General features: G+C 40.1%; 6 protein-coding genes and 1 non-coding gene across 9 annotated transcripts in view; 5 read left to right on the top strand and 2 right to left on the bottom strand.

Annotated features, from left to right (window-relative positions):
• Positions 1-96,920, top strand: part of FRMD4B (FERM domain containing 4B) — a 123,934-nt gene extending 27,014 nt beyond the window's left edge. Inside the window, exons 5-22 of the mRNA XM_047096411.1 lie at positions 25,135-25,191; positions 25,986-26,008; positions 51,926-52,009; positions 54,149-54,214; positions 56,936-56,993; positions 59,318-59,404; positions 71,046-71,122; positions 72,411-72,549; positions 73,239-73,380; positions 74,253-74,386; positions 74,484-74,603; positions 75,750-75,978; positions 78,582-78,638; positions 81,142-81,286; positions 84,237-84,356; positions 85,534-86,345; positions 89,461-89,593; positions 94,012-96,920. Of these exons, the coding sequence (XP_046952367.1) occupies positions 25,135-25,191; positions 25,986-26,008; positions 51,926-52,009; positions 54,149-54,214; positions 56,936-56,993; positions 59,318-59,404; positions 71,046-71,122; positions 72,411-72,549; positions 73,239-73,380; positions 74,253-74,386; positions 74,484-74,603; positions 75,750-75,978; positions 78,582-78,638; positions 81,142-81,286; positions 84,237-84,356; positions 85,534-86,345; positions 89,461-89,593; positions 94,012-94,132 (2,604 nt within the window). The 3' untranslated portion in view covers positions 94,133-96,920. The remainder of the gene's footprint in view (positions 1-25,134; positions 25,192-25,985; positions 26,009-51,925; positions 52,010-54,148; positions 54,215-56,935; positions 56,994-59,317; positions 59,405-71,045; positions 71,123-72,410; positions 72,550-73,238; positions 73,381-74,252; positions 74,387-74,483; positions 74,604-75,749; positions 75,979-78,581; positions 78,639-81,141; positions 81,287-84,236; positions 84,357-85,533; positions 86,346-89,460; positions 89,594-94,011) is intronic.
• A 39,993-nt stretch (positions 96,921-136,913) lies between these two features.
• Positions 136,914-149,683, top strand: LMOD3 (leiomodin 3). Its single transcript, XM_047094761.1, has 3 exons — positions 136,914-137,207; positions 140,037-141,437; positions 149,657-149,683. The coding sequence occupies exons 1-3, from the start codon at positions 136,914-136,916 to the stop codon at positions 149,681-149,683; spliced, it is 1,722 nt and encodes a 573-aa protein (XP_046950717.1).
• A 3,478-nt stretch (positions 149,684-153,161) lies between these two features.
• On the bottom strand, positions 153,162-172,857 carry ARL6IP5 (ADP ribosylation factor like GTPase 6 interacting protein 5). The gene is made up of 3 exons (XM_047096100.1): positions 172,429-172,857; positions 156,890-157,107; positions 153,162-154,796 (listed from the first exon to the last, which is right to left on the bottom strand). The coding sequence occupies exons 1-3, from the start codon at positions 172,602-172,604 to the stop codon at positions 154,624-154,626; spliced, it is 567 nt and encodes a 188-aa protein (XP_046952056.1). The 5' UTR covers positions 172,605-172,857; the 3' UTR covers positions 153,162-154,623.
• LOC124525228 (U6 spliceosomal RNA) lies at positions 169,490-169,593 on the bottom strand. The gene has a single exon (XR_006965444.1). It is a non-coding gene; the product is annotated as a U6 spliceosomal RNA (small nuclear RNA).
• A 4,073-nt stretch (positions 172,858-176,930) lies between the features above and the next one.
• UBA3 (ubiquitin like modifier activating enzyme 3) lies at positions 176,931-202,399 on the top strand. Its single transcript, XM_047097436.1, has 18 exons — positions 176,931-176,966; positions 177,153-177,194; positions 179,039-179,159; positions 180,458-180,538; positions 184,238-184,320; positions 187,119-187,199; positions 191,246-191,289; positions 191,635-191,699; positions 192,002-192,157; positions 193,115-193,217; positions 193,392-193,505; positions 199,204-199,257; positions 200,020-200,056; positions 200,143-200,224; positions 200,563-200,663; positions 200,796-200,859; positions 201,000-201,054; positions 201,600-202,399. The coding sequence occupies exons 1-18, from the start codon at positions 176,947-176,949 to the stop codon at positions 201,686-201,688; spliced, it is 1,392 nt and encodes a 463-aa protein (XP_046953392.1). The 5' UTR covers positions 176,931-176,946; the 3' UTR covers positions 201,689-202,399.
• A 2,265-nt stretch (positions 202,400-204,664) lies between these two features.
• TMF1 (TATA element modulatory factor 1) lies at positions 204,665-238,864 on the top strand. Of its 2 annotated transcripts, XM_047097434.1 has the most exons (17): positions 204,668-204,941; positions 208,277-209,469; positions 211,222-211,325; positions 211,934-212,060; positions 214,900-215,005; positions 223,966-224,108; positions 224,347-224,513; positions 224,805-224,961; positions 228,191-228,283; positions 228,968-229,124; positions 232,489-232,681; positions 233,472-233,541; positions 233,809-233,901; positions 235,578-235,679; positions 236,194-236,346; positions 237,491-237,616; positions 238,638-238,864. In XM_047097434.1, exons 1-17 carry the CDS (start codon positions 204,800-204,802, stop codon positions 238,779-238,781), a joined length of 3,270 nt encoding a protein of 1,089 aa, XP_046953390.1. In that variant the 5' UTR covers positions 204,668-204,799; the 3' UTR covers positions 238,782-238,864. The 2 variants fall into 2 exon arrangements, with proteins under 2 accessions (XP_046953391.1, XP_046953390.1); XM_047097435.1 differs by lacking the exon at positions 235,578-235,679 and having other exon boundaries at positions 204,665-204,941.
• A 9,383-nt stretch (positions 238,865-248,247) lies between these two features.
• On the top strand, positions 248,248-285,295 carry EOGT (EGF domain specific O-linked N-acetylglucosamine transferase). 2 transcript variants are annotated; one of them, XR_006965150.1, is made up of 18 exons: positions 248,248-248,350; positions 249,179-249,399; positions 251,989-252,212; positions 253,336-253,436; positions 254,591-254,699; positions 257,657-257,751; positions 258,093-258,197; positions 262,208-262,314; positions 265,540-265,643; positions 271,218-271,310; positions 271,664-271,735; positions 271,882-271,968; positions 272,489-272,557; positions 277,193-277,254; positions 280,160-280,279; positions 280,801-280,958; positions 282,453-282,555; positions 283,127-283,215. XR_006965150.1 is itself a non-coding variant. In XM_047096025.1 (17 exons), the coding sequence occupies exons 2-17, from the start codon at positions 249,390-249,392 to the stop codon at positions 283,271-283,273; spliced, it is 1,608 nt and encodes a 535-aa protein (XP_046951981.1). In that variant the 5' UTR covers positions 248,249-248,350; positions 249,179-249,389; the 3' UTR covers positions 283,274-285,295. The 2 variants fall into 2 exon arrangements, 1 of the variants encoding a protein (XP_046951981.1); XM_047096025.1 differs by lacking the exon at positions 280,801-280,958 and having other exon boundaries at positions 248,249-248,350; positions 283,127-285,295.
• The last annotated feature ends 3,063 nt before the right edge of the window (positions 285,296-288,358 follow it).

Genomic DNA, 288,358 nt, shown 5'->3' with positions numbered 1-288,358 from the left:
GGAGAAATACAATTGCCCCTTGTTATATTTTTCACCACCTAGCTGGCCATGGTCCAGTGAAACAGTCTTCTTGATTGCTTCTTCACTGCGTTGCTATGTAAAGAAAGATAGGATGTAAATTTTAACTCATGATATTTCTCTTGTAGCTTTGTATGCTAAATTCCCTTTGTCTTCAGAAAGTACTGAAAAGTAGATTTCTTTTAAATTCTTCTCCATCTTATGAATGTCCGTTCCTGGGATTTCCTTTCTAAATGGGAGTGTTTGGTCACTTGTCAAAGAATTTAGAACTTTTACAAAATATAATATTGAAAGGCACTGTAACCTATGAATGTTATTGCAATAATTTTTTTAACGTGAGTTGTAAGAATTTAGAGTTGAACATTTTCTAAGTAATACACAGATGACTACTAAGAAACAATCCCAGGAGATGTTATAGAATCCAGTAAATGATAACAGGATCAGGTAGCTATGTGGTAAAGCAGCTTTTAAGTAATTTCTTAAGACATGATAATTTAAGAATATTGCCCATGAGGACTATCAGCTGAATCATGGACACAGGAGTAAATAAGTTTTTTGAGAACACAGTCTCAGCTATAGAACACATGTAGGTGGATTCCCGATGGGTGAAAGTCAGTCACTGACATGGTTAATTCGGGACTCATTGCTGGATAAGACAGTGAATGGGGCTTCCTTCCACACTGTGCTGATGTGTTCAGCACCTCTGATCACCCCTATACACACTTCTTCCTCCCTGACAGATAGCTGTCCCCTTCTGTCAGTTCCTTCCTTCCAATGAGGACAGAAACATATAGGTGGGAAAAGAGAGCTCTTTTTGCAAATATTGACAAAGCCACAGTATCTCTTTGCATGCTTGGTGAACAAGAAATATGACTTGTGATGAAGTTTCATACAGTTGCTGAAGCTCTGCATAGCTATGTAAATATGGATTCTGTCTTTAAAAAATTGACCCCTGTGAGTATGTCGTTTGAAACACTGTGTGGTTCCCAATGGTTTTGTATATGTTATTGCCCATACTGCATAGTGAAGAAGCCATTGTTAACTTTGTGTTGAAAGAAATATTGGGCTTCATTTTTGAGTTTGGGTATTCCAGAAGAGTCTGAAAAAAGGGATAGATATTTTTCACTTTCGCTCACTCCAAAGCAAATCCCCATGTACACAGTGTGGTACAAATTGGGCATTCAATGTATTGTTGTTGACCAACTCATTAAATGAATGAATGTTGTTGATGATGAATGCTTGTTTCCCAAGAAGTCAAGCGATAAACAAAACCACTGGTCTGTTGTATAATTTGACTAGTATTAACTATGAATGTATATAAATTTACTGCGAAATTAAACGCCTAAAATCCTAAAAAATTCACTTTCAAGTTATTACTGAATAATACTTAGCAAAGCTCTGATGACTCTAAATACAATTTTCAGCAAAGAATGAGTAAGAATGATTCTAAAGGGAGAAAATTTAATGTATCGTCTGATATTTTATTTTAAAAAGTCAAAAGCCTTTTGGATTTTTCTCTAGTCATTGTAGATATCAATTAAATGTCAGTAACAGTCTTACAGAAAACCAGTTCTGGTCAACTTCAGTTATCAAGCCATCGGCATATAGGCCAAAGTCAATGATGGCTAGAACTGAGTACATAAGAGAGTATTTATTTAGCAGTTATTTATTGGATGCCTGCTACCTGCCAGCACTGTTTGAGACTGCTTATAACTGGAAATGCTCTGAGGATGTCTTGTTTTTTCTCCCGGTTTTTTAAATCCCAATTTAAACATCAGTGAAAATGAAATTTGTTGTCTGAAAAAGAGTCTACGTTAGCTTAGTTATGACAATAACTTAGCTTCATGTTTCCTCGTCCTTTTGGAGCCATTCACTTGATTCGGTATTTCTGTTCTGCTGTAATTTGCAACATGAGAAAATATGTTAAAAATCATGCTGTTGTGTTTGCTCTTGTCAATGAAATGTAATTCTAAGGAAAAGCTCAGGGCTAGGGCTACCTCTGAAACATACCAGCTGTATGATCTTTGCGTTGCTGAGCCATTTTTTTCCCGTTTCACAATGATCTGGTGAGATTGGGGCAGCATTTCTCGCTGTGTGACCTTTGACTACTTTTATCAGATATACAACAAATGCTCATTTTGAATAAGCAAACTCCTGCCTTCTTGCCCCTCTCCCAACCACAGAATCAGAATTGAGGAGGGAGCTGGAAATCAGCCTTTTCAACAAGGTTCTCTGGTGATTCTCCTGAGCACTTTAGCTGAAGAACCCCTGGATTTTCTGTGTGTTAAACATGCAGAATGGTTAAATATGGGTTGAAACTGGCCTTGAGAAATATGAATCAAGGTCCACAGAGAACTCTAGAAAATGCCTTTTCATTTTTCCTCTTGTTTCCTGGCAGTTAAAACAGAAAAGGGCATTTTGCCTTAAGAACAGCAGAGCAGAGGAAGGTATGAAATTGCTTTCCAGCTCTGAGACTACTTGGAAGGAAAGAAATGTCTTCAGAGCCCTTTCTGTACATTTTTTGTGTGCCAGTACTGTGCTAAATGGTACACATTTCACTGCATTTGATTCTCACTGTAGCCCATAAAGAAGAAAACCTGTGATCCTCTTTTAGACATAAAAGAACAGCAGTACAGACAGGTTAAGTGATTTGCTTAATGTCACAGAGCTAGTAGGTGGGCAGAGTGTCCTTGGAAAATTACAACAGCAAGAGACCCCGGCCTATAAAAGCACCTCTCATTTGTCTGGACTTTTCTTTGGTCATCGCTCCAGGAAAATAAAAGTGTCCTCGGTGAGTCAGAACTCAGGGGCTGTTGTTAAAGAGCCGGCAGGTCATAGCCACTAACGAGTACTGAATACATACGTGCTTATTCCTTTACTTCCCACTCCAAACCATACCTGCGTTCTGCTGTTGTCTCCCATTTTACAAACGGGAATGCTGAGGTAGAGAGGTTGAGTAATGTACACAAGGTCACATAGCTGAATTAGTGGAGGAGCCAGGATTCATCACAGGCAGTATAATGCCAGAATCTGACTTTCACCACCACACATGCTGCTTCCAGATGGCTGGGGGTCGTCTGTCCGCTCCCCATGGAGGTGGTGTATCCGGGTCATCTGGAGCCTAGGCTCCCTCTTTCCCTTATTCCGAACTGTGTTGTACATGCTCATGCTCTTAGCCCAGGGTGGTTAACAGGTGCCTCTGGACGCTAGGAACCACTGGCTCCACAGGTTGGCCTGGGGGACAAAGCACTCAGATCCTTTCCGAACTGCACAAGCACTCACGGAGGAACAGAGCCCGTCAGAAAGTTACAAACGGCCGTGTGGGTCAAGTGTTCCCCAGGAGAGAGCTGTTGTCTGAGTCGTCCATCAGGTGAGGGCTCTTGAACCTGTTTGGCTTCCTCAGTGAGAATGGAGAGGGGCACACCTTCCCTTTGCAAAACAACCACCTGTGCCAGGTGGTGATGATGTGGAAACGCCGAAACTGATACCGGGGAAGCCTGGAAGCACTCGGCGTGTGGGCAGTGGTCCACCTTGGACGATCTGTTGCCCGCTGGAAAAGCCTCGATGCACGATACAGGACCGGAGGTTTAGCCCCGGTTGTCATTTGCGGAGGCCCCCTTGACCACATCTGACTTTAGTACTCAATCAATGTGTGTCACCACCACCCTTTTTTCAAGTCAGTGATTTGAAGACACGCTTGGAAAATTCAAATAGTATTGGCCGCCTTGTCCCTTTTGCTGTGTTTAAAATGTATATGTTAAAGAAAAGGCAGGAGAAGGCAAAGCAACTGGGGTTCAGGAGGTGCCCTGGGGTCGAGATCATGCCCTGGGGTGAAGAGGAGGAGAAGGATGGCAGTTGACCTCACAGAGAGCTCCCCAAGCAGCAGGCATTGATTTTTTTTCATTCATTAGCTCATTTAATCCTGGCAACAGCCAGGATTATTATTTATTATTGCTTTAACAAATGAGGAAAATGGAAACATAAATAAATTAAGTAATTTGGCCATGGTTAAATAGGTCGTTAGTAGTGGAGTAATTACTAGGCAGCCTAGCTCCAGAAACCATAGTACTTATCATTCATTCATTCAGTCAGTCAGTAAAAATTTATTGCATTCTTGTTAAGGGCCATTATTTGTGATGAGTGCTGCATTATTATAGCACCAGTACCTTCCCATGGCCTGTCCTAAATCGTAAGGATTCTTGCCTTTGTATGTTTGTGTGTCGATGTGTATTGTGTTTATTTTAAGGGCAAAATACTATGATGATACTTTCAAGGACATAATATTTCTGAAAGATGCCAGGGACCTTGGAAAGACTGAGCACACCCAGCATCCACTGATGCTTCTTGTTACTCCTTCAAATAATCTAAAAAGCAGTGTCAGACATTTTCCTAGCTCCGCAATGCTGCAATGCAAGGAATCTCACAAACAGAATTGAGATTTTTTTTTTTTAAGATTTATTTGGAGGCTGATGAAACAAATTTTGTTGCGCGAATTTTAGATATACGATTTATCTTTCTCTTAGGCTTTTTCTGTATTGAGAAGTTTTTGGTTTTGAAAGGTATTTTTTTTATTTTTTTTTTAATGTTTTATTTATTTTTAGAGAAAGAGAGAGACAGAGTGCAAGCGGGGGAGGGGCAGAAAGAGAGGGAGACATAGAATCTGAAGCAGGCTCCAGGCTCTGAGCTGTCCGCACAGAGCCCGATGCAGGGTTGGAACTCACCAACCACAAGATCATGACCTGAGCTGAAGTTGGACACTAAACCGACTGAGCCACCCAGGCACCCCCAGAATTAGGCTTTTGTAATCACACACACACAGATGAATACTATAGTTTAAATCTACAGCTGAAGAATCTCTCTCGTGAATATAAGCTACTTTCTTGCCAAAAGGATTTTAAGAAACTGAGTATTAGACCACTTTCTTGGAAATTCACCACATGCCTTGAACATGTTCAAGACTTCAGGAAGTTCTTCAATAAGCAAACGTGTGATTTTGTTTAACCCGATATTGTCCAGACTTACTTGCATATGAAATTTTTCTTTCAAGCTATACTTATTAACTGACCTCAAACTATACTTGTGAAAATGCCGCTGTGAATATATGCTATACCATTAAATAATAAAGCAAAAAGTGACAACTGTAAACCTCCTGGGTATTAGTCTATGTTAGATCTGACATAGATAAAAACCTGGTCTATTCTGATTCTTTAAATGAAACATCTTCGGAGTCAGTAAAGAGATGTTGACCTGGGTACTAAGCCAGTAATTACGGACTTCCTCTGCTTCAGACTGAGCAGGAGTAGATACCAAACCAAAAAGGAGGAGAACTTGGGTCATTAATGCCTTAATAGATTTCACTATGCTCTCTTTTCTTTGCTAATAAGTTCCCATCTCTTTGTACCTCAAATAAATGTAGAAATACAAATGAGCCAAGCATTAGTAATCCTATTAAAAATTAGAGGTATTGTAAGCCTATCCAATCACATATATTCTTATCCTCCTTCTTACCCCATTTCTTGACTGAGATCTTTTTAGATGTGCCCTTTCATTAGTAGACTTAGTGAGAGTCTCAGCCTAACACCCCTGATACACACTCTTACCACACTTAGAGTGATACAACATATTGCATAATTGCCTCAGAATCTTAATGCCATTTGCACTTAAGTGTGTGAACCCAGAGGCGCCAAAGCTCTCTTAAAAGTCTATGTGGCTTTCGAGGGCAGTCGGGCCACGTCCATAAAAAGTAAGAATATATCGGGGAGCCTGGGAGCTCAGTAGGTTAAGCATCCTGACTCTTGATCTCGACTCAGGTCATGATCTCACTGTTTCGTGAGTTCAAGCCCCACACTGGTCTCTGTGCTGACAGTGTGGAGCCTGCCTGAGATTCTCTCCTCTCTCTCTTCCCCTCCCCCACTCATGCTGTGTCTCTCTGTCTCTCTCAAAAAAAATAAACATAAAAAAATTTTCAAAACATAAGAACATATCTTTTTACCCAGCTGTCCATCAACTTTAGGAATTATTAAAATATGAAAAGATAAATATAAAAAGATCTTAGATAATTGTTTCTAATAGTAGGAAACTGGAAACTGCCTAAATACACTTTAACGGGGGATTAATTAAGTAAAGGCCAAATCATTCATGTGATTGGGTATTGTGTAGTCATCTAAGAGTAGATTAGTCCTGCTCTATTGATATGGAAATGTGTCGAAACTACACTGTCACATTTAAAAAGAGTCAAGTTATTGGGGTGCCTGGGTGGCTCAATCAGTTAAGTATCTGACTTCGGCTCAGGTCATGATCTCACGGTTCGTGAGTTCAAGCCCCGTGTTGGGCTCAGTGCTGACAGCTCAGAGGCTGGAGCCTGCTTCAGATTCTGTGACTCCCTCTCTCTGTCTCTCCCCTGCTCACACTCTGTCTGTCTGTCTCTCTCAAAAATAAATAAAACGTTAAAATTTTTTTAAAGAAGTTACAGAACTATAAATATAGTGTGATTGTAGTTAACTTTATTATTTACTTTTATGTATATTAAATGTACCGATAAGAAAAAATAGAAAAAAGTATGGCATAGCCTAAATTTCTATTATCTCTGAGAGAGAGATTATGGAACTTTTGCCTCCTAAGCAATGCTTTTATAATTTTCTTTAACAAGAAGGTTGGGGGCACCTGGGTGGCTCAGTCACTTGAGCATCCGACTTCGGCTCAGGTCATGATCTCACAGTTTATGAGTTCGAGCCCCATGTTAGGCTTGCTGCTGTCAGCACAGAGCCCACTTGGGATCCTCTGTCCCACTCTCTCTGCCCCTCTCCCACTTGCGCTCTCAAAAATAAGTAAACATTACCAAAAAAAAAAAAAAAAAAAAAAAACGAAGAAGCTTGAATGAGTTTAAATCATAAAAAATAAAGACAAAACCAATCAGTGTGTTCGCTGAACTTTACCTCTTTAAAGCTGTGTGAAGAGAATAAAGATTTTTTCTCATCACTTTCCTTCTGTTAGAAAAACGCTCCATCACCTTTCTCGCCGGGCAAAGCTAATGGAAGTCGAAAATTCCTAATTGCTTTATCTGGAAAAGCAAAAGGTCTTCTCTTAAAGACAACTGGCAGAATGGGTTTGTTTGTTGTTTTTTTTTTTTTTTTTCCACTTGTAAAAATCACACTTGTCAATTGTAGAAAATTTAGAAAATGAAGAAAAATGCAAAAAAAAAAGGTGTTGATTCATAATCCAAAGACTAGGGCATTAATTGTATTATTTTGACATCTTTCTTTCTTTTGAGCATGTCTTTTTCTTGGTTGAGATCAGTTGCTGACTACATTTTACGTTTTGTTCGACTTTAAACTTTTTATGTATGTTTAGGCTTTAGCTGTACCTGGTCCACTTTTCTTCCTCTATTCTGTAGGTTCTTATGTTTGGGGACTCTGTGCAGTATGGGGAAGGAGTGCAGAGATGCTTGGCAGTGACAGAGTTCTATTTCATTAAATATAAATTCATACAGTGAGGATGGGACCAAGTTTTCTTTATGTCGGAATCCCTAGGACGTACATCGTGGGTAAAAGTTTGTTAAACGGCTGAAAAAGTGAATGAGTGAATGATTAAAGAATGGACAAAGGGGTAGCAGGGTTGAGGCATTTTAGAAAGTAAAATCAACAAGACTGAGTGCTTCCCGAGTCTTAGCTGGTCCCTGCTGCCTACAGAGGCTGTGTGGCGCAATGACTCTGCAACCGGGCAGAGTTTCGTCTCAACAGCAGCCTCGGCTCAACAACATAGCCTTGGCTCTTACCTGGGCATGGCGCCTCCACTTTTAAGCCTCTGTTTTATCAACTGGTAAAGTGAGAGCAGTAATCGTTCCTGCCTCAATGCATGAGTTAATATGTGCAAAATGTATCGAACAGTGTCTGGCACAGTGTGTTACGATTAATATTTTTGCTATTATTAATAATCTATTATTATTACTACTATCAGCGCCTTACGTGAGGACGCGCAAAGCCTGGCTTATTACTGGAGCCTCACTCACCCTGTGGTCAAACTGTAAGAACACCTCATTCCCTGACTCTCCCAGCCTTTCTCAAACTTCTGTGCCTTTTTTTATAGACTTCTCCTGCTGACTGCCTTTCTCCTCCCTTCATTTCCCGCTGGCTAATTCCCACTCATCCTTCAGAAATCAGCTCCAGTCCCTGCCCCTTAAGCAAGTCTTTCCTCCCCTTGTGGCCCTCCACCAGCGTGTCCTACAGCGGCCAGTTCTTCCAGCCTCCAAAATATCCTTGAAAGACTTCTCCTAACTCTCCTTCCATTGTGTTGAATTGTTTGTCCCTGTGTCTGCCACCAACAACCAGACTACGTTCTCGGGACCGGGGCAGCTCTTACTCATGTTTATGGCCCACCCATTGGCACAGAGCCCGGCCTGTACCAGAGGGCCCCCCCCCCAGAGAATACTGGCGAAGTGTGTAAATGGAGTTTACACTAGCAACTCAATGGGTCAGTTTTTCAAAGTGGGCTTGTGAAAAGATCCAGTTAAATTGAAAATCAGTTCTGAGTAACACCCATAAAATTAGACTTTTTCAGCTTTCAATCTTACTTTGTTTTCACTACTTAAGATGTCGCAGCTCCCTAATTCAATTTTCCAGAGTTGATATTGTACTTGTAACCTTGAAATTTAATATACTGGACTTATTGGAATACAATTTGGGCATAATGTGATCAGATTTTTAAAGCACAGCGGTCTCCGCATATGCACTGTAACTTTTGTTGCTCTATTCACTATAAATATCTTTTGGAAACATTTAGCAGAATCACTGTAAAATCAGCTACAAGGATAGGTGAACGCACTGCTCTGCTCTTCTATTCAAACATCTTCTCTTGCAATTCCAAAGAAATAAGTCACCAACTTTTGATGGCCTCTGGGAATCTTTGAGAATATAGGCAGAGGGAATCCACTTAATCCTAAAACTTCACATTATCCGAGTCTTCTAGCATTTTCTCCCACCTACCCATTCAGCAATACTACCTTGGATATCACTGACTTTTCTTTTTCCTTCTTACTGGAGCCACCATTACCATAGAGGCAACAAAAAAAGCAGGGATGGAAGAAACATGGAGAAATGAATCTTCCCCAAAGTTAATAAATGATCTTCTGAATAATGAAAACGTGACTGTTTTTTGAGAAACATTCTCCTACAACCTAGAAAGGCACTTTGATAATTCAGTACTGTTCCAGCTGCCTGTTCATGGCAAAGAGACTTTTTTTAAGTACACATTCGTGAAAAGCCAGTTACTATCCCTATTTATAACAGAGAGGAATTGTCTTAGTTCCATTTAACCTAACAGAACATGAAGCATATTCCTCTGTAACCAATCCATTACTTCAGCACCCCATTCATGGTTCTTGTCCCAGAATTATTGCGTGTAGTTCAACAAACAACAATTTGAGTAGTCACCAACAACTAAAACATATTCAGTATATCTGCTAACCTGGCGGCTTTAGCATTTGGGATTTGAGTGAAGGTGTGTGTGTGTGTGTGTGTGTGTGTGTGTGTGTGTGTGTGTATGTGCGCGCCCATGCACGCACATGTGTTTTAATCCTCAAGCTCTTTTCAAGATGCTGAAATAATTTAAAGGATCAGTAACAGAAATTGAATTTTGCAGGCTTTAAGATCTGTCTACACATAGGGAGCGTGCCTTCTCATAATAACCAGCCATCAGTATTTACCAAGTGAAGTCACTAAACATCAGAGTTGGTTTGAAGACTAGCCAGTCTATGAGGAACAAAGAAATCTAATATCCTATTTTAAAGGGCTATTGTGAGTTTTATGATAAATATATCACCTTTGTCTGTTTCATGTGGTTTTTCCCTCTGTTTTCCTAACATTGAAATTATGTGCATCTTAAACCATGAGCATTTGGATATATGCTACCTTGTGCATTGGTGAGAATCAAAGTTTTCATAATAATAGCTTATAACGCATGGCAAGTTTAATCCTCAGGGACTTTCCATATGTGCTCTATCATTTGCCTTTATCACCTTCCTGAGATGGTAGAGGGGAAGGTATTTGGTCCTCAGATGAAAAAACTGAGGCCCACAGAGGTAAAAGAACCTCGTCACAGAGTAAATAACAAGGAAAATGCCCTCCAGGTAGCACTAGCCAGAGTAAATTTACAAAGTGAATTCTTTGTTCACAGATAGGATATATCACCAGCACAAGTAGGCACTCAAATATTTGTTGAATACATTGAGAAGAGCTACTAAAAATGCAATTGAAAGGCCTGTATTTCATAGCGGTGCCATTTAGCATGAATTATCTTAAAACATTTAAACTCAGTATTCAGACTTTTGGTAAAACGTTATCTCAGAAATCAGATATAAGAAGACCATTACAGCTAAATTTGACTCAAAAATCACAAAAATAGTATGAGAAATGTTTGGACAGGGCAAAGAGGTGATAGATGGTCCGTTCGGCTGAAAATGCAATGTGTTAAAATGTAGGAATGAATGAAAAGACTCTGTAAGAAGTTTTCTCGATTTATTCTAGAAATCAAATTTCTTCATGTTTCCTGCTTTTGAAAATGCTTAGGCTGACATTCTTGAAGGCACACATCTTGGATTTCAAAAGGAATATGGCAAAGAAACTTCTCAAAACAAATGTATCCACACCAGATCTCTCTCTCTCTCTCTCTCTCTGTCCATCTGTTTACCTCTCTGTCCTCTTTTTTTAACCCATACTAGAGCCAGATGTATTTTGCCCCCTTGAAGTGTTACACATGCTTAGGAGGCTTTAGGAGGAGGTTTGAAGGGCTATCTTTATATTTTTCAGATAAAAGAAATTGAACAGAAGACTCCCATTTCATAATTAAGTAGGCCTAATACTGATGTGTTACAATATGGATTCATTAGGAAATAGACTAAGATATCCATTTCAGGTAAACCTCTTGAACTGGCCACAAACAGTTACACGTGTAATATGTACTGTAAGAGTGCCATTTACTTCTCAGCTAAAGTCAGTATTTCACGGGTGTTAGACACCAACCAAGATGGTTCGCTCCTTAGAGAGACTGCCTGAAGTTTGGCCCAATGCACGACATGGGGAAGTGGGGAGAATGAGAAGAGAGGGTCCCAACTGGCTGGCTTTGAGTCCTGGCTCCTCCATTCACAGGTTGGGTGGCCTTGAGCAACAGTCTCTGCTCTCTTCCTCAGCTTCAGTCTCCCCACATTACCTCCTCATAGGGTTGTCATGACGATCCAGTGAATTAATACTTGTCAGCCTCTGGGAACAGATAATTAGGACTTCACTGTTTCTTGTTTTTGTTGTTGTGTTTGATAGTATTATTCCAAAATTCTGTTACAAGATGTTCTCATTTATAAGAAGTGGTTGAGCATAAAAAAACTCACAATTATGGCATAGAAGGAGAACGCTGGTGAAAATATTTTAAATGTGGCATGATCTGTTGGGAAAAAATAATAAATAATAACTAACCTAATCGGATAGATGTACAATAGTCCTGAAAATAAAAGTATCATTGTACATTTACTCATGCCAAAAAAAAAAAAAATCTAGATAGGGTACTAACTTCAGCATAAAGTTATTTATTTTACTAACAGGCTTCTTTATTAAAAGGCTTAATTTTAACATCACGACCACAACTTTCTCCTGATTCGTCCTTCCTTCTCTATCATCCTTCATTACCTTGTAAGCACCTTGCACTTTTTTTTTCTCAATATGACTAGTTTTTCATCTGAATACCCTACTGCTACAAATTCAAACTGTAATCAAAAATTGGTGCCAGGGTGCATTTAAGCAATTAGAATGCTGTAATTAAAGTCTGCTGTGTATGTAATCTTACAATGCACAAGAGTAAGTACAGAAGTAGAGAGCTTGGTTCTGAGGGTTTACTTAATGACAGTTATTCATCTGTTCTCCAATTGTCTCTCCTCATATTTATCAGATGTGGGTGCCTCAGAACCTCCATACTCATTAGCAGAGCCTGACCTATTTAGGCTCCCTGCCTTTCTTGCATCGCGTAACAATTTGATGGTAGATCACCACACCTAATTTTCAGGGCAGTCTCATAAACATTCACTCCCTTGCTTTGAGACTGTGTTGGTGTAAGTGTTTATACAAAGGGATCAGGTACTGCAGAATGGTGGAGCCAGTCTGTCATACTTAAGATGTGACTGACTCGTTCTGCCTGGGCTTAAAAAGAATAAAGAAAGTGAGTTTCAGGATCTCAGAATGGTGGGGGGAGGCGAGGGGAATAAAAATGAGAATTGAGAGGACGAAGAATCATACCTCTGATGATATTTTTTGCAGCATTAACTGGTAGAGCACTGTCATTGAAAGGTGTAGGGCTTTTTTTTTTTTTTTTGAGTATAGATTAATTCATTTAAAATATTTTTGAATGCCCACTGTGGTAGGCACTGTACAGGTGCTGGGTGTACAACTAAGCAAACAGATCTCTGCCTCTGGAGAGTGTGCGGTTTTGTATGATTAATAGCCATATTTCACAAATTGTGTGTATCTAATATCCAGTTCCCATTCAATTTTCTCTCATTGTCTCGGTAATGTTCTTTACATCTTTTGGGTTTTTTTCCCATTCTGATCCAGGATCACACATTGCATTTAGTGATCATGAGTCTGTAGTCTCTGTAATTGGGAACATATGGCCAGTCTTTCTCTGGCTTTTCTCAAACCAGTACTTTCGAAGGGTATAGTCCAGTTGCCTGGTAGAATGTCTCTCCATTTGTGATATATGGATTCTTCTAATTTGCTGGTTGTAAACCTGTATCATGTTGGACGGGTCTCACAGCCATCTAGGAACATGGTGAAAATACAGAGACCCACACCCTGTCCTATTTCATCCTATCTCACTTCAGTGAGCCTGAGCCTCTTTATTCTTTGTTAGCTCTCCAGGCAATTCTGCTACCCACCAAAAGTTGAGAGCCACTACTGTAACATAATTTCCCTGTGGCAGGAATACCAAGTAGATGACATGTGTTCTCAGTGTATCTCACTAGGAGGCTCGCAATGTCAGTATACTTTGTTTTTTGTTTTTGTTTTTTTTTTTAATTTTTTTTTTTAACGTTTATTTATTTTTGAGACAGAGAGTGACAGAGCATGAATGGGGAAGGGTCAGAGAGAGAGAGACACAGAATCTGAAACAGGCTCCAGGCTCTGAGCTGTCAGCACAGAGCCTGACACGGGGCTCGAACTCACAGACCGCGAGATCATGACCTGGGCCGAAGTCGGCCGCTTAACCGACTGAGCCACCCAGGCACCCCCAGTATACTTTGTATTTGAGTAAGGTAGTATATGCCAGTTTTCTCTTCCCCTTTGTGATTTGTCTGGAGTTGACACTTGACCGCTGTTTAAGCATCCTATTTCCCAATAGTATTTGAACCAATGGACTTGGCCTCCAGTGGTGGTCTTGCCTAAGTCAGTTCATGCTGTGGTGATTGTAAATGGTGATTCTCCAATTCTTTCAATTCGTTTGCAAAGAATAATTTTTCTTCTCCTCTGTCTCCAGCTGTTAATAATACTATTATGGGTTCCTTTTTTATTCAATGTATTATCTATTCAGCCATTCATTTTGATGATCAGAATGTTCCTATTGCTATAACCTTGGCGTTAGCCATTTTTCCTTTCTGTGGAGAAATGGTATTTAGAAATCAAGATCTGGGCGGGGCACCTGGATGGCTCAGTTGGTTAAGCATCTGACTTCAGCTCAGGTCATGACCTCATGGTTCGTGAGTTCAAGCCCCACCTGGGACTCTCTGCTGTCATCTCAGAGCCTGCTTCAGATCCTCTGTCCCCCGTCTCTCTGCTCCTCCCCTGCTTGCATGTGTTCTCTCTCTCAAAAATAAATAAACTTAAAAAAAAAAAAAAAGAAATCAAGGCCTGGTTTCTATTTAAACTCGTTGGAACTTCACCCCAAGGAAAAAAAATGTGCTACCTGTATACCTAAAAACAAAATGTATTGTATGAACCATACCTGGGTTGATCCTTGAGAAAGTGTGGTCTGCCTAGTTTCCCTTCTTTCTCATTTCCGTATCTGTATATTCCTTTGATTATCCTTCCGCAAATGAACACTAATTCACATGCTGCAAAACTTTCTCTCTTTGCTCCTATCTACATTATGATCAAGTTTCTGAGAAGGGGTATGCCCAGATACTTTGATCATAATGCTTACATCTTTGAAACTGTGTCACACACCCACGAAAACACCTGTACTTGTTTGCTTTCTTTGTAATGCTTTTTTCCCTTATCCAAAACATTTTTCAAATTATTTTAAAATTTTTTTATTTATTTATTTTGAGAGCGAGAGCATAAGCAGGGAAGGGGCAGAGAGGGGGAGACAGAATCCCAAGCAGGCTCCACACCCCTAGCATGGAGCCCAATGCAGGGCTCAGACCCATGTACTGTGAGATCATGGCCTGGGCTGAAATCAAGAGTCAGATGCTCAACCAAATGAGCCACCCAGGTGCCCCCTTCCAAAGCATTTTTATATCTTGTTTTTCTTTTTGTCCTCTAACTCCATGAAACATGTCAGACAGGCATTACTATTTTCCTTTTACGTTTCTAGAAAGTGAAGCCAGAAGAGCAAAAGCCTTCTTAACATCTAACACCAAGTGTGTTTGGTGTTTTAAGTTTGCATATCTAGTCCCTGACACCTAGCACTTAGTTTACCTTTCCCATAGCTGGTAAAGCCTGGGCTATGTTCTCATGGTTCTGAAACTCATTCTGAGTTGAAAATTAAGTCAAATCAACTATATAGTGGATCAAGAAACACAAGAAGCTTTACCTTTAAAGTAAATTTTTTTAATGTTTATTTAGTTTTGAGAGAGAGAGAGACAGAGACAGAGTGTGAGTAGGGGAGGGGCAGAGAGAGAGAGAGACACGGAATCCCAAGCAGGCTCCAGGCTCTGAGCTGGACCACAGAGCCTGACATGGGGCTCGAACCCACAAACTGTGAGATCATGACCTTAGTTAGCCAAAGTTGGATCCTTAACCCTTTGAGCCACCCAGGTGCCCTGAAGCATTCCCTTTTTTTTTTTTTTTTTAATGTTTTTATTTATTTTCGAGACAGAGACAGAGCACAAGCCGGGGAGGGGCAGAGAGAGGGAGGGACACAGAATCCGAAGCAGGCTCCAGGCTCTGAGCTGTCAGCACAGAGCCTGACGTGGGGCTCGAACTCACAGACTGTGACATCATGACCTGAGCTGAAGTCGGACGCTCAACCGACTGAGCCACCCAGGCGCCCCTCCCTTTTAAAGAAAGGAAAAGTAAAGGGGCGCCTGGGTGGCTCAGTCGGTTGAGCGGCCAACTTCAGCTCAGGTCATGATCTCACGGTCCGGTCCGTGAGTTGGAGCCCTGCATCCGGCTCTGTGCTGACAGCTCAGAGCCTGGAGCCTGTTTCAGATTCTGTGTCTCCCTCTCTCTCTGACCCTCCCCCGTTCATGCTCTGTCTCTCTCTGTCTCAAAAGTAAATAAACATTAAGAAAAAAGTTTTTTCTAAATGTATAAAAAAAAGGAAAGGTAAAGATACTCCCATCAACTTTTTACTTTACTACTCTTTTAGTTGATATTCTACAAATATTATGGAGCACCTGTTCTGTGCCAGGTAGTATCCTAGGTCCCGGAGATAAAGCTAGGACCAGATAGATAAAAACCCATGCCCTTAAGGATCTAAGATATGAGGCAGGGATAATAGTGGGTGGGAAGAAAAACCATCAAGAAAATAGATAAGGTGTGTAATGCATTAGAAATGTGCAAGTAGGATAACCAAATACAGTTGTTCAAGGTGCTCACTGCCCAACTCTGTGCCCGAAGTTGCCATGAGATCGTGGATCTAAGCAACTGAAGATGGAACTGCCACTAGGTAAGATGAGAAAGGCTTCTGGGAAGATCAGGAGTTCTGTTGGTTTCTCAGCTGTATATAGAAGTATAATATATGTACAGAAAAGTGCATGTAAGTGCAGCTCAACAGACTTTCAAAATTGAACACATCTGGGCGCCTGGGTGGCTCAGTCGGTTAAGCGTCTGACTTTGGCTCAGGTCACGATCTCACTGTCCGTGGGTTCGAGCCCCGCGTCGGGCTCTGGGCTGACTGCTCAGAGCCTGGAGCCTGTTTCAGATTCTGTGTCTCCCTCTCTCTCTGACCCTCCCCCGTTCATGCTCTGTCTCTCTCTGTCTCAAAAATAAATAAATGTTAAAAAATTAAAAAAAAAATTGAACACATCTGTGCAACTAGCATCAATATCAAGTAAACAGAATAGCACCACCAACTGAGAAGGCCCTCACATGTTCTCTTCCAGTCATTAATGCCTCCACTCCCATGACTTTTAATAGCATTTATTTGTTTTGGCTGACTTTATATTTTATATAACTGGAGTCATTCAAGGTGCCCTTTAATGTTTGGCCTAATTTGCTCAAATTAGGTTTGTGAGATTCATCCATATTGTAGTTTAGGCTAGCTTCACCCTTGCTGGGGAATAGTAGTCCATAGTATGAATATACCATAGTTCATTTGCTCATTGAAGAGCATTTGAGTAGCCTGCAGTATTTAGTTATTACAAATAGCACTGCCATGAAGGTCCCAGTGCCTGTGGCTTAGTGGATTTATGTAAATATGTTAGATGTATACCGAGGAGCAGAATTCCTGACCCATAGTGTGTATTTGTGTTAAGATTTGGTAGACCTTGGGGCTCCTGGGTGGCTCCGTTGGTTAAGCATCCAACTGTTGATTTCTGCTCAGGGCATGATCTCACGGTTCTTGAGTTCAAGCCCCGTAGACTCTATGCTGACAGTGCAAAGCCTGCTTGGGATTCTCTCTCTCTCTCTCTCTCTCTCTCTCTGTCTCTCTGCCCCTCCCTTCCTCACTTGCTCTCTCTCTTCCAATATAAATAAATAAGCATAAAAAAAAAAAAAACGGAGGCACCTGTGTGGCTCAGTTGGTTAAGCATCCGACTTTGGCTCACGTCATTATCTCACGGTTCATGGGTTCATGCCCTACGTGGGGCTCTGTGCTGACAGCTCAGAGCCTGGAGCCTGCTTCAGATTCTGTGTCTCCTCTCTCTCTGCCCCTTCCCTGCTAATGCTCTGTCTCTCTCTCTCTCTCTCTCAAAAATGAGTAAACATTTTAAAAAATTTAAAAAAAAAGATTTGGTAGACCTTGCCAAAATGTTCGTCCCAGAACTAACTTATAATCTACCAACAGTGTATGAGAAGGTGTGTTAAAAAGAATGTCTACTTCATGCAGTGAAATCGGAGGTACCAAGTACTTTGCAAAGAAGTGTACCAAAATAGGAGTTGAAAACAATTTCACTGCGTGCCTACAAAATGAAAATAAATAAGCTAAAACTTGTTGGCATTAGAGGCTTTGGTGAAGAAATTTAATGGTACTCAAATACGCTAAAAATAATAATCCTATGGAATGATAATCAGAAATCCTATGGAATATAATGAAGAAAATGGCCCATTTATAAAGGAAAATATAAAATCCTGAGTAGTGGGGCAGCTGGATGGCTCAGCTGGGAGAGCATGCAACTCTCGGTCTCAGGTTTGACTTCAAGCCCCACACTGGGGATGGAGCCTACTTAAAATAATAAATGAAAATAGAAATCTTTTAAAAATAATTTTAAAGATACTGAGTATTAACCCTAACACTGAATGTGTATGATCTTTATGGTGTATCATAAAACTGTATGGTTACTGTATAACCATTTCAGTAATGACATACATGGTTCCAAAGAGGAAGGAAAATTATTATATATTTTTTTAAATTCATAAAAATTCATTTAAAAAAATGTTTCAAATAAGTGAAAGAGAATGTCAAAGATTATTATGGAAAATTAAAACCCTTAGATATTGAGATATGTAGTAATGGAACACCAATTAAATGTTACAGAACTACACAAAAATTGAACAGTGTCCCAGAACAAAGTAGATTCCTATCGATATAATAATATTTAACAATGTAATAAGCAACACAGTGCATAATGCAGAGAGAAAAACACTGAGAGAATCTTTTTGGCTAGGCTTTATGAAAATGCTTTGTATTTGTCCTTCATAAAACGATCTCAACAACCCAATACATTCAATATTATCATCCCCCATTTTGTAGATGAGGAACTGAGTTTCAGAGAAATAACTTGCTCAGGACCCCAAAGATTCTTTCAGTGAGGGTGATAGCCCCCACTCCAGTCTGACTTCGTAGGCCTGGAGAATAGATCGAAGAATACAATTTGTACCCAGTAGCTGAAACAAAGGGTTAACACTGGTAGCTCAAACAAAACATGAGTTCTCAAATAGGTAAGTGAACAAAGGGTCATTTCGCACATGAGCAATAGCAAATAATATGCAATTGCAAGAGAGATATTCAAGTTGATTAGTAATCAAAAAAAATTGCAAGTTTCAATGTTGCAGTATTGTCTTCTACTTTCCTAATTACCAAAAATAATTTTATTCATTTGGTGTGGCTTGTAAAACTACGTACATTTCCCTAAGCTGGAAACATTAGTAAGAATGTTTACTATCTTGATCTGGGTGATGGGTGCATGAGTGTATACACGTGTCAAAATTCATCAAGCTGTGCACTAAGATTTGTGCATGTTACTATATGTACCTCAATAAAAAAGAAAAAAAGCACATTACAGTACATATGGCAGGTGATGAAATCAGAGTTGCCTGTGAGGAAATAAAAGTAGAAATAATTAGATCCTGCCAAGGTTAAGGTTGGTATAAAACATTTAGCATGGGTAGTATAAAGCGTTTAACCCACAAATTCGAAACTCAACTTCTCTTAAGAACCACAGCAAAGAGGAAGTTATGACCACTTGCGTAACTCACGGTGGTCTTTAAGGTGGAAGCAGAGCAACTGCCCAGCGGAGCACAGTCACTACTGCTCCTAAAAATCAGAAACTTCTCCCAGGGGTCCTGGTGAAGGACTGGTCTATGAGGTAATTAACAATGCCCTCAACAACACACCCAGAGTTATTAAAATACTGAGGTTCTGAGGGTTGCTTCTTCTATTGTTCCTCAACAGAAGCCGGTGGAGTAATGCCAAAACACAGTCACAAAAAAAGCAGTTCTACCTTGGGACAAAACTTATGGGTCCATTTTGTAAGTTTCTAACGGTTCTCGGTTAGTCCAGAGACCTCTGAGAGAATCTAGATCAGTGGTTCCCAGCTGGGGACCTTTGCCACCCAGGGGACATATGGAAAATGTTTGGAGACATTTTTGGTTGTCACAGCTTGGGGGGGGCGGGGGTTGCTGCTGGAATGTAGTGGATAGAGGCCGGGGGCACTGCCTGATACCCTATGATGCACAGGATAGCCCCCACAAAAAAAACAATTAACTGAAAATGTCAGTTACGCCAAGGTTGCCAAGCTCTGGTCTCAAGGAACAAAATGGAAAATATACCAGAAACATTACTACTATGTATCATTGAGACCAGCTTCCAGACACATTACTTCTCACAACTAGCTTGGACAAAAAAGGACAAAGTGTTTGGTTCATTTACAAGGGGAATATGGGGTGCAGATGTGGTAGTTATGGCCTGGTCTCCTAGGGGCACAGTAATCCCAAAAGACAGGAACTAGCCCCGGGGAGTATGCCTTTATGGTTCAGCAAGAACTGCCTTGTAAGATAGTAGGTAAGTGTTGAGTGTTGATGTGCACACCGCCCCCCGCAAACAGGCTAATAGTTGAAACCAGTGAGTCCAGAGCTCTAGAATTCTCTGATCTGTCAGGTTCCTCCTCCATGTAGATGTGTCTACAGAAGGAATTAAGAGGTTTCCAGGGAGCTATATCCGTTTACTCATTTGTGCACTTCTCACATCTATTCTTTGCACTCTGTTTGCTGGCTTAGTAGTAAATCAAAATGAGAGCATCTGAGCACCCAAGTCACTGTGTTTGCCAACTTTTGAGTTTTAACCAGACTTTGAAGTCTGGCTTGGCTGAGCAGTGGATGCAGTTGACTACCCATGTCCGGAAGTCCCTTTCTCTCTATCTGTGGGCATTGATTCCCTCTGGTTCACATCTTCCCAACTTTGTCTTGAGACACAGCAAGACCCTTGGCCCTAATTTGGAAAATCCCTGGTTGTGGCTTTGGACCAGCTTCTGTCACTTGTCCACAGAAAGATGATTGTGTTTGCATGTAAGCCAGTGGGGAAAGAAGTGGTTCTGAAAAGATTGTGATATTGGGACATCCTGCTCGGAAACAGGGATGGGTACCAGGCAGTCAAGACAAATAGATAGCCAGCACTCTGGGAAATTATGTCAATTTTTTACAAACTTCTTATTTTAGAATCATTTCAAACTTACAGAAGAGCTGTAAGAATGGCACAAAAACGCAGTATGCCCATCAAACCAAATTCACCAGTTGTCAACATTTTGCTACGTTTGCTCTCTCTCCCCCTGCCCACGGATGTGTCCTTTTTTCTGAACCAGTTAAGAGTAAGTTATGCTCTTTATCCTTACATAATTCATTGTGTATTTCCTAAGATCAAAGCCACCCTTTATAGAACCCTGTTACAATGATCACATTTACAACATTTAACAATTGAATCTGGACTGTAGCCTAATGTACCCTCCAACTTTCCCAGGGGTGCCCTTTGTAACAACTTTTCCTCTTGACATGGGATGACACATTTCATTTGGTTGTTACGACTGCCTTGTCTCCTTTCCTTCGAAACAGTTCTTCAGCCTTTCTTTGGCATTGATCCTATTTACATTTTTGAAGGCTGTGGGCCAGATATTTTATAGGATGTCCCTCAATTTGAGTTTGTCTCACGCTTCCTCGTGATTAGATCTAGTGATGTATTTTCAGCTGCAGTACCACCCAGTGGTGTGCTAGCCAGCTAGTACCTGCTGTAAGAGCCGATTCTCACATCTCTTCCCAGCAGCGTGTCCTGTGATGTCATATCGGTAGCTTGGTAGCTACTTCAAGCTACTATTGCTAGCTTGAAATCGGCTGTGGTGGGGGTATTTGCACCATGGAAATCCACAAATGCTACAACTGAGGGATCGTTTCCCCCCCCCCCTTCCCCATTTCTGGCTGTGAAACATTTACATTTACCAGTACAGACATGTATATAAGTGACGTTATGTCCTTCTCAATGCATATTATCAGGAGGCCGGTCTGTACAGTTATTGGTAATGTCTCATCACTTCATTAAGATTGTATCTGTCAGGTTTCTCCACTGAAAAGCTACCATTTTTCCCTCTTGTAATTAAATTTCCCCAATAGAGAGATGCTTCGTGATTATATAAATACCCTGTCCTGTTTCTCACCAAACTTTCACCCAATAGTTTTTGTTTATTGAAAACTGTTATCTGAACAATCAGCAGTATGATGACTGCAAGTGCTAATTTTCCATCCCTCTCACTTCTCATATATTTATTTGTTGGTGTTCTTCAAGTTGCCTTTTTTAATAGACTTAACCCTAAAATAGCTAGATAATTAGTAATATACTTGGCAATAAGCTGGCTTCCCCCAACAGTTTGTCAAATAGTTCCAGATCCTAAGTATTTGTGAGCAAGTGATTCATGCCCATTGTTGTTGTGCAGAATAAGCTTCCATGAAGTATTACATCGATACAGATGAGTCTTCACAAGGAATTTTCCCATTCCTATTATGAGGCGTTTATGGTTAATGATAACTTACCACCCACCAGCAGTGGAGGTGGCATTTGGAGTCATTTTTCAGTCTTACCTGATTATAGTTTTTGCCAAAAGCCTACCTTTAGAAGATTCCTGGTGAGAGCTTTACGTTGGAGTCAGAAAGGTAACTAGTGGCCACGATGGACTCCAAAGAGCCTGGAGTCACCATCTGCTGTGGGGTTGGGTAGGACACTTCATGTCCCTGATTCTCAGTGCCATCATCTACAGAATAATAGGAGTCATATTTTCACTAAATGCTTTTTCAAGTTCTAAAACTTTCTTTTATTCTCTTCTCCTTGTGAATCAAAACGTATAGTTCTCATTTCATTAGCAAGATGTTTTGGTCAACTGAGCCAACAAGCCAAACACAAAATAAAATGTCCAACATGGGTCCTGAACCTAGTGACCTAGAGACTGGATCCGTAAGCGAGCTAAATTAGCCATGAGGGTAGAACACCAAGACTTGATACTGTTTCGTATTACCCTTGTGCATTCAGCCACATCATCTGACTTACTTCTCTGCTCCTCTTTGTTTATCCCTGACAGTCATGGAAACCCACTGAAGGATCCCGTTACCTATCTCTTTGAGGAGATCCCTCTCCGATGTTAGCTTGCCCAGTACCTATAAGGTTACCTCTGTTACCATGGTTATAAGTAAAAGAAATCTTCCATCCCCGGGCAGATGGCAATTTCTAAAGAGCATTTTCACTTTATGCATGAAATTCTGGAGTTCTCTAGAAGTCTTAATTAAATTTCACCATATGAAATTACTGAGAACCAGGCAGATAATATTAGTTTTGCTTGGTCTGTTGCTTGGTGAGCTCCATGCACAAGTTAAGTAACCTTGGCAATCAGTATTAGAACTCAAAATATGTTGCATTGTATTTCCAGAAGAGTGGTTAAGAGGAAGGTGAGGTAGGGGCTGAGGTATATAAAAGAATGTAAGGCTTAGGGTTGCCTGGGTGGCTCAGTCAGTTAAGTGTCTGTCTTCGGCTCAGGTCATAATCTCACGGTTGGTGGGTTCGTGCCCCGCGTCAGCTCTGTGCTGACAGCTCAGAGCCTGGAGCCTGCTTCGGATTCTGTGTCTCCCTGTCTGTCTGCCCCTTCCCCGCTCGCACTCTGTGTCTCTCTCTCAAAAGTAAATAAACACTTTAAAAAATTTTTTTAAAGATAAAGGAATGTAAGGCTTGGCCAAACCATGCATTCTCCTGTCTCCCAGGAACGAGATTTTGGTAAGCCCCACCCCTGCACCCCTCCGTCACCCTCCTCCACCAGAATTGTGTTGGGGCAACTAGTATGGGTGAATAAAAGTCCACAGGTGAGTTGCATATGTGCCTCCCCACTCTTCTGGAGCTGCCTGAGCCTGGTACTTCTCATGCTTCCACTCCTCATTTGATCATTTTTAATATTTAATGACCCTTCTAAGGTAGAGAATTCTTTGGCAGCATTCTTAAGAGTTTCTGTCTGAGGCCTTTTTATCTGCTGAACTTCCATTTACGAAATTGAAAAGTTAGTGTCTAAAATATTGTTTGGATGACTCACCTAAGGTTCTGAAGAGGCAGAGGCGGTCATGGGGGGCCAGAGGAAGTTGGTCATGGTTTTCAATAAATTTTATTTAGCTTTTGTTATTTTAATGTCCAAAATAATCCAATTTTTTTCTCTTTTGTAAGATTTTAAGACAAACTGGACTGTAAATTCGGGCATGATTTCAAACTCAAAGATGGTTTTGAGCATTCCTCCCCCCTCCCCATTACCCCCCTCCCTTTGCATGAGTTTTTTCTTTTTTTTTTCTTTGAACATAAGGAATTTCAGCTTTCTAGAATTTAATCTCGATCAACACTCATCTCACCTGTTGGATTAGCTGCTTCATCATCTTTCACCAGGTTAGAAAACCACTGTCTCTCTAGACTGAAAGACAGAGGGCAATTGATGCTTGCAACCAGCCTGACTTTTCTTTGATTTTGTAATCTGTTTCTAGAGATTATAAGCGAGCTTTGAATTCCAAGGCTCTGGACCTGTCAGCTTTTAAAGGAAAAACTTTAAAGTAAATCCATTTCCTCAGGTTTCAGAAGGGAAACTTAGATGTTACAGGATGAAAATAATTTGTTTGCATTTTGTAATATAAGGGAAACACAGATAATTATCACAGCTGACATTGTAATGCCCTAGGTTTTTGGTTTCTTTATTTTATGGCTTTTAGAAGAATGATTATTATTTGTTTTTGTTTTTTTTCCTTTTTTTTTTTTGAGAACCCCAATCAAATCACTTGGAAACGTGAGAGAAAAGCGTAATCCTTTCCAAAATCCTCAGTGAGCTAACTGCTCTGTAAACCTACCTAGTGTGCATTTACTTTAAAGCTACTTTTACTCACCATTAATGCTGTTGGTTTAACTAAAAAAACTCTGCAGCCCAAATTCAATGGGTAGAAGGGAGAAATAATGAGTTCGGGTTCATTTCTAGGCTCATGAGTTCTATGATCTCAAACAATATGCACTTTCAAGTACTAATTATGTAAGACTTAAGGTTATGTGGAATGGTTTTAGTGTGTGTGAATGCCCACAAGCTAGCATATCACAATTTTTTAAAAAATAAAGATCCTTCTATACCACTCATCGACTCGTTGTTGCAATATATTACATGAGGCAATAATGGTGTTAATGTATATGGTCACATATTATTTATTAACAAAATAAATGAAGGCATGTGTGAGTATTATTGATAGAGGCAATATTCCCTCCACACACACTTATGCATCTCTATCAGGCTGCTGAAAAAGCATTCCTGTTTTCCAAAGTCCAGAATTCCTATATTTCTGGAGGGGGGGGATCTTAAAGGATGAAAAAATAAAATAATGGGTAAAATAATAAATTAGAGTCATCAAACTTCAATATAAAGGAACAGAATTTTAGTCTTCTCTAAGTATTTGCTATAATCAATTCTTAAGGCTTTACATTTTATCTCTAAGTGTATGCGTGTTAATTCAATAATGTGTCATTGATGCAGTAGTGAATTTATATTTTTAGTAATAGTTGCATTGTGGGTATACCAAAATAACCATGCAGTGACACAGAGGGGGGAAAAAAAGATCTCAGGAAAACACCAAATGAATCTAAGAAAATCTTCAGAGCTTAACAATGAACTTGTAGGGATAAAAATTATTCGTTGGGAAGTTGTCTGAATTTTCAGCCTCAGAGTCATTTGTATTTCTTCCAGAATACTGCTCTCTGAAACAGACGCGCGCGCGCGCACACACACACACACACACACACACACACACACACACACACACTTTGTGGCTTCCCCTGACCGCTGGATGCGTCCCTCCATGCCCCCCTCCCTTTGCCTTGCAATGGTATGATCTGCGTTTGATTGTAAACTGGAGGTGCCAAGCTGTGACAGCTTCCCCAACTCAACAGCCATTTGCTACAACCTAGGGCAGCCTTGTTCAGCGATACTTTTCTTTTCCCCAACAGGGGCAAATCGAAGCGGACAGCGAAACCATCTTCAAGTTAGCCGCACTTGTGTTGCAGGTAAGAATCAGCACACTGCCTCTTGCCCGCGCCTTTTTGTTTGCTGGTTTTTGCGAACCGCCTGCAACTCTGAAACTTTCGCATGGGCCAGTTGGCTGATAGATGTTTAAGCCAGCTGGTTGTTTGCCAATGAAAAACGTGAGCCACCGTTTTCTGTTTGAGCGTCACTTGCGCAGGCTATAGTGGGATGTCGCAAAGGAAAATGAAATTTAGACTGTTCTGAGGGAAAAGAATTAAGACTGTACTTCAGGAAAAGAGCTCTGGGTTACTTGGATTTGGGAAGCAGCAATTGTTAACAACAGCTGTAATTTTCATTTAAATTGAGTAACTTTCGCCTGCATTTTCTGGAGGCAGAGTGAAAGAGCCCCTTAATTCTTAAAGGCAGTAGTAGCTGAGAAATCCAACGTGTTCCATGCTTGTTTAAAAAGAGAAAACAAATAGCATGTGTTGATTTACCTACACCCTCGTTTAAAAAGTCTGCGTCCAGACTAAAAAGTGTGCTTCTCGGATAAACAAGCATGTATCACGTGATCTTAGAAACCTAAAAGAAGACCTAGTCATCTATGCTTTTTCAGATATATCTGTCTCTTCTGTTAAGAATAAGAAATATTTCATGGATACTAATGTTTTCTCACCAGTGCCACATTCTCCGTGGCCACAGAGAAAGCTTCCTCGTGCACATTCCTCCAAACAAAATTCAGGCACTCGAAGTGGGAAACGGGACCCAGAGTGAAATTCATTCGCTTAATCCACATACATACATATTGATCGTCTATCATTGTGTTTTATTTCAGGAAGCCAAAGGGGATTATACCAGGTAATGTTTCCTTTTCTGATATTACTATGCAAAATAACCCTAGCTGAACCGTAGCTGAATGCTGTTGCTTTAAATAACAATGGATGCAAACTCAAAAGAAAGTCGATCTCAGAGCAGGAGACTGAGATCTCTTCCCTTTTCAAATAGGGACCTATTCTTTCTGTGAATGAATCCAGCAATGAAGCTTTCTTACCATTTTTCAAGCCAGAGTGACAGTGAATTGTAAACAGAAGCCCTCCAAAGTTCTAGTTTCTGTTATCTGTTAGCAAGATGAAGAAATCTGCAAAAAGCTTTGGTAGGCTGTGCTTTTTTTAAACTTATAATAATCCTGTGTTGGACAAAAAAAAAAAAATCCTGTGTTGGAAGAGTTATAACACATGCACAAAAAGATAAACTCTATCAGCTGCTTAGTTAAGGGATTAATAGGGGCTTTCTTTTTGCAGCTGCCCTGAAGGGGCCTCACCCTTCATACACTTGACCTAACAGTTGTATTGTCGCCACCGGGACACTTACTGGTTCTAACTGCCTAGCTGGCCACCTCATCAGAGTATTTGTATTTGAATTCATGCTCTACCTGCTCCTTTCTGTCCTTTTCACACAGTAGCTGTAGTTGGAGAAGCAGAAACGGTTAAAGGCGAAAGCAGGGCCTCCAATTAGGAACAGACCACAGGCCAATGACCCATCGAAAGCCTCAACTCTTCCACGTTAATGTTCCACTCCTGGTAAACTTTACCCGTAGATTATTTACAGATCACCTAGTACTCGTTCCCAGCCAAGGTTTTGAATAGTATGCTCCTTAAGGGACTGCTTACCGAACAATGCCTTCCAAGCTTGAAAACCTCCAGTCACGGAGTACTCCTTCACCTCAGAACCTCCAAGTCTGCCCGTTCAGTTTGGGAAAATGACTGAGGAGTCCACTTAACAGGCCATGATCCGTTCACCACATTCGTTAACTTTGTTTTGCACCGTGTTACTTTTTTCTTTTTTTAATTTGTGTTCAAGTTAGGAAAAACGCTTTGAAAAAAAACAGGAAGACCTATAAATGCCAATTTTGTTTTTAATTAAAAGGAAATGTTGGGATATGAGGAGGATAAATTAGTTTCTAGATCCTTGACATGACGCTGCTGGGTTCTCCACGCTTGGCTTTCTTGGAGAAGCCCTATTCCCTAGGAGGATCAGACATGTGAGGAATGTCAGTCATCATGTTAGGGGGTGAGTCTGAAGTTGATTGATAAATGAGGGCTTTAGGGCCAGAAGCTCACTCTGCAGTCTGTGAACTGCTAACCCTTCCTTCTCCATTTTCTGCCTGCCAGGCATGTGATGGACACTCTCTGAGCCTCATTTCCTCATCAGGAAGATGCTACCTGCCCCCTAGATTAGCAGCTGTAGATTGGGAGATCAAATGTATGTAAACATTGCCCGGGGCAGTTTCTGGCATGGAGTAAGCTCTCTGTACACTTTGGCTATTATTATCAATTATTCTAGTGTCATTATTGCCTTCCTCATTATCATCATCCTGTCCTGTCTCTTGGCAACCTGGGAAGAGACTTTTGGGACCAAGGTGGTTTTGAACAAGCTGAATCGCATATTAAGGGGAAGAACAGAAGAGACAGGCTGATGTCACAAACTTCCTTAGGGAAGATCTCTTGCCTAGGACTGAAAGTCCTTTGGTAGTAAGTCTAGACCTTTTAGCCCTAAGACTTCAAGGTTGGTGAGTTAGTTGCTCCAAGCCCGAACCAATCCTCCTTTTTAACTTTGCTCTGTGCCTGCTGGTTTCCTGAGTGATTACTAGGCCGATGAACTGGAGGACACTGTTCTGAACTTGTCTGACCCACACTGAGGAGTAGAAGGAATGGGAGACCGGCCACCAAGGAACTAGCAACATGACCCTAAGTGAGCCGCTTGTCCTTTCGGGGCCTCAGCTTCCTCATCTGTAAATTGGGATTAATGAAAGTAGTGACTTGGCAGGATGGTTTTTGAGGAGATGAATGGTGTGGAACAACTTTGGAAGTACAGATTGTTTTGCAAGCAAGCATTAGTGATTGCTGACCAGGGTAAAGGAAAGAATAAGGTACTGTGAACTGTTGACATTGGGTTTATAATGAGGCAGAATTGTGATTCCTTGCTACCACCCACCCCCTCCCTGTGATGTGATTGTTCCTCCTCTGAGTGGAGAGACTATATTTTTCCTCCAAAGTTTTGTTATAAAACTAATTTAAGACAATCAGGCAAAATTAAGTACCTCAAGGCAATGTTACGTATTGGTTAAAGCAAAGACCTAGAATCAGACAGACTTACTCAGATGCCAACGTCTGCTACTTACTCCCTGTGTAATGTTGAGCAGGTTATTTAAAGTGCCCAGGCCTCAACTTCCTCCTCTGCACAATGGAACTTATATTCATAGTATACACCCTGTAGCATTGCTATGAGAATGAAATGAATTAATATTTGCAAAGTGCTTCGAATAGTTCCTTCCGTCCCCCCTGTTGCTTCAAATATGAATTGTTTGGTATATAAATTATGCTGTGGTGAACATCTTGGTATAGTTGGGAGGTGGTTATCTGTGATTATTTTCTTATAGGATATTTCTCAGGTCGAAACAGGCAGAGGGATGTTCCTTAAAAAGGCAGAGTACAACGTGCTAAAATGGAGTTTGCACATTCTTGATAGCTAAATTAAAATTATACAAAGTTTATAGCTTTATCCAGTAACATCGATTGAATGCCTAAAATGCGTCAGCCCCAGTCTAGGCACTGAGGACACAATGACACATAGATGCGGGCATGTCATTCCAGGGAACTTGGCCTTCTGTCAAGGGCTACCTCAAGGGCCATTCTGAATTCCACGTTTCTGTTGGTTTACATGTGGGTGGCTGTAGCTCTTGGCTTTTAGAACTAAACTGAGTTTACTCACTGAGGTTTGAACCTCCAAAAATGTCACTGAGTAAGTTCCAAGACCAGAGTGATGTGGCTTTCTCAATTAAAAAAGTGATTGAATACCTACTTCTTTTTTTAACTTTATTTATGTATTTTGAGACAGAGAGACAAAGAGAGAGGGAGGGAGAGGGAGAGAGAGAGAGAGAGAGGGAGGGAGAGGGAGAGAGAGAGAGAGAGAAAGAATCCCAAGCAGGCTCCACACTGTCAGCACAGAGCCCCACATGGGCTTGGATCCCGTGAACCGTGAGATCATGACCTGAGAGAAATCGAGAGTCAGACACTTAGCCAACTGAGCCACCCAGGTGCCCGGAAACTCCTACTTAATGCTGTTCTGGCCCACCCACTCCTTGTGAATTATCTCTGGCTGTCTCAAATTCAGCATTTCCAGAGCTGAACCCACCAGGATCCCAGCCCCCAGAGCAGCGCCTCTTCCCTGTCTCCCTTTGTATGACATCACCTTTCTCTCTTGAATCATCACTGAGGATTTCCCCTTCTCCCTCCCACCTATTTCCTCCGTCTGTCAGTCAGCTCCTTTCTCTTCCTCTATCAGAGTGCTTGCTTTCTCAGCCCTCATTCCCCTCCACTCAACCCGACTGGAGAGCTCTGTGTGTATAGTTTGAGTGCTTTCGATGACATTATTTTCACAGTCCACGCGTGATTTTATTCAGTCCCCACCACAAATGTTATTGCCATTTAACAAATTAATGGATGGAAAATCAGGCCCAAGGGAACAATGTCCCAGAGCCAGTGATCTCCTGGGTCTTTTCTGATTCCATCACCCACAACCACCCACAACAGACCCCAGTTATCTTCCCCAGACATTAATGGGATCATCATTTTCACCTTCTAACAATCTCTCGGGTTCCCATTGCAGAGACCCTCCAACACCCTAACCTGGCCTCGAGGCTCTACTTAGTCTATATGATGTACTTAAATTTCCTATACTCTGCTGTTCACATCTGTTCATGCCTCTCTTCTCCTTCCTCCACATATCGCCCCTGCGTGGCTTTGCTCAAACTCTTCTTCTGGAATGCCTTTAAAAAACAACAATCCTCCCCTTCTTATTTAGCTTCCTGCCATGCTTCCTTAAGAGTATTTTAAGTGAACATTATCATAACCAGTAGGAAACCTTGCTCCCTGAAAGTTAATTAAAATAGTAGAGGGGAGGGTGGACTTTCATTCTCTTTAAATAGGTGACAGTCTGAATTCCCAAGTCAGCCTTTAAGCTGCAAAGATAACAAGCTGCTTGGGTAACAGAACACAGACAAACGCGGAGAATTCCTGAAAGCTGACAAGGCTCAAGGCTTTATCACTGAGCCAGCCACAAATGAGTTTATAAAAGCAAAGCCTTTTTTTTCCCCCTTTTTTCTTAAGATCCTGAAAGGTGGAAGTTACCGAATAACCATGTGATTAGGGCACTTCTGCTTGTAAGAAAAAGTGAGTGACTACAATTTGCAATTCAGTGCTGGGTCAGAATGAGAGTACATTGTCACCCAGCTTCAAATGGGAAGGAATAATTCACAACTTACAGCTGTGCTCCAAAAAAAAAAAAAAAAAAAAAAAAAAAAAATGCAGCTATTTCCCATGGGAAAGGAACTTTTGTGGAGTCCCTAAGAGTAGTTAATGAGGGAGGGGAGAAAAGAATCAAAGACTTTAAAGTACTTTCCGGCCTCGGTCCTATATCTCTAGAGCACTTAAAAGCTCTAAAATATTCTTCCATTTCCAGAACCTGTAACATCAGTTACAATAATAAAAATAGCAGCTCCCGTGGGCTTGGTGCTGTGCCCAGTGCTTACATCAATGGGGAGGCAGTAGTGAAAACAGGAGCTCTGGAATTTAACTGCTTGGGTTCAAATCCAGGCCCAGACCCTTGCTGTAGAACTGTGGCTAGCTAACCTCTCTGGAACCCGGTTTCTGGGTTCGGGGTCTCCGTAAATGTTACATGGCATTGTTATTGTTCCTAATATACATCACATCAACCCTGTGATGATAGGCAGCTGTTACTATCCCCATTTTACAGATGGGAAAGCTGAGACTTGGAGCAAGCAAGTGGCTTACTGTCTAGGTCACATAGCTAGAGAGTGACAGAATTAGGACTCCAGGGCTCCTGCTCTTTACCGCCGTCAGGAGTCTCCTGTTTTGGATTCCAACACAAACTGTAAGAATCATTACCTTTCTTGCTGGCAGAATGAAGAAGACTGACTGGACAGAAGTTGAACATTTCTGTCTTGTTTTGGGCAAGGGCTGTCATGAATCAGCAAAAGGCTTTTGTGAAGAAAAACTGTCAAGAAGCAGCTTTTCTCTCTTCCTGTGAAATGACTGTCTTTTCAAGTTTGACCTAAAGATATAGACAAGTCCTTCTGAATATCAGTTCAGTGCTTTAATGCTTCATTTTTAATGATTTGTAAATACATCTAAGTGGTGGTTTTACATGTTTTATAAACATTAATTCATTAATCATCTTCACCCTATGAACTTGGTATAATATTATCCCCATACTACAAGCGAGATTAAGAAATTCTGTGCAGCATTATATTTATATTACCATATTATGGTTTCATGTTTCCCAATGACTTGGCCAGATGTTAAGAGTTATGATGAATAAACAAACAAGGTAACAACACGTGGGGAATCATAGACAAATGATTGGGAAATACCTGGTCAAGAGTTAAACAAAATTCAAGTTCTTTTCGGTAAGTTTCCAATCTGCTCATGTGTATAGCGAATCTCCTAGAAGAAAACATGTAAACAGTGTTTCCTACACTTGTTTGTCCCTGATGTATGAGCCTCTTGTTCAGTGTTCTCTGGACCTCACCTTGTTAAGTGTGGGTTCATTTATTTGCTGAAAACTCAGTATTAAAATGCCTTTAAAAGATAAGCAATTTGGGGAAGTCTGTTCTTTGTACTTCCTGCCAGATTCATTACTACCCTAGATTTTAATTCCATTAACTCTTAGGCAGGATAAACATTCAGCAAGTTCTGAACTTGCTTTTTCCGAAGAGCTCTGAATTTGGAAAAAATCAGCCATCCCACACAATAGGCACTTTTTCATCTCTTCTAAGCACAGGATGTTAGAGCTGCCCAATACCAGGCATTTGAACGCTCATCTTATAGCTGATGAACTAAGGAGTGACATATCCATGACAATTCAGGTAGACAAGACCAGACCTGCAGTCTGTGTACCCCAACTGTCTCAGATTTACCGTTTTCACTTCCATCTATGTAAGCAGACCTATGTGCATCCCTGCTGTCCCTGCTGGAAGGCAGTGAGGGACGGCAGGCAGTGGACTCTACCCTGGTAAGTGGTCTTATCAGCGCAGTAGCCCCGAGTCTAATATTAGTCACTCGAGGAGACAGTTTAAGAGTGAGAAGGCAGGAAGTGAGCTCTCGATCATCGGGCCCTTGGATGCCTTGCCTTTTTCTCATCGTTCCACTCCATTCATTTGTGTAGATTAAATACCTAATGTATATGAGGAGCTGGACCAACCAAGGGCTGTGATGGAAGCAGACTGTATTTCCTGCCTCCTTTGTAGGAGACGCTGGGGAAAGGCATGCACTCTGGAGTCAGAGAGGCTGGTGTGAGTTTGAGGCAAGCCCTCCCAATCTGCAGGTGGCATGACCTCCTGAATCTAAGGTCCTTTTTCTTTGAGAGGTTTGTTTTGTGGAGTAAATGAGATAATGTACCTTTCAGGGTGCCTGGTACAGAATGGAGATGTTGTAGTACTTGGGAGCTGGCTTCCACTTTCCCCTGAGTCCCATCAATTATAGTGAGATGTGGGTGGTTTTTGTGGCCTTTTTTTTTTTTAAACCATCCTAGCAGTAATTAAGTGCACAGTTTAGTGGTGCACATTGTTGTGCAACCATCCCCACCATCTGCCTCCAGAATTTTTCTTCCTGCAAAACTAAAACTCTGTACCCATTAAATAGTAACACACGTGCCCCCCTCCACCAGCCCCGGGCACCCACCATTCCACTTTCTGTCTCTGTGAATTTGCCTGTTCTGGGCACCTCATGCAGTATTTGTCTTTTAGTGACTGGCTTATTTTACTTATCATCGTGTCCTTACGGATCTCATCTATGTTGTACCGTGAGCCTGAATTTCTTCTATTTTAAGGCTGAATAATATTCCATTGGGTGTAAAGACCACATTTTGTTTATCTGCTCATCCATGGATGGACACTTAGTTTACTTCCAATTTTTTATTCTTATGAATAATTCTGGATGGACACACGTACGCAAATATCTTTTTGAGACCCCGATTCCAATTATTCTGGGAAGAGAGATGCATTTTTTTTAAGAAGAGTCCCTGGCTTCTAGGTACTTGATTATATTCCACCATTCATTGGAGTAGGATGGGATGAGCTAAGAATAGGAATTTAGGACAGAGCTCAGATTCTTATTGTAAATCATCAGGTCTTACTTAGCAAAATTAATGCTTAAGGAGTCTAGCATTTATATTAAAAATATTGTTGTAGATGAACGTCTATTGACATGGAAAGATCATTACAATACACAAAGTGGAAAATAAAACAGAAGTATATATATTATCCCTTTAAAAAAACACAAAAAACGTGTGCCAGGATATTCAAACACGCAATACATGCTTGAAAACCGGTGTGTAAGTTACAGTATAGTGCAGTATCCTCTGAATTTTTTTTTTGTTCATACAGCACATTCATTCCCAATGTAAGTATATGTTTTATTTATTTATCTATTTGTAACAGTTACATGCATGTGGAACCATACCAACATCCTATTCAGAATAAAATATTTACCAAAGAAACATGTGTGGAAAGGCATGAGCCAGCTTAACGCATTCAAAGAAATAGATACAAATAAATACCGTTAGAAGTCCTACTGTTTTCTTTTTGTACAGCCACATACCTCTCCACCATAGAGACTACAAGAGAGTGTATTCTTTTATTATTATTATTATTAAAAACATTTTTTAAGTTTATTTATTTATTTTGAGAGGGAAGGATAGGTGGGGGAGGGGCGGAGAGAGAGAGAGAAAGAGGGAGAGAGAGGATCCCAACCAGGCTCCGCAATGTCAACACAGAGCCCGATGGCAGGGCTCGAACCTACAAGCCACGAGGTCATGACCTGAGCTAAAGCCAAGAGTCAGATGTTTAACTGGCTGAGCCACCCAGGTGCCCTGAGAGTGGATTCTGAAGTTAGGCAGAGCTGAGTTCTAGATTCCACCTCTCACTGGTGGACAGTCTTAACTAAGGTACTGAACATCTCTAAAACTCAGTTTCCTTATCTGTAAAGGGATAATTACAGTTCTTTACAAAAAAAAAATTATTAAGGTACGATTGACATGTAACATTAGTTTCAGGTGCAGCAATCTACATGATGATTAGACATTGTATATAGTATGCAGGGATCACCACCATAAATCTCCTTGACACCCATCGCCAGATGTAGTTGTGACCTTTTTTTTTTTTTTCTGGTGATGAGGACATTTAAGATCTCTCTTAGCAACGTTCAAATATGCAGTACAGTACGACCATGTTTTTTTGCACGCTGCCTGGATAAAGGTAGGGGCAGAAAAAAATTAAGCTATTGTTATGTTTGTCATGACTTAACAATTGTCTCAGGACGGTGGGAGGAAAAATGTTGCTAATTTTCCTTCTTTGCATGTCAGTGTGTTTTCGTCGATCAGCCTACAACACTTAGACGCCATTTTGTATTTTAAAAACCTCGAAGTTTCACACAGTCACGTCCACCTCTCGGGCACGGCGTCCTCTTTCAGAATGAATGTAAGATCTGTGGCACGCTACCCACTTTGCCTAATGCAAACTTCCCAAACCAAGGCTTCAGCTTCTCCCTGCCACCCAGAGCCGGGAGCCCATGACTCTCCCCAGCGTGTGGGAGGCCCTGTCCAAAACCCGCTGGCGCCCAGAGGCTCTGTCAACAAGCTCATTCAGTTTGGGCACAGGCACCCGAGGCTGGGCAGGCGGAAAGGAAGCAATTAAGACAATGGAAACCTACCGGGGGAGAAAAAGCTGTTGGCAGGGTCGACTTCATGGGTGTGTGACCTGTGCAGTCACACGGGGCCCCCGGCTCAGCGGGGCCCCAAGCTTGGTTGATGCTCTTCTGTCCCCATTTTGAAATTGGTAATGATTTTTTTAACAAGGGGCTCCACTTTTTCATTTGTCGCGGGGCCTTGCAGACTGTGTGGCTGGTGCCCGTGGTGAGGCCTGGATGTTGAATAGATTATTGAAAGAAGGTGCCTCTTCTGGTGTCTAAACAGGTCCTCCAATGAGAAAGGTGGAACCACACAGAATTCTACAAATCGGCTTTTTTTTTTTTTTTTTTTTTGCATACGTGTGGAAGGCCTTAGCCCTTTCTTTTCTTTTTTTAATGTTTTTTAATGTTTGTTTATTTTTTGAGAGAGAGACAGAGACAGATGGCGAGTGGGGGGAGGAGCAGAGAGAGAGGGAGACACAGAATCCAAAGCCGGATCCAGGCTGTGAGTTGTCAGCACAGAGCCGGACACGGGGCTTGACTTCACCAACCACGAGATCTTGACCTGAGCCGAAGTGGGACGCTTAACTGACTGAGCCACCCAGGCGCCCCTTGCCTTGCCCGTTCTGATTCCATTTTGCATGATCTCCCAGGTCTGAGGCACGAGGTGTAACATAACCTCTACCTCATGGGCCTCCTGTGAAAATGAACAGACGTAATGCACGAAAAGGGGTTTAGAGCAGTGCTTGGTGCCTGGAATACTCATTTCTAAAAGCTTCCTAAATACTCATGCCCTTAATCCTTGTATCAATTCCAAGAGCTGGCTATGATTATTATCCTCATTTTACAGCTGAGGCCCAGAGAAGTTGAGTTAACTTGCCCAAGTCACACAGCTGGTAAGATGTGGAGCTGAGATTAGAACTGAGGCCATCGGATGGCAGAGCTCATGCCCTCACTTCACCGTCATGCACATTGCTTTTACCATCATCTACTAGGTCCCAGGCACTCTTAACGTTCTTTGTATCATTTTGTCCTCAAATGGTAGCTACTGAGATGCTCATTCTGCAGATTTGCAGGCTGAGGCTGGCAACCAAGGTCCCATATCTTGCACACCTGGAATTTGGATCTGAAACCTCATTCTCTGAATTTCCACTCTGCCTTTCCTCTGGATAACTTCTCAAAAGTTAATCGAAAGGATGTTTGATGAGATGTTTGATGTTTGATGAGATGCATTTAGGCCGAGGGGCAACTCCTAGAGCCAGAGGCGAGACGACTTTGCATGGCCTGTTTCTGGCAGCAATGTCCCGTCCTCTACGCTGGCGTAGGCCCTGGGGTCTTGCTGGGTCCCCTTCCCAGTTCCATCCTGAGGAGCTAGGTGTGCTCCTGGAAGTCTCACCTCTTTATTTCTCAGTTTTTCCATCTGTAAATGGGGGTGGTAATCCTATTTGTGGAAGAGGATTCTTGAGTGGATTATGGTTATATGCTGAGTTGAGTGCCTAGCATGTTTTAAGTATATTTCAGACTGTAAAAGCCGTTTTGCTGTAGCTTTTAGAAAAGAAAGGTATTGCCATTGTTTGAATAGAAGCAAATATTTTTGTCTGTTTTGACAGTTCTTAGCAGTTCACAGAACTCATTCTCAGACTATTATCTCGTTTGGACTTTTAAAAAAGTTTTTCTAAATGCCTGTACAGTCTTGTTCGGACTTTAAAATGACCCTGTGAGGGGCACCTGGATGGCTCAGTCAGTTAAGCGTCCGACTTTGGCTCAGGTCATGATCTCATGGTTCGTGAGTTCAAGCCCTGCATACAGCTCAGTGCCTGGAGCCTGCTTCAGATTCTGTGTCTCCCTCTCTCTCTGCACCTCCCCCCACCCCACCGCTCACATTCTATCTCCCTCCCTCTCTCTCAAAAAATAAATAAGCATTAAAATTTTTTTCTTAAATGACCCTGTGAGGAAAGGGCTTTCATGTCTGTTTTACAGAAAACTAAGCCCTGATTCACCAGCTACAGGCAGAATCAGGCTAGGAATCCAGGCATTTGTATTTCACAGCTTCAGTATTTTGCATTTCAGAACAGTTTGCTTTGGACAGTTTTAAGACTTGATGCAAGTAAACGAAAATAAAAGACCCGAAGTTCCACCTTTATATAACTTAGACGGCTGCTAACACCACAGTGAGGATCAACCCCGTGCCAGGAGGGATCCGGGCCTTTGCACCGTCTCTGCTACTTGGTACTAATATGAAACTCAGTCTTGCCTGGGCCTTTCAGATAGCAGCTAAGACATCTGCGTATTTGGGGTTCAGTAAGAATAGAAAGTAGCATGACAGGTGCTTCTCTCCCCGAAGGGCAAGCCATTCAGAGTCGGCCTGAACTAAGGGATGGCATTTTGAGGAATGACTTCTACATCCCCTCACTGATACACATTTTAGTGCCTTTGCATTTGGCTCAAGAAACACTGAGTAAGAACACAACACGTACTCAGTCTTATTATCTATTCAAATGGCTGATGTGGTTAAGTCCACTTTTGGCGTGATCAGGAAGGACACACTGAGTCACACATCTAGGACGAAGGGATAAATTTGTGGGGCTTCAAGCTGACCATAAATAATTTTCACTTGCCTCGTAGGCAGTTTCCCAGGAGAGGAACAGATTTCTTTGTCTTTACCGTCTTTATAGAAAACATGATTTGTATTGATTATTTTTCTTCCACGTGTCCTTTTTTCTAACTCAAGATTTGTATGAGAGATCGTTTTGAAAACTTACAGCAAAATATACTGACATAAAATTTACCATTTTTAACCACTTTTAAGTGTGTAATTCAGAAGTGTACAATATATTCTCATTGTTACGCAACCAATCTCCAGAACTCTTCATCTTAGCAAAACTGAAACCCTATGGCCATTAAATACCCTGCCGCATCACCCCTACCCCAGCTCCTGACAACCACCATTCTACCTTCTGTCCCTATGAATTCGTGAAATATTTTTATTTTGCTATGTTTACAGATTTTCACCTTAATCTGCTTCTCAGCCTGAGTCCTTCTTACGAATTTTCTTTCTTCTGAAAGAGTAGAAGTTTCAAAGTAGACATGATTAGAATCCTCAGTGAGCTGGCTAATGTTTAGAAAAATCTCTCATCACATTTTCATTATTATCAGAAATTCTTTTGACTTAAAAAAATAGTTTGATAGTTGATCACTATCAAGCATGCAGATGGACCGAGTTAATTTGCCCTGTGTTACAAGTTAGGCCATGGACAAAAATCTAATGGCGAAAGAATTCAAGCTGGAAGGATACTGTGTTTCTCACCAAGCAGATTCCTTGCATCTTGGGTACAGCACTGAGATAAGGAAGGTCCGATACAAATTCTGTGGACTGGTCATGATGTGGGAAGAGCAAGATTCAAAGCTGAACTTGAACCAGTTATAGTGGACACTGCTGAACCAATCCTAAAACTACTTACAACTTGGGACTTGGCAAGGTGCTTCCATAGTTTTCTCCCCGTGTTGTTTATTACCAACCCTTAAGGGTTGGCAGGTTTAGCAAATAAAAATAGAGGATGCCCACTTAAATTTGAATTTTAGATAGATCATGAATATTATTTTTATTCCATTATACTTAACATACACTATTATATTAGTTTCAGGTGTACCTTATAGTGCTTTAACAAGGAATAATTTTTTTTAGTAGAAGTGTGTCCTAAGTATTTAATCTGGCAACTCTAACCTAGACCACCCACTGGGGATTCTTGGTGGTAATAATCCACCCCTAGCCTGGTCTGAGCACAGGGGGAATAAAGAGTTCAGTAAGCTCTCTGGTCACTGTCAGAAACGAAAGAACCCAAGAACACGTTTACTGAACGTAGGCAGGTGCCGTCACAGCATTCTGCTGACAGACAGGACACCGTCCCTATTTTTATAATAAGGAAGCCAAGGCTTACAAGGTTAGTTTATCTGAGACTACAGAAGGCCTACAGAGCACAGAGACCTGGGACTGAATTCAGTTCTCAGACCAAACCTTATTACTGCACATCACAGGTGGAGAGCCAGCTGCTTTGTTGGTTGGTCTGTTGATGTTTCTAAGCAGAAGCTTTGCAGTCACCTGCATCCAAGTCCTGGCTGCCTCTGTGCAAGTTCCGGTGGCGGGAGCAGCCAGGTGATTTTTTTTGAAGATTATTTATTTATTTTCGGGGGGGGGGGGAGGGGAGAGAGAATCTCAAGCAGGCTCCGAGCTCTCAGCGTGGAGCCTCATGTTGGGCTCAAACTCCCAAACTGTGAGATCACAACCTGAGCCAAACCCAGTGAGCCACCCAGATGCCCCACTAGGTGACTTTTCTAAACCTCAGTTCCCTTATCTATGAATTGGAAATAGTGCCTATGTCTAGGTTTGCTAAGAGGCTTCAGTGAGTTCCTCTAAGTAAAGTGCCAAGCCCTTGTCTGCCACACTGCACCACCCAGGACAGTCCCCTTTAAAGCCAGTTTCTTTTATTGTCCTGCTAAGGAGCTGAGAGGTCCCAGGGAGCTGGAGATCAGAGGCGGCCTGGAAATGCATGTTCACACCTGAACCCCAGTGAAAGGGCTTCATTTGCTCAATGACGAAGGGGGGGGCACCCCTTTCCCCGGAAGCAGTGGGGACTCGGGAGCTTCAGCGGGAGGCCTGGAAGATGACTTCTGTAAGGCTCTCAGTGATTTGGCTGGAGGTGTGATCCAGAAACATTTAGAGGGGGTGGGGGTGGGGGGAAATTCCAAGAATGGAAAGACCCTGTGACCTGGGAGGGGAGCGGTCGAGGTCTGGACCAGCCTGCCTGGCTTTTCCGGCCCCTCCCCGCTTCCACTACAGCTTTCCAGTCCCCTCCTGCGCCTCCTCCCCTCCTTCCCCATCCGCGTCCGGGACCTGGAGTCCCCGGGGCCAGCTCCCCCGCTGCCGGCGCTCGACACGTAGCGCCACCTCCCTGCGGGGCCTTTGGTTAAGTCTTCAGACCTCGGTGCGCCGGTTTCCCGTCTGGGATCTCAGCGTTTGGACCCAAGGAGCTGAGCTCGCCCCGCCGGCCGGCTGCGGTTTGGTCTGGAGGGGTGGAAGGCAAGGAGGGCGCTTCGTCGTAGCTACTGGGAAATCACCTCGGTCTGTAAGCAGTTTTTCTGTCCTAAATATTTGCAGTGGTGACATTAGACAACTGAGGGAGTTGCAGCCTAGCTTTCTGCCCTTGCAGACAATTGACTATGAATGAACGCGTCTAGGTGTTTCCTACTTTCTCCATCCCGTCCCAGGACTTGGACTCCTGTAACAGAGATAACTGGTCGGGAGCAGAGAGCTTACTATGAAATTTTGAGTCGGTAGCAAAAAAAAAATGGGGCATCAGGAATACCTTGCGTGGTTGAAGGAGCCTTTGTTGAGGTGGAGAGCTTCTTTTCTGAAGTGAGGTTCAGGTGAGTTTGGATGTAAAATTCTGCTGAAAATGACTGGGGTCTGATTCTGTAGCTTTTTAAGAAAAAGAAAATTTTTTAATGAAATTTGCTGTCTTTGCTGTTAGGGGACAACTGTGGACGGAGGGTTGTTTTGGTTTGGTTCAAGAAACACATATTCAGTTTTGTTATCTGTGTTCAGATCTCTCATGCAGTTTAATTCAGCCTTTGGCTAATCCAGATTAATCTAACTTTAAAAAGCCACCTGTCCTTCCCCAAGAAACTGTCATAGAACCAGTCAGTGGCCACCATGTTTATAAATTGCAAAGCCCCAAGTTAAGCTGATGAGTCTTTCCTTCCTCAACTACCCTTTCCCCATTTTCTGACCCTTCTCTTTAGAATCTGGAGGAGTTAGGCAAAGAGGGTAAAGCACAGGTTTGGAGTCACATCTGCTACTTTCTTACTGTGGCAGTTTATTTTTTTTTTAATTTTTTTTAATGTTTTTATTTTTATTTTTGAGACAGAGAGAGACAGAGCATGAATGAGGGAGGGGCAGAGAGAGAGGGAGACACAGAATCGGAAGCAGGCTCCAGGCTCTGAGCCATCAGCCCAGAGCCCGACGCGGGGCTCAAACTCAGGGACCACAAGATCGTGACCTGAGCCGAAGTCGGACGCTTAACTGACTGAGCCACCCAGGCGCCCCCTTACTGTGCCAGTTTAAATTAATCTGTCTAAAATCTCAGTTTTCACATCTGTGAAATGGGGGAGCTGGTGATAACAGCATAATACACCTGTAGGGAAAGGATTTCACCCAGACTCTGCCATCTAATAATGCTCAGTCAGTGCGAAACTGTTACTCGAGGCATTTCTTTTGGGGACTAAATGACATGTTCACCTGGCATCAGTGCTGGGTCAGCCACCCAGAGACTCCAAACTAAGGTCCTAGACTGTCCTCATACTCCTGAACCTTCTTTTCTGTTTTAAATGGTTGATTACTGCCTCTTTTTTGAAAATCTCTTTGTGTTTTATGATGTGTGTATTCTATTATTCTATTGCTGGGTTCCCCTTGAGCCCTTCTGATTCAGCAGGTCTGGGGCAGGACTCAAAAATTTGCATTTCTAACAAGTTCTGAGATAATACTGATTCTGCTGGTCTGGGGACTGTGATGTGATAACTCCTGTGTTTCTTATGCTTGCGCTTTTAATGTCCCCTTACCTAGGAACTGGCAGAAAGAAATTTGCCATTAGAACTCCCTCGTTATTGGGGCGCCTGGGTGGCGCAGTCGGTTAAGCGTCCGACTTCAGCCAGGTCACGATCTCGCGGTCTATGAGTTCGAGCCCCGCGTCAGGCTCTGGGCTGATGGCTCAGAGCCTGGAGCCTGTTTCCGATTCTGTGTCTCCTTCTCTCTCTGCCCCTCCCCCGTTCATGCTCTGTCTCTCTCTGTCCCAAAAATAAATAAACGTTGAAAAAAAAAAAATTTAAAAAAAGAACTCCCTCGTTATTAAGTCAAGGAGCTAATAAACCAGACTCTTCATAGAAGACCAAGTTCAGAGATAACTGAAAGAAATGCAATTTTTTTTTTTTTTTTTTAATTAAAACAGGGTGGTTTGAAGGCGTTCTGGCCGGTGAAAAACCACTCGAAGTAAACTGATAACATACCTTAAATTGCTGATCACCGAGTGTTAATCAGTCCAGTAGACTGCTCGAGGAACTTCCTGTTTATACACAGTAACCGATACCTTTTAATAATGACATGGCTAAACAAACTATCATCCTTAAATCCTGGATCCAGCAAGTAGTTGAGTCGGCACATACTCCACCATGTAACCGACATTGTGTGCACTTTTTCTACCTAGTATGATCATGACCATGTCCTGGTCGGTCAGTGAAGTGCATGGGTTTCAAGCAAGCGTAGATAAGGAAGTAGCTTATCATCAGGGTCTCTACAGTGCAATGCCAGGAGACTAGCAAATGTTTTTAATTAGCACAATTCCTAATGACGGCAAATCTTTAGTTTGCATGGAACATAGCATTAGAACTCCCAGCTGTGACAGCTTGCCCAAATCCCTGGATGTCCCTTTTCACACCCTTTTACTTAATTTCTTTTTTCCCACTTATTTAATTCTGATGATATTTAGACTACATGGTAGACTTAATCTTGAGTGTTTAAACAGGCATTAACTATAGTGTTTTTACATTTACATGTACATTTTTTAGCAACATATTGTATCTACCCAGAAGTGTTTTTTTTTATTATTTATTTTATTAAATGTTTTAAAGTAATCTCTATGCTCAATGAGGGGTTAAGCTCACAGCCCTGAGGAGTCTCATGCTCTACCAACTGAACCAGTCAGGTGCCCTGCATATACATTTTTATGAAATACGGGTTTTGAGTTATATATGGAGAAAAAGACTCCAGCCCTAAGTTACTTTTTAAATAGCTTAGTTTATTTTTTTGTGTAGGAAAGTTGCTACAGTCATTTCCATTGGGTCCTTGTATTTAACATGTGCTTTCTAGGCACTTTTGCTTTGGGTTTCAGGTAAGGAAGAGCTTTAGCATCAAAAAAAAAAAAAAAGGGGGGGAAGGTTGGGGCTGGGGCTTGTTTTTTCGAAGTGTCCTAGAAACCTAGGGATGCCCCTACACCAAGCACAGACAGCCGCCATCTTCAAGGGAACTCAGTGATTGGCCTGCTCTGGAAAGCAGTAGCACAGTTTGCTAACTGCCTGCACTTCAGCCTCAGAATGGCAGGTGGCTGGTTGTCTCTGTGAGCATGTGCCCAATTAGCCACAAACAGGTGCACACATTTGCTGGGGGTGGCTGTTGCCACACAAGTGCTCCCACGGACACAAAGGGTGGCCTCAGTTTTGCCAGCCACGTGGCTTTCTTAAAAATGAGTGAGGTTGGCACATTCCTACAGGGTTTTTGAGGTCAGCGAAGAAAAACAAGAGCCCAAGACAGGGGGCTTGAGAATGCCAAAGCGAATCATCGCCTGAAAAAATAGTCACATTGGCGAAATGGTGGGTCATGGGCTGCTTCCTCCTAGAGAGCTGTCAGAATTGGAATCTGGAATACCTAAATGGAGGGGTTCTACCTAGGTCATCAGATGAAGCACACACATGTTTTTCAATGTGACATCTACATTCCTGCCAACATGATGAAGAAAAGCAATTTCTGGTTTAGTTACTGAGAAGTAACAAGTCCTATAGATTTATGAGTATTCTCTCTGGCCAGGACCTTGAGAAACCAGTCCCTGTTGGCAATTCTGGTCAAGTGCATCTTTAAAATAACATTTCCATTGCCATTAAGGTCAAGAATGCCCCGTCAGGGTGAGTTCATTCAGTGCTGGAGAAAGGCAGAGACATCTCCATCCAGGGCTGCTCACCTCCCAGCTGCTCTCAGACCCTCCCTCTGGATTCTCAGGTTGATCCTGATTCATATAAACTGAGCCTCCTTGCCCTGCCCTGCGCTGCCTGCCTGCCTGCTTGCCAGCCGGCTGGGAGGGGCCTTCAAGCTCAGTGGATCCACGTGGCCTCAGGCTCCCAGGCAAATTCCCCGGCTGAGTTCTTCCGAGGGTGAACAAAGAAGCTCTCAGCTACTGTCAGTCCACTCAGACGTGAAATCTTTCTTGGTCCTAAACTCTGAAAATGATCAAGATTAACCTTAGAATAATGTGCCCTGGTTTCTAACACCCTGGTTGGGTTCCCTTTTTGGTTAGTAAGTTACAGCCTCTTGCTTTTGTTGGCCACTGGCGCTCTTGGCCTCTACAGGACAGCGGACTTGCTCTTCAGTTCCTCGCTTCCACCCGCTCGCCACGTCTGATTTAGTTTTTGATGTGAATTATATCACACAGAAGAATGCATAAAACAAGTAGGTTTGGTTTAAAGAGCAAATTCGAAAATGCACAGCCACATGGCCACACCCAGGGAGGAACCTTGCCAGGATCGTCTAACCCCTCTCTCCCCACCACCCCCCACTGTGTACTGTGCCCCTTCCCCTTCAGCAAAATCCTCTTTCCCTAGAGGTACGTATTTTCTTGTTTGGCTTTATACTTTTACCGCCTACATAAGAATCCCTAGTTTCACATGGCTTATTTTACAACATGGGATTGTGAATTTTTTGGGGTCTGGCTTCTTTTTTTACTGTTTGTGAGTTTCATCATGTTTGGTGAAGCTATATATGTTTGCTGTATGGTATTCCGTTGTATGAATACACTACAATTCTATCATTTCTATTGTTAGGAGATATTCAGGTTGTTTGTCTTCTTGTGAACTGTGCTGCTATGAAGCTTATTCTTTGGCATGAGTTTCTCTAGGGATATACCTGAGAAAGGATCTCTGGGTATAGGGCATGCAAATTTCCAAAATGATCGGACCAGTTAACATTCCCACTAGCAAGGGATGCGAGTTTCTATTGCCCTCCATCTTTGTGTAAACTAGGCATTGTCATTGTTGTAAGTTTGGCAGTCTGGTGCTTAGTGATGATTCACTGAGGGTTTAGTTTGTGTTTCCCTGAGTACTTATGAAGCTGAATACTTGATTCTGGCTGCTGCCCGTTTGGATTTCTACTTATGTGCACTGTTTGCTGAAAGGTTTAACCCATTCTTCTGGGAGGCTGCCTGCCTCAGCCGTCTTTGGGTCCTTCTGGTACTCTCTTTTAATGCTTATAGCTGATGTCCACAGCTCAATCATCTCAGTATTGGTGGTGGCTTATTAGAAATGGACTATTAAATGGGTTCTTACAAGAAAACGATGTTATGTATTCACAAGGAAACGATGTTTTACAACAGTACAAACGACTAAATTTGAAGGGATGATAGGAACCTTTTTTAATACAATTAAAAAAAAAAAAAGAGCTTTGTTCTTTCCTGAGAATATAATCATTTGGAATGGTCCAGATTCCACATTTGTCGAAATCATTTATGTATCTCTTTTATTTTTGTACTACTGACAATTTGCATTGTTAATACATTTTCTAAAACTGGAGGGGCGCCTGGGTGGCGCAGTCGGTTAAGTGTCCCACTTCAGCCAGGTCACGATCTCGCGGTCCGTGAGTTCAAGCCCCACGTCAGGCTCTGGGCTGATGGCCCGGAGCCTGGAGCCTGTTTCCGATTCTGTGTCTCCCTCTCTCTCTGCCCCTCCCCCATTCATGCTCTGTCTCTCTCTGTCCCAAAAATAAATAAAAAAACGTTGAAAAAAAATAAAAAAATAAAACTGGAAACCAAATTGAATTGCTGAGAAGGCATCTCCCTGTTCATTCTGTACTAATCGTGTATGTCACAAATTGCAAAGCAACAGTGATGGTCTCCAGTATATTTTATATGACCTGCACAGCATTTTAGCTCTTATTTTCATTTTTTGGTGGAGGCAGTACTTTAAAATCCAGATATCTTACATAAAACTCTGAGATTTTTGCCTTAATTTTCGGAAAAAAGAATGTAACCGTCAGGCAATAGTGGATCCACATTCCCACATGGCAGAAATCACCTGGATCTAAGTGATGGCTCTCGATCAGCAGTGGAGTCTGATGGTTTTCCCCCCATATGCAATCTCCTTTTTCCTCCATGGTACTAGAGTTTTTAGCTAGACATGTGGCTGCCCCAAGTGAAGATTAGCTGTGGCAGTGTCTTTTCAATTAGGGATAGCTGTATGATTGTTCCAGCCAATAGTCTTAGGAAAGGTGGGCAGATTTCATGTCCGGCCCCTAAAGTAATAGGTTTGTAGAGTAATGTTGTTCCTCTACCTGATGGCTGAACTGTGGACATGGTAATGGGCTATCTTGGACCCTGTGAAGGATAGCAATACCCCAGGAGTGGTGAAGCAACAGTAGACGAGTTTGGGCCCCTGAACACTGCATGCCCTTCTAGGACTGACTTGTACATAAAGGGAAATTAATTAAAACGTTGATCTCTGTCATACAGAGTCAAGTCTCCACGCTAAGTAATATATCAAATGGGCCATGTTTTCTTCTTTTCTTCATAGTCACCACCATTCCCCATTGTGTTTCTGTTTCTCATGCTAAGTTTGACCTGCCTTTTTTCAGCTAGCTTAAACAGTTGGATTTCTTTTTTTTTTCTTTTTTTTTTTAATTTTTAAGTATATTTATTTTGAGAGCGAGAGAGACAAGTGTGAGTAGGGGAGGGGCAGAGAGAGGGAGAGAGAGAATTCCAAGCAGGCTCTTCACTGTCAGCACAGAGTCAAATGTGGGACTCCAACTCAGGAAACCCTGAGATCGTGACCTGAGCTGAAACAAGGAGTCATACACTTAACCAACAGAGCCACGCAGGCCCCCCTGACAGTCGAATTTCTAATGCCTCTCTCACTTGACTCCTGATAGGCATTTGTATCTAAGATGTACTTGTATTCTGATATTTATAGTCTGAGAGTGACACAGGAGAGTAATTCTTTAAGTCTAAAAGATACAATTTAGAAGTTTTAGGGTTGAGGGGCACCTGGGTTGGTTGGTTAAGCCTCCGACTCTTGATTTCGGCTCAGCTCATGATCTTGCAGTTCAGGGCTTTGGCCCCCTCGTCAGACTCTGTGCTGACAGTGTGGAGCCTGCTTGGGATTGTCTCTCTCTCTCTCTCTCTGCCCCCTCCCAAGTTGAGCTTTCTCTCCAAATAAGGTTAAAAAGAATAAATAAGCTTAAGAAGAAAAAGTTTAAGGGTTGAATTATCAGGAGTTTTATAATAATTCAAGTCGGGGTTTCTCATACTCAACATTGCTAACATTTGGGACAGGGTAATTCTTTGTTGTTAGGGCTCTATCCTGTGTGTAATAGATGTTCAGTAGCATCCTGGCCTCTACTCAGCAGATGCCAGTAACGCCTCCTTTCAACTGTGACTATAAAAAATGTCTTAAGGGGTGCCTGGCTGGCCCAGCTGGTGGAACAGGAGACTGTTGGTCTCAGGGTTTAAAATCGAGCCCTGTGCTGGGTGTGGAGATTACTTAAGATTAAAAAATACGGGGAGGCACCTGGGTGGTTAGGTCAAGTAAGCCTCCGATTCTTGATTTTGGCTCTGGTCATAATCTGATTGTGGTGAGATTGAGTCCCGCATCAGGCTCCACACCAGGCATGGAACCCACTTAAGATTCTCTCTCCCTCTCTCCCCCTCTCCCCGTCTCCCTGTCCCTCTCCCTCCCCGTCTCCCTCTCTCCCTCTCCGCCTCCCCTCTCCCTCTCCCTCTCCCTCTCTCCCTCTCCCCCTCTCCCTCTTCCTCTCCCTCTCCCTCCCCCCTCCCCGCCCTGCTCACAGGTGCACAAGCCCGCTCATTTGTGCACTCTCTCTCTCTCTCTCAAAAAAAAAAAAAAAAACTTTAAAAACAATGTCGTAAGACATTACTGAATGTCCCCCCAAAGGGCAAAACTACATAAGTTAAGAACCACTAATCTAAAGTGAATTTCTTTCTTTTTCTTTCTTTCTTTTCTACATTAATATACCTTATTATTTTAGAGCAGTTTTAGGTTTCAGAAACTTGGGGCAGGAAGTCCAGGGAGTTCCCATATACCCCCTCTTTCTTTCCCCTCCTGACCTCCCAGCAGTTTCCCTTATTATTAACATCTTGCTTTAGTGTGGCTTGCTTGTTACAACTGAATCAATATTATTACATTATTGTTAACCAACGTCCATAGTCCAATTGGGATTCAGTCTGTATATTGTACAGGTTTACAAATGTTAACAAATGCATAATGTCATGTGTGTCATTACAATATTCAGAATAGTTTCACTGCCCGCACATCCCTGTGCTCCACCTGTTCAGGTATATACCTTTGAAACTCTCCTTGAAATGATCCCTAAGCTGCCTCCCTATTAATGCACATTTTAGTTGCTTCCTGGTGATTGATTAGTACCCTAGCCGTCTTAGTGAATGAATACTCATTGTTATTTAGGATACTGGCCTCTGGTTAATCTTTGGTTGTATGTTGATTACTCAGCCCCCGTGTCCAGATGAATAACGTCTTACATCTGATAACCAGGGCGATTCTGATTGTCTATAGTAGTCCCCACTTACCTGCGGTTTCACTTTCCACGGCGTCAATTCCCCAAGGTCTGGAAGTAGATGATCCTCTCCCTGACGAATCATCAGAAGGTCAATAGTAGCCTAACACTAGGTCACAATGCCTGTCATTCACCTCCCTGCATCTCCGCATGTAGGCATTTTGTCATCTCACATCCCATATGAAGAATGGTGAGTATAGCACAGTAAGATACGTTTAGAGAGAGACCACATTCACGTAACTGTTACGATGGTACATTGTTACCATTGTTCTATTTTATAATTATTTTTAACCTTTTACTATGACTGATTTACAAATTAAACTTTATCATGGGTATGTGTGTATAGGAAAAAACGTGTTATGTGTAGGATTTGGGACTATCTGCAGTCTCAGACACCCATTTGGGTTCTGGAAACGTGTCCCCCATGGATAAGAGGAACCATTGTATAGTTAAAATTACTCTTGAAAATTCCTTGAGAAGATGACATATTAAAGACCAGAGTTTACCTTCAATAAATTCAACACAGGTAGTATTTTTCTCATGTTGAATCACATAGCTGTTTCTTTAGTTAGGCTCTAAACATGTAAGTTGCTTGTGTTTAGCAGACGTGTATTAAATGCTTAATACATGTTTACAAAATGCTAGAAAAACCTCAGTGTTGTGAGATGCTGGTACTTTGAGGACACAGGAACTAACACCTTCTTGAAGGGCATCAACTTCAAACCTCCGGTTCTGCATTTATTCTCAACCATGAGCTTATTGAAAAGAATGATGGGTAAACTCTCTCCCTTACTTCTGTCCCCTCTCTCCTCTCTCTTTTGTCTGACTACTCACATAAGTTAAAAGCAACTCCATCAAATGACACTTGTTTCTACATGCTAGGTATGCAGTATATACTCTATACATATTTGCTGAAAAAATAAATGAGTCTAAACTGAATAGCAGCCTTCACTCTGGTGAGTCTTAATTGCTATAATCCAAAATTAACTATAATCCAAAGAAGTAAATGAACGCTAGGCTGAGTTCTTGGAACATAGCATACAGTTCACGTAGACCCAGAAGGTAACAAAACACATGTAATTGGTGGTGATGATTAATAACAAAAAGTTATTTGTCCTTAGCCTCTCATTTTAGAATATGTACATGTATTTGCCCTTCATAAAAAAACTCACAAGCCAACTTCTTTGAAAAGGAAATCAAATTTGAAGGACAGAGCATAAAAGAAATTATTAAGAAAAATAAACATTATTACTGGGAGTTAACAGATGACCTTTAATATGAATAAATCGGATTGTGGTCTATTTTGGTTTTCAGGAAGGCCAAACCTGTTTTCCGAGATTGTCAATGTCGTTAAGCCGTACTGCTTAGATTTCAAATGAATAAAGAGATTTATCCTTACGTAAGAACAACCGAGTGACTTCTTGCTTCCTGTAGTCATTTGTAAAGCCGGATCTTTCACCTCTAAGATGAGCCTTAAGGCCACAACCTTCGTTTTGAATGTAATGTTGACAGGTGCAAATCATGGTGTCTCCAAGCGAGGGGATACTCCACTCTATCTGTTCTTAGTCAAAGAGAGTAAGTGTATGTATAGGTTGCTCAGTGGCATGGTCAGGAAATGAGACGGTAAAACCAAAACACAACATTTCCGTGGACATTGACGGAGAGCCATGTATACACCAAGCCTGATATGGTGACAGGATGAGCAGTTTCTAATACGGCACATACACTGTGCCTCAAACAGACCCTGGCCGCAGCCCGTGCTTGGTTTCCTGGGTTAATCTGTGACACTTGATCTCCAAGTGTTGAATGAATGCTTCCGGAGGAGATTCACTTGAAGTTCAGTGTTCCGTCATCCAGCCGAGACATTCATCGCTTTGAATGTGAATCACTGAGGCGAACCCCCGGGAAGCTGGTGTGAAAATGCATACATGATGGATCTTGAAAATAATTGGTTCCGTGTTTTCCTTTGTAACCAGGGGGTGAGGGTGAAGGGGAGCTATGCCTTGCCCAAGATGAGAATGTGCTCTCTGGAATGCCATTCCGAGGGTCTGTCAGAGAATCAGGTTACGGTCTTGTCATTTTTTGTGAATGTTTATTTATTTTTGAGAGAACAGGAGTGGGGGGGAGGGACAGAGGATCCAGAAGCGGACTCTGAGCTGTCAGCACAGAGCCCGATGTGGGGCTCACACTCATGAATCACGAGACTGTGACCCGAGCCGAAGTGGGATGCTCAGCCTTCTGAGCCACCCAGGCACCGCCTGATCTTGTCTTTCAAAGCCAAGCAGACTGGGTTTGCCTTCTGGCTTCTCTGCATAGTGGCTGTGAGACACTGAGTGAGGGGCTTACTTCTGGAAGCCTCTCCCTCTTACCTGTAAAGCATGGATAATAACGGTACCTACCACCTGGAAGGAGTCATGGTGAGACTTAGGTCGGGTATATAATGCTTAAAAAGTGTCTTGCATGGTGCCTGACTCTCCACAAACGATAGGTTCTGGGAAAGAGATGAAGTAGTAGACATGAAGAGCTACCAATGGGCTGATTGATGGATGCTAGTTTGGTCAGGATTTTTAATAGCTGTTCATGTACTTATCCCAGGCTCTGATAGACCCCAGAGAGTCATGTCTGTTTTTTCATAGACTACCCTTAAATACTTGGGGCAGTATTTGAGAGGACCAGCTATGACTGCATCGTATTACCTGTTCTTCCTTCTGTTAAGTTCCATGAAGACCACACCCCTCTCTTTTTTATTTATTTATTTTTAAGTAAGCTGTATACACCCAACATGGGGCTCGAACTCGCAACCCCAAGATCAAGAGTTGCATGTTCTCTTGACTGAGCCAGCTGGGCACCCCCCAAAATTGTCTCTTTTGACAACTAGAATGTTGCCTTTTTATAGTGAGATAATAGCTGACCTTAACGAGGTACATTTTTAGTTCATTTGATGCAATTTGAAGGATATCTGGGGTTTCATTAGACACACGTTTTCAAGTCCTCTTCTTTCAAGTGTATTTCACAAATGGCCAACTTGATCCATTTTATTTCAGAGCATGATAAGGAAACAACAGACAAGTAATAGTAAAGTCTATACAAACCTTTTTATTGAATTGATACCTTTTATGAGAAAGTGATAATACTATATGAGTGGTTTTATGATAATCAATATTCCAGCATGGTGAATATTATGTGCCACTGAAGATCACTATGGGAGTGCTATAGGCACACAGAGAAGGTGTGTAATAAAATTTGAAGAATGCTGTGTGAAAATGGAATATGGGATATCCACAGTTATAATAATAATTAGGTAACAGAATAGCTATACATAGAAATACACAATAAAAATAGCTGCAGGTTTATCAGGAGAGTAAGGAAAATGGGATTATGGCACCTGAATACCGTTATTTTAATTTTTGTGTGTGTCTTTTTAAAAACTTCAAAATGTCACATGGTTCGGCAGGTTGTCCTTTGGGGGAATTGAATCCGTAGCCTTATATGTGCTGACCACATTTTGCTACAGCCCGGTGTAGTGTCATTACTTACCAGATTTCATCTGGTGACTAGCTTGGATGATAGTTTAGGTAACAGTGACTGACATTACTGCATTACTCTTCTTTTCAGTGATGAAAATGCCAGGAAAGACTTAAAGACATTACCAGCCTTTCCAACCAAAACCCTTCAGGAACATCCATCCCTGGCTTACTGGTAAGCCAAAGCAGGACCACAGGTGACCCCGTTGTCATAGCCTCCATTGAGAACTGCGTGCTTTTCAGGAAACTAAAAGAGATATGAGTGCAGAAAGTATTAAATCACATGTGTCAGGGTGACCATAAGTAGACCTGATCCTTTCCGTGAAAGGGTCTTGTCAGAACTTACTGGAGATCGTTGTACCACGATTGTAGTCATTAGTGAAGAGTGGCTGCATGCTTTCTCATTCACACACGCAAAAAGTCTGTATAGAATATGCTTTTAAGGGAACATAATGCTCAGTACGTGTGCAGTCACTGTGTGATGTGGCCTTAATCTAGCAGCATGTAATATACGTGTCATAAAATACAAATTTCCTTGGATACAGATTTTCTCACTACCCAGAAATTACCTGAGTGAACAGAGGTTTCTCCCATGGCCAAAAATTGTTGTGTATTTTGAGTGATTCCATTTGTTGGGATTATTTTAATTCCATTAAATGCATTAATTCATTAAATTCATTAAATTCATTAATTATTTTAATGAAGCCATAGTACCCATTTTCCGTTCAACGTTTTTCCTGGTAGGATATGATTTTCCCCCTTGAATTAGTTACAGCCCCTTTAAATATAGTTTCCTTGATTTAGGGCTTTGAATCTTGAAAATAGTTTTACTTTCCATTAAAAAAATGGATTACAAAATAAATATTCAACATGAAGAGTGGTTTTTTTTAAGTTCATTTATTTTGAGTGGAGATGTGGGGGACCAGCAGAGAAAGAGAGAGAGAGAATCCCAAGCAGGCTCCACGCTGACAGCACAGAGCCCAACACAGGACTCAAACTCATGAACCATGAAATCATGACCTGAGCCAAAATCAAGAGTCAGACGCTTAAGTGACTGAGCCACCCAGGCTCCCCCATGAATAGCTTTAATAATGGAAGTTGGACTGCAGGTTCCAAATAAAGAGTGAAAGTGTGTACTGAGGCTACATTCCTTCCTCAGTCTGGAATCTTCCAAACAAATCATTGTTAAGTGATAGTTTCTTAAGAAAAGAAAAAAAAAAAGGCCTTTTACTACTGATTACTGGTTGTGTAGAGATAAAAACATTTATCTTTCTAGGTTATATTTGAGATATGATAGGTATCTGAAAGAAAAGAACAGTAGCTCAGTGATAGCAAAGGTGACAGACTTCAGGGGTGCCTGGGTGGCTCAGTCGGTTAAGCGTCCGACTTCGGGTCAGGTCATGATCTTGTGGTTCATGAGTTCAAGCCCCTCATCTGAGTCTGTGCTGAGAGATCAGAGCCTGGAGCCTGCTTCAGGTTTTGTGTCTCCCTCTCTCTCTGCCCCTGCCCCACTTATGGTCTGTCTCTCTCAAAAATAAATAAAATAAACATTTAAAAAAAATTGTTTTCTAAAGGTGACAGACTGCAGCCTAGTTCTGCCTTTCTCGCCAACAAGTTGTTGTTTTTTTTTAACTTTTTTTTTTTATTATTAAGTAATCTCTGCCTCCAATGTGAGGCTCAAACCCATGACCCCAAGATCAAGAGTCTCATGTTCTACTGACTAAGCCAGCCAGGTGCCCCTCCAGTCAACAAGTTTTATGCTGGGACAATAATGAAGGGTTTTCTCTGAAAACATTGTGTCCCCAGGTAGTGAGTGACAAGAGAGTGTTTTGGATTGCACAAGACTCAGAACAGTTTTAATCCTTTCTAAATCTTCATGGATAATTTTTAAAAATGTATTTAATACTTGCTGATCTCTTTTTTTTAAGCCTTTTAATTTCCCTAGCAAGGCTCACTACTTAGCATTTAGTGACATTATTTTGTATTTGTTTTGTCCCATTCAATTATGGCAAAAAATACTAGTTTTTCATTTGATAAATTGAAATCCTGTTCTTTTCCAATAGATTAAGTTTTAAAACATATTAATATATTATATAGCATATAAAATTTAAATCAGAAATCATGATGAGGTAGTCTTGTCTGAAGTTCAAAAATCCATGTTCTACAGAAACAAAAGTCATCCAGCTTCTGTATCCCAAACAGGTTAGTGAAGGCATTTTTCTTGTTTCTCAATAAGCCACCTGAGAATCTTGAAAATGAGTCTGTATCTCATATAATCATACATTGCCATATTTCTCATTTGCTTGTTTCACAGTGAGGACAGGGTGATTGAGCATTATTTGAAAATCAAAGGTCTGACCCGGGGTCAAGCTGTGGTTCAGTAAGTATCTGTCTTTCCTTTTGCTTAGATATAATTTTAATGTCTCCTGTTTGAAGAAATCATCTGAAATTATTTCTGCTGTATATTTTGTTTGTATATAGTCCCCATCTGGTTAGAAATACCTTCATATGAATTATAAAATGCCTTGGGTCATTTCATAGTTGATGTCATCAATTCAGAGGCCTACCAGTGTCAGGCAGGTAGCAAAAATGAGACACGTAGGCCAGGTGTAGGGTAACGGAATGGTGGGGATTGAGGTGATCTGGAGAGCTATTACCCTGGGTAGAAGGAAGGTGATTCAGTTTCGGAAATCAGACCTAATGTTGTCAGACCTGATACTGTTTAAGAAGTACTGGAAATTCTGATTTTTAAATCCCAATTTAAACATTGCAAAGCAATTTTAAGAAAATTTTATTGCAATCTGAGCCAAAGAAAACCTATCTGGAAGCCATGTGTGGTTGCCCGGCTTGTGACTCTATTTTAGGTGGAGCATACAGTGTTGGTGTTGGGTTGTCTATATCTTTATGCTACCAATAACGGACCATAGTGATATATTTCTGCATTTTATTCTTTTTTTTTTTTTTTAGTTTTTATTTTTAAGTCATCTCTATACCTAATGTGGGGCTTGAACTCACAACCCAGAGATCAAGAGTCACATGCTCTACCGACTAAGCCAGCCAGGTGCCCCTATTTCTGCATTTTAGACTTATAGAGTAACCATTCATTTATTAACAGTAGTTCACAAGCTACGTTAAAGTTTTAAAATTATAAAAAACTAAATTTATAAATTTAAATTTTAAAAATTAAAAAAATGAATATAGCATTATTGCTCTAGTAATTGTAGAATAACTTTTATGGCCATAGACGTTCTTGTAAAAACCTGCGGGAATGTCGCTCCGAGCACGTAAGAACCGAAATAAGAACTTGGAGATTGCTATTCCTCTGGCCAGTGTGTAGATTTCCCTCACACCTCCACCACTGGCACTAATCTCCTTTTCATCACAAAACACCCTGTGATCTCCAAGGCAGAAATCAAAAATTAGCAGTCCTGAAATTGAACCCTTGACATTTGAACTCATTGTTCCTGTTTTCTGGGAGGGACAAAAGAGGTGTAAAAATTTTCCCTGAAGGATTTTAGGTTAGGCTAATGAGCATGTTATGAGTGCCCTTGCTTAAATGCAGAGTCCTTTTACTTCCCCTGATCATTATCGTTGTGGCTCCAAATATGAGACTAACTTGGTGGTTAAAGCTCTAGACCGTGGAATCCAACTCTCTGTTAGGATCTTGGCTGTGCTTGTTGAAAGTTGTTGGCACATTTACCATTAACCTCTCTCTCTTTTCTTTAATGTTTGTTTATTTTTGAGAGAGAGAGAGAGAGCACAAGCAGGGGAGAGGCAGAGGGGGTCAGAGGATCCTAAGCGGGCTCTCTGCTGACAGCAGAGGGCCCAATGCAGGGCTTGAACTCACAAACCGTGAAATAATGACCTGAGCTGAAATCGAATGCTTACCGACTGAGCCACCCAGGAGCCCCCATTTACCTAACCTCTTCTTACGTTCATTTACATATAGGTCATTTACTTTTTAAAAGTATCGAAGTATTGATTACAAAATCCAGAGCAATTGATATTCAAAATGGCATTAAAAAGTCCACTTGAGGGGCGCCTTTGTGGCTCATTCGGTTAAGTGGCTGACTTCAGCCATGATCATGATCATGATCTCGTGGTTGGTGAGTTGGTGCCCCGTGTTGGGCTCTGTGCTGAGCTCTGTGCTGACAGCTCACAGCCTGGAGCCTGTCAGATTCTGTGTCTCCCTCTGTTTCTGTCCCTCCCCCACTTGTATTCTGTCTCTCTAGCTCTCAAAAATAAATAAACATTTTTTAAAAAGTTAAAAAAAAAAAGTCCACTTGTACTAAACAGGAACCTCAAGTCTTTGTGAACAGAGAGGAAGTCTTACACAATATAATTCACTCTATAAAACCTTAGAAGTACACAATAAATATTTGTTGAATTAAAAATAGTAAATAGTAGCATCATTAATTTTTATTTTGGGGAACACATTTTTTAAATACAACAAAATTGTATATACAGTATATAATAAAATTCACCCTTTTTAGGTACATATTTCTTATTAGAGTTTAGACCTAAGAGTAAAGCATATATTCCTGAGAGTTTAGTAGTCAGTAAATAGGATCAGTTTATTTTTTTAACTGTTTATGTACTTATGTATGTATGTACGTGTGTATGTAATCTCTATACCCAACACGGGGCTCCAGCTCACAACCCCAAGATCAACCCCATGTGCTCTACCGACTAAGCCAGCCAGGTGCCCCAGAATTGTTTTATTTTTTACTTACTACAAGCATGACCCAGAAGCTGATTCTCATTGCTTTGCATCATTAAGTGCTTAGTTTAAAAAATACTTGCAATTTGGGTTTACGATACAGTACAGTATGTTCTAAGCCGTAGAAATCTTAATATGCAGAAATTAACATTTCCTGTAGCTTTTGGAAATTGAAGTTTTGTTAGCAACTTCCTAACATTTGGGTAAGGTAAAATATATTACTCCCTAGAATGGCTTATTCTATTTCTACTGTAGTCAAAGACATTAGTCATGGTTGTAATGAGGAAAGTACATACAAATTGTGCTTCTGTACATCATTTTTCCCAAAAGGATCCTCTAATTTATGAAGAGATTATAATATATACTATTCATTTTTCATAGGTATATGAAAATAGTAGAAGCTCTACCAACCTATGGAGTCCATTATTACGCAGTAAAGGTAAATACTTTTACATGACAAAGCTTTCATAATACCCATGTGACTTTGGGAATTAGTGAATACCACCAACTTCTAAAATCACATAAATTAATATGCATATTTGTGCAAATTATCTCTGTAAATTTCAGCATAAAAAACAAAATTAATTACTTATTTAAAAAATATTAAAATAAAATACGATTGATTTTTTTTTTTTTTTTTTTACAAAAGCCTGATTATGCCTTGTCATTGATAGCAAATTATAAAGCACGCTCTTTTTGCAAAATACTTGCTGTGGTTCAGATGTTTTCCACAAATCCCTATTAATCCTAGCATACTCAGATTATTCTCTTTTGGCACATCTATTCCTTTTATCTATTTTAGCTGCTATTTCTCTTCCCCAGTTGTTCACCTGCCTAATGCTACCAGATATTCTCTTTGTTTTTAATTAAAATTTTTTTATGTTTATGTGTTTTTGAGACAGAGAGAGACAGAGCATGATTGGGGGGAGGGGCAGAGAGAGACACACACACACACAGAATTTGAAGCAGATTAAAGACTCTGAGCTGTCAGCACAGAGCCTGATGTGGGGCTCAAACCCTTGATCTGTGAGTTCATGACCTTAGTCAAAGTCGGACACTTAACTGACTGAGCCACCCAAGCGCCCCTCTCTTTTTTAAAAAAATTTTTTTTTAATATTTATTTATTTTTGAGAGAGAGATAGAGACAGAGTGCGAGCTGGGGAGGGGCAGAGAGAGAGAGGGAGACACAGAATCCAAAGCAGGCTCCAGACTCAGCTGTCAGCACAGAGCCCAATGGAGGGCTCAGACTCACAAACCGTGAGATCATGACCTGAGCTGAAGTCAGATGGTTAACCAACTGAGCCCCCCAGATATTCTCTTGATAGCCCCTTTATCTGGGAATCATAAACTTTCTTTTTTTTTTTTTACGATTTTATTTTTAAGTAATCTTTACACCCAACGTGGGGCTCGAACTCACAACCCCAAGATCGAGAGTTACATGCTTCACCAACTGAGCCAGCTGGGTGTCCCAAGAATCATAAACTCTACATTGTCATTTCAATACTTCATAAAGTTCTCAAATTTTTGCAGGATTTGCAATACCAATTTTCAATTGGTATAGTTTGTATTTGTGTATTGTTTTCAGGTGTTTTCAAGCAGGGAGAGACTAAGAAATATTTTGAGATGGTAAGGGATAAAGCAGTGTTAAGGAGGGAATCTTGTTTGAAGGGAATAATTTTATCGTTGATCAATCTTGAGTGACTTTTCCAGTTACAACAGTGTTTGCAATTCAAAAATGGTAGGGGATTGAATAATAAATACTTGCATAATGAGGGCACCTTGTACTAAAAATAAGTACCATTTCAACTTTAATTTCTAAAGACTATTGTTTTTTTTTAAGTTTATTCATTTTGAGAGAGAGAGAGAGAGAGAGAGAGAGTGTGTGTGTGTGTGTGTGTGTGTGTGTGTGTGTGAAAGAGCAGAAGAGGGGCAGAGAGAGAATCCCAGACAGACTCCTCACTGTCAGTGAGTAGCCCAATGTGGGGCTCGAACTCATGGACCATGAGATCATGACCTGAGCCAAAATCAGGTTGGACACTCAACCGACTGAGCCACCCAAGCGCCTCTAATTTCTCCTGATTCTTAATTTGTTTGTATACAGGTATATGTTTAAGCCTAAATTTTTCTTTCCTTGTGTCAATGCGTCCTTTACTTTGGCAAGACCTAAAAGATTTTGGAAAAAAAAAAAAAGATTTATGAAAAAAAAAATTCCTCCCCTCCCCATATGTACCTCAAAGTGATTATTCAAACATCCTGCCATTGAATCATACAGTTCTCCAAAAGAGCTTTTCAGTATTCCCATGCTCACTGTTAACTGGATTATAAACATCAGGTTTGGGACCTCTTTTCTCATCTTTATAATTCTTTGGAAACTTCCCTGACCTTTATAGTTGGTTTCTAATCAAGAGAGCAGAGAGCTTTTTTTTTTTTTCTTTCTCTTTTTTCTTTCTTTTCTTTTTTAAATGGATAACTGGCTTTATACTCTGGATTAGTTTTTACATTTTATTTCTTCTCTCCAGCTGTTCAGTCAAGACAGTAATGTTTCATCCTTTTTGGTGGTATTGATAGTATTAATCTGTTTTAACTTAAAGATCTTATTTGAAGGCATTTTAAAAACAAGTTAGGTGTGTAAATAATGTTTTGTTTACCAAGCCAGCTTTATTTTGACTAGCTGAAACTTGGTAAATTATGAAATTAGTAGATCTTCAGCTCTAGAAGATTGAACAGTTAAGGGCTCGGTTCTCATCCTTTTCCATTTTCCAGGATAAACAAGGACTTCCTTGGTGGCTTGGAATCAGCTACAAAGGAATCGGCCAGTATGATCTGCAAGATAAAGTGAAACCTCGGAAAGTAAGTATGAATCATTTTATTATTTTTTTTTAATTTTTTTTTTCAACGTTTATTTATTTTTGGGACAGAGGGAGACAGAGCATGAACGGGGGAGGGGCAGAGAGAGAGGGAGACACAGAATCGGAAACAGGCTCCAGGCTCTGAGCCATCAGCCCAGAGCCTGACGTGGGGCTCGAACTCACGGACCGTGAGATCGTGACCTGGCTGAAGTCGGACGCTTAACCGACTGTGCCACCCAGGCGCCCCAATATGAATCATTTTAGACACTTAGGAGAACCTGAGCTGCTCTGGATTTGGCAACATCGCTTTAAGGGGCACCGAACAGTCTCAGACAAAGAACTTTGGTTAGTGAAGCTGTGGGTTCAGAGGAGGCTCAGGTTAAGTGAAAAATACTTTTTATAACTAATTTATGTACCTTTATACAGTGATTCTGATCTGATCATTTACTCTAAGGAAATAAAGTTATGTACTAAGATTTAAGGATGTTGATCACAGTTTCATTTATAAAGGCATACAATTAGATTACTCTCTTTTTAATGTGTATTATTTATTTTGAGAGAGAGCGTGAGCAGGGGAGAGGGGCAGAGAATCCCAAGCAGGCTCAGCACGTAGCCCCATGCAGGGCTCGATCCCCCAACTCTGAGATCCTGACCCAAGCTGAAATCAAGAGTCAGACGCTTAACCTACTGAGCCACTCAGGCACCCCTAGACTTCTATTTTAAGGCCATTTGAACATGATGATGGCATTTTGTTTTCTAAATTTTATATATCGATCTGTTATATAGATACGATATATTTATACACATAATTATATGTAATGTTAGTATAAGTTTATATGTAAATTATATAGGTATGTACATACACATACATACATATGCTTGTTTGCACTGGATGGATAAACAGATGGATGAATTGTGAAGAGAGAAGCCAGATTCTTTGGTGCTGGTTCCCTCTCCGTAACACAGTTACAACTAATCTTTTTACTACTGCTGCTATTTTCACTTATCTTTGTTTCACAGTTTTCTACGCTAAACCTGCCTGCTATTTGTAAAGAAAATTATGTCACATGCTGTATATGGAAGGGAACTCTATCAGGTTTGGGTTTTCCAGAGCTAATAAATTGCATTATTTTCGTTTTGGACTTTGGCTATGTAGCTCTCCTGATCCGAGCACAGACGTACCATACTTTTTTGCCCATGTGAGAATGGATGAGTCCATATAGATCGCCACCCACCTGCCCTGGCCCCCTGTGTATTATAATGACATAAAGGCTTACTCATACATCTCTGGCTGCTTTTGCTGCCCTCCCTATGCTCTCCTGCCATCACTGGGAGTCACTGCAGTGGAACAATGGCCTATAATAGCAGACCATGTGTTATCACACTCCAACATCGCAGCCTTAAATAACTCCTACCGTTTCCATCTGTCTCATGCTTTAATGTCTATTAGAAAAACAGCCATATTGTTCCTAAAGCGACCCTTGTAATCATACCACGGTGTTCTTCATTCTCTGTGCGTTTTCAGCTTCTATCAATGTACACCATCTTTCTTTAAGAAAATAAGAAAACTCCTCTTTTCTCCCCACTTTATGGTTGTGAATCTCACACAAACAACACAAAAGGGTGGCCAAGGGGAGCAGACTATTGGGCATTGAGGCTCTTTATCAGAAATCATCGCTAAAAATAATAACACATCATCTCACAGCCGATATCCATCTGTGTGAGGGACAGTAAGACAGCATGTATGCAGTCATATAATTACAATTGTGTCTCTGTGAGCCCTGTGACCAAGATCAATTGAAGTAAGATATACTCAGTTTCCAGGAGGGATATGAATAATGTTGTTCCTAGTTGAAAATTTGCCTTGAAGACCAAATCTGTAATAAATAATGTTAGAAATGACAGGCATACACTTTTGTTCAAAATCATTTCTATTTATAGTTATTCATTTTAACTGTTTACCAAAAGCTATACATATCCATTGTGAAAACAAATGAAAAAAAGCAAACCACGGAAACGTGTGAACTAGGGTAGTCCCCATTCCTTTCCCATGATAGCCGCTGTCAAGAGAAGGATACTGGCTCAGTGAGACTTTTCAGTGTATATCCTAAGCTTTCCAGAAAGAGAAAGCTTTCTATGCACACTATTTCATACCATGTCTTACTTCTTCAGGTCGCTTTATAAACACATCTCTTTTCATTCTTTTTAAAGCTGCCTAGCATCCATTATGTGAAAGACAGTATTCATTTAACTGATTCTCTTTTGATGGACATTATGATTGGTAACTGTGGGAGTCCATGGCTGGTGGGGGGGTTGGGGGGGGACAGAGAGGGAGAATAATGAATCCCAGCCAAGGCATGTACCTAACCCTTAGTTGATCTATTTAATAAAACCAAATTATTGCTTATCATGTTTCCTTAAGGTAGACCTCAACCTATATTAACATTTTTTTTTTTGGTAATTTATTTCTCCTCTGAATTTTGCTTTAAGAAATAACATGTAGGAGTCTCACTGGTTTTGCTGAATCCTGCGTGTAATATATTACTTAAATTGACTCACAAGTCATTTCTTTGCTAATGTTTCTTCATGAAATTGAGAAGCCCACGGAATGTAAATGCATTGACTAAAAACAACCAGGCTTTCTCCCAAAATAATGGTGAATCAGAGTCTGCACAGTAAATACTGCAGCTAATTTCCTCTCAGTTGCTCATGACTCACATCCCTTTCTTTACATTCACAGTTTCATAGAAATCGGTAAATATTGTTTGACACTGATCACAATCAGGCTTGCTTGTTCATTCCAGAGTTTAGACAAGGATCAGAAGACATTTGCTTTTTTCAATTTGCAGGGCTTTCCTATTTCATTTTCAAGACGTGCCATTCAATTCAAAAAGGACCATTAACAGGGCATCTTGTGCTGTCACTGCCTCATCCTCTCTTTTCTGGTCATTTTTGCAGGTGTCCACTCCATACCACTGTTTACTTTCTCCTCCTTCTGTTAAAATCCAGTGATGGATTTTTGCTTCCATATGTTTATTTTTCCATGTCCAAGCAACTTATGGGTTTAATTGGAGGGAGGATGTTCCCTATGTCACTGCCCTGGCCCAGTTGGTACAAATGAAAGAATCCATGATTTCAAGGGTCATGAGCATTGATTTATAAGAAGAAGGATCATGCTTCAGCTGTTTGCATGACCTGTACATGCAGCAAGTTACCTGTAGCCGAGCAGGAATGAAGGTCAGATGGGCAGATTCTGAAACAGGCTGGAATGGGGGACCCTGGAGATCCTTAGCCTCTTGAGCCCTTTGTTACGCATGCCCACTGGCTTGTAATTATGTAGCTTAATGGGGCGCCTGGGTGGCTCAGTCAGTTAAGCTACCAATTTCGACTCAGGTCACGATCTCGCAGTTCATGGGTTCCAGCGCCCCATCGGGCTCTGTGCTGACAGCTGAGATCCTGGAGCCTGCTTCCGATTCTGTGTCTCCCTCTCTCTCTGCCCCTTCCCCACTCATGCTCTGTCTCTGTCTCTCAAAAATGAATAAATGTTAAAAAAAAATTATAATTATGTAGCTTAAGCACAGGCCAGGAGGGAGAATGTTTGCCAATAATGAGAGACTAACTGATGCCGAAGGCTATTTTGAAAAAAGGTTGGTCCAAGACCCACAAGCTGAAGCTTTCTGTCCTTTGCACATAATGTGTATTAGTGATAGCCTATGAATGTTAAGGACAATGTTTGTTGTATCTCCCAGTGGTATTCTTCTTGTATTTTGCCTGTAAGCCTTTCTCTAGTCAAAGGGCAGCGTTGTTTTCAGTCTGTGTAGTATAAAGATGCAGATCAAGAAGTTGGGAAGCAACCCAAAGCCTGTCTTTGATGTTCCATTCGCTGCGTAACCTTGGCCATGTTGTTTAATCTCTCTTTAAACTCAGTTTCTTCATCTGCAAGATGGTAATGCCACCAACTGCATAGGGTGTTTGTCAGAATTACAAGAGATTATGTTCAGCACTGTGCCTGATACACATTCATCACTCCATAACTGGTTGTTGTTCATTGGTAGTGACAGAGAAAGACAATTTTTAAAGGTATGAGATACTGCAACCCATATAACTCTATATGTTAACTAACTAGAATTTAAATAAAAACTTGAAAAAAAAAAGGTATGAGGAATATTCTTGGATCACTGTTGGTTAGAGAAGGACCCAGCATTGCTACAAACTCATAGTCCTAGTGTTCCATCTAAGAGTCCACACGCAGATGTTCTATTTTCAGAGATTCTTAAGCACTCTGCGTGAATTTATTAACCACAGTGCCCTAGGGCGTGATGCAAATTAAGAGAAATTTAAGATTCTGAGTTACAAACCACAAAAATTCAGAGTATTAAAAATTCAGTTCATAAGCAGTTTGTTTTTTCTTTTTAATCCTCCCTTTATGCATGAAATGTGTCATTGCAAACTCTTATGGAATGTGAAAATGTACCAGAACTCAACTTAATTTCAGATCGTAGGACCTTTGAACTTAAAAATTGTGAAGCTTTACAATAAAAAAAAAAAAAAAACGCAGACTGTGTTCCTACTAGGTTTTTATTGTTTGCTCAGTATTTCACAGAGAAATATAATTTCTTCACAAAGAAGTAGAGTGCCTCAGTGGCTAAGTGAAGCCTTGATATATGTCATGACTGATTTGTACCCCTCCAGCAAGTTCTTTGACCTGAAAAAAACCACAACCTGTCAGAGATGGGAGAAATAAAAAAGGCATGCCAGGCAAGGTGTCATAGGCAGACCTTAGTGGGGTAAAATGCCTTTCACGATTTGTATCTTTGTGCATTATAACTACTAACAAAGTCTTCTGATGTGCATCATTACCCCAGGGCATTTTGGGGTGGGGAAAAGGTTCCTAGCCTTCAGTTAACTGATTTCTTTTTTCAACTATTGGAATTCCCAAATGCCTAGAGCCAGATGTATTAAGTAACAAGCACAAAAGTCTTCCTGTTTCCTGGTCATAAAACTACAGGGTTCATTTCATTTAAACCCAGTGACTTGCTTACTTTTCTAAGCACAGCCATCTCAATCATTTCTCCCCCCTCCTCGTTTTTCCACTATTGCCACGTGGCCAGGGAGCTCGATCGGGAAGCTCCTTCCGACACTGCTTAAATTTTAGATGAGGTTAACTGCGGGAGAAAAAGGAAAATGTGCTGCCCGGTCACACTTTATACTTCAATACCAAATAAAGTATGGTGTGGAAAAAAAAGAATGCAATTACAGAATGTCAACTGGAGACCGGTCCGTCCTGTTTGTAAAGTGTATAATTACCTCCGGCCACACCAATAATCAATCTGATTGTTAAAACCTTCTGCAGAGTCACCGGGAGGAGAACTCAAAGCCTACAGCATGGGTTTCAAATAAGAACCAGTTGGCTGGTTCTGGAGCTGTGTCTCAGCCTTTCTGGGTCTTTCTTTTCTCAGCTATCAAATTCTAGTAAGTCTGTCTGCTCCCTCCGCTTCAAAGATCATTGGAAGGACCCAGTGGGTTAGTGAGTTCCTTTACCAAGTAGATAATTTTTCCCTCACACCACATTCTGGTTTATAGAAGGGTTACTGAATACCACAGGTGTTTTTCTTCCCCTCCTGTAAGCTCATCACAGTTAGGATTTTAAGCGGTTCTTCTAAGACAAGGAACTCTCAGAGAATTGTTTCAGCATTGGGCAGTCTCCATTTCCATTTTACAACCGGAAGCAGGTGGAAAGAATTCAAGGCAAGCAGCCTGATTAGTCATAAAGTCTAATTGCAAGGGAGGCTGGGAAGGGTAGTCTTTAGGTGGGTGGCCATGGGCAAAGCCATAAGTCAAGGTGTTCTTTTACTAAAAGGAAGGAGGAAAAAAAGATCCTGAGAGTGATAAGTAGTTTCTGTCACACTGTGTTTGTTTTCTCTGAAGTCTTTTCGGGGGATGGTTTGTGAGAAACTAATCAGTGAGCAAAGAAATAAAACATCGTGATAGATTTTGAATGGTGGAAACAAATGAGATGGAGGGTCCGTAGCGGGATGGGTGGAGGACACTTAGGGGGGTCAGGGATGGCCTCTAAAGAAGGTGACATTTCAGCTAGGTCCTGAAGGGGGTGAAGGAGTCAGGCTATGAAGAATGGGATGGCATGTTCTGGTCAGAGAACAGTGTGTGCTGATGGGAAGGAGGTAGGGACACTATAAAACTGAGAGCTTCAAGGCTTAGAGTTTTCTCTGTAAAAACAGAAGATGATGTGTGAAGAAGAGGAAGTGGCTGGTGGACCAGCAAAACCATTAGATTTCATTACTTAATCTATTAGTTTGTATTTCTAGGCATTTACCAAGTGGCTGAGTTGTTGGTGCATGTAGAGAAATGAAACATAGCTCTTTAATAGAATTGACTCGTCCAAATGCCGAGAAAACAAATTAGTACATAGAGCATGGAGAAAAACAAAGTTCTCTGAAAGGGGATAAACAGGAAAGGCTTCTTTGCTTTGTACTTGTGACTAAACATTGGTTTGGTTTTAATTTGTTCATCCTTACGGAACAAATTTCTAATGAGAGAGTGCAGTGTACCCAGTTTTACATTTTAACAACAACAACAAAAAGAAATAAGCCCATGCTGTTTAGAAGGACCTTGAGCTAGTACTTTATATTCTTTATTCCTTTTAAGGAAAAAGCCAAGTCCCTGTCATTAAGGACACGATGGTCCATCTGGAAAGAGAATTATATTCAAAGTTGGGGATTTTACTGAAGTATTTAATACAGTTTACAACTGTATGCCAGGTGTGAACCTCCAAAAGAGCCATGCGGGTGCCCGTGAACAGCAGGTCAGCCCTGGTTGTATCATACACGTGCCGTGAGCACTCTATTGCATGTATTAACAGGAAGTCATTAGGTCAGTCCTGGGAGGTTAGACATTCAGCTGCAAAGGAAATCTGGGGAGATGACATCCTCTTGGATGGTCAGAGTTTTATATTATGCATTTCCTGATGCCCAGAACTTCCTCATCTGAACTTTTCTAAAATACTCAGAATGTTGTACTCTTTACATTTAAGATGTGATGTTTTATGTATGGAAGGTTATGATATCACATCTCAAAAGGTAATTTTTGTTGCCTGAGTGTGTCCCATTTGGGTGTGTTGCATAGTTTTTGTTCAGCACATGTGACACGGTTAGCATGGCCTCTTCTAGTCTGATCCGTTGTTTCCAGTCCTTCTGGTGGGTAACATTTCCATTTAGAAAATCTGAACAACCATTTGTCTCTAAAGGGATTACCTAACGGAGAAAAACAGAACCCCGATGTTGATTATCTTGGAGGAACATTTCATCTTCTTGAACACACTCTACCTGCCAAATCATAGGTATATCACCAAAAATTCTCCTCTGGGTCAGGCTTTCTCAGTTTTTGCACTGTTAACATTTTGGGCCAGATCATTTTGTCCTGAGCAGGGTACGATATTCAGCAGAATCCCCGGCTTCTATCACAAGATGCTCGTAGCACCTACCCCTGCCGTGCGATAACCAGAAACGTCTCCAGATATCACCAAGTGGTCTTTGTGTTGTGGATGAGAGTAGGGAATGATGTAAACCGTTGTTGGCTTGAGAACCACTAGTCCAGTAAAATGTGAGGGCCCCAGAGTCCTTTCCTGCAAATGGCTGTCGTAATTGCTGGGTTCCCCCCACCCCACCCCATGAGGTAGATCTGAGTACTCCATATTTTTATAAACTCCATCAAGTCGTCTTCCCAGATGAGAGAGTCATGATGATGTGCTCTGATTGGGCACTGTGGTTTTTGAGGCTGGTTGTGCCATATCTGCTCCCATTTAGCTTTGTGACCTTGGCCAATTTATGTAAACCTCTCTGAGCGTCAGTTTTCTGTCTTGAAAAATAGGGCTAAAAGTAGTAACTCCCCATAGGGTTGTTGGGCAGACTCACTCTGGGTCACAAAAGCACTTGATGGATGGAAGGTTGGCCGGATAAAAGGTGGCCATTTGGCTTTCTTTTTTCTTTTTTTTTTTTTCCATTTGATTTATTTTAGAGAGAGAAAGGATGGGGGAGAGAGGAAGGGGCAGTGGGAGAGAGAATCTTAAGCAGGCTCCATGCTTAGCGCAGAGCCTGACACGGAGCTCGATTCCACAATCCTGGGATCATGACCTGAGCTGAAACCAAGAGTCGGACACTCAACCAACTGAACCACCCAGGTGCCCCAATGGTCAGTTTGCCTTTCTAAAAGCCCATGATCCTGCAAAATTCTGTTTTTTTGTGGGACTCCAGAAGGCAAAACATATCCATTAGCTTGATCGTGGGTACTCAGAGTATATTCATCAAGTATAACTTTTTTAAAATGAAAAAAGAATATATCACTAATACAGTGATTTGGTTTTGCTTCACGTTACAGCAAGGGATCGCCCGATGTGAGTCATTGTTTGACGTACAGTCATACACTACAGCTGTGACTATCCCAAATTTAGTCATTTCCAGGTGAACCTGCAGTTAAATGATTAACCTATATTATAAGTGCTATTAAAAAAAAGCCTCTGATCATGTCTTTCCTATTCTTTCTTGGTGGTATACCTTTGAGTGACATCTAATTTTGATTTGGTAAGATTCAGAAAGGTAGTTTGTTCCTTTCTGTCCAAAGCTTTCCCGGAGTCTTTTATTACCCCGGGAGCTCCCCCTCGCCTGTGGCAGGTGCATACTCCTCAGCATTTTTGCACTTGCCAAGGCACGTTCCTTTTCTGGGTACCCCAGACAGGAGGGAGCTTGCTGCCGTGCGTCTTTCTGTGGGCGTGCCCCTGACCCGCCCCTCCCTCCTCCTCTGTGACCTCCGTGGTACAGGAGCAGTGAACAGATTTCCTACCTAGAGGGTGTATCAGGAAACCACCGATGAAATCAACAGAAATAACAGCAGTTTTGACAGAGGTTGAAACTCGCAGAATTGGAACCTGAGTGACACAAATGTGTCAACAGAAAAACTTGATTGTTTCTCATCAGTGGAAAGACAGATGGGGATCCACACGGCTGTTTCTACGTCTGTTTCTGCTGTTAAATGGCTGTCCTCCACCTTCACAAAGACATGATAAAAATTAGGGAATCGGGCTGAGAGTCCTTCATAGCAGTTGTAACTAGCTTTGTCACTCTGAATGTTTACTCTAAACCAGGCCCTGGGCTAAGTGCTTCATGAACATCTACTCACCCAATCCTTCCAACAGCCCCCTGAAGCAGGCGTTGCTCCCATTTTACAGATGAGAAAACGGACACAGTAAAGTTAAGCAATTTACCACCATCCCCCCTCCAAATAAGTGATGGAACCGGGATGCAACCCGTCCATACACTCTACCATCCTGACCCTAGTGGCCGTCACGAATTAAGTCTGCGTCATTCCAGCTCACCTATGCTGTTACAGGCACATGTATGGAATCACATTTTCCGTGAACGTTTTAAGACTTCAGGTGGGGAAACGGCTTTGCCTTTTAGACTTGAAGATTCAGGCTCGGTCCCATAACTTCTTTTGCAAACCCAGTTGCCATTTAATTATTTCAAATTCTTTAAATAAACCGAAGCCCTTCACCTTTTATGTACGGTTTTTGCTTGCAGGCGGCACGTTTGCTCTCAGTGCAGGGACCTGCCGAATGAAGGCAAAAGCGCTAGTGTTTCACATTTGTAAGTGATAAGAGGGGGGAGGTGGTGGCTTTCAGAGATCATGTTTCAAGTCCAGCCCTGGTTTTTTTATGTGTGTGGGAATGGACGCAAAGAAAAACACAGCTGAGCTGCATTGTGGCTCTTCCTGTAGAACCTGTTCATGCCCAGGGTGAGTAAACCCTGGTAGAAATGTCTCCCTCAGACAGCCTCCAGTGAAATCCAGTGCCTGGATTCAAAGCAACTTACTTCCCAGCAAGTAGCATCTGGATACGCACTACACCCCCTTTAAAAACGTGTGTCTCTCTTCTGGGAAGATCTGCCAGGGAAAACTTTGCTCTGTATCTCGCTGATCAGAGGAAGGAGTAGAAGTGGGGAGGTGTCACTGGGTAGGCTTGCTGATGTCAGCCGTGGGAGGCTCTGTTTGTGAAATTGAGTTACACCTAGGTGTCTTATGAAACTCCGTTCACAACTCACCGGAGCTGCTGTCTGGGAGAGGGGAGGTAGAGCCTTGGGGCTTTCCCTCAGATTTCTGTCCCATTTTTGGAATCTCTGGATTAAAAGAAATGAAAGCGTCTTGCCTATGGACATTTTAGGAAAGTGGTATGTAGCCTTAAACTTTCACTAATAACTCTCTCAGCCTCAGTGATTGTAGTTACGCTGTCTGTATGTCGGGCAAGAAAGGGCTGTGTTTTTAGTGCGTGCTGATTTATGTCACTGTGTTTGGGATTGGGGGTTCCAATTTGCATGCTTTTGTATCCTAGTTACCTGTGCATAGGGACTTGAGGTTCACACATTCATGAAAAGTCTTGGCTCAAATGGTGGTGCTGAGGGTGTGTTGCAGAGAACTTATTATTATTATTTAGAAAATTGAAATGCTCCTCTGAGATTCTTTGAAGATAATTTCAAACTCCAGCCAAAGTGTAATAATCATCAATGGTGGGACAAACTCAACGATGAAGTCCGAGTGGAGACGAAAAGCTGAGGCTCAGGCTAGTACAAGAGGGTTGGGAATGATCCCAGAAAATACAGCAGGGCGTTCAATCTTGTTTGAGACATTATTGGGTTTTCAGTCATTTGCACATTGCTAGTTAATTCTGTTTCTCCCAACCAATTGGCAAATGATACTGAGCGCAGCATTAGCGTGTCAGCAGTGGGAACATACAAGTGGGTTCTATTTACAAAAACTGGAGGCTCCAGTTCAGAAACCAAGAGGGCAATCCCGCATTTACCCCCACCCGACCTTTGTTCCAGTTCCTGGAGCTAAGTTTCCGTCACATTTAGGGGAACTCTTGCAGGCGGGAAACTGGTATCACAGAGAATCACCCCTGCTTGGGGTTCCGTTTTACTTTCACTTTGCCTCCTTTTGAAATTTAATCTGTGGTTCTACTAAAACACCCCTTTGAATATCTTTCCACTTAAATATGAAGTCAGCATCTTTGATCAGAAGGCATGTGCTTACTGGAATGTGTGAGGATTTCCTTACTAATTCTCTTTATTTAGTTGAGTCAGGGGGAAAAAATAGTATGCATGTTCCCTATACTTGCCTGGTTTTATAGTTCAAGGAAGATTTATTAGTGAGCTGCAGATTAGTCAGAGAAAGGAATAAAATGGTTTCAGGTTATTGATTTGTATAAAGACTGTGTCACATATTCGTGTTTTGTCTTAGTGTACCTTCTTGATTATTTGGTGATTAAGATGGGTTTTAGGGGCACCTGGGCGGCTCATTCAGTTAAGCATCCGACTTCAGCTCAGGTCATCATCTCACAGTTTGTGGGGTCCAGCCCCGCATCGGGCTCTCTGACAGCTCGGAGCCTGGAGCCTGCTTGGGATTCTGGGTCTCCCATTCTATCTGCCCCTCCCTGACTCACACTGTCTCTTTCTCTCTCTCTCAAAAATAAATAAACTTTAAAATTTTTTTAAAAAAACAGATGGTCCTAGCTTTGGTAAAAATTAGTGTTCATTAAAGCTCTATGTTTTTGTTTTGTTTTTTTCTTAATTGCTTAGTTATTCCAATGGAAACAGCTTGAGAACTTGTATTTCCGTGAGAAAAAATTTGCCGTTGAAGTTCACGATCCACGGAGGTGAGGATGACAGCCTTTTCTTTGTTTGGTCCCGGTGACTATCTGAATAACACTACTGGGAACATTCATGTGCAATTTTTTGCGTGTGGACGTATGTTTTCATTTCTCCTGGATATACTGGGAGGGGAATTGCTGGGTCAAATGGTAATTCTTCCTTTAACCTTTTAAGAAACTGCCACACTGTTGTCCAAAGCGGCTACACCATTTTGCATTCCCACCAGCAATATGTATGGTTTCATTTTCTCCACATCTTCCCTGACACTTGTTATTTTTAGTTGTGTTTTGGTTGCTTTTTTAATAGCCATCCTGGTGATATATAGCGATAGCCCTTCTGGTTTGGATTTGCATTTCCCTCAATTCAAAATGGTGGCCGAGCATCTTTTCATGTACTTCTTGGCCGCTGGTGTGTCTTCTCTAGAGAAATCCCTTGTTCGTATCCCTTGCTCACTTTTTAACTGGGTCTTCCTGGGCACTTTAAAACAACGGTTGCCAGGTTATCAACATGGATTGAAGTCAGGATTGGAGGCGCTCCAAGCTCCTCAGAGGAATTCATTTTCAGTCCTCAGTGTTTGCCTTTCAGACATGTTGGTGGATGCTCAGAGGTTAGAGGGATGGGGGGAAATAGCTGTGACAAAAAGATGACCCCAAGAGACAAGTCAGATTCCTGCACAGAACACTGTACCCTTGTCCCTTCTTCCCCGCAGCATCTGCCTGCCCTCCCCCACCTTCCTTCTCCTTTCACTCTCTCCTCCTCTCACCCTTTCTCCTCTTTTTATCTGGTGCATAAGCCCTACGCTGGACCAGTTTCAGACTTGCATATCTTCAGACAACATTATCATGTTCATCCTCTGATAATGTCATAGCTGGACAAGTCAACCTAGATCTGAGCTGTTCTTTTACCTTGAGGAAGGCGCTGACCCTCCCCTCTTGGCGGTTTTGTCTTTGAAGTATTACCACATTTATTGCCAGACTCTTCTGATGGCCACACATCCTGTGGTTTTTAACCAAACATTTCTGGTACAGCCTCTAATTTGCCTAGTTCTTACCTGCTTTTGAGTATGTGTGTACGCATTTTTGAACATGCTAGTTTTCTAAAAAAAAGAGACTATCCAGGTGCAACTGGTTTTGTCATAAAAGGAGAAAATCAGAAGTGTGGCCCCTGTTGGCATCATTAGAGCAGCAGAAAAACAATTAGGTAGATGCTTCATGATAACATGACTCACTGGTTACATTTTGTGTTGTGCTGGGCCAGAGGTGAATAATTCAAATGCTTTCCTTCATCTTTCAGGATTTCTGTGTCAAGAAGAACCTTTGGGCAAAGTGGCCTCTTTGTGCAAACGTGGTATGCAAACCCTTCTCTCATCAAGTCCATCTGGGTAATGGCAATTAGTCAGCATCAGTTTTATTTGGACCGGAAGCAAAGCAAAGTAAGTAACAAGAGTGCTTCTTATGGGAGCCGACTTCCCTCCCTCATTTGCTTTCTGTTTGGAAGATAAGCTTTCTCAGAAAAGATGCGAGCACATGGGTTTTTGGTCTTTGAGTTTTAATAAATTTTTTGACCACCTGTTTTAATTTTTCTTACATTTAAAAGATGGGCGGGGTGCTGGGTGGCTCAGTCGGTTAAGCATCCAACCTCAGCTCAGGTCATGATCTCGCAACTTGTGAGTTCGAGCCCCGCATCGGGCTCTGTGCTGACAGCTAGGAGCCTGGAGCCTGCTTCGGATTCTGTGTCTCCTTCTCTCTCTCCCCCTCCCCTGCTTGTACTCTGTCTCTCTCTATCAAAAAAAAAAAAAAAAAAAAAAAATTAAAAGACGGGCAATATATACCTGATTTAAAAGTTCTAAGACTTGCCAACTTTTTGACATGTGGGCACGTGTCCACAGGTGATGTGTTCAGGTTAATGGTTGAACTATACCGTGAGAGGGATTCATGCATAGTTATTTGAACATTTGAACTGTAAGCTTAAGTCTCCTATGTTTTTCTTCTGAAGTGTCACATTAGCATATAAAAATTCTGAGTTGTCCTGACATACTTATCCCATAGCAACTTAATCATTGTATCAGTTTGAAATAGGTTCAGTCGAGTGAATTCTGTTTCAATGTTGTATACCTCTTAGGCAAAAATTCCTTCAGCCAGGAGTTTGGATGATATCGCAATGGATTTGACAGAGACAGGAACACCAAGGGTCTCCAAAATGGTGACACTGGAAGCAAAAAGTCAGTTCATCATGGCGAGCAATGGCAGCTTAATATCTTCAGGTAATGTTTTGGGAAAGTATGAACAATCTTTATTTCACTGTTTTGTAGGGGTCAGCAGCCACTTAAATGCATTTTAGACCCATTATTTGGGGAATAAATAAGCATATCAAAACCTGCAGCATTGCAGCATAAACCAATTTTTTTTTTAAGTATAAGGAAAGTTAAATTATAAAAAGCTTGTATAAATAACACTAGATACAACGATACTGAGTGCTCAGGGTAATTTGAAAGGACATTTTCTCCCCATACGTTCTATCAGCTTCTTCTCCCAATAATTAGTTTCTGTTCAGACACTCGGCTAATTCTCTACTTAATATATAGCCAAACGTGACTACAAGCTTCAAACTTGACCCCAGTCCCACCCCCCCAATGTGATTGCTGCCGGAAGCCCTTCCTCTGTAGAAATTCTGGAATCTCTTATCACCAAGTATGTGTAACTTAATTCAAATGAATTTTCCCATCTAAATCCTATTGTCAGCTCTTAATCTGAAGCACACAACATTCCTTTGCCTTGCTTGCTTGCTTTCTAAAAGGACATTCTAAACAATTATCTCCAGGAACATCTTACCTTCTCTCCTGCTCAGAAAACTGAAATTCTTCCTTGGGTGTGTCTGAAACATTAAGCATTTTATCATCGCTTCTAAACTGACTGAGCCAAAATACAGAAGGTATATATAATTACCAGGCTCTGTTGGATGCCCAGAAGCCTGAGAAAATGTTCTCCAGTTTCCTTTTATTATGTTCAGAAACAAGGAGAAAAGAAATAAATTATGATTTAATAGCAGGTTTCACTTAGAAATCCTTTGTCCTTTAAAAAGGAAGGAAACATGCCTCAGATAAACCTTCCCTGCCCTCCCTCCCAATCCCTCCAGGTTCTCAAGACTCAGAAGTTAGTGAGGAGCAGAAGAGGGAGAAAATCCTCGAGCTCAGGAAGAAGGAGAAGCTCTTGCAAGAAAAACTCCTGAAGAAAGTCGAGGAGCTTAAGAAGATCTGTTTGCGGGAGGCTGTGAGTGTCTTCTCTGGTCTGGGGGACGCTTCACTTTGTGTTTGACAACCCCGGCCTGTGTCAGTTATCCCCCTCTCGATTCGGTCCTGTTTTACAGGAGCTCACGGGCAAAATGCCAAAGGAATATCCGCTGAACGTCGGTGAGAAACCGCCTCAGGTCAGAAGGCGTGTGGGTGCCGCGTTCAAACTGGATGACAACCTGCTGCCCAGCGAGGAGGTATGAGCATCAGCGCGAGCATTTCTACTCGCCACAGGACAGAAGAGCTGTCAGCTGAATGTGGTTGACTTGTCCCTTTGGTGCTTGAGTCACCGCTGTACATTTTTATCTCGCGCTTGCCACTTGAACGTGACACGGTAGACCACGTGATTCTTTCTTTCGTGCACCGTCTCCGTACGTTTGAGTTGTTTCTCGCTTTTTTACTCCTCCGCACACAGGGAGCTTGAAACACACCCCAACTGTGGGTAAACTGAGGAACGTTATTATGAGAATTAAGAACTCTAGCGTTAGACTCTTCTGAGCAAACAGAGAAACCTTTGACAAATAAGTTTGCCCATTCTGAAGTCTCATTTCCCAGACCTCAGTTTCTTCATCCATAAAGTGGGAGTAATCTTTGTTCTTCCCACTGAGGGATGCAAGGAGTTTCAATGAGATAATACATGTGCAGCATTCGGGTATAATAAAGTTCCAGTATACAGTGTTTTCTCTCATCTGAGTCATCAGACAGTAGGACCCTACTCCTGCTTCTTGCCCAAATTTAGCCATCTTGGCTTTAGAAATGATAGCAGTTTCCATCATGAATGGAGTGAGCTTTGCAACTTATAGAGTATACCCAGTCCTGAGCTAAGTAATGCACATATATTATTCTCATGTAACCTTTGCCGTACTTTTATAAGGTAAATGTTACCTGCATTTGAAATGGAGATGCACAGAAAAAATAAAAAGGAAAGAAAGAAAGAAATGGAGATACAAAATGAGAAAAACCTGTAACATTAAAAAATTTCAGCAGTGTTTCCAGGGTCATGCAACCAGGAACCATTAGAAAGAGAAATCAAACTCAAATGTATCTGTCTCTAAAGCTATGTGTGTTAACATAACTAACTGTCTACGTCTGTGAATCTTGGATTAAGAATCTCTCCTTGAAAAATATCATCATCACCCAACCAACTAACTGATTGCAGGGGCATTCCCTTCTTTAAAAGAAAAAAAGTCGGATTAGTGATAAGTTGAGGTAAATAGATGAGGAAGGTTTGTCTTCCAGGAAAGTGTTTGAAGTTACATATGCAGTAAACTTAGGAAGGTTTTATTCTCAAAGAGCACCTGATTTGAAAATGTACAAGAAACTGTATCATTGTATAAATGCAGGACCCTGCTCTACAAGAACTGGAGAGCAATTTCCTAATACAGCAAAAGCTGGTTGAAGCTGCAAAGAAACTTGCCAACGAGCCAGACCTTTGTAAAACCGTGAAGAAAAAACGAAAGCAGGATTACACGGATGCTGTGAAAAAGCTTCAGGACATTGAAAACGCAATAAATGAATACCGGATCAGATGTGGAAAGAAACCCAGCCAGAAAGCAACAGTGATTTTACCAGGTTCGTAAGAAGTGAGGTTCCTTGAGTCACGTAGTCGATATATCCTTGATGGTATCTAGCATTTCCAAATTAGTTCATTTGGTAAGAGATAAAAGAAAGAACACGATTAAAGGTAAGTTTCTTAGGGTAAAAATGGTTTGGGAATTCAGTGTTACAAGTATGTGAACTTGGTTTGCGGTGACCTTCTCACTGTTGTAACACTACACTATTGCGTTGCTTAAATTTTCAGGATGAAACAGCATTCATGGCCATATTCGTTCATGATATGACAGATTCACCTTTAACTGGCCTGATGTCATTGCAAGAAATGCACTCAACATCACGGAGTAGTAAGAGAGCTGGGCCTACCCAGTAGTTTCTGAAAGGTTTTTAATGCAGGGACCATACATTTTCTTAATGCCTATGTAACATTTGTGAATAGAGTTTTTACAGTTCCTGCCATGTGTGGAGGCTATTTAAAGATAGGGACAAATGTGATATACCATGGAGTGCAGAAAGCGGGGTATAAAATTGTAACCACAATATGATCCTGACATTATATAAATATGCACTTACAATAACTGGTTGGGAAATATTTCAAAATACTAGTAGCTGTGGAATTTCAAATAACTTAATTTTTTTAAGTAAATTTCTTTATCTTCAAAATTCTCAACATTATATGCCTAAGACTTTCATATTCAGGGAAAAAGTACACTGAAAATCTCATTTAGGTAGATTCCAAGTCCAGTTGGCCTTACTTTATCAGCATGGTTTTCAGCCTTGATCACTGGTTGAAATATGCTTATATTTCTTTGATCCCAAGACTATTTTTTCCACATTTCAACATCTGTGAAATTTGAATAATTTTTATCCTGATGGTGTATTACCATTGTAATTGGCAATACTTTTTCTTTTTTAATGGAGACATCAATAGTTATATATCTTAGATTTGATGAAATATAGTAACTAGGCTTATAGAATATATTTGGGTTTAGGGCCCTATGATTTATGAAGCAGAGATATGGCTTTTGTGAATGCACAGACATCAACGCACAAATGTTAGTCAGCTACAGCTGGAGAATTTAGGATGGCTTTAACTCTGAATGAGAAGTCCAGTTGGCCTTGGAGGTGGTTACATTCTGGACCTACAGAGATAGGTGATTAGCAGTGTGCTTAACTTTCATAACCATTTGTTGTGGCCCATTCATCTCCAAACTGTGCAAGATTCAAGTGATCTCCTTTATAATGAGTGACATTTGGACAGCAGATTATTGGGTAGTTTTTCTTTTTTTTAATGTGCCTGACAGCTGACTGTATTGGCACCTTGCCTTCAAGCTCTACTACTGTGTGTCCAATTAAGAGATAGTCCGCCTGGCTCTGATGGAGATTAACATCATTTGAGATCAGATGGGAGAGATTTCCTTCATAATGGCAAAAAAGTGAATACGAAGGTGCTGTATTTGCCTGTAATCACGCCAGTACTCATGCCAATACATGCCTGTGTATGGAATGTTTTGCCAAGGCAGATCAACACATCTGAGAAGATTTTTATTTCTAACCACATTTTTTAACATTTGATGGGCAGCAGTAACACTCAGGAGCATAATGGGCATTTCCCGCCACCAGAATGCTGTGTCTAGGTAATAAAAGCAAGAAGTGTAGCTAACATTTATTGAGCATTTGCCCTGTGCAAGGAGCCAGGCTAAGGGCTGTACATCCGTTACTTCACTTACTGCTCACCTCGGCACTGCGGACCACATACTAGTCATATTCCTGTTCCAGTTGACCCAAATGACGCTCAGAGAGATTAAGTCATTTGCCCAAGGTCTCACAGCCAGTTAAGTGACAAAACCAAGAATTAAACCCAGGTCTGTCTAATCCGTTGGTTCTCAACCAGGAGCAATTTTGCACCCCAGGGAACCCTTGGCAATGTCTGCAGGCATTTTTTGGTTGACACAACTGAGTGTGGAGGTGCTGCTGAGAGAGAGTGGTGGAGGCTGAAGATCCTTCATTGCGAAGGACAGCTCCCGTCAGCGAAGAATTGTCTAGTCCAAAATGTCCGTAGTGCCACATAGACACCCGGGTCTCACCGAGAAGGTCATGCTCCACAAAGTGTTCACCTATTAAGAACAGTCCCTTTTCTTCAGGGAGGATTCAAAAATTAATTTACACTAACGGATTTTCACATGAAGGTTCAAGTGTGTGTTACATAACATTTAGTATTTATGACACGAATGGCATGATTTTTGTTTCCAGTTCGTTGGTTACAAGCCCTCAATGTATAGGGTACAGTTTTCGTCTCATGTAGAAGCTAGATTGGAAACTTGCTGCATACGAAAACTCCCTTGAAGTCGGTGCCATTTTAAGAAATAGTCCATATCTGTCCATATTTGTATGGACTATTTGTATATGACACATAGTCATATTTGTATGACATCTAAGATGTTTATATTTTTGGCAGGAAATTATTCCATTTTTATGATTGTTAATTATCCTCAATGCGCTGTAATTAGTTACGCTTACTAAATAAAAATAAGATGCATTCCGTTGAGAATTGCTTTATTAAACTCACTGTAGGTATATAAAGGCCCAGTTATTCTAAAGGCACTTATTTTTATTCACAGAAGACATAATCCCATCAGAGAGCAGCTCCTTGTCTGACACTACCACCTATGATGATTGTAAGTATGTTATTTTGATTTAATATGTTATATATTTTGAACTACTAAGACAGTTGCTTTAATTTGGTAAAGCCTACATGTTATTCTTTTGGGAAAAGTAGAATCAACTAACTTACGCAGAATGGTTAGGGAACAGAGACGATGATTAACTTCTATCCAGGTTAATTCAGCATTAAATAAAATACAGTACCATACAAATTGCATGACTATTACTCGCGTGATAGTCAGTTTCTCAGTAAGCGTTTGTGAGGCTCTGTAGGATTTTTTTAATAGGATTTTTATTTTATTTTAATTTTTTTAATGTTTATTTATTTTTGAGAGTGACAGAGAGACAGTACGAGCAAGGGGAGGGTCAGAGAGAGGGAGACACAGAGTCCGAAGCAGGCTCCAGGCTCTGAGCTGTCAGCACAGAGCCCGATTCGGGGCTCGAACCCACGAACCATGAGATCATGACCTGAGCCGAAGTCAGACGCTTAACCAACTGAGCCACCCATTTTATTTTACTTTTATTTTATTTTTATTTTACTTTACTTTTTATTTTATTTTACTTTTAACTAAGCGCCATGCCCAATGTGGGGCTTGAACTTACGATCCTGAGGTTGAGAGTTGCATGCGCTACCTACTGGGCCAGCCAGCCTCCGCTCTATAGGATTTTTTTTTTTTAATTTTTTTTTTTAACGTTTATTTATTTTTGAGACAGAGAAACAGAGCATGAACGGGGGAGGGTCAGAGAGAGGGAGACACAGAATCTGAACCAGGCTCCAGGCTCTGAGCCGTGAGCACAGAGCCCGACGCGGGGCTCGAACTCACGGACCGCAAGATCATGACCTGAGCCGAAGTCAGCCGCTTAACCGACTGAGCCACCCAGGCGCCCCTCTATAGGATTTTTTTAAACATTTATTTTATCTTGAAGTGATTACAGGTTCACAGGGATTTGCGTAAATAATACAGTCTTTCACTCACCTTTTCCCAATGGTGACATCTTATATATTTGGAGTCTAATCTCAAACCAAGAAATATAGTGTAAACTTCGATTATCACTGTATTCTGGATAGCTAGGAGTTTATTTTATTTTCCTTAGGAAGACATACACATTTTGGAAATTGGGTTACATGTCATTGTGTTGGTTTCATAGAGGAAGGCCATTAGTGTTGTGATGGCCTGTGTTCCACACATTTCCTGATGGAATGGATTTCGTATCAAGTGATAGAGTATTTCTTTGTAATCCTTTGTGCTTAAGCAGAGGAGTGGCTACCTGAATGACATGATTTAAAGAATTTTGGGAAACTGCTACCCATACTGTTTTATCTCCCCCAGCCCCGCCCCACCCCAAGTGTTACGGTGCATGAAACTCCAACATTCCCAAATTCTTTCCTTGAGCTGAAATTGGGTCATGCTTGCCATTCCTCTTTGAAAATGCACATGTCAGTGGGGGGGCATAACAAGGCTCTCATGACTCAGCATCGATCAGTTATATTACTTTCAATGACAGGATGAGCCTCTCTGGTCAGCCAAAGAGGCCGAAGAACTTGAAAGGTGAACAAAGTGATCCACTCCAGCTTCATAGGATAGCTTCCCTTTGCCCTTTTACACACGAGGGTTTTTCGTTGTTTGTGGTGGAAGGAGTGTCTTTTTTTTTTTTTTTTTTAATGATTATTTATTTTTGATAGAGACAGAGCACAAGTGGGGGAGGGGCCGAGAGACGGAGACACAGAATCCGAAGCAGTCTCCAGGGTCTGAGCTGTCAGCACAGAGCCCGGTGCAGGGCTCGAACTCAGGAACTGTGAGATTGTGACCTGAGCCAAAGTTGAACGCTTAAATGACTGAGCCCCAGGAGCTCTTTAATATAACTCTCAAAAAGCTCTAGTATCACCCATTCCACCTGAGTAGTTTCTTTGCTCAGAGTGGCACCTACTGAATTGGCAAAAGTTGGATCAGGCCCCACACGAGTACAGTTGACCCTTGAACAATGTGGGGGTTGGGGTGGCCACATCCTCCATAGTTGAAAATCTAAGTATAACTTTTGACTCCCCCCCAAACTTAACTACTAACAGCCTACTGTTGGTAGAAGCCTTACCATTAACTTAAACAGTCAATTAACACATATCTGTTACATGTATTAAATACTGTATTCTTACAGTTACATAAGCTAGAGAAAGGAAAATGTTATGAAGAGAATCCTAAGGAAGAGAAAGTACATTTGCAGTGCTGTACTATATTTAAGAAAAAAAATTCGTGCTTATGTGGACTCATGCAGTTCAGACCTGTGTTGTTCAAGGGTCAGCAGTATTCAGTAATTTCTTTTTTCTAGTGTATAAAGTACAAAAATAAATTTCCTGAAAGTAATATACTTCCAAAACCATCTGTGGAAAAACTGTATGTTCACCAGGTCTTCTGATTTGTTTTTTGGTTTTTTGTTTTTGTTTTTGTTTTTTGAGTGCTGGCAAGCTTTCATTATCTATTTACCTACTTATTTATCCATTCGTTAATTTACTTACTATAGCTGATGCCTTCACTCTTGCTGGGCAGCGACCAAGTTCAGTACCTCATTCTCCAAGAATTCTTCCCCCCAAGTCTCTCGGTATCGAGCGAATCCATTTCAGAAAGTCGTCTGTCAATGAACAGTTTGTGGATACCAGGCAGTCCAGGTGAGAAGTCACATCATCAGTATCCTCACAGCCATGAGATCTTACCTTCAAAATGGTTCAGCCTTTTTGACATTACCCTATTTGTCCTTTCAAAAGGGATTCTCTTTTAAAACCAAAGCCTAGAAACTAACCCCATCATTTGTTGTTGACAGCAAGTGCAAGTGTTTCTAAGAGATCTTTTCAAAGCATTTGGCAGTTTCCTATATTTTAAAGTCTGTTTGATTTATGTTAGGTTCTAGGGGACCTTATTTATAGTGTGGGTTTGGATATAATGTCCAAAGTTTAGTTTCATAACCCATGGTGTCAGGAAACCGTCATTAAATATCACTCCATCAGTGCAAGTGACAGAAATGACTTCTAATCTTTCAAATAGAAATGAGACTTCAACTCATTTTAATCTGTAAAATAGATGATATGACTTTTTTCTCAAATGTCTCAGGTAAATATTATCAGGCAGTAACACCAGCTTGTAAAAAGATGACGACAGGCCAGTGATTCTCAGAATTTGACTGCGTGGATCAATACTATTAAAAAAAGAAAAAATAAATAGGGCCCAAGATAGGATTACCAAATGTTTACTCTGGCTACTCAGAATGTTCAAATAACAATACTATGATTTCACGGGGGAACAAATGACATTAAATAAAAAATACAGTCATTGTCATAAAACTAAGATGATGAAGTTAACATTTTGGACACTTACGGTACGTCAGACACTGTTCAAAGTGTTTTAATATCGTTACCTTTTACGGAGAAGCACACCAGGGACCAGAAAGCTTGAATGACCTGTTGGGTTCATCAACTAGTAAATGTTGGAGTCAAGATTTGAACCTCAGCAGCGTCACTCCAAAGCCTGTGATGTGATTTTTAGCTAGCACATGACACTGCATCTCAGCAAAGGTAGAAGTTTGTCTTAAAATATAGGAAGATTGTTTAGATTAAATAATTCTTCCCTATGAAAATAAAGCTAGCGCTTTGTTGTATTTCTCAAAGACCAGTGACAGCTTTTATCACCTCTCAGCCCCAGTTGTTAGCATTTAGAACTGTTGCCTTAAATAATAGAAATCCAAGTGTTTAGAGCTGTGCTGGCCAGTTGAATTAAAAGTAAATAAAATTAAAAATTCACTTCCTCAGTCATGCTAGCCATATGTCAAGTGCTAATAGGCACATGTGGGCTAATGGTAGAATATTGGACAGCACAGATACAACACATTTCCGTCATTGGATAGCACTGGACAAGTGTATTTATTATATTAGGGAAAACAAAGCTATTGCAGCAAAAGGGAAAAAATTATAACCAGAAATCTTATCTTAAAAATTATTATACCTACTTCCTTAATAGCTTAAGATAGGTTTGCTCTTTGATCCAGCAATTTGACTTAGAGGAATTTTTCCTGTTGAATTAGTTAACTACAGGATGCTCATCACAGCACTGTTTACATTAGTGACAAACTGAAAATAACCCAAATGTTTAACTAGTAGATTGTTTAAATAGGTTACAAGTCCTTACAGTGGAAGGCTAAACTGTCATTAAAATAACATTGTAGATGAATATTAACCAACAAAGAACATTAGATAGAGGTGTTTTGGGTTTTTTTTTTTTTAATGTTTATTTTTGAGAAAGAGACAGAGCGCCAGCAGGGAGGTGCAGAGAGAGGCGGGGGGGAGACACAGAATCCAAAGCAGGCTCCAGGCTCTGAGCTGTCAGCACAGAGCCTGATGCGGGGCTCAAACTCGCAAACTGCAAGATCATGACCTGAGCTGAAGTCGGACGCTTAACCAACTGAGCCACTCAGGTGCCCCATAGATAGAGTTCTTTTTAAATGTGGGTTTTGAAAGAGAATATACAGTAAGATCTTATTTTTTTATTGTTAAAAACTGTAAATGCTTGTAAGTAAATATGCTTAGTAAAAATATCTGAAAATATTCAGTGTTGACTGGCTATATCTGAGGTTCAAGATTATAGACATTTAAATTTTTCTTGTTTTTAATCTGTATTTTCAAATTTTTCTGCAATGAACTTGTGCTTTAGTACTAGTAAAAATGTATTCAAAGTCATGTTTAATTAAAAAACTGACTTCAAATTGTGCTCTCACCATGCTGGGAAGTGGACAAAGTGATTTAAGTATGTTGCCTTTTCATCCACGGGCTTGAAAACAACAACCCACTGGCCAAATTCATCCTGCCACCTGGTTTGTATGGCCTGTGAACTAAGAATGATTTTTGTACTTTTAAATAGTTGGAGGGGAAATCAAATGTGAAAATTATATGAAATTTGGCTTTTAGTATCCACAGCCAGGCTTTACCAGTACACAGCCACTCCCATTCACTTACATCTTGTCTACACTGCTTTTGTACTTCAGGGACAGAGTAAAGCAGTCAAGACAGGGCCATCTGGCTGGCAAAGCCAAAAAAATTGACCATTACACTCTTTACAGAAAAAAGCTTTGCTGCCCCTGCTCTAGTTGGTTGGTTTTTCTGTTTGTTTGTTTGTTTGTTTGTTTGTTTGTTTGTTTGTTTTGAGAGAGAGAGGAGAGAGCATGAGCCGGGGAGGGGCAGAGGGAGAGAGAGGGAATCTTAAGCAGGCTCTGTGCTCAGCACAGAGCCGGACGCAGGACTTGATCCCATGACTATGAGCCGAAATCAAGAGTCTGATCCTTAACTGACTGAGCCACCCAGGCATCCCTCTAGTTGCTTCCAGTCTCTTTTATTCAGTATACTCTTTTAAAAAGTTTTTTAAATTATTTTCCTTCCTATTTATGACTCAGAGAGATCACTCATGTTTCCCCTCAAACTCACCTAGGACATAACAGGCTACTAAGACACCCTTCCCAGTTTCCTCCTATGCTCCCTTTCTTCAGCTTCCAGAAAGTTTCAAAGCACCTTAGGATGTTTGCCAGAGATGTGGGGAGGCTCATCATTTCCGCAATTCTTCTCTTTACCATCACAGGGAAATGCTGTCAACACACAGCAGCCCTTACAGAACCCTGGAGAGGCGGCCCCAGGGAGGACGCAGCATGCCCACCACACCGGTTCTCACCCGCAACGCCTACAGCAGCAGCCACTTGGAGTAAGAGCGCTTCCTTCCAGTTACTTGGACTCTGCTGATTTTTGCTTCAAAATTTTGCTTTACTTTCTTGTGTTTTTTAATCATTTTAAGGGACTTGAGGCAGCAGGACTATTTTACAGGTCTACATTTTCAATGTACTTTTTCTTTTAAGTTTATTTATATATTTTGAGATGGAGAAAGAGAGAGAGAACAAGCGGACGAGGGGCAGAGAGAGAGGGGGACAGAGGATCCAAGGCAGGCTCTGTGCTGACAGCAGAGAGCCCGACACTGGACTCGAACTCATGAACCTTGAGATCGTGACCTTAGCCAAAGTTGGATGCTTAACTCGCTGAGCCACCAGTCCCTACTGCGTGTACTTTCAAGTACAAAGGAAATGTACTTGAAAATGTCCTTTGTTCGAATAGATATTATATTTTTGTAGGTATTATATTTTAATTGTAAATATCAGATACCATTTAACCCCCTCATTTTCCAGAGGCGGAAGCAAGGTTGAGAGAGGTTAAATGTCTTACCCAAGCTGGCACAGCTGGGAAATGGCAGAGCCATGACTCAGCCCAGATATGTCTGGCATCAGAGCCAGACTCTCCCCCATGCTGTGCTGCCTTCACCTCAGACTGTCTCCTGCTATCCCGTTGGAGGAGAGGAACCTCCCAAGACCCACTGGGTTTTTGGTTTTTTTTTTCGGCTTTGATACAAGTTGCACATCATCAATTTATCTTCCCTACCCTCGAGTAAAGCTGTGGATTGCACAATTTATAGAACCTGGTTCTTTTCGCATTTGGACCATGACAGTGAACTTGCATGGGAACCAATGGATTATGTGAACAGATGGATTCTCTTGTGCAGTCTGCTTTGGAAACCTTAAAAGTTTTCGTTTGTTTGTTTTGAGAAGTGGGGCAGAGGGAGAGGGAGAAGGAGAGAGAGAATCTTAAGCAGGTTCCACCCCCATGGCAGACCCTGACACAGGGCTCGGTCTCACAACTGTGAGATCATGACCTGAGCTGAAATCAAGAGTTGGACACTCAGCTGACTGAGTCACCCAGGCGCCCATGGAAACCTTAAAAGTTTTATAGTAATTCAAGGGGTGATTAAATCCTTCAACCATGTCTTTGTGTTTTTAACTTCCATCCTCCTTTCCTTGATTCTCTGTTACAAGTTTGCCTTTCTCCTCTTGCAGACCCGAATCTTCTTCCCAACACTGCCGCCAGCGGAGTGGAAGCCTTGAGTCTCAGTCCCACCTGCTGTCTGAGATGGACAACGATAAGCCATTTTTCTCCCTCTCCAAATCCCAAAGAAGCAGTAGTACAGAAATCCTGGATGACGGGTCTTCCTACACCAGCCAATCAAGCACAGAGTATTACTGCGTGACGCCTGTTGCTGGCCCCTATTACACTACTCAGACTCTGGACACTCGTGCCAGGGGCCGGAGAAGGTCTAAGAAACAGAATGTTTCGACTTCAAATTCAGGAAGCATGCCCAACCTAGCACAAAAGGATAGTTTGAGGAATGGCGTCTACACAAAGAGTCAGGAACAACCTTCTTCTAGTTACTATATTGCCGGGTACACACCATATGCAGAGTGTGACCTTTATTACAGTGGCGGCTATGTCTATGAGAATGACACTGAGGGACAGTACAGTGTCAATCCTTCCTACCGGTCCTCGGTCCACTATGGATACGAGCGCCAAAGGGACTATAGCAGGTCCTTTCATGAAGACGAGGTCGACCGGGTACCCCATAACCCATATGCAACTCTCCGGCTGCCCAGGAAGGCTGCAGCTAAGTCAGAGCACATCACCAAAAACATCCACAAGGCCTTAGTTGCCGAGCACCTGCGTGGCTGGTACCAGCGGGCCTCTGGACAGAAGGATCAGGGGCACAGCCCCCAGACTAGCTTTGACTCCGACAGGGGATCGCAGAGATGCCTGGGGTTTGCTGGGCTGCAAGTACCCTGCTCTCCCAGCAGTCGGACATCTTCCTACTCTTCAGGTAAGAATATGGCGGAGGCGCTTGATACCCAGATTGAATTTACCTCATGCCCGCCATCCACCCGCCCCCTAAACCACTCCCCTCAGGGATCATGGGACCAGTACCCAAGGTCATGAGCTAGGTAGCCATTCTGTGGCACCACAGTAAGAATTGCCAACTTAAAAACAGTTAGTCTTTCTAGCTTTCCAAAGAACACAGCCCACAGGAGTCTGATGGAGCAAGTTGTAGATTCAAATGCAGCAGATATTCATTGAGCACTTTATGCCTCTCGGTGTTGGAGGCTTTCAAATATTGTATGTTTTCTAGGTCTTACCTTGATAGCCACATCTCATAAAAGTGTTCTGGTCACAGATGTTTGATATATTCAAAAGCAGAGTAAACCCTTCGGGTAAGCAGAAAACATTAGGATTATACACGCTTCCCTGTTCACCAGCAGGAACTTGATCATCTAAAGGCAGTTTGGTTTGAATGTTCAGGTAGCTACGTGAGGCTCCTAATAATTATGAGGGGAGCCAGCATTTAATAAACACTGTTCCTGGCACTGTTCTAAGTACTTTGCATGCCTTGACTCAATTCAGTAATCCTTTAGACTTTACTTTATGGCTGCTTTAAGGGATTCTCCAAGATAATTTTGATTAGAGATATTCCCTTCAGGCATCGACTTTGGCCCCTCCATCCACTAAAACCCGTGAAGAACTTTCTGCTTACCCCCATGCCCCCCAGCTGTGCGAACTGCCCTCAGTAGAGAAGTGGGGAGAAAGAGGAGTATCTGCCAGTGGTTTCGTTTATTCAGCAAACAAGCAGGCATATCGCAGATGCTGAGGAGACAACATTGACACGGTTTCCAGCCTTGAGCACCCAGTCTAGTTAGCAGCCAGAGGAACGTATACAAAGAAAACGCTTTTAAAGCTCTACAGCCCTGGACTGTGTGAAAACCTGAGGTCATGCATTCTTGCCCCTGCTTTCAAGCATGACCCCTTAGTAAGACAGCACAGGGATTCCCAACTCATTGAGTAATAAATCTGTGAAAACTGTGTCTTTAAAAGTTTCATAAGCTTGTTGACCAGAGGCATTTCCATGGAGATTTCTATTTGGGTTTAATGTCTCTTCTGTTTGCGTCGGACTTTGGACTTCCGTTAGGGCTTTCCCACTTATTACCATATCTAACATACAAAAAGCGTCCTGTCATGTATTCCTTGTTATTTATGGCTCACATCTATACAGTGCCTTTCTTCACCCTACAGTTCAGGGCGTTGCATGAGGTTCTTTCAGAAACCAAACCCGGGGATAGTGTTAGAAAGAAAGAACCAAACAAGGAGGGCTGAGATGCATATAGAAGCCCATTGGGGCACAGAGCTGGGGTAATGCCTATTTAGATAGGCCAGAGAGAAGCAGGTGCACCTCCCAAACCACAGCGTTACTAGTGCTTGGCTCAGTGTCTCAGGCAAAGGTAAGAACGGAGTTAATGTTTCCTGATTCAGACCCAGTAGGAGGTTACCTGGTAGCAGCAGGATTTGGCCCCACAGACCAAAAAGCATTACACTGTAGTAAGGAATCAGAGGGATAAAATTAGACCTCCTAGAATTCCCTTTTGGAGTTTTCTTCATTCCTGTCTACATTTAATAGCTACAAAAATGTATTACAACAGACACGCACACACGCATCATGGAGAGTTTCCTATTATTTGCCAAATTAGGGGTTTGGTAATTCCATCCAGCCAGCTGAAGACTCTGTTGATGACTCAGTTTTAGTAGAAATGACAGCCATCGTCTTTTGGCAGCTTAACCCTGGGCCACACAGCATGCTCAGTGTTTTATGTGCACTATCCCATTTAATGTATGCAACACTTCTGTACAGTGAGTGCTGTTGTTGTTTATTATGAATATCCTAATCTTGCCATGGAGGCAGTTCTAGCTTAGCGAGTTCAAATGACCCTGCCTGAGCCCCAAAGCTGGTAAGTGCTGGAATGGGAATCCTGCCACGGCTCTGATACCTTCACCACCAAGCCCGCCAGCCCCTGACTCAGAGTTTTGAAACATTCGTGGAAGCCCAAAGTGAGAGAATTACATCTTTGAGTCAAAATCTCATGACATCCAGGGCCACAGATGAGTTTTGAAATGTGTCTGTCCTACACTGGTCACAAGGGTTTTGTGGGTGTGAGAAAGAAGAGGTGGAGGGTGGCTGCCAGGAACCGAAATGGAGGGGAGCCGGAAGGATCCATGAGCAGTATGGGTCTTGGACCACCAGCCTGCCATTGTGGGCACCTTGTGCGTCCTCAGCATGCGGCAGGACTGGTTTTAGAGGGGGAACAACAAACACCAGTGCAACACATTCACTAGGCTTTGTTCCTGCATTGTGCCCTTGTCTTGCTCCAGTTCAGTCCCTCAGTAGAGCTAATTCTCTTCTTCCTGAAATGCCTCCTGTTCTAATTACCCTCCCCACCCCTTCACACACACACACACACACACACACACACACATTTTTTTTTTTTAGGCAAAAAGTATGCATTGATTCTACTAGTGGCTGATGTTGCCTTGGGCTGAGGAACAGTCTTATCCCAACAGGTCAATTTATGGAGTGCTTTTCCACCAAAGGCCTCCAAGAGACTCAAACTCGTTGCCTTATCTTTGCAAATAAAGCCTTCTATATATCTAGCCACCATAGCCCAAATGGAAAGACTCTCTTCATATATGAGAATTTTTTTTCTACCTGCCTTTTAGGTTATTTTTTATAGCATGCCTTTCAATTAACTTTATTCTCGTTCGTAATGATATCAATAGTTACCATTTTGGGGTGCTTACTCTGTACCAGGCAAAGTGTTAAATATTCTCATATATGACCTTATTTAATCATGATACCATCCCTATACAGGATGTATTTGTATTATCATCCCACTTTACAGGTGAAGAAACTAAGGCTTAATGAGAATAAACTATTTGTCCAAGGTCACATGGCCAGTAAGTGACTATACTTGAATAGAAAAGAACTCTGTTGATTATAACCATTGTCTCTTAATCTCTGCACACAGATAATTATAATGTACGTCTAAATGGCCTAAATAATCTTCACTTTGAATATTCTCACTAATTTTGTCTCTTTTCATTTTTATTTCCAGTATCTTCTACAAATGCTTCTGGGAACTGGAGGACCCAGATAGCTGTAGGGCTATCTGAATACGAGACCCCGGCACATTCTTCCTACACCAGCTGCTATGGCAACATCTATAATCCTTTGCCCTCTCCAGGCAGGTGAGAAAGCAATGCTTCAAAATTCTACTAGCCTATCCCTGGTCAAAAGAATTCAGGAATTCTATGTTATTTTATGAATGCTCAAGGATCATAAGACCATAGCCTATAGGCCCAAACCAGCTGCCACCTGTTTTTGTAAATTAAGTTTTATTAGAAAATGGCCATGTTCATTCATGTACATATTGTCTATGTCTGTTGTTTTTTTTTTAATGATTATTTTTGGAAGAGAAAGAGACAGCATGAGCAGGGGAGGGGCAAAGAGAGAGGGAGACACAGAATCTGAAACAGGCTCCAAGCTCTGAGCCATCAGCACAGAGCCCAGTGTAGGGCTCAAACTCACAAACTGTGAGATCATGACATGAGCCAAAGTCAAATGCAGAACCAACTGAGCCACCCAAGAGCCCCATATCTCTGGTTGTTTTTGTGTATCAGGCTTTTAAAGAAAAGGTTTGTTCACTCCTAATCTAGATCATTCAAATTTGACTCTATTCCTAGACATGTGTACACTAAAATCTGTGTCTGAAGGTTTTTTTTTAAATCGAAGTGCTTAAAACCATAGTATAGATAATATCCATTTAAGACTCTTCTGAAACCTTGTAGGAAAGATATCTCTACCCCAGAAAAGGTTGCTCACACCAAAATTCCTCATAGACAGTTGGTAGGCTTGATTTCAAACATTTGCTGCCTTTTTGTGTCTGACCCTGTGTTCATTAAGAAGCTACAGACACAGCCAGCTGTTCTATTTATAATCATGGTTCTTTGTAAACATTTGGAGGAAATGTACAAGAACAATTTGTTAAAATGCAGTTTTAAAAAAGATTGCAAACTCTGCATTACACGTTTTTCACTTCTTTGTATATGCAGGATGAGTTAAGTTTGAAGAGGTCATGTCTCCCTGTCACTTTTCACAGAATATAATTCAAACCCATGGTGCCAAGAAATGAGCATTTTCTGTTTGTTTTTATTTAAATTTGCTTGAGGCCAAATTGCTTCAGGCATAGGGAGACTTACACAGATAATAACTTATAAAAGTGTCTATCCTGTTGATTTTAAGAGTTTAGTTTCTTGCTTTCCTTTTTTTTAATTTCAATTTTTATTTAAATTCTAGTTAGTTAATATATATGGTAAAGTTGGTTTCAGGTGTCCAATTTAGTGATTCATCACTTCCCTACAACACCCAGTGCTCATCACAACAAACACCTTCTTTAATATCCATCACCTATCTAGCCCATCCCCCACCCACCTTTCCTCCAGTAACCCTCAGTTTGTTCTCTATAGTTAAGAGTCTCTTATGGTTTGCTTCCCTCTCTCTCTTTTTTTTCCCCTTCCGCCTATGTTGATCTGTTTTGTTTCTTAAATTCCACAAATGAGTGAAATCATAATTTAATAAATTATTCAATGTTATAAGCGAATTAGAGCTATTCAACCCCCAAAGCCTTTTTTTCTTCTCCATGCTCAATGAGAGTTTTTCTTGGCTGGAACTGTTAGGCCAATTGTCTCAACTCAACAAAGGGTGTGCTCAAAATAGAATGTTAGTGAAAATATACCTCAGAGGACTTCATATATCTTGGGGTTTTGTAAATAATGCTTGCAAATGAGTTAGGAGCAAGAACTAAAATGGCTTTGGCCCAAAATTGGAGCTGAAGGTTTTCGATTCAGTTCTCATCGTTTTGTACAGTTCATTTGCAAATTGTTTTCCTATTTGTATACTTTTACTTTCCTTTTTTGTTGACTGAGTTAGACACAACAGAAAACAGCATGTAAGACGGTTCTAAAATCCTTGACACCACTTTCACTGGACTCAGGAAGGTACTAAACATTTTTAGAGAAAATGTGTTTTTGCCAAATGTGCCTTTCTATTTCAGCCAGCCCAAGATGGCTTGACACGGCAGTCTGACGTCAGAGGGGCGGCGACGTACAGGAAATGAGAAACTATTTAAAGATCCCTATTGTGTGCGTGCACATGCACATTATATGAGCTCGCTGTGGAAACTTAGGAAAATGATAAAGGGATAAATAAGTAGGAAATAATTTACTTATAATTCCACCATCTAGAGGTAGTCTCTGTTAGCATCTTGACACATTCCCCCATTTTTCTGTATCCGTTTTTAACGTGGGTGTAATGATAAACTTATGTACGATTGTACATCTTTCATTGTCTATGAATCCCAGTTTTTTTACTTAATATCACAGCATACACATGTGCTCATATTTTTTAAAACTCTTTAAGCCTTGTGTCATGGGAGCAACATGATATTCCCCTCATAAATATGCCATACTTTATTTCCTGTATTGAATTTTTAGATTTTTTTTTCATTATGATTCATTGTAATGCTGCTGTTAACATCTTTCTACAAAATATTTGTCTCAATCCCAGATTATTGCCATAGGATACATCCCAATAAGTAGAATTAATGGGTTAACTTGAAAAATGTATTTTTTGAAGCCCTTGCTTTCCAGAAAGATTTGCCAGTTTACCCTCCCAGCAACAGAGGTACGGGTGTGCTTATTTCCATCTGTTTGCCTATTGAGGATTTTTTTTAATGTTTTTATTTCTTACTTTTGAGAGAGAGGGAGAGAGAGTGAGCGCATGCTCTGCGCAAGCGGGGGAGGGTCAGAGAATGAGGGAGACAGAGGATCCGAAGCAGGCTCCATGCTGACAGGAGAGCTCGATGCATGGCTTCAACTCATGAACCGTGAGATCATGACCTGAGCCAAAGTCAGATGCTTAACCCACTGAGCCACCCAGGTGCCCTAAGGATTTTTTTATTACACCCCAGAATGATCAATTTAACTAGACCTGTTACCAAGGCAAGTATAATAACAGCCATCCACCAAGTTTTAGGAATTTGCTGTAAAATTGTGTTTTTGATGGAAACATAATTTTTTAAAATAAGAGGGAAATTTGGTTTCAAGATAAAGATAAAAATAAAAAACTTTAGATCTGCCCTTAAGTTAAAGATTTGAGTATTTTTTTTAAATAAATGAAGTATGTATTATTTAGAGATCCTTTCTCCCAGAGTGTCTGGCTCTTGATATTACAGAAAGCTATAAATTTTTACCAATAAGAGTTTGTTTCCAGGTCTGATTTGGTATAATTGTCAGTGGCATAAACTTTCCAGCATCACAAATGTTGAAGTCTCTTATCCTACCTAGTATATAATACAGTCCAATTCTTGTCTCTGTGCTACAAACTGTGTTTTCAAATAACTGTTTTTCTTTCACTTCCGGTTTTCCATTGCCCATTCTCTTCCTTATCTAACTCTACCTAAACTAGGCAAAACCGAGGGCTTCTGTCCCGGAGAATGGTTGTGTCTCCAGAAATGAGATCAGTTTTAAATTCTCTTTTGCTAAGTGTAGCCAGCAGTAGTAAGTACAGCCCCTCAGATCTGTGTGTTGCTTCTTGCTTAGCAGGTGTTTTGCTCACTGACCGGTGTGTGAAGCTGTGGAAATCTGACTTTGTGTTTGTATTAGATGAAAACACTAAATACCTGTTTTCACGGAGCATTTCTTTCCAAAGCTCTTCTTCCAATGACTTTTTAATCCTTTTTACTAAAGAAATTTAAAATAAAAAGAAACCTACTAACTATCTAACCTATTCTAAACTACTACTGTAGGACTGAAGTTTTGCCGATTGGAATGGTTTGTATAATAGGATGCCTTCATTTGGATCTACCCTCCAAACATGCCTGTGATTTTTATATGTGATGCTGTTTCCAATTTACTCTTGACCAATACACCCTACAGGTGTAAAATGTGTCCCTAGGTGCCCTGCCTCTAAATATATTCCTTTGTCCCTGAGGAAAGGATCTAGTATAGTCTCTTAATTTGAAGAATACTTAAAATGTGGCTGTCAGGAATACTTTTTAAAAAGTTAAAAATATGACTCTCCCACAAAGAGAAAATGGGCGTGTGTCAAAGATTTACTTAACCCATTAATGAGAGAACTAACAGAACGGTAAAGTTGCTTCTGAGACAATTCAAAAGACTGAATTCAATACACTGAAAGATAAAATGCTGGAATAAGATTACGAAATTAGATTAAAAAAAAAACAGTTAATGGCTCACAGGGCGATAAAATTTTAACCATAATCTTTTTATACTAGACAGAAGTTATTTGTATTTCTCCCAGACAAAAACCCTAAAAATTAACATGTAACTTACCACAATCTGGGTCCTTATCAATGGTAAATGAAAGTGAGACAAAGGAATATCTCCCTTGAGAATTAAGTACACCTTGCATGGGCCTTTTCAACAATGCTCCAGTAGGACAATGAGACAGCACACAGTCATGCTTTGCCTATTTCCAAGTGTTGGATATGTTCTTGATGGTGCTTTCTACTAATTCTTTGAGTAATCTTTGTACTCTGGGAATCAAAATGACCGCAAGTAACAACTTTTCTGGTTTCCTTTAATAGACAGTACACAGAGATCAGTCAACTGGACAGTCCAGATGGAAACCGGTTGGAAGAAAGCCTGAAGAGTAGAGAGCAGAGGCTCTTTTGGCACGAAGATTCAAAGCCTGGAACATTAGTCTGAACTGCACTTGGACCTCTTGACCAAGCACCGCGTTCTCACACTAGTGTGCCTTGCAAAATGTGTTCGTCTTCCCAGAAAGCTATTTGGCTTTAGAAAGCTAAAGGCATCAAAGGTTGAAGAGAGGACTCTTGCTGCCCTGGAAGTGAATCACACTCTAAGGCCACGGAAAAGCCCCTGAACCACATGCCTTTCCAGCTCTGGGCACTAACCTAACAGCAAGGTGGAACCATTGCCAAGGACAGACTCAGCCTTTATCAGTAGCAAGCACTTGTTAAGGGAATAAAAGTTGTTGAAGGCAAACCATAAAACTGTGAAAAGTGTGTTCAGGGTCTCCAATAGGAAGGAAGGTTGGGAAATTTCAGAGCACAGTTCAGCATGATGAGAAGAAGAACAGCGAGGAGCTCCTCAGTCATTGCTCACCTTCAGAAAGTTTGGAGTTGTGAGCCGGCAAAGAATGACATGCTATTTCTACATGGACGTCAACAATTGAGACAGTATTGGAAAATTACTTGAAGAGAAGCTGGATTTTCATGAAGTTCTGAATGAGTGTAAATGTTTTTAGGATATTATAAAGAGTGATGGTTTTCATAAGCACCATAAAATGGGTTCCGGAAAGACTTACTGCCGGAGCATCCTGTAATATAACTTTATGGTAGCAGATTGGGGAAAACACAGCAGCCCACTGAATAATTGACAAACTCTGCTTGGAGAATTTTCTAAGGTCCAATATTATTGGGCTCCTTTTTTCTTTCTACACCAGTGGCCTGATGGGTTATTATTCGGGCTGGTAACTCTCCAATTTGGTTGTCATTTGAAATGGCAGACCTGACATGGAGAGTTTTTATAATCAAGAGTTTGAAAAACTATTTTAAGGTAATACAACACAAAGAACCCAAAACAAAACAAAAGCCACATCATTTTAGATGAATTGCGTGCCTTAAAATGGTGAACATTAGGAAAGTAAGCATATTGTCCAGATCCCACAGAGGGTTCTAAGTCACCAAGTGACAAAAACAAGATTAGTCATTAAAAAGGAAAAAACAAAAGCAAAACAAAACAAAAAACAACAAAAAACAAAAAAACAAAAAACTCCAAGCTGCAGATTTAATTATGAGGCTAAAACTACCTCATACTTCACTTGGAAGAACTAATTAGCTATGGTTTATGGTAGGGTTTTAAAAAAAAAAAAAATCCATATTCTAGATTGATCTTTTTTGTCATCTTCACTCTGCTTCAATATTCCATAAAAGGTGCTCCCTACCCCCCTTTTATACAGGTTTCATGTTCCTATTGTGAAGAGAGAAGTTTCTGAACAACTTTTTTGGAACATTTTCTATCTATATTCCAAAGCATGTAATATATACATAAAGATGATTTGTTAAACTGGTCCTTAGTCATTTGTATCATTAAAAATGAAGTTTGGGGAACGAATTTGGAGCAAAACAGAAGACATGCAGAAAAATAGTAACTTATTCCTTTTTGCATATTTGTATAGCCTTTAGAAACAGAAATACTTTTGCATATTCTTTTACTGTTCTGACTTTTTAAGACCTATTATTTTTTTACATAGGTCAATAAACTGAAGGTGTGCTACTGAAAATGTTTACGTATTCTTCCATTATATTCAGGGTTCATCCAAAGCAGTTTGAAGTGTTCTACTTCATGTAATCCTCTTGGACAAGATTGCAGATTTTTAGTTGTAGTATTACCATATTTTACTGACGCCAAGGTGCCCATCTTTTCACATTTACATCCTTGAAATCAGGATGCATCTTTTGACTGATGGCATGCTCTAAAGGAATTGGCAGTGTTTTTTTCTTTCTTAGCGCTACATAAAATGATGCTGTGTCTCACAATAAAGTTGTCTTAGAACTGATGAAATACGGTAGTTTATTGCCTCGCTGAGGATGACAGATGTGAATTTTTAGGCTTCCTGATCTTGCGAATGTTGTTTGTTTGTAACAAGCCCTTCATCCTAGTTTTGCAGAGTCGCAAACTGGTCTTTTAAATTCAGGAAAATGTTTCATCTGGCATGTATTTGTCCTGCACAATGGGGAGAAGGGAATGGGAAATGAAACGTAGGAAGACCTTAATACTTCCGTGCAAGTATCTTAAATGGAAATAGCCTTCTTCTGTTCAAGAAATGGAATGCTCAGAACTGCAAGTGGGCCTGGAAAGAACGCGTGGAACTTGGCCCCCAAATATTTAAAGAAGGTAAAGAAATAGAAGCACCGGGGGCTTGCTGTATGATTTTTTTTTTTTACCCACTATCTTTTTAGGAAAACCTCTCTCAACTGCATTTTCGGTATATTTATTAATAACCAAAACATGACAGAGGCAAATTGTTCAACATCACACATCGATCTGCTTCATATTACGGTGTATCATATAGTCATGATAAAAATTTGAAGTTCAAACACAAAGCAAATATATAACATGAGAACATAATCGCCCCTGGGAGCCTACCATTTCAGATGTAAGAACTGATTTTTTTTTCAGACTGGTTAATTTATATTAGTTCAGGTTTTCTTCTATGTATATAGTAATTTTTTTTAATACAGCATCATATTACAAGTACAGTTTACAACTTGTTTCTTCACTGAACATACCTTGGGCTTCTCTGTATCAGTATATATTTTGATCTACCTCATAAAAATGTATATTTTACAAGGTGGATTTTTTAAATTGCCTCACCTTCTTTGCTGTTTATATTTTTTTTCTATATTTCAGAAAATTCTTCAAAATCTTTCTTGTACTCATAAAAGCTTAATGTTATAAGCAATAAAGATTCCAGAATTGTCTCAAACTATTAAGTTTGGCCTGTTCTTAGGAACAAAGGTTCAGACTAAAGAGTTCCTTCAAATGTTAGTCCTTAAGAGCATTCAGAAGTGGAATAATGACTATTGTCAGGACTGTAGAAAAATTTGGATTATTTTCTAGAGTAGTTATTTTCAAAGGACCAGTTGTGAAAGTCAAGTTTTTAAAATTTTGAACTATTGTGGGCCTATAGTCTTGTGAAGAAAAATAAAAATGAATTACTAAGGAAAAAAGTCAATTGAAAAAATGAATTCCTAGAGATGTGGAAAAAAATAGACACAAAAATACACGTTCCTCCTGCTCATTATTACATTCATCAGATAAAACGATTCTGTCAAGTTGCAGGGCACCTGGGTGGCTCAGTTAAGCATCTGACTCTTGATTTCAGCTCAGGTCATGATATCATGGTTGGTTAAGATCTGAGCTGTTCGCTCAGAGCCTGCTTGGGATTCTCTCCCTCTCCTCCCCTGCTCACTCTCTCTCTCTCTCTCTCAATTAAATAAACAAACATTAAAAAAAAAAAAAAACTACTCTGTCAAGTCGCGATCACAGTTTCTAAACGCAGACTCGTAACTTTCTGTACTTACCTTGATCTACATTCCAGGAACAGAGCTTCTTAACTACCCTTTTAAAAAATTACCTTAGAGAGAGACAGTGAGAGTGGAAGGGGGCGCGGGGAGAGAGAAAATCCCAAGCAAACTCCATGCTCAGCGTGGAGCTGGATGCAGGACTCAAGCCTACAACCCTGGAATCATGACCTGAGCCGAAATCAAGGGCTGGATGCTCAACCGACCGAGCCACCCAGGCGCCCCACTACCTACTTTTTTAATTGAAGTATAGTTAATCTACAGTTTTTGTTAGTTTCAGGTGTACAATATGTTAACTCAGCAATTATATATGGTGACTCGGCATTCACCATGGTAGATGTATCTAGACTACCCTTTGAGCACCATTAACCTGGAGTTCTGTCACGGGAGGTGCCCCGTCCATTCACAGTCATAAGGAAAGTCATTCGTTGCCCCCTGTTACCTCACAGGGCATGGGGATGCAGTTCATTTTCAGTGAGAAAAAAGTTTTAACATATACACAGAGCCCAGAAAAGGATACAGAACTCGACTCCTCTTTCGGCTCAAAGTGTGTCAAGCCCCTTGTCTCCTGTGTTTCTCATGTTTCCTATTCTAGTCCAGTCCCCTCCTCTGGATCCTTATGGGACTTTTCTGCCTCCTCTCCACCCCCATTTTTGCGCCAACCCTGGAACAGCAGAAAGAAAAGCATGTCCTGCTGCAAAAAGGAGTTGACATTCATAGAATTCTAGTTCAATGTGTGCCAGGCCGGTGTGCTAAAATGCTTCGCATGTGTACCTACTGCTTTACTCCCCACAACAGCCCAGTGACTTGCTATTATCTCCATGGCACTGAATTTGAAAATTGGGAAGGTCAAGTAATTTGTCAAAAGTCATGCAGCTCTTAAGAGAAAAGCAGGAGATAGATTTTGGCTTGGCAGACACTAAATCCTAACTACTGCAGCCTTGTTCCATGAACAATTTCTATACAGTCAGGGGAGCAAACAAGATTTTTTAAAAATATGTTAATGAAAATGGAGTGAACACATGCTAAGCTCAGCTGTTACTGGTTGTTTTGTTTTGTTTTGTTTTGTTGTTTTTTTCCATTACCAGTGGCAAAAAGGCAGAGGCAAGTCTCGGTCTGAACACAGATGAAGATAACCCTTCTCTGGGTTACTACCCAGGCTTGCAGCCTGCTGGACTGCATTATTTATTGCTGTGTGAGCTCATCAGTGGACCAAGTACATTTGTTAAATTCTTTTCAAGTCAATAAAATGTCTCACACCAGTGAATATACTTGTTACAATCACAGGTAACCATAATGAACTAAATATTGATCAGTAGCACTGAAAATATCTATTGATCTTTCCCCATTTCTGATGGTTCAGGACAGTATGATAATAAGAAGTTTATATGCTCTTCTAACATAACCCCAAGGACTCCTCTCTGAATAGACCTCTATCAGCTGTATGTGCTTGTGAGTTTTCACTCTTGATTCTCCTTGGAAAGAGCGAATCAGGGATTAGTCTCCTCTTAGAATCTGAGCCCAGTCCCAAAAAATCCTTCTAATACTTCCAACCTCTTCTACTTTTCATGATTCATGAATCTATCTCCCTGCAAAAGAAAATAGGAAATATGCAACAAGATTTATTTTGGCAATACTTAGCTGATTCTTTTAACATTTATCTATCTTCTATCTATCTATCTATATGTCTATCTCTTTGAGAGAGAGAAAGCACAAGCAGGGAAGGGGCAGAGGGAGAAAGAGAGAGAGGGAGAGGGAGACGGAGAGAATCTTAAGCAGGCTCCGAGCCCAGCACAGAGCCCAACATGGGGCTCCATACCATGACCATGAGATCATGACTTGAACCAAAATCAGGGGTTGGACAGTTAACCAACTGAGCCACCCAGGCACTCCAATACTTAGCTGATTCTTAACGTTAGCACACACACAAACACATTTTCTCCCTTTTGTTTTGCTTTTGAATAGTAGCCGTCTTGACGATAAGGGTGTATTGGGACCAGGGAAATGGGGGTGGAAGCTGACCTAACTGCTGAGTTTTAGATAATGATCTCTCCTTAAATGCTTGTTACACTTATGAAGTCCCAAAGGTTTAAAAGTTCTGTGATTTTCAACTGGGGCTGTACCACCTACTTCGGGGCATTTGGAAATGTGTTGCTACACTTTGGATCCCCCAATGATTTGGAAATACTACTGGCATTTAGGGACTATGGACATTAAACAGCTATAAGATACGGGATGGTCCCACACAACAAACAGTGGTTCTATCCAAACCGCCCAAAGTGACCCCATTGAGAAACCCTGGGCATCTCACCTGGGAAAAGGTGTTAAATCCACTTTATGGGTGTTGCCTTCCAGTGTTCCAGCAGAGATGTCTCATTTTGAAGAGTCCAAAGGGAAAAATATAGGAGATGATTGTTTCTTGACGGTGGGGGAGAGATGGTATGTGATTTGAAAAAGCGTACATGCAGCAAATATTAGAACATCAACTATATGTCAGTCATTGTCCTAGGCGGTGAGGATAGAATGTTTTCCTGAAGCCAACAGTCCAATCAAGGAGGGAGAAACAGATGTGACCAATGTGAGTAACTTGTCTTATGAAAGCCAAGTGTGGTGAGAAAAGAAAGGATGTAGAAAATACCAAAGGTTGCTGGGACATAGTGTGGCGTTTGGGGCAGTGATGCTTCAGCCCAGACATGGGGGTTGGTAAGAGAAGGTCCAGTTAAACACGAAGGGAAAGAAGCTCTTCCAGGCTTAAAAGAATATCATCATGGCATTTGCCAAAGTCCTAAAGCTAAAACCAGCTTAGTTAGTTTCAGAAACTTAAAGAATAGGAGGATGTATTCCAGGATTGAAGAAACAGGAAAGTAGAAAGAACGCTGCCATTTTTGAGCTCTTGCTATAGTCCCAACAACCGGGCTAAGTGCTGTCATTTGATTTAATCCTTCCTACAACTCTGTGACAAAGGTGGTCTTATCCCAGAAAAGAATGTAAAGAAAGCGGCTCAGAAAGGTTACCTCTGACCTCAGTTACATGGCCACGCAGTAAGTTGTAAAACCAAAATTCAAACCTGTTTGTCTGAGTCCAGACCTCATGTTCTTTATTAACCATGACATTATAAAAAGTAATTGCTCATCAAGCACCTCTCTCAAATGGAAACCAAAGAAAATGAAAAGACGAAGGAACAAAACAAAAGAGCTGCCCCAGAAGGAAGAAGGAGCAAAGGTCAAGGGGAGGGGTGGACATCTGATCAGCAAGAAGAAAATGGCCAAAAAGACAGTCCAGGGCAGCCTGCAGTGTGTGGGTTTTCAAGATAAGTGCTTCAGACACTTCTGATTGGAATGTAGCTTCAAGATGTTGCTAATGAATGGCCAACGGGGGGAAAATTCTCTTCGCAAAAAGATGGAGGAAAAGAGCCAATGCATTTGAGGAATGTACTCAAAACGTTGTGAACAGTGAATTAAACTAGCCAGTGCAGCCTATCACCCCTGCTCCCTTGCAAAACGAATGCTTAACTTTCCCTAGAAAACCATGTTTTACGTTGTCCTCTCCTCATTTCGAAAGAGATTGGCTCCATAAGGAGATTAAAGACTGGAAAGTCAGAGAAAGATCTCATCAGGCAAATTTCCCAGAGACTGGGAAGGGCATTCTCCACAGCCCTTCAATTATCAGAAGATACTGGGTGTCAGGGTAGACATCACCATCTTCATAAAGCAGTGGTTAAGTGCATGGGCTTTGAAGTCAGGCAGACCTGGAGACAGGCGGCGGGCTTGAAATCAATCCCAGCCTCAGCACTTAATTGTCGTATGATCTAGAGTAAGTTTTCTAACCTCCCTGGCCTCAGTTTCCCCGCTAGTACCCACCACACAAGGATATTTGTGGGCTGAACAAGATATTGCATGTAAACGGAGAGGTATAACATCTAGTCTCTGGCAGGTGCTTTGTGAGATACATTATTTCCTGGAAGAAAAAGGTGATGTTTAATTTTACATGAGATCTAGAAAGTTGGGGTTTCTGAGGATTGGTACTGCCTTCGTTTAGGCACAGAAATGACAACACTCTTGAAAATATTCATCATTGTGGAGAGCCGATTACATCTCAGGCACTGTCAGGGACCTACTGGAAGACTGGAATATTTTTTTCCTGTTGAATCCTTACAGCAAATTTGCAAATGTTAATCCCAAACAAAAGCTCAGGGAGGTTAAGTGCTTTACCCAAGTTGCATATGTAGAAGGTACCCAGGCCTAGACTGCAATTCACAAATGCATAGAACAGAACCTTTGCAAAGAATGAATGTGCGTCACTCTGGAAGCTGCCATGGATGGAGGAGGCACCAAGGCTTATTTAACCCACGGAGTGAAGCTGAGTAAGGTGTTTTCCAGACCTGGGGGCCAGAGCTCTCCTGCAAGGCCTGAACTAGGGCAACAGGCACTTGCAGGAGCCTGAGAGCCTCCTTAAAGTGGGTACCCTAGAGGCCTCTCTTGCTTCACTCTGGGCTTGGCCCCGGCTGCTGGCTCCAAGACGACACCTGCCTTTTTCTGTGCAGAAGAATGCAGAGGAGTGGCCAGATTCAACAAAGGAAAATCAAGGTGCTAGGTTAAGTACGAGAAACAGCTGTAACTGCCAAATTTTTTGTCATTAACTTGAAAAAAAAAAAGTAGATACATTTAGGGCATCCTGGAAAAAAAATCTCCAAGCAACACCAAACGAAATCATGAAATTCAGAGCATGTACCATAGATACACAGGCCACCGCCCACTGGCCGGTAGGACAATAACAGACACCTGAGAAGTTCTTGAAGTTGGTTAAAGGTAAATATCACACTCTCTGGGCCCATGAAGAGGTTTGCCCTGCTCAATCCGGGGTTTTTCTTCAGACCAGGCACCTTCTAGAGCACACCTAATTTGGTCTGAAAACATGCACAAAATGTATGGAAGTTCTTCTGAAGAGCCTGGCTGGGAAACACCTTTCCTAAAAAGTGCTTTTCTCTGGCCTGCAAGTCCGGCTTTTACAAAATTGGTCAACGAGGACACCTAGAGGCCTTCTTGGGTTATCACAGGCAGGAGGTTTCTGATGGACCGCTATGTGACAATGAATTCAAATCCTGTGTGTACAAATTTCAGTAGCCCTACAAGGAAGAAAAAAAAAATCAATTTTGAATGTCCAAAACCTTGATTTGTTAGCTCTGTCTTCTTGGGGAAATTGTTTAAATTTTTTAAAAGTTCACTTTTCTGTAAAAGAGATAATAGTAATTTTAACAATCTCATAGTATTGTAAGAGTTCAATAAAAGTATGCACTTAAGGAGGTTAGCACAGTGCTGGGGACATAATAAGCTCTTACAAGTGTTTCTTGCCATTACTGTTTCTAATGTGACACTACAAGGAAGTGTAATATAAAAGAGGTGTTATTAATAATATTTAATGTTATTATTAAATTTAAATGTTAATACAATTAAAATACTAAATAGTAATATTTAATAGGCACTGAGTGCCAGGACCAGGATCAGTGTGATGTGATGAGCTTCCTTCTCAGGTGAAAAATATAAAGGGGCTTAAAAAATCAAGCTGAGAGGCACCTGGATGGCTCAGTCTGTTAAGCATCCAACTTCGTCTCGGGTCGTGATCTTATGGTTCTTGGGTTCAAGCCCCTTATCAGGCTGTACGCTGACAGTGCGGAGCCTGCTTGGGATTCTCTCTCTCTCCCTCTCTCCCTCTTTCCCTCTCCCTCTCAGTGAATAAACTTAAAAAAAAGAAAAAAGAAAACCCAGCTGACAAGGTAAACAATATTTAAAGCAGTCCTTTTTTAAAATAAAAACTTAGGCAAAGAAAATCGTGACGAACAAAATATTAAAATTTTAAATAAAGGCAGGTTCAGGATTCCTGGTTATACCTTTTTCCTCAGCCTCCATCATTGCTCTGCGCTACACTGAACTGGGCTAGAACTTAATCCTGACAAGCAGAAGAGGCAAGCGTTACATATACCCACGTTACAGATGAGAAAATAGAAACCTGGAGGGACTGCTCAGGTACATTGCCCAGAGCCACATAATCAGGTACAGGACCAGAAATATCCCCCAGATTTGAATGATTCTAAAGCTCGTGTCTTGCCTTTTCTGTATTGTTCATACTTTCCATTCAAGAAGTGATGCCAGGCTCAAGGCTCTCGACCCCACGGTGTAATTTCACTTGTGCTGTGTTTAGAGTTGCCAGATTGAACAAATAGAAGGGTGTCCGGTTAAATCTGAAGTTGAGCTAAATCGCAAATAATTTTTAGTATGTGTATGTTCCATTTCATAGCCTTTATTTTATTTGGCAGCTCTCCTCCCCAGCCAATCACCAAAGAGACCAGACATTTTAATAAATAGAGCTCACAACTTCAAAATGGAAGCGATCTGCTGGGTTAACCCCGCCATTTCTGTACTGAGCCCAGATCAGGAATGACTTTTGTAGAGATACAAGCCCTCTTCCCCCAATAAAATAGAAAGCTGGCTTAGTGTTTTAGGCTTAAAGGCAAAGGTACAATTGGAGCCTCATCTGGCCTTACAAAGCCCTTCTTTTGGTCTTTACTGAGATGTTCTGCGATGAGAAATTACAAGCCTGAGTTGAAATAAAATAAAGAAACTGCTTTAGGCATTCTTTGTTGCATGTCCTACAAATGTTATTTATTATTTTGAGATCTCTGGCTCCAGGCAACATAAATTATTTCCTTGGCAGAATAATATTCTGAACCCTAATGATTTGCTTCCATTCACGGCGCAATGAAGATGATTGAGAATGGATGAAATTCGTTCTTAAAAAAAAAAGGCAATGATGTTACCCACCTGGAGCTGAACCATTAGCAAATTTCAGCCCCTTAGGGCTCAGAAAATTGAATACATTGTCAGAAATTATTTCTTCTTATAATGCGACTGCATGCAGATGAAGGAGAAAAATATTTCAAGGCTAACCTGATCTTTAAGCACTATTTGAATTATTAGGTTTTTAATTATGTAAGAGTGAATCATTAAAACCTGCCAATGGATTTTTAGGCAATGGCATGACTTGAACAAACATTTTAGTTTCTAATTCACACCCTACCTATTCAGTGAAAATTTCTTAGATCCCTCCCAGATTGATACCGGGTGTGTGTGTGTGTGTGTGTGTGTGTGTGCGCGCACGCGCGTGTGTGTGTGCCATTAGTCTGTGAGCTCTTAGAGAACAGGGACCATGTCTTATTTAAATATGTGTTCCATTTAGAATCCGTAACCAATTCTTTGTCTAGCAAGTGCTTGTGGAATTGCATGGTAGTTTTTCTAGGGCTGCATAAATAAAGAACCACAAACTGTGATTTAAATAACAGAAATGTGTTGCCTCAGCTTTCTGGAGTCCAGATAGGGTGATGGCAGAGCTGGTTCCTGCGGAGGCTGGGAGGGGGAGTCTGTTTCATGCCTCTCACCTGGTTTCTGGAAGTTTGCTATCAACCTTCAGCATTTTGTGGCTTGTAGACACATCACCGTGTCTTCTACCCCCCATCTTCATATTGCGTTCTCCCTGTCTGCATGTCCCCGTGTCCAAATTGACCCTTTACTTTAAATTTTTTAATGTTTTTTATTTATTCTTGAGAGAGAGTGTGAGCAGGGGAGGGGCAGAGAGAGAGGGAGGCACAGAATCTGAAGCAGGCTCCAGGCTCCAAGCTGTCAGCACAGAGCCTGATGTGGGATGCAAACCCTCGAACCACTAAATCATAACCTGAGCCGATATTGGACTGAACTGCCTAGGTGCCCCCAAATTGCCATTTTTTATAAGGACACTAGTCATATCAGTACAGGGCCCGTCTAAACTCGACTTCACATCTCTAAAGAAAGACTCAATTTCCAAGTAAGGTTACCTTCTCAGGTACTGAGTATTACAATTCCACATATCTTTTTGGGGAGAGGCGAATTCAACCCATAACAAATACCAAATGAAGAAGAAAAATCACCTGACTCTGCAGGACGTGTTTTCCAGGTTCAGATAAGACAAAATTATAGACTAACAAGCTCTAGCTGTTTTAACATTTTAACAGTCTCAGCAGATTCTTGAGAGGATTTGGGGAGGTAAATTCTTTTTCAAAATTGCCCTGAATAATAATATTGAAGTAAAGATAACTCAACCAAGTCAGGATATGGACAGCTGAGAACAGATTATTGATCAGCACTGATCTACTGAATCAGAATCTGCATTTGCATGAGATCCTTAACTGATACTTAGGCACATTGAAGACTGAGGAGGAATGAAGCACCTAAATCAGAACACCTGAAGGTGAACCCAATGGTTGTTTGTTCTAAATTGTCAGCTGATGCTCCTATACATCGTGAGACACGAGAACAAGTGAGCTATGGCTGGCCCCTCCCCTGCATGTCCCCTTCATCTGGGAATCCTCTTCCTCCTTTTTCAGTGTGCCTGCCTGTCTCTTGAAAGGGGGGCATTTGGCCAGTTGTCCGGCCATGGGGTAGCCATAGCACACAGTTTCTCTGGGCTAGATCACCGTGAGACAGACCGCGACTGTCTGGACCTGCTTGTGGAACTTCAGGTAGGGTTGGCTGATCCGAACTCTATGCACCCCTGGGAGCTGCCTTAACGTGCAGGTTCTGATTGTCGCGAGCTCTGAGGCCCAGAGTCTGACAACTTGCGTTTGTAACACATTGCCAGGGCATGCCTTTGTTTCTTGTCCCCGGCCCACACTTTAAGTAGCAAGATGGTGCCATCTTAAACTGTCCCCTCTGCACCAGCTTTTATCTGTTATACATGTATACCTTGCTTTCTTATATGGCACTGGTGTCCTTTTTCTGAACTTGAGTGGAAAAAGTTGTGGAATTTTTTGGAAAATTACTAAAACTCCAGTAATCGAACTGGTCTCCACCTTGATAACGATTCATAAATACTAATGTAGTACCGATATATTAAATCTTATAGTGTGCAACTTCCCAGGTGACTGTGATTCTTCCTCTGGGATCTACCCTCCCTCCTTATCACGAGGGATCCCAGCTCCTCTGCTAAACCTTAAAGTTAATTAGAGATGGGGGCTCCACAGACAGGCAGTGTGAGTTCAAAGCCCAGCTCTGACACCTGTTACCTCTGTGACCTTGAAAAAGTCACTGGGCTTGTCTAAGAACCTGTTTTTGTTCCCTCTCTTCCAAAGGCTGGTGTGCAGATTAAAGATGATACTTATAAATTGTATAGCACAGTGATAGGCTCGGAGTAAACATTCATTGTATGCTGCTGGTGGTAGTGTTTTTGCTATTTCATGACCTGACTCCCTAAGCTAGGGCATTCACACCCTCTCTTGGGAGTTTGAATCTAGGAAGTGAAAACGTCAGAGACCGGATGGTGTCAAAATTTGATAGTTGACATTTGAATTTTTCTACTAAAATAGCTGTCAGAGGAACAGCCGTATGAACATTACCTGGAAGCTTGTTACACGATACACAATCTCAGGCCCCAGCCTAGACCTACTGAATAAGGATGCATTTTTAATAAGGTGCACATTACAGCTTGAGACGCACTTAGAGGAAAGCCTGCTATCCTCTCGGAAGGCATTTCTGTGTCCTTTGCATGTTCATACCTGCATGTACAAATCCACACCTTTATAAAATACTCTCAACTAATGCCTTACCTTTTTTAAGCCTGAGCTGGCTCTAAAAAGTAGTAAAGGCTATACAAGTTAGTAAACAGGCTCTAGTTCATTTCTGCTACCTGAAACCCCCACATCGCAATGGCACTGCCCACTATATTCAAGAAACCTTGCAGGATATTAGGGCTTTTCCACCATATCCTGTCATGAAGATGAATGAACCTAGAAGTGGAAGAGACATTAGGTTCTAAATTCAGCCCATAAGGCGAAACTTGTGTCTGGTCAAAATATGCCAGAAAATGTATTGGAGATGTGCCACATTAAAAAGTGATACACCCCCTTGCAGTAAGTCCCAAGAGGGCTGATTTTGAAAACACTGATATTTCTTCACTTGAGCCACAGATGAAGAGAAGTAGTAGCTTCTCTTGCATGATGGCATTGGATGAAAAGTACTTACTTTTAAACTTTGGACTCACAATCTCAACAGGAAGATCACACTATGGAAACGGAAAAAAGAGATGCGTATCTCCCAGCTTCTATCCGTTCTGGAGCATAAGCCCATTGAGTGAAATGGCAATCAGTCACTTGTATAATTTAAAATTGTTTTCCCTTTTTTCTCTCTTCCCCCCTCTGTCTCTGTCTCTGTCTCTGTCTCTCCTGGGCATGTAGAGTTGACTTTTCACAAATTAAATGGGGGCACATTATGACTCTACGTTGGATCACGTATTTTTTGCATACATAGCACACTCTCAAATTCAAGCATTTTGGGCGGCCACTAAAAAGTATTAAAGGCTATACAAGTTAGTAAACAAGCCAGCAGTAATTAGCCCATAACCACTGCTGGAGCACAGCGGTGCTCATATCCCAAAGCATCCGCAGTTAGCACACCCTTGGCTTGCTTTCCAACATGATGTCCACTACTCCTGTCCTTTCTCCCCGTTGTATTGCACATTGGCCATGTCATTGTAACGGGTGTCACTGTCTGACAGGTTTCACTGTGTGTGTTAAACTATGTGTGCCCTCAGTCCGAGCAAACTTGAATTCTATATATTGATCAAGATTTGGTGACACACTTGTGAAATGTTTAGGTTTCTCACCACTTAAATGTATGGATATGCGCCTTCTCACGTTGTCTTTGCAAGATATTGCTGTCTCTCTTTAACTCCTCTGCTTAAAAATTGTCCTCCTGCCGCATTGTGAATAAACCTTGGAAGTGTTTTGCTAAGTAAAATAAGCCAGATGAGGGGCGCCTGGGTGGCGCAGTCGGTTAAGCGTCCGACTTCAGCCAGGTCACGATCTCGCGGTCCGTGAGTTCGAGCCCCGCGTCAGGCTCTGGGCTGATGGCTCGGAGCCTGGAGCCTGTTTCCGATTCTGTGTCTCCCTCTCTCTCTGCCCCTCCCCCGTTCATGCTCTGTCTCTCTCTGTCCCAAAAATAAATAAAAAACGTTGAAAAAAAATTTTAAATAAGCCAGACGCAAAAAGACAAATACTGTATGATTCCACTAGGAAATGTCTAGAATAGGCAACTGCACAGAGACAGGAAGTAGATGACAAGTCGTCAGGGGAAGAAGAGAATCAGGACTTCTTGCTTAAAGGTTACTGAGATTCTATTTGGCTTGAATAGTTTTGGAAATATATACTGGTGAATGCAATTAATGCCCCTGAATTGTATATGCTTAATGCAAACTTTATATAATACATGTTTTACAACAGTAAAAAATGTGGGGAAAAAATGGTTCTGTCCACATTATGAGGTCTGCATACTTAAGGTTCTATATTCTAGCTACCCTCACTGCTTAATAAATCCCAGGACCACCATCTCCCACATTCAAAATTCTCTTCATTCTCTCCAATGCCAAATACACTATGTGTTCATTCTTATTTCCTTAGTTTTTCACATGCTTTTCATTTCTTTATTAAGTGAATTATTTATCAATTATTAATTTATCAAGTTATTACCTGTAATGTGCCAGGTGATAGGAATACCAGAGTCTCAGAAATGGACTCCATCCCCTAGAAGTTTGCAGTCAAATCAGGGAGTCAGTCAAGTTCATAGGTGATTGTAATAGTATGCAAAATGGTATGATCAGGGGCCCATAGGGAATTGGGTGTGGGCAACCAACACAATTGGGTGCAGAGTGGAGTCAAGGAAGGCTTCCTGGAGGAAGTCTTCTGACTCCCAGAGTCTTGTGACTCTGTGTGTGTGTGTGTGTGTGTGTGTGTGTGTGTGTGTGTGTGTGTGTCGAAGATTACTATTGTTAACTTTTTTTAAAGGCGGCATATCCTTTTTATAATATTCAGCATCCGGCAACACTGGGAGTAGCCATTCTAGAACAGAGTCAACAGCAAACTGTTTGTGGTATTATAGTTACAAGGCACCAGCCAATAATGGATTCTTGTCCAGGTACTGTATCTACAGAATCAGCCTAACTATAATGGCTCCTTTGTCTTGCTGTAGTCCAAGCACGACAGACTAAACAATCATGATTTTCTAAAACTGTGAAGGAAAGAATACCTTAAGATTAGGGAATAGCATGCACATCTTACTTGGTCTAAGATTTTTTCCCCTTCTATTTTGAGGTCTCTGCCAGAGGGAGGGTTCTAGAAATTAAAAAATAAACTTGGGGATTAAGGAAAGTCCAATGCGTATCTGAGCCATCCCTAAGATTACATGTAAATAAATGGATAAAAAATGTGATTCCTGTTATTTGGCAGTCTTATGGTTTAGTGGGAAGAACAAAGGCCTTGGGGTCACTAAGACCTAACAACAGTTAATGCTTTTGTCCTATAGTTAGGTTCCCATTCAATCCTCACAATATATACATGAGGTGGGTACTACCATTACTCCCATCCTATAGATAAATAAGCTGATGCTTTATTAGGTTACATACCCAACATCATTTTCCTCATCTCTCCAATGGGAATGAAGAAGTTGGTTTGTTTTGATAGAAGTGGATAGGAAATGTATAGTACCTAACAGAGTAGGTGATCTATACACATTGGTTCCTCTCCCTGGGATTACTGCCACTGGACCACTTTAGAAATGAGCTCTCTCTGCAACCATGCCCTTTGGTTTCTTAAGAAACCAATAGCCCTTGGCTAGAACCCCATTTGGAAAAGGCTCTTGGAATTCACGTCTTTAATAAGTTTAAAATTCTGGTTCCAGCTAACATAAGCACTTCCATAATCAAATGGTGGTGCATAGATTTGATGAGTAAATAATGCTAGACTAACAGTGAAGGTCCAATCAAGCCTGCAAAAGCTATTGGCTTGTTAAATACTGTAGATCTGGCAAGGTCTCAACAGAGCAAGAAGGTTTGGGCTGGAAATCTACCAAGAATCTCAAGGGATAGAGATACCTTTAGCCTGGTGTCTTTGTTCGGTCAGTATCAAAAGTTACCATCCCATAAGACTAACAAGGTAATCGGATAAACCCTCCAAGAGAAAGAAACTGTGAGTTCAAAACTCACAGTGCCTAGATTCTGATCAACAATATATTTTTAACAAGTAGAAAAATAGCCTAACTCTAGCTCTCTGCTCTCAGTCATCCATTAGCCACATTAATAAAGCAAATGTTAGCTGTCTTTGGAGATAATCTATGAAAGGGGATACATACATTAATTTAGATCGATCTATGAATCAACACATCAATAATCTTTCCTTGACACAGGCTGTTCCTCAATCCAAAACAAAGCCAATCTGGGAAGATCAAATTTGTGTACACCCTAATGTTCTAGATTCATTCCCCATGTAGAGGACAGAGGTAGGGCAGGTGGGCCACAGAACCTAAGTAGAGTCTCTATTTGGTTTTATAAATATGGTTTTAAGTAGCATATTTACTTCTACTTATGCTGGGCTTTAGTGAAGAGTTAAACTATGTTAAATCATTTGGGTACATACTGCAATTTGTTTTAAATAGTTTCACAATGGTGCCAATAGCTGTTCTCACAATTGTAAATTCTAAAATCCCTTTATAGGGCTTAGTCTCTCTGGCTATAGGACATCTTCTCCTGAAATATTCTTTTCTTTTACTCCTGTGTCATAGGAAAAGTTAAAATATGCAAATATGGGAAGGAAAATAGCATGTGACTGAGTCTACTCTAAGACCTAGATATAGGGGATTTCTCACGCTTGGGTCTTTGTCCAAGCTCCCTCTGTGCATTTGGGGGGTTTGTGATAGGGAGTATGCCCATAATTCTTTCCTCCAGGACAGAATTTGCCAACCTCCACAGTACTGATGTTTTGGTCTAGATGCTTCTGGAGCAGGGGCTGTTTTGTGCAATGTAGGACATTTAGCACTATCCCTCTCCTCTATGCTCTAGAGGCCAGTAGCATGCCCTCCCCAGTTGTGGCAACTAAAAGGGTCTCTAAAAATGACAAAATGTCCCTTGCGGAGACACAGTCCCCCTTCAGTAGAGACCCACTGCTCTAAGTGGAGGAGTTGTTAATTTGATTGGTGACAATGTTACTTCCTTTGGGGCCACATTTCACTGGCGAGTTGGCCACTATGTTAAACAGCCCTTAACCTGACCTCTCTGTGGCTTTCTGAAACTTCTCAAGTCACACTGGCCAATAACATAATGGCTAAATGACACTGGGTTTGTGGACACTGGAATCGAATCCAACTTTAGCCCTTACTAGTTACTAACTTTATTCCTCCTTTTCTCTAAGCCTTAGCTTCTGATCTGTAAGGTGGGCATAATAGTATTTATCTGTGGCAGATGTCGTACATCCCATACTCAATATTTGTATCACCCTTCTTCTATACTGAAACCCTCAGTTTTGCCCAGGGAGCAAGGTGTCCAAGTTAGAATGATCAGATTTAGCAAATAAAAATATAGTATGTACAGTTACATTTTAATTTTAGATATCACAGGGTTTTTTGTGGTGGTGGTGGTGGTGGTAAAAGTATGTCCCATTTACTAAAAATGTATTTGGTAGGGGAGCCTGGGTGGCTTAGTCGGTTGAGTGTCTGACTGGGGCTCAGGTCATGATCTTGCGGTTCATGAGTTTCAACATCAGGTGGGGCTTTGCGCTGGCAGGGCAGAGCCTGCTTCCGACTCTCTCTGCTCCCCCCCTGCTCACACACGGTCTCTCTCTCTCTCTCTCTCTCTCTATCTCTCCAAAGTGAATAAACATTTTAATTTTTTTAATGTTTATTCATTTTGGAGAGAGAGAGAGGGAGAGCATGCATGCGCAAGAGTCGGGGAGGGGCAGAGACAGAGAGGGAGGCAAAGAATCTGAAGCAGGCTCCAGGCTCCTAGCTGTCAGCACAGAGCCTGACATGGGGATTGAACCCACAAACTGCGAGATCATGACCTGAGCAGAAACTGACTGAGCCACCCAGGCGCCCTCTAAAAAAAATTGTTTTAATAGACCTGGTATACTCAGGCCCTTCTTAGAGCTTGACCTGCCCTATTCATTCTTTCCTTCTCTTTGACGGTCCTCTTGATCTCTCCATCTCGCGCCTTTACGCCCACGCTTTAGGTGAGTCCCAAGGAGTAGATTCTGCAGGAGAAAATAAGGAGGAGTCTCACTTCATCCTTGAACATGGCCAGGTCCAGCACTTTGCATCAGAGTGTGTACTCTTAGCAAGCATTGAACAATCTTGCACTTGGCTTTTATTTTTGCATCAACATCTCTATATGCTCCTTGGATGAGAGCAGGGAAAGGGAGAAGAAGTAAATCGTCCCCCAAATCCCTAAGGGTACTTGCAAGAACAAAACCTAACTTCTGGATAAATGTGGGTTGGTTTTTTTCAGTTTTATTGAGATATAATTGAAATGTAGCATTTTTTAAGTTAAATGATTACCACAATAAGGTTAGTTATCACATCCATCACTTGACATAATTATAATTTTTTTTGGTTGGGGGAAAACATTTAAGATCTAGTCTCAGTAATTTTCAGGTATAAAATATGGTATTGTTAACTAGAGTCACAATGCTATACATTAAATTCCCAGAATTTATTCATCTTATCACTTGTACCATTTGATCAACATCTCTCCATTTTCCCTTTCCCCAGCCCCTGGAAACCACGATTCTACTCTATTTCTATGAGTTTGGCTTTGTTGTTTGTTTTTTATTTGACTGATTTTTTTTAAGTTTATTATTTCTGAGAGACAGAGAGGGGGGGAACATCAGAGAGAAAGGAGAGAGAGAGAGAGAGAGAGAGAGAGAGAGAGAGAGAGAGAGAGAATCCCAAGTTGGCTCCACGCTATGAGGGCTGAGCCCGATATAGGGCTCAAACTCATGAACTGTGATATCATGGCCTGAGTTGAACCAAGAGTCAGATACTTAACTGACTGAACCACCCATGAGCCCCTTTGCTTGTTTTAGAAATAAGTGAAATAAGAAATAAGTTTGTCTTTCTCTGATTTACTTCACAGTGTAATGTCCTCACGGTCCATCTACATTGTCACAAATGGCTGGATTTCCTTCTTTTTATGACTGAATAATATTGTATTTAGGCCATATTGTCTTTAACTGTTTATCCACAGATAGTCACTTAGGTTGTTTCCATGTTTGGCTATTGTGAATAATGCTGCAGACGGTGCAGATATCCCTTTGAGATCCTGATTTAAATTCTTTAAATTCTTTTAGCTATATACCCAGACATGGGATTGCTGGATCATATGGTAGTTTCTTTTTTTTTTTTTAAGATATTAAGTAATCTTTGTACTCAGCATGGGACTCTAACCCACAACTCCACAACTCAGACCCACAACTCTGAGATCAAGAATTGCATGCTCTACCAACTGAGCCAGAAGCTGCCCCCTATTTTTAATTTTTTGAGAAACTTCCATACTGTTCTCTGTAGTGGCTGTACCAATTTATATTCCCATCAACAGTGCACAGGGGTTCCTTTTTCCCAATTTTTGCCGGTATTTGTTTATCTCTTGTCTTTTTTGTAATAGCCATACTAACAGGTGGTTTTGATAGGCATTTCCCTGATAACTAGTGATGTTGAGCGTCTTTTCATGTGTCTGTTGACCATTTGTAGGTCTTCTTTGGAAAAATGCCTATTCAGGTCCCGTGCCCATTTTTTCATTGGATTATTTGTGGGTTTTCTTTGTCTTGAGTTGTATGTGTTCCTTATATATTTTGGATATCAACCTTTTATGGTTGCAAATATTTTCTCATGTTTTGTAGTTTGCCTCTTTTTTTGTTTGTTACTTCTTGTGTTGTGTAGAAGCTTTTCATTTGATGTCATCCAACTTGTTTTTACATTTGTTACTTGGACTTTTGGTGTCACATCCAAAAATTGTTACCAAGGCTATGTCAAGGAGCTTGTGTTTTCTTCTAGGAACTTTACAGTTTCAGGTCTTATATTTAACTCTTCAATCTTTTTTTAATTTTTTTGAATGGTGTAAGATAGGAGTCCACTTTAATTCTTTTACATGGGACTATCTCGTTTTCCCCACACTATTTCTTGAGGAGACTATCTTTCTCCCATTGAATATTAGTCCCTTGTCAAGTATTAGTTGGCCATATGCAGTTGGGTTTTTTTCATGAGCTCCCAATTCTGTTCCATTGGTCTATGTGTTTATTTTTATGCCAGTAATATACTAATTTATTTTTACATCAGTAACAAACCATTTTGATTACTGTTTTGTATAGCTCAAAATCAGAAAGTATGTTTACTCCAGCTTTGTTCTTTTTCAAGATTGCTTTGCCTATTCAAGGATTTTTGTAGTTCCATCTGAATTTTAGGATTGTCTTTTTCTATACCTGTAAAAATGCCATTGGGACTTTGATAGGGATCGTATTAAACCTATTGATGACTTTGGATAGTATAAATATTTTAACAATATTCTTCTGATCCACAAACATGAGGTATCTTTCCATTTATTTGTGTCTTCTTCAGTTTCTTTTGTTAGTATGTTACAGTTTTCAGTGAAGAGATTTTTCACATCCTTGGTTAAGTTTATTCCTAAGAATTTTACAGTTTTGATGCTATGATAAATGAGATTGTTTTCTTTATTTTTTTTAGATATTTCATTGTTTCTGTATAGAATCATAACTGATTTCTGTATGTTAATTTTGTATCATGTAACTGTTTTTGTGGAATGCTTAGAATTTTCTATATATAAAATCAGATCATCTGCACGTGGAGATAATTTTACTTCTTTTTCAATTTTGATGCACACATGCTCTCTCCCTCCCTCTCTTAAGAATAAATAAATAATAAGATAAGATAAAGATTTGTCAATATCATTTATCTTTACAAAAAAACAACCCTTAGTTTTATTGATTTTTTCCTATTGTCATTCTAGTCTTTATTTCATTTATTTCTGCTCTAATCTTTATTATTACCATCCTTTTGCTAACTTTGGGCTTAGTATGTTCTTTTTCTAATTCAGTGAGATGTAAAGTTAGGTTATTTGAGATCACTTTTTGTCTTAATATGGGCATTTATTGTTACCAGTGTCCCTCTTAGAACTGCTTTCGCTGTATCCCGTAAGTTTAAATATACTGTGTTTTCTTTTTCTTTTTCTCTCTCTCTCCATCTCTCTCTCTTTCTTTCTTTCTCTCTTCTTTTCTTTCCTTTTCTCTTTCTTTCTTTCTTTCTTTCTTTCTTTCTTTCTTTCTTTCTTTCTTTCTTTCAAGCTCTACACCCAACGTGGGGCTTGAACTCACGACCCTGAGTTCAGGAGTCACATTTTTAATTGTCTCAAGATACTTTCTGATTTCCCTTTTGATTTCTCCTTTGACCCATTGGTGGTTCTGGAGCATGTTGTGTACTTTACATGTATTTGTGAAGTTTTCAGTTTTCCCCTGTGTTACTGATTTCTGATTTCACACCATTGTTGTCAGAAAAGACAGTTGACATGATTTCAGTTTTCTTAAATTCGTTAAGACTTGTTTTGTGGGCCAACCTGTGATCTGTCCTGTAGAAAGTTCCATGTGTGATTGAGAAAAATGTGTATTCTGGTGCTGTTGAATGTTCCATATATGTCTCTTAGGTCCATTTGGTCTATAGTGTAATTGAGGTTTGCAATTTCCTTATTAATTTACTGTTTGGATGATCTTTCCAATTTTGAAAGTGGGGCATTGAAGTCCTCTGCTATTATTATATTGCTGTCTACTTCTTCCTTCAGTTCTGTTAATATTTGCTTTAAATATTTAGGTGCTCTAATGCTGGGTGCATATATATTTACAATTGTTATATCCTCCTGATGAATCAATACCTTTATCACTATATTGTGACCGATTTGTCTCTTATAGTTCATTTTGACTTTTGAAAGACTGTAGTTGGGGGATGGGCTAGAGCCAAGTATAGGGCTCTTCCAGGACCTCCAGTAACATAGGTAGGAATGTCTCCAGCGGGGTCCCTGTGCCAGCAGACCTGCTCATGGACTATGGCTGAGACAGGCTGGGATCTCAGTTTCATGGCCCTTTCAGAATCTACCAAAGTTTGGCAGACTTATCTCCAGGGCCTCCCAGAGTGCAGCTGAGATGGGACAGAGCCAATTCTGGGTCCATTTCAGAGTCCACAACTGGGACTAAGATTTGTATACCTATTACCTGACATATAGAGGGGCATTACTTCTTCTGGACCTCTTGGTATACAGTGCTGGTGACAGGATAATAGTCACATGGGGCTGTGGCTAAGTTCTTGAGATTATGGAGCTGTTTCTGGATTTGCAGCCAAGACCAGGTCTGAGAACCAGATGTGAACCTGCTCTACTCAGTCCTGGACTGCATGGTGTGTGTATGGGACAAGGGTTGCTCACAATCTCCTACTTAGATTTCAAAGTATCTTTCATCCATGGATGAAAGTTCCAAAAGATTATTGTTGAAGAGGGGGATACACGTGAGGGACACCCTATTCAGCCATCTGACCCAATAAATGGTTTTAATTAGGGGCTAAATATAGATATCATCTCAGACACCACACTGATAATGGCTGTCTGGTTGGGGCTCTGGGAAGGTTTCTGAGGTTGTTTCTGGGCTTAGAGAGTGCCATAATCAGTTAGCAATGTCTGCCATGGACATGACATAGGGGAGTGGCAATACAAGTGCCACGTATTTGTCATCCTGATCTGTAACATAAGCCTCAGCCAGTGGCAGTAGTTGTAATTTTCTGCTGGGTCATGCCCTCACATGGCCTTGGCAGGCTATTCAGATGTCTTGGTAACAGTTGGGTAGTTTTGTTGTTTACTAAACTAACTTAGCACTAATTAAATTTGTATTTTAAATAACTAATGAGCATTTTGTACGCATGTATTTGGAGCTCTCATGAGGTGTTTAAGTTTTTTAAATATATTTTGATGCCAAGAAAGATGGGAAATCTATTAAGATCAATGCAAGAAATACATTTCTTTTAGATCAAAATGTACTCCTGATTACCTTAGTTCTATTTTTTCATGAAACTGAGAACATTCTATCTCTTCAATCTTAAAACATTCATTTTGGAAAAAAAAAGGGAAAATCTTGGTAATAGAAAATACACATACCATGACATATAAAAAGCCTCACAATTATTTTTTTAAACACTACAGCAGAATGATTTCTCTGCTGAAATGAATGCCTCCATTAACATTAAACATTCAAAAACCATGTGCCAGTAGCCTTGCCTCTTTCCCAGAGCCTTGCCCTTTTATTCCTTCAATTTCTGGGTGGTTGTTAGCGTAAAGACACCATCTGACCCTCTATAATCCCCAGATTGCATTTCAGTGGATTGCAGTTGGGCAGAGGCAGAGAAATATTTTTTTCAATTTTAGAAGCCTCCATCATACCTACAAGTATTTTCTGAAGTGATGCTCGTTTGTGTTACATGGAAACATTGGCTGAGCCAAGTCAGGGACTGTCTGGCAACCAAAGACAGTGAGCAATGGCTAAATCAATCACTTGGTGTTGTTTATCAGGGGAAAAACTGAAGCCAATGGTGTGAAATTTGTTTTAAAGCATTTAGCATGTGACACTTTCGTTAACTTAAAAATAGAACCCACAAAGCATGTGAAGTATGTAAGGAATGACATTGGTCATAGGATTAGGGAGCCAACCTCATTGTGACTAAAAACAATGGTGGTGGTCGGGAGACCACAAGTCAGTGCCCAGTTGTAATTCTCCTAATAGGTGGGTAGCTGTTTCTCCTTTGTGGGTGGGTTAAATTTATCTGAGCCCGTGGAAGAAAACATGTGTTTTCAAATAGGGAATTCTGAAGACAGTAAGAACTGTATTGCTAAAAAGATTTCATGGCCCAATGAAAATGGCTTACTGAGGAATGGAATATGAACCAGTGAAGCCAAAGAGCTCTGAAATTATCCTGGGTATCAGCTGTGCCTTAAAAACTGGGAAAACAGCACCTGACTCGCTTCTGGTCATCTGTGGCACTCTCGCACCTCTAATTCCACGCTTTGGTCTCAAATCATAAGCGCTCACCAAGGAGAATTGATGGGGACTTTGAGTCACAGCTTGAGCTATACTACAGTGTAGTTGGCTCTTTTGAACTACAATTGGTTCAAGTGTTTTCAAAGTTGTCACACAACCTCCAGCAGCCTTGCTATGCAAGCTGACACTCTGGTTTCTCTCCAGGCTGCATACAATTGCAAGGTGATGATATCTGTGTCCTCAGAGAGTGGGAGGCAAAATTCCCTTGTGTAAGCTCTGTTCCGCACCAGAGACTCTGAAAGAAAGGTCTGGTCCAAACGTCAAGCCAGAGAGGGGGACACATGAGTTGTGGCTTTCTTTGTGTTCCTATTGACCTCATAAATTTAGGAAATTGTTATTGGTAAGCACTTTTGATACTTTTGATAAACATTATATGTATCTTCCTTTCCTCCCCAACCACGTAAGTGGCTCATAGGTTCACTTCTTAGTTCACTCAGACAAAATCCTTGATAACTTTGTGCACTGAACAATGGAAATACATAAAGAACACTGATAGCCCTTGTTCTTACAAAGCTTTCTGATGCATGAGACTTTGGCATATCTTAAGCTAAAAAGAATGCAAAGGAAAAAAAAGGAATGCAACAAACAACCAAGTAAACCTTTATTATTTTTGCTTTTTTAAATTGAATTATAATTCACATACAATATTGGTTTCATGTGCATAACATACTCATTCCATATCTTATACATTATGAAGTTATCACCTTCAGAGGTTTAGTTACCCTCTGTTGCTATACAAAATTATTTCATTCACCAAGTAAATTTTATATCATCTTACTAATAGTTATCTTTTTGATGTTAGGATGTCCTCTCCCTTTTACGCAGCAAAGAAAGAGAAAAAAATAGGTTGATGGAAAACATTAGTTTGGTTAACTAACTACTGGCATATCCTGCCCAGCAGCTTGCCAGCCCCTTACTGGTAATCCCTCTGGTCAGACTGCAGTAGCAGATGTTAGCATTCATGAGAGGTAACAGCGTATCTCAAATATAAAGATGAGCACACACACACACAAAACACTGAACAGATGAGAAAACTAACAGGAGAGGAAGACGAAATCACGAAATGGAGGAATTAATGCATGGAGAAATAGAGTTAATAACAGAGAACCTTGCGTCCTTGAAAGAGTACAGTGTGACACGTGTTCTGATAGTGGTAGCACAGGTAGCTGAGGATCCAAAGAGGAAGCATCCTACACAGACAGAGGAACAGATTCAGGTTCTTTGAAGAGATGATAATGAAGCTGGTTTGTTGGGGTTTTTTTGTTTTTTTTCTTTTTTAGATTGAGGGCAACTCAGAAAATAGGGCACAGAATGTATTTCAGGTCAAATGTGTAAATGAGGAAGGTAAGACAGAGAACTTGATAGGAAATTCAAAGAGGTTAGGATTCCTGATTTTGAAATAATCTGCATTAATCATAATTGACATGCGTATAGTTCTTCACAATTTTCTACATGCCTTTCATCTGCAACCTGTTACTTGTACACATTTGATAACATTTAACAGATGAAAAAAACTTCACTTAAAGAGAAAAAGCAAGGGACACCCAGATTGCGCAGTCGATTAAGCATCTGATTCTTGATTTTGGCTCAAACCATGATCTCACAGTTCATGGGTTCAAGCCCTGCATCAGGCTCTGCATTGGCAGTGTGGTTCCTCCTTGGGATTCTCTCTTTCTCCCTCCCTCTCTGCCCCTCCTCTGCTCACATACTCGGTCTCTCTCTCTCTCTCTCTCTCAAACTAAGTAAATAAACTTAAAAAAAAAAGGGTAAATGATTTGCCCGTGGGAAAGAGCTTATAAGAGATAAGCTGCAGCCTTTCGATACCCAACTAATTGTTTTTTCTACTTCACAGCTGTCTCCACCTTGTGTTAGCTGGCATAATAGAAAGTGTCATGTATAATGTTGGCTATGGAAATAGAATGAGATGGAGAAAGCAACCGCTGGTGTGCTCTAAAGAAAACAGGATTTTATCATTGAACCTGGAGTTTTCATCTGAATTCTGGAATGCCTACTAGAATGTTTTCAAATGCAACGGAAGGGACTCAAAATTTTAAAAGTTAGCAAAATCTTGCCAATTTGAAGTTGACTTGGGAGGAAGCACAGGTGTGAGAGAAAAACATTAATGTCCAAAGTTGTTTACATGGCTATTTTACTTGGGTCTTACACGGCTGCTTTCTTTATTAACTAGTATTAATATGTTCAGTAACATGCTATGACTTTGCTCAGCGAAGAATCATTGACGTGGTTATAAATCTAGCACCCCATGTAGGGGATGTCTATTGTATTTTTGCCAATCCAGCCACTATGTCTTCTTCTCCAGATAGCAGCACCCCAGTAATTCTTGGGGCAACGTCCTTTTCCTCACTGGATGTGACTTTTTGTGGAGTGCCCGGTCAAGGTGCCCCACCCTCCCCATGGCGTCTAAGCTAAGATAATCACATGCCCATTCTCTGGAATTTTCATCTTAAGCTGAGAAATCAGAAGACTGAAATGGTAGGGATTCTTGTCTGCATAAAGGCATGTGAAAGACACTGCTGCTTCGTTCCTGCTGACTAGATTCCTGCAGCCCTGTCTGATCTCCCCCCGAAATGCGTTCAGAAACCATTCACTTCTCACCACTGATACGATGGCCTCTCTGGCTCACACTGCCATCTTCTCCCTTACGGGTTTCTGCAGCAGCTTTTTCACTATCTCCCTGCTTCCACTTTTGCCCCCATAAAAATCTATTCTCCTTGTGTATTCAGAAGGATCTTCTAAAGACACAAATCATCTTATTCCCTTGCATTTCTCTTGCAGTGGCTCCCATTTGCATTTAGAATAAAATGTGAACTCTTGGGGCGCCGGGTGGCTCAGTCGGTTAAGCGTCCGACTTCAGCTCAGGTCATGATCTCACGGTCTGTGAGTTTGAGCCCCGAGTCAGGCTCTGGTCTAATGGCTGAGAGCCTGGAGCCTGTTTCCGATTCTGTGTCTCCCTCTCTCTCTGCCCCTCCCCCGTTCATGCTCTGTCTCTCTCTGTCTCAAAAATAAATAAACGTTAAAAAAATTAAAAAAAAAATGTGAACGCTTTACCATCTAGATGTTACCTGACCCCTGCCTACTTCCCCAGACCCACTCCTATCACTCTTACCCGTACTCACTAATCTCCAACCTCACTGAGAAAGAGAGGGGAGGGGAGGGGTCCTCTTAGGAGACTATATATTATTGCGGCAATCAAGCAACCCTCAATCAATGAAAATTTGTTACCATTCATTCAACATACCAGTTCTGAGCTCTTCTAGGCAGTGGGGATAGCAAAGCAGATGAAACAGACATAGTCCCTGATTTTACATTGCTTGTATTCTAACGGAGAATAGTCAAATTGAAAATATTTAACAGAAGCCACCATAGGTTAATGGTTGCTCTCAAAGAGACATTGCAGGGACGCTTTGATGAATGGCAGAACCGTTTAAATAAGTATACATCCTACCGAAAAGACTGCAGATAAGAAAATGCTCATTTAGACTTGTAAACGTTAGCGTGTTCATTCAAAAAATCATGTTTTATAGCTATTTATAGTCACATTTCATACACAAGTATAGATAATGGTGTTTTTATATTTGTAGGAAGAAATCATTCGTGGAAAAATACCACTACTTTGAAAGTAGAGTATACATTCCAAGTATTAATGGTAACATTTGAAAGACAAACTTAATTTCTCTTAGAGGACAATAGACCCATTAAAAAAAAGAAACTGAGAAAAACACTTTAAGAACACACAGTGAGGGTAGGGGCAAATATGATTAATTACATGATCAAACTGTTGGGTTCTCCCCAATAAAGAAAGCCACAGGTTTTTGCAAAGTGGGATTTGCAGAATCTCACTTACATGGCCCAAAAGATAGGAAACATTTTTTTTAATGTTTATCTCTTTTTGAAACCGAGCGTGAACAGGGGAGGGATAGAAAGAGAGGGAGAGAGACAATCCAAAGCAGGCTCCATGTTGTTAGCGAAAAGCCTGACGCAGGACTCAGACCCACAAACTGTGACATCATGACCTGAGACAAAGCGGGACACTCAACTGACTGAACCACACATGGACCCTGAGATACAAAACAATATTAACAGAAAAAGTTACAGCATTTCAAACACACACACACACACACACACACACACACACACACGATATGTTAAGAGTAGTTTTCTATTTTAATCTTTTTTATTTCTGTTGATCTGTATTTCCATTTTTTTCTCTAATACATCTGTATGATTTATATAATTAAAATCAATTTAATTTTAAGCGAGGAAAAAAATTAATTTTCTCCAATGACCATATTCTTTAGCCCTTTCTTTGGAGAGTCATGTAAGAGGAGGCTTGTTTGTACCTTAGTAAGATTTGGTAAAATTGTGGAGACACTGAACGTGGTTTCAGGTTATGCTTCTAAAGTTTCTTGAAGCTCTGGCCTTTTCTCCAATGTCCTGGATGCTTCTTGAGTAACAGAATTGTGATCTCTAAATTTCTCCTTGCATTTCTATCAACCCCAGTGCCCTTTGTCTCGTATCCTCAGGTGTTTGATGCCACCAGCATTGTGGTTCTTTTCTCCACGTGTAAATGGCCTGGCTTCACCTTTTGTTTAAAGTTTTATTTATTCATATATTGAGGTGAAATGAGCATTGAGTGAAACGTTTAGATCTTAGATGTACAAATAGGTGAGCTGTGACAAATGTATTCCCCAGTGTCGGCAACAATGCAGCCAAGATAAAACTGTCACCCCAGAAACTCCCCTAGTGCCAACCTGCTGGTCAATCCCCACCCTCCAAAAGCAAATGCTCTTTTGATTTATGTCTCCAAGGGTTTGCTTTACTAGTTTTTGATCTTTTTAAAAAAGAATCTTATCGCATGTATTCTTTGGTATCTGGCTTCTTTTGCTCACCTGATGTTCTTTTTTTTTTTTTTTTTTTTTTTTTTTTTTTTTTTTGTATTTCTTTATTTTGAGAGAGAGAGAATGCTCATGCATGCACTCGAGCTAGGGAGGGGCAGAAACAGAGAGAGAGAGAATCCCAAGCAGGCTCACGCTGTCAGCACCGAGCCTGACTTGGGGTTTCATCCCACAAACCGTTAAGATCGTGACCTGAGTAGGGGCGCCTGGGTGGCGCAGTCGGTTAAGCGTCCGACTTCAGCCAGGTCACGATCTCGCGGTCCGGGAGTTCGAGCCCTGCGTCAGGCTCTGGGCTGATGGCTCAGAGCCTGGAGCCTGTTTCCGATTCTGTGTCTCCCTCTCTCTCTGCCCCTCCCCCGTTCATGCTCTGTCTCTCTCTGTCCCAAATAAATAAACGTTGAAAAAAAAAATAAATTAAAAAAAAAATAAATTAAAAAAAAAAAAAAAAAAAGATCGTGACCTGAGCCAAAACCAAGAGCCAGATGCCTAACCAACTGAGCCACCAGCTGCCCCATTGATGTTCTTGAAATTTAGTCCTGTTGTTATGTCGATCAGCAGTGGATTTTTATTGTTTTGTGGTCTTCCCTTGTATCTCTGTTTACACCACAATTTGTTCATCCATTCTTCTGGTAGACTTAATACCCTCAACTTTTTAAACAAGTGGCTTTTTATTTTGTAAAATGCAGAAAAAAAGAAATAGGATCTTTTTTTTCTTCCTGTATTGGATATGTTTATGTGAGATTCCAAGCGATCTTCATTTCTTTCCACTTGTATTTAAATTTCAGGTAGTTAACATACAGGGTAATATTAGTTTCATGTGTACACTATAGTGATTCCACACTTCCATAGAGTACCCCGTGCTCATCACCACACTCTTTAATCTTCGTCACCTATTTCACCCAATCTCTCAACCACTTCCCCTCTGTTAACCATCAGTTTGTTCCCTATCGTCAAGAGTCTGTATCTTGGTTTGCCTCCCTCTCTCTCTCTCTCTCTCTCTTTTTTAACCTTTGCTCATTTGTCTTGTCTTTTAAATTCCACACGTGAGTGAAATCGTATGGCATTTGTGTTTCTCTAACTTATTTCACTTAGCATACTACGCTTTAGCTCTATCCACATGGTTGCAAATGGCAAGTTTTCTTTCTTTTTTATGGCTTACAATTCTAATCATGGAATAGTATTCCATTGTAGGTATATGCCATACCTTCTGTATCCGTTCATCAGGCACTGGAAACTAGGGCTGAGTCCATAATTGGGCTGTTGTAGTTAATGCTGCTATAAACATCGAGGTGCATGTATCCGTTTGAGTTAGCATTTTTGTATCCTTTGGGTAAATACCTAGAAATTCAATTGCTGGATCATAGGGTAGTTTGATTTGGAACTTTTTGAGGAAGCTTCATATTGTTTTTGGCAGTGGTTGCACCGGTTTGCGTTCCCACCAGCAGCCCAAGAAGCTTGCCCTTTCTCTTGTTACTCACCAACATTTGTTGTTTCCTGTGTTGTTGCTTTTAGCCATTCTGAAAGGTATAGGGTGGTATCTTCCTGTAGTTTTGTTTACATTTCCCTGATGATGAGTGATGTTGAGCATCCTTTCATGTGTCTGTTGGCCATCTAGATGTCTTCTTTGGAAAAATAGCTATTCATGTTGCCTGCCCATTTTTCAACTGGATTATTCATTTTTGGGTGTTGAATTGTATAGGTTCTTTATATATTTTGGATACTCAACCTTTATCAGATATCTCACTTGGAAATATTTTCTTAATAAACAATAGTGGGCACATCTTTATCATCAAGTTACTTGCTTTAAACATTTTTCACTCAACATGTTTTCAGATAATTTTTAAATTGTGGTAATAAGCACATAACCTAAAATTTATGACCTTAATCATTTTTTATCACCTTATTAATTTTAAAGTGTGCATTCAGTAGTGTTAAGTATTTTAACATATTTGTGTGGCCATCTCCAGAGTTTTTCATCTTACAAAACTGGAACTCAGTATCCACCAAATAGCTCCCCCATTAGGGGAGAGAGTAGCTGCTCTCCCCATTTCCTGGCAATGACCATTTTACTTGCTGACTCTATGAATATGACCGCTGAAGATGCCTCCTATAAGTGCAATCATACAGTATTTGGGTTTTTTTGTGACTGGCTTTTTTTCACTCAGCATAATGTTTTCAAGTTTTATCTATGTTGCGGGACATGACTTTCCTTCTTTTTGGCTGAATAATATTCCATTAGATGTATATACCACGTTTTGCTCATCTACTTATCTGTTGATAGACATTTGGGCTGGCTCAATAGCCCCCTTTGGGCTATTGTGAATATGCCTGCCATAAACACTGATGTGCAAATAACACTTTGAGATCCTGTTTTCAGTTCTGCGTATACATCCAAAAGTGGGATTGCTGGATCATACGGTAATTCCATTTCTCATGTGTTGAGAAACTGCCATTCTGTTTTCCACAGAGGCTGTGCCATTTTCCATGCCCATCAACATTGCTTCAAATATTTTTTGAACAAGTCAAACATCATAGTTGGCATTGAGGTCCCAGGTTACCTTTCCTTTTCACTCCTCTCTCTCTCTCTGCCCAAGGACAGCCACTCCCCTGAATTTGGTGCTTCTCTTGCCTGTGTATCTTTTGATATTACTCTATTGACTTTTTGCACCCATTAGTATGACTAAGATGTCTACTGTCACTCTGAGTCTTTGTTATTCTGTAGATAATGACTTTCCTCTCTCGTGGTTTCTTTGGAGTTCTCTAGTTTTACTAGTTGTCTAAGTACGGCCAGATGCAGATGTTTTAAAATTGCAGATGGTTTTAAATGTTTCAAAACCTATTTTGCTCAGTATTCAGAAAACACTTTTATGCAGAGGATGTAAGTCTTTCTTCAATTCTGGAAAATTAGCAATAATTTTCTTTCAGATGCTGCTTCTTCATCATTCTCTCCACTGTTTTATCCTGGAATTTCTGTTAAACAAATATGGGAGCCTTAGAATCATCCTCTGTACCTTAGCTCTTCTGTAATCCTACCATACTCTGAACATGTCAGTTCTATGTTCCCATTCAAAAATGCACTCTGTGTCCAGGTTGGCTTTATCCTACTCATTGTATGGTTTATTCCCATAACCATATTATTTATTTCCAAGATTTTTATTTTTTATATTTTATTGTTTGATAATTTATAATTATTTTGAAAAAAGTTCTATTTTCTTTCTCTAAACATATTAAATTGGATTATTTTAAAAGTTTGTTAAAAATCTATAAATTAACTTAATCTGTAGTGAACAAATTTTCAAAATACTGATTTTGCTGAGGTCACCCCCCTATAATTTGACTCCCTGACCCATGTACTTATTGTCTTCCCCTTAAAAAATATTTCCTCCATTCTTTTTTTACACTTTATTTTTTTTATATAAGTACAATTAATCTGGAATGTTCTATCAGTTCCAGGTATAACCCACTCTTAAGTTTTCACTTAAACATAGTAAAACAGGGGGCATGCTAGCCCTTCCATGATCAGGCCTGTATAGAATAGTCTACATTTTATTTTATTTTTTTAATTTAATTTTTTTTAATTTACATACAAATTAGTTAGCATATAGTGCAACAATAATTTCAGGAGTAGATTCCTTAGTGCCCCTTACCCATTTAGCCCATCCCCCCTCCCACAACTCCTCCAGTAACCCTCAGTTTGTTCTCCATATTTATGAGTCTCTTCTGTTTTGTCCCCCTCCCTGTTTTCATATTATTTTTGTTTCCCTTCCCTATGTTCACCCGTTTTGTCTCTTAAAGTCCTCATATGAGTGAAGTCCTATGATTTTTATCTTTCTATGACTAATTTCACTTAGCATAATACCTTCCAGTTCCATCCACGTAGCTGCAAATAGCAAGATTTCATTCTTTTTGATTGCCGAATAATACTCCATTGTATATATATATACCACATCTTCTTTATCCATTCATCCATCGATGGACATTTGGGCTCTTTCCATACTTTGGCTATTGTTGATAGTGCTGCTATAAACATGGGGGGTGCATGTGTCCCTTCAAAACAGCACACCTGTATCCCTTATATAAATGCCTAGTAGTGCAGTTGCTGGGTCGTGAGGTAATTCTATTTTTAGTTTTTTGAGGAACCTCCATACTGTTTTCCAGAGTGGCTGCACCAGCTTGCATTCCCACAGAATAGTCTACATTTTAGTGATAAAAATTGACCTCTATCAGGATATCATTAAAATAGGGTTTACTGTTTTTCTAATCATAAAAATATATGTATCCTTGCAAAATATTCAAATAATTTGGGCATGTTTATTTTATTTGTTTATTTATTTATTTAGGGAGAGAGGGGGGAGCCAAAGCAGGGGAGGAACAGAGAGAGATGGAGAGAAAATCCCAAGCAGGGTCCGTGCTGTCGGCACAGAGCCGGGCACAGTTGAACACAGGGCTCGATCTCATAAACTGAGATCATGACCTGAGCCAACATCAAGAGTCAGATGTTTAACCATCTGAGCCTCCCAGGTGCCCCTAATTTGGAAATGTTTAAAGAAGAAAATAAGGATCCCCGTTTCATATTGGTATAGATTCTGCCAGGCTTTTTTCTATGTTTATATATAAAATATATGTGGATTATATTTACATGCTTTTTAAATTTAAAAAATTATTCCAGGGGCGCCTGGGTGGCGCAGTCGGTTAAGCGTCCGACTTCAGCCAGGTCACGATCTCGCGGTCCGTGAGTTCGAGCCCCGCGTCAGGCTCTGGGCTGATGGCTCGGAGCCTGGAGCCTGTTTCCGATTCTGTGTTTCCCTCTCTCTCTGCCCCTCCCCCGTTCATGCTCTGTCTCTCTCTGTCCCAAAAATAAATAAACGTTGAAAAAAAAATTAAAAAAAAATAAAATAAAATAAAAAATTATTCCACTTAATATTAGGGATTTTTACGCGATAAACTGTAGACAAGATTCCATAGTAAAACAGCTTTATATCAATTTTTAAAATAGGTTTTGTGGTATTAAGTGGTAGGAATAGGATATAGTTTAATTAGTTCCCCATTGCTGGGCATTTAGGTTGTTTCCAGGTCACTGTAATACATTTTGTGAACACATTTTTAAATATCGAAAGTTGTAAGGATCTTTCAAAATAAAATATGCTACCTAAATGTATTGCACTATTCTTAATTTTTGTTACTTTGGGAAAGTACACGTAACATAAAATTTACCAGATTAGCCATTTTAAGTATATCGTTCAGTGGCATTACGTACAGTCACAATGTGGCACAATCACCCTTGCTTGGTGAATGTACATGAATGCGTGAATGTACTTAAATCTGCGTTGTGAGTCTGCAGCTTGATTGGAGAAATATTTTTACGGCAAAATGTGTTGTAGACATCTATCAAGAAATCTTAAGCCTGGGGCCCCTGGGTGGCTTAGTGGGTCAAGTGACTGATTCTTGGTTTTGGCTCAAGTCATGATCTCAGGGTCACGAGACTGAGTCCTACACAGGCTGTGGTGGGCATACAGCCTGCTTAAGATTCTGTCTCCCTCTACTGCTTGCACTCTCTCTCACTCTAAAAAACAAAACAACCCAAAAGAAATCTTGAGCTTGCTCTCAGTTTTTAATTTTTTTTTTTTTGTTTTAGTAACTCTGCCTTTGAGAATGTGGACTTTAATCAAAGGAGTTGGGGAATGTCATGTTGGTGAAGCATCCAAAAAGAAAATCTCGACATTGCCTGTTGCATTTACACATGCCATAGAAAAGTATGAGTGGGTTGTTTTAAAAGACACTGATGATTGAAGGGTTAAAGTATTTTGTTCTGCATGTCTGATCAGACCTGCATTTATTTTTTCCCTGTTTTAGCAGGATACTCATGGCCCAAATTAGAAGACTAAGGCAGTTGTTCTGAAACTGACTTAAAGATTATCTGGGGTTATTCCCTGTGTTTAAAATGTAAACGCAGCATTTATTTGTTATTCTGGAAATGTGGAAAAGGCTGGATCAAAAAATGAAACATGGGCACCAGGGGGGCTCAGACAGTTAAGCTTCCGACTCTTGATTTCGGCTCATGTCATGATCTCACAGTTCCCGGGATTGAGTCAGCACAGAGTCGGCTTGGGCTTCTCTCTCCCTCTGTCTCTGCCCCTCTCCTGCTCAAGTGCATGTGTGCTCTAGCATGTGTGCACTCTATCTCTGTCTCAAAAATAGATATTTTTTAAAAAATGAAACAAAGTAAAAAGCATTGGTAATGCCTCCCCTTGGAGTTGGAACATTTTAAAGAATTTTTTTCTGGCCTGTTTTCCTATGGAAACACGTATATCCTGTTTTCTTTATTTTATGTGACCTGGTTAGATCAACATGTCACAAAATGAATTCTGAGGAACATTACTCTTATAATATGTCCTGTGTTACAAAGTTTTTTGTGGTCATCAGTTCAGAAAAGACAAATACCTTCTCAGTCGAGAGATTCACAATTACCATTAGGGAACAATTTTGGGGCTAAGTAATCTCTCTAGCTTTCTTTAACCCAGCCTTCTCCAGACCAATTTGATCCAGGAAATCTTACAAAGTCAACATTCTGAATAAGTGTTTGGGTTGATGATGATAGCACTGCCGTTGATGGTTATATGACTTGGAATGGACCAGTGGTCGCCATTTTTAATTTGCACCAACAAGCAGAACAATTGCTGTCTGTGCTGTGTGACTGCAGTCTACCATGAGATGTCACTTCTGCGGGACTGAATAAGGAAGTAACAGAGTACCAGAGGACACACTGCTTAAGAGCCCCGAGTTGAGGGGCGCCTGGGTGGCGCAGTCGGTTAAGCGTCCGACTTCAGCCAGGTCACGATCTCGCGGTCCGTGAGTTCGAGCCCCGCATCGGGCTCTGGGCTGATGGCTCAGAGCCTGGAGCCTGTTTCCGGTTCTGTGTCTCCCTCTCTCTCTGCCCCTCCCCTGTTCATGCTCTGTCTCTCTCTGTCCCAAAAATAAATAAACGTTGAAAAAAAAAATTTAAAAAAAAAGAGCCCCGAGTTGAGAGGCAGTCAGTCTTTAGCTCAAGTGCCTATGCCTCGGTTTCAATATTCGTAAAATGAGATTCACAAAAGTATCCATCTTGCAGTATTAGTAGGAATCATGTCCTCACACCCTTCAGAGATAGAATTAAGTCATCACTGAAATTAAACCGAAATCCGATGAATTTAATTTCACAATTTTGAGATGGCTTATAAAAACAATTAAGATAAAATAGTAAATACCCTCCCGTCACTCGAGCAACTCTGGGGCCTGGTAAAAAGCAAGGCAGGCTGGGTATTTTGGCTGTAGAGAAACAAGGGCCTCCCAAATCTGAGTCCATCCTGAGGCAATGCAACCGTGGGTCAGGGCAATTTGAGGAGAGAGCCAGCCGTTTATTTCGCACTCGCAAAATCTTCGGGCGATTTGCAGCCAGCGAGCAGAATGTTGGCAATCCAGATGAAATTGCACAAGAGATTAGCATGCCACAAACAGGACAGAACTGATTTATTTAGTAACATTTGGAAACCATTTATAGAAGTCAGGTTCATTGACACCTAGGGCCTGGGGCTGTGGGAGGATGCGCCTTATCCACGGTGTTCTCCATCCCCAATGAATGTGGGATGGAAAAATAAATGGATCAGAGGAAGTGCTTCCTCTTACCATCAGGACTTTTCATAAATGTAGCCAGCTTTACATCTTTCTTTTTTTTTTTAATTTTTTAATATTTTCATTTATTTTTGAGAGAGGGAGAGAGAGAGCAAGAGAGCAAGCACAAACAGGGGAAGGACAGAGAGAGAGAGGGAGACACAGAATCCAAAGCAGGCTCCAGGCTCTGAGCTGTCAGCACAGAGCCATGCGGGGCTCGAACCCACAAACAGTGAGATCCATTGAGAGCCGACATGACTAGTGTAAGTGAGGAAAAAAAATATTTTCTTTCTACTTTCAAGGTTCTCCAGCTACAACCTTGTAAACTGACAAAAGACAGATTAACAAAAGAAAAGCATACAAATGTACTGAATATAAGTTTTACATGACGAGCCTACAAACGGAAATGAAGACCCCAAGAAACATTAAACCTGAGTGATTTTATGTTAAGTTTAATGAAGAGTAGAAAATGATGGAAAAACATCACCCGACAAAAGGATATGAGCTCAAGGTAGTAAACTGGGGGAAATCTAGCAAGTCTTGTCAGCTTGGATTCCTCTTGGAGTCCTTCTGTCTTCTGAGAGAAGGGTGCTCCTTCCCTTTGGGTAAAGGGAGATCACCTCTCATGGGAGGGACTTCTGACCTGTTGGGGGCAGGGAGGAGGTCAGAGAGTCCCTCCTACCCCTGCCTTTTCGCAAGCACCTTCAGGTTAAACTATTCCATATTCCCAGGTGCTGTGTTTTGGGGTAGTGCGTTGTGAACTTCACCGAATGCAGTTCCTTAAGCTCTCTGAGCCTGATCTGTAAAATGGGTGGCTTGCAGTAGCACCGTGATTCCCAGGCTTATTGACACATCACATTCACCTGGAGAGCTTTCAAAAAATACAGATTCCTGAACCCAAACCAGAGAAGTCTGAATCAGTAGCTTCTCTGAGGTTAATAACCGCAGTTAATAACCTCTGCCAGAGATTCTGATCTCCGATGCCCTACCTGACGATCCGACTGAGTTGTGGCACAGCTGGCTGCTTGCTTTTGGTATGGTGGTTGGATTCTGATGTGAGAAGCTGCTGAGGTGGCAGCCGGGCCACATCATTAAGAGAAAGCACGGCTAAATCATCTGTGTGTCAAATGAGGCTAATTACACCAGCGAAACCCTCTCAGTCAGCATGTGAGTAAAATGCACACTGGAAGCAGCTGGGAAAGATGTACTCACTTCCTAAACTCATTCAGTGAGACTGAAGGTAGCTGAAACAGTACCCTTTACAGCACTTCGTAAATCTGCTTTTGATCATCAAAAACGTTCGGTCACCAGAACGGAATTTCCATCTGAGAGCTTATAAGCCACAATTCCAGATCGTTTTCCTTGGGAGAGCTTTATATTTACATGCAGATGGTGTTTTTCTATTTTCCTTATACACAATCCCATCTAAAAGCCCTTTGCTTTCTGTAAAAGCAACAAGATGTTTTAAAGCCCTTTTGTTTATTGCCATTAATATAATGGTTTCTGTCATGGAAATGGTTTATAAAATGGATTAAACTTATAATTGCCTTTGTTTTTCTTTAAATGTTTCTGTGGTGATCCATGAAAAATGAGACTAGTAATATTTAACACTTGTTGAGGGCTTGCTCTGTACCATGGACAATCCTACTTAATTTATGTATCCGTGTTTAATCTCATTTGGTTCTCCCAATAATTGCATATGGTAACTATTTTCAGATCCTTCATGTTTATTTATTTATTTTGAGAGAGACAGAGAGTGAGAGCACACAAGCGAGCAGAAGGGAAGGGCAGAGAGAGAGAGGAGAGAGAGAGGAGAGAGAGAATCCCAAGCAGGCTCTGTGCCATCAGCTCAGAGCCCCATGCTGGGCTTGATCTCATGGACCGTGAGAGCATGACCTGAGCCAAAACCAAGAGTTGGAACTCAACCAACTGAGCCACCCAGATGCCCCTCAGATCCTTTTTATATGATGAGGCAATTGGGCTAAGTTGTCCAAGAGCACATCGTTACTAAAGAGTTCAGCTGGAATGTGAATCCAGCAGGCTGTTGCCAGATCTTCCTCTTTCATATTTAGACCAGTATTCCCCAAAGTATGCATTTTAGAAAGTTATTTGCACAGGATATTAATAAATGATGCTTGGGGTGGTAGCATGAATTAGGTTGGGAAATACTGGGTTAAACAAATTGGTTTATTTTGTGTGTGATTTCTCCGAGGCTTTAAAAACTCGGGTGCTGTACAAATCTTTAAAAGGCAAAAGCAGAATTTCACATTTCCCAAACTTCCTTGAGCACAAAACTCTTCTGGGTCAAGTGTCTTTAGACCACTGTCAAACTAAGTCTATGAAATAATGGTTTGCAAATCAGTTATGTGGAAGCTGGTCTACTTCCCTGCCCACTTAAGCTAAATGTATTGGTCCCTTTTATGGGGATGATAGGAAGACCTGCAGGCAAGAGGCCAACAGTTTGTTGCCACTATGTGCCTGTGTTCTTGACTTTACAAGTGATCATTCAAGTAAATTGGTAATACCTTTCTTGGGAGTAATATAGCCACGTCTATGAAAAGCTTCTCAACCTTGGGGTTTTCAAAATAAATCCCTGGGATAGGAAGAAAACATTAGAACATCCATTTAAAACTTCTCATGTTTGCCTTTTTTGCATATGTTTTGTTAAATAGTTGTATATGTGTGTGTATATGTGTATATATGTATATGTCTGTGTACATATATTATATACATGAAACATGCCAAAAATCAAGATTTAGAAATATTATAAATATATATATTTATATTTAAGAATATTTAATCAGGGGCGCCTGGGTGGCTCAGTCGGTTGAGCATCTGACTGTGGCTCAGGTCATGATCTCGCGGTCCATGGGTTCGAGCCCCGCATCAGGCTCTGTGCTGACTGCTCAGGGCCTGGAGCCTGTTTCCGATTCCGTGTCTCCCTCTCTCTCTGACCCTCCCCCGTTCGTGCTCTGTCTCTCTCTGTCTCAAAAATAAATAAACGTTAAAAAAAATTTTTTTTTTTTTTAAAAAGAGGTTAGAGTGGGAGAGAGCCAAAGCATAAGAGACTCTTAAAAACTGAGAACAGGGGCGCCTGGGTGGCTCAGTCGGTTAAGCGTCCAACTTCAGCTCAGGTCACGATCTCATGGTCCGCGAGTTCGAGTTCGAGCCCCGTGTTGGGCTCTGGGCTGATGGCTCAGAGCCTGGAGCCTGCTTCCGATTCTGTGTCTCCCTCTCTCTCTGCCCCTCCCCCATTCATGCTGTGTCTCTCTCTGTCTCAAAAATAAATAAACGTTAAAAAAAATTAAAAAAAAAACAACTGAGAACAAAATGAGGGTTGATGGTGGGGTGGGAGAGAGGGGAGGCTGGGTGATGGGTATTGAGGAGGGCACCTTTTGGGATGAGCACTGGGTGTTGTATGGAAACGAATTTGACAATAAACTTCATATATTGAAAAAAAATAAAAAAATAAAAAAACATTTTTTAAAGAATATTTTATATATATTATAAATCTAATATCTATAAATGATATATTAGAATAGTAATATATACAACTGGCAAATAATGGAATATATATATGTACTGGAGACAATTTGAAAAATTATTGAGCAGATCACTTAGTCATATGAAAGCCTTTCATCATATTCTTGGACCCAGGAATTTCATTTCTTAGAATGGATTCACCTTATCCTAAAGAAATAAACTTACATGTGTGTAATGATTTAACTATATGAGATGTTTACTAAAGAACTGTGCTGTGAGCATTGAAAACAGTCCAAACAGTGGTGCCTGGGTGGCTCAATTGGTTAAGTGCCCAACATAAGCTCGGGTCGTGATCTCATGATTCATGGGTTCCAGCCCTGCGCCAGGCTCTGTGCTGATAGCTCAGAGCCTGGAGCCTGTTTCAGATTCTGTGTGTGTGTCTCTCTCTGCTCCTCCCCTGCTTGTGCTCGCTCTCTCCCAAAAATAAATAAATAAACTTGAAAAAGAAAAGAAAACAGCCCAAATACTCAACAGGTGGGGATAGGTTACATAAAGTATGGTATATCCATATAAAAAGTCTTAACAGACTGCTATTCAAAATTATGGTGGCATCTGGGTGGTTCAGTCAGTTGAGCATCTGAGTCTTGATTTCGTCTCCGGTCATGATCCCAGGGTTGTGGGATTGAGCCTCCTGTTGGGCATGGAGCCTGCTTAAGATTCTCTCCCTCTGCCCCTCTCTCCCACTCCCATGAACTAAATACATAAATAGATCAATAAAGTAGTAATAGTAGTAGAAAAAATCCTATGGAAGAAATCCTGATTTTGTAGGTTAAAAAAAAAAAGATGACAAAAGATTATTTAGTTCATATGCCTGGAAGAAAGGAGTGGGATGATGAACCAAAATGTTAATAGTGGTAGCTCTTAGTGATGCCCTAAGGGGAAAATTTTATTTTCTTTATACTTCCCTGTGTCATCCTAACTTTTGTACAATAAATGCACAAATAAGCAACAAATAAGCATTAAAATAAGCCTTAAATGCTTGACTAAGGATTCCATTCATAAAGTCCCAAAGTTGGCGATTATAGAAGGGTATACAGTAGCAAAGTCTTTCCTAGCCCTGTCTCCCAGACAAGGAGCTCCTCTCTCCAAAAGTATGGAGGGTAATGGTTTCTTGTGTATCTTTCCAAGGATCTGTTATGGTGATAAAATGTGTATGTATGCATACTTTTTTTTTTACCCTTTATCATACAAATAACAGTATACAAAAGTTCTGTACTTTGCTATATTAAGTAAGTCTGTGCACCTGTCACTTCACCCACATCTACAGTCTATCTGTAGGATACAACTCCCAAGAGTGGAATTGCCGAGTCAAAAAAATGTGCATTTGTCATTTGGGTAACTATTGCCATATTGCCCTCTGAGATTTAAAAACAAAAAATCGTTTCATCGTTTCTTCCAGTACTGGAATGGTTTGGGTGTTGTTTTTGTTTTTTGTTTGCTTTGCTTTGTCTTTCATTTGTGATCCACTTTAATTTATCCCGGCTTGATGGATACTTAGTAAGAAAAACAAATCATGTAAAATATTAAACTCCTCACCTAGAGGTGGAAATTCAAGTGCTGGTTGCCCCCATCTGTTTGATCACAGGATCTAGATGCAAACAAGGACAGCTTGCGAAGGTTCAGCTTACGCAGGGAATGAGTAACACAGCCAGACCTCTTCTCTGCTGTGTGCAGGGTTGCATCCAGAGTCACACTGTAGCGAAGAGGGAAACCCTGAGAGCTCCCGTTCCACCTTCAAGTGAACTTTTCACTTCAACAGAACTCAAGTCGCTCGTTGGATCTTCCTTCCAAAATACTGTAAGTTGCTTTCATCCTCTAAATACAAAGAAGCGGTCTCACCCTGTGGGGTTGGGGTATGTGTTTATGGGCTGGCGTGCGTTTGGGTATGACCGTGTAAGAGCACACGGGAAGAGCGCTAATTTGATTCCTGTAGAGGTTGTCTAGACCGGTTACTCACTGGCAAACCTAAGCAGCTGCACTGAAATGTCAGATGGATTTGCACAGCTGACTCAAGTTGCCAAAATGAGAGCGGCAAAGTAGTTCCATAAACTGACCCTATCCAGTCAAGCCCTGCTTAATATAGATACGGCATAAGCTTAGCTCCAGTCACCCCTAGCTGCTCAGCACACGCTGCTGGGATTCTCAGGGGGGAAAAAAATCTCTCAAAGCAGCGTTAACCTGGATTGCTTGTTCACTGGGGGAACTCCTTGAGAGTCGATGATTTTGAGAGTCTTTGGTTATTTCTCCTTCTCTAGTAACACAGAGAAATATCGAGAAAAACAATCATGTCAGAACACAGCAGGAATTCAGATCAAGAGGAACTGTTTGATGAGGAGATTGATGAAGATGAAATCTTGGCCAACTTGTCCCCTGAAGAGCTAAAGAAACTGCAGTCGGAAATGGAAGTCATGGCCCCTGACCCCAGGCTTCCTGTGGGAATGATTCAGAAGGATCAGACCGACAAGCCACCCACGGGAAACTTTGACCATAAATCTCTTATGGATTATATGTATTGGCAAAAGGCATCGAGACGCATGCTGGAAGACGAACGTGTCCCTGTCACCTTTGTGCCATCCCAGGTAACCAGGGATTTGTGTACAACAGAGAAACGGCTGCCAGGGCCTGAGCAACAGGTGTCCGTATTGCAACTGTCATTTCTCAAGACTCCATGGTTTTCTCTTGTTGTGTTGCCTCTTCTAGGTTAAATCCGTAATGTTTAATCAGATGCCAGATTGAAACTTCCTGAAACACTTACATGGTAGAATTGGGAAGAAAAAGTGGTAATTGCTTGTCAATGTCTCTTTTAAAAAATTACTATGGGGTTCACCGTGTAGGAAAGCCTGTATTCTGCAGACATGATACTTAATGAATTAACTCATAACCCAGAAGCATTTGTCCTTGACTCCTTTTTTTTTTTTTTTGGCTCACAAGCTGTTTTAAGAAGCTGATGAAAACTCTGTACCCCTCCTTCTGCATATGCATCCATATGCAGTATTTCACGTACAGCGGCCAAGGTCTTAAACCCCTCTGAAGACCCACCACACAACTTACAGTTAACCAAGTTACATAACTAAAAATTCAATATTAACACAGCTTATTGGCTATCAGTAATAAGTTTAGAGACTGATAGCTATGAAAGAGTTGCTTTAAGGATGGTTCTTTCTTAAATATGTTTTTTATATGAAAACTAGAATTTATGGTTGAATCTATGAGACGATTGTGTATTAGCATACTTTTTTAAATGTTCCACTTACAAATGACATAGAAAGAAGAAGACAGAGATCCCCGCAGGTAAAGTCTCTTTTGGTTATGCCTGCTTATATAGATATCTTGTCTCATTGCTCTTATGCAGGCTGTAATTAAGGAAAGTTATAAACTATCTTCATGGTTAGGAGAGTTTAAACATGTACTAAACTTAAGAAAATAAATTGCTTGCTTGATCAGATTCCAGTTTCAGGTATCATCTCCAGATATTTTACAACTGGACTAGAAGACAATTCTATATGAATGTGAATTTCAGAAAAAGAAAAATAATTGAGTACTTTGAACACTTTGTTCCCTTGGTATAATTTAAACAGCTTGATGATTGGCTCCCCCTCCTGGGACAGATGAGAAATGCAGTGGTGAAGGCTTTAGGTGGTTTTAGGATAACTGTTGTCAGTTGTGACTTCCAACCTACAATGTTAGAAGCGATAAGAAAGTTACTGCTTGAAAATGCTACATGAGCTTTTGAAATGACACCAACGAGTTACACATGTGGTATAGGAAAGCACCCTGATTGTTGGGCAAGAATCTAATAAACATTATTGATTAAAGGCTGCCATTTTCTTTTCTACATTAAGCAATTGTTGCTAAATATCTAAATAATCCTGCCCTCTTTTGTAGCTGGCTCTGCCTCTAGATACTTTGTTTCAAAAGAAACGGACTAGCAAGCCTGTCCTTGGAGTTGCCAGGGCAGTTACAGAGCTGAGGAGACCAAAAAAGAAAAAAAAACAAAAAACAAATAACCCAAGTGTAGGTCTTTGATATATTTCAAAATACCAAGGTGCTCTCATTTTCCCCATAATATGTTACATTTTCAGGATAAGTATCGTGATGTACACATTATATTAGGTTAGCAAGAATTTAAGGAATGCAAATTTTGTTGAAGGCAATAAGTAAATTATTCTGTAACCGGGACTATGAGTACAAAAATGCCTATTCAGCTACATATAAAACCAAGAGTTCAATGTATTGATAGATAAGCCTGTGAGGTTTTCACAGCAAATCATTTTTGGGTCACTTCCAGAATTGAATACCATTTTAAAAAACAATACAGAATCTGAAAACAAAATTAGGTTTCAGTTTAATATATGGGATGAGATAAACACAACCGAAAAAAATGTGTGTTTGTGTGCATAGTATGGCTATAAAAATTCATCTTTATTTAGGTTATATTTGCTTACAAAATGAGTATGCATACTTTGTTTTAAAAAGGAAACCACTCAAACACTTGAGAATTATAGAATGTGAAAAGTAAAAATCCCCCAAATGCTTCCCTTCCCCAGTTATCTTTTTTTAAATTTTTTTAATGTTTATTTATTTTTGAGAGAGACAGAGACAGAGTGTGAGTTGGGGAGGGGCAGAGAGAAAGGGAGACAGAGTCTGGAGCAGGCTCCAGGCTCTGAGCTGTCAGCACAGAGCTTGACGCAGGGCTTGAACTCACAAACCACGAGATCATGACCTGAGCCAAAGTTGGACGCTTAACCAACTGAGACACCCATGTGTCCCGTCCCCAGTTATCTTTTTCTTTTTCTTTTTTTTTTTTTTAATATTTTATTGTTTGGGGCACCTGGGTGGCTCAGCTGGTTAGGTGTCCGACATTAGCTCAGGTCATGATCTCACAGGTCATGGGTTCGAGCCCCACATCAGGCTCTGTGCAGACAGCTCAGAGCCTGGAGCCTGCTTCAGATTCTGTGTCTCCCTCTCTCTCTGCCCCTCCCCTGCTAGTGCTCTTTCTTTTTCAAAAACAAAATAAAAACATTAAAAAAATATTTTATTGTTTAAGTAATCTCTACATCCAATGTGGGGCTCGAACTCACAACTCTGAGGTCAGGAGTCCTGTACCCTCCCCCCCCCCCCTTGATGAACCAGCCAGGTGCTCTTCCCTTCCCAGTTAGCTCTCTTTCTAAGAGATAACTACTAATTTGGTAAACATTACAAGAGACTTTTTCCCCAATATTTTATAAACTTGATATGTTGTATATGTGTTTATATACATATACACATATAAATGGAAAGCTATACATACAGTTCCTTTTTTGTTTCCCCACTTCATAATAAACCTTTTTCTTATTTCTGGTAGCTACTGCTCTGCTTCATATCTCTCCACTGCCCTGTGTTCTAACCCTGCTAAAACTCTCTTTTAGGTGGGCACTCAAGAGCAACATGAAGAAAGAGGCACAGGTAATAGACACGTGTCCCACTATTTAAAAGAAAAGCTCAACAATGAAATCACAGCCAATAAAAGAGAATTGAAAGGCAGCGACGATGTCCAAGAACCAGATGAGGAGGATGGAGATGAAGATGATGAAGATGATGAAGATGATGAGGAGGATGAGGAGGATGAGGATGATGAGGATGAAGATGATGAGGATGGAGATGGCAGGGAAGATAAAAAGCCACAAAGAGGAGAGGAAGGTGAGGGAAAGGAGCAAATCAGAAACGGCGAGAGCAGCCCCCCACAAGTAGCTAAGAAAGCATTCGAAGAACAGAAAGACAGGCCAGAGGTCCAAGAAAAGAGCGAGAAGAAAGTATCAAAATTAGATCCTAAGAAGTTAGCTCTAGACACCAGTTTTTTAAAGGTAAGTGCAAGGCCTTCAGGAAACCAGACGGACCTGGATGGGAGCTTGCGGAGAGTTAGACAGAATGATCCCGATATGAAGGAGCTCAATTTGAACAACATTGAAAACATCCCCAAGGAAATGTTACTGGACTTTGTCAACGCAATGAAGAAAAACAAACACGTCAAAACCTTCAGTTTAGCAAACGTGGGCGCCGATGAGAACATCGCGTTTGCCTTGGCTAACATGTTGCGGGAAAATAGGAGCATCACCACTCTCAACATCGAGTCCAACTTCATCACAGGTAAAGGAATTGTGGCCATCATGAGGTGTCTCCAGTTCAACGAGACGCTCACTGAACTTCGGTTTCACAATCAAAGGCACATGCTGGGCCACCATGCCGAAATGGAAATATCCAGACTGTTGAAGGCCAACACCACCCTCCTGAAGATGGGCTACCATTTTGAGCTCCCGGGCCCCAGAATGGTGGTAACCAACCTGCTCACCAGGAATCAGGATAAACAAAGGCAGAAAAGACAAGAGGAACAAAGACAACAGCAACTGAAAGAGCAGAGGAAGTTGATAGCCATGCTGGAGAACGGGTTGGGGCTACCTCCTGGAATGTGGGAGAAGTTGGGAGGACCCATGCCGGATGCCAGGATGCAGGAGTTCCTCCAACCTCCTCCTCAGCCTCCCAACCCCCAGGCAGTCCCCTTCAGTCGGCAGAACGAAATGATGAAGAAGCCATCACAGCCTCCGAAGTACAGGACAGACCCTGACTCCTTCCGGGTGGTGAAGCTGAAGAGAATCCAGCGCAAATCTCGGATGCCAGAGGCCAGAGAACCCCCAGAGAAAACCAACCTCAAAGACGTCATCAGAACACTGAAGCCAGTGCCGAGAAATAGGCCACCCCCGTTGGTGGAAATCACTCCCAGAGATCAGCTCTTGAATGACATTCGTCACAGCAATGTCGCCTACCTTAAACCCGTAAGTAGAGGGAAAGAGGAATGGGGAGCAAGCACCAGCCAGTGTATCCCACCTCTATTCCCTGCTCGTTTTTGTTTTTGTTTTTAATGTTTGTTTATTTTTGAGAGAGAGACAGAGTGTGAGTAGGGGAGGGGAGGGGCAGGGAGAGAGGGAGACGCAGAATCCGAAGCAGGCTCCAGGCTCTGAGCTGCCAGCACATAGCCCAATGTGGGGCTCGAACTCATGAAACATGAGATCATGACCTGAGCCAAAGTCAAACACTTAACCGACTGAGCCACCCAGGCTCCCCTCCCTGCTTGTTTAAATGCGAGGACATTCTCATAAGTGTGACTAACTGGAAGAAGCCCATCAACATTACCAGGGGACCTAAATTACTCGTTGTCCTCTTGGGCATACATACACCTGTACACCTTAGTAATAATAATACTAACAGCTAACATTTATTAGGTACTTACTATCGGCCAGATTGATGATATGAATTATCTTATAGGGCTAGCAACCCTATAAGGTGTTATTAGTCTCCACATGTTATTAAAAAGAAACTGAGGCTTAGAGAAGTTAAATGCCAAGTATAGGAGATACAGGTAGAAAGTGGTAGAATTGACTCGGACGCTCAGTTCCAAGTTGAGGATCAAGCTTTTATTTGCCCCAGCCCTAAAGTGGACCTTCAGAGATCTTGAGGAACCTGTTGCAGGAATAAGTAAGAACGAAGCCTAAATCAGGCCCCTTATTTGTAAATAACTGAGGGCTTCCAAAATGTTTAAAGATAGTTGGTACTTTTTTAGTAGATGAAGAGAGACTACGTACAATTGCATTCATATATTCTTCACTTTTTAGACAGCCAGACAAATGGCAAACTTCAAGTTAGTGTCTCCATGAATTAATGGAGTTTTAACTACTATTTCAGTTTTAATATTTACAATGATTCACTATTGCTGCTGCTGATACATGAAAGTATTTTATTCCTTGCAGGTTAAGTTGAGGAAATAATTTTTTTTTTTGGTCATTACTATGATAGCATTTATGGAATCTGAAAGGTGTGTGTCCCAACGTCACAGGTAGCTGATAATTAACTGTATTATTTTAAAATTTTTCTTTTTTTTTTAACATTTGTTTATTTTTGAAGGAAAGAGGCAGAGTGTGGGTGGGGGAGGGGCAGAGAGAGAGGAAGACACAGAATCAGAAATGCACTCCAGGCTCTGAGTTGTCAGCGCAGAGCCCAACATGGGGCTCGAACTCACAAACTGTGAGATCATGACGTGAACTTAAGTCATTCGCTTCACCGACTGAGCCACCCAGGTGCCCCAGTTTTAAATCCTAGTGTGTAACTCAGCCAGAATAGTCTGTACATGATTTCATCATAGGGGGCCTCAATTTTTTCAAGATGTGTTCTACATATGTATGTTCCTTATTCCCATCTGCTAGTAATGCAGAATTGACAACATTCCATTCCTCCAAATCAAAGATGACTTTCCTCTGTGTGGTAGGATTCTGGTTCTTCCTAGGGCAGAAGCCAGGGTGAGAACACTAGAGGTCCCATGAGGTCAGGCAAGAGTTCTTTGCCTGCCCTTGGGTACTACATCAAGACTTGCTGCACCTGCTCCTCTCCCCGGCAGCCAGACCTCTGTAGGGGGTGGATTGGGCTGTTGTTTTGAGAGAAACTAGCTCTGTTACTGTGCAACCAATCATTGGTAAAGCATCTGGGAGCTGCCTGGGAGGCTGTACCATCAGAAAATAACAGTCTAAAAAGAGTGAAGGGAAGTCTTTTTACAATCTACATTAGAGGTGGCCTGTGGATTCAGAGTAGAAGAGATAAACAAGTTCCGATGATCATTTGACCCAATTCCCTGCCTTCCCAGGGAGTGTTGTAGTGAGCGAGTCTGCTTTTCCTAGAGTCTGTTTCATTCTGCCCATTCACTTATTCATTAATGCTACACATATTTACATAGTACTTTTTACATGTCAGGCACCATCTGAGGGGTCAGGAGTACTGTGGTGAATAAGACAGGTGCATTCTTGGCCTCATGGAGCTTAGGGTCTTGGTTTTGTAATTTCCATAGTCAGGACACTCTGCCTTTTGGTCAGCTGAAACCAATCCAACTCTGAGTTCAGATTCCAGAACAGAGGGCAATAAAATAAATTCCCAAGGATACTTACAAAAGTGCAATGCCCTGCTAAGTACTACATTTTCCCCTTTTGATCAATTCTAGGAAGTTACCAGTTTTAAGCTGTGTTTTGTTTTTTACGGTCCACTGAGAAGGAAACATGCTTCAAAGTAAACTCTGACGTGATTTTTGAATGATGCCCTTGCACATTGGCCTCTGCTTTGAAATGTCTTTTATCTGTTCCAACAGATTGGCAATTCCGCCTGCTTTCCGCTGCCTGGTTTGGCCAGCAATAGGTATCTCTTTGCATATATTTAAGATACAGAATGTCACGCAACTTCATCCACATAGTCCTGGAAAATGCTCTGCAGAAATGTGAAAATGCATCATTCCACTGACAAACCTTCACTCCACTAATGTCCCTTTGCTCCCTGCTGATCAAATTTTGTGCTTTGCTACATGCACGATAAATCGCTGCTTTCATGATGAATCATAGCGTGATCTTAAAAGCTATTCTTGTTATTTTGAAATCATTTTAGGCTTGCGGAAGTTCAAAAATAGTGCAAAGAACTGGTACATACCCATCACATTTTGTCAACTTTGACATTCTTCAAAAGCTACTCTATTTATTAAGTTTCATTTGGGTAATCTACACCCAATGTGGGGCTTGGGCCCATGACCTCGAGATCAAGAGTTGCTTGCTATCCCCACTGAGCCAGCCAAGCACGCCCAAACAGTCTTTTGTTTAGACTAGGCTCCCCACCCAGTGTGGGGCTTGAACTCGCGACCCAGAGATCAAGAGTCGCATGCTCTACTAACCCAGCCAGCCCGTGTAGTTAATGGAAGCGCTAATAGGGTTCAAGGCCATGGTGTGTTCGTGCTTGCATGTGCAACCAGCTATTGTAAAACATCATGGTACACAAGACGCTTTCTGGTCTGGGGACTGTGGAAATGTCACTGAAAACGCCCCTGGTGATGGTATCACAAAATCTGAGCAGAAAGGGATCTTTTCAGCCAGCCAAAGGAGACATCACAGCATTCATTTTGGAGAGCTTAAACTAAAGGTTTTTAGGTTTTTCTCCCCACGCTTGCGCTGGTAGATAGAGATGCCCTCCAAACCCCTGGGTTTTCAAATAGGAGGTTAAGATTAAAGAATAATTTTGAAATGTGATTTTTTCCCCGTGTTCCTCACTGGAATCTTGAGTGTCCAAAAGCATATGTACAAATTATTTAGTATTATTATTTAGGAATCTTGAAAGGGAAAAACAAGACTAGCTCTTTTCCTCTCGTGGACTTGGAAATCCTCTTTTTGCATTTGCCAGAGGAGACCTCATCAAGTAGTCAGTTTGTATTTTTTAATCGTATTTTTTCATTTCAATGCCTATTCTGTCCCCATGCTTGCGTCTGGCCTGGGAACTTTGAAATGAAGTTGCTAGCAAAGAATAAAAGAAAACCTGTACACTTGCTCGGCTAAAATGCTACCTCCTCCAAGAAGCTGCCCATGTAATTCAGCTTAAGAGGAATGTATGGGGGCGCCTGGGTGGGTGGCGCAGTCGGTTAAGCGTCCGACTTCAGCCAGGTCACGATCTCGCGGTCCGGGAGTTCGAGCCCCGCGTCGGGCTCTGGGCTGATGGCTCGGAGCCTGGAGCCTGTTTCCGATTCTGTGTCTCCCTCTCTCTCTGCCCCTCCCCCGTTCATGCTCTGTCTCTCTCTGTCCCAAAAATAAATAAACGTTGAAAAAAAAAAAAAAAAAGAGGAATGTATGTATTCTGTGGGCCAGGGATGGAGAACTGACAGATTGTCAGCCAAGGCTCCAGGCCTACATTGTTTGGCTTGAGTATTGTTGTACAAGATTTAAAATACCACGTAATAACATCGAGACATCTGGCACCCCTGGAAGCATCAGCTCTGGCCACAGTGGGCTCGCAGTTGCATGTACTAATCAGGTGGATCTGGGATTGGCTTCTCCCTTGAGATAGATGATGGACTCTTGAGTCTTTCTGTCTCCACCATTCCCTACCGCCTAATACCTGGCCTGTTCCACTCATTTGCATGACTTAGTTGGCTCCAGTAGAGTTTTTTAGGTTCTTCTCTTCTTGTTTTTAGCTGTGCTTTTAAACTCTCTGTCTTGTCTAGCAAAGTGAATTTATTCGATAATCACTAATTCCTTTCCCTATAAGTTAATAACTAGCCAGTGTGATACCAGCCCAAAACAAAGATGTTAGGCTTATACAGGCTTATCCTTCCCTGGCAAATGTATGATTTTTTTTTTTTTTTCATCTTGAAAATTTTGTGGACCACTCACTGCCTACCATCCCAGATGGGTCTTTGTACTTCTCCCTGAAATAAAATTCCATCTGCGACAACAATTTAATTCACCGAGGCTACATGCATTTATATCTTACACAAGATTCAGTGCCAATCAGAAAAGGCGTTTTAACATTAACTCAGTTTCACTTTGGGCTCACCTATGTATTTCTGGATTGCTTCCACTCAATTGCCTAAAAACACAGCTAAATTTCTCCTTCGGAAAGACTTCAGTTTAATAATATCCTAAGCAGCCTTGCTTAGCCAAAAGTCTCCATGACGCATTGGCAGTTGTGATTATAAGATGCAACATTATAGACTCTTGAGTCTTTATCTTTATTTCTAGCCATTTCTTCTTTGCCTCATTAACAAGATCTTCTTTCTCTTTAGGATTTCTGGATTCTCTCCTTTCACAATTTTCTCCTTCCTATTTTTAATCTTTTCCCTTTGTTTCAATTGTCACATAATCTGGGACACTCCCTGGATTTCTCTTTCCCCTTAGATCACTGGGGTTTTCTTGACTACTTCGTTCAATTTGTCCCCAAGCCAACCTCTTGAGTTTAGATCTACTTGTGTTTCTGGTTCCCAGTGTTCCATGCTTTCTTCCTTCTCTCACGCGTTCAGGTCTAAAGCCCCAGCATTATCTTCAACAACTTTTTTTCCTGCCTTATTGTTTTGCTCCTTTAGAGGATATCTCTCTATAGGAAAAAGCTATGCCACATCTCAAACTCCCCTAGAAAGAGCATATGCTTACGGAATTACTTAGTCTAAGAGCTGCCATTTCCTAATACCTAGCGTAGAAAAGAATCTATGGTATACAACGTTTCTGAAGTCTGTGATAGTGATTTTAAATTTTAGCACGCATCAGAATCACCTAGAAGGCTAAATACAGATTGCTGAGCCCACCTCTAGAATGCCCCATTCCATAGGTTTTAGATGGTGCCTGAGAATTTGCATTTCTGTCAACTTCCTTGGCGATGCCGATGCTACTTTTTTGGATGCCACACTTTGATGGTCACAACTCCGTGACCTCCACGACAAACCACATCTTTTAACAGTTCCCCTAAAGGAACTTCCTTCCTTGCCTCTATACCCTCTACTCAAATGACCTTTAATTCTATTTCTATCTGTTGAAATCTATCCCAACAGGCTTGACTCAAATACGACTTCTTACAACAAAAGAAACCAAACAAGTTACCAGTAGTGAATACTTTCCCTTTCTATTTCCATTATCCTTAATCTGCACCTTTCTTACTGAATCTCCCACATTCTGCTTCAGGTTCAGCCCTCTTAAGGGTACAGTGTAGGTCTCCTAGGGGACTGTGAATTCCTCAAACTAGCCTTTCCTCTTCTCTGTCCTGGATACCCACTGAGGTGTTGACTGAGAGCAGGAATTCACATCCACATGCCAAGTTAAATAACCCCTACTGAGATGGATCTTCTCTTCCCGGCCCAGTCTCTGTGAGTATATTTATGTGTGTGCCTTATGTAATGCTCTCCACACATACTTTTCTTAAACTAGTTTTAACCAGCAAGTAAAGGGGGGAACAGGACCCCTAACAGTACTGCACACTGATTCTCATGTGTTTGTAAGTTTTAGGTATTTATAACAGCGAGGCTAGCTATCTTTTACTTTACAGTTTCTGTCTTTTGTTCTGCTTAGAAATGGCTTCTTTTGGAGATTACTATGATACTTGCCCATCTTTTATTCCTGCATTTGTAGTTGATTTTTTAAAAATTTTCTAATGTTTATTTTTGAGGGAGAGAGAGAGAGAGCACGTGCACGCGTGAGATGGGGGGGGGGGCGCAAAGAGAGAGGGAGACACAGATTCTGAAGTGGGCTCCAGGCTCTGAGCTGTCAGCACAGAGCTGACGCAGGGCTTGAACCCATAGACGGCAAGATCATGCCCTGAGTCAAAGTCGGACGCTTAACCGACTGAGCCACCCAGGTGCCCGTGTAGTTTTTGGTTTTAAAAAAAGATTCCATATTACAGATGAGTTAAAGGGTTAAATTTTAGAAGTAAATAGAGAGCAAAAGGCCTCCTTTGTTATTTCTTTTCCAAAGAGCTGACCAATGACAGCTAACCAATGACTCATTCTTTTTCACAGTGAATTGCCAACGTGGTCATATTTTAAATATATCAATATGTATCTGGGTTTACTCTGTGGGGCCAGTGCCACATTCTGCTTTTTAAAATATTTTTATTAATTTGGAACCCTCCCATGCATAACATTGTATAACATTATGTAAATAATAACATAATGTAAAGTGATTTTTTCCATTCAACAATACAAAGAACACACTGTTCTAGTTATTTGTTGCAACTTTGTAGTCACTTTAAATACTGGGCAGTGCATTTTCTGCTCACTGGTGTTTACTGTCGGTGTCTCCATGGTTGAGCCCTACCAAAGTGCTGTCACAACTGTCGCATCCTGAAAGTCTGACACCAGGAGGGAGAGGGCCAAAGCACATGGAGAACCCCTTGGTTTGAGGGCTGGGCAGGCAGCAGCAACCCATCAGAAGTCTCCCCAGCAGGCAGGATGTTGGGAAATTTCCAGCCAAAGGTCATGGGCAGAGAACTGCCTGTAGGAGGGGCCATAGCAGATGGCCAAGATGGCTCATCACGCTGGCAGGTGGACATGGGGAATAGGAGGAGGAACATTCTTAGTCATTATTGTACAAACTCTGAGTGTCCTCTGGAAGGTACATGCATGCGAGGTAAGTCACCCTCCTAAGATGTAACACCACTTGAAACTGTTTAACAACTTGCCTTATATTTAAGTTGTTCCTATGAAGCAAAACTAAAATAGCAGTCAGACTTTTGCTACTCTTTTGTAATTTTTTTTTTTTTGCCTTAGGGCTTCTCCCAGTGATGTTTTATTTTTAAAATTTAATTGAGCTTCAAATTAGAAATGCATTTCAAGAAGGAAAGACCAGTTTTTATTATTTTTTATTAAAATTTTTTAAATGTTATTTATTTTTGAGAGAGAGAGACAGAGACAGAGTGCCAGTGGCGTAGGGGCAGAGAGAGAGGGAGACACAGAATCTGAAGCAGGCTCCAGGCTCCAGGCTGTGAGCTGTCAGCACAGAGCCCGATGCAGGGCTTGAACCTGTGAACCGCAAGATCATGACCTGAGCCAAAGCCGGATGCCTAACTGACTGAGCCATCCAGGCGCCCCAGAAAGACCAGTTTTTAAAAGAATATATGTTTTATACTTTTGTGGTGGTATTTTTTTTGTGTGTGGTTAAGGCTTGGGTACTGATATCAGGCAGATCTCGATTCAAATCCTGCTCTGTCACTAGCTGCGAGGCAAATTGTTTCTCCTCTCTGAGCCTGTTCCCTCCTTACAAGGCTATTGTATGATAGCCTTGCTTTTGAAGTGTTGATCTTGACTACTAGCTTGTATTATATCACTTCATCCTTGAAATAGCCTTGTCCGTTAGACACATACTGTTACTGTCGTTTACAGTGGAGAAAACTGATGTTTAGCACCACACAGCTAGGAGTGCCAGTATCAGGATTTGAACCAGGCGGATTCCAACATCTGCCCTTTTGTTTTTATAATATGCTTCACCATGTGCTTCAAGCCCTTAGATCAGTCCCTGGTATCAGTAAATGCCCACTGAATGGTGATTGTGGTTGTTACTGTTGTTTTGTTATAATGTGAGTGGCTCTCTGGCCCCAATTTCTCATCCATTCTGTAACTTTTCAGACACATAGTAAGTTTTTGTCATTTTTGCTGTAAAACTCTTGAATTTCCAAGATTAATTTTTTTTCCCTTTTCTTCAACTACTTCAACCCACAGGTGCAACTGCCAAAAGAGCTGGCATAAGTGGCAACAGAATCACCTGGAAGAGCAAGGATCTGAGATAATGACTCTTGTATCAGAGCTCGGAGACTCTTTGAGCAGCATACTTCTGGAGCCAGGTGGTGGAAGCGGGAACGGGCTGACATGTGATAGGAGCATTTTGTAAAGGCAGAGGCAAAATAGGGGCTGAAAAGGGAGGAGGAGATAAGAAAATTACTATTCTGGGACACCATTCTCTATGTCCAATCAGTTTGCGTGACTGAGATAAAAACGCAGTCACGCTTCCAGCAACAGAAGTTTCAAAGAGATTTTTGTTTTCGTAAACGTTTGTTTTGCTTTCTTCTGGAAAATAACAATAAATACTATAGAAGTGTTAAGTATTTCTCCCTCCATCTCCTGCTGTAATTCATTGCATGGTATCTTAAAGGGCACAAATCATGTTTCACTCTCTGGATATGTGAAGGGTGAATTGGGCTCCAGGACCTGCTGATGCTTTGAAATGGAAGAATGGTGAATGAGCTCTTCTCTGGAGAATCATGTGAGGATTTTCAGTCCCCAGCCCTGTTTAGCTTGCTCTCTTGGTCATTCCCCTGGTGGATCGTACTTCAGAAAGGGATGTGTGTGTGTTTATCTGTGAGGAGCAGAGCAGTTAAGGCACAGGACATGGAGAAAATAGTGTTTCCAGGGAAAAGTAATGGGAAAAACAAACCGTATATGTATATACACACATACATATACATATATACTCATACATGCATATACTTCCCTGTTCCCATATATAGAGGGAGAAAGGCAGAGAGCATGTTAGTTTTGTTTTGTTAAAAGTTTTGTATAAATAATTATTGACAAATTTTTAATTTTAGCTAATATATATAAAACATATACATATATACACACACATATATGTGTTTAGTCTATGCATCTAATTTGATCTTGTTGCTCTCCTCAAAAATCTTCTACAGGAAATTTGCTACAGGGTTAGCTTTTAATTTCTTACTGTATTAGTCAAGGCCCTCCACTGTCTGTTTCCGATTTAGTCATATTTGCCACAGATTCTTTATGCTCCTCTTGATAAGACATCCTCATGCACAGCCTATGCCTTTGCTCTTGTTAGCCCTTCTGTAGAACACCTTCGAAACACTTCCCTCCTGCTCTCCATTACAAAAGGCCTACCCATCTTTAAAGATCAGGTCAGGTCATAATCCTCCATAAAAATCTTCCAGACAACTCCAAACCTAGTGTTCTTTCCTCTTTCCAAGTTCCTAGAGCCCTTAATTATCCATTCTAGTCACTAGATGCATAGAATCTGACTTCAAAACATTTTTTAATGTTTTTTTTATTTTTTGAAGGTGGGGGGGGGGCAGAGAGAGAGGGAGACACAGAACCCGAAGGATGCTCCAGGCTCTGAGCTGTCAGCACAGATCCCCATGCAGGGCTCAAACCCACCAACCATGAGATCGTTACCTGAGCTGAAGTCAGACCCTCAAACAACTGGGCCACCCAGGCACCCTTAGAATCTTTTATATAGAAGTGGCGTGAACATTAGAAATTAGAAAACCACACATTGATGCCTTTTCTCTCTTCTTTACCCAAGTGAATAGTTAGTTGTGCCTGCCTTCCTTCTCCTTTTATATAATCATAGGTGGTAGATAACAAGCAAAACAGGCTAGGAGAGAATAGGCCTAATTGGGAAAGTTAAAAAATACATTATTTAGAAGGACAGGCCATGGGAAAGAAATATGGTGTTTGCATTTTTTAAAGACAGTTTAGTGTGTACAAAAGTATCCACATTTGAATAGCTGTAGTTTCAATCAGGTTTTACAATAGCCAATGGCTGAGAGGTTTTTTTCTCCAATGTTACTGTTTCTATAAAACATCCTTGCATGCAAAGCAGGTTAAGAAAGGGCTGCTGTAAATAAAACTTTGTATCTAGCATATTTTACATCAAGAGGCTAAATGCTGTTGGGCAAAGTGCTCTAAACATGTTTAAAAGCTTACTGTTAGTAGTTGAAGCTCTTGAAAGCCCGGTTTGTATAGCCACAGTATTAATGAAGTCAGGAATTTCAACGAGTGCTAATAGTCCTAAAAGAGGTATTTATTCTTAGATGCGCAAAGGGAAAAGAGGATTCAAATTCATAGCTTACTACTTCAGTGCACAGATTTTGTCAAGAGACAGGTAAAGCAGCTTACTTACACTTTTTCCATCAACCGACTCCTACCCTAAAAATTAGGTGAAGATTTTAACTTCTTCAGTGTCCTCTGGAAGGTATGCACGTAGATAAGTCACGCTCCTAAGATGTAACATCACTTGAAACTTGGTTTTTTCAATTTCTAAAATTTTATTTTTAAATAATCTCTCCCCCCAATGTCGGGCTCGAACTCACAACCTTGAGATTAAGAGTGGCATGGTCTACCAACAGAGCCAGCCAGGTACCCCTTAACTTGTTTTTATTTTTATTTTTTTAACATTTTATTTATTTTTGAGACAGAGAGAGACAGAGCATGAAAGGGGGAGGGTCAGAGAGAGAGGGAGACACAGAATCCAAAGCAGGCTCCAGGCTTCGAGCTGTCAGCACAGAGCTCAACGCGGGGCTCGAACTCAGGGACTGTGAGATCATGACCTGAGCCGAAGTCGGACGCTTAACCAACTGAGCCACCCAGGCACCCCTTTAATTTGTTTTTGAAATGCAATAATATATAGCACTTACATGCTACATGTGTATATCGTTATTATTCTAGAATTGACGACCAACCGTTAGTAATTGTAATGAGTATAGTTTTTATTTAAGTTGTCACTTTTCCCAAATAGATTGCATTCTTTCTACAGAATTCATGTAGAAAGTGGAAGGGGCTAAAGTGTGTCAGGTTTAGAACAGGATCCCATTGGAATTCAATGTTATTCAGCTGGAAATTAATAAAATGTTAAAGTTTTATTAAACAGTACCATAGTCCCCACCTAATCCAGTGGGGATATGTCCTAAGACCCCCCTTGGATGCCTGAAACCACAGATAGTACAGAACCCCCTATATATACTGTTTTTCTCCTGTGCATACTAGGAGAATGTTTAGCTTCTAAACCAGGCACAGAGATTAACTACAAAAATCATAAACTAGAACAATGATGCTGTAATAAAAGTTACGTGAATGCAGTCTGTCTATCAAAATTACCTTATTGTACATACTCACCCCTCCTCTGTGATGACGTGAGATGAGAAATATTCTACGCGATGAGATGAAGTGAGGGAATGTTGTAGGCGCTCTGATATGTAGTGTTTAGCTACTGTGGACCTCCTGACGATGTGTCACAAGGAGGATCATCTGCTTCTGGACTGAGGCTGACAGCAGGTAACTGACGTGTGGTGGGGGGACCTAGTGTATTTGAAACACGAGCAGAGCGGGTCGTGCAGTATAGCACATCCTCGTTGTTTAAAGGGTTGTCACCGAGTCTCCCAGATATTTTAGCACAGATGTGCATTAATAAACAACGTCTCTCACACACAGAAAATCTTTGATAAATTTTATTCTCCATATTTGGGTAAGGGTACAAACTCTAGACCGTGGCTGTGAAGTCACGGTGGTAACGCTGTGCTAGAGATGATGGCTGCAGGTTGGCTGAGGAATAAAAACGCAAGAAAGATGGGAGTGGCATATGCAGTTGCTTCTTATTTTAGGATGTACAGAGAGTCTCTCCGGTAAGTACCACTCCAGTTGTCTTCATAATTCAGTGTTAGGGAAACCCACGTGTTTTCTACTCATCTATGAAATCACCCAATTGGCAAGCAAAACATCTTTGTATAACCTATTTCTAAATACATGAGAAATAAAAGGAAGAAAGTAAAAGGATATATAAACTCATGCTGTCGTAATTCTAATGCCTATCTGTAAAAACATGTGGTCATAACAATTGCTATCTAAAATTTTCATGATTTGCAGAAGCCGCTGATCACTCCCACGTTCATGTCTGTTTGCTTGGTCATCTAAAGATGCTTTTCAGATTTCAAAAGATTAGCCATTTTTGTTCTCTTTGTGCCCCTAAGGAATTAATAAAATGCACATTGATTTCCTTCCTTCTCAATGTTCCAGTTAAAAGCTAAACAGTGAAAAAAATACAAGAAACGTTATCTTGGACACCTTTTTGCCATAACAGCAAGAAATATGCAATATAAACAGAACTCAAGTTTTATTTTTTTGTTGTTGCTTTTTTTAACAAGACTGTCAAGAATAATACAGGTTCCGTAGCTCTAACCTCCTTAAAGAAGATGACATTTAATTTGCAACACATACCTGCTAGCGAAAAGGCATTACTAGCATTTTAAAAATTTGTAAAAACTTGACAAAATATCTCCTAAACAGCAATCTTTCTATTTGTAAACAAAATAAAAACAACTGGTTTATCCAGTTTTCACTGCACGTCAAACGGGTGGTAAAGTGATACAGATCATCTTTGATTTTAAAAGAAGAATAATAAAAGCTAAACTAAATTAGACTCCACATATTACAGTCCCAGGGAATATTTTTGGAGGAGAATGATGCGGGTGGGGGCGGGGGGGGGGTGGCGGGGAGGGTGGTGCTTAAAACAGGCTAACACATGACATCTATTTTAACAGTCTTTTTTCATTTACTCATATTGCCTTGATACTTTACAATTATTTTTTTCCTACAAGTTAACAGTACTGTTGCTGTACAATCCATAATTGTTTTTATTTCTCTAAAGAAGTAAGTGTGATCCATTTCCTATCAGTTGCATAAACACACTTGAAACTTCAGGCATAATAGGAGGGTAGTTTCTTTCGGTTTCTGAGGGCTTCCCTCTGTCACATCAGAGATGTTAACAGCTTGGCCTATACATGCATGCTGCCAGAGATAGTTGGGTGGTACAGGCACCTCCTATTTCAAGAACACAAATGGAAACTAGGTCTGCATGAGGACAAACCACACCTGGATGTCCGTGGCAGCCCTTATATTTATTCCTTCACTTTGCTGATATAGTCAGCGAATTTGGAGACATTTTCTTCCTGCTGTTCTAGGGCATCTAGGACAATGCCCATTGGTGTCCTCTTCAGGCCTATTCCCTCCATTTTATTCTCCAGTTTGTTCTTGAGGTTCCGAAGTCTCAATGACGCGTGGATGAACATCACTACGGAAAAGAGAAACGTGGTTAGCACGGAAGCAACGGCTCTTTGCCCATTGCAGCCTTAGGCTCCCCATCTTCACACTTTGGGTCGACTGCCACGGTTAGCTGTAGTCCAGTCTGGTTCTCCAATTTACCCAAGTCCTCACATGGATCCTTGGACTTGATAGGAAGCTGTTTAAGTCATATATTAAGTGTTCTTTGTGTGTGAAGGAAAACACAGCAGGCAGGACTGTCATCTGCCAACCACACCTTCTCTTTTTCACGTTGATATTGTTACCTTTTTAGCTGCCACTTAAATGGCTTGAAATTCAAAGTGAATCAGTGTGATTCCAATTTACATAAAAACCTTACACAAAGTTTTCCAGAAAGGAATTCATGCTCAATTCAGGGATTATCAGGGATGATCAGGTGAAGTCCTCCTTGGAGGCACCTCCTGAGGCATTTTTCCAAGGTGATGGGTATAGATGTATAGATAAAAACTAAAGGTTTTACACATGTCAGGTACCCTAAAGTTTCCCGAATTTGCTTGATCATTTAGAATTACTCACGTTGTTTATTGAGAAACATTCCCTGGCCCCGCTCCTGGACCTCCTGAACCAGAACCTTAGAGGGATGGGCCTGGGATCTGTATTTTAAATAGGCATCCCACGTGATCTACCAGGAGCGATTTTTCAAACTGCTGTGTACATATAAATTGCCTGCAGAGCTGTTACATAGGCAAATCCTAGGTCTCCACCACCCAAAATTCAGACCAGTAAGACTGGTAAATGCTAAATGTAAAATGCTAATATTCACTCTGGATGAATCTCATATAGGTGATCTTGGACCATCATTTTAAGAAACACTGGTGTGCATTTTATCTGGAGGCTCCCAATCTAGACTTGCCATTGGAAACATTTGAGGAACTTCCTAAAAATACAGGTTTAGGGGAGAAGCACTGTCAACTCACAGACTCAAGATCTCTAAGAGATATGGCTGGGAAATTTGTGCTTTTTACAAGTGTCCTACATGATTCTCAAAATCATCAAGGTCTGGGAGTCACTAATCTTGTCTAACTTCCTTATTTTATAGATGAGTGAACTACAGCCCATATAGGATACCTGGTCCAAAGCACACGGCTGGTTTCCAGCATGTCTAGGAAGAAAAATCTGGACCCTTGATCTCTACCTATGATACATTTCATTACACTGGCCTGTCTCAGGCCCTGATGTAGAAAGGCACTGAAGTTAACAAGCTGTGTGTCAAAGCAGAATCTTTGCAATACTGAGCCTCTAGTATATAGGGTAAATGTGAGGAAAATATTTAAAAGTCTTGACTTTGCTGACTGAAATATTTTGTCCAATAAGGTGTGGGATCCATCTATAAATATTCTGGGCTTAATCTCACATATCCCCAAACAAGCAACTAATTTTATTTAATGGAAAAAATACACATGTGAAATGCTATTAATAAGTTAAAAGACTGTTCCTGTCACTTAATATAATCAAATTTTAAGTAGATTTCTGCTGATGACACTGGAACTATATCTGTTCTCTATTTCAGGTTTCGAGTGTTTGGGATCTCAGCAAACAATGCATGTAAAATTTAGAAAATATCTAGTTCTCTTCACCAGAACTGGAGTACTTGGTAACTATATTCTGGGCCAATTATTCTTACAGACTTAGGAAAGTTGGACACTAAACACGATATACTGAGTAACTAGAGAGTAACTAGTTTACTTCCCAATGAAATACATTCATTCTTGCATCAGTATGAATGCATCAGTATGAATGGCACTTAAAGATTGAGAACAGACTTGAATATCAGACCAATCTGGAGGCCAGCACAGGCTGTACAACTTTCTTGCTGTGCGACTTGGGATTTGTACTTCTTTTGTTTATTGTTGTAGCCCCAGAAGAGTGTCTGGCACAGAGCAGGCACCCAGTAGACATAAATCTATGGATTTACTGCACCATTAGCCTTGATCTGCTGTTTCAGAAATTTGTGATAATTTTGCAGACATGTCAACATATGGAAGAAACAGGGTAGGATATTCCCAATGAACAATTGCTCCTACATTTTTTTTTTAAGGCACAAGAAGGCTGAGGTTCACTTACGCAACAAAGGAAAAGTGATGCCAAACACAAAGACCATGACTCCCCCGAACATGGATATGAGGAAGTAGCTGGCCAACATGACCACCATGACAAATGCTGTGGGGTACTGCTTCTTCATCCGGCGGAGGATGTCTTTGTTGTGTGCTGCCCACACAAACCCCGTGAACACCAGCACCACTACAATGCCTCCAAGGATCATGTTGAAGGGGCTCAGGAACCTGGAATGCGAAAAAACGAGGGAGCCTGGGTCAGCAGTAGTGGGAGCAGGAAGGGAAGATCAGAAAGGTAAGGAAGAGCAAATCAGGTGTTGAGTACTTACTCGGCATTCTATCTAAACTGGCTCATTTAATCCTCATAATCCGATGAGGGAGATGCTATTAATTTATTTCTCAAACGAAGAAAGTGAGGCACAGAGGTGAGAAAACGGTGGAGCCAAGATTCACACTTGGGTAGTTTGACTCCCACCAAAGCGGTCAGTCCGTCTCATTAGAGGTCCACAATTTTCAAAGACTCCCCCCCCCCACTGGCCCCAAATCCATATATGGCTTTTATTGAATCTGTAAAATATCACAGACAAGTCTGAGGACACTGTATGTCCCTGCAGCGTGATGTTGACATTTTCTGAAACGTCAACAGTCCTATGGCCGAGAGTGGTCCTCATTCTTAGAGTAATGGTAGCGAAGAGCTAAAAGGCCTCTTAAAATTTAAAAGAGACCGCCTCTTTGGAAGGGGCTGTTTCACTTTCATTATCTCCTGGGCTCTGGTGCACATCCAGTACAGTGCTCACGTATTTTCTGAGCTCTGCAGGCTTATTCAAATCCTCATAGGAATTGCCACAACAGATGCAAGTCACGTGATGGCCTCCGTGGGCCAGATCCAGCCTACTGTCACATATGTGCTTGCATTGGATGGTGTTTACAGAACTTTTATTTGAATCGTGCTGTGTTTAGAAAGTCCATAAAACTTGGGATTTCTAACTTCTCCTATAAACAAGAAAATCTAACAACAGTAGGCCCACTTTTCCACATGTCAGCCACTGGCTGGAGCACCTTCTCTTTCAGATAGAACAAATGCTCTCCAATTCGCTCTTGTCCTCCCACCAACTCCTGCATCTCTGACACAGAGGCCCCCATTGAGCTGCCATTGATCGTTGTTTTTCTAACAGCTGCCCTGCATTCTCTCTTACATAACCTTCCTGGCCCATGGAGGCATTTGAGTATATGACTCTTGGCAGAGACAATCCATTATAATTCTTTAAAAGGGCTGAGAGTATCATTAGGGGATGGGTTATCAATGGAGATTTCCAAGCACAGAGCCTCTGGCTTCATTGTTACAGGTTACATTACTCTTGATAATAAAGAAGAAAACTTAGATCCAGTATTTCATAAGAGAGAATGACTGGGTGTTACAGCCCCCACTCTTACCCAAACCCACAGTGAATACAGAACCCTGAATGTGACATTTGTGATCAGCAAGTCCCATGAGCTACTAACTTCTTACCCTCACAATAGGCTTGACGCGTATTTTACTTGGGAAGGACAATGAGGGTCAGTGTGTTTTCATCATGCTCTGAATATCAATATGACAGATTTGGAAATGAGGGACAGAAGCAAACGGGGCAATGGAAAGTGAAGCCAAGAGCTTACTTTCACTGAAATAAAACAGACGAAGGATTCATACTCAGAGCAGGATTCATATTCAGGATAACTAAGATTCTTTTTTTTTTTAATCCCTTTAAATTGTAGCTCTGATTCTACCTTCTGAAACATAAAAGCTATCTGAAATAGTTTCAGATAAGAGTAAAAGTATCACATGACTTAATGGGTGAAATTGGGTGTATAATCAATGTGAAAGTGCTTTGGAAAAGTTAAAAAGGTCTATTAAAATGCATGCTATTAAACAATGGTAAGAGTAGTATAGGAGTACATAATTTAAAGTTAAATCCCATAATAGTAAGTTGCTTATTTCATTCAAAACTCTTGCAAATACTTATCCTCCTACAGGCCATAAATCTCTTCCTCAGAATAGAGTCTACAGAAATAAACAAAAATGCCAAGATTGAGTTGTAACAATATTCACATGAGTGGCATATGATTAAAAAGTTTTAAAAGTAACATGTATGGCCAACAATTGCCTAGAGGTGGTATATACAGCTATTTTAAATACTTAATAATAAAAGAAGACACTAATAATATATTGAGTGGGCAAAAGCAACTGTAATTCTGTTAGGTGGAGATAGATATATACATGTGATAGATATATATACATATATAGATATATACATGTGATAGATATATATACATATATATGTGTGTATATATATGTGTATATATATATATATGTATGTATGTATATACATATAGTATAGCTCAGAAGTAGAAAGCTTCACAATTAGTATATTATTTTTTAATTAGAAATAAAATGAACATGCAACAAAGGAAAATATAAAAATATAAAAGCAACTGCTCCCTGATCCCAACCCAGGCTTGGCACAGGCTTGCTACAACAGCCTATCTTTACTTCCATCATCTCTCCAATAACATGAATGCAATTTCAATTCATACTTCATAGCAAAGCTGTTCCTTCTCCGACCCAAACCTTGGTTCCCTACTCATTCTGCAGATCTTCTTCTGGCCAGGGTTCACCACGCCACTCCTCCAGGCTTTTCCAGTACCCACAACATGAACTATTCTGTCTGTCCTTCACCGCTTCTTTCTCATCTGGGGGCCACAAGTCACTCTGTACTTTTCTCTCTTTTAAAATTTTATCTGGGTTATGCCCTATCTGCTGATTTAAGCCCAGAATCTGGGAAAGACAATTATAGGCCTTGAGAAAGGAAGAATCAGGACAAAAATAAAATCTTTTTCAGCAGGCGGTGAGGAAATGGAGTGGAGAGGCCCAGGAACTGTCACCGATTAATAAATCTCATTCCTAGCTCTCAAGAGATTCCAGAAGAAATTATCCTGAAAGACTACATTGGTTATACAGGGGTAGTAGCATCATGGGTAGCTTACCCCCATTTGTTTATTAGTTTCACCCAAATATTTTTCAGCTGTAAAGAAAAGCAAAGATCTACATTAACTCAAAAAACTACAGTGGAGGGTTCAAGTTAAAGGAAACGCTTTGCATAAAGTGCAAATAAAAGATGGATGGTTGGATGGTTGGTAGCAAAGTAGCAAAGGTATCCTACTCAGTTCTTTACAGAACAGCTATTAAAATGATTCACGAGGTGAAGCATAAAATCAAGAGTATGCCAAGCTTTGTCCATTTTTCTCTGTTGAAGTAAAATAGGCATCTATGCTTAATGTCTAAATAAAACCCAGGACAAAGAACAACAAAAAATCCAAGCCTGACTCAAGCAATTCCAAATCTGCTTGTCACCTGTTCCTGTTCTTCATAGTCAAGGGAAAAGAACAGAGCACAGAGCCTTATAGAACTGGTTTTAGCTTACAACACGCCCAGCCACACAATCTATAATTAGAAAGTAACCAAGTTTCCAAGCTGGAAAAAAATGAACAAAGTTACTCGGAGCAGAAACGATTTCCCCCCTTCTTCTGAAGTGCCATTCCATTCTAACAAAGAGTAAAATTTGTACCGCTCCAATGCCTTGGCGCCTTCCTGCACTTGGAGGAAAATAAAACACCTACACCACCCTCTAGAGTTTAATTTCATTTTCCAATGAGTGCAGGAACTGGGGAGCCAGTTCGTGTCTGAGATGAGCAAAGCTTTTAGTCAACAGCGGGGCTCTTAGTCACAGCGACCCACAAGAAAGCCCAAGAACCTTTAGGAAAAAAAACTTCCATAAATATGCTACCCCAGCTTTTGTGGGCATAATTGCCACTGGGCTCTGATGGTGGAGTTTCACTTACAGGTAATCCCTGAAGGAGGAAGGGAGGGAGGAAGGAAGGCAGAGCGGTAGAAGGGAGGGAGAAGGACAGAGAGGAGTGGAGAGGACAAAGGGAGAGGACAAATGTAACTTTCTGTCCTTGGTGGAAATGGGACCTAGTTTAACAAGTCAAAAGCATTCAGTATGTTTTCCTCTTGTGGGATAAAAATATATACCTATATGCATACACATCCTATTCCGTAAGTAAGTCAGTACATAAATAAATAAATGTAATGGTTAAAAATTCTAGTGGAAACATCCACGGTTGTAAAGAGGTTTACAGTCCCATCACAGAATCCTGTAGCAGCGCGTTCAAAAATAAATCAGTTCAGTCCCGTTGCACAGATGAATAAACCAAGGCCCAGAGAAGCGAAGAAACCTATTTCTAGGGGTCTAGGGGAGAGAAAAGGGTGCCAGCTGATGTAAGTGTGACAGCAATTCATACTATAACCCATTGTGCATTGTTGAGCAGCTTCAGGAACCTCCCCCACGCCTTCTCAGTATTCTTCCAGTTGGGGTCAGCAATGAAGCATCGTTCTGGGAAATCCCATGGCATTCTCACTTCTCTCTGAAAGAAGGTTGCTGTAAGCAGATGTGGACACATGTCCTGAATGTACCAACATGAATCAGGTAGCTATAGCTATGGTTTTAGCACACGTCCCTGAAGGGGGAAGAAAAATCTTGGCTGGTCACAGAACTTCAGAGCTAGGACACATCTTGAAAAATGCATCTCATTCTACATATAAACAAGCTAACGAACGGACAGGTTAGTAAGTACGTCCTCAAACCCATCAACTATAGAGTTGGCGATAAAAGTTTACCAAAACAGAGGTTCTCAGATCAAGTCAAGGGCACACCTGGTAACTCCTGTCACACTACAATGCCAACAAGAGTCAAAAAGGCAGTGAAACACTTTCCGGGCAGGGGAAGGAGCTTCGCATCGAGTTCCAATTTTCTAACCCAAAAAGCTATTTTTGTAGTTTGGTTCCTGAGGAAGCCTGACTCACCAAGAAAGGGAGGGGACAATTTACTCACAGTGGATCTGTCTAAATTGGTGATGTTTTGCTGTGGTCCTGAAACAGCCAGAGGAGTCACTGCAAATATGAATCCACCCATCCATTCTCTTGCTTCTCCTTGCTCTTAGAATAAAAACACAATTCATTACACATTCTCCACGGCCCCACAGGGTCTGGCTCCTGCCTGCCTGTACCTCCAGGGCTGCTACAAACAGTTGTGTAGTTTGAACCCAGGACACAGAGGCGGAGGCCCAGCTGAGGTAAGCAGGGGGCGCCAGTCCAGGCCACAGTTCACTCACTCCACAATCTAGCTTAGACTGCATCTGCCAGGAGTAAGGGGTGTTTTTAATAATGAGTATGAGGGGACTAAGGGCTGGTAGCCCAGCCTGTGCGCTCCACGTACACGGCCTCCTGATTCCACACCCCGTCCTCTGGGGTTTCTAGAACTCGCCCTGGGTCTGGCCCCCACAGGCCTGCACACAAGGCATTCTTTGCCTGAGTCACTCCTACTGCCTTCAACTCCCAGCCTAATCCATCTCTCTGACCACGTGATAGCACCATAGGCCTCACTTTCATTGCCCTGATCACAGAGGTGGTTTTACATTTACCTGACTGAGTGTTGGATGAATGTCTGTCTCGCACTAGAGATGAAGCTCTCTGACGGCCGGGACTGTAACATTGTCTCCCTGGCACCTGGTACAGGGCCTGGCATACAGTAGGTATTCAATACGTGTTTGTTGAAAGAAAGAAGAAAGGTAAGTAAGGATCTAGCGTACTTTCATGTTATTTAAAAGAAGCCCAGGAACTTTCCATGGCCACGAGTGAAGCGATGGGAGATTTGTCTTGGACGAATCACTCTTACTCTCATTGTACACTAAATATCACTGGAGAAATAGTCCCTGTCTTTGTACCTTCACAGAGTTGTGATGAAACAAACAGAGGAAAAAGAAAAACAGGAAACTTTATGTGAATGCCCGTGCAGATGGGAGTTCTAATGACCACGACATGTTCGGATGGGGTGAAAGGGCCCTTTGGCTGGCTGGCAGGAGGAACTTGGTAAGTCTTGCCACGAGTATGGCTGGGGGCCAGGAGGGAGAGTGGGGTGGTGCAGAGGGAGACTTGTACTCCTGCACACCTGTCTATATAGGCCCCTCTTGCTCTGTGACTCCTCTGATAACCCCGAGGGTCTCCCATGGTTGCTTTAGCTTCCCTACCTGGCTTCCATCTTGGCAGGAAATATTTCTGACTATAAAGTATAAATGGAAAGGTACAAATCAGTTTCGAGTCAACACGATCACTGTCGCCTAGGCCTAATAATCACCAGGCAAAGGAGACTTCACGGCACTGAAAGTGGGATGGGAGCCTGTCTCTTTTGTCAAAGAAAGGGCAGAGTAACCTAACGTTGAGATTTTCTTAACCAATTGAAGTAGGAAGACCCATAGTATTTTTTTTTTATTTTTTTTTCAACGTTTATTTATTTTTGGGACAGAGAGAGACAGAGTATGAATGGGGAAGGGGCAGAGAGAGAGGGAGACACAGAATCGGAAACAGGCTCCAGGCTCTGAGCCATCAGCCCAGAGCCTGACGCGGGGCTCAAACTCACGGACCGCGAGATCGTGACCTGGCTGAAGTCGGACGCTTAACCGACTGCGCCACCCAGGCGCCCCTACCCATAGTATTTATTGCATTCTTGCTGTGTATGTATAGCTATTGCATCCTGGGTACTTGGCAACATGAAACTAAACCTTCACATCCAAATGATCCATCGTCTTTGCAGCAGTTGGCATGTCAAAAGTATTCACAATAAGACATATCTTATGAACCTCCATGTTTTCTTTTGTGTTTATGAAGCTAATGGCTTCTTTTATTTTTAATAAATAATAAATTGGGCCTGGTTTAGAAGCCATACATCTCATACTTCCCTCAGTGATGCAGCTTCAAATAACAGCGTACAAGGCTCTGATTAGATGGCAACTAATCCCTTTTAAACGTTGCATCACGGCAAATTTCTAACATATACAACGGTAAAGAGAATAGTATAATGGACTCTCGTGTATACTAATCATTGCTTTCAGCAATTAGGAACCTATGGTTACCCTCACAACAAATAATGCTTTTAAGCTGCAGTAGAGAGATTTTTGTTTACCAACTGTTCTTTCTGAATCCTTTTAGTAAAGTAAATTAAATCGCCTTCACGTGGCAGATTCTCACAGCGCTGGCTGAGGAGGCTGGGGTTGGGCAAATGCAAATGAGCCTGGTGACAGATAATCTTCCATCTTACAAGTAGGCTCCTGTCCACCTCCCACCAACACCCAATTTCTGCCTTCCCTTCTGTTTCTCTGAGGGACGAGCCACACTCATGGCACACTGAAGCAGATAAGTAGAAGCAGGAACCAAAGCCTCAGTTTCCCGCTCCGGATGGACTTTCTGCCATCTCGGTGTCCCCGTTAGTGAAGGCTCCATCTAAGAGCAGGCTGAGAAATCCTATTTATGGTAAACACTTGCAGAACAGAGAGGCAGCTTGCAGCTTTTGTCCAAGATCACAGGCTTGAAAGTGTTCTCTGAAGTAAGAGAACAAGCCCAATGCAACAGACAGAGGAGGATCTTATGGGTATGTATTCTGAAGCTGAGTGATAAAGGAGAGAATTCATTTGCCCAAAAGAAAAACAATAAGAAATTCCCAATAGTGCTGCACAAATTTGGTATTAAGTGGATAGGTCAAGTTCATCTTTTAGAACTCAATTTCTTATACAGAGGTCTTGGCCCCTACTAAGTAGATTGAGAGCTTTTGCCTTCTACAAAAGGGGCCAGGAATCCCAAATATGCTCATTTGCACACTTATCCAGAATCACTGTAAATCCTAAAGTAGGAAAAGGAGACAGAAACAACCAACCCCTGACTGATGGTGGTGGGAGTGTTTTTTTTAAAAAGTGTGTGGGGAGAAGCCAAGAACAAGGTTGCATAAATGGTGTCCAAGGATTTAATGAAAGACAACCCTTATTAGATGAAGAATTTTGAGATTAAAATTTTATTGGGTGTTGACAGACCTCGTAAAGTTCTGTACTCATAAGAAGCACATCACCCGTCAGGGAAAGACATGCCAACATTGCATGTGCATACCTCAAGTGTAGATAAAGAGGTATGGGAGAGCAGGAGAAGATGAATTCTGGGAGGATTAGGAAAGCAGGGTGGAGTTGTATTCCTGCTCATATCCTCAGGGCCTAGACACTGTATGACACGGAGTAGGTGCTCAGTAAATACTCGTTGAACTGAGTAAAAGACATGTCAGCTGCAGGTGAGGAAGAGAAAATTATAATTACCCTTTCCTCTGTCTACATACTCAATGCCTTCCCCATTTTTAATACCTGAGTTTTGAAATTTGGCATCATAATGTACAGGAGAAATGAGATAAGTCGGGTTGAAAAGAATCTGTTTGGGGCACCTCGGTGGCTCAGGAGGTTAAGCTTCTGACTTCAGCTCAGGTCATGATCTCGCAGTTTGTGAGTTCGAGCCCCGGGTCGGGCTCTGTGCTGACAGCCTGGAGCCTGCTTCGGATTCTGTGTCTCCCTATCTCTCTCTGTCCCTCTCCCACTCGTGCTCTCTCAAAAATAAACATTACAAAAAGAAAAAAAAAAAGGAAAGCATATGTTTGTGTAGGCATTTCTGCACACTTGCTATGCTTGTATAAATATTAATTATTATGTGTGTAGTTTCATCTTGCAGCCTCTAGATACTACACATGATGAAGGTAGGGATCACAGATTCTTATTCTGTGCTATATCTCCTAGCACAGTGCCTGAGAAGTCAGTAAATGCTTCATACTCTGTGGAGTGAATGGATAAAACAACAAAAATAAGAGTAATATTGTAGCATTGGTGTTGAAGCTGATTAATCTCAAAAACCTTTCCACTAGGTTTTGGCATAAAAGCACTGCAATTGATTTCATCTACAAATGTTTTAATACATTCCGACTCAGAGCATCCCAGGGCTCTCTTACCCTGCTCTTCCTTTACCATCTAGAAACTTGGGGTTTTCATCCTTGCAGCATTGAAAGGTATAATCCATCTGACCATTTTTTAATACCAAAGGCTGTAGCCAGAGGCTTAGAACGTATTATAGGACCACACTCATTCCGAAGAGATTAAAGCAATGCTCTTTTCAAACAGAAGTACCAGCCTTCCAGAAATCCCTTGCCATTTCAAACAACAGGTAGCATAAAGTGGCAGCTGCAGGTTTCACCCTCTGGTAACACCTCCACAGGCCACGTGGTGGAGAGGTGCTTCAAGAAAATACAGGCTCATTTGTTCAGCGGCTACACGGTGCTGTCTTAAAGGGGAGGCCTGAACGTACACAAATGAAAATAAATGAGCCTGTTGGCTACATATGCACTGGAGTCATTTATATGTTTGAAAATTCTGTGTGTGGTTGGCGCTTCTGATGCCATGCCAGGAAATAAGAGTCCTGATGGCGGGGGGGAATTTGTGAGAATAAGACGGGCCAATAATTACAAATGTATGAGAGTCGGCTGTTCAGATGAATTAGGTTAAATAGGAGATGCAGAATATTTGCAGGATGATTTAACAAAAAAAGTACTTCATATCAATAAAAGAAGCTACTATTTAATAGCAGTTTTGGTTCTAAGTAGCCACACGAACTCCAGCCTTTACATTGGTGAAATTGGGGGTTCGATGGGATCAGTACTTCTCAACTTCCACTTGGGGATATATATCAGAAACTACTTGGGGAGTTAAGATCCTGGACCATTCCAAAAATGATGTATGTAGAATTTCTGAAGTTAACACCTGCACATATGGGTACATTTATTTAAATTTTCTCAGTGTTTCTTTTGAACCAGACCAGACCAGTGCTTCTTAAATTTTAATGTGCCTATGAATCATCTGGGAGTCTTGTCAAAAAGCTGGCTCTGATTCAGTAGGTCCCAGCAGCTGGGAAGAGGCCTGAAATTCTGCATTTCCAAACTCCCAGGGTGAGAGAGGCTGCTGTTCCATGGCCCGGAACAGATTTAGATTTCTCCAGCTCCACTCTTTTGGCATTCTATTAAGCACAAAGTAATTTCCATCCACAATCAGACTGTATCCCATACTGAGCATTTAAACTTCAAGTGTAGTTAGGTGTTGCCTTTGTGTTTCACTTTGAAAATAGAGGCAGAGACTTGTATTGCTGTGTGTGAGGTAAGAAGAGTATCTAGGGGTTCCTGGCTGGCTCTGTCAGTGAGGCACTTGACTCTTGATCTTGGGATTGTGAGTTTGAGCCCCATCGTGAGCATAGAGATTACTTAAAAAAAAAAAAAAAAAAAGAATATTTAGTGCCAAGACGTATCATGTCAAGGATGGAGACGGTAAGTTAGGTCCTCTTCAATCTTGATTTTAAAAATGCAAAGCCACTTTCAGCAAGACACACATTTCCCAGCTTGTTATTTACGCTATTCCTTTTAACCTCTTCTGAAGTGATGCCTGAATCTCAAAAGGAAACTGAAGTCTTCAAGGAAAGCAACCCAAGCGTTTACAAGAAGCACAAGTTGCAATTATGGCAAAACCACTGAAGCGTATTCATCCTCTAATACTTCTAAGAGAATACACAAGTTGTTAGAATTTCAAGTATACCTGTAACCTAGAATTTAATATAATAACAGCAGCTAATGTTGAATTGTTATCACTTGCTAGATTTTAATGTACTTTATATTAACTAAAGTCATACAATTCCTATTTTATAGGAATTCCAGAGCAAGTGAACTTTTGAGCAGAAAACTAAAAAAGCAACTGCCTGGGGCGCCTGGGTGGCGCAGTCGGTTAAGCGTCCGACTTCAGCCAGGTCACGATCTCGCGGTCCGGGAGTTCGAGCCCCGCGTCAGGCTCTGGGCTGATGGCTCAGAGCCTGGAGCCTGTTTCCGATTCTGTGTCTCCCTCTCTCTCTGCCCCTCCCCCGTTCATGCTCTGTCTCTCTCTGTCCCGAAAATAAATAAACGTTGAAAAAAAAAATTAAAAAAATAAAAGAAAAAAAAATAAAAAATAAAAAAGCAACTGCCAGAATTCTGTCAAAAAATAAAAAGTCTGAGTCGGTGGAATCAGTACAGTCTTCCAGGCAGATTAATAAAAGAATGATCGCATAACAAATTTAATAAATCAAGAATAATCATCAAAGCCGTGTAAGTTTCAAATCTGCTCCATTCTTAGGTTTGAAAAGTCAGAAGCTGGGAGCTAAAACCAAATTGTTTTGCTAAGTAACTGCCAAGAACTCTGTTTTTGTAACTTGTTATAAACCAACTTATTTAGTGAAGGTGATCACTAAATTATCATGATTTTCCTGGCTACAGAAACTTGAGCAGGTGTAGTTCAAAGCCAAGGTTACCACCCCTGTGATTTCAACCAGGGGTGATTTTGACCCCCAGGGGACACCTGGAATGTCTGGAGGCATTTGTGACTGTCACAGCTGAGAGCCTGGTTGCTAGTGTCATTCAGAAGGTAGACAGCAGGGATGTTGCTAACTGTCCTACAATACACAGGAAAGCTCTCTACAACACAGAATTATATGATCCAAATTGTCACAGTGCTGATGTTGAGAAAACTTGCGGGAGAGTATTTCACCGAAATTCGACAAGGGCAATAGGAATTAGTGAAGAGCTTGACTTCTGATCTTTTCTAAATTGAATGTTTTACATGACAGTAATCCTGACCAACGGGTAGCAAGTGCTGTCATCAACGACCCAGTTGGAATCACTTTAGGAGCATGTCCTTGCTATGTACCAACTAACGTGCTGCTGTGTGCTTCAAAATAATTTGTTCCATTAGGTAGGTTAAAAGCTGCCCCCGTGATTACGTTGAGGCCTTCTGTTCATTTATTTACATTTGCATTCACCAACTAAGCATCTGCTATATAGTAGGCCTCAGGGATACAGCGAATAAAAATAATGATAACCACAACAAGAAAAAGAAGAAATAATCACACACTAAACCCACGGCCTCTGACCTCAAGGAATTTATAGTCCAGAGTAGAGACAAGGAAACAGACAACTTAAAAGCCTGTGAGGTAACTACCAGGAAAGATAAAGGCACAGGTGTGTGGCCCAATTAACATAAGACAGTGAGGGGAAACGGGAAAATGTTTCCTCAAAGACATGGTACCAACCCTGCATCTTGAAGGAGAAGCAGGAGTAGGTAAGTTGGCAGCTGGAGCTTGGGTGGATACAGCTGCTGGGGTAAAGATGCTGTCTACGTGTTTCAGTAATCTCCATGATCATACCAAATGATGAAAAAAATAATAAGTAACATTTGTGGAACAAAAACTAAGAGCCGGACACTATTCTAAGAACCTTGTTTGTATTAACTCAGGTAATCTTCATAGAAGCTCTATGAGGGCGGGTATTATAATTAGTCTCATTGATAGATGAGGAGGCTGAGGACCAGGCGTAGTTCAAGTCCATGCTTACAGAGCTAATGACTGGCAGCTGGGATTTAAAATTCACTTAATCTGGCTCTGTTGCTTGCACTCTTAACCACTACTTTCTACTATTTGAAGAGCCAGGAGATAGGACGCCTTCAACAAGGGCTGTTAGCTAAGAAACTTACTCAAAACTAATGTGCTAGCTTAGTGCTAGAGTAGACCTACTGAGAGGAAGTCACATGCCTGGTAAACCATGCTTTTAGAATGAAGACCAACCTTATTCTTTTTTTTTTTTTTTTTCATATGGAACACTTAACAAATTTGCATGTTGTCCTTGCACAGGAGCTATGCTAATCTATATATCATTCCAATTTTAGTATATATGTTGCTGAACTGAGCATGAAGACCAAACTTCTACCCATGGATTATGAGGCCCTGCCTGATCAGCCCTCATGTACAGATTTATCTCTATCCTAATCCCTCTTACTGTCCATTTTTACCAAGGTAGCCCTTTGTGTCTTCTTTGGAGCTAGATGATAGGTGTTTGGTTTTCCTTCTTCCTTTCTGCAATCCGCAAGAACGGGCTCTCTCCATCCTCACCCAAGCCAGTTTTCAACACAGGAGCATTCACAGTTGAGGCTGGAGCCTTCTAACAATGCCCTGGAGGCCCCTCCTTACTATTAGGGGACAGAACACCCTTTGAACACGGTTCCTTATCCAGTAAACACCCAGGCGACATTTTCACACACACTGTACCAAGATGTCATAGGAAACTATCAGATGCCTGTAGAGGATCCAGATAAACAGCTTCTAATACTGCTCTGACCCACCCATCTACTGACATCATCAAGAGAGGAGAGTTCTCTTTAGAATGAGAAATGTTCCAAAATCAACTAAGCTCTCTGACCCTGAAGATACTTGGTTTCTTCCAGGTTTAAGAGATTATAATTCTAAACCTCATGACTCATAAGAAGATGGCCTAGTAGTTAAGAGCACAAGACCGGGTCTGTGACTTTAAGCAAGTCATTTATACTCTCTGAGCCTCAGCAACAATAATAATAACAATGATGATAATATCATGTCATCTCACCTCATTGGGTTGTACAAAATAATACAGGTAAATTACTGAACAAAGTACCTGGTACACGGAGAGCTCGATAAATGATTGCTTTTGTTGTTATTAGATTATAAAGAAAGAAAAAAGTCGTTTGTGGAAAAATTACTGAATGTGTGTTTGTGGACACAGAAAACAGTCAAGGATCATGTACCAAATTCTTACTGCAGTGTGGAGGAAATCTCCTATTTTACACGCATGTAATTTTCAAAACAATTTACTTCTGGCCTGTATCTTTTGTATGGCTTTAAAAATAAGGTCAATAAAAAATAAAGATGGCTCTTTTTCACTTTTATCTTCAAAAATGTCACTACCAACCAACATTTCCTATTTGAAAAGGAGAATGGGAAGGCCAACACTCCAAACTGCCTGAATTAGTAGGCTAAGGCACCATAATGAGGGAGCTATATTTAGCCAGGGGGCTGGACCCTGACCTTCACAGTGAAAAATGGATTCCATCAAAGCCTGTGTCTGGTCTGGGCAGTACACCTCTCTGAAAAGCAACAGTTTTCTTTGAACATTTGATGGGTCTGGGTCAAACTTTGCCCGATTAACGAAGTTTGGGGGGCTACCTCAAAAAAGCCTCACCTCTAGATCACCAGACAAAATGTCTGGATTGCTTCTTTCCCAAGGGGGAGCAAAGAAAAAGAAAGCAAACCAATGGATACAATCCTATATACTATTTGGTTTTTGTTTTAAAGACACTTTTTAGCATTCTGGCAAAGGAGCCTCAAGCATAAGGTTAGGGGAAGGTTCTGGAGGCAGCTGCCTCAGGCCTCTTGGCAGCCACCCTCCCTCAAAGAGGGCTCAGAACCTGTGCCCTCCACACACTGAGCCATTCTCAGAGTTGGTGATTCCTCAAGCAACACAGAATGAGGGCCTGTGTCACTGTCTACCAAATCCCACCAATGAGCGTTCTCTTCCGCATGGGGGCAACTACTCTGAACCACATCTGGAAATTGCGAACTCTCTCTCTCCTCTGTGCTGGGTACTTGGTCCTACGGCTTCCCAACAACTGCCACCTGTCCATCGGCTAGAATTCATGTCTGATTGATCTTGTTGTGTTCCGAGCCTGGCACAGAGAAGTGACTCAATAAGACAAAGACCAGCAAAGCAACTCAAGAAACCACCCTCTTTGGCCTTTCCCACCCCCTCCAAGTTTGGCTCTCTCCTCTTTCTTCCAGGCCAGCTTGCACTTCCCCTCTGTAATGGCAAGCACGTTCCTTTATAAAGTCTGAGGCTGCCTCTTTCTTTAGAGGGGCGTAGAATCGGCCAGATCTAGAATATCACCATCCTGCAAAAGTAAGAGAAGCATTTCTTAAGGGGTAAACTACAAGAAAACGTGGTTTCTAGTAAAGCAGGTGCATCTGCTGGAAGCGGTGGAATCCTATGTAACACAGAACACTTTCAGATCAGGCACTGAAAAGGCCTTGAATACACCGACACCAGGAAGTGAAAGCAGAAAGAGTAACCACGTCTGACAACTCCTGGATGAAAAAGCAAGAGAACCCCATTCCTGGGGTCAGCGCAGCCGTCACCCCACACCGGGAGATGCGTCACCAGGGAACACCCACCCTCTTGCTCCCAAGCTCAGATTCCTTGTACAGTGTGGCGGGCACTACGCAGAGAGATCGACAAAACACGTCCCTCCTTAGGTATTAGGTACCCTTTTTACACTAACACCCTAGAATGCAGAATCCGGATCCACACCCCGTCGCCCAAGTCTCCCAGGGCGGCGCCCATTCCCGCCAGCCCCAGGATAGGGTTTCACCACCTCCCTCTTTCTTCTTATTTTTACAGGACAGGGGCACTGCGAACATCTCCTTCAGCAAGTGCCTAATCAGGGTACAGAGGGGGGGGGGGGAGTCATTTTTCTTGTCCGAAGCTGGCAAAATGTCCTCATCCCTCGGAATCCCCCCACTTCTGGGCCCGAGGCGCGGGATGGAAAAGGGGACCACAAGACGGCTGCGGCCTCGCCCTGACAAGTTTCCACTGGCTTGACCGCTTGCACTTGCCAGGGCGGAGGCTGGGTGTGGAGAGCTTTTCCACATCCCGGGATCTTGTGCACCGGAGCCCCACAGTACCGCCCTCGATCGGCGCCCCAGAGGGGGACCCCACTTACCCCACAACGGAAATCATCATGGCAGCCACCACCAGGTAGTTGGTCTGATAATAGAGCAGGTTGCTCACCACGCGGTTGTTCCATTTGGAAATGTCCCTGAAGTCCGGCCGGGCAAAGCGGTCAGAGCCAGGGAAGAAATCGTCCCAGGCACGGAGCGGAGCGAAATTCACGTCCATGTCTGGTCTCTCAGCTTCTTGTTCTTCCCCCTCTGGAATCTGGCGGCGGCGGCGGCGGCAACCGATCAGCTGAGCTGGGTTGGAGTTGACAGCCGCTCTGGCTCAGTCGGCTCTGAGGTTGGTGAGCAGCGGAGCGAAAGAAATTGGGAGCGGGCGGGCGTTTTCCCTCTTCTTTACTTCTTGATTGGCTCTGAGAGGTTGGTTACAGGAAAAGTGGGGCCTCGCGGCATAGCCAGGGGCAGAGTGCAAAATAGAGATGAAATGATAGAAAGAAACCAGCGGAAGTCCCCAGGCTGAAGCGAGATGGCAATGACTTCCCTACCAGTCCGAATACACACAGCCTCCTTTAAAATATCCCTTTTGAGTCTTTAACCTAAGAATGTTCTAGACTTTAAGGAAATTTTTTGCAGCTGTTCAGATGCCAGTCTAAGAGAAATGGAATGGAAGGCAACTACAGTGTTACTGAAGATGAGCTGTTTTTGAAAACTAACTAGTTACTAACCTCTGCACATCTGAATGCAATTCTCATGCTTTCTGTTTCACCATGAGTCACTGAGTGAAATCAGATTGGCAAAATGGGAAAGAAGGACGTGTAGAATGGAAAGGCTGGCTTGTTTTTTCACTTCTCTCTCTTCTGCAACTCTGTCTTTTCTGGACAAAATTATTGAACTACTGTGCTATTCTGATACTGCAGTCACTCGAGTCACATCAGCCTTGAGCTGGGAGGTCATTCACATTTGAAAGCAAACAATGGTCTGCAGTGACCAATAGTGTACAGTAATTGCTTACAATTAGATATTACTGCTATTGTTATTAATAATAGCACAGGCCATGATTCATATGTATGGTATTAATAGTGCTTTAACCTGATTTATTCTCGGTGCTTTATTATGAACATCCTCTGATTTTTCTCTATCTTGCAGTTTTTTTGGTGTGGCTGTATCTGAGTAGGCTTGATAGGGCACTAAAAGTTTGAAAACTTCAGTAGGATGCCAACAGATATTTTAAGTCCTTTCAAGGCACTATAAAAACACTGTGGGGGATTTTTAAAAAGGTAAGAAGAATTCAGCCTTGCCCTGCCTTCAGGGATCTTGCAATGCAGTGGAAACTAACTTAAATATATTACAGTAAGAGGAGTGCTCCGGAGAGATGTGCCAGACCTTGGTGATCAGTTACAGGAAGCAGGAGGGTGTGGAGGAATTCCCTGGGGCTTAAGAATTTCAAGAGGCAGCACTGTGGGCTAGCTGAAAAAATGATCTTGGTCAGTGACCAGCATACCAGCCCCATTAGGACCCTGCACCTGTTGGAGAGATCAGTGAGCATTAGGAGCTGTGACCAAGACCCTTCCAACTGCTCAGGACTGCATGACCATAAGCTGTCACATGTCTTTTAGTAATAGTATGATTCCTCATTGATCATAGGCAATTGATATGCAGTAAACGTTTGTTCAGCATATATATATATTTATTTATTTGTTTAGGAGCACCTGGCTGACTCAGTTGGTGGAGCGTGTGACTCTTAATCTCAGGGTCTTTAGTTCAACCCCATCCCCCCCCCCCCCGACATTGGGCATGGAGCTTACTTTATTTATTTATTTTTTTAATTTTTTAAGGTTTATTTATTTTTGAGAGAGAGAGACACACACAGTGCGAGTGGGGGAGGGGCAGAGAACGAGGGAGGCACAGAATCCAAAGCAGGCTCTAGGCTCTAAGCTGTCAGCACAGAGACCTACGACAGAGGACGCGGGGCTCAAACTCACTAACCGTGAGACCTTGACCTGAGCCAAAGTCGGACTCTTAACCGACTGAGCCACCCTGGCGCCCCAAGCATGGAGCTTACTTTAAAAAAAAAAAATGAATTTGTTTGTTTAAACCTCCAAAGAGGTTTAAAAATAAACATCAACAAAAAAAGCTGGATATAACTGTATTTACCATCATTTCCTTCTCCCTCTCTCATAAAATATTAATCATGCTTCTCTCTCTGGCTGCATATGAGAGAATTTTTTTTTCCACTACACATTTCTACCTTTGTCAAAATCATTTCAAATAAAAATGGACACATGTGGAGTCCTTACTTTATGTCAGGTACTATTTGAAATGCTATTAGTAGCAGCTTTTTGCCACATTTCATTCAGGGGGTCAAATTCAATGTAAAGGTTTTCCCGGGGCTCTTATGTCCACACTTATGCTTCTAGACAGGGCCACCTGAGTATTTATCTGTCTGTATACAAACCACAGTGGATAGTCTAATAGTTTATGATATATTCCATTCCAATGAAAAAAAATCTGTTGCATGTCTGTTACTTTCATTGCTGGCTGTCTCTAATTGGTCAGTCTGAGCCAGTGGGAGTGCCTGGTGTCATCTACCAAAACACCACCACAGGAGTCTAGGTGTTAGACCCAAGGCACACAGATGCAGGGCTAGGTGCCTCTTCAGACCTCTTCTCCATCCAGCAGCACCCTGTTCCTGGACCTCAGCTTCCTCCCTGTGAAATAGGTAGGTTTGGACTAGGTGATTTCCAAGGCACCTGTTGGTTTCTATCATCTGAGGGGGCTGTGGTGCTTGCTGCCACTAATCAAAACATCTCCTGAAAGTAGCATTGCTGGGGTCCAGCCCACATGAGCCTGTTTTGAAAAGCACCGGTTTAATCTCAGTGGTTTCTACCTGTAGAGTAGTCTGGAGGGGGAAAAAAAAGAGCTTTCTGGGTTGATGTTGAGACACCTGACCTGGGAAAGTGGCTGGTATCTCCTGCTACTGACTGTGGACTGTGAACTCTGTCCTCTCCCATTTACTGCCTGGCACTAATTTTCAGCTCAATGAATGCTATTAAGCTCAACCTGATTGGGGAATAATAAAGGACAAAGAGGAGACAATATCATAATTTATTAACAGCAGCTACATTTACTGAGTACCCATTAGGCTATATGTATTCCACGTCAGTAGTTCTCAAACTTTATTTTGAATAGAATCATTCAGGGCCTTGCAGAAGGTTGGGGGTGGGTGTGAGAACTTGCATTTGTAACAAATTCCCAAGTGATGCTAATATGTCTGATCAGAGATTATATTTTGAGAACCATTGTATTTTATCCAATTCTCAGTCTTACAAAGTAAATATTTTACAAATAAAGACCCAGAAGTGCCAAAGGTCTCATAGTTCATAAGTGAAGAGTTAAGGATTTATTATTTTTTTAATGTTTATTTATTTTTGACAGAGAAATAGAGTGCAAGCAGGGAAGAGGCAGAGAGAGGGGGGACACAATCCGAAGCAGGCTCTAGGCTCTGAGCTGTCAGCACAGAGCCTAAGGCAGGGTTGGACCTCACAACCCTGAGATCATGACTAGAGCTCAATTGACTGAGCCACCCAGGAACCTTGAGAGTTAAGGATTTAAACTGTATTCCTGAGTCTATATCTCATTTTTCCAACCTTCCGCTCCAAGAAAGGATACATATATGTATGTATGTATATATACATACATATATGTGTATTTTAATATAATCTTTTTGTATTCAGTCATTCAAACACACATGTGTGTGCGTGTACACACATGCGTGCGCGCGCGGGCGCGCACACACACACGTATCTATCCATCTATCAGTGTATGTCCCACTGTGGAAGAAAATAGCCCCAAATTTTATTACCGTTTATTTTCAGGTGATGAGATTATGGGTGTTCCAAAGTATTCATTAATTTTGTGGTTTTTTTCCTTTGTACTTCTCTTTTGTCTAAATATATATATTTTCCCCCAAAAAAGTGTTTTTCAATTCAGTTCCATTTCCGCTTAACTTCTTATCTGACAGAATGATGTGACATTAAAAGATTACCACTGATATTCACAAAGGAAGAAAATAATCTCTCCATCCCACCACTATAAACCGATTTAGATACGTTTTATTCTTACAGTGAGTACCCTTATGCAAAAATGTTTCCTGAAAAGTAAAAAGTGAAAATCACTCCGATGCTTTGCGTCAGGGAAAAGGTCAGGCGTATGAAGATGGCTCTTTCAAAGAGTTTTTTCATAGAATATACCATTTTATATAATTGTTTATTAGCATAAATTGTACACACATATAATGTATTATATGTATATTTTTACTCAGCATAACATTACACACTGGGTAAGATTTATGTAATTAAGTGTAGTTAATCAAGATTATAATTACAAGAAAAGGCTTTAAAACCCATCGTAGCCTCTGCGCAGTCAGCCCCACCCCTTCCTCTGGCCCCGCCCCAGTGCCCCTTTCCGCCCCATTTCTTTCGACCCCGTTGACCCCGCCCCTTCGCGTCGTCCCGCCCCTCCGCCCCGCCCGCCGTGGGGGCACCTGGGAAGAGGCGGAGAACAATATGGCGGATGGCGAGGAGCCGTAAGTACTCGGGCTCAGCAGGCGTGCCGGGCCGGGCTGGGTTGTGAGAGAGCGCGGCGGTGGGCGGTCACCGCCGCCACCCGGGGTCCCCCAGCCCCCCGCCCCGTCCCCTCGCCCCCCCATCCCCTCGCGGCGCCCAATGTGTAGCGTGATGCTGACCCTTCTTTTATTCTCTCTTTCTTTTAGGGAGAAGAAAAGAAGGAGAATAGAGGAGCTGCTGGCTGAGAAGTTAGTGCTGCCGGGAGGCCGGGGCCCTCTCCGGGGACCCCCGCCTCCCCCGACCCCAGGCCTAGGGGACCAGCCGCAGCGGGCCCGGGGGGCTGGGAGGGGGGCACCCGGAGCGCAGGCCGCGCGGCCTCATCCCCTGACCCCCATCCCGCAGCCCCAGGGGCCTGGCGGGCCGCTCCTCGTCTCAGTCTCGGGCGGGCGCCGGGCCCGGGGTCTACCGCAGCAGGTCCTGCACCGGCCCGCCGGGCTGGTACTTGACCAAAAGTCTTGCGGAAGGACCCTTGAGCCCCAACCCCTCCTCCACCCCAATTGTCAGAGCCGTGACCTTGTGAAAAGGGAATCTTTCTTAAACACGTGAAACGGACCGTAGGCCTGTTTGGCCTTTCGTAAATACTGAGACAGTAGTATTAATTGCAAACTTTTTATGAGAACTTTCTGCATAAGGTATTGCAGTAAGCACTTAAATCATTTTTGCAGAATAATTGGTTCTAAAAGGAGAGTGTTGATTCCAAAGAGCTTATTTTCCCCTGATAAGTTTTTATCAGATACTTAATTCTGTGCTGATGAGACAGATTTAAACAAAATGTTTTCCACCCTGGCCCACACCACTTAATGTTTCATCTCCCTACACGGGAGGGGAGGAACATACTCTTGCAGTGGGTGTGGTGAGTTAGTAATTTTTGTGCCAGTTCCCGGTAGCAGTGCTTTAGAATCTACGAATCTCCTTCGGAGAGTTTAATTGCAATTGCAAGAGGACTGGAATATCCAGCTTAATTTCACATTCCTTCCCATCGTTCATTTCCTTTCCACTTTTGTTTAAAATGACAGTTAAGATTTGAATGCTTACTATATGCCATGCATTTTACTAAGTCCTATATGTGGATTATCTCTTTATCCTCGTTCTGACCTTAAGATGTAGCTACCACCTACACATGAGGTTTATGGCTGTTAGGTAATCTGCTGAAGGTCACAATGTTGTGGAACCAGACCCAGCTGAGCTGTGACATCAAAACCTGTGGGCTTTATTGTTAGGCAGTACTTATTTGTCCCTTCGTAAAAGTTGGGTATTACTAATACATTTGAAGGTAGCAACTGTGAGTTTATAGGAAATTTGAAAATTAAAAATAATCAAAACCAAACATGTATCTTGCATAGAATAGGAAATACATTTTGTATTTTGTTAGAGGAGTCCCTCTCTACTCAGTTGTATGTTCTAAAAAGTTTTTAGATAGTAATGCATATCTGTAGTGTAGTTGTAACCCCAAACTTTTTTTGCGTTGAGTGGAAACAACACCTCATAGTTAAGAGATTCTTTCTTGAAAATTGGGACCTCTTTCAGAGAAAAATGTGTAACAGTTCCTCTCATCAGAAATAATCATTAAATCACACCTTTCAAACTTGGAAATGACACATGAATTATATTAGATTTGGAGCATCACACATCCGAAAGTGGAGTTTTTTTGTTTTTTGTTTTTCATTTTCCTGGTATAAGTGTGTTGATGGAACAGACTTGAGGGGTTTGCAGTAATCTTTTATAAATTCCAAATGTAGAAAAGCCCATTTCTCACCAATTGACCAAAATCCCAAATTTGATCTTGGTTTGCGTTAGGATCCCAGAAGCACGTAGAATGATACATTTCGTCAAACGTGCTGTTCCTAACTTGAAATAAACTATATAATAGCCAAGGGAAAATTTAAAAGCATAAGCCTAATCATACTGATACTTCCCTTTTTATTTGAGCAGGTCTGGTGTGGTTACTTTTTCATTTGGGGAAACCATAATAGTTGTAGGTGTGGCTTTTTCCTACTGATCTTTGCAGCTGAATTTACTGTGTTCTGTGCAGAATGGCTGTTGATGGTGGGTGTGGGGACACTGGAGACTGGGAAGGTCGCTGGAACCATGTAAAGAAGTTCCTCGAGCGATCTGGACCCTTCACACACCCTGATTTCGAACCGAGCACTGAAGTGAGAAACGTTTATTTTTAAATAACTCCTCTAATAGTTTTATGTTTCAAAAATAATAAAATGCTTTCTTTCTAATTTGCTCTTTAATAAAAAAAATACTAATACAATTGTGTAAGTTATCTTGAAATACTAAATTGAATATTTGCAACTGATTTTATTTGAATGACAAATATTTAGTAGTTTTCACATTTCTCATGTAATGTGTTGAGAATTCTCAAGAATAAAATAACTTTATAATCTGAATTAAGAGTCTAAGTTATACTTCACTTAAAATTACAGTTTAAAATGACTTCTGAGACACATTCCCCATTTTAGCCCTACTCTGAGGAATTAAATTTGATAGAGATATACATGTACTTGCTTAAATTTTGAAATTTAGTTGAAATGCGCATCTTAGAATTGAGTATAATTGCATGTTAAAAATTATGACTGCTCTCTATAATAGAGGAATAGAGTTTTGGACTGGGAGTGTTTAACTTAAGGCAAGTGTTCAATTAGATACAACTTATTTTTTACTACAAGGTAGAGAATATCTTCTTTATAGTTAGTTTTTATGTCCTTTGTGTTTATAAAGAGATGTTGTTGAAATAGAAATATTATGCTATTCCTAAAATTAAGGTACAGACTCTTGGGTTTCAGTATGAATTTTCTCTCCTTTCATCTTGGACAGAATTGCAAGTATTTTGAATTTCTTTGGATAATCTACCTTTTATTTATTTTTTTGCCTGATAATTTAAGATACCGGTGTTAAATGATTGTTTTAAATTGTATTTCTGCTGATGTACAGTTTTCTAAGAGTTTTATCCATTTTTTTCTTTCTGTTTTCTCTTGTTTTATAAATACCATTATTGTTGTTCTTACCTTTTTAAGACCTTTAAACACCTTGTGCAGTGCTTGATCCTCTGTTAAAGTTTTTACAAACTTTTCTTAGGAAGTCAGTTAAATAAGTAAATTTGCTGTTTTCCATCCCCTTTCAGAGTTAAAGAAAAAAAAAAAAGATGAGTCTTAATTAACTAGGTATAGTAGTTTTTCTTGTTGGACATGAACTTTTAATTTCATAAAATGAAAATGAATTTAAAAACACTAAAATTGAAACCCGCCGAAATCATTGGGATTATAGCATTTCTGGTTCTACCTTGTTCATAAATTTAAAATAATTCATTGAATACAAAGTCTGCTCTTTATCTTCAATTGCTTTTTTCACGGAAACATTAGAAACTTTTATGGCGATTGCTTTATTGATGGTACTTACAGTTATTATCAACCAGATTTTAATAATGCCTTTTCATTCTTTACAGTCTCTCCAGTTTTTGTTAGATACATGTAAAGTTCTAGTCATTGGAGCTGGCGGCTTAGGATGTGAGCTCCTGAAAAATCTGGTAATTTATACATATATGTATGTATATATGTATATATATATATATATAATGTATTTTTTTCCTCCTTGTGATAATTAGTCCTTTTTCTTTTTCTGTTCTATTACTAGAAAATTTCTTTATTATGATTGTTAATCTTTTCTCCTGAGACTTTGTTAGATAAATTTAGCAGGTCAGATTAGAGATAGTAATTAAAATGATGATATAACTGTGGAACTTTTTACAGTCTAAAGTTTTCAACTGTAAAGTCATTGATAGAAATTCTTCTGTTTTCTTCTCTGGTCTTTATTAAACAAATCTTTGTGCTTCCTCTTGCATAGCAGTCATTAATTTCAGTGAAGTAAATAACAAAACTGGTAAATCCTATTTTAACATGTAATTTCAAAGAATTATTTCTTCTGTTCCTCAAAATAACCCAGTTAGGTGGATAGGATATTGTCCCATTTTACATATAGGGAGACACTGAGGTTCAGAGATGGTAAATGAATTGCCCAAGTTTTTCTGAGGAATAGTGATGTGCTTGGAACCTAATCCAGGTCATTAAATCTTAGTCAAGTGTGCTTTTCACTGAGCCATTAGGTCATTACAGGACTTAATCAAACAGTAATTTGTGATGGCCATAAAATAGTAAACTCATGAAATTTCAGAGAGCTAAGCCTTTTTTTTTTTTTTTTTTTTTTTTTTTTTGTCAATTTGTTTTCACAGTATCATCTTAAAAGAGGGTACTCTATAGTGAAGCTATTTCTGTATACTGGTTTGAAATCCATAATATGTGACTTAAGAGTTTCGTTGACTTTTAATAACCACAAAGTAGCTTTTTATAAGGCCTTATTGGCTTATTTAACAAAAATGGTGAGGGGAAGAATTGATTTAAAGGTGTTGTATGTCAGGTGTTTGTTGGTGTGTCGAAAATTGGAAGTGCTAGAACAAACTCTTAGACAATGAGTAAAGTCACATTCACTGGCCAGATGAAGGACTTAAAAAGTTGGTCTTGGAGCTACAGTTTAAGTGTAAACAGCCACATACATTTTGCTAAGAAAACACTAATGTCACTCCTAGTGGAACTGCAGAAACTTAATGCGCTTCATGGTACTTACTCCTGTGCTCAGTTCTGAAGGGATTGTGGGTCATCATGGTCTATGTCCCTAATGAATTTGAAATTTCATTGGAGGTACAAGTCGTACACAAAATAAATAGCATTATGTATGATATACTATGTGATGTGGTGCCAAAATGACAGTACTTTCTTAAACATAAAAACCCTATTGCAGTACCAAGGAGTTCTAGAAAGGAAGGATTTATGGAGGATGGGTAGTGGTTTTGGTAGGCATTGTATGCAAAAATCTCCTAATGCTTAACTTTTTCTCTAATGAAGCTATTACCTGCAAATGTGATATATGGTAATTTTAAATGTAAATTAATTGGAGATTAAATCTAAGGAAGTCACCAAACAACTTTGATGCCTTGTAATTTATTGTTGTAATAACCTCTTAATAGAAGAAAACTAAAGCTTTTCGATTACCACTTGTTACTTTGCTTATTTCAGACATAAATACCTAAGAGGTATACATGATTTTTTGAATTGACTATAAGCCCCCTAAAGACTCATTCTAAAAAAAAGGCTATGACATTAATAATAATGATTGATCAATAGTTATTTAACCTCTTCACCCTCATATGCCAGGCATCATTTTGGAAGCTAAAGATACAGCCTTGAATAGTACTGACGGGTGTTTGTATTTGTGGGGCCTATGTTTTAGCGGAAGGAAAAAGACAAGTAAAATACATAATATATCAGATGGTAATAAAAGCTGTGGGGAAAGGAGGAATGCAAGATTGATAGCTTGGTAGATAGCCTGGTGAGAATGGAAGTGGTTTACAAAAAGGTGTTATTTGAGCAAAGGGGTGAGCAAGAATTCTTTAGGCAGAGAGAACATTTGGTGCAAAATCTGTCAAGTGGGAGCATGACCGTTACTTTTAGGACAGCCAGGAGGTCATTATAGCTAAATCAGAAGTGGAAAAGGGGGAGCATTTTCCCACAGGGTATCAGAGAGGTAGTGGGAGGTGAAGGAGCTCAGAGTGAATATTACAAAAGGCTTTACAGGCTACTGTAAGAACTTTGCCTCTTACTATGCGTCAGGAAGTCATTGGATGGATTTAAGCAGATGAGTTGACTTGATCTGACTTTTAACCTGGTTCACTGTGTCTGATGTACAGAGGAAAAAGCTCAAGGAAGAACAGAGCAGGAAGCTGAGAGGCTGGTTAGAAGGTTGTTGCAGTCACCTAGGCAAGAGATGACAATGACTTGGAACAAGATGGTAGCAATGGAAGTGGTAAGAGGTGGTCAGGATGATGAATATGTTTTGAGATTGGAGTCAACAGGGTTTGCTAGTGGATTAGTTTGAGGACATGAGTAAAGGAGAGTGAAGGATGACATGAAAAGCTTTTTCTCCTGAGCAACTGGGAGGATGGAGTTTGCATTCACTGAAATGGAAGACACTGGGAAAAGAATAGATTTAGTGGTGTTGGTGAGCAAGGATGAATGAGTTTGGTTTTGGAAACTGTTAAGTTTGACAGGTCTGTCAGATGATGCTTTATCTTCCAAAATTGCCTGGGATCACAAGCACTAACGAGAAGTAAGCACAAGGGCACTCCACCTTCTGGCCAGTAAAGTAGGGGGAAAGCTCCTGAGTGAGATGAACTGGAAACCAGTTTTTAGTGTTCAAATTTCTCATGAGTGTAGCAACCAAGTGGAGAACGTATTTTAAAGAGGAGGAATTGGTCCATACCCTGTCACATATCTCAGGTGGGTACAATTAGAGAGACTGAAAATTGTCATTGGAGGTAGCGACATAGGAGTCACTGGTTACCTTGACAAGGGCAGTTTTCTGTGAAGTGGTGGTAGTGAAAGCTTGTTTAGTATAAGTGTGAGACAGGAATATGAGAAAGCAAGTATGGACAGCCCTGGAGGACATCTTGCTATCTAAGGAGGGGCCCAAAAGTAGGAGAATTATTGACACCTGATTTAATCTGTTTCACTGACCAAGACCAGAAAAGCATGGTTAATTATTGAGACTTGGTTTTTTCGTTCTGTTGCTTCTGCTGATAAATTTGAGCAGTGGTTGTACTGTTAGAATATGTGGCCTTATTGAAATGCAACCATTTGTTGCTTTTCCTTAGCTTTTTTGATTGCTTGTTCTTGACTCAATACTTTAAGGACACTCCTTTTACATGTGCTGTGTACGTATGTGTGTTGGTAATATATAACTATGTAATAGTTATTTCTGAAGCACTACATACTTAATGTTATGTAAACTAAGATAAAGCTTGTAGGAATATTAACAATATTCTGAAAAAGAACAGCAAATTCAGTTAATTAGTAAGACTAGTAAAATTAAAATAGCTGGCAACAGCAGCAAAGCAACAAACTTTACAAATGTGTTTACGGGATTATAAAACCGCTACAGAAATGTCGAGTTGTTCTCTTTTGGTTGTAGACTATTTAAAGTTGAGTAGTTACACATTTTTGACCTTTACAAGAACTCTGAGTTTTATGTACCTTGTAAGACTCTTTAACCACTGAATACAATTATGTAGAATTTATTATTGAGCATTTATAAATTTAGAACTACATGAAAACAAATCTTAAAATTTCAAATGTGAGGAAATTTCTGCTTAATTGGATTTTTTTTATTCCCACAGGCATTGTCTGGTTTTAGACAGATTCATGTTATAGACATGGACACTATAGATGTTTCCAATCTAAATAGGCAGTTTTTATTTAGGTAAGTTTTAAGATCTTAGTTTAAAATGCTGATAATCACTTGAACTTGAGTACATTACAGTTTAATCATCTTTAAAAACTATGAGAGGGTAACACTCATTTTATTTAAAAAATAACTACCACTCCCTTTTTAGGTAAAATTTTGCAAGAAAATTTGAGCATTCTGGTGAAACTAGTTTTGTAAACAAATACATGATTTTGTTGTGCTTTTTTAAGAGATTTCCAAATGGTTTATGTGATTCGGGAGGTGATTGTGTTCTGAAGACGTGGAGTGCAGCCTTTTTCCTCCTGTTGATTTCATGAGAGAATAGTAGCCGGAATATTAGGCCCTAATGACGTACACTGGTGGGAATTTATAAGCCAAGAGTTGTATGGTGACTCTGGGGCAATGAAGTTGTGAAAGAGTTGGAACTTTTTTAATAGAAAGAAAAAGAAAATGGACAGTTAAGGAGAGAAGACCCAGGAACAAAGGGATAATTACCTTCGACAAACATGAAATACAGAAAGCGTCTAGAAATGGATTGTTAGAAATGACTTTAAAAACTGGAAGTAGGCCATATATGCAGTCCTGAGGAAAGATTCATTAGTCAGTTTTACTATATAGCATTTAGAGATTTGACTAGCTTAGGTAGAAGTATCATTGATCAAAAAATTATACATATGGAGAGATAAGGACTTTTTATTTTTCTTTCTAGGGATTAGATTACTAGCAGAGAGTGCTCAAATAGTTGTAGATATGCCATATAAGGTTAGGTTAGCAGAGAAGGGAAAATTAAATTTTTGGATAGGCATAAAACCTCTCTCTTTGTGGAAGATATTAAAGAGATTGAGGGATGGGTTAAAGTCAAGTTAAGGAAGTGCTGTAATTGCGATGTGAACTCTACATTTAACATTTAGGCCTTATCTTTTTGTTTATTTAGCCCTTGAAATTATCCTTCTTCACAGAAAACTTTGTGGATCCTTCCCGTGTGACACATTCTTAGTACATAAATGCTCTAAGAAAGATCCCATTGAATTCATTGGTTAATGATGATAGGCCATGCCCTTTAGTTTGTAGCTAAAATCATAATGATAGTTAACATTTGTTGAGTACTTAAGATGTAGTAAACACTTTCTAAAGTCTTTATATTACCTCCTTTAATCTCAGAGCAGCCCTCAGGGCAGGTCATTGTTTTCCAGAATAAGCAATTAGGCCAGGGTGTCCTGCAAAGTTGATAACCTGTATAAAGCCTTTTTGTTCAGAGGGCAGTTTTTAGGTGGAGCGATCTGATCCCCTAATTCTGGAAAGGTCAATTAGCAGTTTCTACAGAAACTGTCTAGGAGTTTTTTTATTTGGGTTCTACTGTGGAAGCGCATATAATCCACAACATTAAAGAATCAAGTCTCTTTTATCCCTTTTATCTAAAGAGCTCTGTCCAGAGTAGTTGAATACAGTACTGAAATCAGGTTCCTTGATTTGTACAGTCTAGTTCTAGGACAAAGTCAGAATAAAACTCTTATTAGAAGTTTTGAATCAAGAAAAGCACACTGCTTTATTCGAGAGGAAAAAATTGGCCTGTTAAATTATTTTTCTTTAAAATTCCCATTTTAGGGGCACCTGGGTGGCTCAGTCAGCTAAGCGTCTGATTCTTGATTTGGGCTCAGGTCATGATGTTAGGGTTTGTGAGATTGAGCCCTGCATTGGGGTCACATGGAGTCTGCTTAGGACTTTTTCTCTCACTCTCTTTCTCTGTCCCTCCCCCATTTGTGTTCTCTCTCAAAAATAAATAAACATGAAAAATTTAGACTTCTAAAAAGTAAATAATAAAAAGTAATTTTTATTAGGAACATTGATTTTTTAATTTTCATTTATTTTTAAAGTATTCTGTGCTTATATATGAAGGAATACAAAGATATAAGAATATGGTCTCTTTCTTCCAGGTGTTCATAGTCTAATGGGTATGATAGATTTCTGTGTATAATGAAAAATATGTTGTGAAAAAGTAGTAACGAAGCTCTTACTATGTATGTGTGAGGGAGTGATTTATGTCTTTGAGGAGAATAAGGAAGTAGTAAGAAAGAAAATACCATTCGTACTGAGATTAGAAGAGAGAATTCTTTGTGTCCTTTTCTATCTATAGCTATGGTTCTTAACTAGGAGTGACCTTTTTAGGTCTTCTGTTTTTAGCTTCTTAAAAATGTTGGCAATATTTGCAATTTTAGATAATGGCTTTGGCATTGCCTCTTCTTCGAACACATGCATATGACTTCTTATGCGACATAAAATTTACTATTTAATCAGCACACATGGGAAGAAGGGGATAAATGAAGGTTCTTGTATCCCCAGAATAAATCTCATGTATATTTCAGCCACCACCTCCATAGTAGCACCTTGAGGTTCTGGGGTTCAGGGCAGATTTGGAATGCTCTGAGTGTGGGATAATATTTTACATTAGGAAATGCCAGAGTGAAAAGTGGCCAGGAAACATGCCATTGTTATGCTTTATATGGAAAAAACAAAAATAAAAAACAAACACTTTCTATTTTCATTTAAGAAATATTTGATTAGACTTGTCAGTGCTTGTGAATTTTACAGTTTTACAGTTGTATTGTAAATACAATTTGGAACATCAGCAAGTATTGCCATTTGGTGTTAGTGTTGAATGCCTAATCACTCATCAAAAGTACTTCGATAAAGTATTCCTTCTAAATTTCCTCTAAATAAACTCACCATGAATATTTTTTATGTCTGAAAGTAAATTATATAGATCATCTAGATTTATATGATGAATGATAATTTAAATATAATTTTTCCTGTAGGCCTAAAGATGTTGGAAGACCTAAGGCTGAAGTTGCTGCAGAATTTCTTAATGACAGAGTTCCTAATTGCAATGTAGTTCCGTATCCTTTTGACAAAAAAGTTAACTTTCAAAAGCATTTGTTTTTTATTATAAAAGAGATGTTTAACATAGAGAATACAGATAAGCAAAAAAAAAAAAAAATCAGCAGTAAGTTTATTACTGAGGTATCTGCTGGTGACGTTTTGTTTTATATTGCTTCCAATCTTTTCTTTAAGGTTATATAAATATTTTTTGCCCTAATTTTTAAATTAAGCTTTCACAGCCAGCGCCATTGTTTATTTTGCATTATTGCCCTTGATTTCAGTTTGAATTACATATTTCTTTTGCTAGACTGTAAGTCCTTGTCTGGCTATAGTTAATGTTTATGTCTTCCTAGAGTAGCAGGCTGAATAGACAGTCACTGTATTATTTTAAATTTTTTTTTTTTAACATTTATTTATTTTTGAGACAGAGACAGAGCTTGAACAGGGGAGGGGCAGAGAGAGAGGGAGACACAGAATCCGAAACAGGCTCCAGGCTCCGAGCTGTCAGCACAGAGCCCGACGCGGGGCTCGAACTCACGGACCGTGAGATCATGACCTGAGCCGAAGTCGGCCGCTCAACTGACTGAGCCACCCAGGCGCCCCGACAGTCACTGTATTATTAACCAAATGGAAGGTGTGTCGGAGTAAATTTATTCTTAGAAGAAATATCTTTTAAAAAAGTAGTGTTCTGTAGGTTTGGGGAACGTTCAGTATTTTATAGAAATTCAGGAGGTAAGCTTTGCTATTTGAGAAATGCCACAGGATACAAAACAAAAAAACCAAATCTGTTTCTCTATACTAGCAGTGAAAATGTAGAAAGTGAAATTTAAAATACAGTGAATACCATTTATAGCCACTCAAAAAAAGGAAGAAATACTTAGGTATAAATCTAATAAAATAAGTATGTGACTTATATGCTGAATACTGCAAAATGCTGATGAAAGAAATCAAAGGTCTAAATGAAAGGAAAGGTGTTCCTTTTTCAAGAATTGGGTGATTTGACAGAGTAAGGGTGTCATGTCACCCTACATATGTACACAAGTTTAATACAATTTCTATCAAAATCCTGTATTGTTGGATTTTGTTGTTGATACAGACGAGATTCTAAAATGTATATGCACAGGTGACGGGACACTTAAAACAATTTTGAGAAGGAATACAGTGTGAGGAATCACTATATCATTTCAAGACTCAATACACCTACAATAATCAAGACTTTGTGGTGTTAGCAGAGAGAGACACACATTAGTAGAACACAGAAACCAGTAATAGCCAGAGGCAAATACGGCCAGTTGGTATTTGACAAAAGTGCAAAACTAGTTTAGTGGAGGAAAGGATAATCTTTTCAACAAATTGTGGAGACTTTTGATAACCGTATGCAAAAAAATGAATCTCAACTCAAACCTCAAAATTGAAAAAAAATAACTCAAGATGCATCATAGGTTTAAGTATACAATGTAAAACTAAAACTTTGATGGCAGTGTACGAGAAAATCTTTGTGATGTAGGACTTGGTGAAGAGGCCTTAGACCACATCAAAAAAGCGTGATCCATAAAAGAAAAAAATCTGAACTATATCAAAATTAAAAACTTTGTTTTGTGAAGGGCCCTGTTAAGAAAATGAGATGTAATTATGAGAATGGGATATAATTATGAAGTAGGTATTTGACAAAGGACTTGTCCAGAATAAATAAAGAACTCTGAAAATTGAGCAGTAAAAAAACAATGCAATTAGGAAATGGACAAAAAATGTGAAGTGACATTTAACTAAAGAAGTTGTGCAAAAAGCACATGAGAGTATGTTCATCATTGCTAGCTATAAGAGAAATCCAAATTATGACCACAATGAAATATTACTACATACTTGACATAGCTAAAGGAGAAAATAATAAAATCAAATCCTGGCAAAGCTACAGAAAAATTGGATCACAGATACGTTGCTGGTGGGAAATGTAAAATGGTATAGCCATCTGGAAAATAGGCTGTTTCTTAAAAATGTGAATATATACTTTCCATATAACTCAGTAATTTCATTCCTTGGCATTTACCCTAGAGAGACAAATACTTAGGTCTACATAAAAATTATTCTCGAATGTTCATAGCATCTTTATCTGCAGTCTCCAAAAACTGGAAACAATCCAAACATCTGTCAATAGGTGAATTGTTAATACTGGTATAACCATGCCGTGGAGTAATACTGCGCAATAAAAAGGAATTAAGGAAACATGCAACAAGTTAGGTGGATATCAAAGGCAGTATGCTGAGGGGCACCTGGAGGCTCAGTTGGTTGAGCATCAACTCCTGATTTCGGTTCAGCTCATGATCTCGCAGTTTGTGAGATCAAGCCCTGTGTCAGGCTCTGTGCTGACAGCAAAGAGCCTGCTTGGAATTCTCTCTTTCCCTCTCTGCCTCTCCCCTGCTCTCTCATGTGTACCTTCTCTCAAAAAAAAAAAAAAAAAAAGACATGGTGAATGAAACATGCCAATCTCAAAACATCATATATTGTATGTTTCCATTTAAGTAACATTCTTCAAATGACAAAACTACAGAAATGAAGAACAAATTCCTGATTGCCAGGGATTAGATACGGATTGGAGTGACTCTAAAGGGTTAGCAGGAGGTAGAACGTTGCCTTGATGGAATAGTCACATGTCTTTATGGTGGCGGTTCCACAAATCTACACGTGTTTGAATGACAGCTGTACATACTCATTTTTATCAATGTCGTGTTTTTGATTTGGATACTATGCTATAGTCTCTAAGAGGTAACCACTAGGGGAAACTGGATGAAAAACATGGGACCTCTTTGTACTAGCTTTGCAACATTCTGTGGATCTGTAGTATTTCAAAATAAAAAGTTTAAAAAGGCAAATACAGGCCCCTATAGGGAAAAGGATGAAGAAGAATATGCACACTGTTAGATCTGTGAACTTTGAGTATTTTGTAGAAATCTAGGGCATAGAATTTCTTAGTGTGGATCCTGGGTCCCCCTATTGCTGTTTCTCCAGTGTGTGCTCTGGTTCTCTTATGACCTCCCTGTGCTAGCTGCAGTTTATGCCTCCTGTTTGCCGAGCATTTAGAAGGAATAGAGGCCTGAATGGGTGAGGGCTAGAATTGAATTTGTTTTTTATAGCTTTATTTATAGTCCAGAATAAAAAATCTAGGATAAACATAATTTATATTGTCCCGTTTTTCTCCATTTTGCTTTTTAAAAATATATGATGGATTATTATAATTTAGAGAAGTATAATATATATTATTAAATAGAAAATTGCTCCATTAGAAAAATTAAAATATTTTGTACACGTGTGCTGTTAAAATGCTACCTACTATGATTAACACCAACAGCCATTTTTGAATGGGGTTCTCTTTGCAGCATCCAGACAGGGAAAGACTGCTGATAGAATTTCGTAGGGTAAAAAAGAGAGAGACTTGGAAAACTGACTTAAATGAGAGAAGAACAAGGATTTGTTCCTCCCTCCCCCCCCCCCCCGCCCCACTTACTCCCAAAATAACAAATCACGTTAGTACCTGAAAAAGCTATTGGAGACCTGGTTTTTTAAAATTAGCTTCGCAGCAGTAATTCCTATTTTTAATGGAAAATGTTTGATATATAACTTCGTATTATTTCAAGGTGTACAAGGTGTTCATTTGTCCTAAGTCTTGTAATCATGTGCCTCAATGGGAACTGTAATGTGTGTTTCCTTCACTAAAATCCATATTGCCTCTTTGCTTAGGGCTAATGATGTGCTTAGGACTAAAGCACACAGTCTGCTTTCCCAGGATGTATGGTTTGATATTAAAACTGAAGTCTAGTAGAGAGTATAACAGAGACATAAATATAATATGGGAGTTCAGAGATGAGAGAACTAAGTAGTTAAGGAGAGGAGTGTTTAGAAAAGAGGTGTTGTCATGAATTAGGATTGTGTTCATTTTGTTACATTCCCTGGAACACTGAAGACTTATGTCTTGTTAAATACATTTATAATTTGTTCCTTATGGCATTGTTAAATTCATTTTATAAATTAAAAACTTAACAGCTTAAGTTCCTTTACTTATATCCAGACATTTCAACAAGATTCAAGATTTTAATGACACTTTCTATCGACGTAAGTTGTCCACTTGAAATTAAATTCTCACTAAATTCTTCCTGTATTTTATTGCTATCTATTTGAAGGTTGCTAGCTATTTGAGGGCTATTTCTTCATTTGTTTTCATCTCTTGGTGTTTGCTTTTCAGTAAGGTTGACTGAACAGAGAATGCCACTGTTGTAGTTCTTAGTTGATATCATTAGCTGCATTTTTATTTGTTGTCCTGAGTAAAGATTACTCAAGAATTAGGAGCTGTGTGTGTTTGTGTTGTAATAAAAGGTGGGGCTTTTTTGTTTCTTAGAAAGTGTGAATTATTTTGTGCAATGGCATTTTTAAAAGCTAAACTTGCTTTTTCTTCCATAGAATTTCATATAATTGTATGTGGACTGGACTCTATCATAGCCAGAAGATGGATAAATGGCATGCTGGTAAAAACTTTAGTGTTGTTATGATTCTTGGAAGTTCTTGCTGCTGCTTCTAACATACCAAAAATTAGAATACCATATCATATTTTTGAAAAATCATTTTAATTTTCACTCAAGTAGTTGTGCTTCATTATTTATTACCAGTCATTAATTTTCAGGTGAGAATATAAATTGCTAATATCATAATCCCTTGATTTGATAATCTAGTACTCAGTAATGTGATTGACTTGTGAAATTACTTGACAGCATGTTATTTTTTTTTTTAATTGTTATTCCCCTCTCCTACCTTCAAATAATTTTCCTAGATATCTCTTCTAAATTATGAAGATGGCGTATTAGATCCAAGCTCCATTGTCCCTTTGATAGATGGGGGGACAGAAGGTTTTAAAGGAAATGCCAGGGTGATTCTGCCTGGAATGACTGCTTGTATTGAATGCACACTAGAACTGTATCCTCCACAGGTAATCAAAAAAGCACCTGCATTTGCGTTTGTGTTATAGTCTCTTGGGGGGTAGAGTTAGGATTAATTATTAAATCTAGTTCAGGATTTAGGATTTTTAATTACAGGTAACCATATTTTAAAAATCATGCTAAGAAGAAAGATAAGAAATTATGGTCTATTTCTGGAAACATAGGAACCAAATATCACAGTACGATACTATTCTCTTTTCATAATTCCTTTGTATTCATTTTTTCTTTTGGAGAGTAGGGATCAAGGGCCAATTCTAAAGTTATATGTTGGGATAGAGCTATACTGTATTTTCTTTGGTTTTTGCCTGTGATTGTTTTGGGGAAATAAAGATACCAGGGATGAGAATGATCCTTCCAAAGATGGGCCTCTTTAAGCTACATACCCACTTTAAGGAACAGTTAGAATTTTGATTTAAAAGTAAAAATGATTTTAGGGGCACCTGGCTGACTCAGTCAGCAGAGCCTGTGACTCTTGATCTCAGGGCCGTGAGTTCCAGCCCCATGTTGGGTGTAGAGCCTACTTAAAATAAAGGTGAAAAAACAAAAAGAAAGAATTTTATTAGTGTTTACTTGGGATTGATTTAACTCTGTGAATTTGCTTTTGTTTTGGTTTGTTTTATACCGTCATATTTAAATAGGCAAACATAATGAAGTGCTCATATTTGAGAAATTACTTGGCACTTTTCTTCTCATGATCTAACAAAGCTTAAATTTTGTACATGTAGGGCAAACGTATTGTTATAGGAAGATGAATCTAAGGCAGGTGATTCAGATGCTCTTTTAGTTTTAGAATTATTAGTGGTATAAAATGTTTTGTTTTTATAAGAGGAAAGCTAAGATGAATTAAAACCTACTATCTACTTTTAGGGAGCAGTCCTAATTAGAAGTTACATTTTAAAATAATTCATTGTTTAAAATCCACTAAAAAAGGTAAACTGTGCTTTCAGGTTAATTTTCCCATGTGCACCATTGCATCTATGCCCAGGCTACCAGAACACTGTATTGAGTATGTAAGGATATTACAGTGGCCTAAGGAGCAGCCTTTTGGAGGTAATAAACTGAATTTCATAATCTGGAATTATGTAAGATATATATTTGTTTATATTATCCGTTTGTGTAATTACATTAAAAACAAGTTGATTTAAGTTTACATGTTTCCGTCTTCCTCTCCTGCTTATTTTCTCTTTTTCTTTTCTTTTCTTTCTTTTTTTTTCCCCCTAACAGAAGGAGTTCCATTAGATGGAGATGATCCTGATCATATTCAGTGGATTTTCCAAAAATCCCTCGAGAGAGCATCACAATATAATATTAGGGGTGTTACCTATAGACTCACTCAAGGTAAGTCAGTGAATTGTCATGAATTATAACCTGGGGATGATCCCATTTTCAAGGGTTGGAATGCTCTGAAAGAAATAATGGATAAATGATTTCAGATAGTACCAGCCATTTGCGGCTCAAAGTACCATGGAAATAATAGTTTCCAGGTGTTCCAAATTTGGTTGGAGGGAACAGAGTTTGACAGAATCCATACTACTTCTTAGCTAGAGGAATTTAATAAAATCTTACTGGAATTGGAAGAGGCCCTGCATCATCCAATTTGAACCATTCATTTTATCTTTCACTGAAGAGGAAATGTGTCACGTCCTGGGACCATCTATTTCACATTTGGATAAGACTGTCAAGACAATTATTTTGTGTATTGAGCAGAAATCTCCATCTTTAGTTTGGTCTGAGTATTGCCCCAGCATACACCATAGATAAATCAGTTCCCTTTTGAGTAATAGCCTTTAACATATTGACAACAGTTATCATATTGCCTGCAAATCACTGTCATCAGCCTTTCTAGTTCCTTCAAAGCTTTGACATGTTGCCTGATGTTAAGTTCCCATCATGTTGTTTTTTCTAACCATGTTCCAGTTGTCCATATTTCTCTTAACTATCTAGGGTAGAATGCAGCATTCTAGGTTTGGTCTTATAATAAACTTGTGATAATTGGTGCAGTCTTAGAGGAGAGCAGGGTTTTTTGTTATTTCTTTGCTTGTTATTTATGTTGATGGTATACTTCTGGTTCTTTAAGGTTACTGTCTACTAAAATCTGAAAGTTTTCCTACATGGAGTTGCTAAGCCCCATCTTCCTACTATAGGTTTGGCAGTTTTTTGGGGTGGTAGTTTTGTATCTTAATACTCAAGTATAAGTCTTTACAAGTTTATTCTTTAAAAAATTTTCTTGGGGCGCCTGGGTGGCGCAGTCGGTTAAGCATCTGACTTCAGCCAGGTCACGATCTCGCGGTCCGTGAGTTCGAGCCCCACGTCAGGCTCTGGGCTGATGGCTCAGAGCCTGGAGCCTGTTTCGGATTCTGTGTCTCCCTCTTTCTCTGCCCCTCCCCCGTTCATGCTCTGTCTCTCTCTGTCCCAAAAAAAATAAATGTTGAAAAAAAAAAATTAAAAAAAAATTTTCTTTCTTAATGTTTATTTATTTTTGAAAGAGAGACAGAGCATGAGCAGGGGAAGAGCAGATAGGGAGAGAGAGACACAGAATCTGAGGTAGGCTCCAGGCTCTGAGCTGTCAGCACAGAGCCCGACATGGGGCTCAAGCTCATGAATCATGAGATCATGACCTGAGCTGAAGTCAGGTGCTTAATCTACTGAGCCACCCAGGCACCCCTTTAGAAGTTTATTCTTAAACCTGCTGTTACCTCTCTATATGTGCTTTTATGCCTGCCAGGTTGTCTCTTTTTTTCCAGCATCTTTTCATCTGTTGTTTTGATAATCATGCTCTATCTCTTTTCCAAATAATTAAAAATTTTTACAAGACTTAAGACATCCAGGTGGCTAAAAGACACATGAAAAAATGCTCCACATTACCCATCATCAGGGAAATACAAATCAAAACCACAATGAGATACCACCTCACACCTATCAGAATGGGTCAGATTAACAACTCAGACAACAGATGTTGGCAAGGATGCAGAGAAAGAGGATCTCTTTTGCACTGCTGTGGGAATGCAAACTGGTGCAGCCACTCTGGAAAACAGTATGGAGTTTCCTGAAAAAGTTAAAAATAGAACTACCCTACGACCCAGCAATGAATTGCGCTACTAAAAGTTTCCTGAAAAAGTTAAAAATAGAACTACCCTACGACCCAGCAATGAATTGCGCTACTAGGTATTTATCCAAGGGATACACGTGTGATGTTTCAAAGGGGCACATGGACCCCAATGTTTATAGCATCACTGTTGACAATAGCCAAGTATGGAAAGAGCCCAAATGTCCATCAACAGATGAATGGATAAAGCACATGTGGCATATATATATGATGGAGTATTACTCGGCAATCAGAAAGAATGAAATCTTGCCATTTGCAGCAATGTGGATGGAAGTAGAGGGTATTATGCTAAGTGAAATTAGAGAAAGACAAATATCATATGATTTCACTCGTAAGAGGACTTTAAGATACGAAACAGATGAACATAAGGGAAGGGAAGCAAAAATAACAGGGAGGGGGGACAAAACATAAGACACTCTTTTTTTTTTTTTTTTTTAATTTTTTTTTCAACATTTATTTATTTTTGGGACAGAGAGAGACAGAGCATGAACGGGGGAGGGGCAGAGAGAGAGGGAGACACAGAATCGGAAACAGGCTCCAGGCTCTGAACCATCAGCCCAGAGCCCGACGCGGGGCTCGAACTCACGGACCGCGAGATCGTGACCTGGATGAAGTCGGACGCTTAACCGACTGCGCCACCCAGGCGCCCCCATAAGACACTCTTAAATACAGAGAACAAACTGAAGGTTGCAGGAGGGGTCGTGGGTGGGGGGACATTAAGGAAGACACTTGTTGGGATGAGCACTGGGTGTTATACGTAGGGGATGAATCACTGGAATCTACTGAAATCATTGCTATATGCTAACTGACTTGGATGTAAATTAAAAAAAAATTGTTTTTAACAAGGCTCAAGTAGCTGAGAACAGACATTTGAATCATACTTCTGGTTAGGCCCTTTTAGGTTTATCTCATTCTTTTGATCAGGCTTTCTTGAGTACTTGTTATTTCTTTGTCTTATTCACAAGGATGTCATGAAAGACCTTTCCAACTGCTCTGCCGAATCCTGGATATACTATCTTCCATGTTTCCCTGGGTTACCTAGTTACTCGTCACAGTAACTGAGTCCAACATGACTTAAGTCGGTGAACAATCTTAATGCTCAGTCTAGTGATCAATGCTTCCTAATGTAGGTACTCACAGTTCATCCTTCCAGAATTTTGTTTCAATTTCATCACTTAGTTCACTAGAAAAAAGGCTTTGCCATCGTTTTGAAAATCTGCTGTTTCTCTTCTGTGATTATTTCCTTGTATTTACTGATATCCTGGTAATGTCATTTAAAAATTCTATTCTTACATGCTCCTTAGTGCTTCCTGTACTCCCCCTCCTCTAACCATTCCAACCTGCTTTGTGTTCTTTTTAAAAAAAAATTTTTAACATTTATTTATTTTTGAGAAGCAGAGACAAAGTGCATGTGGTGGGAGGGTCAGAGAGAGAGGAAGACACAGAATCTGAAGCTGCCTCCTGGCTCTCAGCTATCAGTACAGAGCCTGACATGGGGCTCGAACCCACGAACCATGAGATCTTCACCTGAGCCCCCCAGGCGTCCCTGCTTTGTGTTCTTGAACACACCCAACTCATTCCCACCCTGGAGCTTTAATACTCCTAATTCTTTTTTTTTCTTTTTCTTTTTTTTTTTAATACTCCTGATTCTTACACCAGGAATGTTCTTTGGATCTCGTTAAGGTTGGCTGCTTATCCCTCAGGTACCAACTTAACCAGTTTACTCCTTCATTCAACTGATAATGACTTCGGAGCCATTCACTATCAATGTTCATATAATTTCTCAGAAATAATGGTAGTCTTGTTTTCCTATGCAAAGAATATTTCATACTTAACACTTTGATACATCCTTGCCCTGGAGCCTTTGCCCTTACTGTTTATGAAAATGCTCTTTCCCCAGGTCATTGCATAGCTAGATCTTGCTCATGCTTTAGGTTTCAGCTCACATTATCACCTTCCTGAGGAGGTCATCCCTGATCATCCACTTTAGTGGACCTCTTCCACCATTGTCAACTCTACCATATACGTTGTTTTACTTTCTTCATAAAGCTCTTCAGTATATGAAAGCAGAAGGAAACTCTGTAAAAGCAAATACATGTTTTCACTGCTACTCGCGTAGAATGGTGTCTGGCATATAGTGCACATTTGGCAACAGTTTGAATTAAATGACTTAATTTTGTCCCGATCAGGAACTGTAAACTCATTTCAATATGCAGCCTCTTTCATCCTTCCATATTTAGCAAGGCTTGGTGTGTGCTTTTGAGCCTGATGATTGAGAGCCTTGACAAAGTACAGAATCAAAATTGGAAGTAAAGGGGGTGGGGACAAGAAGTGAGGAGTGGGTGATGAGAAGTCTTTATCATTTTGGCTCTTATTGGGCATTGTGTCTTACATTCCTCACTGTGCTACCTGTTCTTCCTTTCAGTACATCCTGCTGTATGTGGCTCACTGGAGAGCTTCTAGTTTAACCATCATGAAGTTAGTTCCTCCCTGCTTCCCCTTCTCTGAAATTATATGTATTCATACAGTCAGAGTTAGCTTTTTAAAAATTAATTAATTTTAAATTTATTTCTTTTTAAAAGTTTATTCATTCTGAATGAGAGAGAAAGAGCACAGGAGAGGCAGAGAGGGAGAGAGAGAGAGAACCCCAAGCGGGCTCTGCGCTCACAGCACAGAGCCTGCTGTGGGGCTTCAACTCATGAACCATGAGATCATGACCTGAATTGAAACTAAGAGTCAGTCACTTAACTAGCTGAGCCACCCAGGCACCCTAAGTTTAGCTGTTTATTTATTTTGAGAGTGACGGGGAGAACGTGTGAGTCAGGGAGAGGCAGAGAGAGGAGACACCAGATCCCAAGCAGGCTTTACACTGTCAGCACAGAACCTGATGTGGGGCTCAGTCTCACAAACTGTGAGATCATGACCTGCACTGAAACCAAGAGGTCACTTAACTGACTGAGCCACCCAGGTGCCCCCAGAATTAACTTTTTAAAACAGGTTTCCAAACTTTTTCACTGTCTTTGTTCCATGTCTTCTTAGATTATTTGGCCTTTTTCTCAGTTTTTTGAAACCTGCCTGCACCTAAAGTCTGGGAACACATTTTTAAATTCTCCCTCAACTCCCAAGATAATATGGCTACTTTTTTCTGAAGTTTTTGTGTTCCAAAATGAACAATTCAGATATAGTTAGGGAATATTCATTTTGTACTTAAAAAGATGGTGGAGGGTGGGGCTTTGTTCATTCCTAATCTGTGAATATTGATATGCAAAACATGAGATAGAAATAGAGTACAGTTAAATATTTTGAATAGTCCATATTATAGAGGGAAATGAGACGATGAGGGGCAGTTTTTCTGTTTGTTGTAAGTTTTGGGGAATCATTAAAACTATTATATGAGGAAAAATTAGTTAACTATTGTTCTTTATACTTTATTCACACTTCACTGAGGATAGTATAGTAAACTGTAGCAGTTAAGATTATGCACTTGGGAGCAGATAAAGGTTCATATGCCACTCCTATCACTTTATTAGATGTATAGTTGTGGATATTTGTCTCAACTTCATTTTCCTTAACTTTAAAATCAGAGTGATAAGACTAACAGGGATGTTATGAAAATTCTGTCGTATCTTAATCTTCATACTGTACCTGGAATACAATAAACACTCTAATTGTGAGCTGTATTATATTGTCTCTTTTTTATTTGAACCTTAGTAAAGAGTTTTCTTTGATACTGTAACTGGTTTAAGATTCTGAACATACAACAAAGTGATGGGAATGTGAAAGAAGATCATTTCATTGTTAAACTTAAGTCTATTTTCTGACTTGAACGCCTGAAAAATCAAGTTGTGGAAAATGATATTTAATAATCAGATTGTCTAAGACACTTTTTAGAAGAAATGAGCCCCGTCTTTTAATCAATATATTTTTCAGGAGTTGTAAAACGAATCATTCCTGCAGTAGCTTCTACAAATGCAGTCATTGCAGGTAGGGGAAAATGGCCATACTTAATTTTGTTTTCTTTCCTTTAGTTTTGATTCATTAAATTGACATTTTTGCAGCTACTTGATTTCAGAAAACTAGTGTTCTAGAAATTTGGTATCTTCTTAGGTGGGGAGGGTGTAACAAAACCGCAAAAAAGAACAAGCTATTGGATCTGTTGTATATATTTTGTTTTAAATTATGTCATAAAGTGCTCTGTAGTAAGGGGACATTATATACCTTTCCTTTTTTTTTTTTAATTTTATTATTATTTTTTAATGTTAATTTATTTTTGAGAGAGACAGAGACAGAATGCGAGTGGGTTAGGGGCAGAGAGAGAGGGAGACACAGAATCCGAAGCAGGCTCCAGGCTCTGAGCTGTCAGCACAGAGCCCGACCCGGGGCTCGAACTCACCAGCTGTGAGATCATGACCTGAGCCGAAGCTGGACACTCAAATGACTGAGCCACCCAGGCCCCCTATATACCTTTGCTTTTAATCAGTGTAACAGATTGCTCATTAATCTAAAGAAGAGGAAGGAAAACATGCAGTGCTACTCTCTTACTTGGATTATATAAAACAAATATAAAATTTGTTACTTTCTCAGTGTTTTAAAGAGTGTGTGTGTGTATAAATCTATATCTGTTTTTTAATCAATAGCCTTAAAAGTTTATCTGTTCTGATTTATAACTGACTTTTTAAAAAACTTGTAATTTTAAATGTCTAATTTTCATTGAGTTGAGGCACCTTTATTTTCTCCCCTCTTCAGCTGTGTGTGCCACTGAGGTTTTTAAAATAGCCACAAGGTAATGGATTTCATTTTTTAATATCTATGTAAATCTGTATTTTGACTTGGCTCAATTGTGTAAAGATGAACATTTTTTCATTACAGTGCATATATTCCTCTTAATAATTACTTGGTATTCAATGATGTAGATGGACTGTACACGTATACATTTGAAGCAGAGAGAAAGGTAAGTACTATTACACTAATGAAAACTTGTTTGATCATGCATAGTTTGATTTTTACGTATTAATTACTGGTTAGAAATATGAGTGAAATTGCCCACGTCCTATGTATTCTTTAACTTCCAGAAACCTACTTACTATATATCTTTTGCAGTGTAGCCCAAAATAAATACTGTGTAGCAAAATAATTTAGGAAAACAGGTCTATTATGAAAAGCAGATTTTAAAGCATGAAAATTTATTTGTAGGAAATACGATTATAAAACAAGTTGATTTTCATTTCATGTTTATAGACTATTATTGGTGTGTATGCCACTATTATATATTGTGTTTTATGTGTGTAGGAGAACTGCCCAGCGTGTAGCCAGCTTCCTCAAAATATTCAGTTTTCTCCATCTGCTAAATTGCAGGAGGTTTTGGATTATTTAACCAATAGTGCATCTCTGTAAGTGTTCTGGATTTTTGTTTTATTGTAGAAATAATTTTTCTGATTTTAAAACTTTAAAAACTAGAATTGTTTTTTAAGAAGTGATCTTTGATTTTTTAATTTTATTTTGTTTTCCCTATCATAATTTAGGCAGATGAAATCTCCAGCCATCACAGCTACATTAGAGGGAAGAAATAGAACACTTTACTTACAGGTAATCAGTGTTTGGTTGTTTTTTTGTTTTGTTTTGTTTTTTTGTTTTTCACAAAACTCTATTACAAGTCTTTTTTCTCATTATATTACAAGTTCAATTTCACTTAATGTGCTTTACATTAAAATAATTTTGTTTTCTAGTCAGTAACTTCTATTGAAGAACGAACAAGGCCAAATCTCTCCAAGACATTGAAAGGTATTTTAAAGATTAAAAAAAGAAAATGTTTATTTATTTTGAGAGAGAGAGAATACATGAGCAGGGGAGGGACAGAGAGAGAGGGAGAGAGAAAATCCGAAGCAGGCTCCGTGCTGTCAGCACAGAGCCCAATGGGCTCAAACTTACGAACTATGAGATGACCTGAAACTAAATCAAGAGTCTGTCGCTTAACCAACTGAACCACCCAAGTGGTTTATTTTAAATGAATGAAAGCTATTTTAAATGAATATATTTACTAATCATTTTCTTCTTTTTTTCTCTTGGTAAAAGTAATGAATCCTTATTCTAGGTAATGCCTTTAAATGATGATTTCATTATAATTATATCTTTAGAAATGATAATAGAATTGTTCTTTCAGTAGAATATTAAAAAACTCAAAGAAATCAAAGATAGTATCACCTTGATTAAAGAGAATTGGATTTTGATGTTTATCTAGACCTTAAATGTGTACTTTGTATGTGTGTGTGTGTTTTGCTTCTGTTGAGATTTTTTTGCTTGGGTTAATTATACTTTTTCTATTATAGAATTGGGACTCGTTGATGGGCAAGAACTGGCAGTTGCTGATGTCACCACACCACAGACTGTACTATTCAAACTTCATTTTACTTCTTAAGGAAAATAAATCTGCACATAATAGAAAACTGATGGAAATATTATACATTATGTGTATGCTAAGAAATTTAATGTCATTTTTAGCGTTAGTGTTGCTAGAATTTGACTTTTTTATATAAAGAACCACTCTTTTTTTAAATTTTTAACTTACCTTGAAGACAGAATTTTGGGGTTGGTATTTGTAAGCATTTTCATTAATAATACGGCAAATGATATCTGGAGAGAGAAATAATGAGCAAATGTATTTCTTTAGAGGAGGAGGCAAACACTCTGATGCGTGACTTCTGTTATTATGGTCACAGAACGCATTCCTCAGTTTTCATTTGAGCACCCACATATTAAAAAGATACCCCTTTAAAGAAAATTAGAAAATAAAGTTTTAAATAACATTAAACATTACAACCTGACATCTAGAGCATATTGAACATAGCCTACTTCTTGCTTGATTTAATATTCATTTAATTGTGGTTGTCCAAATGAATATTAATTATTACAAAGGTTACCGTGTCCATAATAATTTGTAAATGGTGTTATAGCTGAATACCTGTGCATGGAAATGGGAACTATTTTCATGTTTACTTGTAGTGCCATATAGGCCAATATGCACAATATTAAAGCCAAGACATGGATGTTTAAAAGAATCTAATGTTCAAACAGTTATCACTGATGCTTTCACACTATTTATTAATAAAATCATATATTGTCTACTTTTCTCACTGAAAATTTTTAAGGTATATTAAGGATAGTAAGTTCCATAGTAATGTACATTGGAATAATTTTTAAATGTGTAGCAGGATTACTAATACAAAACTTTTATGGTACCACAAGAAATAGCTACTGATTTAATTTGGTCTCACATAATAATGTAATGAAATGGAATCTTTTTATATTGTCCTTAAAATGCCTTTTTCTTCCCTAAAAAATTAAGCCTTAGACAAAATTAAGTGTAAGTATTGAAAAATTAGTTTTAGTGTCTCAATGTGGGAACATGCACTATGTGTTTTTCACTTAGATGGCAGTGTTCTATTCAAAAGCTTTATGATTACATGTCACTAGGTTAAATTTTTATTTATTCTTTTTAGCTCCATATCAACGTTTGTTTCATTATAAAATGATATAATGAGATACATAGTTATAGGTACTTAAAAAGTTACAGATTCAGGGGTACTTGGGTGGCTCAGTCAGTTTAAAGCATCTAATTTCGGCTCAGGTCATGATCTCACGGTTCCTGAGTTTGAGCCCCACATCGGGCTCTGTGCTGGCAGAAATAAACATTTTTTTAAAAATTTAGAAAGTTACAGATAAAGTTTGAATTTTGGAATATGAAGGGACTAACATTTAGCACCTCCTTTACACGGGTGCTCTAATAATTCTCAGAGTAGCCTTGTGTGAGAAGGCGGTAATATCTCCATCAGAGAGCTCAATCCTTTTAGAAAGTTTACATCATTTATCCCAAATTGTACAATTAGAAATCTTGGAACAGGGATTCCAACACCAGTCTGCCCCCAACCTCCTTCTCAGTCTACTTGTTTAAGCTGTTTTAAGTTAGTAACCTGAATTATTTAGTACTACTTGTGTAGATCACTAAATATTACGAGTTTTAACATGTAAATTTTTACTGGTTAGATGAAACTATTGGAAAATCATAAATAACTTTTCAAGGGCAAAGTTTAATTTTGTTTTAAATTAAAAAAATGGCTTTAGGACATAGTTGCTTGCAGTAGGATAAAATATAGGCGGGAAACCTAAATAACCACAGCAGGGAGATAGAAGAGGTTTAATAGATTTGTGGCAAATTGGAGTGAAAATTACTTTTGTAAAGTGGCGAGTACCTCAGCTCAGTGTTCACTGTTGGTATCCCTATTTTTCAAAGTCATCTGGAAATCGGAATTTTTGTATGGAATCTGGCTTCAAATGTTGACAGAATTTTGCGTTTAACATTATGGAGTCTAAATCCCTTAGCCACTGACCGGATTAGGTAGGCCACCAGTTTCATTTTTTCTCATAACGAAATGTTTGAAGAGTGAATGCAGAAAAAGTTGTATTTTAAATAGTATGCACAACACACGTTAACAGAGTAATAGTTTTAGTGCTTTTCAGGTTTGTTTTGAACGGGGCGAAGTGCGTACTTGTGAAGGGGAAGTTGTGCCTCAGAAATTCAGACTTGTAACACCTTGCAGATGATAGCTTTTTACTTACGTCATCAGGTGCGCTGGACCAGACCTTTTATACAAAGTCCAGTATTTTCAGGCAAACCCAAACCCAGGGTTTCTCAGGTCCAGGTTAACACAGGACTGATTAAATATCTGAGACAAAGCGCTAATAGGAAGGCGAGAGCCAAAGTTTTCTTTGCAGTTTTGTTTTTGTTTTTGTTTTTTTTTAACGGTTTATTCATTTTTGAGAGACAGCGCAAGCGGGGGAGGGGCAGAGAGAGAGAGGGAGATACAGAATCCAAAGCAGGCTCCAGGCTCTGAAATGTCAGTATAGCGCCTCGGGCAGGTCTGGAACCCACTAGCCTAGAGATCATGACCTGAACAGAAGTTGGTTGCTCAACCTACTGCGCCACTCAGGAGCCCCTGTTTGCAATCCTTACTGGCAAGACGCTTTTAGTACCTGAGCTATTTTCTAGGAGGGAAGCCACGTGAAAAGTAGCTTTTCCTCCCGGAAGAAGCTACCTCTGCTAGCAGCCACAGAGCTGCTGGTGGTTTAAGATTTGCGCCTTACGCTCGTAAGCACTATCAACAGAAATAGTTCCGCGTTCTCCGTAACTAAAGGGAAGCTTCGGGTACCGGATGTGACGTCTAAGTTCCTCCTTTTCTTCCGTCTATTGACGGAACTCTGGGCTCCCGGATTTGGTGGTTGTGTACGTGGAAGAAGCCCGCGCATGCGCGGCTCGGGCCTTTTCGTCTCAGCTGTGCGCGAAGGGCTGAGGGTAACGTCCCGGGCTCGGGGGGGATTGTCAGAGTCATGGCCTGCCGCTGACCGGGCCCGCCGTTTGAGGAAGGGGGCGAGGCCGTTCCGCAGCACCCCTCCCCGGGCTTCAGGCTGGTCGGCCTGGCCCTCCGCCTTCCCGCTTGGTGCTGCCGCCGCCACTGCCGGCTGAGGAGGGGAGATGAGTTGGTTCAACGCCTCCCAGCTTTCCAGCTTCGCGAAGCAGGCCCTATCCCAGGCCCAGAAGTCTATCGACAGGGTCCTGGATATCCAGGAAGAGGAGCCGAGCGCCTGGGCCGAGACCATTCCGTACGGAGAGCCGGGTAAGGGAGAGAGGGGCGGGGGGTCCCGGGGGGCCTAGGCTCGCGGAGGCTTCTCTCCTGTGGCAGGCGAACGGACGAAGAGGTGTAGGCAGCGCTCCTTCCCCGCCGACGGCGTTCTGAGCGAGTTCTCTCTCCCTAGCCCGTCCACGAATGCTCGTTTGTCTCCAAGTGGGTCTCTGTTGTTTTCCGGAGGGAGATCCCAGCCCCGGTTCTTCTGTGCCCGGGGCCCCGGCTGCGGGTCCTGCCGGCCTCGGAGGCGCGGGTGGCGATATGTTGGGCTTGTTCTCCGCCCTCGCTCGACGTAGCTAGCTGCAAGCACGAGCAGTCCAGAAAACTGGGATTGCTGCTCGCTCCGGGCACTGGGGAGCCGCGACGTGAAGGAAATCAGCAGGGACGGGAGGCACCGTGCCCGACGCTTAACGAGCGCTCCGTGCTCGGCAGCGCGGAATGTGCTTTTTTATGGCTTTCTCATCTCCCAGACAGCTCCTCGAGTTAGGTTTCTTGTTGTCGCCGTTTTACAGAAGGGGAAATCGAGGCCGGGTAGCTTCCTCTGGGCCATCCCGCAGGTGAGGGGTGGAATATATTGGAGATACCACCCGTGGAACCCGCCCCAGGAGTTTGGGGTTGCATCACGTTGTGTTTTCAGAGAGCTGCGTCTCTCTCTCGGTTTCCTGGAGCCCGATCTTTTCAGGGATCTTTACTTGCTTTGGCTCTAAGCCTAAGGAAACAGTTGAGCATTTTAGTGCGAGGGGCAAAAATTTGTCTATTTGGGAGCTCTGAATCTATGTGCAAAAAAGAAGGAAGTTATTCTTGCCTACTTCTGTCTGGTTTCTTGTTTTAAATTTTACATCTTTGAAAAGGACCTAAGTTTGAGGTACTTCATTTTCAGATATTTTTGGCCCAGGCCTGTGTGTCAGGATCTTAGTACTTTTTACAAGATGCTATGGTGACCTTGTGGGAGTAGCTGAACTTCCTTTTTCTTAGATACCCCACATTTTGAATTACTAAACCTGGAGGAGACAGCATATAAAATTTAAACATACGGATACTCGTTTTTTGAAGTTTGGGTCTTGAGTCATGTATATAATTTTTTAAGATAGGTTATCCAGAATAGACAGATTAGTGAAATATTTACTTACTGAGTATTTATTGATTGCCTATGCTTTACATTGCCTCCCTTGAAGGTGACCAGCCTTTAGAATGGAGCAGTTGAGGGAGTTATCACATAACCTTGGGATTTGTGTAAAACATTCTTCAGTTTCTTCAAGAGGGACATGTGACTTCTGTCATTCATTAAGGAGACCTCCTAAATTCAACTAATTAGCGGACTTAATCTTGCTTGTTCATTTGTTCTTCTGGTTTTCTCCTTTTTTCATTGTTTTTATATACTGAACCAATAGATACACAACTGTGCCCCCAAACTGAAGTGTTCTACATACTTCTCAAGTCATATTATAGAATAGACTTCAGTAGAGGGCTAGGTAGTTTTTAGGAGCTTTTAGGTGCTTGTTCTCGCCCCACCAACTTTGTTTGTTTGTTTGTTTGTTTGCTTTTGTTAAAGTAGCCTTCACTCTGGGCATGAAGCCCAACACTGCACTTGAACTCAAGACCCTGAAATCAAGACCTGAGCTGAGATGAACAGTCAGAGGCTTAACTGACTGAGCTAACCAGGTGCTCCCATCCCTATCTACGTAATTGTGCAGAATTTGTGATGATTCTGCTCAGCCACTTTTGAGTTTAGAAAAGGAAATTTTTTTTTAAAGAAATGCTTTAATATTTTAGCAAATAGCCCATTTTTTTGTTTATCATTGGGTTTTTTAGTATCATGTGTTTCTGTGACTAAATTACCATTTTTACCCAGAAGATAGTTATTTTCTCTTTGGTGTTTTTAAAAAGGCCTAGTGTAGACTACCATCGGTATAAAAACACAGTAATTCTTTAAAAATGCCCATCTTTGAAATTCATAGCACTTTTTTTAAATTTTATATTTTATTTTATTAAAAAAATTTTTTTTAATGTTTATTTATTATTGAGAGACAGAGACAGAGCTTGAGCATGGGAGGGGCAGAGAGAGGAGGAGACACAGAATGCGAAGGAGGCTCCAGGTTCTGAGCTGTCAGCACAGAGCCCGACGTGGGGCTAGAACTCACATACTGCTGGATCATGACCCAAGCCGAAGTCAGATGCTCAACTGAATGAGCCACCCAGGTGCCCCTAGATTTTATTTTTAAGTAATCTCTACCCAACATGGAGCTTGAACCCACAACCTTGAGGCCAAGAGGTACATGCTCCAGTGACTGAGCCAGCCAGGCACCCGTGAATTTCATATGACCTTCTAATTGCTGACATAATTTGTAATTTAGGAAGGGAACAAAACTTTCTCATGGAGTGGGTTTGGATAATGACTCTTGGAGAATGAACTTGTCATAAAGTGCATGAAAATGAATGTGTCCTTTAGAAGTTACTGTTCCCATCAGTTTACTTTGATCTTTGGAAAAGGACATTTGTTGCCAGTATGCTGGGTTCAGTTTTTGAGTGTTACCCTCTTTCCGGCTCGTAACTATGTTTTATTACTGATATTACGACGAGAATAATTAATAAGAAACTGAACAGAAGGTCAGGTTAGTTTGCTATGACTTCACACGATCTGTAAGTGAGGGTACTGCCTCTTGTTGTGAGATGCATCACAACATGTTGTGAGATGTGTATCTTAGACTGAGCATAAGTTGTGTAACATATACCATTACTTTCTTAATTTGTTGTGGGAGGGAGTAACATATTTGCTTCTGGTAGGCCAGGCCCATTTTGATCTCTTACCTTTGTTCCTGGTTCCTAGTTTGGACATATCCGTACCAGTTTTCCTCTTTAAGGCCTAAAGCGCAACAGTGAACTAATTAATCATAAAAAAAGCAGGTAGCCTAATAGGTGCAAGTTATAGGTCGTATTCTATAGGTTTCCTGTTTTTTTTTTTTTTTAATTTTTTTTTCAACGTTTTTTATTTATTTTTTTTGGGACAGAGAGAGACAGAGCATGAACGGGGGAGGGGCAGAGAGAGAGGGAGACACAGAATCGGAAACAGGCTCCAGGCTCCGAGCCATCAGCCCAGAGCCTGACGCAGGGCTCGAACTCATGAACCGTGAGATCGTGACCTGGCTGAAGTTGGACGCTTAACCGACTGCGCCACCCAGGCGCCCCAGGTTTCCTGTTTTTAAACTATGTATTGACTTATAACGATTGTAATATTAACATAAAATGAATATATTTTTTCTTTTGTAACATATATATATATATATATATATATATATATTTTTTTTTTTTTTTTTTTTTTGTCAAAGGAATAAGTCTCCCTGTCAGTGGAGGATGGGATACTTCAACCTGGGGGTTAAAATCAAACAGTGAACCTCAGAGTCAGCCTGTAGCCTCTCCTAAAGCAATAACAAAGCCAGTTCGGAGAACTGTGGTAGATGAATCTGAAAATTTCTTCAGTGCCTTTCTCTCTCCAACGGACGTCCAGACCATTCAGAAGAGTCCAGTGGTATCAAAACCACCAGCTAAATCACAACGACCAGAAGAAGAAGTAAAAAGCACTTTACAGGAATCCTTGCCCACTGGACAGTCAAGAACCTCGGAAACAACTGAGTCAAAAGTGAAAGACTCTACTCCGTGTGTATCAGGGGAAACTCTGGCAGTAGATACTCTGTCGCCAAAAACTGAGGGCAAGCATGAAGAAACTGTTAATAAAGAGTCTGATACGAAGGTATCAACTGTACGTTTGAAGGTATCCGAAAATGTAATTAATGTGAAAACAACTAGGGAAAACATACCTAATATGTCGACTGCAGAAACAAAGGATGTGGCTTTGGAACCTAAGGAACAAAAACATGAAGACAGACAGACTAACACACCTTCTCCTCCAGTTAGTACCTTCTCGTCTGGTACTTCTACCACCAGTGACATTGAAGTCTTAGATCATGAAAGTGTAATAAGTGAGAGCTCAGCAAGTTCAAGACAAGAGACTACAGATTCAAAATCAAGTCTTCACTTGATGCAGACATCTTTTCAGCTTCTCTCAGCATCTGCTTGTCCTGAATATAATCGTTTAGATGATTTCCAGAAACTCACTGAGAGTTGCTGTTCATCTGATGCTTTTGAAAGAATAGACTCGTTTAGTGTGCAGTCATTAGATAGTCGTAGTGTAAGTGAAATCAATTCAGATGATGAACTGTCAGGCAAGGGATATGCTTTAGTACCTATTATAGTTAATCCTTCAACTCCAAAGACTAAAGTAATTGAATCTGTTGAAGGAAAATCTGAAGAAGTAAATGAAACATTAATTATACCCACTGAAGAAACGGAAATGGAAGAAAGTGGACGAAGTGCAACACCTGTTAATTGTGAACAGCCTGATATCTTGGTTTCTTCTACACCAGTAAGTGAAGGACATACTGTCTCAGACAAAGTGGCCGAGCCGCACGAAACTGCTGAAAGTAAGCCAGAAGCACATTCTGAGAAGGAAGATGTTTGCAAGGTAAATCTAGAAACTGCAAGGGGATTTTTGGATATGCTTTTCAGAAATGAAATCATTGTTTATTTATTTATATTTTCATTGTTTATTTTTAACATTCCATGTTGCATAATGATTTGTGCTGATTAAAAAAAATGAGCATTTTGGCCTTTAGGTGTGGCATTAAGGATTTTAAAATTGAATTATTGATATTAAATTACTTGAAATTCCTGAGACATCTGTGATAACATAAGTTGATATTTCAGCATAACTAAGAATGAAAAGGTTATCTCGTGTCATTACTTTTGAGTCCTTTCACCTTACAGTTCTTGTATGCTGTGCTCATTTGTCTTTTTGCAAAGGATTGGCTTATGGTAACATACGTCTTCAAAGCCTTTGCAGGTAAAGGTGCTGAAACGAATATAAACACTATATGGGTTTTTTATATCAAAATTTGTTTTGCATGTTCACATTATTTGTAGAAAATCCTAAATGAAAAATTTAGTCTTTAATTATTGATGTGTTTCTGTTGTTATTAATTACTTGTTTGTTTTCTCTTTTATGTTATTTTGATGTTTCCCTGCTAGCTCTCTTAACATGAATAAGAATGGGAAATGTCCAAGGAACAAAGGCATTGCTTAGGAATGACAAATTGCTTCTATCTAATACATATAAAAGGAAAGTGGTGTAAATTCTTTAACATTAAGTCACGGTTTTGATTTTTCCTATGATTTTTAGATATAGAAATTGAGTTGGATTTGGCATCTTTAATAGACTCCTCTGAGATATAGGATGTCTTGAAGAAATGTCCTGTAAGTGCCATGTATTGAATTATTTAATGTAAAAAAAAAAAAAGTTCCAGATTCTGTTACCTAGGTTTAATACTATTCACACACACAAAAATGCCATGCTATAGCTATAATAGCACTTTGAATTGCTGAAATCAGCACTGTTTCGTATCAATAAGATATTTTTGAGCTACTTTCAGAAGGTAAGTGATCTCTAAATTAATCTAAACCTCAATCAGGTAAGACTTTTTTTTTTTTAAGTGCAAACAGCATCATTCCTCCCCTCATACACAAGTTTTTCACTGCTTCAGCAAGGCCTAAGGAGTAAGATACTGTTATCATTCCTTTTTGTTTAGCTTTACACTGATACATCCTGGAGATTTTAAAGTTACATGCATATGAGTTTTTTTTTAAATGTTTTTATTTTTTGAATGCAATGTATCATACTAAAAATAGTTACATGCTACATATTTGGATTAAAGAATAATATGGAAAAAGGGACACTTGCGTATTGACTACCCAGCGAAGATACAGGATATTACTAAAGGCTTTGAAGCCCCTGTGATCTTTTTAAAAATTTTCTTTGTCTCCATTCCGCTTTTGTTGGACATGCACACCTTTTTTTTAGATTTTGCTATAACAAACTGTTGTAAATATCCTTGTATAGTAATGCAGGAGTTTTCTCCTCTAAAGTATATCTAAAATAATTGTCTGCATTCAATGGTGTGTAGATTTTCAACTAGATATTAAAGTGGTTTACTAATTTATACTCCCACCAACTGTGTGGTTGTACTGATTTATACTCTTCTACCAGCTATGTATGAGTTCTTATTCTGAATCCACTATGTTCTCATTGTTGCTAAGTCTTTTTATGAGGTAATGCTGTTTTAGTTACTATATTGATTAGATTACCTTTACAATTCATCACCTGCATGTAAAAATGGTCTTTTCAGTTAAATGTTTGACTTTGTGTATTCTTCTTATTCAGAGAGTCGAATTTCTGAATGAGAAACTGGATAAAAGGGAGGCTCAGTTATTATCTCTTAGTAAAGAAAAAGCACTTCTAGAAGAAGCCTATGATAATCTGAAAGAGTAAGTATTTTACAAATGTGAATAATTGTATGTTTTGTAGAGGCCCAAATGGTTATTATTTAAGAATTTTTTAAAACTAAAATGTCTAAAATTTAACTTGTTTACAATAATTGAAAATGGAATAGCATTTCAGTTATAAATGTAGAGATTTTTTCCTCAAATTATCTGTACCATATTACCTTTGGCATTTGAAGAGAGGTGTTTTGCAAAAACAAAACAAAACAAAAAGCCTTTTCCCTTTTAGTATTAGATATTAAAACATATATTTAAAGAAAACTATGATATCAAAAAAAAAAACCCCAACAATATTTGTTTCCTTTAAGGAGGTGATTCGTAAAATGTAACACAGATTCAAAATTTAAAAATTTTACTGTTATTTTTATACATCAAATAGGGGTGACATTTTCGATTTCTAATTGGTTGTCATTGAGGTGTTTTAAAATAAATTAAGCCTGTAATTTTTCTTTTAAATGTTAACAGGCATAAAACTAACCAATTTTAGTAAGTTATGTGTTGAAGACAATGTTATTTTCCTTTTGCAAGCTGAACTCCTCTTGTTACCCTAGGAACATGTAAACAAGTACTTCTCTCTATTATTTTTAATTTAGTGAAATGTTTAGAGTGAAAGAAGAAAGCAGCAGCATTTCTTCCTTGAAAGATGAATTTACTCAAAGAATTGCAGAAGCAGAAAAGAAAGTTCAGCTAGCCTGTAAAGAGAGAGATGCTGCTAAAAAGGTAATGGAAATTAAAAATAATATTACTTAAGTTCTATACAGACATAGATTTTGAGGTATGTATTCATAATATTTTGGTATGGAAAAAAAGAGAAGTAAGATTAAAGGATTACCATACATACAGTAGGGGCGCCTGGGTGGCTCAGTTGGTTGAACTTCTGACTCTTGATTTCAGCTCAGGTCATGAACTCAGGGTCATCAGATGGAGCCCCACGTGGGGCCCTGTGCTGGGCGTGGAGCCTGCTTAAGATTCTCTCCCTCTGCCGCTCTCCCCGACTTGTGTGCTCTCTCAAACAACTCTTTCTCTCTTTCTCAAAAATAAAAAGGATACCATATAGTATATTAACACTTAAATTACAGATTTTTATTTAATACCTTTAGACTTAGATTTTTGAAACTTTAAAAAAAAAAACTAAGCATATATTTGTATAATTTATCTATAAGTCCTTGTAAGATACATAGCAAGGATCATTAGAGTAATTTCATAAATGAAAATTTTGTCAAAATAAATAACAATTAAATCTAAATGGCACTTGGGGCACCTGGGTGGCTTAAGCCTCTGACTCTTGGTTTCTGTTCAGGTCATGATTGCATGGTTTGTGAGTTCCAGCCCCACATGAGGCTCTATGCTGAGCTTGGGATTCTCTCCCCCTCTCTCTCCCTCCACCTCTTCCACTCATACTAAATAAATAAATAAAATAAACTTTAAAAAAATCTAAATGACACTGTATACATTTTTTTTGAAGTATTATTACCTTCATTTGTTACTTTCCAGCCACTTCAAACATATTATATGTACCTTTTCAAGTCAGAGTGATTTTAAAATAAAAAATTGTAGGGTCGCTTGAGCGGCGCAGTTGGTTAAACGCCTGGCTCCTGATTTTGGCTCAGGTCATGATCTCACAGGATTGTGAGTTCAAGCCCCTCATCCTGCTCCACACTGATGGTGTGAGGCCTGCTTGAGATTCTCTTTCTCCCTATCTCTCTCTCCTCCTCCCCTGCTTGCTCTCTGTCTCTCTCAAAATAAACAAACATTTAAGTAAAATAAAATATTGTAATGGTTAGCAAGTCTTGTGAGACAAAACATTGATTTATTCTAATATAGGATTTCTTAGCACGTTTCACATTTTGGGCTGCATAATTTTATGTTGTATGGGATTGTACTCTGGATTGTGAGATGTTTACCACTATCTGGGCCCCTACCTACAAGACACCACTGTCAGCGTTATCTCCCTATCTCCCACTCTGCACCCACCACCCCATTCCTCAAGTTGTGATAATTAAAAATGTTGGCAGACATTGCCAAATGTCCCCTTGGGAGCAAGATCACTCCTGGTTGGGAACCATTGTTCTAATTCTTATAATTTGTAGCAATTGGGTATTTTAGAAGTTGGTAACCAACTAAGGTTAGTAATTCTATCTAAACTATTATTAATAACGTCTCTCAGCATTTGCCCTTCTCAGTTAGGTTGGTCTTCTTGACCAGTGTTAATGTTAATCTTTATTTTTTGGTACACTGTTAAAGAGGAGAAATAAGTCATATAATTCCTTTGCTTGTTTGCTTTAATTAGCTAGCTCATTTCAGACACTAACAATAACCTCAGACTACCTAACCAATTTACCTCTTCTTGTCCCTACTATATTCCATCTGGACAAGTTTAATTGAGAAATTAGATTTTAAGTAATGTAATGTTTATTTTCTGTAATGTAATTTGAATTATAGATCTAAAATAGACCCAAATTATTAACTATAGGTGGAAAAAGCTTGGACTCTAAGTTTTTTTATGTGTACTAGTACATATGAAGTTGGGATCCACAGGAAATTCAAAGCAAATTGGATTAACCTTAAGAGTTTGCTTTTCTAGTGATGGAAGATAGATAATGTCAACACCTATATAGTACAAGGCAGGATGAAGTAAATTACAGATCAAGACGAATAAGCAGTTTGGAATGGTATCATAGAGGATGAATTCTGACCAGGGGAATTGAGGAAAGTTTCATGGAAGGCAGGATGGTCTTATTGGGCCTTGATGGATGAATCAAGTTTTGACAGTTGGAAGATGCAGAGTAATGTTGTGGATGGCTCAGTGTATGGGCTTTGGGTACTCATAAACCTGGTTTTCAAGTTAAACTCCATCACTTAGTAGGTCTCTGACCTTCAAAGTTTATTCAGTCTTTAATTGTGTAGTTAAATAAAGTACCTCCTTCATAGGATTGTTGTGAAAATAAAATTATAATGGATACAAAGCATGGTTTAAATACCTAATGTTAGTTGTTTTTAGCTCTTGTTTCAGATCATTGCTTAAAACCAAATTTTAAATCCTAGAGCACTTTTCACATCACCATACTTCTCCATTGTGGTTTTAAAGGATAACTGTCTTGACATATTTCTGCTGAATCTCTGCTTTATTAAAGTAGATTGAACCTTATATAATCATGCTTTTATTCATTTCACAATGCACTAGCAAGTGCAGCAAGTTTTAGATGAGGAATGGAAATAAAATGAAAAATGGAGACATGTATTGTTTGAAATGTTCCAAATAAAATACTTGATCTGAAGAAAATGTGTATAGAGATAAGAAAGAAAGGTATTGAAAGTTAACTCATTCTCACTTGTATTACCATATTAAAACCTCTTTATTTCTGAATTCAGGTTTTTTATGTTGTTTCAAAGCTGTTTACTTAATTAACTGAGGTAGTAAACACAGGTTAACAATACAACTTAAGGATCTTTATTGAGAATTTGATTATTGACTTTGAATATGGAAAAAATTGAAAAATATGCCCAGAATGAAAGTAATTCGTTATGGTATTCACATTCCTTTTTTTTTTTTAATTAGGAAATCAAAAGTATAAAAGAAGAACTTGCTACTAGATTAAATAGTAGTGAAACTTCAGAACTTTTGAAAGAGAAAGATGAGCAGATCCGAGGGTTAATGGAAGAAGGTATGTAAAATACTTAGTTGATTATGAAAAATACTGTCAACACAGGAAAAATGCTTGCCACATGATTAGCTACTGCTTCCCAGTAAAAAACATTGGAAGCAAGAAGGCTTTGTGCTTAAACCTCAGAAATGGTAGGTGATAATTTATGGAAAACTGGGGAGTAATATGTATAGAGGCAGAGACATTTGCATGTAGCCTTTTATACTACATACACGTACTTGCTAAAATAACTTGCTGAAAAATAAATGTTTGTGCTTCCATAAAAAAGTTTTTAACAGATTTTACAGCCTGTCATTTAAACCAAGATATTTGAGGTTATTATTTTGGAGTTTATATAGTATCTCAATCTCTAGCTTGGGTACTCTCTGGTATCATCATATTATTTGGGCATTTGATAGTGAATTTTTCATTATATTCTTATTTTAATTTTTCAGTTATTAAGTACTCTATGAAAAAACTTATTAGGGTTATAGAAATAAATATTTTTCATTAGATAAGTTATTACAAATTGACACTGAACTAATTTCTTTATGTAATTTCATAGGAAAGAGGTAGTTTTTGAAAAGGGGATTAAATGAATTTTTTTCCTCTTTAATTTATATATTTGTATTTTATTTTTGAGAGAGAGAGAGAGAGAGAGAGAGAGACAGTGCAAGTGGGGGAGGGGCAGAAAGAGAGAGCGCGTGTGCAAGCAAAACCCAAGTAGGCTCCATGCTGCCAGCACAGAGTCCCATGCGTGACTCCATCCCACGAAGCTGCAAGATCATGACCTGAGCCTAAACCAAGAGTTGTAGACTCAACCTACAGAGCCACCCAGGCACCCCTCTTCTCCTCTTAATTAAAATTTTTCTAGTTGTAAAATTAGACTTGCTACTTGCAGAAATTTTTGAAGTTTTGGTAGGTGTAGGAAGAAAAAATACATCCTAATCGACTTTTACAAGAAACTGTTAATTTCTTCTAGTCCTTTTTTAGTGCATTTTTAATACATTGTTAAGCATAATTAAGGTCACATACTTTATTTGTAATTTTCCTTCTTTTACAATTCCCTCGCTACTAAATAATTTTGCTAGCATTATTAATGGCCGTATTAAAGTCCCTTATAGGGGCGTGGTTCAGTTGGTTAAGCATCCAACTCTTCACTTTGGCTCAGGTCATGATCTCATAGTTTGTGAATTCAAGCCTTGTATCCGGTTCCACACTGATAGTGCAAACCCTGCTTGGGATTCTTTCTCTCCTCTCTCTGCCCCTTTCTCTCCCTCCAATACACTTAAAAAAAAAAAAAAAGTTTAAAGTCCATTATATGGCTATATATACCACTACTTATTTTACTGTTTTCCTCATATTGTGCATTTATTTCTAAAATGTTAATATTGTAAGTGGTGGGATGAACATTTCTGTACTTATATCATTGAACTTAAGAGGATTTCCAGAGGGCTTGTAAACAACATGGAAAGTCACTTCATTTCAAAAAATTAGTTTTATCCAGTTTTTATCTTTCATTTATTCAGCTAATATTTAACAGTGTGTCAGATACTATATTTAGTGTAGTAATACATTTGACATGCTCCCTATCCTTTAGGAGCTTACAGTTCAGTGAAAAAGAAATAGAAGTACTCAGATAATTGTAAAACACAGTCTAAGCACTACAGTAGAAAATGGAGAATTGATAAATCACATAATCATTATGTCAAATCATCTTGAGGTCATGAACTGCCTTTATTACAGCACTAGAGATTGAGGGAAAGGCTATGTGCATGGTTTCATAATTTTAAAAAATTATCTTAAATATTTATATCAAGGGGCATTTGGGTGGCTCAGTTGGTTGAGTGTCTGACTCTTGATTTCAGCTCAGGTCATGATTTTAGGATTGTGGGATTGAGTCCTGCGTCAGGCTCTATATTGATCATGGAGCCTGCTGAAGATTCTCTTTCTTCCATACCCTCCCCTGCTTGTTTTCTCTCTCTCTCTAAAAAAATAAAAAAATAAAAATATTTCTATCAGATGTCACTGTTTGGGTTTTATTAATTTATTGAGGGGTGGGTTGATGTTTTCTTTTGCTTAATGAAATTCTTTATACTGAAAATAGAATGATTTCATATGGGATCATTTATTCACTGCTTCTGTATCTTCCAGAAGTATTTTTAAATTCACAGCTAAAAAGCTGAAAGACTCAAAGCTGAAAGCACACTACAGTAAATAGCAGATTACATTATTACTTCACTTCGTCATTTATTAACATCTAGGCACACCTGATTCATAGCTTTCTGCACACACATATACTTCCCTTTTGCCAAAGCATTTGAATGTAGGTGACAGATATGAGTCCACTCATAAATTCTTTTTTTCCTCAGTTTTATTGAGGTGTAATTGGCTAATAAAAATTGTATATATTTAAGGTGCACAATGTGATTTTTTTTTGGATAACATATATATTGTGAAATGTTTACCACAGTCAAGCTAATTAACATATCAATCACCTCATGTACTTCACTTTTTTTTTTTTACTTTTTTTTTTTTTTCAACGTTTATTTATCTTGGGACAGAGAGAGACAGAGCATGAACGGGGGAGGGGCAGAGAGAGAGGGAGACACAGAATCGGAACCAGGCTCCAGGCTCTGAGCCATCAGCCCAGAGCCTGACACGGGGCTCGAACCCACGGACCGCGAGATCGTGACCTGGCTGAAGTCGGACGCTTAACCGACTGCGCCACCCAGGCGCCCCATACATTTTTTACATTATGTCTGAAGAACTTATCTCTGTAACTGAAACTTGGTCCCCTTTATCTCCATATTTCCCCTGGTAACTAGCATTGTGCTCTGTACTTCTATAAATTCAACTTTTTTATATTCCACATCAGAGTGAGATCATGTATGTAGTATCTGTATCTGACTTATTTCAGCCTCCAGGTTCATCCATATTCTTACAAATGGCAGGATTTCCTTTTTCAAGGCTAAATAATATATAGCATGCTACTTTTTTCTTCTTTAAAAATTTTTAAATTTTTTTAATGTTTATTTATTTTTGAGAGAGAGACAGAGTACAGTGGGGGAGGAGCAGAGAGAGAGGGAGACACAGAATCTAAAGCAGGCTCCAGGCTTCAAGCTGTCAGCATAGAACTCGATGTGGGGCTTGAGCCCACAAGCCATGAGATCATGACCAGAGCTGAAGTTGGATGCTTAACCAACTGAGCCATCCAGACACCCCTTCTTTTTTAGAATTTTTAATGAATTGGGAAAATATTCACAATTTTAGATAGCAAAAATAAATTACACATTTGTATATACAATATTTTTTATTGAAGTATAATTACATACAATGTTATATTCCAGGGGTACAAGCTGCATAGTGATTCAAAAATTCTGTATATTATTCAGTGCTCAACATGAATACAGTCACCATACAACATTATTACTATATTATTGACTATATATACTATATTGTAATTTTTATCCCTGTGACTTATTTTATAACTGGAAATTTACACCTTTTAATCCTCTTCACCTATTTCACCCCTCACACTCTCCCCATGTCGTCTTTGGCAACCACCATTTTCTTTCTGTATTTAAGAGTGTGTTTTTATTTTCTTGTTTGTTTTGTGTTTTAGATTCCACATATTAGTGAAATCATATGGTATATCCCTTTCTTTTTCTGATTTATTTCACTTAGCATAATACCTTCTAGGTCCATCTATGTTGTCACAAACGGCAAGATCTCATTCTTTATTATGGCTGAGTAGTATTCCATTGTATGTATGTGTGTATATCCACACACACCGTATTTGCTTTGTCCATTTATCATTGTATGCTTAGATTGTTTTCCATATCTTGGCTGTTGTAAATAATGCTGCAATATACATAGAGCATTATATTTCTTGGAATTAGTGTTTTCTTTTTCTTTGGGTAGATACCTTGTAGGGGGATTGCTGGAACACATCGTGTTTCTGCTTTTAAATTTTTGGAGAAGCTCCATGTTACTGGAGTTTTTAGTACTTAAAATTTCTTGTCTTTTCGATAATAGCCATTCTGATGTGTGAGGTAATATCTCATGGTGGTTTTCATTTGCATTTCCCTGATGATTAGTAATGATGATTAGTGATGGTTAGTGACCTTTTTACGTTTCGGTTGGCCCTCTATATGTCTTCTTTGGAAAAATGTTTATTCATGTCCTTTTTCCATTTTTTTAATCAGATTGCTTTTGGGGGAAGGGTTGAATTGTATGAGTTCTTTATATATTTTGGACATTCACCTCTTATTGGCTATGTAATTAAAATATGTCTTCAATTCAGTAGACTGTCTTCTTGTTTTGTTGATGGTTTCCTTTCCTGTACAAAAGGTTTTTATTTTGTTGTAGTCCCAATAGTTTATTTTTGCTTTTGTTTTTCTTGCCTGAGGAGACATATTCATAAATATATTCTAAGGCTGATGTTCAGGGGATTACTGCCTGTGTTTTCTTTCTTAAAAAAAATTTTTTTTTAATGTTTGTTTATTTTTGAGAGAGAGAGAGAGTAGGGAGTGTGTGTGTGCGTGCGGGGGAGGGGCAGAGAGAGCAGGAGACACAGAATCCGAAGCAGGCTCCAGTCTCTGAGCTGTCAGCACAGACCCCAATGTGGGACTCGAACCCATGAACCATGAGATCATGACTTGAGCTGAAGTCGGATGTTTAACCGAAGTCGGATGCTTAACCAACTGAGCCACCCAGGGGCCCTGCTGCCTATGTTTTCTTTTAAGAGTTTTATAATTTCACATCTCACATTTTGGTCTTTAATCCATTTTGAATTTATTTTTGTGTATGGTGTAAGAAAGTGGTCCGGTTTCTTTCTTGTTCATGTAGCTGTCCAGTTTTCCCAACACCACTTAATGAAAAGAATATCTTTTCCCCATTATATATTCTTGCCTCCTTTGTCATCAGTTATTTGGCCGTATAAGTATGGGTTTATTTCTGGGCTCTCTATCCTGTTTTATTGATCTATGTGTCTTTTTTGTGCCAGTATCCTACTATTTTGATTACTGTAGCTGTAATCTAGGATTATGATACCTTCAAGCTTTGTTTTTCTTTCTCAAGATTGCTTTGGCTATTTGGGGTCTTTGTGTTTCCATGAAAATTTTAGGCTTACTGCTTCTAATTGTGTGAAAAATGCTCTTGGTATTTTGGTAGGGATTGCATTGAATCTGTAGATTGCTTTGGGTAGTATGGACATTTTAACAATATTAATTCTTCCAGTTCATGAGCATGGTATATCTCTCCATTTGTGTTGTTTTCAATTTTTTTCATTAGTATCAGAGTATAGGTCTTTGATTTTCTTGGTTAAATTTATTCCTAAGTATTTTTATTTTATTTTATTGGTGCACTTGTAAATGGGATTATTTCTTAATTGTACTTCCTACTATTTTATTATTAGCATATGTAAATGCAACAGATTTCTGTATATTTTGTATCCTACAATTTTACTGAATTCACTTATTCTAATAGTTCTTTGGATGGAATCTTCAGGCTTTTCTAGCTATGGTATTATATCATCTCTAAATAGTGACAATTTTACTTCTTCCTTAGTACTTTGGGTGCCTTTTATTTATTTTTCTTGTCCATTTGCTGTAGTTGGTCTTACTACAATATTATATTAAAGAGGTTAGAGTGCACATCTTTGTCTTCTTCCTGGTCTTAGACGAAAAGCTTGCAGTATTTTACCATCAAATATGATGTTAAGCTAAGAATTTTTTCTGTGTTGCCTTTATTATGTTATGTTCCCTTCTAGCCCACTTTGAAATTTTTATCATGCCCAGATACAGTATTTTATATAAAAATGCTTTTTCTGCTTCTATTGAGTTGACTTATGGTTTTTATCCTTTTATTAATGTGATATTTCATGTTGATTGATTTGCAAATATTGAACCACGTTTGTGTCCTTGGAATAAATCTCACTTGATCGTGGTGAATGATCCTTTTAATGTATTGTTGAATTCAGTTTGCTAATATTTTGTTGAGTATTTTTACACCTGTGTTTACCAGGGATATTGGCCTCTCGTTGTCTTTCTTTTTTTAAAGGGTCTTTGGTTTTGGTGTCAGGGCAATACTAGTCTTATAGGATAAATTTGAAAAAGTTTTTTTCTATTTGTGGACCAGTTTGAGAAGAATAGGTATTAACTCTTCTTTAAATGGTAGAATTCATCTCTGAAGCCATCTGGTCCTGGGCTTTTGTTTGAGATGAGGAGTCTTGATTACTGATTCAATTTTGTTACTAGTAATCGATCTGTTCAAATTTTCTTGTTCTTTCTGATTTAGTTCTGGGAGATTGTTTCTAGGAATTTATCCATTTTTTTTCTAGGTTGTCCAGTTCACATATATAATCATCATAGTATTCTCTTAAAATTCTTTGCATTTTGGTGCACACCACATTTTCTTTATCCATTTATCCATTGATGGACACTTAGGTTATTTGCATAACTTGACTTTTGTGAATAATGCTGCAGTACCCATGGAAATGCACATGTCTCTGAGGTACTGATTTTATTTCCTTTGGATGTATACCTAGAAGTGGGACTGTTGGATCATATAGTAATTCTATCTTTAATTTTTTGGGAATCTCCATGCTGTTTTCCATAATGGCTGTACCAGTTTACACTTCTGCCAATAGTATATACCAAGGTTCCCTTTTCACTACATCCTTCCCAATTCTTATCTTTTGTCTTGTTGATAATAGGTATCCTGACAGTTGTGAGGTGATATCTCATGTAGTTTTGATATGCATTTTTCTGATGATGAGTGATATTGAGTACCTTTTTGTATACTTATTGGCCATTCTTTGTCTTCTTTTGAGAAAGTCTATTCACATCTTTTTTTTTAAAAAGAAATTTTTTTTTAATGTTTATTCATTTGTGAGAGACAGTGAGTGGGGGAGGGGCAGAGAGAGAGAAGGAGACACAGAATCCAAAGCATGCTCCAGGCTCTGAGCTGTCAGCACAGACCCAAAGTGGGGCTCGACCTCACCAACCATGAGATCATGACCTGAGCTGAAGCTAGACACTTAACCGACTGAGCCACCCAGGAGCCCCTCACATCTTTTACCCATTTCTTAATTGGCTTATTTTTTGCTGTTGAGTTATTGGAGTTCTTTGTTTATTTTGGATATTAATCCCTTATCAGATACATGGCTTGCAAATATTTTCCTCCATTCTGAAGATTATCTCTTCAGTCTGTTGATTTGTTTCCTTTGCTATGCAGTAGTTTTTAGTTTGATGTAATCCCAGTTGTCTATTTTTGCTTTTGTAGTCTATGCTTTTGGAATCCATACCCAAAAAATCATTGCCAATACCAATGTCAGAAGTTTTTTTTTCCCTATTTTTTTTTCCTAGTAATTTTACACTTTCAGGTATATTAAGTGTTTATTTTGAGTTGACTTTTGTATTTGGTGTGTGGTCCTATTTCATTCTGCCTATGATTATTCAGTTTTCCTGGTATAATTTATTGATGAGACTTCCCTTTCCCCATAGTGTGTTCTTGGTCTCTTTTTTGAAGATCACTTGGCTGTAAATGTATTTCTGAATTCTGTGTGGATTTTCTAGGCTGTTTTGCTCTGCTGGTCTACTATGTTTTTGTTTTTGTTTTTTTTTTTTCTTTTAACGTTTATTTATTTTTGAGACAGAGAGCATGAACAGGGGAGGGGCAGAGAGAGAGAGGGAGACACAGAATCCAAAACGGGCTCCAGGCTCTGAGCTGTCAGCACAGAGCCCGATGCAGGGCTTGAACTCACGGACCGTGAGATCATGACCTGAGCCGAAGTCGGATGCTTAACCGACCGAGCCACCCAGGCGCCCCTGGTCTACTGTTTTTATGCTAGTACCATACTGTTTTGATAACTCTAGCTTTGTATCATGTCTTAAAATGAGGAAATATGATACTTTCAGCTTTGTTCTTGCTCAGGATTCCTTTGGCTATTTGAGGTCTTCTGTGGTCCCATATGAATTTTAGGATTTTTAAAAAACTTTGTGAAATTTGCCATTGGACTTTTGTTAGATATTGCATTGAATATGTAGTCCGCTCCTAAATTCATGAGGCTCCATTTCCCAGTAGCAAGTACATTTTGCTTCACAAGCACAACATCATAACCATACCTAAGAAAATCAGTATTTATTCAGAAGTATACTCCAACATATATTTCATCATCCCATTGTCTCTAAAAAGGACTTTTATACCTGATATTTGTCCTGCCCCAAGATCCAGTCAAAGTTTGTGTATTGTATTTGGCCATTATGTCTTTTTGGTCTTTCATCAGTCTAGCGATAGGTCTCTCTTCATGACTTTAAAGACTTTGTAGAATCCAGGCCAGTTTTCCTATAGTATGCCCCATGTTCAGGAATTTGTCCTTCTCATGATTAGATTCAGATAAAATTTCTGGTAAGAAAGATCACTGGTGACTAACTAAATGGTTAAGATGGTAATAGCCAGATTTCTCCATTGTATTACAAGTAGATTTTTCCATTTGTAATTCGTAAGCAATATGTGGGAATGAATTTTTAAAAAATTATTTATTTAAATTCAAGTTAGTTAACATACATTGTAGTATTGGTTTCAGGAGTAGAACCCAGTGATTCATTACTTACATATAACACCCAGTGCTCATCCCAAGTGCCGTCCTTAATGCCCATCACCCATTTAGCCCTTCCCCCCATTTACCTCCCTGCTAGCAACCCTCAGTTTGTTCTCTGTTATGTAAGAGTCTCTTATGGTTTGCCTGTGGGAATGATTTCTTAAGGCTAAGAATATTCTGTTACCTATCACCCTTCCATCTAGTAATTTTAGCATTTATTGATGGTTGTCCCAATCAATTTAATGTTCATGGTTATAATATTGTGATTTTAAAAATACTCTATCGATAATTTTATGTCAGTGGTTAGATCCAACACACTATCCAGATTCTTAAGGAATCATTATTTGAAAATTTTTTTTTTTTTTGCCATTGCTAGGAGAAAAACTTTCAAAACAGCAGCTGCATAATTCTAACATTATTAAGAAATTAAGAGCTAAAGACAAAGAAAATGAAAATATTATTGCAAAACTGAACAAAAAAGTTAAAGAGCTAGAAGAAGAGTTGCAACATTTAAAACAGGTGAATATTAACTATTATCTAAATATATATATTGTTATTACTTCCTATATGAACAATTAGCCATGGTTTATAAAACATTTAGAATAATTTATTGGGATATGTCATGGGAAGAATTTGTCAAGCAATTTAATAGATGATAGTTAAGATTTTTCTTCATTACTGTAACACTCAAGATTCCTGGAATACAATTATTTACCATGGTGTTATTAATTGAAAAATACTTTTGTCTGTTTTATAGGTCCTTGATGGCAAAGAAGAGGTTGAGAAACAACATAGAGAAAACATTAAAAAACTAAATTCTGTGGTAGAACGCCAAGAGAAGGATCTTGGCCGACTTCAGGTAGACATGGATGAACTTGAAGAAAAGAACCGAAGTATTCAAGCTGCTCTGGATAGTGCATACAAGTAAGAAAATGAACAAATATACAACTCATTTAAAATCAATTATCAGAACAGGATGTTGAAGAAATACTTCTTCTGTTATTTGATCACTAACAATATTTATAAACTTGGCTATATATGGACTTGTAGTTGGTCAGAGCAAGTTCAACAGAGAGTCCTTACTGTGGTCAGTGTTTATTATGGGGTGAACTCTCCCTTATTGTGTAGCTCCTAGGGAAATCTATATGCAAACTTCCTTAACTTGGTCATGTAATTAACTATTTTAAATAAAAATTATCAATCCAATTTTTTAAGAGAACTTACTGATCTCCACAAAGCCAATGCTGCAAAAGATAGCGAGGCACAGGAAGCTGCTCTGAGTCGTGAAATGAAAGCCAAAGAAGAACTTTCTGCAGCACTAGAGAAGGCCCAAGAAGAAGCCCGTCAGCAGCAAGAAACGTTAGCGATTCAAGTAAGCAAGAGATAATAATTAAATTAGTCTTTAAAAACTTTGTGCTTTTATAAATTAAAGAATACATTAGCTGGTTTGAGTCAAACTTTATGTAGTGGTACAGGTGTTATATTTTGTTTCTAATCTTGTTGGACACTTTTTTCTAAGACTACTGTATTGTGCCAGTCTTGTGGTTTTTGGTTTTTTTTTTTTAAGTTTTTTTTTTTTTAACATTTATTTATTTTTGAGACAGAGAGCATGAACAGGGGAGGGTCAGAGAAAGAGGGAGACACAGAATCTGAAACAGGCTCCAGGCTCTGAGCTGTCAGCACAGAGCTGGACGTGGGGCTTGAACCCACGGACCGTGAGATCATGACCTGAGCCGAAGTTGGCCGCTTAACCGACTGAGCCACCCAGGCACCCCCCCCCCCTTTTTTTTTTTAATTTTTTTTTTAACATTGTATGTTTTTTTAAACCATTGTTAAAGTGATACCTACATTATTCTAGTACTGCTTATTTTTGGTGAATTTCAGACTTACTACAGAATATTGTGAAAGGCAGACTGTGTTACTGCACCTATGCAGATAAATACTAGACATTGTGTATAATTTTAGGAGAATCCATATAACTCCTGAGCTTATTCATAACAACTGGGGGAGTCCATACAGTTCAGATAAGGGAGGAAAACCAAAATTTGTCAGGCTTTGTCTTACAAAATCATCAGTTGATGGATACTTGGGTTATTTTCACTTTTGGTTATTACAAATAATACTACTATAAACATTCATGTACACATTTTTGTGTAAACATCTATTTTAAATTCTCTTAGACATAGGGCACCTGGGTGGCTCATTCGGTTAAGTGTCCGACTTTGGCTCAGGTCATGATCTTGCAGTTCGTGGGTTTAAGGCCCGTGTCGGGCTCTGTGCTGACAGCTCAGAGCCTGAAGCCTGCTTTGGATTCTGTGTCTCCCTCTGTCTCTGATGGCTTCATTCCCTGTGCTCTCTTTCTCAAAAATAAATAAACATTAAAAAAAATTATTAAAAAAAAATCTCTTTGACATATATCCTTAGGTTAGTTTGGTAATCCTATATATAACTTTGTGAAGAGCTGCCAGACTTTCCACAACACCTACACCATTTTATATTCTCATCAGCAATATGTGAGGGTTTTAGTTTCTATCTTTTGCCAGTGTTTGTTACCTTCTTTTTTTTTTTTTTTATTTTAAAAGATAATTTTTTTTTTAACGTTTATTTTTGAGACAGAGAGAGACAGAGCATGAATGGGGGAGGGTCAGAGAGAGGGAGACACAGAATCTGAAACAGGCTCCAGGCTCTGAGCCGTCAGCCCAGAGCCTGACGCGGGGCTCGAACTCACGGACCGCGAGATTATGACCTGAGCCGAAGTCGGCCGCTTAACCGACTGAGCCATCCAGGTGCCCCTTCTTTTTTTTTTTTTAATAGCCCTTTTAGTGGGTATGAAATGGTATCTGATTGTGGTGTATTTGTTTATATTTCCTTAATGACTAATGATGTTGAGCATCTTTTTATGTGCTTACTGGCCATATATATATTTTTGCATCTTCTTTGGAGAAATTTATTCACTCATATCCTTTGCTCATTTTTAAATTGTTGAGTTGTGAGAGTTGTTTATGTGTTCTGCATATTAGGTCTTTATCAAAGGTAGGATTTGCAAATATTTTTTCCCATTTTATAGGTTGTCTTTCATTTTCTCAGTAGTGTCCTTTGATGTATAGGTTTTTTTAATTTTGGTGAAGTCCATCTTCTTTATTTTTTCTTTTGTTGCCTGTGCTCCAGGCATCGTATTTAAGACACCATTGCTTAGTCCAAGGTCATGCAGGTGTTCACCTGTTTCCTTCTAAGAATTTTATAGTTTTAGCTCTTGCATTTAGGTTTTTTGCACATGGATGTCCAGCTGTCACAGGACCATTTATTGAAAAGATCATTCTTTCCTCATTGAGCGCAGTGCAATTTTGATTTAATTTTACATAAATATGTAGAACATTTACATGATTCCAAAGTGAGAACTATATAACCGTATATCGAGACAACATTTGCTTCCAACTTAGCTCCTCCCCGTCCCCTTTCTTTGCCTATAAGTAGCCATTTTACTAGTGTTTGGTTTGTTTTTTCAGTGTTTCTGTTTGTAAATGAAAGAAAATATACAGGTCTATAAATTTACCTATATACCTCTGCATATACACTAGCATAATAACAAAAAGTAGGGGAATGGGAGACAGAGCATATGGTGGTACTATTTATAAAATTATCACCTTTTATAAGTAACGTCAGTTTTGTGTATTAACTTCTTACCTTTCTACGTATTTTTAAGTAATTGATACCATATATATTAGTTGTTTCATTTAAGATTTAATTATAAATTTTTACATATTCTTCACATTCATCATAATTTTTTTTAAGTTTATTTATTTTGAGAGAGAGAGAGAGTATGCCCACACACGTATGTGGGAAAGAGGCAGAGAGGGAGAGAGAATGTATGCTGTCAGCTCAGAGCCTGACACAAGCTCAGTCTCATGGAACTGTGAGATCATGACCTGGGCCAGAATCAAGAGTCGGATGCTTAACTGACTGAACCACCCCGGCGCCCACATTCATCATAATTTTTAATGGGAATATTATATTCATGTATCAAACTTTGCAAAAATAGATTACTGGTGGATATGTGGAATATTTCCTGTTTTGTCTATTTTTGCTAGTCTAGCTAACAGCAAAGTGGGGTGTATCTTTTATATTTATATCTGCTTTTGTTGAGTCAATTCTCAAGACTAGGATGACCAAGTGAAAAAGGTGAAAAATTTTATGATCCTTTAAACATGTCTTCATAATGTTTTACAGAAACACTGTAGCAGTTTACATCTGCTGTTGTGTATTAGGAGTAGCAGCTTGCTTTTATAGCTATCACATTCTGCTTTACATTGCGAATATTTATAGATGCATTGTCTCTCCTTCTGTATTGTACAGTGGCTGTGCCTTGTACCTATTTATATACTTTTTTTTTGGCCTAACAGTGGTTTTCTGAGTATATATTGGGTACATATACAGTTTAGAATTGCTTGATGAATGGGATGTGTGCTATCATGTGAAAAAGCTCATTGGATAGTAGAAGTATTCTACATAAACAGCAAGTGCGCACAACACAGTATGCAGGTAGGAAGTTGCGGGTAATGTTTTGTTACCGTCTGTGCTAGTGTGTACGGGTTCTCATACAGGTGGGAGACCTCAGGCTGGCACTGCAACGTGCAGAGCAAGCGGCTGCCAGAAGAGAGGATTATTTACGCCATGAGATCGGTGAACTCCAGCAGGTACTGTCACAGTTTTCCTAAACACAAATCCAAGATGTGTTTTCCTAGAAATAAAAAATGGCTCGGTGGGGATACTGTTCATGGAATTGAGATGATTACTACCATACTTAGCATTTGCTGTATTGTTTTGTGCCTTATATGAATAAAACCAGAGGGGGCACCTTAAAAAAAATAAACATGAAAAGCCCTAGGTTTTTTTATGGAAAATAATTTGTGATAGATTTATTTCTCAGTATTGTCTTTTCGTTTGTTATAACTAGTTTATTATTATCAGTCTTTGATTACTGTTAGGTAGATAGGAGACCACTCTGTTAATTTTCAGTAAGCGAACATGAATGGGAAAAGGGAGAGAAAATGCAACTCAGATTGATCTTTCTGTTTTTATAAATACTTAGAAATATTTGGGTGATGAGACAATTGCTGGGAGGTTTGGATGATAGTCTCTTTTACCTTCAGGTAATCAAAAGCTATCTTTATGTTTGAAAACCTTATAAAGAAGCACTTATTTACATACTGTTATGCTTCGTAACTCTAACTTAAAGATTGAATAATTGGAAAATAATGTAAATAATTTTTTCTTGGGAAAACAATATTGTCCAGAAATCTCTCATAAAGTTTGTTTGCTAGTGTTTTTAGAGCTTTTATTGCTGTTAGTGGTAATGACTTAAGAATTTCACCATTCAGAGACTTCAGGAAGCAGAGAATCGAAACCAAGAGCTGAGTCAAAGTGTTTCATCAACAACAAGACCATTGCTTCGACAGATAGAAAATTTGCAAGCAACTCTAGGGTCCCAGACATCATCGTGGGAGAAGTTAGAGAAGAATCTTTCTGATAGGCTTGGTAACTGATTTCTTTAGTTCTTAAGCTCAGTGTAGAAGCTTGTTTATAGAATTAGAATAATGGCATAAAATTGAAATTCTTGATCTGATAGTTATATCTTATGTCTAAGTTGTAGATTTTTACCTCTTCTCTTTTTTTACATTTATTTTCTAATATCCTAATTGACCCTTTCAAACCACTTGTTTTCCCTTACACAGTGTGTCAGATACTGTCCCAAATACTAGCATGCCATCCTTTCATTTTTACAGACTGCTGCACTCGTTTTTTTCCTTGTCTCTTGCTAAATCTGACCCCTTTCTAGCTTGTCTGCAATAATGTAGGATGTAGAAATCAGGATTCTAGTTGTTGGTAGAATTCCAGGAGCAGAGATAGATCTAAGGAGGATCCCGATCAAACTCTACTAGACAGATGATGCGGAGTCTTTAGAGTCTTTTTTATAGAAATGCCCCAGGTTGCCCTTCTGTGATGTTATTAAGAAAATTATTCTAAGATGTTTATGCAAGTATAGACTAGTACATATGCATATATTAGATATCCCAGAAGCTGGCAAGTTCATGAAAAATTCATGTGTCCCATTCTGTGCCTAAATATAACTGTCATTTGAGACACTGTGGTCTAGTGATAAAAGCAGGCCTGAATGGGTGTCCTTGTAAGCCATGAGGGGTAAACTAGATTAGTGGTTTTCAAACAGTATTTGCTAGATCCCTTAGATGTCTTAGGACTAGCTGTCATGGTGAGAGGGAAGCTCTATAAATGAGAGGTGATCGATGTATCTCTCTAGGCTGCTGTAATGAGAGTAGTTCCTCCTTTGTCTTTTTTTTTTTTTTTTTTTTTTTTGAGTTCCATGTGAGATGATGTCTGGAAAAAGATACATCTGCTTAAATAATCAGTGAACTTAATGAACCCTTATATGTTGTGTAATTTGTAGGTATAAGTTTTGGGGTCCATCAATTGTTATTGAGACCCATTTGTTATGAAAATAAGACATCTGAAAATGACACCTCATGAAAAGAATAATTATGTTGCAATAAGTGAAAAGTAGAAGCTGTTATTTTTGTGGTTTTTAAACTGGAGTCTACATACACTCGAGGGTATGTGGTATTGTGCTGGAATGTAGGCAAAGCCAAGGGACAGATGTAGTAAATAGTATTTTTTTTTTTTAAATGTTTATTGATTTTTGAGACAGAGACAGAACATGAACGGGGGAGGAGCAGAGAGAGAGAGGGAGACACAGAATCCGAAGCAGGCTCTGGGCTCAGAGCTGTCAGCACAGAGCCTGATGCGGGGCTTGAACTCACGGACCATCAGATCGTGACCTGAGCCGAAGTCGGACGCTTAACCGACTGAGCCACCCAGGCGCCCCGTAAATAGTATTTTTAATAGGAGCACAGAGGGCCACCTGGGTGGCTCAGTTGGTTGAGCATCCAACTCTTGATTTTAGCTCAGGTCATGATCCCAGGGTTGTGGGATCGAGCCCCATGACCGGCTCTGCACTGAGCTTGGAGCTTGCTTAAGGTTCTCTCTCTCTCCCTCAGCCCATCTACCCCTCTCACTCTATCTCTCTCAAATTAAAAAAAAAAAAAAAGAAAGAAAATAGCACAGATACAGTATATAACAATATAAAGTGAAAAATAGAGATGGTGTTAAGTCTATTTTGGTGGGGGGGAGAAGTAGAATTTTTGGTTAAATCTTGAGTTGTATGCACTAATCTTTTTTTAATTGAAAATTTTTATCGAGATAATTGTAGATTCACTTGCAGTTATAAGAAATAATACGGTTGGTACTTTGTATGCTTTATCCAACATCCCCAAATGTTAACACTGCAAAATTAAAATATAATATCACAACCATTACGTTGACTTGATACAATCTACTGATTTTAATCAGATTTTCCCAGTTTTAATGGTACTCTTTTGTGTGTGTCTGTATTAAGTACTGCACAGTTTTGTCATTTGTGTGGGTTCATGTCCCCATCTCTGCACTCAAGATGTTGAACACTTCTAGCACCACAAAGATCCTTTACGTTGTCCTTTTAAAACCTCACTTTGCCATCCTCGTGGCCTTTCTCACCTGTCTCAAATCTTGGCAATCACTAATCTGTCCTCTGCCTAAAATTACGGAATTTCAAAATGTTACAGCAATAGAATTACATACTGTGTGACAATTTGGGATTGGCTTTTTTTTTTTTTTCCTCTTGCAGCATAATTCCCGGGAAGTTTGTTTAAGTTACTGTGTGTATCAGTGATTTAGTCTTTTCATTGCTCATTGTGTTTCCATGGTATGTGCATAGCGCATTTCCTTTAACCATCTACCTAATGAAGGATATCTGGGCTCATTCTAGATTTTTTCACACAAATAAAGCTCTGGTGAACATTCTTGTCTAGGTTTTAGAGTGAAAATGTTTTCATTTCTCTGGTGAATGCCTAAGTGTTCACTTACTGGGTTGTGTGGGTAGTTGTATGTTTAGTTTTTTAAAAAAATGCCAAACTGTTTTTCCAAAGTGGCTGTAGGTGTGACAGGAATCTAGTCGCTCCATATCCTTGCCAGCAAGGATGTTGTCTTTTCCCTGTTTTTTCTTAATAGTGGTTCAGACAGGTGTGTAGTGATATCTGACTGTGATTTTCATTTTCATTTCCCTAATGACTAACGTTGAATATTACTTCATGTGCTTATTTTTCATTTCTATAGCCTCTTGAGTGAAATAACTTTTCATGTCTTGCCCATTTTCTAACTGGATTGTCTTTATTTTCGCTACTGAGTTTTGAGACTTTTTTTATATATTCTAGACACCAGACTCAGATAATGTGTTTTGCATTTTTTCCCTCCAACTCCGTAGCTTGTCTTTTTATCCTATTCACAAAAGCAAAAGTTTAAAATTTTGAAGGTGTCCAATTTATCTGTTTTTCTTTAATGGCTCTGCTTTTGGTGTCTAACAAATATTCCTTGCCTGTCCCTAGATGCTGAAGATTTCTCCTGTGTTTTGTTTTGTTTTTTTTTATTGTTTTACAGTTTTGTTTTACGTTTAAGTTTATGATCCATTTTGAGTTAATTTTCATTTATGGTAGAAGTTTAGTTTGAGGTTCCTTTTTTTTCCTTTTTGCCTGTGGATATCCAGTTGCTCCAGCACCATTTGTTGATATTTTAAAATATGTGACTCCACATACAAATTGAAATATTTTGGGAAAAAGTAATAAAGCAGATAGAAGCTGAGATTTGTTCTTTTGTTTGTTGGAGGCAGTCCTGCTTTTGGCAATAAACTGATTTCAATATGGCTCCTTGAATCATTAACAGTTTGAAGTCAGAATGTACTTGATATTTTGGCCTCTTGGATATATGTGATTTTTCTTTTTTACCCTCCAATCAGGTGAATCCCAGACCTTGTTGGCAGCAGCAGTTGAAAGAGAACGTGCAGCTACAGAAGAACTCCTTGCCAACAAAATTCAAATGTCCTCCATGGAGTCACAGAATTCTCTCTTAAGGCAGGAAAATAGTAGATTTCAGGCCCAGCTAGAATCAGAGAAAAATAAGCTAAGAAAACTGGAGGATGAAAATAGTAGGTGAGCATGTTTCTTGAGTGTTATTCTTGGTATTTTGTGCCATATTAAAGCATGTAAAAAAAGAATGTTAAAGTGTTTCAAGTCAGAATCATTAGTAATAGAATATTATAGCCAGGTGGTTTGGGGATTCATTGAACTTTACATAGATAGGTTCATGAAATTGTGTGGCATGTTCTGTATGTATTTGCATTTTCCAGGGGAAGGATTCATTAATCGGTTTTTTTAAAGGAATCTGTAAGTGCAGAATAGTTTGGAGACCACTCATTGGAGTTACTTTTATAGTTTTATATTTTACAAGGGTATTAGCAGTATTCCAGTCTTTCTAAATAAATGTCTGGCTTGTTTGGAACCATAAGCTATAAAAGCCATCTCTCTGAATTTTTATTAAGACTGTGATTAGTGTGGTTTTACTCTCTTTTTTTCCTTAGAGATTTTAATTAGAAAAAAGTGGTGAAGTAAAAATGATTTATGAAATAAAATACCTGAACTTCTATAAACATTTTCAAAGAACTCCCTAAGAAGCTTTTGCAGAATCTGAACCTGTTATAGACTGGTGGTATTCAAAATTCTTTTTTTTTTAAATTAAATCCTAGCATAGAGCAGCAATACACTAAAATGCACAGAAGTAGTAGCTTAGCTTCTGAATGTAAAACCCACATCATCTGGAAAATATGGTTGGGAAATCAAGCTGGAAATAGAAATTACTATTAAAGAGTTAATAAAGTAGTGAGTTTTCAGTAGTCTTTACTATCATCTCCTTTTTTTTGTTTACTTCTCTCTGGCTTACTAGGTACCAGGTTGAATTAGAAAACCTAAAAGATGAATATGTAAGAACACTTGAAGAGACAAGGAAAGAAAAGGTATTTAACTATGTTTGCTCAAAAAAAAAAAAAAAAAAGAAAAAAACCAATGTTTGCTCACCTCTAGGGCTTCCACCCGAGAATGGTTGGGGATGGTAATGAACTAATGAGATGCCATGATGAAATGGGTGATAAGACTACTTTTGGAACTTGGTCTTTAGTAGTAAAACAAAGGGGAATATATGTTTTATGTTCTTGACTTTAAAGTTGACTTACAATGATGATTTAGCTTCACAGAAATTACCTAACTATATTTTTCTCCATTAGACACTATTGAATAGTCAGTTAGAAATGGAGAAAATGAAAGTTGAACAAGAAAGGAAGAAAGCAGTTTTCACCCAAGAAGCAGTAAAAGAAAAGGTATTGAATTTTGGTTTTTGTTTTGTTTTTGGTGTAACCAGTTAGTGGTGTTGTTATTAAACGTTGTTATATAATTTTAGTTATACTTTATAAATACCATTTCTAATGTCTAACATCAATAGAGTGATAAATTCTAATATTCAGTAGCCTGTCAGGGTAGATCCAAAGTAACTTAAGTTTATCCAAAGAGATCTGTGATTTCTAGGATTTGAATCACAGAACCTCTTGCCCATTTTTAAATGAGTTTTGTGTTCTCTCACTGAAACTAATATACCTCATTAGGCCCCTAGGCACTGTGGGAATAAAACTAGTTTATTCTCTTTATTTCTGGTTAATGAAAGTAATTTTTTAAAATGAGTTTCCTGTATAGGATTAGACTATACTTGATAGATAGCATGATATGTTAAAACTACCTACATGTATATGGAGATTACCTTTTGAATTTATTTGGAATTTTATTTATTTATTTCAAATATATTTTTTTTTGTTTGTTTTTGAGAGAGAGAGACAGAGCATGAGTGGGGGAGGAGCAGAGAGAGAGAGAGAGAGAGAGAGAGAGAGAGAGAGAATCTGAAGAAGGCTCCAGGCTCTGAGATGTCAGCACAGAGCCGGAGGAGCAGAGAGAGAGAGAGAGAGAGAGAATCTGAAGAAGGCTCCAGGCTCTGAGATGTCAGCACAGAGCCGGACATGGGGCTCAAACTCTCAAACCGTGAGATCATGACCCGAGCCAAAGTCGGATGCTTAACCAACTGAGCCACCCAGGTGCCCCAAATTTATTTGGAATTTTAAAAACACATAATAAAAATAAAATGGGGAGGAACTGGGTGACTCATTCAGTTGAGCGACTGACTCCTGATTTCGGCTTGGGTCATGGTCTTAACCCCAATCGTGAGTTTGAGCCTTGCATTGGGCTCTGCGCGGACAACATAGAGCCTGCTTGAGATTCTTACTCTCCCTCTTTCGCTGCCCCTTCCCTGCTTGCACTCTCCCTCTCTTTCCCTGTCAAAATAAATAAATAATCATTAAAAAAAATAAAATGGATAAGCCAGAAAATTTGTGGTTTGTAACACTCATTAGCAACCTGATTCTAAAGAATTAGGTTTAATTGGTGGTTATGTTATACACATAATGTATAATCATATGAAGAAGTTAGTTCATATACTTGCTAGAACAAAAACATTCTCATTCCATTAAAAGTAAATTATGTTGGGGCGCCTGGGTGGCGCAGTCGGTTGGGCGTCCGACTTCAGCCAGGTCACGATCTCGCGGTCCGTGGGTTCGAGCCCCGCGTCGGGCTCTGGGCTGATGGCTCAGAGCCTGGAGCCTGTTTCCGATTCTGTGTCTCCCTCTCTCTCTGACCCTCCCCCGTTCATGCTCTGTCTCTCTCTGTCCCAAAAAAATAAATAAACGTTGAAAAAAAAAATTTAAAAAAAAAAAAAAAAAAAGTAAATTATGTTGTAATATAAATGGTTCCTTAGATGATTTGACCAAGTCTGTCTAGTTTTTAAGTTACTAAGTATTTGTGCCTTTATTAAAGACTTCAGATATCCTATCTGTAACATTTTATGAGGAAATAAGAATGAGTCTTTGTTGTCATTTATCCTAAAAAAGTTTACTAGTTTTTTTTACCATTTTAGTCTTAATGTGATCTGAATTTTTTTTTTTTACTCCCTAAGGAACGGAAGCCATTTTCTGTTTCTAGCACTCCCACAATGTCACGATCAAGTTCAATAAGTGGAGTTGATATGGCAGGGCTACAGACATCTTTTCTGTCTCAGGTGGTATTTTATTTCTTACATGTGCCTAGTTGTTAAACTGAACGATGATGGGATTCCTGGGTGGCTCAGTTGGTTGAGCGTCCAATTCTTAGTTTTGACTCAGGTCGTGATCTCAGAGTTTGTGGGTTTGAGCCCCACGTGGGCTACACACTGACACTGTGGAGACTCTTTGAGACTCTCTCTCTCTCTCTCTCTCTCTGGCTCTCCCCCAGCTTTCTCTGTCTCTGTCTCTCTCCCCCTCTCCCTCTCAAAAGAAATAATACAATTTAAAAAAATAAACTGAATGATGGTAAAGGAAATTCAGGTAGCATTTTGGCTATCAACTATGACCTTGCCATTCCATAGGCAACTCATGTGAATATTCTTGAAGAAGTGCTAATTGGACTGAGGAACTGTAGATGATTTTCTGACTTTGAAAAAGTTACAGACATTTTAAAGCAAGAATTAACAACCATTTTGTTTTGGAACTCAGTCTGTAGTAACTGAAAAACTGTATACGGTTTGTTTAATATAGGATGAGCCTCATGATCATTCACTTGGACCAATGTCTGTATCAGCAAATGGAAACAATCTTTATGATGCTGTAAGAATGGGAGCAGGATCCAGCATTATTGAAAATCTACAGTCTCAGCTAAAGCTGAGGGAAGGAGAAATTACTCATTTACAGGTATTGGAAAAATTAAATGTGCTACTGAAGTCAATGAAATTTTGGGGCCCAATAAATAGCACCCTGCGTTTCCACCTCAAGTCTAAGCAAATTGAGAAATACAGTGAAATGGTTGCATATGAAGTTTAAAACGTATCACATATATCTATAATACAGACTGGAGAAATTAGCCAAGGATAAGAGCCGAATGAGCCTGCTAATGGACTGCCAGAATTAGGAATGCTGACCTGCTCCACATAGCACAGCCAGTGCTGGACCGTAGTGGGCCTCCCCCTGTGCTGTAGCTTGCTGTAGCTAAGACTTGGAAGCATCTAGGAGAGCAGAGAGCTCCCTGCAGGCACCTTTTTCCAAACATTAAAAAGAGGGGAAGTTGCTTATCTGAACATCGTCATTTTATTCTTCCCAAATTTACCGTTTAGTTTAATCGCTCCCCTTTGTGAGGAAGGAGTAGAGAATATGAGCGAGATGAGAACTATAACACCTGCACATGAAAGGAAACGTCATGAGTAGGGAAAGAGCACCCTCCCATCTTACCTTGCTTTTTAAAAATTTAATATGGTGAGAGATGTATCTGATTTCAGTGTTAATACACTCAGAAGTAAATCTTTCCTCTTTTATTTTCATTATATACTTTTAGGTAGTTGAAAATATTACTCCATTAAAGAAGAAGTGTTTGAATTGGGGGGAAAAATCAGAATAATTTTAATACATGTTATATTTGGGTAGCCCAGTGTGTTATGCTTGAGGGCCCATATTAACTTCTTTGGTAGTGATGATAGATTCTTTCAATATGACCTGCACAGCTGGGCCTGCATTAAAGTATGTTTTTATTTCTCTGAGTTTCTGTAGTAATTTAGAATAACTGAAATACATGCTGCTTTTCTAGAGAAAAATATAGGGCTGCATATTTCAAACAGTGAATTTTCTTTAGTTCTTTTTCTTTCATAGTAAGCCCTGTAAATGGTTACCTCTGAGGAAAGCAGAAAGCCTTATTTTTGCCACCATTTCCTTAAGAAAGTGTTATTTCATGGTTATTTGTTGACATGTCTATTTTTTCAAAAATAATATTGAATTTGTTTATATTAGTGGGACTATTAGACAAGATATATATTTATTTAAATTTGTTTCTGGTGATGTTTCTCAGCTGGAAATTGGCAATCTAGAAAAAACCCGCTCAATAATGGCTGAAGAGCTGGTTAAATTAACTAATCAAAATGATGAACTTGAAGAGAAAGTGAAGGAGATACCCAAACTTCGAACTCAGCTAAGAGTAAGTATTCTTCACTTAGGGATAAGTCTAAGATATTTTTATCCAGTTGTACTAAATCTCATATTTTTAGCTTACATAAAATGCATATGTATAAGTTAATGATTTGTTTAAAAACTTATTAATATTTCAGTAAAGAAGTTTATTTTTTTTTTTATTTTTTTATTTTATTTTATTTTATTTTTTTTTAATTTTTTTTTCAACGTTTATTTATTTTTGGGACAGAGAGAGACAGAGCATGAACGGGGGAGGGGCAGAGAGAGAGGGAGACACAGAATCGGAAACAGGCTCCAGGCTCTGAGCCATCAGCCCAGAGCCCGACGCGGGGCTCGAACTCACGGACCGCGAGATCGTGACCTGGCTGAAGTCGGACGTTTAACCGACTGCGCCACCCAGGCGCCCCATCAGTAAAGAAGTTTAAAGAATCTTCTAGCTTGTCACATTACACAAAGTATTTTTCATAATCATGTGTAGCCCTAATATAGGAAAATAACTAGATTTTATTTGACCATGACTCATTTATAATATAGCGCTTTTACAAGATCTTACTAGTATTTTGTTCATTGATGTTATATGTATCATTGCAATTTGCATATTTGGCATAAGGGGTCACAGTTAGGCCATAGATGAGAATATATTTTCTTTCAGCTTTTTTTGTGGGGTAAATGCCAGGTAATAATTAAACTGCAATGAACCAGAAAGACTAAAATTTGATCACATGTGTGTTAATGGGAGAAAAGACAGATTAAGCTTTATATAGGGAGAATTATAGAATGGTGGAGATATATGGCAAAATTGATAGCCATTTGGCTTAGGTTTTTTTCTTTCCTTTTTTTAATTCCTTTACTTGCTGTTTATTCCAATGGGTTGGAGTATCAGTTTAATTTTTATAAGAGATCACTGTATACTTTTATTTAGATTGTAATGTGTTTACTGGTCAACTGGTGACTCATTTATAATAAAAATATAATATTAAAGATGTTTTATAAAGTTATTTTAAAAATTGTGAACACATTTTTTGTAGGATTTGGATCAGAGATACAACACTATTCTGCAGATGTATGGAGAGAAAGCAGAAGAGGCAGAAGAACTTCGATTAGATCTTGAAGATGTAAAAAATATGTATAAAACTCAAATAGATGAACTTTTAAGACAAAGACTCAGTTAACTTCTAAAAATTACATTCCCATCAAACTGAATGTAAACATTTAATATCTAAAATGTAGACTTCCAATAAATTCTTTTATAGAATTAGAAAGTGGAATTTACTGTAGAGTTCAAAAACTGAAAAAAATTTGTTTTATAGTATATAGTAATAATTGCAATTAAATTATTTTGTGCAATATTTGAACTTTATTTTTGAAACTATTCTTTAAAGATTTATTTTTTAAAGCACCCTTTTTTTTCCTTTTTCTTTTTTTTTTTTTTTTTTTTGTCTTGAAAGCACAGAGATTAACTACTTTTCCTCATATCAATATGGTTAGGGAAAGAGAATGGTGTTCATATTGGTGTTCATATGTGGTATTGTAAATATATAATTAATTGTCTCTCTAATTTATATGTGTTTGTATATATTAAGGACATTTAAAGAGTGGTATTAACATACTAAAACTTTGAAATCTTCCACAATTCAACATGTCTAATTATTACTTGCTGAAAATGAACATTTAGTCTTCAGGTAAAAAAAAAAATATATTAAACCTGCAATTACTAAATTTTGAGCTAATTTTTTTTTTTAAGTAGAAGTCACGCTGACACTGTCTGAAGTTTAAAGGGTGAATGATTTAAACTTAAAAATTTTTGTGGCCCGTGAAATTATTTCACCCAAATTCTATAATTAAGTCTGTGCAAAGTTTACCTCTCTGGTAAAAGCTATACCTATTCAGTTAGTTATATAGGCATGATTGGATAGTGGAAAAATTTTACTTACAATGATTTTTTGATGGTATCAGCGACATTTAAGTGATTTTGAAGAAGTATTGTTTTACTACCCTATAAAATGAATCAAAAGTGATAAAATAATAACATAATTTTCTCTTAAAAATTAATTGTTCACATTTTGTAAAGCCTTATTTTTTGGCACATTAAAAATCAATGTTTGATGTTACAGAATATTCATAACAAAATAGAGAAGTTATAGGAGTTAATTTAAATTTGGCATTTTGCAGTTCTGTGTAATTTATCATTTTACTTTTTCTCAAAACTTAATTTAAACACAAAAATAGTGTGGAAAAAGCTTTAAAAACAGCTATGCTTTCTTTCAAATGTTATTTTGTTTAAAAGTTAACTAGGCTGTGTTTTAGATTTGTGATATATTTTGATACATTTTATTACTCAAAGTCATTTAGCTGCCTTTAGGTGGGAATAAAAACTCGCATTTAAAATTTAGTTTAATTTTAAACACTAGAACTTGGGAGTATAGCTACAAGCAAGCCATGTTGAAGAATTTGGAATGCTTTTCAGGGCAATTCAAGTGACCTCATTTTTATTCTTTTTGTATTCCAGACAGTGTTTCTGTCATGGATCTCTGATTTGTAGCACTAATAAATACTCTTTCAGTGTGAACCAAACTCATAAAATTAATTTTCTATATATTAGTGGTAAGAAGCAGTGTAATAGCTTTTTGTCAGCTTGGATTTTTTTTTTTTTTTTTTTTTTTTTTTTAATATTCAGGGACTGACAAGGAATGACAAGACTGATAGCAATAAAAAAATGTACAGAATTAGAAAATATAGGAAACTTAAGTTGCAAAATTCTGTCAAGCATTTGAAACTAGAAGTTTAGAAATTACGAAACTATTCTTTTAAAATATCTATTAGTGAGAAAATAAAGTCTTCAGTTGTGGAGAAAAGATTGAAATAAAACCTATACCTTTCAATTTCAAAATAGTAAACATTCTCTTTTCTTAATTCTTATTAACATTAATAAAATCAATTCAACTTAAAATTTTAAAAGTGTTTTCAATTTATTTAACTCAAAAATGATAAGCATTTGTTTAAAGCCTTGGCTATATATTACCCTATGTTCTTTATCCAAAAATTAATAATGAATAGTCATACGTATTTTATTATACACTTAGATCTGTCAGTACATTTTTGTAAGTTGAGAAGGTGTAGGGAATGAGTTTCTTGAAAAATTCCACTAAGTGGCAGAACACCTATAGAATTTTGGTTGCTGTATTTTGCTGTGTGTCATTAAAACTTCTCCATCCATATTCTAGTAAGGTAATGTTTATAATAGTTTGCAATCAGATGTTTCTAATCTTGAAAGAAAATAGATATTACAAATGGTAATAATTTCAACAATATAAAAAAAGAGTAGAAGAGGTGTGAACCTTGTTGATATGTAGACAGCTGAATACAGACTAGGTGTTTTTCCAACTCCTGGGAAGCTAAATTGAGACTACCATTTCTTTCTTTTTCATTTCCTCTTTTTTGACAAGTTCCAGTTGTATACTCCTTAGCATATGGGAATGTACCGAATGTATCTGTATTATGATTTGAGGTATTCTGAATATGAATAACTTCTGACCTGGGGAAACATGAGTTTTTGGAGTTAATTAAGTGAATTTTTTTTTTGCATGATCCCTCAATTGGCATTTGATTTCTTAACTGAAAATTTATGCAGATGTGTATTAAAAGTATATGATTTGTAGTATTTAGAAAATATCCACAAGAAAAAAAAGAAAGTGACTATAGGTATCTTTATCTTGTTTTACTATTTGTCTAGTATATATACATTTTTTTCTAGTGTATCATAATTTTTTATTTTCCTTTAAAAATCTAATCGCCCGTATTTCATTCAGTTTTACACTGTAACTTTAATTTCATATTTTGTAAAGGGCTAAAAGTATGATTTAAACTACAGATTGACATAATATTTTAATTCTAAATGAAAGGTAATGTAAATAAGCATGGATCTGATTTTAATAAAGGTTTTAAAATATTAATAATGTATTTCATTGTTAACGTAATTTAGACTGGCCAATGACTAGTAGTATTGTTTTATGAAGATAATATAACTTGTATAACTTTGGAGTTCGTTTTTTTTTTTTTTTTTTTTCAACGTTTTTTATTTATTTTTGGGACAGAGAGAGACAGAGCATGAACGGGGGAGGGGCAGAGAGAGAGGGAGACACAGAATCGGAAACAGGCTCCAGGCTCCGAGCCATTAGCCCAGAGCCTGACGCAGGGCTCGAACCCACGGACCGCGAGATCGCGACCTGGCTGAAGTTGGACGCTTAACTGACTGCGCCACCCAGGCGCCCCGGAGTTTGTTTTTTTTTAAGTTTATTTTTATCTATTTTGAGACAGACAGAGAGAGAGAGAGAGAGAGTGGGGGAGGGGCAGAGAGAGAGAGGGAGGCAGAATCCCAAGCAGGTTGAGGCCTGTCAGTGTGGAGCTGACTTGGGGCTTGAACTCCTGAACCTTGAGGTCATAACCTGGCCAAAACCAAGAGTCAGACACTTAGCTGACTGAGTCACCTAAGTACCCCTAAAATACATATTTTAAAATGAGGATAAGCCCAACTTTTCTGTAACTTATATTGTGAAGACTGTTAATAGTATTAAGGATAGTTTTTCTAATGAAGATATGTTTTTGGAAAACAATTCTGAGAATTTCCTTTTGCCACTAAATTACTGTAAGGATAATTAGTCTTTTAAAAATCACACTGTCGGGATATTCTTCTAAAAGTCTTAAAACAGTTATGTAATGAAATAATACTAGATAAAATAAGTTGTCCTGTCTTCCTGAGTTACCTACCCTGAGTTCATACTGTTTGTACTATTGAACTTTGCAACTTTGATCCTTAGAAATACAAGCTGTTGCCCTAACATCTATCCATTCTACCTTTAGCAAATCAAGATCTCTTAATAAGACAGAAGGGAAATTAGTGGTTTTTTCTTCTTAATACTACTCAAAACAAATAAAAAGCCCCAAATTCTTCAGTGGTCCACGATTGCGGCAGAGTATTTGCTATTGGTGCTATCCAGAATTTATTCCCCATTCTGCCCTGCTTCTAACTAAGCTAAGTTTAAGTTTAGAAACTTCAAATAATACTAAGCAAGGGGTATTAAGAGGTGTTGCTGTTTGCTTAATATTGAGCTCTCTTGTTGCTTTTACATGTAGTGACGAACAGAGGTGTTCTTTCAGTTTTTTACAATGCCATGCCCATTTGTCTCCTGAAATTTCAGTCTTCATTTTAAAAAATACAGGGGCGCCTGGGTGGCGCAGTCGGTTAAGCGTCCGACTTCAGCCAGGTCGCGATCTCGCGGTCCGTGGGTTCGAGCCCCGCGTCAGGCTCTGGGCTGATGGCTCGGAGCCTGGAGCCTGTTTCCGATTCTGTGTCTCCCTCTCTCTCTGCCCCTCCCCCGTTCATGCTCTGTCTCTCTCTGTCCCAAAAATAAATAAACGTTGATAAAAAATACATACTGTTCACAAATCTGTGGTCATGTTGATTATAGCAAACACAGTGCTTACTTACTTTGTTACTGTGGAAAGAATTAACTGAAATATGCTCATAATCCCTTATCCACTGTTACGAAGTCTAGAAAACTCTGAAAACTAATTGGTATTTTTATAAGTTTATTACCAGATCTGCTTTGGTGGTCAAACCTGACCTTTACTGACATGGGGCTATTTAGAGGCTTTATCTCATTCGATGTGAGTAATCATATATTTTCTGCAGAACTGTGTGGGATTATGGGGTGTTAAGCCAGGGCACACTGAAGGTGTTAAGTAGTAAACTGTGTGCAACACCCTATTCTTTACAAAAAAAATTCAGGAACACATATGGTTCCAAGGATTTTGGAAGAGGGATTGTATACCTACCTGCACTGTTATCTTCAGATCAGCCTTTAAAGTCCATACCATTATTTCCATTTATTTTTATTTATTTTATTTTTTTTTAATTTACATTCAAATTAGCATATAGTGCAACAATGATCTCAGGAGTAGATTCCTTGATGCCCCTTATCCATTTAGCCCATCCCCCACCCCCCACAATCCCTCCACTAACCCTCAGTTTGTTTTCCATATTTATGAGTCTACTTCTGTTTTGTCCCCCTCCCTGTTTTTATATTATTTTTGTTTCCCTTCACTTATGTTCATCTGTTTTGTCTCTTAAAGTCCTCATATGAGTGAAGTCATATGATATTTGTCTTTCTCTGACTAATTTCACTTAGCATAATACCCTCCAGTCCCATCCATGGAGTTGCAAATGGTCCATTCTTAAATTTTTTTTTTTTCAACGTTTATTTATTTTTGGGACAGAGAGAGACAGAGCATGAACGGGGGAGGGGCAGAGAGAGAGGGAGACACAGAATCGGAAACAGGCTCCAGGCTCCGAGCCATCAGCCCAGAGCCTGACGCGGGGCTCCAACTCCCAGACCGCGAGATCGTGACCTGGCTGAAGTCGGACGCTTAACCGACTGCGCCACCCAGGTGCCCGCAAATGGTCCATTCTTAAAATGAAGAATGGTGCTTGCTTAGGGTCATATGGCAAGTAAGTGGCAATGATGGGGTTCTCATTTGTGCTGTTCGGCTCCAGAGAGCATGCTCTGAACCATTAAGTGCAGTGTCTTGCTCCTTTTCTGTAACCATAAGCATATAGATCACTTTAGCATAAGACCAACTTTTGTCAAAACTTCTTCACTTAAAACTTCAACCTTTGAATTACAGTTTAAATTTTTTTTTTTAACGTTTATTTATTTTCGAGACAGAGAGAGACAGAGCATGAACGGGGGAGGGTCAGAGAGAGGGAGACACAGAATCTGAAACAGGCCCCAGGCTCTGAGCTGTCAGCACAGAGTCCGACGCAGGGCTCGAACTCACGGACCGTGAGATCATGACCTGAGCTGAAGTCGGATGCTTAACCGACCAAGCCATCCAGGCGCCCCTGAATTACAGTTTAAAGCAGCTGGATGTATCAGAGAGCCAATCAGCTATATGCTGATAGTTCAGCATTTTGCTGACACTATGAGCCAGCCAAGTGTCACTATGTGTGTAGCAAGCTTAAAACATATAATAAAATTGCAATGCACTATAAAAATTATATAAAATTTCAAACCTGTACAAATGAGAGAACAGATTATGAATCCCCATACACTCGCTAACATAGTCTTTAACAGGGTTCAACAGTTCATGGCCCATTTTGTTTCATTTATAGTCCATGTGTGCTTCATCTCAATCCACACTTTAAAAAAATTTTTTTAATGTTTATTTTTGAGAGAGAGAGAGACTGTGAGCAGGGGAGGGACAGAGAGAGAGAGGGAGACACAGAATCTGAAGCAGGCTCCAGGCTTTCAACTGTCAGCACAGACCCACATGGGGCACGAACTCCCAAACCGCGAGATCATGACCTGAGCTGAAGTCGGGGGCTTAATCAACTGAGCCACCCAGGTGCCCCTCAATCCACACTATTTTGAAGCAAATTTCAGACATATGATTTGATTATCATATTTAAGTATGGAAAGTTTCTGTAAAAAGTACCTCATCATTTGATTATGTGCAGCATGCATGACTCATATAGGAAAGATGAGATAAATATGTTTGATTTGTTTACTTCATTTACCAGTTTTCACATGAAGAGTTGGTTCCCTTCTGCCATCAGAGATGAACAGTGAGGTTTTGGCTTATGTATTTGGTTGATTGGTTGGAACTTTTTGAGTATAATATTTATGGATGCTTTAATCCATCTTTTATTGATGATTTAAATTCTTCTGTCTTTGGCCCGAGGGAGCCTTTTTAAATTGGTTCCTGAGTCCTTTTGATATGGCCCTTATAAACTTTAATTACTTCCCTGCCCCCTCATGTAAGATCTTTCAGCTTCTTGTACATTTCCTGCCCCACATCTAAGATGATCCATTTTTCGTTGGAACCCATGTTCCTTTTAATGAGAAGAGGTTTGCAGAGATCACATTCTGGGTACAACAGGTGCTTCTTGCTACAGAGTTGGTTGTTTATAGACCTTTTCAATGGATGATGGAGCAGAGATTTGTTTTCAGTAATAAAGTATGTTAATTTATATTATCACCTCCAAATTCGTAACTACAGGATTTTTATATAACCTTATCAGGCTTACATCTATACCACATGTCAAAAAATTCACCTTCCAAGATACTGTCTTAATTATTTCTATTTGGTTTATCCTAACCAATATTCCCACCAACAATTGGGTTCATGAAAACAGTTTATGATTTTAAAATTCTTTTAATCCTGAGGGTACAGCTACTGGGATGTACTATGTTTCCAATCCTGAGGGTACATCTACTGGGATGTACTATGTTCCTTGTGGACTACAGCACAACTGGACAGTGTTTAAATACACTTAGTTTCATTTTATTTGTAATTTTGAAGGATTACTTTTAAAAAATTTAATTTTGTTTCATAATGTAAAATATTCACATGATTCTAAAGCCACTTCTATATAATGTACATCTAGGGAAGTTATTTTCTTTGTCCCTATACCCATATTCCCTCTTCCCCCCCATAGATAATCATTTTAAATGTTATGCTATTTGTAAAATAACCTATATATCCTCTTTCCTGGATAAATAATAGTATATTACCATCTTTTCCCCGCTCAATACACCCCGCAGTGTATAAAGATATTTCTCATTTCTTTTTTTTTTTTAGTTTTTTACACCTGCATAGTACCTTGTGTGGATATACCACAATGTAGTCAGTCAGTCCAACATTAACGGACATTTGAGTTTATTTTAATGTCCACTTAAAGTTCAAAATTAGGGGCGCCTGGGTGGCTCAGTCGGTTAAGCGTCCGACTTCAGCTCAGGTCACGATCTCACGGTCCGTGAGCTCGAGCCCCGCGTCGGGCTCTGGGCTGATGGCTCAGAGCCTGGAGCCTGCTTCCGATTCTGTGTCTCCCTCTCTCTCTGCCCCTCCCCCGTTCATGCTCTGTCTCTCTCTGTCTCAAAAATAAATAAAACGTTAAAAAAAATTTTAAATAAAGTTCAAAATTAAATTTTAAGATGGGGGGGGGGTGCTCCTGGGTGGCTCAGTCAGTTGAGCGACGGACTTCGGCTCAGGTCATGATCTCACGGTTTGTGAGTTCGAGCCCCACTTTGGGCTCTGTGCTGGCGGCTCAGAGCCTGGAGCCTGCTTCCGATTCTGTGTCTCCCTCTCTCTCTACCCCTCCCCACCTCATGCTCTGTCTCTCTCTCTCTCAGAAATAAATAAACATTTTTTGAAAAATTTAAGATTGGTATTTTGGGTAGAAATTCTATGTTACAAATAGCTGCTGCAGAATCACTCTCCCGTTCTTAAAGCTCTATCCTATCTTGTTTCCTCTGAGCGTGAATGACCACAACTTAATATTTAGCCATTTAAAATAGTACCATGTGTATGTGACACCAATTTAATTGACTTGTATGTCCTTGCAATGAGATTAACTTATTTTTAGAAACCTTTCTCAGGTATTATGTTTAAAAACTATATAATAAATATAAATATATGTCACATGGCTTAGTGAGAAAAATTTATTTTAAATGATTACAACTCATTTTGAATAACCTAACAGGAAAGCTCCATTTTCTGTACATGACAAAAATGGGATGGTGACAAGTAAGCTTAGAAGCACTTTTAAAAATTACTGCCTTTATTGGTATGGGGTGGGCAAAGTATGAAATTAGAGAGTAGTAGTTCCCTTAAAGGCAGCCTTTAACATGAAGAGTAAATGATACTGTGAAGTGCTTTAGGATTATGCTTGGCACATGTCAAGTTACTCTGTGTTTTAGCGGTGTTGTTATTTGGGGGAAAAATCCAGACAACATTCCTAATTTAGCAGATTACTAGTAACACTTCTCATAACAGCGTCTTCAAAAAGTATTTAAAAAGCATGTAAACCTTTGGAAATAAACTGTCGTGTTTCTTTAAGGTCATAGGAATAGTGGTGACTGTGTCTGAGCGTAAATTTATTTTGATGGCATCAACCTTTAGTTAATCAGTTTAAGTTGAGTCCGTAATGCTCCTATGCTATACGAGACAGCATTCTAGAACCCAAGGTGTCCAAAGTGAAGACAGTGTGGGGGATGGGCATTCAAATAATTATAAAATAACCCATATAATTATAAAGGAATTCAAATAATTATAAAATAAGCCAAGGATCAAACTTCAACTCCGCAGAAGAGCATTTGAACTTGGCGAGTTGCCCCCAAGTACGGAGAGAAGCAAGTATCCCGGAATCCCCGCCGCCAGAAGGTGCCGCCAACTCCGTTCGCGCTCACGTTGCAAAGTGAAGGCGGCAACTTCTCTAATGAAGCAGACGGTAACCACCCGCGTCAGGAAGACGCAACCAGAATGAAGACCGGGAGAGTCAGGTGTGCCGTGTCCTCCGAGCGCCTTATCGCCTCCCCCCGAGGGGGCCGGTGCAGCTTCGAGACCCCGCTTCGCTCTCCGGCTCAGCTCGCGGGGCCGGCTCAGAGGCTCTCCCTCTCCGCCCGGTAGCTAGGGGCAGCGCAGACCGAGCCCCCGCCCCGCTGCCGTGCGTCCCGCGGGCGCGCGCCCGGCCCCGGCTCCTGCCCCTGCCCCACTGCGGGGCTCGGGCCCGCCTCCCGGCGCAGGCCGCCTCGCTGTCCCGGCGGCTCCCTGGCGCCCCCTGGCCCGGCTCCGGCGCCCGAGGTTTCCGGTGAGCCGCAGTAGCCGGTTATGACGACTCCGTGCCCCCGAACGGCGGCCGTCTCCTCCTCCTCCTCCGCAGCCCCGGCTCCCCCGGCTCCAGGTGGGACTCGCTCCGCGATCCGCGGAGCCCTCACCCGCCGCCCTCCCGCGGCCGCCGTGCTGCGCGCGCCTCTCCCGCCGGGGCGCCGGGCGCGCCTTCCCCGCGGGCTGCAGCCTCTCCGCGGACTCCGCCGGCGCCTTCGCCGCCTGCGGGCCGGAGAGGCGGGCGCTCGGCCCCTTCACGGTGCCTACAGCGGCGCGCGGGGCTCCCGGGAGCCCGCCGGCCACGGGGAAGGATGCCCTTCTTCCCCGCCCGCGCCCCGTGGGTCGGGGTCCCAGACCCGGGCGAAGCCGCTTCCCCGGGCCCCTCCCCGGCACGCCGGGGGCCGGGTGGAGCGGGGGTGCGGTGCTGGGTGGCGGGCGACGTGCGGGGATCCTCGCGTCCGGGAGGTGGCGGGGTGGGTGCGGAGCGCGGAGTGGGTGCGGAGCGCGGAATGGGTCCGGAGCGCGGCGGGGTGGCTGCGGAAGCGCTCCCGCCGCCAACCCCGCCGCCGCACCGCTTCCCTTTCTCGCGCACAGCTGGTGGACCTCCCCTGGGCATCTCAGGCAGCCGCCGAGCCCTCTCCGAGCCCCTTGCCTCTACCCACCGTGGGACCTGTGGCCCCAGTGGGGGCCGAGCCATTTAGGAGTCCTTGTGAGCCTCAGATGCTTTCAACTTTTCGTGTGTCCACTGTCTTCTTTAGACTGCCCAAGCTCTGTCACAAGGCACTGCCCACTGTGTCACCCACTGTGGTCCCTGTCAGCCTCGGGCTTTAGCCTCTCATCGTCTTTCATGCTCTTACTTTTTTTTTTTTTTTTTTTTTTTTTTTGCCCCTCCTCCACCTTTTAGGCCTGAGGAAATCCGGTCCAGGAATACAGAAGAGGAGGGAGCCAGTTGCATTGCGCTGAAGAAAAGTAGCGCAGCGCTGAAGCTTTCATCTGCTGGAGAAGTGCAGACACCCTGCCCTGGGGGACCTTGCAAGACGACCGCGTGCGGACAGGCTTTCTGCCAGGCCCCGGGGTTGTGCTTTCATGCTCTAGCAGCCACCCCCTTCTAGCGTATGCAAGTGGGTACGTGCCCTTTGCAAAAGCCTGCTTTCTGGTCTGAGACTTCACATTTTTCCCATGACTTAAGTTACTCCTTCTGCATGGATCAGTGGGTTTAGTTTTGGCTAGAGCTCAATCAGGGACAGTGGACCTGAACACCTGAAGGTCAGGACTTAGTCATAGCAATGACTTCATCATTGGAAGGGATGAGCCAAAAAATAGGCCATCCTGCCTTTTGAAAGGTAAGGCCCGGAGTAGTAAATAGTAAGGTTCAAGTCGCAGTATGATTCAGTGCGCAGAATGAATAGGGTCAGAACCAGGAACATTGTTTGCCTCTAGGAAATGGTTAATCTACAAAGTGTCCCTTTGGCCTGTACCGGTTGGTGACTGTATAAAGCAGGCTGTGTCCTTCTGCTTACCATTAGAATCTGGTTAAAGTTAGAGTGTTGAAGATGGTGTCTTTGCTTTTAGCAGCATGGTGTTCATTAGGGAAAAGAAAACTCACTATGAGTCAGGCCCTTTGCTTACGGACTGTCTCGCTAAATGCTTGGCCTTCCACTGAGACGTTGTCTCACTACGTTGTTTTCTCTCTTAATATTTCCTTGAATCCAAAATATCACCTATATGATAAAGTCTACATTAGCATTCTTTTAAGGTAGTATGTTTCATTTCTGACAGATTTCAGATACCTAAAGCATGACAAAAGCTTCTGTGTGGTTCTGAGAATTCAAGAGGTCAATATTTCCCTGATAAGTACACTGTTAGTAATATGTATTTTTAAATTTTGTAAAATTGCTACCAACTCACTGTTGTATAAAAGTCATAACTAAAAATATTAATTCAGGTCACTTTATAACAGGTAACAGTATATTCTTCAGAGCCACGAAAGAACCCACCGTATTTACTACTCCAGAGGGGAAAAGGATTCCTTTTCACTGTCCACACTCTTTGTTATGAAGCCTTGGCCTTGGAACTCGAAGCTGGATTGAACATTGAAGTTTGTTTCTAAAGGCCCCGTCCTTGTGACCCAGGGTCAATGAAGGCTGATTCTGAAAGCTGGGTTTTCCAATATGCCCTGATGACTGTGGATCTTGCTGGGGAGTAGTTACATGTAATATAGCCCTATCATTCAGTGGGAAGAGCCCCCCCCTTTTTTTTTTCACAGAGCAAAATATACTGCTAAAGTGAACAAGAAATGGTATCATTATGGTCTGGATACATAGGAGAATTCTAGTCCCTGAGATTTAATCCTTGTGGGGTGAGATAGACTTGCAGTAAGGTCCCATGATGGTTATTGTCTCTTTTCATCTTGCTGATGCAAGATGGGGACAGAGTAATGGCACAATCTCTGAGACAGACTGCCTGGATTTCCCTCCTGGAGTTTTCTAAGTTGTAGTTACTATTATCATAGATCAGTATGACACCCACTAGAATGTAAGCTTCACAAGGGTAAGGGGTTTTAGACCACATCTTCATTGCTACATCCTTGGTACTTTGAACAGTACCTGACACATAGTATGAACCCATATACAATGGTGATCATTAGGTGGTTTTTTTTTGTTTTTTTGTTTTTTTTTTTAATTTCAGAGAGAGAGTGCAAGAGGGATAGAGGGGCAGAGGAAGAGAGAGAAAATCTAAGCAGGCTCCATTCTCAGTGTGGAGCTCGATGCGGGGTGCAATCCCACCATTTTGGGATTATGACCTGAGCTGAAACCAAGAGTCAGAACACTCAACTGTGTGAGCCACTCAGGCATCCCGTGATTATTAGTTTTTATTCAGCAGATGCACATATCCTCAGAGCTTTTGCATTTTCTTTTCTTCTCTCTCCCTGGCATGATTTCCTTGCTCAAAATTCAGGTCTAAGCTCAAATATTATTTAGCGACCTGTTCCTTCCCCCCACCATACCACATGGCTTTAAACATTTATTTCATAAACACCTATATAGCATTTAATGTGCCAGGTACATTTAAACATTTTACCAATATTTAAGTCACAACAGCCCTATGAGGAAGGTTTATTATTATTTCCACTTTACGGTTGGAAAAGCTGAAGCACAGAGAGATTAAATAGCTCAAGATCATACAGCCAGGAAACTGTAGCTGGATTCAAACCCAATTGGTCTAGTCTCAAAGTTCATATTCTTAACCACCATGCCGTGTTGTCTATCATATTACCTACTTTCTAGCATCAGTAATATGTGAGTGGGGTCACATCGAATCCTTCATCCCGTTTTCACAAATAAAGTTTTATTAGAACACAACCACCCCTATTCTTTAGGATGGGCTGTGGGTTCTTTCATAGCAAAGGTACTGTGGCCTAGTGCCACAGAGATTGTAGGACCTCCCAAGCCAAAAATATTCACTATCTGGCTCTCTACTGAAAAAGTCTGAAAAAGGTTATAAGCTCCAACAGAGCAGGAGCCTTTCTTGTTTTGTTCAAGCCGGTGTACAGGGTGGCCCCTAACACAGTGCCTGGCACAGAACAGGTGCACAATAAATGTCAAATAGAGGGAATGTTACTCAGTAGAGTTCGGTGTCTTTATATTTAGCTCTTGATCTCTTTGACCTTTAAAGGATATGCCTTAACAAAAACCTTTCCAATTGGATCTCTAGGTTTGGAGGTTGCTATGTTAATGCTGCTTATTCTTGGAGTATTGCTTCATGGTGTTTCACTGAGTGGCCAAGAGGAGGCTTCTCCCAAGGCTGATGGCATTCCAGGCGAACCTCTGTTTAACTATGCCAGCATTCGCTTGCCCCAGGAACACATTCCCTTCTTTTTGCACAATAATAGGCACGTTGCCACGGTCTGTAAGAAAGACTCCCATTGTCCTTATAAGGTAGGTATTCATCTTGTTTTTTCTCCTCTTAGTTCTTTTTAAAAGGATTTTAGTCCGTTTTTATAACCTGAACTTGATGGCTGCATTCTGTAAGGTAGTAGTAAGACTTTGTTTGCATTTCATCTAGTGCTGCTAAGTGACTAAACTTTGCTTTTTAAAATGATACCCCATTCATGAGAGTGAGATTTAAAGTCGAAATCACTAATAAAATTTAAGCTAAATCACTAATGAAATAAATAGGCGGCCGATACTATTGGTATTCTCTGTAAACAAAGTAAATTAGATTTCAGACAAAAGGTCTAGGTAAAAGCAACTGAAGAACTTCACACCTTTCTTAAACTGCTCCTGAGAAGGTCTCTTAGCATTTAATTTCGGTAATAACACCTCCACCTCTGTCTCCACCTAATTATGACTGTTACTATGGCCTTCCTTCTGTTTTAAGGTTGTTGGAAAGGCCTCAGATTGGAGCCCATTAAGACGTCTCACGAGGTCGCAGAGATCAAAGCTGGGCCTTGTGAAACGCTTCCTTTCCCATGGAGCCCACACAGGAAGCACATGGACAGGCAGACCTGGGAATGAGACCAGTCTTGCTTCTGGGCCTTGCAGACAAGCCGACTAAGCTCTCTGGCCAACAGGAGCTGCTCGGTCCCCCCAGGACTGCAGAACTGTCCCGTCTTGTGGCGTCTCTCCTTATCTTGATTGATGAGTAAAGTTGCTGATCCATCTAATTTGTGGTTCTTTTGATCATAGAAATTTCATTTTGTGACTCTTTGGGGACTGCTTTTAGAATCGCTTTGAGCACTGAGAAAGGCAGTTTCATTAGGCTACTTGAGGAAGTTCCAATGCAAGTGGTCTTTGGGAATGTAGGTAAAGCCTACACTTGGGTTGGGTCACAGACGGACATGGTGTTGGGGGAGTGGTGATTAAAGACCATTGTTGTTAAGAACTTTGAGACTGCCATTCTTAGGATTTGTTCTAATGATTTTTATTACACGAGTATGTATTATAAGATGTAAGAGTGAAAGTTCTGTAAAGATTTGTTTTCTTCACAGAAAAAACTAGAGTCGTCTCTCAATGTCCGAAAAAGGGAGACTAGTCTAAAAGTACACGTTTGTTTTTTTAGAAACACTTAGAGAATCTAAAGTTCTGCTGGGGTTATGAGAAATCCTGCAAACCAGAGTTCAGGTTTGGCTACCCTCTTTGTACCTACGTCGACATGGGATGGTAAGCTTCTAGATGGAATCCTCCTCCCCTTTAAATTCTTTTTTTTTTTTTATGTCTATTTATTTTTGACAGAGGGCATGTGTGGCGGTGCACAGAGAGAGAGGGAGACAGAGAATCCCAAGCACACTCCACACACTGTCAGCACAGAGCCCGATGTGGGGCTCGAACTCACAAACTGTGAGATGATGACCTGAGCCAAAGTCGGACACTTAACCGACTGAGCCACCCGGGTACTCCCTCCTCCCCTTTAAATTATCCTTCTCTGCATTGTATGCTGATGCCCCACTTCCCAGACAAACTCTTTTGGTTTTAGATAGTAATTCTTTTAGATATTAATTTGCTTATACAGTGATGAATTCAAGTTGACTTGCCTCCCCTCCTTCTTGCCACCCTGTGCAGGAATATGTCTTTTTACCTCTACCAAGAGGGAAAAACAGTATGGATCACTAGAAAATATTTTACCCCAACAAACACTAAAAAGATAAATTGATGGCTCCCTCTTGAGTGTGGAGGAGAGTGTGAAGTATATACAATAGGTAAAGCCTACACTTTGGTTGGGGCACAGATGGACATGGTGTTGGGGGAGTGGTGATTAAAGACCATTGTCGTTAAGAACTTTGAGACTGCCATTCTTAGGATTTATTCTAATGATTTTTATTATATGAATATATAATAAAATGATAAAAAAATAGTAATTTTTATTATATGAATATGTATTATAAGATGTAAGAGTGAAAGTTCTTTAAAGATTTGTTTTCTTCACGGGAAAGGCTAGAGTCATCTCTCAACATCTGAGAAAGGGAGACCAAGCTAAAAGTACACGTTTTATGTTTTAGAGACACTTAGAGAATCTAAAGTGCTGCTGGGGCACCAGTGCATACCAGCTAAAGAAAATACAGTAATTAGCAGCTCGTTTTCTTGAGTTCCAGATGACCCTAACTTAATAAATTAATGTTGTGTATTTTCAGTAAAAGAAAGTAAGTCTGTAAGTAACTTATTTTGGTATCTTGATGTCTCAAAGGAGTTACAGGAAGATTATGATAGTTCAAAAAAATTAATGGCAAACTTTTAGCAGTTTCACCTTTAGAAAGGAAACTCAAGGCTCAGAAAAGTGAAAAAGAGAAAAATAATGGCATCTTTGTGATTGCGAATAGGACAGATACCCTTGAATCAGCCCAGGACATATTCTGGAAACAAGCTGACTTTGGATATGCTGGAGAGCGACTGGAAGAACTTCACGTGCTCTGCCAGCCTGAGGAAACGGTGCGTGTTTATTTTCAAATACTCGTTAGTGTTTGGGTTTTCATGTAAAAGCAAGGCTCCATGAGAGGAATCCTTACTCACTTATTTATTGGCTTCAACTTGAAAAAAATTTTATATGTTTATTTATTTTTTGAGAGAGAGAGAATGAGTGTGGCAGGGGCAGAGAGAGAAGGAGACACAGAATCTGAAGCAGGCTTCAGGCTCCGAGCTGTCAGCACAGAGCCCAACAAGGGGCTCGATCCCAGGAACCATGAGATCATGACCTGAGCCTAAGTCGGATGCTAAACTGGCTGAGCCACCCAGGCGCCTTGGCTTCAACTTTTATTTAACTTCTAAAACAAGTTGTTCTGTGTCATTTGGAAGCCATGTCCTCATTTTCACACATATCTCAGAAGGTCATATTTTGAGACAGTTAAAATATAACTAGGTTTAGAATTTTCCCCCAACATAGGCTAAAGAAGATAAATTGCTTCTTTCCAGATTCCCTCGCAAGTTGTTTGGGACGGATGATACACCCCCACCATACTGCTCTGTGTTTGTTTGGGACTTGATGGTTTGCGAAAGGCTTTTCTCCTTGTCAGCTAGCTTGACTTTCGCAAGCCTGAGAGCAGATAGACAGGGCAGGGATTACTGATGCCATTTGACCAGAGAGAAAAACAAAGTCCTCAGAGAGGTTAAGCAGCTTCTCCAGGACCACGCTTGTAGACTTGTACGTCTAGAACTCAGATACAGATCTCTTTCTGTGTGCTTTCAACCGTGCACTGCCCTCAGTGGGTCAGCCATGCACGTTGCTAAGAGCCAGTTCTGGGTGGTCAGGAGAAGAGCAGTCTCCACAGGGCAGGGTTCAAAACCTGATTCTTAGAGCACCCAACCTTGCCATGTTTCAGTTTCTTTTCCTTTCAAGCCATGCCTGTGTTATAGCTTATGGTGGGGATGAAATGGAATTCTGCTTGTAAAAATGCTCAGTGTGGGACTGGGTTTCCAGCAAAGGGCTCAGGGTTAGTTTTTAAAGGTTTATGGGTTGTAAGTACTTACTATTATTCTAAATTTATTTATTTATTTTGGGAAAGAGAGAGAGAGAAGGAACACAAACGAGGGAGGGGCAGAGAGAAGGAGAGACAGAATCCCAAGCAGGCTCTGCACCATCAGCGTAGAGCCCAGTGCAGGGCTGGCACTCACGAAGTGCAAGATCATGACCTGAGCTGAGATGGAGAGTTAGACGCTTAACCTACTGAGCCACCTGGGCACCCCTGTAAGCACTGAATATTATTTTTTTCTTTTTTTCTTTTATTTTATTATTTTTTTAATTTACATCCAAGTTAGCATATAGTGCAACAATGATTTCAGGGCTAGATTCCTTCATACCCCTTACCCCTTTGGCCCACCCCCCTCCCACAACCCCTCTAGTAACCTTCTGTTTGTTCTCCATATTTAAGAGTCTCTTATGTTTTGTTCCCCTCCCTGTTTTTATATTATTTTTATTTCCCTTCCCTTATGTTCATCTGTTTTGTCTCTTAAAGTCCTCATATAAGTGAAGTCATACGATTTTTGTCTTTCTCTGACTGACTAATTTCACTTAGCATAATATCTTCCAGTTCCATCCACGTAGGTGCAAATGGCAAGATTTCATTCTTTTTGATTGCCGAGTAATACTCCATTGTATATATCTACCACATCTTCTTCATCCATTCATCCATCGATGGCCACTTGGGCTCTTTTCATACTTTGGCTATTGTTGATAGTGTAAGCACTTATTATTAAGGTCTCCTATCTGCCAGGGTTCTTGAACCCTGGCCATGTCTCTGACCTCTCAGGGGTCTCTGTTATCTCCAGGCAATCCAGAAAATTTTTAAAAAATTCTTAATTCACTTTCATTAAGAAGTAGAGTATGTGCTCTGTGGTGCTTTGGGAGATACCACGTAATAGAACTTGAAGCAATTGTAGGGAGGTGGATGAACCCCGAAGGAGGAATTTGTGGCTTTAACCTGCACTGCTGCTGACACCCTTACAAGACATTGTTTTGTGTATGCCACATAGTTTGGCTGGAGCCCAGATGTTCTTGTGGCGGGCACAAAGGGAGAGCCATTCCACACCTCACACACCTCCTCCAAGGCAGTTTGTAGAATGCTTTCCTGGACAAGATCTACAGTGACACATTTTGTGCAATCAGAATATGATCTCTTACCAACTATGGATTCCACAACACCATGTGGGTTAAGGTTAAGGCCTTGTGTTCATTGGGAATTACGGGAAAACAGTAAGATGGCATTTAAATCCATAAATAAAATCCAGAGCAGATAACAGTTTTTGAAACTGTCCCTATTTCAGCACAAACCAGATTGGTTAAAAAAAAAAACAAAAAACAAAACAAACAAACAAAAAAACAGGCTCTGGTAGTTGACTCTTTTGCTCTTTTATTACAGTGATTTAAAAAACATTGCCCTTTTACTGCTGTTGAAAGAGAGACTCTGAGAAGTTTTATAGTTTGTAGAAAGCACCTCTTATTAAAATTGGCAACTGCCCTTCCAGCCTCCACTTTAATGTCTCTTAATGTGTGCATTCTTCTTTGTTGCATTTGGCTTGGCTTTGAAAAATGCTTTTTCTCATAGCTGTGAGATACTGATGGCTCTGAGAGCTTTCTTTTTTTTTTTTTAGAGCACAGCAAAACCACACATAAAGCTCTTGGCCTTAAAATTTGAGATGATATAAATAGAACATTTGGGAGTTTTCCCAGTAACCTAAAAGTGTGCACACTGGCAAAACTATGCTTGACCAGAGTCTGCTGGGGAGGAGAAAAATGCATCAACAGAAGCAGGCTTTCAGAAGCTGTTCTCATCACGTGGTGTGGTTTCAGCCCGAACATGTACATCCTGTCAATCTGTCTAGCGAGGCTGAGTGTGTCCTCGAAATGTTAATACCTGGAGTTATTTTTTTCTTTCTTCTCCACCTTGTTTCAGAATGACTCAAGTCTGGTATGTTCCCGTTATCTTCAGTACTGCAGAGCAACCAATCTCTATCTTGATTTAAGAAACATCAAGAGAGACCATGACAGGTATTTCAATGGTTGATGTTAAAATCGAGTAGAAATTTGGAAATATTTCCAGGTCCAGGGATATGGCTTGGACTTGCTTCATAGTAATATGGCGATGAGGTCGGGGAATGGGTGGAGGATGGAAGCCCAGTCAAGCCACAAGCTGATCATTGTGAAGCTGGATTATGGGTCCATCAGGTTTCTGTACCATTCTGCTACTTTTGTTTATGTTCGAAGCATTCTGTTTTAAAGAGTTAAATTCTAACGAGGAACGGATTTTGTAAACCACATTAGTTACATCCTGTGTGCTTGAACAGTGATAAAATTTTTCAAACTCCGCTTAATTTTTTGCCATCCACCAGATTTAAGGAAGATTTTTTCCAGAGTGGCGAAATTGGAGGACACTGCACGCTTGACATTCGTACATTGATGTCTCAAGGTCAGCGCAAAAGCCCTCTGCAGTCCTGGTAAGATTTAAAAAATATGTATATATATAAAACATATATATATATATATATTTCTAAAATATTTGCTTTTATTTCTGGCACTTGCAGACCTTGGGAGGGACTTTTAAATGGAAAATGTTACTTTATTTGTAGAGAATTTGGCATGAGCCTTCAGGGAGTGATGGCTACAGAGTGAATCTGTCAGTTGTATTTGAATTAAATATATGTTTATAAAATATTAGGAAGTATGGTACACGATTTACTGACTGCCAATGAAAGAAAAAAAATCTGTTCAAAAATGAAATTTTATTAACTCTTCATAATTGTGCATGTGTTTGGAGAACACATTTTTTATCTTTAAAAAAATTTTTTCTTTTTACATTTATTCATTTTTGAGAGATAGAGACAGAGTGTGAGTGGGGGAGAGGCAGAGAGAAAGGGACACACACACAAAATCCAAAGCAGGTTCCAGGCTCCGAGCTATCAGCACAGAGCTTGACACAGGGCTCAAACCCATGAAATATGACATCATGACCTAAGCCGAAGTCAGACACTCACCACCTTACCTTCTAGGCACCGCAGGGGAACACATTTTTTAAAGAAGTAAGTATTTAATGAAGTACGTAACAAGCATATAGAGGAGGGTACAGTTTGGATGATGAAGAAGTGAACCTAGCTGTATAACTCTTACCCTGGTGAAACATAGACCATCACCAGCACCCAAGACTCCTCTTCAAAGGGAAACCCTGCCCCGACTTTCAACACTTCTGATCAACGTTTTGAACTTTATATAAACTGGAGAAAATATTTTGATTTAAAACATATTTCTGAAGTTTATTTATCTACTTTGGGAGACAAAGAAAGACAGAGAGAGCGCGGCAGTATGAGCAGGGGAGGGGCAGAGAGAGGAGAGAGAGAATCCCAAGCAGGCTGTGCACTGTCAGTGCAGAGCTCAATGTGGGGCTTGAACCCAGGAACCATGAGATCATGACCTGAGCCGAAATCAAGAGTCGGATGCTCAACCGACTGAGCCACCCAGGTGCTCCTAAAACATTTTTACTAATTCTTTGGTCTAATTGACTATATCTAGAGATTAACAAATTGGGGTACTTTAAAAAAAACTTTTTTTTAAAACTTTTTATTTGGAAATAATTGTAGACTTCCAGAAGTTTAGACAGCGCAAGGAGTTCCTATTGTACCCCTATCCCAGCTTCCTCTAATGATGACATCTAACATAACCACAATGATCAAAATCAGGAAATTGACATTGTTGCAATAATATTAAGTAAACATATTTGAATTTCACCAGTGCTTGCATGCACTCTTTTTTATTTTTTATTTTTGGATGCATAATTCTGTGAAATTTATATCATACGTCTGTGTGCATGCAACCACTAACACAATCAGGACACAGAACTGTTCTGTCATCTCAAAGAAACTCCCGTGCTACCCCTTTAGTCTAGCTGAGCACTCAGTTCCAGCGTATATGTTACATTTTCCACATGCCACCGAGCAGTTGTCCAACAACAGCTGGCTGTCCTACAATTCAACTCAATTCTGACACCATCTACCCAGAGACAACATCAGATCCCACATAGGTTAAGAGCTCAGTCCCACAAGACTGTCCCCCCGCCCATTTTAGACCCCAGTTACAAGCCCAGGGGATCACCTGTGCTTCTGACTGATCCATCGGCTGTAGATTGGGTTAGATTTTGCTAGAGTGGCTCAAGTAACTTAGAGAAATATTTTGCCTACTAGACTACCAGTTTATTCTAGAAGGATGTAGCTCAGGAACACCCAGATGGAAGAGTTGCAAAGAGCAAGGTGTGGGGAAGGGGCGCAGAGCTTCTGTGCCTTCTCCAGGCACCCCACGTGTTCCCCAACCCAGAAACCTTCCAAGTCCTCTCCTGTTAGGTTTTCTTGGAGGCTTCCTTACCTCCATGACAGTTGATTCAAACTCCAGCCCTTCTTTATTCCCCTAAGGTGTGGGGGTGGGACTGAAAGGTCCAACCCTCTAATAATGGTGATTCTGATTGGGTGATGTGGTGATTCTTCTGGCAGCCAGCCCCCAACCTTAGGGAGGGCGAAAAGTGCCTCATTAGCATAACAAAAGACACTTTCCTGGCTTTGAAATTCCAAGGGCTTTCTCCCTTGGCCAGAAATGGGGATGAAGACCAAATATGTATATATCTTATTATAAATCACAATATCACAAGTCACATAGCATAGTCTTATTTAATGTTAACTTTTGAGGCCAAACATTCATGCTCAGCAAATCCTTCAGGATAATAATCCGCCATACATTTATAGGGCATTTTACAATCTGCAATGCAGTATCTTCCTTAACTGAGGTTAAAAATCAAAATTCACCTGAGTAACTTTGAAGATCCTAGTTGGCTTTATTCGGCGATTCATGAATTGGGCAGCCTCCCATCTAGCAAACAGAGAAGAGCTCCAAGAAGCTGTACAAAATGCTTCTGCTTTTATAGGCAGAAGGGGGCAGGGACAAGAAAAAGAGCAGATCCCTTCATCTTCCTGTGGGGGAGGTGGACTCTGTGTGATAGATGGCCTTGTTGGTGCTGACCAGAAAATTACGGACTGGCTGCTTAAGACTCCATTCCTAGAGAAGTTGGAAAGTGTAATTAGGTTAGGCATTAAGCTTCGGTTTGGTGACGTGGGCTTACCACAAGTGACTCCATTTTGGGCCTCTTTTTTCTCTTCAACACTTAATGTGAGTTTTGCAGTAGGAGTTCCTCTACTGCAGTGAGCTGTTTGATTACCTAGTATGTTTCGATATCTGATTTCACATGGTGGTAGTTCCCTCTGGTGTATTTATATTAGTAATTTATTGCCATGTAACAAATTACTCCCAAATATGCACTAGGGTATATTTTCATTCATTATCTATTTGATAACAAACTACTCCAAGATTTTACAGTTTAAGACAACAAACTTTATTATCTCATGAAGTTTCTGATGGTCAGGATTTGGAGGCAGCTTAGCCGGCCGGTTCTGGCTCAGGATCTCTCACAAGGTTGCAGTTCAGCTATTGACAAAGGCTTAGCCATCCCTAGGCTCAAGTCGTCTTGGAGACTCTGCTTCTAGGCTCCCTCATGTTGTGGTAAGTTTCACTTTCTCTGTGTCTGGTGCCATGTTTTTGCCACATGGACCTCTCCCTTAGTGCTACTCACAGCATGGTAGCCGGCTCTGAGAGACAGAGAGAGAGAGAGAGACTAAGCACGTGCCCTAGGATAGAGGCTTTGGTCTTTGTGTACTCTAATCTCAGAAGTCTTATACCATCATTTCTGCCATATTCTGTTCATTGGAAGTAAATCACCAAGTCCGGCCCACACTTAAAGGGAGGGAGTTAATCTCTACCTCTTGAAGGGAGAAGTATCAGAGAACTTGTGGACCTATTTTTGAAATCACCACAATAATTCGGCATTGTGTGTATTTTAACAGGATTTGTTTGATATTTGTTTTACATCAGTTGTCTCAAAGATGAAGAGTTACAATCTTTAGGTTAATTATCTTTTGGCACATGCCCGTGATTATCTTCTTTTGTAGGGAAGAAAACTGTGCCATATGGTCTCCAAAGACATTTTCTGAGAAAAAGACTTTACTTTCTAACGGGAGGCTTAGCTATCTGCTGTCTTTCTGAGGCACTCAATAATTTTTGGAAAGCCATCTGTTTTAGAATCCTAAAGTCTACCACAAGATCACAAGAAGGCTTTTTGAATCTTCCCACTTTACTGGTAGATTATTTAGCCAATGCATTGTGTAGATTTCTTTTTTGTCTGGAAAATTCCTGCTTTATCTTGTACATGAAGCTGTCATCTTTCTTCCTGGTCTCAATCTTAAAATCATTATCAAGTTATATAAATATTAGTAAGTTTGAGAAGTTCCACTTGTCTTCATAAGAGCATATTCTAGAAATAAAGTCCCCCTAATGAGCACATCCTGAGTTACAGTATTACAGTAGGAAGTTCAGGCGGATCCCTTTGAAACTATCTCCCAACTCTTAATTCCAGGTTTGCTGAGCTACAAAGCTATACTCAGCTCGCCTTCAGACCCATAGAAGCTGCTGAATGTGACGTTGTTATTGAAAAACCAACCTACTTCATGAAACTGGATGCAGGTGAGAAGTTAAACTTGCCTGTTATTTATTTATCAGTGAATAAGGCATTGTTCCTTCTTTGATATGTGTATGTAGTGATTTCCTGTGACTTTCTGGGAGGCTGTGTGGCATTAAATAGTGGGTTTGCTTTTTGAAGTGGGTTCCTTCTCTGAAGAAGGGAGCTAGTTTGAACTTCCCATTATATGATACTTTTGGTATTTTAGTGGAGACCTGGACATTCGTATCAGATGACTCTATCAGAATCAAAAGATGAGAGAAAAAGGTCTATGGACACCTTCTGTAGCTAAATTTACCCCATCTGGTTTCTGCAATAACTTGATTTGTGTTGTACTTCCTTAGAAAAAATTTAAAAGGAAAAGCCATGGGTAGGAGAGGAATGCCCTTGCTCTTCTGCCCTTTCTAAAATCCTTTCCATGACTGAAGGGAAATGAAAATTCCTCTGAAGTTAGCAGTGCAGTGTATTATTAGGGGCAAAAAGTTAGTTACATTATTTTCCCATTTGTACCTATAGCTTCTGACTCTCAACTTTCAAGGGCAGCTTTAACTTTGTGAACCAGTTGCCCCAGAGAGGAGAAACGTGGATCGTGCTATATTATGTGTCTTATTATGAGAGAAAAAGATCATGGAGTGCCTGGGTGGCTCAGTGAGTTAAGTGTCCAACTCTTCTGCTCAGGTCATGATCTCACAGTTCTTGAGTTCAAGCCCCGCATCGGGCTCTGTGTTGACGGCATGGACCCTGCTTGGGATTCTGTCTCTCCCTCTCTCTCTGCTCCTCACCACTTGCTCTCTCTTTCTCAAAATAAATAAAAAACAAATTTTAAAAGAGATAAAGGTTATTCTGCCATGCCATATCAAAATGCATGAGGGGCCGGGCTTCCAGGGAAATATAGAGAGCTCTCTGTCACAAATATTTCAGAATTACTATAATGTATTGGTCATATTTTTAATGCTTCTGTTTTCTGAAGCTGTAATTCTTATATAACAAAGCATTAGGTTCAGAAATCAGACCCGTTGTGGTTTTTGGAATGAGAGCAAGTAAGAATGCTGTGTTCAAGGTCCCGACTCTTGTTTTAAATATGCAAATTGAAAAGGGGCAAAGAAAACTCTGTGATCTGCCTGAAAAGAGGTGGATATGTATGAGCTGTTAAATGGATGCCCCTACTCAGGCAGTAAAATGGGTAAAGTAGGAATAATAGGCTAGCGTAGCCCCGGGCTGTTTCTTTTCCAATGTTTCTAACTCTTTTTCTTCTGACTACACCCTCATCCCGTTTCCCTTTTCACATTGACTCTTACCGTCAGAGAATGAGCATTTTACAGAACACGACTCATTGGGGGCACATTTCTTGAGAATGGGACCCATGTTTTCTCCTTCCTTGGCCACACTGGTCTGTGCTGCATCCCTCAGTACCTGTTACAAACTTGCCAGATGATCCATGGGGGAGCTAATGTGTGCTGTGCGCTCATCTGGAAATAAGGATGTGTTGTCATAGAACCTTCTTTTTCTTAGTAATTTGAAAATGTGCTCTTTGCCAAATTGTTCTGAATACATAAAGGAGTCTTTCCAAATACTCATCTAAGATTGCAGTCTAGGGGAGCCTGGGTGGTTCACTTGGTTGGGTGTCTGACTTTTCATGATCTCACAGTTTGTGGGTTCAAGCCCCGCATAGGGCTCTGTGCTGACAGCTCAGAGCCTGGAGCCTGCTTCAGATTCTGTGTCTCCCTCTCTCTCTGCCCCTCCCCAGCTCACACTCCGTTTCTCTCTCAAAAAATAAATAAACATTAAAAAAATTAAAAAAAAATAATTAGTTACCAGTCTAAAAATAATTTTTTCTCTTTGTTTTATTGAGATGTAATTGACATAGAGCACTGTATAACTTTAAGATGTACAGCATAACTGTACATGAGTATTACAGCAAAAATACTCATATCAACTGAGTATTTTTTACTCTTATTTTCTGGCACACAACATTATTATTCACCGTGGGAATGAAGTCAGAATATTTTATGATTTCTGCTTTTCAGAGTCACTGTTTTTCTTTTCAAATGCATGTTTAAAATTTTTTTTTAATGTTTGCTTATTTTTGAGAGAGAGACAGAATGCCAGCAGGGGAGGGGCAGAGAGAGAGGGAGACACAAGAATCCAAAGCAGGCTCCAGGCTCTGAGCTGTCAGCACAGAGTCCGACGTGGGGCTCAAACCCACGAACCGTGAGATCATGATCCGAGCCAAAGGCGGACACTTAACCCACTGAACCACCCAGGCGCCCCGAAGTGCATGTTTTGAATGTCAGTTCTTGGAATTTTGTCCCCTTTAGATTTGCACGTTGCCAGTTTGGATACTGGGTCCTGCATACCTAAATCGAAAGAGTGCATGTTTGGTTTCTTTTTAATGACCGACTTACAAATTTAGAAATAGCTGCACACACACTCCCTTCGCCCCTGTTTGACCCGGCAGGATCCAGGTTGTCTTCATTACAGTTTCCCTCTGTGCCAGGCACAGGGCCGGGTACTTTTAGGTACATTTTCTTTGCATTCCTCCTAACAAAGCTGGCACCTAAGTATAAGGATTTCCTATTTCTCCTAGAGAAGCTAAAGCGTGGGGACTTTATCACCTCTTGTGAAAACCTTGCTCCTGAATGGCTGAGCTGGGATTCAACATGGTTCTTCAGACTCCAAAGTTCATGCTGTTTCTATTAGAACATGAGACACTCAGCCCTTTCAAATGGTAGTTGGTTAATATTTTCCCCAGAAGCAATGCTATAAATAGCGATTAAAAAGGAATGAAAAATACCAAAATGTTAAAAGTGCCATCATTGTCCATACTTCTATGGTAAATACATATTGCTTGATTGATTTAAAAAAATAAATGATCATAAAAAATAAAATTACTCTTTTTGGCCTTATAGTTCTGCATTTTGAGCTAAATAGACTTCTCTTATTTTTTTCTTGGAATTTAGTGTTCATTGGTTACTTAGTGTATATAGGGGAAAATGCATTCCTGATTTCTAAATGGACAATTTTAAAGTGATTTTTTGAACCCAATCATCAGTTAATTGAGGACTTCCCAAGTACAGATCCTTTCGTGTTTGGAAAAACTCTTATGTTTTTCTCCCAATTATTTTCAGCTAAAAGTCTATCACACTATAAATAGGTGGGGTGAATAAAAATTGTTTAATCCTTTGCTCTTTGGGGTTAATTAACATCGATTTCTTTTTTTCCAATACCAGGTGTTAACATGTATCACCACTTCTGTGATTTTATCAATCTTTATATTACTCAGCACGTTAATAATTCATTCAGTACAGATGTGTACATCGTGATGTGGGACACCGTAAGTAAGAACATGTTCTTGGCTTCAGCTTTTTTTCAAAATTTTTAACGTTTATTTATTATTGAGAGACAGAGAGAGCCAGAGCATGAGCATGGGAGGGACAGAGAGAGAGAAAGACACAGAATCTGAAGGAGGCTCCAGGCTCCGAGCTGTCAGCACAGAGCCCGACGCAGGGCTCGAACTCACAAATTACGAGATCGTGACATGAGCCGAAGTCGGAAGCTTAACCGACTGAGCCACCCAGGTGCCCCCTTTGCTTCAGCTTTGCCTGGCTCAGTAAATGTGTGAAATGTGATGTGGTGAAATGGAGTTTTCTAACCCACACACATTTAAATATACACACATGTACACACCGATGCAGATGGGTGTGAATGTGTCTGTGCATATGCATTTACATGTATGCATACATATGGGTATGTATGCATTTGCGTGTATATATCTTTGTTCTTTGAATTTTGGAATGAAGCCGTGGAAGATTTCTTTCCCCCTCTGGGCAGGTGAAGCCCCAGAAACCTGTGCTCAGTGTTTCTTTGAGAGAGACATGTGAAGACTGTCCTTTGCTTAACCTCCATGACCTCCCACCTGACTCCCATGGGGAGATCTGGCCTCTGTTTCACCGTGTGGCCTCCTGTAATTACCACCTACCTTTGCTTAACTGTAGCTTCCCTTTTCTACTTGACTGATGCTAGATTGTGCTGTATCAGGTCACTACCCAGGGCAAGTCTTAGGTATATTAGCACGGTCTTTTTTTCCCTTCTCCTTCTTCCCTTATCTAGCCCCCCACCTACCAAGGTAACCCCCAGAGTTGCCCCAGTACACTCAGCTGGGAAATGGGATGATTCTGGTATCTCCCTCAGTATCATGGATGAACCATACAGTGTGTGAAGAGTCACAGTGCCTGGCTCTGTGTGTTGTGTGCTCTGTGTGTTGACTATGACCATGGCAATGATAGGGAGGACAAGTGGTTTATGGTGCACATGAGAGGCTGCCACTAAGAGGTCATTAAAGTTCACCTAGACATTCCAACTCACAAGATGCTCGTAGACCCCCTCTTGGCACAAGTCTGTTGAGAACATTCTTGCAGGCAGGGCAACTTCAGGCATTCCTTCCAGGGAGAGTCCTTCCAGAAGCCTGAACAGCATAGCTCAGGTGCAAGGGGCGGGGATCTTCCTAGGGCAGGTACAGACACTTCATGTTCCACAGAGGCCACTATCTCCTGCACCAGCTGTGTTGGTAGAGCTCCCAGGATCCCCGGAAGAGACAGCCAGCTCCAAGAGTCATCGTGCCCTTTCCCAGTCCAGACACATTGTACCCGTCAAGCCTCTTTTTAAATCGCAAATAGGGGCGCTTGGGTGGCTCAGTGAGTTGAGCTTCTGACTCTTGATTTTGGCTCAAGTCGTGATCTCACAGGTTCGTGGGATCAAGCCCTGTGTTGGGCTCCACGCTGGGCTTATAGCCTGCATAGGATTCTCTCTTTCCCTCTCCCTCTACCACTCCCCGGCTCATGTGTGCTCACACGCATGCTCTCTCTCTCTCTCTGAAAAAAAAATAAAAAAATAAAAAAAATTTTTAGAAAAATCACAAGCAGTGTTACTTAGAAACACAGTTGGCCCCTGCCATGTTCATTTCCAGAGAGAAGAGCCAGACAGTTAAACAAAGGTTAGATTCTTGTGCAGGACTTGGGGAAGTGTTTTGTTTTCACAGATATGAGGCTCATAGTGGAGCTGCGTAGAAAGGTTTCCTTTTATCACTGCTCCATAGACTTGTAGTTTGATTTGAAGTCTGGGGAGAATTGGTTGATAATTCTTGGCATGGGAATAATGCGGTCTTTTGATTTTCTTCTTTGCAAGTATGTGTTTCCCTCTTGAGTTCCAGTTTTGCTACCATGACGGTTTCATTTCTTAAAACTGTTTTTGTGAGCAAAGGACGCAACAGTTCCTTTCTCTTTTCTGTCAGTGCTTTTAGGTCACCGTCACCAGCTCTCAGAAGCCCTGATGATTAACTCAGGGTTGTTGTGCCTTTAAAAAAAATTTTTTTTAATATTTATTTATTTTTGAGAGAGAGAGAGAGAGAGAGAAAGCGAGAGCGAGTGAGTGGGGAGAGGCCGAGAGAGAGGGAGACACAGACTCCAAAGCAGGCTCCAGGTTTCAAGATGTCCACATAGAGCCTGACATGGAGCTTGAACCCACGAACCGTGAGATCATGACTTGAGCCGAAGTCTGACCTTAATTGAGCCACCCAGGCGCCCTTTGTTGTGCCTTTTTTAAAAAAAAATTACACCCTATGTTATATCATTGAATGCTCAGAACCCTCCAGGGAGTAGGATTTTTAGGAACTTGGTTTACAGATGAGGAAGCTGAAGCTGTGAGCAGCAGGCGGGTGTTCTAAGAGAGCACAGTCAGCGAGGGGTGGAGTCAGGGTTCCAGGCCAGGCAGTCAGACCCCATCCTGTGCACTGAAACCACAGTGCCCTGTCTCCTCCCTGTGGTCCCCTGCACATCCTATTAAGTTGACGGAAAGTTTTCTAGACACTTTCCACAAGCTTCCTTATATCTTGTTGCATGTTTTTCCATGTTTTCCTCAAGTGGACTGAGTTAAACTGAGCACCTTCTATAGCCCTCCCCTTCTCTGCACCTTCTGGAGCGTGTAAATAGGATGCACGGCCACCATGAAGTCCCAGGTTACTCACTTAACTGGTAACTGGGCACGTGATGTCAGGGCAGGCTGACCACGAGTGGCAGGGAGGGGCAGGATGCATTTAGCTGAGCAGGGTCACCACCCTCCTACTACCTCCCTCTTTTGGGGTTAAGCATCCGGCTTTGGCTCAGGTTGTGATCTCATGGTTCATGAGTTCGAGCCCCACACTGCAGCAGTTAGTGGCTTTGGATCCTCTGTGCTCCTCTCTCTCTGCCCCCTCCCCGCTTGCATATTCTCTCTCTCCTAAAATAAATAAACATTAAAAAATAAAATAAATTAAGTCATGGGAATGTAAAAAAGGAAGGAAGGAAGGAAGGAAGGAAGGAAGGAAGGAAGGAAGGAAGGAAGAAAAGAAAGAAAGAAAGAAAGAAAGAAAGAAAGAAAGAAAGAAAGAAAGAAAGAAAGAAAAAGGTCTCTTCCCCTTCTTCTTCTTCTCCAAGTTCATTTCCCTCAACAGTAACAAACTGCAGTTAACATGTGGGAGTCCCTTATAAGACTTGACTTTAGCAAATATGAAGATATCCTCATACAAAATCTATGTAAGGATCTGTATAAGGATATAATAAAATTTATGTAGGGATGTGTTTGTTTATATCCTTAGAGAAAATATACTCTCTCATATCCTAGTTTAGTATTATATCAGGGGCATCTTTCCCAGTGGGTACATTTAGGGTTATTATTATTTTTTTGTGTGTATGGTTACATGATATTTGGTAGATGCTAGGGATATCCAACACATGCCTCAGTGCATGTATCATGTCCTGCCACCCCCCAATCATATTTCATGTGTTGCCATTTTTTTTTTTGCTACTTACTGAAACACATTGAACATCCCTCCCACATACATGTGTCTTTATACACTCATCCCAGCTTTTCTGTAGGATGTATTCCTGTAAGTAGACTTTCTAAGTCATAGGTTATGTGCATGTTTAAATTGGAGACATACACAGGAGGAAATTTTATGGCATCTTCAAGAATATCCAAATATTCTTCAACCTGAGACTAGAAAGAAGTCCTTCCCTTGTGGCAGATAATTTGAAGTTGAGGGATGTGGAAAAGAACCTTTTGGAGGTGGTTGTTACTGAATAATACATGATTTCCCTGAAAAGTCAGGATTGCTGTATTTTATTATTAAATTTTCCTTTCAAAGGTATCTTATTTTATCTGAAGTATTTTATCTCAAGAAACTGTCTCGAATCACTCTTTTAATTGCCCTTTATTTATTATTGAGCCAGAATAGGGACATTTCATTTTTGATGGTATTGAGAAGGGCCTTTATTAGAATGGCATTGGAGAAACATCGAAGGGGAAAATTTTTTTATCACTACATCTAACAGTTCTCAATAACTTTGAAATAACTCTAATATGTGCAACATAAAAATTTCAAAATCTGAAAAAAGAATTGCTATAATGATAAAAAGACATGAGCATAATGTATAACCAACTGTAGACCTTGCATCTAATCCTACAATACATAGTTCTTATTTCTTTTGGCTGCATTTTTCAATCTAAGTTATACCATTTTTAAAGAAACTGATCTCCTTCCTTTAGTTGAGGGAGCATGTAATTAATTTCTACTTTGCAAAAGTGGAATGCATTTGGTAAATGTACTAGAAAGACCTATTTCCCTCTGAGAGGCAATTGTGTGCAGAGGTTAAAAGCTTGGAATCTGGAAGCAAACCGACTGGATTTAATCTCAACCCTGCAAACATACCAGCACTGCCATTTATGCAAACTACTTAAATTTGTATCTCTGTTTCCTCATCTGTAAAATGGGGATAATGGTATCTCCTAGCTTATTAAGTTTGTGGGGTGTTAATAATTTTAAGTGCTTAAAAGCATGCCTGAGATGTAGGAAATATGCAAGATGCTATTATAATTATTATTACTGTTAATGTTAATGGGGAATTGTCACATGTTACTCTTTGGTCAATGAGGAGATCATTTCTTAGAAAAACGCTCATCGGGGTGGGGTGCCTGGGTGGCTCATTCGGTTAAGTGTCTGACTTCAGCTCAGGTCACGATCTTGCACTTTGTGTGTTCGAGCCCCGTGTCAGGCTCTGTGCTGTCAGCTTGGAGCCTGGAGCCTGCTTCAGAATCTGTGTCTCTCTCTTTACCCCTTCCCCTCTATCTGTCTCTCTCTCTCAAAAATAAACATTAAAAAAAAAAAAAAAGAAAGCATTCATCATAGTTTAATGTTAGGACTTCCAAAGCATTTTCTTGCTTTGAAATTTCTTCAGAAGTGCATTCCATTTACCCTGATTGTTTTTGTTTACTGAGCTACCCTAGTGTGTACAAATGGTGTCGTATGTCTGTGATTTGGATAGAAGACTCACAGGGAAAAAACCCCACACCAACTACCATTCAGAGATGTGAGTATAAGAACAGATATGGTAGAAAAACCAAATGTTTTCAGCAGCCTAAGAGTATAATTGTGGTGATTACTTCTTTTTTAAATAAAAATTTTTAATGCTTATTTTATTTTTGAGAGTGAAAGAGAGCACATGCGGGAGAGGGGCAGAGAGAAAGGGAGACACAGAATCCTAAGCAGGCTCCAGGCTCTGAGCTGTCAGCACAGAGCCCGGTGCAGGGCTCGAACTCACAGAATTGTGAGATCATGACCTGAGCCGAAGTCGGACCCTTAACTGACTGAGCTACCCAGGCGCCCCTTGTGGTGATTATTTCTGATGACATTCCATCAAATTCGGTATTTGCTCAGGCCCAAGATGAATATCCGTGTTTCTTCTATGGATTTTTTGAGCTGGTTTAGCATCATTAGTTCTTAAGACTAACAAGCTTATTCGAGTATTTTGTTGCATTTTTAAAAAGCCATATTGCATCCTTCCATGGCCCTAACCTATTTTGTTTTCACTTTCAGAGCTCCTATGGATATGGTGACCTATTCTCTGACACATGGAGAGCATTTACGGATTATGATGTTATACATTTGAAAACTTATGATTCCAAAAGGGTACTGGAAACTTTCCTGAAATGTCTCTAAATAACAGTCATTACAGATGACTCACTCATCGAATAAATATTTAATACGAGTTTCTATTAGCTATTACCATTGATTTTTGACTTCGTAGTTGCTTTTTTTTTTATGACTAGAATAATTGTTTTTAACTAGGTAGCATTAAAAAACTTTTCCCTTTAACTTTTCCAAAATTATGATTTTCACTTGAGTGAAATAGTTTGCTGTTCAAAATATTTTAATGCAAAAAAGAGATTAATTAAAATTTGTTTTCTGTAATTTTAAGTACTGTTTTGGTGTGGAGTGTGCAAATTGTGTTCTCTTACCTTGTACAATACCTTCATTCTTAGGTGTGTTTTAAAGAAGCTATTTTTTCCCTACTCCCCCGGATGCGATACGGGCTGTTCTATAATACCCCTTTGGTAAGCATGTCAACGGGTGTTAATATTCATATTTATACACTTATTCTGGATAGATTTTAAGATACACGTTTATTTGTAACTTGAGAACATCCTAAATAGTAAGGCCGAATGGCTCATTGTAACATGAATTATTGTTTTCATGTTAGATATCTGGCTGTCAGAACACGGGATTATTCAGGGCATTTTCCCAGCATGTGCTGCACAGACTGAACATCACACAGGAGGGCCCCAAGGTAAGGAGTACATTATAGGTTCTGACTTGGGCCTGACTTCACCCAAAATAAAAACCAATGGCACCTTTGCAGAAAAAGAAACCAGCGTAAGACAGTGTTTTCTGGGGTTAATAATTTCTTGCCTGGAGTGAGTGATCCAAAATCAGATGTCACCAGCCTATGACGGATAAATAAGGGACAGTGGAAGAATGTACTTTTTTCTCCATTCTCTTTCTGCTGTCTTTCTCCGTATCTCCTTGCTTTTCCCCCAGCCCCCACCTAACCCACAAACCCCTGCTAAAAATTCCACCCAGCCAATCAAACAGAAGTGTAGTAAACAAGTTTTGTCTTCTGTGGCTAAAATGGATGCAGTGTTATTTCCTGAGGGAAGTCTGAAGGAATCAGGCTAAACAAGTACTCGTTCCCTAAATATATCCTGATTGAGTTTCATCGCTTTGTGAAAATCACATTTTAGGTTCTAGTATTCATTCATCTGTGCAGGCATATATAGCATTATTTTGCCTTTTCCTTTTGATGACAGGATGGAAGAATCCGAGTCACCATTCTTGCACGGAGTACAGAGTACCGGAAAATTCTAAACCAAAACGAGGTTAGTTTTTGGTATGTGTTTTTAATACCATCATGTTGAATTTAACTTCTTATAACTAATGCGCTTAATTTTTTTTCACATTGCGCTATATGCTTTGATTGGAAATTAATTAGGTTTTAGCAAAGTTTGATGGCTATGCCCAGTTCATCTACTAGACTCCTACTGGGGGTCAGCAAACCACCAATTGCCCAAACTAGCTTCGCCTTACTGTAAACGTTCACCTACCACAACTCAGAGTGGAAACAGAGGCAGAAACTATCTCTTGCGTCCTGCCTTTACTGCCATAGATTGCCAGACATTCTGCCTCTGTACAAACTAGCGGCAAAAATGCAAGAGTATCTTTTGAGAGATGATTGATGGAGTGTGGCAATACTGTGGCATCCAGAGGCAGACTAAGTTAGAAGAGTCTCCATTCTTTTCATGACTGTGTGTCCTGGAAATTATTCACCTCTTAGGTTTTGTACTTTATTTTGACAGCATCAGCTCTTAAATTATATTTAACTGAGATAAGATCAACATGCAAGGCCCTTGCCTATAACAGCCTGGTTGGCAGGTGTTCTCACAATAGTATGACTGAGTCCACAAAAATGTCTTGAGCACCTGCTGTGTGTTGGGCTGTGCTCTAGGCCCTGGAGCTACCGTAGAGGACAAGTGAGATCCCTGCCCTCACGGAACTTATGCTCTCTGGGTGAGACAGACAAGAAATAAGTAAATAAGTCCCTAAGTAAGGTGATTTCAGGTAGTAGTAAGTGCCACAAAGGAAGTAAAACAAGGTGATGGGGTAGAGGGGCCAGAGATGCAGCAGGAAGGGGAAACAGGTGCTGTTGGGCAGAGACCTGATCACTAAGAAGCCAGCCAAGGAGAGAGAGCCTCCCAGGCAGAAGCAGATGGCCTGTGATGTCCAGGCTTTAGGTGCTCCAGGAATGGAGAGATCACCAGGCAGCTGTAGCACAGCAGGAAAGGTGGGGGCGACCCTAGAAGAGGTCAGAGAAGTTGGGCAGGGGGTAGGAAGGTCCCATATCCTCTCGGCCTCATAGGCCTAGCTGAGAAAACGAGCGGGTTCTATTCTGGTGTGGGAGAAACCACCGTGAAGTTTTGGGCAGGGTGTGGTAGGCAGAATACCGGGCGTCCTCCAGAAGATGCCCCCATCCGAATACCTAGAACCTGTGACAAGATTAGGTTACGTGGCAGAGGGATGCTGAGCTTGTAGGTGAAATTAAGGTCGCTCGTCAGCTGGCCTGAAAGTGGGGAGATTACCCTGGATTATCCAGGAGGGCCTGATAGAATCACAAATGGGCTTTAAGCGTTCTCCACCGGAGAACCATTGCCTCTGCCTGAAAGCTCTCTGCTTAGCTGGAGTCTTCTCACTGAGCACATTTTAGTTCTGCACGTCCTTGAAAGTGGAAGAAGGAGACAGAATCCAGAAGGGAGTCATGAGGACAGAAGCAGGCCCAGGGGCCTTGCTTGAATATGGAGGAAGAGGCCCCGAGCCAAGGAATGCAATGGCTCTTAGAAGGTGGAAATGAATTCTTTCCTAGAGCCTCCAGAAGGAGCACAGCCCTGCAGACAGCCATCTGTCTCACTGTTGGACTGCTGTCCTGCACGACATTGAGTGGGTCAGTTGTGTGGCCGTGAGCTATAGAGTCTGTGGTAATTTGTTGTAGCAGCTAATAGAAAATAAATACACAGGCAGAGACACGAACTGGCTTATTCATTTATTTGTAAACCACTTTGGCTGCAAGAGTAGGAACAGGGGGTATCATTCAGAGCTGTCACTGTGGCCCTGGGAAGAGTTTGGACGAAGGTGATGACAGCAGAGATGACAAAGTAAATGGATTTAAGATCTGTCTCGGAGATCGAGTCTGGGATACTTCCTGGCTGAATATGTAGGTGCATGTTCGGTCAGGCCAAGCACTGAGAATCAAGGGTGAACTCCCGGGCTTTTAGCTTGATCAGGTCAGTGGCACTGAGGTGGGAAAAGCTCAGGAGGAGGGGGATGGGGGCAGGTTTGGATGGGTAAAATGTTTTACACAAATTAGTTTGGATGCCTAACAGGCTGATCAAAATTATGCAATTAGTGTCTTGAGATCCATATGGATTATGAACATACGCTGTAATGAGACATTGATTGTAAGTTGTGGGTGGAAGAAATGAGCAGGTGTGTGTGCGTGTGCGTGTGTGTGTGTGTGTTTTAAAGACCCGGAAATACAAATCTATCAAATGATGCCATGTTGGGGTTGATGGATGGAACCCTTATGGACAGGCAGACCAGTAGTATATATTGGTAGAGGTAACACATATCGAGTGCTAATTATATGCCAAGAATATTACTCTATGTTCCCCATTGCTTCCAGCAAACCTGTGAGGTACATATTTTGTTATTATCCTCTGTTTTAGAAAAGAACACTGAGGCTTAAGCGATAAAAAAAAACATGCTTGAGGTCACGCAGCTGGTGAGCAGAATAATGGAGGCGGGGGTGAGCTGAGGTGGTCAGAGTCTGAGCCTGCTTCTGAACCAGAGACTGCCACTGCTCTAACACAAATAGATGTGACAGGAGGCCGTGTCGGGAAGGCTGGCGAAGGAACATCATCCATCCAGTGGAAAGGGGTGGTGCTGGGTGCTGCCGGTCAGCCGCCGACATGTTCACATCCGGTCACACAGATCGCCCGCACCATGTTGCCCAGAGGTGAGATCTGGAAGTTCAGATCTGAACTCTAAGCCAACGAGCACCCACTGGCTGCTTTTGTCTCAGTAACTGGCATCACTTGAGAAGGTAGCTACCAAGCAGAGAGGAAAGCACGTTCGACTCTACCTTGATTCGTGAATACATAATAAAACCCCCCCATGCTCTCATTGGATGGTGGTTCCTGCAGTCCTGCCCAACCTCAAGGTCGAGAGAGCTCTGGCCACCTCCATGGTGTGACTAGAAATTGTGAACAAGTGCCTGTTTGCCAGGGGACCCTCTGAAACAAGTGATGTGTTTTATGTGGACACATCTTATTACGGGACCCGGGCTCATGCCCTGGGATTAATTCCCTCCTGAAAAACGGATTCTAATCTATCCTCCCTCCTTCAGCTCCTTGACATAAGCAGCATATTTATGGGAGTTCAGGAGCTGTCTAGAGAGAGAAACTTCCATTCTCTGTGTGTGTGTGCGTGCTTAACGGGGGTGGGGACTGGATGTAAATCCCTGTCTGTTGCTTTTAATACATGGGAGAGTACAGGGTACTGGCTGAGAACACAGGTTTGGGGGTCAGATGACCTAGATTTAGTTTTGGCTGTGCCATTTGCTAGCTGGGAGATTCTGGGAAAGGTCCTTAACATCTTTCAGCCTCCGTTGTATCATTTAAAAATAGGCATACGGGAGCACCTGGCTGGCTTGGTCGGTAGACCCTTAATCTCAGGGTTCTAAGTTTGGGCCCCATGCTGGATGTAGAAATTAATTAAAAATAAAATCTTTGGGGCGCCAGGGTGACTCGGTTAAGCATCCAGCTTTTGATTTGGGCTCAGGTCATGATCTCACGGTTCGTGAGATCAAGCCCCACATCAGGCTCTGTGCCAAGTGGAACCTGCTTGGCATTCTTTCTCTTCATCTGTCTCTCCCTCTCTCCCACTTGAGCTCACATGCTCGCTTGCTGTCTCTCTTTCAAATAAATAAACATTAAAAAAATAAAATCTTTAATAAAAATAGGCATAAGAATATTTACTCAGTATGAGACTGTATGAGGATTAAGTGACATTCACCAAAGTACCGAGCAATGCCAGCACAATTGAAGGGATACTTTGGTTACCATTGCTGTCATAGGTCGGTTCAAGATGGCTTAATTGTGAGGGACATAGAGAACCATGGCTGTGTTTCTGATAATAGGTTAATCGTGCTTTGTTGCTTTGTTTGCTAAGAGAATAATTGTTTTTTTCTGTGTAGAAATACTGAAAACATTTTTCTGCCAAGAATTTAGCGTTTTCAGAAGATAAGGTCCAAAACACAAGTGGTTTGTCTGAAGTGAGATAATGGGTAGGGAGAAAACTCTTAACATAAAACCTGGAACAAGGTAGGTGCCCAGCAAATACACATTGAGAAACTGAAGGAATAACTAGCAAGTAGTAACCATGGCCGTTAACGCCTACTGGCTTCTGTGCCACTTTGCTCTCATGAATTTTTTTTTTAATGTTTTGTATTTATTTTTGAGAAAGAGAGAGAGAGACAGAGTGACAGAGTGCGAGCAGGGGAGGGGCAGAGAGAGAGGGAGACACAGAATCCAAAGCAGGCTCCAGGCTCTGAGCTGTCAGCACACAGCCTGATGAGCGCTCAAACTCACAAACTGTGAGATCAGGACCTGAACCAAAGTCGGACGCTTAACCTCCTGAGACACCCAGGTGCCCCCCTCTCGTGAATTTTCCGCTCTCAGCCCCAATGACAACCCAGCACAGCAGGATTTTAGGGTGGTAGAATAATGTGACCAAGGGGTGAAATCTGCATTTGAATTCAGTTAAGGGTTAAAACACTAAACCTGAATGATATGTAATACCTGAAAAGTATTTTGTATGAAAAACAGAAATTTTAAGACTCAGAGGAAAATAAAACAGAAGAAAAAGAAAAAAAGAAATTCTAAATGTTTCTGTTTCTTCCCTAGCTGGTAAATGCACTGAAAACAGTATCTACACTTGAGGTTCGGATTGTCGATTACAAGTATAAGTAAGTGATACCTCACCCTTGAGCAGACACTGTCATCTTTGGCTTGGATGCATTAACAGGGGTCGAAGGATTTTTTCAAATGGTAGCTTTTGGCGCTGATAGACCAGGGAGGGACAGGCAGAAGCATCAGTGAGTGTAGCCAGCAGGGAAGGGCCCCAGGGCAGGAGAGGGCCCCTGGTGGTGATGGGGGTTGCACCAGGGCACAGGGGCAGTCACTTTTCAGCTCTGTGGGGTCCAATATTTCAACCCCATCTCATTTTTCAAGAGAAGTGAGGAACCGAGATTTTCATTTGAAATTTCTGTGTTTTTATTTATTATTATTATTATTATTATTATTTTAAATGTTTATTTTTGAGAGAGAGAGAGAGGGACAGGGTGTGAGTGAGGGTGGGGCAGAGAGAGAGAGACGGAGACAGAGAAGCCAAAGCAGGCTCCAGGCTCCAGGCTCCAAGCTGTCAGCACAGAGCCTGACGCGGTTCTTGAACCCACAAACTATGAGATCATGACCTTAGCTGAAGTCGGATGCTTAGCCTACTGAGCCACTCAGGCGCCCCTGACATTTCTGGATTTTTAAAAGTTGGCAACTAATTCTGAATTTAAAAAATATTACTGGATTCATGTGTCCTGCTAGTTGCCACATTTCAACTCTTGACCTAAAATTAGTTAGATGGGAATAACTTGAGTGTTGTAGAATAATATGAGGTTTCTAAAAAATATTAAAAAGTATTTATACTTCTTTTAAAATTCCAACAGAAGTAGAAGGCTTAGAAAGACACAATATGCCTCGCATTTACTGTCTAGGTAATCCCTGTTGATAGAAAAAACAATGATGCTGTAAAATAGATGTTCCTGGTTGGAAAAGTCAAGCAGTACTGAAAAAAGCGCAAAAGGAAAGGTGAAAACTCTCCTCCATTTGCCCTGCTCACAGTCACTGTCTTGTTTTCCAAATTAAACACTATAAAGAGTTTCTATGTTAAAAAAAAAAAAAGCATACATATACCAGCATATGAATGTCTATAATAGGTTAGAAGAAGCCAGTAAGAGGCACATCTGTCTGGCTCAGTCAGTAGAGCATGTGACTCTTGACTTCCAGGTCATTGAGCTCAAGCTCCATGTTGGGTGTGGAGGAGACTACTTTAAAAAAAAAAACAAACTTACCAGTGAGCATGGGATTTCCGCACCTTATTCACCATGCATACGTTCACTGATACAATAAATCTTTATGGTGTGTCTGCCATGAGCTGGGCACAGCCTTTGAAATAGGAATCCAGATATAGAGGATGGCACGGCTCTTGTCTTCAGCACCGTAGACAATGAATACAAATACACAGCAACCTTAAGAACAGCTACGATTTGTTGAGACTTACTGTTATGTTTCGCTTGCTTTATCTCAGTTCTCCCTCTGGTCTTACGAAGTTGGCGAAACTATTACTGTTTTACAAATTACACTGTGCAGTGGTGACTACCATCATTGCCACAGGAAGGAAGAAGAGGGCCGGACGTCAGGCTGCAGGAACTGGGGAGGCTCCGTTGTTGACTGGCTTTTAAGAAACCATGCGCCGCGCAGGTTTCCCAGCTGAAGGAGGAACGGCAGTAAATTCAGACATTGCCAATCTGAGGGAAGCGTTACTAACATAATAGATGGAGCTTTGCCTCCTTGTCCTCAGACATTTTCCACACCGGCTGACTCCAGGGTCATTCCTACCTGGGCAAATACCCACCCTTCCTGTGGCATCAGTTGGCATTCCTTGAGAAACTGAGGCACGTGTACCTCGTGTGAAGCACACGCATGGTGCCCTTGTCTTCTTTCTCTGTGTGGAACGTGGGGTTTTCATTTATTTCAAGAGGAAGCTCTTTAAAGAGGAGAAGCTGGAAAAATAAAAATAAAAAAAAAATAAAGAGGAGAAGCTGGGATTTCACATTCTCTTCTTAAATCCAAAATAATCTTGGTAATTTTTTTCTTTTCCTTTTTTTTTTCTTTCTTTTTTTTTTTTTTTTTTTTTACTTTGGGTAAGAGGGAATGGGAGGTCTAATTCCATTATGTATATTCAGAGTGTTATACTTACTGCAGCCTCACTTCAGTGGACTTTATTGGCACTGACTTTCAGTTCAGAGTTTGCATATATTTTAGGGTCTGGAATTCCGAGGACACTTTAACGATCTTGATGTGCATAAAACTTGAGGATTAGTCTGTTGCAAAGGCAGGACAATGCCCTCGTGGTATCTCAGATAATTTTAGGTATACCCAGATGGCATTGAATGAACTCCAGTCTCACAAGGAGAATTTATTTTACAAAAAAAAGTCCTTTTGTTATCTTAAGGAACTAGTTTTCAGTTTGATGCTAGTACAACATAACATCTCTGTAGTGCCTGCTAATTTCCTTTTTTCTTAAAGAAAGAGCAGGCCTTAGGCTCACAGCTCTTCCTTCAATAGTACCTACCTAGATTTGAAACTTTTTCATTTGATTGTATCTGTCTTTACAGTTTTGTTTGTCATGCACTACTGGTTTTTCATTCAAGACAGCTCTGAAAGTTTCCTTCTAAAATAAATGCACTTAGGGGCTCCTGCCTTGCTCGGTGGGAAGAGCTGACGGCTCTTGATCTCAGGGTTGTGAATTTGAGCCCCACGTTATATAGAGATTACTTAAAAATAAAATCTTTTTAAAAAAAATACATTTAAGGTTTTTTTTTAAAGTGAGCTTACTTAGAAAACAATGTTAAATTATTAAATAATTAACTTATTAATTATTGGAGTAGGCTTGGACTTGGCAAAAAGCCATAGTGGCATGTGATTTAAATTGGGAAAGGCGCTTGTATGAATACTGTTACCATGAGTCAGGAGCTAACTCAACCCAACAGTCTCTCTCTTCTCCCCTCTGTCTTCTTTTGTTCTATGTGTTCACAGGGAACTTGGGTTTTTAGATCAGCTGAGGATCAGTCATAACACGGACATATTTATCGGAATGCATGGAGCTGGTCTTACCCATTTACTCTTCCTTCCAGACTGGGCTGCTGTCTTTGAACTGTAAGTGTTTGGAGACAACTTGTACACTGAGGCCACAAATAATGCTTTTTGTGCATGGCTGAGACTGCCATTCAGAGCTTCAAAAGGTGGAATACTTTTTAAAAAAATTTTTTTATGTTTATTTATTTTTGAGAGCAAGAGAAACAGAACGTGGGTTGGGGAGGGGCAGAGAGAGAGGGAGACCCAAAATCCGAAGCAGGCTCCAGGCTCCGAACTGTCAGCACCGTGCCCAACACAAGGCTTGCACCCACGGATCTCGAGATCATGACCTGGGCTGAAGTTGGACACTCAAAGACTGAGCTACCCAGATGCCCCCAAAAGGCAGAATACTTAATCATTACCAGAAAGTCACATCATACAGGCATCTAGAGAGAAAACAGACCTAAAACTAAATATGTGAAGTCTCTATCTGCCATTACAGTTAACAAGCAAACACCCCTTTCTCCCTCCATCTCGGTATGATGTGGGAGATGGGAGTCTATGACTTCCTTCCTGAAAGCTCGTTGCTGTGTCCTTCTCAGACTGGGACCATCTCTCTACACTCTGTGCCATCATGCTGATAAAAAGGAACCTGTATACTGCATACCTGTGTTCATGGCACCCTTATTCACGGCAGCCAAGATGTGGAAGCCACCGAAACGTCCATCAGCGGATGAATGCATAAACAAAATGTGGAAATGTGGGTATATCTGTATATCTCCAGTAGAGCATTACTCAGCCTTTAAAAAGAAGGAAATCCTGTCACGTGTTACAACACGGATGATCCTTGAGGACATTATGTTCAGCTAAATAAACCAGTCCCTGAAGGACACATACGGTGTGATTTCACTTATGTGAGGTACCCAGAGTAGTGACATTCACAGAGACAGAGTAGAATGGTGGTTGCCTGGAGCCCACAGGGGAGAGAAAAGTGAAGAGTTCGTATTGAATGGAGTCACATTTCAGATTTGCAAGATGGGGAATTTCTGGAGAATGGTTGCATCGTGTGAGTGAGTGCACTTAGCACTACTGAGCTGTGTGCTTAAAAATGGTTACGACGGTAAATTCCATGTTAAGTGTTTTCTACCACAGTTAAAAAGAGAGCGAGTTCAAGCATCTGTTTGTCTCATGAAGAGCACAGCTCCAAAGCACAGGCCTACCATGTTGCCTGCTGCTCACTGATTCTATACTCAGGGAAAGCGAGGCCTCAAGAGGACAGTGATTTTCCTGGGGTGCTCCTCTAACTGGGTGGGCGATGATAGAGACATGGCCTTCTCCCCCTTAGTGATTCTGCCGTAGACACCACGCCCCATCTTTAGTTCTGGGCATGCCAACAGTGGCTACTGTTCCCCCATTTCTCTCTTTGTGTCTGTATACCTAGATGTTACGGTTTCACTTTAAAAACCACTTCATTCAGTATTTGAATGAGAGACCATTTAGGAAAAAAAATTGTGAACTTCCAACAGTTTGCAAAAATATTTGAAATACGTTTACATTAGAAAAATAGCCAGAGAATTATGGATTCTATCTCAATGCTTCATTTCTCCCAAAGAGAGGGAGAGAAGGAAGGAAGGAAGAGGTGGTTGATAGTGCCCAGGCCTTGTTGCTCAGCTGACTAGGTTTCCATTTCTGCTTCCCTAGCTATGTGCCCTTGGATGTTTTACTCCCCTAAGTCCACTTCCATGTGTGTAGACTGGATATTAGGAGATAATACCGAGTCCACAGTCAGTCGGCCCTCTTGATAGACTTTAGTTCCCTCCATTCCTTGATCCTCTTTGGATATTTTAAAGTTAAGGGGCACCTGGGTAGCTCAGTCGGTTGAACGTCCGACTTCGGCTCAGGTCATGATTTCAGTTTGTGAGTTCGAGCCCCGTGTCGGGCTCTGTGCTGACAGCTTGGAGCCTGGAGCCTGCTTCGGATTCTGTGTCTCCTTCTCTCTCTGCCCCTCCCCAACTTGTGCTCTGTCTCTCCATGTCTCTCAAAAAATAAATAAATGTATAAAAAAATTTAAAAATAAAATAAAGTTAAAGTAGTTCGCTTATGAAGATATTTAAAAATCTCCATCAATCTTGTGTACTGGTTACACGACCTTTTGCAGGAACATATTTGGGAGGTGTGTTATTCCCCAGACAGGTGTTGATTTGGCAAAACCCCTGGACACAAGTCTCATGTATGGGTGCCCTTGTGCCCTTAGGTACAACTGTGGAGATGAGCGCTGCTACTTAGACCTGGCCAGGCTCAGAGGGATCCATTACATCACTTGGCGAAGGCAGAATAAAGTCTTTCCTCAGGATAAGGTAAAGTTCAGTGACAAAACTCACCTCTTTTTTTTCATTTTAATTGGTTTAAAGTGTGTGATTAATATGAAAAACTGTCCTTAAACTTCAGTCCAGAGATAAACTGTCCTCCTAAAATAGTGAGTTGTATTTTATATTTGCAAGTTTGGAGAAGGGAAATTAATCACTCCCTATCTTTATGTTGAGAAGACAACTTTGTGAAATTTGAGCCTCGAAAGATCTTTTAAATTATATACAGGAGAGATCAGCAAACTATAGACCGCTGGGGCCAAATCTAGCCCACCCCCTGTTTTTATAAATAAAGTTTTATTGGGACAGTCTCGCTTCTCTGTTTCCATGTCGTCTTTGGCTGCTTGTGCATTTCACTGGTGGAGTTGAGTAATTGTAACAGATACTGTATGGCCCACAGAGCTGGAAAGATGTGTTACCCAGCTCTGTACTGAAAAACAATTGCCAGTTTCTGATGCAGAGCATAAATTAAAATAGTTGCCTTGGCGAAAGTAAAATAATTATGTTCCTATTCCGAAAACCATGTCATTAGTGACTTACAGCTCTGTGATTGTTTTTTCAGGGCCACCACCCGACTCTAGGGGAACATCCAAAGTTTACCAACTACTCTTTCGATGTAGAAGAATTCATGTACCTTGTCCTTCAGGCGGCAGACCACGTATTACAACACCCGAAGTGGCCGTTTAAGAAAAAACGTGATGAGCTATAAATGTGCCGAGTCTGTTTGTAAAAGTCTGTTTGTTTAAACATTCCACCACCCAGGCTCTCACAGTTCAATAAGTAAAACAACTAGTTATCTCCTAACCCCAAATTACCTTTTCTGGACCAAAACATGCCTTCAGGATATTACTTACATATTTTAGAGTCTTGAACTGTTTCCCGTGATTTTCGTGTCATAGCTATTTATCAAGATTCTATTTTTGCACTGAAAACTTTACTTTTTATAGTTTAAAAATAAGGCATGGGCTTGCTGATGTATTTGAGTTTCTTAGGTATACCAAAGTTGTCAACCTTCTTGGCTTTAGAATTTGTAAATGTTTTTGCAGATGACAATGGGATTATAATTCTAGTGGCTTCCAATGTGTTTCTGATGTATTTAAGTAAATTCACAGCAGCTTTTTTTATTTGCCAAAATCTGTTCACGACACTTTGTGGTAGGAAAGGAAAACAACATACTACACACACACACACACACACACACACACACACACACCCCGTTGTGATTCTCAGTACCAGGCTATAGGTAGCCTACTCCATATCAGAGATCAAACAATGTTCTACCTAGGTCTGTTTTACTCTCTCAGAGTCCAAAGTATCTCCCACAGAATTCTCTGCTCTATCTTTTTAGTAAACTCCAGGCCAAATGCACCAAGAACCTCAATAAACCATGCCGTTGCATCAGTTTATATTCCCATATTTCATATGCAAATCATGTTTTCCCCAAATGCAACAGCTACATACGATAAAAATAAATTAGACCATCCGTTAGGACTGCTTTGGATACCTTCTAGCTGGTGGCCCCTAATTCCTTCTTAGCCCGGGAGAGCAGTTAGGTTGAATTTCTGTATCACATGGTGGTTTCGGTGCAGGTATTCGTGACTGCACACGCCTGTGTGATGCTTCTGTCTCCTTTTGCACGGGAGTGTTTCCCTTTGATCTTGCAGACTCCAGATTAGCTACATGAAGAGACTTTTTCCCTATCAAAAACAAAAACCAAAAGAAAAAAAAAAAAGTAAAGACATGTGAATTCTCCATTTCAAAATGAAAAAGCAGCCCATGAGAAAGTGCTGTTGATTAAAAAGAATATCTGAAATGCGGTCCCACTCTCTGGGATTAATTTCTTACTGTTTATGAACTTTCAATCCAGGGGTCAGAAACCATGGATTTAATTTACTGCGAAATGTGAAGTTTACATTTTATTAACACTTGAGAAATCTAATTTAGAGTTGAATGACTTCTATTTTTTAAAGTAGATGATTAACAGGGCTGCAGATTTTTTTAAAAAACATTTTAGCATTGTAAAAAAAAAAAAAAAGAGTAGGCAGCAGAATAGTAACTTGAGAAACCCAAAGTATTTTTTTATATGGACCTTTACAGAACAAGTTTGCTGACCCCTGCTTTAAAGATTTATGAACAGTCTTCCAGAATTTAGGGATATTTATTAAAATCTCTGTAAAGAAAGTAGTGAAGGACTATAGTAATACTTTTGATTTCGATGTGAAAATTGTGTAAAAAGAATCACAACACATGAATATTTAAGTGAGTGGTATGGCTGTGCTTCGTGCAGAATAGAGTCACTCCCGGGAAAAGATTTCACTTTAAAAGAAATTTAAAGGCAGCATTATACTTTTAATCAGAGCAGTATAAACTTCTAGAAAAAGTATCTGAAAAAAATGTCAGCGTTGAGCTTACCTCATTTTAAGAAGTGTGTAGAAATACAATTCTATAGACTAGCAAGAATTCCAGAAATTGAGGACATTTTCATAATGCAACTATTATATTTAAATATTTTACATTTGTAGAGAGAATGCTTTTATATAAACACGAGTACATTTAACACTTTATGGAATTAACTTTTGTCAGACTTTTTCTATGGGAGCAAAAGACCTTCAAATGGTTATAAAATTTAAATGTAAGGAGTGCTTTTGAAAATTAAGTCTTGAAAAGATATTTCATTGTTTGTACATTTTGGGTATGGCTTTGAAATAAATCGTTTTATATTTTATTTGAATACCAGAACAGTTTTCAAGGTTTTCTGCGTCTTAATGCTACACCCTTACTTTTTGGCAATCTGGTGGCTCTAGATTATAAAAATAAGTAGCTCACTGATGAGGAATTCGGTTTAAGCAAAAATTATGCCTTACATTTATTTAGCAGATGATTCTACAATGCTTTCCCAAATGTTGTATTGCATAACTTTTACAAAAATGACAGAAGAATTATTCCCATTTCTCACGTGAGGAAAATCAGACGCTGTTTAAGGGAGAGGACTTCCCTAAAGATCACAGTTCTTCTGGCCCCACATCCATAAGCTTCCATCCTTTCACTTGCTTTGCTTGTTCAGCAAATACTGAGTGAGTAACTACCATGCACCAGTTACTGTTTTAGGTTCTGGGAAAAGAACAGAAAAATGTCCTTGCCCTCATGGAGCTTACGTTCTGGTGGAGGAGACAGACAGTAAACAATATAAATAAGTGAAATTACACTGTGTGCCAGATGCTGATACACGCTACGGAGAAAACTAAAGCAGGGAGGGGCAAGGGATGTAGATTTCTTGGGGGAGGCAGAGTCTGGTACACTTAAGTGGAGGGTCAGGGAAGGCCTTCCGATTTGGAATAGGTGACCTGGGAAGCAATGCAGGGAGATAACTGGGCCAAGAGCATTCCAGGAAGCCAAAAGAGTACGTGCAAAGGCCCTGAGGCAGGAGCATGCCTGGCAAGTTTGAGGAGATGCAAGGAAGCCAGTGCAGCTGGAGTGATTGAGGGGCAGAGGAGTAGGAGATGAAGTCAGAGAGGTTCTGGGACTGGGGTGCAAGTGGCAAGGCTCCCATCCTTTGTTTCTGATAAAAGGGGAGTTGCTGAGTTGCAAACAGGAGTAATGATCTTGCCTTGAACAGGGTAACTCTAGCGATGATGATAGGAGTAGACTGCAGAGGGATGTCTTAAGGTCTGTTCTCTGGGAAACAGACTCTGAGATGGAGACGTGTATGTTGTGTATTTCATATTGTAGAAGGCTGTGTGGACCATATGTCTTCTCTGCCCCATCTTATTATTTGTTGGTTCCCCCTCAAGTTTTTAGAAATGTAAAAACCATTCTTTAGATGTTTAAAGAGAGCAGAGGGGTAAAGGAACTTATTAAAGCCACACAGCTAGGAAGTAACAGATAGATTGGATACTGGGCTTCATTTATGAAGGAATTTAAACAAGAAAGTTTACAGGTAATGAAGGAAGGAAAATAGGAAGGGAGGGAGGGAAAAAAGAGAAAAATTAGCTGGGAAAATAGACAATCAAGAAAATAGTTCTGGATTTAGGCCCTTTCTTGCAATTACAAAATCGTTTTCTTTGAAACACAGCCAATGGAGAGAGAATTTGAAAAATACGTGCTTTTTCAAAACTGGGAGCATTTAAAATCATCTCAGGTACTATTGCCTTAGAGCAACCAGTTATTTAAAACAACCTATTCCCATCCAAGAACTATTGACAGACATTTTAACACCTTTCTTCTCTTTTAGCTTATTGGGGCATGTCAAAAGTGTCATAAGCATTCTTGTCATAAAAGAAGTGGCTTAGAGCAGCGCATAGACCACGTCGGCCCTCGCTTTGGGACGGTAACGCATGCATTGACCACGCGGTGGCAGTCAAGCCCTTCCAAGTGGTCTCTTTGTGGCCTGAGGCCCAGCGTTTTCATACCATTATAACATAGTTTCCAGACACCTGAGTGACAAAGTAAGACCTTGTTTCTGCATATGGATACATTTGTTTCATTCCTTTGTTTTCTTTTTTAATATTTATTTTTGACAGCGTGCGAGAGAGACAGAGCACGAGTGGGGTAGGGGCAGAGAGAGAGGGAGACACAGAATCAGAAGCAGGTTTCAGGCTCTGAGCTGTCACAGAGCCCGACATGGGGCTCAAACCCAAGAACTGTGAGATCATGACCTGAGCCGAAGTCAGAGCCCTAGCCGACCGAGCCAGCCAGGAGCCTCGATTTATTTCATTCCTGATTTGAGGGAAAGCGGGGACCTTTTCGCAGACGGTTTCACACCTAAGTGTGGAATTTCTTAGTTGCAGCCAATAGCTTAGTCCTGTGTAATCACTCTTAACTTGCGTGAAAAGCATTTGGCCCTGGAAAGACGATGTCTTGTGACAGACACTATTTAGTGGAATGCGTTCTCAGTGATGTGCAGAGGAATTTACTTGGAATGGGAGGTCTATTTAAGGACCTGTAGCTGGCACATTAGCTCTTCGATTCTTATTAGGAGCTAATTCCTTTCTTCGAAAGGCTTTATGGGTGTTATCACATATGCAATTGCTGTTATGACTTAGGTTGAGCAGAACCAGACTGTAAGCAGAGGAGTTCACTGAAACCTAGACATGGAAGACAAGTGCTTAAAGCATAAACTAAAGAGTGTTGACAGTCGAGTCCTGACGTGACCTAATGTGGTTCTCAAAGTGTTTAGTATCATGTATTCTTAGCAACCTTGAATTGCAGAATTTGGGCATGTTTTTGCTGAGAGGGACCTCGGAGGTCCTTCATGGCATTTGTTCGTTCCACAATGGTTTGTTGACTGCCCACCAGTAACAGGCACTGGTAACAGACCGGTAACAGAAAGGTGGGCTCCTGGAAGAGGCAAGTTGTGTAGACCAAAGAATGCAGGCACAGAAGTCAGAAGACCCTGCCTTTTCAGCCTTGCGACAACAAAAGCTGCGTGTTCAGGGCCTTGTTGCCCAGCTGCATGGCGCTTCACTTTTCTTACTTATAAATTGGTGGGAATACCTATCAGGCAGAGAGATTTAAGGATACAATTTTAAAAACGCAGGCACACTTGTGTAGTCCCTGGCACCATAGGATACGTTCATTAAGCGCAATGATTGTGCTATGACATATAGAACTATTGTTATTTAAAGCTCTAGTATCTGGGGAGCACTTGTATTCTGATTTCCAGGCCTCTCCCCAGACACAAAAAAAATGGCTTGCTTGGTTAGTGTCGCCACATGCCTTGTTTAACAGAATTATTTATTGCAGGGCGTCTCCATGCCTTGGATACGCTCATGTGCGTTGTGAATATGGCTAAACA

The sequence above is a fragment of the Lynx rufus genome, unplaced genomic scaffold, assembly GCF_022079265.1.
Source record: "Lynx rufus isolate CCGP_SWC_20201006 ecotype Redwood Valley unplaced genomic scaffold, mLynRuf1.p SCAF_4, whole genome shotgun sequence".
Taxonomy (NCBI): Eukaryota; Metazoa; Chordata; class Mammalia; order Carnivora; family Felidae; genus Lynx; species Lynx rufus.
The sequence above is the reverse complement of the archived record's forward strand: the minus strand, read 5'-3'. Positions and strand labels throughout refer to the sequence as shown.

What these genes read in the sequence shown, in the direction of transcription:
- LMOD3 (XM_047094761.1), top strand. Translation starts at nt 136,914, where the DNA reads ATGTCAGAACACAGCAGGAATTCAGATCAAGAGGAACTGTTTGATGAG. An exon ending in TCACCTTTGTGCCATCCCAG is followed by an intron (nt 137,208 to 140,036) that starts GTAACCAGGGAT and finishes ACTCTCTTTTAG; the next exon opens with GTGGGCACTCAAGAGCAACA. An exon ending in ATGTCGCCTACCTTAAACCC is followed by an intron (nt 141,438 to 149,656) that starts GTAAGTAGAGGG and finishes TTCAACCCACAG; the next exon opens with GTGCAACTGCCAAAAGAGCT.
- ARL6IP5 (XM_047096100.1), bottom strand. Translation starts at nt 172,604, where the DNA reads ATGGACGTGAATTTCGCTCCGCTCCGTGCCTGGGACGATTTCTTCCCT. An exon ending in ATGATGATTTCCGTTGTGGG is followed by an intron (nt 157,108 to 172,428) that starts GTAAGTGGGGTC and finishes TTCGCATTCCAG; the next exon opens with GTTCCTGAGCCCCTTCAACA. An exon ending in CATCACTTTTCCTTTGTTGC is followed by an intron (nt 154,797 to 156,889) that starts GTAAGTGAACCT and finishes TCTTTTCCGTAG; the next exon opens with TGATGTTCATCCACGCGTCA.
- UBA3 (XM_047097436.1), top strand. Translation starts at nt 176,947, where the DNA reads ATGGCGGATGGCGAGGAGCC. An exon ending in ATGGCGGATGGCGAGGAGCC is followed by an intron (nt 176,967 to 177,152) that starts GTAAGTACTCGG and finishes TCTTTCTTTTAG; the next exon opens with GGAGAAGAAAAGAAGGAGAA. An exon ending in TTAACCAATAGTGCATCTCT is followed by an intron (nt 200,664 to 200,795) that starts GTAAGTGTTCTG and finishes ATCATAATTTAG; the next exon opens with GCAGATGAAATCTCCAGCCA.
- TMF1 (XM_047097434.1), top strand. Translation starts at nt 204,800, where the DNA reads ATGAGTTGGTTCAACGCCTCCCAGCTTTCCAGCTTCGCGAAGCAGGCC. An exon ending in AGTTGCAACATTTAAAACAG is followed by an intron (nt 224,109 to 224,346) that starts GTGAATATTAAC and finishes TCTGTTTTATAG; the next exon opens with GTCCTTGATGGCAAAGAAGA. An exon ending in AGACATCTTTTCTGTCTCAG is followed by an intron (nt 235,680 to 236,193) that starts GTGGTATTTTAT and finishes TGTTTAATATAG; the next exon opens with GATGAGCCTCATGATCATTC.
- EOGT (XM_047096025.1), top strand. An exon ending in TCTGCCAGCCTGAGGAAACG is followed by an intron (nt 254,700 to 257,656) that starts GTGCGTGTTTAT and finishes ACCTTGTTTCAG; the next exon opens with AATGACTCAAGTCTGGTATG. An exon ending in TGTTCTATAATACCCCTTTG is followed by an intron (nt 271,736 to 271,881) that starts GTAAGCATGTCA and finishes TTTTCATGTTAG; the next exon opens with ATATCTGGCTGTCAGAACAC.